General features: G+C 39.7%; 1 protein-coding gene across 4 annotated transcripts; it reads right to left on the reverse strand.

Annotated features, from left to right (window-relative positions):
• Nucleotides 1-119,681: 119,681 nt before the first annotated feature.
• On the reverse strand, nucleotides 119,682-237,672 carry PCDH19 (protocadherin 19). Of its 4 annotated transcripts, none has more exons than XM_016943839.2 (6): nucleotides 233,844-237,672; nucleotides 230,904-231,044; nucleotides 229,904-230,231; nucleotides 178,406-178,464; nucleotides 169,676-169,848; nucleotides 119,682-124,912 (listed from the first exon to the last, which is right to left on the reverse strand). In XM_016943839.2, exons 1-6 carry the CDS (start codon nucleotides 235,988-235,990, stop codon nucleotides 124,314-124,316), a joined length of 3,447 nt encoding a protein of 1,148 aa, XP_016799328.2. In that variant the 5' UTR covers nucleotides 235,991-237,672; the 3' UTR covers nucleotides 119,682-124,313. The 4 variants fall into 4 exon arrangements, with proteins under 4 accessions (XP_016799328.2, XP_016799326.2, XP_016799330.2 ...); XM_016943837.3 differs by having other exon boundaries at nucleotides 169,676-169,845; nucleotides 233,844-236,638; XM_016943841.2 differs by lacking the exon at nucleotides 230,904-231,044 and having other exon boundaries at nucleotides 169,676-169,845.
• Between the last annotated feature and the right edge of the window lie 50,686 nt (nucleotides 237,673-288,358).

Genomic DNA, 288,358 nt, shown 5'->3' on the forward strand with positions numbered 1-288,358 from the left:
GGGATCCACTTATGAGGAATTCACAATACGGTCAGATCTGACAGGGCAGTGCTTGATTTATATATTCTATAGAGGATTGAAGCAGGCCAGAGAGATGACAGAGTCATGGCTTTGTCACAGGCTGAAGGGAAAAGTAATAGCAAGGGAAAAGACTAAGCTATTCCATTATCCTTATTCTGACTCCTTCTCTGAAAGGAGGGTTTGACCAGTGCTGCAGGCCATCAACAAAGAAGTTTATTCTTTGCTCCTGTCTCTGTCAGGCTCACCCCAGAGGTAGAGTGCAGAGGCTGAAGAGGAAGAGAGAAAGTTAAAATATTTTTTAAAAAACTTACTGACTCTGCTAATGTAGAAAAAAGAGATGTGCATAACTAGCTACCTTCCAGGTTGGGCTGCTACCAAGTCAAAATCTGTCACAAAGTGACCTGGAGGAAAAGAAAAGATAGATGAGCTGAGAGAGTCCCTCAGCCCCCTCCTCCCATAAGCAGGCACTGATTACTAAGGACATTTCCATGCGCGGTGCAGGATTTTTTGTCCTTTGCACATGACCTTTAAAATTACCTGATAAGCTATTTGCACTGCCTACCCTAGAAGTTTCAATAGACAGAGAGAAGACGAACATTAACCTTAATGGCTAAATTACCCAATGTCACTCTAAAGGTCTTTCCCCTTGAGAGAAGCCTGTGCAGCAGCCAAACACTCACTCCTTTAAAAGTTCACAGAGAGGCTCCATTAAAATCAAAACTGCAGAGTTTTCCAAACTTGGGCACTTTAAAAGTCAACATGTTACCTCTGGTGATGGACTCTCTTTTTTAAAAAAATTAATAATTTGGCCAAATAATTGGAAGAAATTTTATTAAAGCTCTCTAAAAGAGACTGTATACTCAAATGCTACAGTAGAAACCGAAGAGTTTTCAGCTTAATACTGAGAGCGCTGATGGACATATAGTTGCCTATTCCAGAAAATGGGGGAAAAGACCTATGTGAATAAGAGAAGCCATCTTAGTGTTTCCAAACATTCCTTCATTCATTTATAAAGTGCTTACTCTCTACCAAGTACTATGCTAGATCCTGGGACTGTGATGGTAAACAAAATCAGATGTATCTGCCCTCCATCATTGGACTCACAGTCTAGTAGAGGATGCAGACTGTAATCCAGGAATCACACAAATACAGAAAATATTGTGATGGTTCAAGTGAATGAGAGGTTCATGGTGCTATGCTTACACTCTGATAGGTTTGGAGACAATAACTGCCCAGAAACTTCCATCTTCTCCAAAGAAAGAGAACATATACCTCCCTGTCCTGTAGAACAAAACACGGATATCCAGTCCCAGACACGTTCACTTAGTTTCTAATAAATCAAGTGTTAAGAAACAGCTAGCAGTCTTATAAGTGATAGAATTGTGGTCTCTGTTTGGCCTCAGAGCCTTGATTAATGCTTTTCTCATTCATTTCTTCATTCAATCCACAAGCATTTATTGAATTTTTACTGTGTGCCAGAAACTGGGCTAGACCCTGGATACAAAGATAAATAAGGCAAAGACCCTGCCATCAAGATACTCAGTCTACTGGGAAAGGCAGACACAGATAATTACAATACAGCACAATAACTGCTCTACTAGAGAGAAGCACAAAGTGCTATGAGCATTCGAAAGGAAAGAAAAAATGCTGCTTTCCTAATACTTTCCCGGGCCTAATCCATCAGCAAAATCCTTACTACACAGGGCTAACAGGAAAACACTGGCAGATCATTTGTCGTGTCACTTGGCATTCCAGCAGCAGTCAGAAGCTCCTGCCCAACAAAGGTGGGCAGGCAGTTGAAAAGAAAGTGGTAGCATTAACAAACATAGCACGCCATTCTAAACTCAGTGCACAAGTGAGTTTACTGCCTGGCAGCTTGTCCCTGACACCTCACTACAGTGAGAGAAACAAGCCCCTCCAACCCCACACTACTGCTAGGCAATTTTTAGGGATGGATTTGTATATTAGAAGCAACTTCTCTAACACATCTGTCTCAAGTGCACTTACCTGCCACCCAGGGCCCTTCACAGCCTTTTCCATTTTTTTTCCCTCTTGAAATAGTTCGAGACATAATTTATGTCAAGCAGGTGATGAGAGCCACTGCTTCACTTCAGTCTACCATTGGTCAAAACACTTTATCTGGGGATCTGAAAGTATGAAGAGACAAGCATTTTTAGAAAATAAAATAAATACTATATAAAGTATATACACCTTACCTCTCTTTTCCAATCATCAATTGTGGTGGAAGGAAGAAAATTCAAATAACAATTAGCTATTGAATTGACCATATTCCCTTTTGCAATAAGTTAGCAGATCTTATAACATGGCAGTCAGTCCCTTAACTCTTTCAGTTCATACCTGCAGCTATATGTTAAAGCTCCAAACTGCCCCAGAATCCTGAATGAATAAAAGAAACTAATACTTTTTTTTTAAGGGAATCTCAAGCCTAAAGCCTGTCTTGTTGAAAGTCAAAGAACCAAGAGTTTCTAATGCTAAAACTACTTCCAATAGAAATATAATCATTTGAGAAAGTAACATTAATGTTTTCAGGCAATTCTTAAAGATAATATACATTGGGAAAATCTAGCAACATAATGCATATTTTTTCCATCTGCACACGGTGTACATTCACATATACACACATGACCATTATATGCCATACCTCTGCAATTCACATAAACGGTTCAGATGTTCTGCATGTATATTTATTTTAAACATGTAGTGACTCCTCACTGTGAGCCACATCCAATACTGATTGAGTTCTACTTAATTGTCACACATTTTTTTTTCCTCTACTCCATTTGCAAGATTAAATAGACCTATTTCAGCATGGTAAAAAGAACCAAAATATCCCATTACTGCTTTTGCAAAGGTCACTCTCCTGCTTTCAGCATGGGTTATTTTTAATCACAGGTTACATATCTTAAAGGCAAGGCATTTATTGAAACCTCCAGTTCATTTTTAAAAGTCTCTGGACATATTGAATAAATCACAGCTCAGAAGTAAAATGTAGTGATACACTCTCTACCACCTTACACGCAAGGCCCCAGGGAGCCAGTTTCCAACTGTCCCCATCTCCAATGCAGATTAGCTCTTCACTCAGCCAAGATCAAGATGATAGTGCTCATCTCAGCATACAGACTAGGAAACCTCAACCCACTGGGGGCCACGATACTGGTTTTCAGGAAGACACAGAACAAAAGGAGCTTAGCTTTATGGGTCATTTAAGATCTCCAGAAAGCTTTTCAGGAAGAGAAGCAAAGGGATAATGTCCTGGCTTAAGTTCCAGGCTGAAGAACAGGGCAGAAGCTGGACTCTATGTTCCTTTAACTGTGTAACTTCTATTGACTTGAGATGCCTCACTCTACAATTGTCTTAGTTCCTGTTGCAATGGCTCTGTAACAGTGATAATTGGATTTCTTTGGTGGCTGAAATTAAGGAAGTCTTATGGATAAAATTCATATTTGTTGAGACTAACAAAAGGTAATGTATAGCTATTTATGGATTTTATTCTTCTCAGGCTCTATCATTTTGATTTACAACGTTGTTTATACTACTGTTTAAGGTTAAAGTTGTGCCTTATACCTGGAAATTTTCTACAAATAGGCCAAATTTTGAATCAGATTGAATATTCAGAAGATAAAATGACTGACAGAATTTTCATTTGTTTTAGTCTGAATGTCAAAAAAACAAATAGCTTTCTCCAGATCCTAAAAGCCAGCAAAATGAATCAACTTTTCCATGTTCTATTTTGTATTTAATATGTTAATGTGAATTTGTTTCTTAGTTTTCAAAAAATTGCATTGGAAGGTTCAATATAAGAAGAAAGAGGCATAAGCTTGCATTCTCCAAAATGCAGTGGCCCGCAATCATCTTATTTCCATCAGCAATAGAGTGCATTCTGAGAAATGAAGTCCAATCATCACTGGGCAGTATTAAATATATTTGGCCTGCCCACAGAGCATTTTACACAAATTTCAACACACTCTGCCATCTCATAATGACCACCAATGAAGCCCTCTCATGAAATTGTCGACGTCTCCTAAGCATTAACTTTCTCCTCCTTCTTGAGGAAAGCGCAATAAAAATTAAATTGCAACAAGCACAGTTTTGCACAGATGAGCTTATGTTATGCATTATCATTATTAATGCAGTAACCACATCTCTCCTACTTTTTGGAAATTCAAAACAGGGTATTTTTTAAGATGACTTAAAAATGAAAATTGTAGTCATTTCAAATTGTTTTTGTAAAATATTTAAGGAGAGCTTTATTTTAAGGCATGTTTGACTCAAAATGCTCTTCTGGAATAGGGAGTAAAACTTCAAATTAGATGGCAATTTAAATAAGAAATTGACATAACTTTTTAGAGAAATATTTTAGAGATCACAACAGATGAAATGTCATACCTAGATCATTTTCTTGACAACATTCTCAGTCTTCTTCACTAAGGTCAATTCTTGCTTGATGAACAGGAGTTTATGCTAATACAACATTAAGCTACCATCCCTCCATAATATCATAATGTCTCAAAACCTTTCAAAAGTATTTTTTTCTTTGAGGCTTTTAAAACAGTCATCTAGTAGCAGATGTCCCTCTGTGCCTAGAGTTATCAGAAACTACAAAAAGAGTCCAAGTCTTTGTTGTTTATTTTTTTTTTGCATTAAACAATAGTTGCCAGTACAGAAAGTATAGAAATAATGCCCCTCAGCTTAATTCATTCTTAATTGTTAAATCATTTATGAATTAAAAGAGAAGAAAACCTCATTGCTCTTTTTCTGACTAAAAATTAATATGAAGAGGAAGAATTTTGGGTTAAATTACATAGTATATTTTATGTACCTGGCTGACATTGTTGACTTTGTTTATTAAAATTCATTTCACAGAATTAAAGCAATTCAAAATTTAAAGTGTTTGTGCTTATTTTTTTAAATAATGATTTGCATTTGTCACTAAAGAAAAATATTTATAGCTCTACACCTTCTTACTTTAATTAAATAAAACAATGTAAATGCCTGTTGTATTTGGTTTCAATTAGCTTGGTAAATAAAATAATTAGATAATCTGCAATTTTCTTATGTGCTACAAATTTAGTCAGAGAAAGTATGACATAAATCCCTGCTTGAAAATGGATAGCATGAAAAAAAAAAGAAAAAGAAAATGGATAGCATGAACCTTCTAAAAATAAAGTGTTATCAAGTATACATATCATATGTTTATAAATATGCACAGTTCTCTCTTTGGTAATGCCCAATTAAATGTAAGTTTTTGGTTTTGTTTTGCTTTTTAAATAACGGATCAGGTCTTTGGTGATAACAATCCATATTCCCAAATTCTTTCTCATTCTTCTCATTAAGAGATAGAGTCTGAGGTCCCTCCCCTTGAACCTAAGTAGAACCTTGTGACTGCCTCAATAAATATAATGCCACAGAGGTGACTTCTGAAACTAGGTTTCTGCAGCTTTCTCATGGGACATTACACCAGGAGTCTTTAGCTACCATGTAAGAAGTCTAGCCACCCTTAAACCACCATGTGGAAAGACCACATGGAAAAGCTACACAGAAATAGAGGGACATGCCTGGGGTGCCCTGACTGCTCCTATGACCAGGTGTTTGAATCTTCCCAGAATAGCCCATGGCATAGAGTTATCTTTGAGATACCCCAACTCCATTCATCATCTGACTATGGCCACATATCTGATAAAACCAGAGAACTGAGCAAAAACTCCCCAGCTGAATCCAAGCAATTCTTATATTTATAAACAAAATGAATGACTGTTATTTTTGTAAGCCACTATTTTGAGGATAGTTTGTTATGCAGCCAGAACAATATGTTACACCTTTTTCTATGCTTCCAGTGGTGCTTAGTAAAATTTGAGTATTCGTAGGCAGTTAATTGGGTGATTATCAAACATTTAAAATAACTTATCTATTCTTATATCAGACAAAACAAACTTTAAAACAACGGCAGTTAAAAGAGACAGAGAGGGATGTTATATAATGGTAAAAGGCCTTGTCCAACAGGAAAATATCACAATTCTAAACATATATGCACCTAACACTGGAGCTCACAAATTTATAAAACAATTACTAATAGACCTAAGAAATTAGACAGACAACAACACAATAATAGTGGGTCACTTCTATATTCCACTGACAGCACAAGACAGGTTATCAAGGCAAAAAGTCAACAAAGAAAAAATAAATTTAAACTATACCTTGGAACAAATTGACTTAACAGATATATACAGAACATTTCATCCAACAACTGCAGAATACACATTCTATTAAATATCCCATGGAACTTTCTCCAAGATAGACAATATAATAGGCCATGAAATGAGCCTCAATAAATTTAAGAAAATTGAAATTATATCAAGCACTCTCTCAGACCACAGTGGAATAAAACTGGAAATTAACTCGAAAATGAACCTTCAAAACCATGCAAATACATGGAAATTAAATAACCTGCTCCTGAATGAGCATTGGGACAAAAACAAAATCAAGATGGAAATTAAAAAATTGTTCAAACTGAACAACAATAATGACACAACGGACCAAAACCTCTGGTATACAGCAAAGGCGGTGCTAATAGCAAAGTTCATAGACCTAAACTGCCTACATCAAAAAGACTGAAAGAGCACAAACTGACATTCTAAGGTCACACCTCAAGGAACTAGAGAAACAATAACAAACCAAACCCAAACATAACAGAAAAAAAGAAATAACCAAGATCAGATCAGAACTAAATGAAATTGATACAATAAAAAACAATACAAAAGATAAATGAAACAAAATACTGGTTCTTTGAAAAGATAAATAAAATTGATAGACCATTAGCAAGATTAACCAAGAAAAGAAGAGAGAAAATCTAAAGAACTTCATTAAAAAACAAAACAGGAGATAATACAACTGACACCACTGAAATACAAAAAGATCATTTAAGGCTACTATGAACACCTTTATGCACATAAACTAGAAAACCTAGAAGAGATGGATAAATTCCTGGAAAAATACAACCCTCCTAGCTTAAATCAGGAAGAATTAGATACCCTGAAGAGACCAATAACAAGCAGCAAGATTGAAATGGTAATCTTTTAATTACCAACAAAAAGAAGTCCAGGACCAGAAGGATTCACAGAAGAATTCTACCAGACATTCGAAGAAGAGTTGGTACCAATCCCTTTGACACTATTCCACAAAACAGAGAAAGAAGGAACTCTCCCTAATTCATTCTATGAAGCCAGCATCACCCTAATACCAAAACCAAGAAAGGGCATAACCAAAAAAGAAAACTACAGATTGATATCCTTGATGAACATAGACGCTAAAATCCTTAACAAAATGCTAGCTAACCAAATCCAACAACTTAATATCAAAAAGATAATCCACCATGATCAAGTAGGTTTCATACCAGGGATGCAGGGATGGTTTAATGTACACAAGTCAATAAATGTGATACACCACATAAACAGAATTAAAAACAAAAATCACATGATCATCTCAATAAATGCAGAAAAAAAAAACATTTGACAAAATCCACCATCCTTTAGAATTAAAAGCCTCAGCAAAATCGGCACAGAAGGGACATACCTCAAGGTAATAAGAGCCGTCTATGACAAACCCACAGCCAATGTTATACTGAATGGGGAGAAGTTAAAAGCATTCCCTCTGAGAACTGGAACAAGACAAGGACGTCCACTCTCACTACTCCTCTTCAACATAGTACTGGAAGTCCTAGCCAAAGCAATCAGACAAGAGAAAAAAATAAAGGACATCCAAATCGGTAAAGAGGAAGTCAAACTGTCACTGTTTGCTGATGATATGATCATTTACCTCAAAAACCCTAAAGGCTCCTCCAGAAAGCTCCCAGAACTGATAAAAGAATTCAGCAAAGTTTCCAGATACAAGATTAATGTACACAAATTGGTAGCTCTTCTATACACCAACAGCAACCAAACAGAGAATCAAATCAAGAACTCAACCCCTTTTTACAATAGCCACAAAAAAATAAAATACTTAGGAATATAAATAACCAAGGAAGCAAAAGACCTCTACATGGAAAACTACAAAACACTGCTGAAAGAAATCATAGATGACACAAACAAATGGAAACACATTGTGATGGTTAATACTGAGTGTCAACTTGATTGGATTAAAGGATACAAAGTATTGGTCCTGGTTGTGTCTGTGAAGGTGTACCCAAAAGAGATTAACATTTGAGTCAGTGAGCTGGGGAAGGCAGACCCACCCTTAATCTGGTAGGCACAATCTAATCAGCTACCAGCAAATATAAAGCAGGCAGAAACCCACGAAAAGGACTGGCCTAGCCTCCCAGCCTACATCTTTCTCCCATGCTGGATGCTTCCTGCCCTTGAACATTGAACTCCAAGTTCTTCAGTTTTGGGATTTGGACTGGCTCTCCTTGCTCCTTAGCTTGCAGACAGCCTATTGTGGGACCTTGTGCTCATATAAGTTAATACTTAATAAACTTATATATATATATATAATATATTATACATATAATATATAGAAGTCTATATATATATAGAAAAAAGGAAGGCCATATATATATATATATATGTATCTCCTAATAGTTCTGTCCCTCTAGAGAACCCTGACTAATACACACATCCCATGCTCATGGATAAGTAGAATCAATATTGTGAAATTGACCATACTGCCAAAAGCAATCTAAAAATTGAATGCAATCCCCACCAAAATACCACCATCATTCTTCACAGAATTAGAAAAAAGAATTATAAAATTTATATGGAACCAAAAAAGAGCCCGTACACCCAAAGCAGGACTAAGCAAACAGAACAAACCCAGAGGCATCACACTACCTGATTTCAAACTATGCTATAAGGCCATAGTCACCAAAACAGCATGGTATTGGTATAAAAAAATATGCACATAGACCAATGGAACAGAATAGAGAAGCCGGAAATAAACCCAAATACTTTACAGCCAACTTACCTTCCACAAAACAAACAGAAACCTAAAGTGGGGAAAGGACACCCTTTTCAACAAATGGTGCTGGGATAATTGGCTAGCCACATGTAGGAGAATGAAGCTGGATCCTCATCTCTCAGCTTATACAAAAATCAACTCAAGATAGATTAAGGACTTAAATCTAAGACCTGAAACTATAAAAGTTCGAGAAGATAATGTTGGAAAACCCCTTCTAGAAATTGGCTTAGACAAGGATTTCATGACCAAGAACCCAAAGGCAAGTGCTATGAAAACAAAGATAAATAGTTGCGACTTAATTAAACTAAAGAGCTTTTGCACAGCAAAAAGAAAAATCAGCAGAGTAAACAGACAACCCAGAGTGGGAGAAAACCTTTACAATCTACACATCTGACAAAGGACTAACATCCAGAATTTACAATGAACTCAAACAAATCAGTAGGAAAAAAAAAAAAACAATCCCATCAAAATGTGGGCTAAGGACATAAATAGGCAATTCTCAAAAGAAGATATACAAATGGCCAACAAACATATGAAAAAATGTTCAACATCACTAATGATCAGGGAAATGCAAATCAAAACCACAATGCAATAACACCTTACTCCTGCAAGAATGGCCAAAATCAAAAAATCAAAAAACAGTAGATGTTGGCATGTATGCAGTGAACAGGGAACACTTCTACACTGCTGGTGAGGATGTAAACTAGTACAACCACTATGGAAGACAGTGTGGAGATTCCTTAGAGAACGAAAAGTAGAACTACCATTTGATCCAGCAATCCTGCTACTGGGTATCTACCCAGAGGAAAAGAAGTCATTATTTGAAAAAGATACTTGCACATGCATGTTTATAGCAGCACAGTTTGCAATTGCAAGATCGTGGAACCAACCCAAATGCCCATCAATCAACGAGTGGATAAAGAAACTGTGGTATATTTATTTGATGGAATACTACTCAGTCATAAAAAGGAATGAATTAATGGCCTTTGCAGCTATCTGGATGAGATTGGAGACTATTATGCTAAGTGAAGTAACTCCGGAATGGAAAACCAAACATTGTATGTTCTCACTGATATGTGGGAGCTAAGCTATGAGAACACAAAGGCATAAGAATGATACGATGGACTTTGGGGACATGGGGGGAAGGGCAGAATGGGGGTGAGGGATAAAAGACTATAAATAGAGTGCAGTGTATACTGCTCGGGTGATGGGTGCACCAAAATCTCACAAATCACCACTAAAGAACTTATGCAACCAAATACCACCTGTACCCCAGTGACTTATGGAAAAATAAAAAATTTAAAAAAATTTTTTAATTACTTAATCAAGAAACCTTTAAAAGAAAACCATCCAAGTTGAAAATAATTCTTATTACCACTATTTATCACTATCCAGTAAATAGATTCAAAATCCTCCAACATCAGTGGATTCTCAGAAGATATACACGTGCATATCAGTACACCTACCCAGCAAATCAAAGCAAACACTGAGTTGAGTGTCCTGGAGTTTCACTCAACTTTGCCACAGTTCTTAACACATAGGAGTATTCATATAGCATGCTATGAAATGATATATCAAGCTAATCTATCCTCAAATGTTCTCTTTCTGAGTTTCCCAAATAAGTGAGAATATAGTGTATAATTTTCTCACAAAGATGTTGTAACTGCTTCTCTCAAATTGGCCACTCCTTCCCTGCCACCATTCTAGTTCAAGTACCCGTTATCTTACAGTACTCTTAAATTATCTGTTTTCTCTTTTTTTCTCCTCACACTAAATTCTTTGTACAACAAATAAACTGATTCTTTTAAAACATAAATCATGTCATGCCTCTGCCTAAAATACTTCAATGGCTTCTCTTTGTATTTAGGACAAAATTCACATTTTTATGTTTATCAGAGCCTATGTGATCTGGCCCTTGCCTATTTGATTAGCCCTTCTATAAAACCTCACTCTCTTGGTCCAGTCACAGTGCCCTTGCTTCAGGTCCTAGACTATGACCATCTGTTCCCACCTCAGAGGTTCAACATAGGCTGTTTTCTCTGCCTGAAATACTCCTAGCCCAGTTATGCTTTCTTTATAGCAAATTCCTTTGTAACAGGTCTCAGTTGAAATATCACTTCCCCAGATTGACCTTTCCTAATAAACCTATCTAAAGTGGCACCACAATCCCCATCATTACTCTCCTTCAAAGCATAACTTGTCTTTCATAGAACTTATCACAATTTGTAATCATGCATTTATTTTTGAATCTATTTTTAAAATATATCTATTGGTTATTAGAATGTAAGCTCCTTCAGGGCAGGAATAGTACCTGTTCTACTCAGTTTACATGCAGTTCCTAGCACATTGCCTAGTATACATTAGACATGGATAAATATAAGTTGAAGAACAAACAAATGATTAGCCACTGATACATTCTGAAATTCTACAATACAAATTATTAAATCACTGACAGTAAAAAAGGATCATGAATTAGACAAGATTTCAAACCCAGTACCTTTTTATTGAGCAACCATAGTGAAAAAATAAGTGGAAAAGGCAAGGACACAAAAGAGAATACCCACGCAGATATTCTGAGGTGGCAGGGGAAAGTGGATTATCCATAGATCCGTACTGGACTATTCTACACTGTGTATTTATCCCTAAAAGCCTAAGCTCTTCCCTAAAATATGGCTTTCAGGGGGCACATTTAGCTACTTCTTGTTTTTCTCACTTTCATCCTGGGAAGCTGCCTTGGTACTTTTTCCATATCCAGAACATCCAAATCAAGATGACTTCAAAAGAGAAGTATAGTGATGTTGAAAGTGAAGAAGGAAAGCCTTGGGTAGATTCAAGACCAAAGATCAGGCATATAGCTATATATACTTAAGCTTACAATATAGAGGAACAATTCTCATTTGGCATCCTGCATATGATTTTCTATACTGTCATTTATTGTTTTATTATTTTTGGATTCAGCTATATTGCAAGGCCTTTCTTGCAGGCTAGGTTCCATTCACCTTTGCCTTGCTTATTATGCCTTGCCTAGTGCCTTATACATAACAGCACACAAAAAACATCATCGCCATCATCATCATCTTCTTCGTCATCTTTCACAAAACTTGCGCATTTTCTCCAGGCTTCACCTTCCTTATTTTTTTACCCCTGCACTTGGAACATTACTTAAAGTTGACTATTCTATCAATGTGACAGTATAGACATCTCATTGATACCCGAAACATAGTAACCAATCGCCTTTGTGTAGAGACCCATTTCATGGGATAGGGGGGCTTTCTCTTGGCTCTGTGAACTAAGTTCCGTTGCCTTGCAATGTTGTAATTAACCTTCAGAAGAACTTAAAGTCCCAAATAGGAATGGTCAGTGTAAAATCGAAGCTAATCAATGAAAACTCTGTACCAAAGGTCTTATATACTTCACTGCCATCTTCTTTTTAGAACAGCTGTTGCAGGGTGTAAATTAGAATAAATGTCCCCTTCCCTGGCTTTGTTTCACTTGAAGTCCCCAAACCACCAAAAACACAACAGAAATCAGCTTTAGCAAGTAAAGATTTATTATGTAGGTCTAGAGCCTTCACCTATTTTTAAGGAAACAGGTTTTTATTAAAACATCTCAGTACTCATGATGCTAGCTATATTGAGGGTAAGAATTTTTGGAAACATAAAATTTTAATTTGTTTGCTACCACAGAAAGCAAGGGGAGAAAGAATTTCTAAATGACCCTATTGTAGAGAAGCACAATAATCAAGAGATAAATGTTCAGGTAAAGTTAACCAAACTTTGTGCCCTCCCTTGGACTGTAAGCTTTTTAAGGGCAACTTCTGTGCTTTACACATCTCTGCATTAACCAATCTATAAAAATGTTTATAATATTTTGCCTCACATACACTAAGCACTTAATCAATATTCATTAACTTATTTGTACATCCCTCCTTTGGCAATCACTTAATTGTGGTGCAGAACTGGACTTTCTAGGAGGAAATCAGAAGGGCTGCAGTCAAATAGAGCTGGTAAGAGAGGGTCCACCCTACCTTTCTAATGCACTAATGAAACTCCCCCTGGTGTTCACGTACGATGTCTGTATAAAAGAATAAGATGACACCTCTTGTGAAGTGCACAATTCCTCCAAGTGGGAATTCAAATCTGTCTATAAAAAACTCATAAAACAGATGCAAATATCATATCCATAATTAAGATGAAATGACAACTTCATAGCCCAATTCAGGATATTTACTCTTATTACATTCTTGGTTAATTTTACTTCTAACCACACACTCATTCAGCTAATATTTACTAGGCATTTCTTATGTGCAAGGCACAATGCCTGGATTAGTGGCAGGGGATGTATGGAGTACAAGATCTATAAAATGTAACTCTCACTCTCAGGAAACACACTATAACAAAGTATAGTTAAACAAACTAAACACTAAAACAAACACACTAAACACACTAAAACAAACACACTAAACACACTAAAACAAACTATAACAAAGTAAGAAGCCATCAGAACCAAAAAAATCTTTTAGTAAAGTACTAGCCAAATTGAGAAGTGGTAACTATATGTAGGATAACAAAGGCTTCCTAAAGGAGGTGGTATTTGAATTAGAACTGGAATGATGAGTAGGTAGTGCATATCTAGACATAAGGAGAAAGAGCATTTCTATCCCATACCATGTTTCACTGGGCTGGATGCATAATGAGGACAACCATACATAATTTGTTACCTATTGCTGCTGTAACAGTTTATCACAAACTTAGTGGTTTAAAACAACGCAAATTTATTATCCTGTAGTTCTGAAAGTCATGAGTCTGGGTTTCACTGGGCTAAAATCAAGGTACTGATAGACCTGGATTCCTTCTGGAGAACCTAGAAGAGAATCAGTTTCCTTGTCTTTTCTAGTTTCTAGAGGCCATCTGCATTCCAACCTCTTGCTTCTGTAATCACTTTTCCTACTACTCACTCTGATCGCCTGAGTCCCTCTCATAATCACCCTTGTGATTACCTTGTACCCACTCAAATAATCTAGGAAAATAATAATCCAGTATAATCTCCCCATTTCAAGATCTTTAACTTAATCACTTCTGTAAAGTTTCTTTTGTCATGTAAGGTAATATGGTCACAGTACTCTGGGGCAAATAATATTAAGTGGTTACTACCCTTAAACATTGAAGAAAAGGGCCTATAGGTGTTGCAAGATTCATAAAAGGATGCAGCCAACTTACAGCAACCTGTCAGAGAGGAACCTGAAGAATAAATATCCCAGCTACATTCTCAGCACCCTCTCCAGTCTCCTGCTGACACCTCCCATTGGCCAAACCCTACTGGAAGCCAGAGGGCAAGAGAGTCTATTCGTGCAGTCCATATGGGGTCAGCCTCCCTAGGCACAGAACAGGAGAGAAAGTAAATCTGCAGAAGCAAATGGAAATTTTCTAGCACATATGCCATGCGAAGAATTCGAAGCTTTATTTTGTAGATGGTGGAAAGCCAAAATGATGGCTTTTTTAAGAGAAGTGACGATCTGATTTCTGTTTTAGACAGATTACTCTGTCTAAAACTGTCAGAAGGACATGGGAAAATTATTTTAAAAATACACCGAAACTAACGCTGATAATTAATTAATTGAACAAATAACTTAGTAATCTCATTGATAGAAAACTTTTGTCCTATAAGGACAGTCACAAGTACTCAGAACCATGACTTTTGAATCACATGTGTGATTAAGCTGCAGAATATAGCTAACGCTAAAGTTATGGTGAGGACCTGAAGAAATAATATTCCCTTTGCTATTTGATTCATTGAAGGCAATGTTCAAAAGGAGATTCTCAACTCATATGATTGTTGCTTAGAGACTGTTGTTCAACAAATAGGCATACTAGTCCATCATATAGGAGTCACCGCAATGTGACAGGGGCTGAAATAATCAGAAACTAAATTGTAAATGAGCTACAATTGAGATATTTTAGGTAAATATTGATTTGAGTATAGAGTCTTGTCCAAAGATGTTTAGGAAGGCAGCTCCTTAGGGAAACTTTGCTATAAAGCAGTTCATTATTTATTTTATAAATATTTAATGAATACCTACTATGTTCTAAACACGGTTGGATGGTTAAAAAAAAATAGCAATGGAGCACAAAACATACAGTGTCCCTTACCCTCATGGGACTTAAAAACTAGAGAGTAAGAAAGATAATAAATCAATAAACAAATATACAGTATTAGATAATGTTAAGTGCTATAAGAAAACAGATTTATCTGATAGTCATGTACAAAACCTACATTAGATTGGAATGTTACCAATTTGCTCCTGACACACCACTATCTTCATATGCTCCAAAATACTTCCCTGCCACTGCATAAAGAACCAGCATCCTGGGTATACAGATACTAAGAAAATAATAATTTCTCCAGGATAGACTATATTTAGGCTAATTCTCAAAAGCATTTGGTTTTTGGGATTAAAGCAATTGTGAAACCAGGTGGTTCTTGAATCAACCAGCATTCCAAAAGGACCAGACAGGCCCAACAATATACCTAGTGCCTCTGGCCTCTAGTTACACCCACATGGGTGGAATACTAGCCCCAAAATTTGAATCATGGGCACATAGCAATCTTATTTCCCAAAATCTGGTATAGGAATGGGGCTTTTATCAATCTGAGGGTGGATTTTTATGGTTATTTCTGGTGCTTTTTAACCACGCACACAAATTGCTTCATAAGCCTTCTAAATATTTTAGAAAAATAAAGCATGTTGGGTTTGAAAGATACGAAAATATCAACATTTTACTGAAGAAACAAATCATGAATGTAATTTTTTAAACTGTTCATTGGGAACCTCTGTTAAACATTAAGGTAAGTATGGTTTCCTGATGTTATGCTTTATAAAAAAGATGATTGGGCTTTTTTGTAAAGCACAATATAGCTACATAAAAGTGTTTTTTTTTTCTTTGATCTAATATAACCCGGCTAGTTTGTTGCTGATAGCTATTCAGTATCCAGTCAATAATAACTTGGGAATCCATGGATTAATTCCATTTTTAATGAGCTGGGATGCAGACAGGAGCATTTGAATCTTGGAAAACAGTCTCAATCAAAAGGCCTGACCATATCTGCAACTCTCCCCCAACCCTGGACAGGAGCCTCCAAACTAACCTAACATGTTAGCTTTGAATACAAGTAAAGCAACATGCATTTATCAGGCTAAGTCACCTTTGGAACTACAATCTTTAAATGTCAGCATCTCTATAAAATCAAACAACTGGCCATGCATGATTGCTCATACATACCTGTAATCCCAGCACTTTGGGAGGCCAAGGCAGATGGATTGCTTGATCTCAGAAGTTCAAGACCAGCCTGGGCAACATAGCGAAACCCTGTCTCTATTAAAATACAAAAATTAGCCAGGTGTGGTGGCAAGCACCTATAATCCCAGCTACTTGGGAGACAGAGGCATGAAGAATTCCTTGAACTTGGGAGATGGAGGTTGCGGTGAGCCGAGATTGCACCACTGCACTTTAGCCTGGGTGACAGAGCAAGACTCTGTCTCCAAAACAAAATAAATAAATAAATAAATAAATAAATAAATAAATAATAAAATCAAACAACGCTGAGCTCTCAGCCTCTCATTCAACTACTTTAAACAACTCTAGACACTACTTGCTACACATTTTTATCATTACAATTGCTAGATATCAGGTATATCAGGCCCCTAGGCTGACTTATTAGCATCATATCAGACCAATATTTTATTTCCATTTTCTGGATTGGACTTCCACTGCAAAGGAAATTATTTGTTTTCAGGACTAACATCTGGAATGAACAGTAAACTTACTATAAAGAATTTGGTTAGCACAGAGTGTGGAATTAAGCAGTTAAAACAAATGCAGTTAGTTACATGACAGATTGAGTTTTATTTTTCAACCATCCAAAAAGCCATCAAACAGTGAGAGAAACTGGAGCTTTCCTCTAGTGCAAAAGTCATCAATGCCATCCTGGCTCCCTGCCAACATCCAACATCGTGGGCTCGGCTTGGCCTGCTGCTCTGCCTCCCTGTTGCCACTTCCCAAACCCCATGCAATGTTTGTAGATGTATAAGGAAAATACACCCTGGGCTGAGGTGGAGGGGGTATCAGAGTGTGGAAGGAAGAAGGGAAGTAGGGATTTATTTTTTTGAGGTACTTAAAAAAGTAAACAACCACAAAAGAACCCCAAGGCTTTCTGACTTGAAAATCTCTATGTTAATAGTCAAACTTTCTTTGAAGCTCAGTCAACTCTGTCCTCACCCTCCTGGCAAATAAAACCCATTCACCAAAGCTCAAAGAAAGTTCACGAAAAGTGCATTTTGCTATAATAGACAAGTCATCCAGGCCCAGCCCTCAAGGAATTCTCATCAAAACACATTACTAGGGCTAACAATGATACAAACACATGGACAGCATCATGCCAAACACATAAAATAGAAATGGCTGGCCCTTATTAAGCTTTTATTGTGTGCTAGACTTTGCCATGATTAATAATATAATTATTATAACAGCCCTACAAGATAGATACTATTGATGTTAGCATTTTACAGATTAGGAAATTTAAGTATAGAAATGTAAAGTAATTTGCCCAAGGTCACACAGCTAGTAAATGACAGAACTAGGATTTAATCTGAGGCACTCTGCTTCCAGATCCCACATTTTTTCCCCAATCCCACCCAGACATTCTTATTCACTAGGGTATAGTGCCTCTCTATTCACCCACAGATATTAGAGTAGGCAGATAGCCAGTCATGAGCAGGAGAAGAGAGCCCCTTTGGGGAGGAAAGCCTAGAAAATCTCACACCCCAGAGATCACCCAAAACATGCATGCTAGTTATAAGCACAGCGGAAGGGAAATACCTATGCAGGAAGGAATGCCCATTAAGATGCCCAGTAATCATTCAGTCTTCAGTTAACCTGTCAGAATGTAGCTAGATGCATGATGATAAAAGAAAGAGGGCAAAGGAGGAAATTTCTAAGAAATACATAGGTACAATTCATAGCCAACACCAGGCCCACGCATGTGCAACAACTAATAGTAAAAGAGGGTCCCACAACCCTGGGGTGGGAACTAGGCCAGGAAAAGGCAGAGACTTAAGGCAGGAGACGGAAAACTAGACAAAGAAAAAAGGCAGAGACTTAAGACAGAGGCGGGAACTCCAAGACAAACCCAACATCTTAAAAACTCAAGGCAGAACTCTCAGGATGCTGCTGGCTCACTCCCTTTCAGGGGTCCACTCTGCTTTATCTTTTGAGAGTGTACTGTCTCTCTAAATAAGCTCTCTGCTCTCTATTTTCCTTCAATAAGTTCTTTTCTTTGGCTAAATCAGCCGCTTGGTAGAATTCTTTCTCCAAGACTAAGAACTGAGGATTCCTGCACTTCCTGGTAACAGAGACGTCAAGAACAGTGCAGCACAGTAAACTTATAGCATTTTTCCCACTTAAATGGAGGAAAACTGATCTAATACTTCACTCCTATCTTTTCTACTTTTCTCCTCCCAAAGAACACCAAGAATACTAGTCCCTTTTCAGTCTCCTGTCATTGGGACTCCTCATCTTCTGACAAAAACAAAAACAAAAAACAAAAACAAAAAAAAAGCCCTTTCCTGAACTTGAACCCTTGTAGTCATGCTTCTTGACAATTTAATGCTCTGATTGTATCAACGTGCTTTATAAAAATTGAGCAATGCTTCTTATGTGTTTTTTAAAGTTAGCTCCCATCATTGCCTGACATGCCTTTTTTGCTACCTGGCACCATACAACTTTTATTACAGATGAACCCATGAACATATTATCCATAATCTTTTCCAATTTTAGGCATGCAGGTCCAATGACAGTCTCTCACAGGCCTCTGAAATAGGCATTTGTGTACGTAAGCACCTGTTTTAGCTATCTAAATGTAAACATTAGCACTCCACATTCTGTACCACATCTCAGTTTGTATAGAATACTTAATCAATAAGAGCATATTGTGCCTGATTCTTCCCTTGACGGTTGGTGAATACACTATTATAGAGCTATGGAGGGAGTTTCTAGGCTGAATTACTTAAGGAGTATCAAGTCAAAAGTTGAACCCATATGTTTATACAGCTGAATAACCTGCATCTGGGCAGTCAGCTAGAGGTGATGATGAAAGGGCCTTCTGTTTAAAATCTATATTTGTAAGGTCCACTTATGGAACTGCTACTAAGATATACTTCTAGGTATTACTTCCCAGCACATATAAAAGCCATACTTGCAGTATATCGTAGTGGTTAGAGGCCCAAGCTTTGGCAATAAGTTTAAATTTTAATCCTGGCTCCACCATTTGTTGACTGTGACCTTGGTCAACTCATTTTACCTTGCTAACCTCAGTTTCCTCATCTATAAATAGAGATAGTAATAGTATCTACCTCATAAATTCACCTGCACTTTAAATGAGATGTTTTATGCAAACTAATCATCCAATGTTTGGCTGTTTGGCACATAGTAAGCAACTAATAAACGGTAGTTATCAGTTATCATACAGTCTCCCAATTCTGTCAAATTATTCTATCTTGTACATTCAGTAAAAGGGGCATAGATGGGGCAGAGAGCAAGTTGTAGCCCATCAGCAGCTTCAAAGAAAATCTTAGGGCTCCCCTAAGGTAAAGGGAAAAACTGAGGCCACTGTGTTTGCATATGTAATCCAGTCCTATTCTAGTTGATGTCAGAATAGATAGGCACACATTTTTGGCATTTGAAATAAAAGCAGGAGGAGGAAATTACAAGAGTGAGCATGCACAACAAAATGCTCTTAATTTTTCCTGTAATGAAACAGAATCAAAGTGGATCATTATAACCGTTCATTGAGGCCGGGCACGGTGGCTCACACCTGTAACTCCAGCACGTTGGGAAGCCAAGGCAAGTGGATCACCTGAGGTCGGGAGATCGAGACCAGCCTGGCAAAATCCCATCTCTACTAAAAATACAAAAATTAGCCAGGCGTGGTGGGGCGCCTGTAATCCCAGCTACTCAGGAGGCTGAGGCAGGAGAATCGCTTGAACCCCAGAGGCAGAGGTTGCAGTGAGCCGAGATGGCGCCATTGCACTCCAGCCTGGGCAACAGTCTCAAAATAAAATAAAATAAAATAATGTTCATTGAGAAATCAAGTAGCTCTCATATTAACACATGTGAGACAATGATAACTTTGCCTGATTTTAGAATGAGAATGTGAGTGTCAAAATGCAAATGCCAAGGGGAAACCCAGTTGCCTCATTTTTTTCAATATTAATGTTTTTCTTTTGTCTACTGAATTCTAGAACTATTTTATTTAAATTCAGTGTTTGTATGTAATCCTGCCTGTGGTTGGCATTCTTCAATAAAAAATGGTTCAGCAGAACAAAAACAAAATCTAGTAATTATGGCTGTAGCTACAATGTTTGTTAAAACTCAAAAGCAGACAATAGAAATGATTGTTTAATCACTGAAATTCAAAGAACAAAAAAAATCTCCCCGTTACCCTTTTGTTGAACCTGGCCCAGTGAAGGAGAATTATAGCTGAATGAACCAATGCAGATGTGTGTCTCTTTTTAAAATATTTTAAAGGTGCAAAACAGATTTCCCAAAGCAAGTTTGGTGCTGATGAGTTTTCTTCATTGGTAAATACTGCCTACCAGCCTCCAGTTGCTGACACACAAGACAGGTGAAAATGATTGTAAGAGGTGTGATAACGGCTCCCTCACCATACTTTATTAATTCCAAGATGCACTTGTGTAGGTGTTAAGTACTTTTTTCTGCCTAAAAGATTTCAGGATATTTTGAGCAGATGTGGCTAAGAGGTGATAAAGAAACTAGCTATATTTTACTGCAACATAATGTAATGGTAGTCTTGTGTCACCATGTGTAGTGGTCACTGAATCATTCATTCAAGCTTTCAGTGAATACTTATTGAGAGCCTACTATGTGTTGAGGAATCAAGAGTAAATCCCAGTGATGTGATCCACAATTTCATAGAGCTTACAGTCTAGTAGACATGGACAACAAGAGAGTAAACAAAAACATATAATAATTTCAAGCTGTGAATAATGCAATGTAGAAAATACAGCATTGTTAAAGTGCCTAATGGGAAAGAAATATTTCTAGACACCATAGCATTCACTGGGGAAATTGTCCAGTTTGACCACTTCAAGGATGAATTGACCATCTTGAAGCACGAAGATTAATGACCCTGGTAAGTTTAGCCCAGTTACTCTACCTGCTCATAGCATTTAATTTACCTAAGGAAAACTTACCAAAAGAAAATAAAATGTGTTGACATGCCTGGTAACATAAATGCCCTCATTTATTTCGTGTGACTTATGGAAAAGGATCAGGTTTGAGCTTTTTTTCAGGATGGTTGCTGTTTAATTTTACAAAACATTCTTTTATTCCCACATCACAGGAAAAAGCATAAAGGTATCACTGTGCCCTCCCTCAGTTGTTAATCATATTTGTTCATGACTCCCCCATTCCCTCCCCTTCTTTCAAAACAGAAACAGTCTAGAGTATTTAAATGTTTCTTCTTCCAGGTATTTCTCAGGTATTTCGATTGTTGGGTTTTGTTTTTAATTTATTCTCCTGATTTTTTTGAAGGAACATTGATCATGAAATAAAGCATCCCAAGCTGTTACCTCACTTTCTGTAACAGAGGAGTCTTTATTACATTGCTGACAGGATTCCATTAAAATGTTAGAGTGTAATCATTCATCTTATTAACCAGTCCCAGAACTGGCCAGAAGAGCACAAAGGAATAGAGGAGGTCTTGAATAGAAAATGCATCTGTTTGGTTGCTATAAGGAATGGAGCTGCTGAAAGACTTTGCCCTTCTTGCACCTGTTCATACTGTCAACAACATCCTTGCTTTCAAAGGGGCTGTTTGTTGTGGTGGTGGTTTGTTTGATTCTTGGAGTGGTAAATGATCAAATTCTGACAAATCTGTGATGTTATATAAAACCATGGTAATTCATCAACTTGGAGCACATTTCCTGGCACTCACACAAGGTCACTGCCCTTGATCAAGCCCTGCTCTGATCTCCTCTGAACTCTGTCAAAAACAAGGACTATATTGTTTATTACCATCATTCCAGGAAGGTACAGCTTTCCCTCCGTCTCCCCCTCCCAATCCTATTTCAAACTAATTTGTTGTTTTTATCCTTTAAACCATATCTAATTAATAGCTTCTTATTGGAGGAAGTTGCAGTCACCTATAGGGAGGATGAAAGGAATCATGATACTATATAAGAAAAAGCAAATGAATGGTTCCTCCACTGACTCTTAGGGTACAGAAAATGACAGATCTTCCTTGGGGGAAACCAAAAAATGTGGTTGTCAGTGCACACTCTTCTCTTCCTCTTTTCAAAATGATTGGAAAAGTGTAGCCAGAATAATGCCTAGTTTCCACATAGATGAAGTTCTAAGCTGATAACTCATGTGGTTTTTCTTTTGGTTGTTGTGGGGATTTAAAAACTAATTTTAAACACAGAGATAGTCTTCAAAATGTGTCTGGCAACAGACCTGGATCTCTAAATGATAAGACAGGTATGAAAGAAAACTATTTATTCAATAGGATTTCTAAACTACAGGAAATGTTCTGGCATTTTGGCAAGGAGTATTAAGCTCTAGCTGTGTGATAAATAAGTTGGTCTTTTAATAATGTGTTCTTCCTTAGTGTTTGTTCTTTCATCTACATAAGAGAGTAGGGGGAAATCCCTTGCACCATTGTCTCTCAGTATACTAAATTTCTATATTGTTGGTTGGTACTGAAGGCAAGTTGAAATCAAAATTCTCACATAAATCATTCATTGGGATTTATGGATATCATAAAGATATGTAGAGTAAAGATTCCACCACTCTTCTTTAACAGTATTACTGGTTATAGCCCTCTCTGCGATATACTGGTAAATTGTATTATCTGTATTAGTACTCCAAATAAATATAAGCATCTGCTGTAGGTAACAGGGCAATTAATTAAGCAGCCACTCTCCTTATGTAATCGGACCCTGTTGAATATGTCCTAAGAATCAATGAAGGAAAGACACACCTCTCATTTCAATTCACACAATATTCATCAAATTCTGTAGTTGGTGGTGTAAGGAAGACCTGCACATGGACCTGGAAGAGGCTCCTTTATGGGCTTTCTGAAAATGTGTGTTCTTTTATAAAAAGCTTAACAGTAGGTCAGCCTAAGAACACAAGAAACAGGGAGGCTCAGAATAATCTTTTAAAAGCTGCTCCTTTTAACAAAAAAAAAATGATGAAAAAGGGGAATGGAGGGATACATACTTGGTAGGGTGTTAACACAATCACTCAAAAACAGCAGCATCCAACTTTACAGGAAGCAGAAATTAAGGGATTAACAACCTTGTCCATCCATACATGGATCTATAATGCAAAACAGCTTCTAGCAAACTAATTAAGGCTTGAGGTTGATCATAAGGTCACCATAGAGTTGGCTGGAACAAGCCTTTCCCCAAGACATTTCAAATAAAAATAGATAAGAAGAAGAAGAAGAGGAAGAATATTTCATATTATTTGAATAAAATGTCTTTGGAATACTAGGAAAAATTTAATTTGATGTAACATACAATCTAAGTAAAAAGAATATACTGTTACATTTTCAAGGCAAATTTTCTAGAAACATACCAAATACATACTTGCTTTTTATTTCCTGGATAGAAATATTGGAGCCACCACAGTGGTTGAGAGTTAGAGGGTGGGGGTGGGGTTAGGAATAGGCTCTCATCAAAGTTACTAGGGTTTTTTTCAACCAGGTTTGCATGAAATTAGATGAATGACAGCCAGGAGAGAAGCCTAAATCAAAGTTTAAGCATGGTCCTTGGTTTTGTCCCTGATGCCTCATTAATCTTCCTATCCCGAGGCCTCAACTTACTGTTGTAGTATGGGGAGAAGGGACTGTTTCAAACTAACCATTCATTCTGCTATGATCTGAATGTTTGTGTCTCCCCAGAATTCACATGTTGAAACCATAACGCCCAAAGTAATGGTATGAGGAGGTATGGTTTTTAGAGAAATGATTAGATAATAATGGAGGAGCCCTCATGAATGGGATTAGTGCCCTTATGAAAGAAGCCTTAGAGAGACATCTCCCCCACCTTATTCCTTCCATCATGTAAAAACACAGAAGGTGCTACCTGTGAGGAAGCAGGTACTCACCATACACTAAATCTGCTGGCAGATTTAGGTACTCACCATACATAAAATCTGCGGGACTTCTTAGCCTCTGAAACTGTGAGAAATAAATGTCTGTTGTTTGTAAGCCATCCAATGTATAGTATTTTGTTAAAGTGGCCTAAAGGACTAAGATAGGAAATTGGTACCAGGAAGTAAGAGTGATATTGTATGTAACAAATACCTAAAAATGTGGGAGAGGATTTGAATCCAGGTAATGGGTAGGAGCTGGAAGAGTTTTGAGGTTCATGCTAGAAAAAGCCTACATTGTTATTAAGAATAATTCTGGTGAGGGCTCAGAAGGAAAAGGCGACAGCTGTAGAGAAAGCCTCAACCTCTTAGAGAACGTGTAACTGGTTGTGAGCAAAATTACTGGAAGAAATATGGACAATTTCTGATGAGGCCATTCTGATGAGGTCTCAGACAGAAAAAAGGAACATGTTATTGGACAAAGGAGGAAAGGCCACCCTTGTTATTAAGTAGAAAAGTACTTGGCTGAATTGTGTTAGTGTCCTAGTGTTTTGTGGAAGATAGAATTTGTGAATGATGAAAGCAGATATTTGGCTGAAGAGATTTCTAAGCAAAGTGTTGAAAGCATGGTTTGGCTCTTCTTGACTGCTTGTAGTAAAATTAGAGAAGAGAGAAACGACTTAAAGATACAATTGTTCATCAAAAGGAGAGCAAAATTTAAAAATCTGGAGATTTTGCAGCTGATTCATATTGGAAAAAATGAGAAAACCTGTTCAGGAAAGAACAAAGGTGCAGCCAAGAGACTATTTGATAAGGAGATTCATATGAATTGAACATCTCAACGGAAGTCCAGTACTATTCATCAAGACAATGGGATTATTAGTCAGCCATCTAAACAAAAGCCAGGACCTATTGTATAAGACAATAGAAGAATGACCCAAAAGACATATCAGAGATCATCAGGGCTTCTTCTCCACCATAGGCCCAGAGTGCCAGGGTTTAGGGGGCAAAATTACATCAAAGGAAGGGTTTAAGCTGCTTCAGATTGTAAATTCCACCCTTCTTACTCAGTTGCCTTATTCCTTGGCTGCCCTAGATATGACTCTAGTAGGCCTGGGTCAATGTGTACTTGTACCCAGCAAAACCGTATGGGCAGGGCTGCCTCCAGATAGCCACAGGACCCAGGTAGAGAACAAACACAGGGGCAAAGCCACCAAAGAGATCCCTCACTAGGGCAATGCCCAATAGATCCATGAAGGCAGAGTCACACCTGCAATTCCAGACTGCTAGAGCTACATGCCAGCAACTCCAACATGTGAGAGCTATGGCATGGGCTTTGCCCAGCAGTGCCATAGGGTCAAGGTTGCCTAGAGCCTTGGGAACCCAATCTCTGCCTTGCAATGTTGCAGAGGCAGGATAGCTGACTCAGTGGGTCTGGAAGGCAGGACCTCCACTGCAATGGGCCTGGAGGGCAGAATACTGAGCCAAAGATTATTCATGAGCCTTAAGATTTTTGATTTGTTTGGGATTTGCCACTCCTTTCCTCCCTATTTCTTCCTTTTGGAATAAGAATGTCTATCCTGTGTTTGTCCTATCATTGCATTTTGGAAGCACATAATACATTTGATTTCACAGGTTCACAGCTGGAGAATAATTTGCCTCAGGATAAATCATACCTTGAGTCTCATTCATACCTGATTTAAATTATATTTAGATGAGACTTTGAACTTTAGACTTTTGAGTTGATGTCAGAAGGAGTTAAGACTTTGGGTGCTATTGGAATGAAATAAATGTATTTTGCATGTGCTATTGGAATGAAATAAATGTATTTTGCATGTGAGACAGATATGAATTTTGGGGTCTCAGGGGAAAAATGCTATGGTCTGAATGTTTGTGTCCTCCCAAAATTCATGTGTTGACATCCTAATCCCCAAGGTGATGACATTAGGAGGTTGGGCCTTTGGGAGGTGATTTGGTCATAAAGGCAGAACCCTCATGAATAGGATTAGTGCCCTTATAAAAGAGGCCCAAGAGAAACACCTCTCACCACTTCCACCATGTGAATACACAGCAAAAAGACACTGTCTAAGAGCCAGAAAGCAGGCCTTCACCAGATACCGAATCTGCTGGAAACTTGATCTTGTACTTCACAACCACTAGAACTGTGAGAATAAATTTCTGTTGTTAATAAGCTACCCAGTCTAAGATATTTTGTAATAGCAATAGCTGCCCAGACTAAGACAAATCTATTTTGTTAACTTCAAAATAGAATGAATTTTTAATTGAATATTTAAAATATAAAGGTATTTTACGTCAGATGATATAAAAGAAAGAAAGCACTTTGAAAAAGGAGAAAGTGTTACACAAAGCTAAAGGCTTCTCATGACAACTTTAGCTATAGTTTTGCCATAAACAGTGTTTAAAGGGGTCCACACAATTTCACCACGTTAGCATTGATGGTCAAAACAGACAACTGAGCACTTACCTCTTTAGGTAACCTTTGATAAAATAAGTCTGGTTGTGCATCCAAAGCTTGGTAATCTACCACCTTCAACTCTCACTGCTGTAGAAAACCTCAGCAAACTTCAAATATGGGCAAAGTGGGAGACCGCCTCTGCAAAATGTTAATGTTTAATCATCAAACTCCTATTAGACTAAAGAAGCGATTTGGGGAAGATGCTATGCAATTGCACTGTTAGTGATTTTAGTGAAATTGAGTACTAAATTGGAACTCAAATGGGATTTTTAGTACAAAAGTCACCTTTGTGAGTCACAGTCCAGCTGGCCAAGGGTTACCCTTAAAGACTCATTTATGATTTTATTTTTCCAATGTGTGCAATTTACTCAATTCATGAGTATCCCTGTTGACATGAAACACACTGAGTTTGGGTACACAAAATTAATCATTCATTTGCATTTAAACATTCTTTCCAAACAATTCTTCCTAAGCTGATGTCATGAAGCTGATTGGACTTGTACCAAATACTGAAAGCCAATATTAGTATGTTTCTATGGAATTTCTAGAACTAGTGAATGCCAACTCAGAGATTCCTTATAATGTTTCTTAATATGAAGCCTTATCTTTGGACATTTGAAGGTCAAAGCTATGAATCATCAATTAACATAATCTGACTTATCAAGACAAATACAGTAGTGTTTGAGGTAAAGGGTGTATCTCTCAAGTAAACAGGCTAACCAAATAAGAAAAATATATTTAGCAAAGCTCTTGGTTTGGGTTCCCCCAAGAACAGATCCTGAGATAAAACTCAAGAGCAATGTTTTTTGGGAGCTGATCCAGGAAATACACACAGAAAAGTGGGGAAGTGAGGCAAGGAAGGGAAAGAAGCCAATACAAAAGGGCAACAAGAGCTCAATCTTGGTGTGGGACTCTGGAGAAATTTATTCCAACTGAGGACTAAGGAACTACAATATTTACCCACAAAATTCCCCTCAGACATTGGTTTAAGGATGTTTCCAGGGCCATTAATTCTCTGGCACTTCAGGCTTGCTTTGCATCTAGGAAAATTGCTCCCACAGGCAAAAAAAAAAAAAAAAAAAAAAAAATCCTTAGGCAGATAGTCAAGGGTATAAGCAATCTCCAGTGTGTATGTATTGAGATGAGTGTCAAGAAATATGGATGGGGCATCACAGTTGTCTGTTACACTCAAGCAGCAACATCAGAATAACCTGGGATCTTGTTCGAAATGCAAAAATCTCAGGCACCGCTTCATCTCCCTGCACGTTAAAATTTGAGAGGTGTTATGGTATGAGATACATAGATTAGATAGATTAGATAGATAGATAGATAGATAGATAGACAGACAGACAGATAGGTAGAAACAACCCATCTCAAATAGAACCAAGTACATCTAGATGCTGTTTTGAGCCAAAAGAAGCAAAAGAGCAATCTGGAATTCTAATAAAGGAATCCCTTTTTGGTTGCCCACTAACATGCTTTGTCAGAGCCAATTAATCTAAAGTCTCATAGACAAATATCAAAACGGCAAGAAAGTGCCCCTGAAGATGCAGAAATTTCTATAGTTTCAATACCTGAAGGGTGTGGGGCTATTGCCAAGAGGCTGCCTAGGGTTTTAGCACCTTATCTCCAAGCTGAAAACTAGTCAAGACCATCATAGTATGTATTTCTTAATAAACTATTTCCATAATGATGGTTATTCTGATCCAAATCTGATTCATTTTCTTACGAAGTATATTAGAAATGCATCATAATGAGAAAATGTTGGCTTGAGTACAAACTTAAAAGCAGCAGTTGACATTGTTAGGCTCTTCAGGCTCCCTAAATAATTCCTCAAAGCAAGAAGAATGCTGCAGATTACCTAGAAATAATTGTCAATGCTAGGTCTTCCTATATATACAAGGAAGCTGGGGATGAGAGAGAAGGCTCTGCTAACCCATAGAAAGTGAATAAAATCTAACAGGGATTACAGTCTGGGAGTTAGCATCTGGAAAGCATACTGAGTTAACAAGCCCAAGATCATGGGGTAAGAAGCTTCAGATGGAAGATATCTGTTACATAGGCAACCAGCCACCCACAAGGAGGACACATCATACTGAAATCTGAATTGTAACTTCGGTTACAAATTTCAGCACATTTTTCAGCACGTTTTAATTGCATTATGACACACTGTTACCTCTATGAGGAAACTATAAAATTATCATCAACATGACATATAACATGTATTTTTATATGCCAACCATATGCACTTGCATGCTTCCACTTACATGTAATTCTCAACCTGATGAGGTGAGGTGCTATAATTAATTCCTATGTTATAGATGAGGAAACTGAGACTGAGAGAAGATAGGTAACTCACTTTCCCAATGTTATACAACTATCAAATTGCCCAGTTAGGATTTGAACACCAAACCTATGGTGACTCTGAAACCCACACACTTATGCCCAAGACGCTTCTATCTCATTATAAGATACTCTATCCTTTATTAGTGAACCAGTCATATTTGAAAAAACCAGCCCATCACAAGTCAAAACAGGTTTAAAAATCACTGGACTACCATTGAAATTAGAAGAGGAGTTTCTTTTCTGCTGAGTTTGTTTCAATGTCAAAAGCAGACGATTTCTCTTCAGTGCACCTTCACCTTTGGATATACAAAACATTATCTATAGCAACATTACTCATACAAAATGTGGGAGATCAGTTGGTTCTACTACCTTTTAGGGGCTGCTCATTCCCTTCAGGCTTCAACATGTCATTTGAAATCTGGCCCTGTATTTAGTTGAAAAGGGCCTAAACTTTCATAGTCAAACAAAGGAAAAGATTGAAGGCATGAAGAGAGCACAAAGCACTCTGAATTCTTAGGTTTGGTTTCCTGTTCAGGTTTCCTGTTAAACTGCAGGGAAAAAAAAGAAAGAAAGAAATGCAGAGAGGCAACATAAGGGCCCTGAGGAGAGACCAGTAGTTCAATGAAAATCCCACCATGGAAAATGTGTCAAAATACGCTGATACCCTAAAAAGTACAAATGTAAAATAACAGACATTAAGAAAGAGTTTGAAAGATTTCTAAATAGGGGAATATTAGCAAAAAAATTCAGGTAAAAGAGATAAAATTATCTTTTGCTTTACAAACTTGCTGACTCAGAACTTGGTCAAACAAGTTTGATTTTTTGAAATAGAACGAGAAAAAAGTGTGGAAAAGAGTTAGCTAAAGACTATAAGAAAGGGAAGGGAGCCAGAGGATCAGGTGGAGAAAGAGCAAGGGGAAAAAAGGAATAAGTAACTGGAATAGTTGGGGCAGGAGGAAGAATATACTCAATTTAGTAGTTTTTAATGAAGTTGTCCAACATTTAAGTCCAGCAATGTATGGTTAAGCAAAACATCAACTTATCAAAGTAAATACTTTTTATAGAATTATTATTATATATAAGGTATTCTGTATTTTTTTAAAATCAAGAAGAGTACATTAAGGAGAAAAGTGTTTGAAGGTGTTTCAGGAGAAAAGTGAAACTCCCGGGAAACCTGATGAAATGGGGCTATGTGTGGGGATGGGGACAGAGTTCAGAACAGTCAAGACAGAGAAAACAAGTCAGTGGCTGTTTCTGAAGTCTCAAAAGGCACAGAAACAATACTATAGAAACTTGACTTAGAAGTGCAGGTGGATTAATGGCCACATTCAGCATACTGCATGTAGCATTGCCTGTATTTATTTTCATGCTGGTAAAGGATCCAAGTTACAAATACAAAAGCCTCACAATCTATTAAGCCTCATGATCACTGCAGGACTGAATGCAAGAAGCATACACTGGCTCAGTCCATTAGCCTCCAAGGCCCCAACCACACCTAGACATCCCAGGATGCCTTGACTTTCCCTGAGGGGAACTTGGTAACAATGGCTCAGGCCCATCAAATACACCCCAAAGTAACCCAGCAGGCACCTCTCTGAGTACAAACAGCACAAGATCCTCAAGTACTATTCTCCATTCCTCACATTTATCACCCTCTTAGAAGGCTAGTGTCATTGAGAGTGTATTATTATACATGAATGCATCTCTGATATCAAAGTCCAGAGAAACCAATATCTGCATTATTTTCTCTAGTTCTCACCCAATCTACCTGAGAAAGGGAACTTGTTAAGTTTCAGCAACTTGTAAGTAACTTTCCAATAAAAAATTCAGGGGAAACGTGCTATTAATAATGATATCTAGTTTTATGGGACTGATGTAAGAACAGATGGGGCGCGGGTGTTCAAGGAAGCATCCGTGTGCAAGTGTGAAACTGCAGAGAGGTGTGAAGAGGCACCTCGTCTTCCCCTATGTAAGGGCTTCTGTGGGCATCTGTCACAGTCTCATCTGAGAATTCACTGAGGAAACTTGGGAGTAGAACCCTCAGAGGGCACCTGAGGGAGTCCTGCTGCTTACTGGGGAAAAAAAAAAAATCAGAGAATCGAATCGGGGACAATCCCACAAACTTCCAGGACATTAATTGAGACGAAGTGGAAAGAGAAACCAAATAAGAGGTGATTTAATGAAATTTGTTGCTTCCCTCAAACTCCAAAGTTCTCTGAAATGTTGAAGGCTTCAGATGCATCTGCCAAATGGAACTACATAGCGCCTGATTGCAGGCCAAGCCTGAACTCTAGGTAGAAAACACTACAGTGAAGAGTAGCCAAATTCTCATTTGGCCAGGCACTATGAAGATCGCCAACACAAAACAGCATTTGCTCTATGAAGAGTCTTTACCAAAACCAAAATCCTCCATCTTAAAGCAAGCTTATGGTCTTTTTAAAAATGTATATTCTCTCATGACAGCTTTGAGTCAGAGTAATTTGCCCACAGGTAAAATGGTTAAATGTTTTAGATATTTTGTTTTTCTGGTTTAAAGGATATCAGAAGAAAGAAAACAAAAAACAAAAAGGAATTCTGAGAAAGGGACCAAACAATGTCCCCTCTTAGAGAAGAAAAATAAAAACACCTTTAGCTGTAGCTGGCTACAGAGTAGCCTCTAGAGTAGACACTGCATCCCAGTACCCTGTACACACATATCAGTATCACAACTACTCTTGCTAGCTGTCCAGGGAACTATTGGTTCAAAATAGTTTGATTCTACCAGTGCCCAGATCCATGATTGGCTGTAAAATCCATATTGAACTCTGGAAATGGAAAAATTTACCTTGACTGCATAGGGCAATTTTGAAAAATTCAACAAATCATGGAACATAATATTTTTGAAGAAGATAAAATACAGCAGGGATAACAATATTTTATATACACCAAGTATAAATGCATATCATCCAAGCATCTAAATTCACACTATCCTTGTCTATAAATAAGTAAAAAACAATATAAATAATATGTCAATTGTGTTATAATGATCAAAATCACTGATGGTACCAATATCTCAAAATCCATACTGGAATTAATGGGAAAATGCCCACTTAGCAGTCCTATAGTTGACCAATGGCTGTTCTTAGCAAAGAAACAAGGTTACTCCAGTTATCATTTATCACTTCTGTGCAGCCTGGATTCCTAGGAATTCTCTTGGGAGTTTCAAGGGGCCTGTACATCATCAGCCAATTAGAAAGTGATAGCCAATTAAAGAGAGTTCAATCAATAACTTTGCTTTAAATCTGACCACAGAACCATTGTCTGTTCCTTTCTTTGGAAATAGGAATGATTGAACTCCCTTTTCCCACAGGACAAGCATGAGGAATCATTGCAAATCACTCTGCTCTTACATTCTACATCAATAGTTGCAATAATAATGATTGTGTTGGTTTATAGCATGAATATTGAACCTAGTGTTTTTCTAAGGAGGCTCTCACAAACCACTAAATCATTTCCCTACCTCGCACTCGCTTAATTTAGAAGTTTTTGTTCTGGGCATTTGAGTGGCTAGAGCATTTTAACAATTAATTACCCTAACCTCACAGTGCTGCCTCCCACTCTTATAGAAGACTCTCTTCTCTTGGGGATCAGGATACATGTTTTTCTACCTTTATGACTACCTTCTATTTGCCCCTAGACCACGTATCCACATTCTTCAAGGTCTTTGGTACCACACTCTCTGTCAGTCACTGTACCTTAACTCCAGTCATTGGCCTGTATGTCTTAGCCATGCTATAAGCCCAACCATATAGCCCACAGTTCCTTGAGCTCTTTTACTCTAAGGACTTTCTCCTCCATTTCATTTTAGAAACCTACTCCCAGGGCCACACTCTGGACTTCATCTCTGACCAGAACTGCTCCACTTCAGAAATCTTAAATACCAATTGACCTTTCCTTGAGGACTAACTCTTGTTTATTAATCTCACTCCATGATTCTTACTTCACATGTTCCTCATCTTCTTTGAGTTCCACAATCCTATGACCCTTCTGTTTTGGTCAGTATATTGATCCATTTCTGGCTTCACTTTCTTCCTTCCCCAGTCTCAAGTTTACAATCCAATCTGTAAGCATTCTTTTGCCAATACCTTCAAATATACTGCCTTCTTAGGCGATTCTACCAAGACTATCTTGTAAATCTCTAGCCTTTATTCAATCCAACCACCTACTTTCTCTATTCCTACATTGAGGCATCTGACCATGACTAGATTTAAAAATCATACAAATGTGTTGGTGTTCTGAAAAATCATTGTCTCCAAACTAAGGCATTAGTTAATTACTCCATAGGTGCCCAACAATTCTTCTAAATATCTTTGGTCCAAAATTCCACTTATTAAAAAAGGAGACAATGGTTATTGTCTCTACATTTTCACCTCTTATTTCACCCTTCAGTCTGATACAATCTTACTCTGCCCCTAGAAACAGCTTTAGCTTATTTTACTCATTATTCTTTTTTTTTTCTTTTTGTCTTTGAGATGGAGTCTCACTCTGTTGGCCAGGCTGGAGGGCAGTGGCAGTATCTCAGCTCACTGCAACCTCTGTCTCCCCAGTTCAAGTGATTCTCCCGCCTGAGCCTCCCAAGTAGCTGAGACTACAGGTGCATGCCACCATGTCCAGCTAATTTTTTATTTTCAGTATAGATGGGTATTTGCCATGTTGGCCAGGCTGGTCTTGAACTCCTGACCTCAAGTGATCTGCCCACCTCAGACTCCCAAAGTGCTGGGATTATAGGTGTGAGCCACCGTGCCAGGCCTACTCATCATCCTTGAGGGCAAGAATGAAGGTTTCTTTGTCTCTCAGAGATGAAGCATGATAATATCAAAAATAGCATAATGTCAGCGTGCATCACTGGCATTTTACTGAATAAGGAATGGAGACCAAAAGAAGAGAGGTGACTTTTCCAGAATGTGTGATGATTCCATGTGTTTAGGTATATATGTCAATGTTTGACAACAGATTAATGTAAAGGTGGTAAAATAAGGTGAATGAAACATTAAAAAGAGTCTTATACTTCATAGTTTGTGCTCTCAACACCTGGTGAGAGTGACCAGAGCCAGATTTAAAGAATGCAAGCATGGCATGGATACTGAGTCCTGATGAATCTGTGTGGGTCTTACCCAGTTGAAAATTCATTTTGCTTCACTCATCCATGTGACCAGGATCCAAATAATCCACTCTACTTTCGGGCTTCCCTTAATCCTTTTATTACTATAAAATTATTCCACTCCATCCACTCATTGACCAAGAATCATGGAAGAGTATCCCGGAATATCTTACACTTTCAGCAGGTGTCAAGAGCACAAACTATGAAGTATAAGGTTCTTTTCAATGTTTCATTCTCCTTATTTTACCATCTTTACATTAATCTGTTGTCAAGCATTGATATGTATGCTTAAGCACATGGAATGTTCACACATTCTGATAAAGTCACCTCTCCTCTTTTGGTCTCCATTCCTTACTCAGTAAAATGCCAGTGATGCACACTGACATTATGCCATGCCAGCCTGGAGCACCCTAAAGTTATAACTGCACCCTTTCCTTTATGTAAATGATACAAAGCCCCATAGTCAGAGAATCATGCCTGGGAATGAGATGGCATAAATTTCCTCTCTAAATCTATGTCAAATGAGCTTCTCACTGCATCTTAGAGGTACCAAAAGGCTTTTTCTTTGCAAAGCCATGTGAGAACTTTCTCTTTTGCTCTTGGATAATTTTTCATTTAGCATTCCATTGCTTTAGCTCAGCACACCATTCATTTAAGGGTCAACGGGCACAGGTACACTTTTCTTTAGGCAAGGTAAATTAAGTCTATAAGCTCTTGAACCAATGAATTTTCACAGTAGGTTGCTCCAGAGTCATTTAGCTCAAGATTCTGTGTAATTGTGATACATTGAGACAATTCTCTACTGAACACTGGGGTTCAGTACAAAGTGCATTTAGTTGCAGGTGCTGATGTGAGACTTGAATGACTGGACCAAGCCTCAGTGAAATTTCTCCCCAGGAAAGTGCTTCTCTAAAACTCTGAGTCATCCAAAGTTAGGAGAGTTTCAAAGGAAGCTCAGAGGGCGAAAAGTAAAAAATAACAGAGTTAATTAGGAGGGCTATTACCACGGGAAGCTTTGGGCAGGCAGAAACCCCAGTTAAACAGACTCCCAGACATAAATCACCATTGCTTACCAGCTACATAGGCAAATTGGCAGGCTTTACAAAAGACATGGTTGGGTTCCCAAGCCACACCACTTGAGAGTCAGAAATGGTGTAAAATGAGGAAGCACCGTAGCAGCTGAGATAGCCAAACTGCGAAAGCAATGGTCCCCCGGAGATTCAGCTATGCAGAGCAGGAGGCAAGCAGCAGTTAAATCATTCTTCAGTGGGGGTTTGTGCCTCACGATTTAACAGACTTAGAATTGTACATATTTTTATAAATTTTCAATTAAGCCATTGGATTATGTTCTTCCTAATTTGGTACTTCAAGTGTTAGTTTCTCCTCTGGAAATTCCTCTGCCCTGTGACTGTCTACAGGGGGCATGACCAGAGGAGCCACCTGGAGGCAGATAGGCCAGCTGTAAACTCAGGTTTAGGATTCCAGGCACAGCCCTCTAGGAGATTACTTTCTGATTCATATACAGCTTTCCCTGGACTAATTCCTCTTGGGAAACCTAGGGCTACCTCCTGCCCTTATGCACTGTGTTGTAACTCCTAAAAGACAGCTCCTTTGAGCAGGTCTGCACTTGCCTTTGTGTCACTAATGGAGGATTGGATTTCCTCATGTCCTAAGAGTCTTTTGGGAGGAGAGATGTTTGGGCCTCCCTCCTCCTCCCTTGAAAGTCCTTCCTTCTTTATCCAGGCTTCCTACACAGACTGTTTTTCTCACTATCCTTTTCTAATATCCTCAATGAAACCTTCTCCAACTACCTCAGCTCACACAGAATTCTTCCCCTCCTAAACAGCTATGGCACTTAGGGAAGCAATGTGGCACAGTGAGAATAAAAGCAAACTTTGGAGTCAAACAAGCCTGAACTTGAATGCCAGCTCCAGCAATTCCTACCCATGTAACTTTGGAAAAGTTGTTTCATCTCACTAAAGCTCAGCTCTCTTATATGTAAAGTGAACATAACCACAGTCCCTACTTCATAGGGATTTATGAAGACTAAATAAAAATCACAGCAACCATCGCTTATATCGACAATGTGTTAAACTCTTTTGTAAGTACACTGCATATATTAATTCATTTATTGCTTTTTTATTGTACTTTAAGTTCTAGGGTGCATGTGCAGAACGTGCAGGTTTGTTACATACTTATACACATGCCACGGTGGTTTGCTGCACTCATCAATCCATCATGTACATTAGGTATTTCTCCTAATGGTATCCCTCCCCTAGCCTCCCACCTCCCAACAGGCCCCAGTGTGTGATGTTCCCCTCCCTGTGCCCATGTGTTCTCACTGTTCAGCTCCCACTTATGAGTGAGAACATGTGGTGTTTGGTTTTCTTTTCTTGTGTTAGTTTGATGAGAATGATGGTTTCCAGCTTCATCCACGTCCCTGCAAAAGACATGAACTCATCCTTTTTTATGGCTGCATAGTATTCCATGGTATATATGTGCCACATGTTCTTTATCCAGTCTATCATTGATGGGCTTTTGGGTTGGTTCCAAGTTATTGCTATTGTAAATAGTGCTGCAGTAAACATATGTGTGCATGTGTCTTTATAGTAGAATGATTTATAATCCTTTGGCTATATACCCAGTAATGGGATTGCTGGGTCAAATGGTATTTCTGGTTCTAGATCATTGAGGAATCGCCACACTGTCTTTCACGATGGTTGAACTAATTTGCATTCCCACCAACAGTGTAAAAACGTTCCTATTTCTCCACACCCTCTCCAGCACCTGTTGTTTCCTGACTTTTTAATGATCACCATTCTAACTGGCATGAGATGGTATCTCATTGTGGTTTTCATTTGCATTTCTCTAATGACCAGTGGTGAGCTTTTTTTCATATGTTTGTTGGCTGCATACATATCTTCTTTTGAGAAGTGTCTGTTCATATCCTTTGCCCATATTTTGATGGGGTTGTTTGTGCTGTTTTTTTTTGGTAAATTTGTTTAAGTTCTTTGGAGATTCTGGATATTAGCCCTTTGTCAGATGAATAGATTGCAAAAATTTTCTCCCGTTCTATAGGTTGCCTGTTCACTATGATGATAGTTGCTTTTGCTGTGCAGAAGGTCTTTAGTTTAATTAGATTCCATTTGTCAATTTTGACTTTTGTTGCCATTGCTTTTGGTGATTTAGTCATCAAGTCTTTGCCTATGCCTATGTCCTGAATCGTATTGCCTAGGTTTTCTTCTAGGGTTTTTATGTTTTTAGGTCTTACGTTTAAGTCTTTAATCCACCTTAATTTTTGTATAAGGTGTAAGGAAGAGGACTAGTTTCAGTTTTCTACATATAGCTAGCCAGTTTTCCCAACACCATTTATTATATAGGGAATCCTTTCCCCATTGCTTGTTTTTGTCAGGTTTGTCAAAGATCGGATGCTTGTAGATGTGTGGTGTGATTTCTGAGGCCTCTGTTCTGTTCCATTAGTCTATATATCTGTTTTGGTACCAGTACCATGCTGTTTTAGTTACTGTAGCCTTGTATAGTTTGAAGTCAGGTAGTGTGATGCCTCCAGCTTTGTTCTTTTTGCTTAGAATTGTCTTGGCCATGCGGGCTCTTTTTTGGTTCCATATGAAATTTAAAGTAGTTTTTTTCTAATTCTGTGAAGAAAGTCAATGGTAACTTGATGGGAATAGTATTCAGTCTATAAATTACTTGGGGCAGTATGGCCATCTTCACGAAATTGGCTCTTCCTATCCATGGGCATGGAATGTTTTTCCATTTGAATGTGTCCTCTCTTATTTCCTTGAGCAGTGGTTTGTAGTTCTCCTTGAAGAGGTCCTCCACGTCCCTTGTAAGTTGGATTCCTAGGTATTTTATTTTCTTTCTAGCAATTGTGAATGGGAGTTTACTCATGATTTGGCTCTCTGCTTGTCTACTATTAGTGTATAAGAATGCTTGTGATTTTTGCACATTGATTTTGTATCCTGAGACTTTGCTGAAGTTGCTCATCAGCTTAAGGAGATTTTGGGCTGAGACGATGGGATTTTCTAAATATACAATCCTGTCATCTGCAAACAGAGACAATTTGACTTCCTCTCTTCCTATTTGAATACCTTTATTTCATTCTCTTGCCTGATTGCCCTAGCCAGAACTTCCAATACTATTTTGAATAGGAGTGATGAGAGAGGGCGTCCTTGTCTTGTGCGGGTTTTCAAAGGGAATGCTTCCAGTTTTTGTCCATTTAGTATGATATTGGCTGTGGTTTTGTAATAAATAGCTCTTATTATTTTGAGATATGTTCCATAAATAGCTACTTTATTGAGAGCTTTTAGCGTGAAGGGGTGTTGAATTTGTTGAAGGCCTTTTCTGCATCTATTGAGATAATCATGTTGTTTTCGTCATTGGTTCTGTTTACATGAAGGATTACGTTTATTGATTTGCGTATGTTGAAACAGCCTTGCATCCTAGAGATGAAGCTGACTTGATCGTGGTCGATAAGCTTTTTGATGTGCTGCTGGATTCGGTTTGCCAGTATTTTATTGAGGATTTTAGCGTCAACGTTCATCAGAGATATTGGCCTGAAATTTTGTTGTTGTTGTTGTGTCTCCACCAGGTTTTGGTATCAAGATAATGCTGGCCTCATAAAATGAGTTAGGGAAGAGTCTCTCTTTTTCTACTGTTTGGAATAGTTTCAGGAGGACTGGTACCAGCTTCCTTTTTTAGCTCTGGTAGAACATGGCTGTGAATCCGTCTGGTCCTGGGCTTTTTTTGGTTGGTAGGCTATTAATTACTGCCTCAATATCTGAACTTGTTACGATCTATTCAGGGATTTGACTTCTTCTTGATTTAGTGTTCAAAGGGTGTATGTGTCCAGGAATTGATCCATTTCTTCTAGATTTTCTAGTTTATTTGTATAGAGGTGTTTATAGTATTCTCTGATGGTAGTTTGTATTTCTGTGGGATCAGTGGTGATATCCCCTTTATCATTTTTATTGCATCTATTTGATTCTTCTCTCTTTTCTTCTTTATTAGTCTTGCTAGTGGTCTATTTTGTTGATCTTTTCAAAAAACCACCTCCTGGATCCACTGATTTCTTGAAGGGCTTTTCATTTCTCTATCTCCTTCAGTTCTGCTCTGATCTTAGTTATTTCTTGTCTTCTGCTTGCTTTTGAATTTGTTTGCTCTTGCTTCTCTAGTTCTTTTAATTGTGATGTTAGGGTGTCAATTTTAGATCTTTCCTGCTTTCTCCTATGAGCATTAAGTGCTATAAATTTCCCTCTAAACATTGCTTTAGCTATGTCCCAGACATTCTGGTACTCTGTGTCTTTGTTCTCATTGGTTTCAAAGAACTGATTTATTTCTGCCTTAATTTTGTTATTTACCCAGTAGTCATTCAGGATCAGGTTGTTCAGTTTCCATGTAGTTGTGCAGTTTTGAGTGAGTTTCTTAATCCTGAGTTCTATTTTGATTGCACTGTGGTCTGAGACTGTTATGATTTCCATTTTTTTATTTGCTGAGGAGTGTTTTACTTCCAATTATGTGGTCAATTTTAGAAAAAGTGTGATGTGGTGCTGAGAAGAATGTGCATTCTGTCGATTTGGGATGGAGAGTTCTGTAGATGTCTAATAGGTCCACTTGGTCCAGAGCTGACTTCAAGTCCTGAATATCCTTGTTAATTTTCTATCTATCTTGTTGATCTAATATTGAGAGTGGGGTGTTAAAGTCTCCCAGTATTATTGTGTGGGAGTCTAAGTCTCTTTGTAGGTCTCTAAGGACTTGCTTTATGAATTTGGCTGCTCTTGTATTGGGTGCATATATATTTAGGATAGTCAGCTCTTCTTGTTGCATTGATCCCCTTACCATTATGTAATGCCCTTCTTTGTCTCTTTTGATCTTTGTTGGTTTAAAGTCTGTTTTATCAGAGACTAGGATTGCAACCCCTGCTTTTTTTGCTTTCTATTTGCTTGGTAAAGATTCCTCCATCTTTTTGTTTTGAGCCTATGCGTGTCTTTGAATGTGAGATGGGTCTCCTAAATACAGCACACCGATGGGTCTTGATTCTTTATCCAATTTGCCAGTCTGTGTCTTTTAATCGGGGCATTTAGCCCATTTACATTTAGGTTAATATTGTTATGTGTGAATTTGATCCTGTCATTATGATGTTAGCTGGTTATTTTGCCCATTAGTTGATGCGGTTTCTTCACAGTGTCGATGGTCTTACCAATTTGGTACGAATTTGCAGTGGCTGTTACTGGTTGTTCCTTTCCACGTTTAGTGCTTCCTTCAGGAGCTCTTCTTGTAAGGCAGGCCTGGTGGTGACAAAATCTCTCAGCATTTGCTTGTCTGTAAAAGATTTTATTTCTCCTTCGCTTATTAAGCTTAGTTTGGCTGGATATCAAATTCTGGGTTGAAAATACTTTTCTTATTGGCCCCCACTGTATTCTGGCTTGTAGGGTTTCTGCAGAGAGATCTGCTGTTAGTCTGATAGGCTTCCCTTTGTGAGTAACCTGTCCTTCCTCTCTGGCTGCCCTTAACATTTTTTCCTACATTTCAACCTTGATGACTCTGATGATTATGTGTCTTGGGGTTGCTCTTCTTGGGGAGTATCTTTGTAGTGTTCTCTGTATTTCCTGAATTTGAATGTTGGCCTGTCTTGCTAGGTTGGGGAAGTTCTCCTGGAAAATATCATGAAGGGTGCTTTTCAACTTGGCTCCATTCTCCCTGTCACTTTCAGGTACACCAATCAAATGCAGGTTTGGCCTTTTCACATAGTCCCATATTTCTTGGAGGCTTTCTTCTTTCCTTTTTTCTTTTTTCTCTGATCTTGTCTTCACGCTTTATTTCATTAGGTTGATCTTCAATCTCTGATATCCTTTCTTCCACTTGATCAATTCAGTTATTGATACTCGTGTATGCTTCACAAAGTTCTCGTGCTGTGTTTTTCAGCTCCATCAGGTCATTTATGTTCTTCTCTAAACTGGTTATTCTAGTTATCAATTCATCTAACCTTTTTTCAATGTTCTTCGCTTCCTTGCATTGTGTTAGAACGTGCTCCTTTAGCTCAGAGGAGTTTGTTATTACCCACCTTCTGAAGCCTACTTCTGTCAATTTGTCAAACTCATTCTCCGCCCAGTTTTGTTCCCTTGCTGGTGAGGAGTTGTGATCCTTTGGAGAAGAGTTGTTCTGGTTTTTGGAATTTTCAGCCTTTTTGCTCTGGTTTCTCCCCATCTTTGTGGATTTATCTACCTTTGTTCTTTGATGTTGGTGACCTTCGGATGGGGTTTCTGAGTACATGTCCTTTTTTTGATGTTGATGTTATTCCTTTCTGTTTGTGAGTTTTCCTTCTAATAGGCCCCTCTGCTGCAGTTCTGCTGGAGTTTGCTGGAGGTCCACTCCGGACCCTGCTTGCCCGGGTATCACCAGCGGAGGCTGCAGAAAAGCAAAGATTGCTGCCTTTTCCTTCCTCTGGAAGCTTCATCCCAGAAGGGCACCCACCAGATCCCAGCTGGAGCTCTCCGGTATGAGGTGTCTGTCGAGCCCTGCTGGGAGATGTCTCCCAGTCAGGAGGCATGGGGTTCAGGGACCCACTTGAGGAGGCAGTCTGACCCTTAGCAAAGCTTGAGCACTGTGCTGGGAGATCCGCTGCTCTCTTCAGAGCCATCAGGCAGGGACCTTTAAGTCTGTTAAAGCTGCGCCCACCGCTTCCCCTTCCCCCAAGTACTCTGACCCAGGGAAATGGTGATTTTATCTATAAGCCCCTGACTGGGGCTGCTGCCTTTTTTTCAGAGATACTCTGCTCAGAGAGGAGGAATCTATAGAGGCAGTCTGGCTACAGCGGCTTTGCTGAGCTGTGGAGGGCTCCTCCCAGTTGGAACTTCCCCATGGCTTTGTTTACACTGTGAGGGGAAAACCGCCTACTGAAGCTTCAGTAATGGCTGACGCCTGTCCCCCCACCAAACTCGAGTGTCCCAGGTCAACTTCAGACTGCTGTGCTGGCAGCAAAAATTTCAAGCCAGTGGATCTTAGCTTGCTGGGCTCCGTCAGGGTGGGATCCGCTGAGCTAGAACACTTGGCTCCCTGGCTTCAGCCCCCTTTCCAGGGGTGTGAATGGTTCTGTCACACTGGCATTCCAGGAGCCACTGGGGTATGAAAAAAAAAAAAAAAACCTCCTGCAGCTAGCTCAGTGTCTGCCCCAAATGGCCACCCAGTTTTGTGCTTGAAACCCAGGGCCCTGGTGGCATAGGCACCTGAGGGAATTTCCTGGTCTGTGGATTGTGATGACCATGGAAAAAGTGTAGTATCTGGGCTGGAGTGCACCATTTCTCACAGCACAGTCCCTCATGGCTTCCCTTGGCTAGGAGAGGGAGTTCTCCCCGACCGCTTGTGCTTCCCAGGTGAGAGATCGCCCCACCCTGCTTCAGCTCACCCTCCGTGGGCTGCTCCCATTGGCTAACCAGTCTCAATGAGATGAGCTGGATACCTCAGTTGGAAATGCAGAAATCACCCACCTTCTGCATTGATCTCGCTCGGAGCTGCAGACCAGAGCTGTTCCTATTTGGCCATCTTTCCAGCCTCCCTAATTCATTTATTTTGGAGGCACAGAGAGATTAAGTAACTTCCCTGGGTCACACAGCTGGTGCGTAGAGAGAGAGGTTGAACCTAGGGAGTCTAGTAACCCCAGCTCATGACCTTTAACCTCTACATTATAATGATATATAATGATATGCTATATATGTGAAGGATTTAACAAGGAGCCCCGTAAATAATGGATGATCAGGAGGGATAAAGAAGCCCCTTACCTGTTTGTCCACAGGAAACCATGGTATATACTATAGAAAGAATACAGACTTTGGAGTAGGAGGCAAAATTCCAGATCTGTTACTACCTGTGTTACTAAAACAAAGTCACTCTTCCTCTCTGAACTCCAGCTTACTCATCTGCAAAATGGGGCTGATCATAGCACCAACTTCATATTATTGCTGTGAGGAACTAATGGCCTCTGTAGATGCTCAGCAAATGCCTGTTTACTTCCTCATTGTTTGCATCCATCATTTGACACCTATGCTGCCTCATATTGCTGCTTCTCTCTTGGTTTGTGGGTCCTATCTCTCCGGTTCTATGATAAGCCCTTAAGGACTAAGACCATACTCTAAGCCTCTTGATAACCCTTTAGCATAATGCTATGCCCATTAAAAGTCCTCATTAATTGAATTCTTAACCTCCACTGGGCATGTACTCAGGCAGGCACTATGCTATGTTCTCAAATGCATTATCTCCTTCAGGTCTCACAACTATTATCTGTGTTTGTTGATGAATTTTATGTTTTCAGGCATAAAATCTCCACTGAGAAAAGAGACATGTCCTTTTCTTTCAGACTAATTTCAATGGGTGAGGATAATTTCAGAGTCTTCCAAACTCCTTTGTTGGCTGGTAGAAATAAAACTTTTGCCCTCCTTTCTAGATACCCTTGACTTACTGACATTTTCTAAACAATCGTCGGTGTTTGTGCAGGTGGGAGCCAGGTTCTTTTTCTGGGGCTCGGCTGTATGAATCACCTTGAGATTCTTTTCACTGGACCTTTACCCTCAGCTCTTTTTCTCCCCCTTTTGTTTTATTCATCATACCGAAACCTCAGAGGACACGCAAGGCAAGGCTGTGTGACAATACTAATTCTTAGCATATGTGGGACCAAAAAGAAAAAATTGCAAATTGTGTGTAAAGAAATTAACCCTGGAGCATTATTTGAATGGACTGAGGAGTCATAATGCAGACATGTTGAACCATGTATATGTGCTTATTATTTTCATGATTGTGGCTTCATAATTGCTTCTGATGAAAAGCAAGGAAATGAAAATTCAACATTGAAACATAAATAACCAACAAACCCTGACTGTGAAGGAAATGCACTGTATTAAAGGATTTACTTTCCCAGACAAAGGGGTGAAAATAAGTGGGTTTGCTGCTATTGAATTCAAAGAAATTGAACTCAGCTTCTCTCTGTAGTTCAAGTTTCCAGCAAATAATTTACAGTGTAAATGTAGCAGGGGTTTTTGCTGAACAAATGGTTGTGTATTGTGAGTAGGATATAAATTAAGGATACTATTTTTCTTCTAAACCTACAAGTAAATAACTCCCCATCATGTTTCCCTCTGTACCACAGTTCTCTTTCCATGTGTGGAATGTGTTGCTTTGAAACAAAATCGTGGAAACCAGCATCTATTCAAGTGGTGTGCGATCACAATGGGCCGAGGAGTGCAGTAATGCAATGTGGTGCTTTAATTGAGTTCAGGTTAATACCACAACTTAGGAATATCAATTTCTATTACTTACATTAAGGCTAAGCTATTGAATGTAGCAGTTATAGGTAGGAGGCGTTGGACGCCACACATTGAGCAAGATCTGCTTAAAGAGTCACCTGCAGTTGCTGTTTTTATCCCCTTGGCTCTGGATTGAGATGTTAAGTACCCATTACCAGAAAATGTCAACTCAATAATCTAATTGTACCACTTCTAATTATTGAAACAGTCACCATTATTGGGTACCTGTGATCCACCAAGCTCTTCATTAGACATTTTGCTTATCTTGCTGCATTTAATCCTTACAACAACCATGCAAAGTAGACATTATGATCTTAATTTTGTAGATTTGGCAACTGACAGTCAGAAAGGTTAAGTAACTTACCCAAGCTCACACAGCTTCTAAGTTATACCGCAAAGATTGGACCAGATCTGTTTGAATGCAAAGCCTGTGCCCTTGCTAGTGTGACATGCTGCCTTGGCTCTATTGGGGCAGAAAAAGGGAATAGTCACTTTCAGCAGTACCCTTGACCTACTGACTGAAAGAAGGTTCCACATCATCTCAAGAACTCCTTCTGCTGCGATTTGGTGGTAAAAAGACAGCATTATGGTTGCAATATGGGTTTTAACATCAGATAAACCTGGAAATTCTCCAGTTCTATCACTTGCTAGTTGTGGGATCTTAGATAACATACTTATCTCTGGGACTTGATTTACTCACCTGAAAAATGAAGATAATAATACTATGGCATATCCCACAGAAATTGCAATACAGATTAAGTGACGTCATGCATATAAACTATCTGACATAGTACCTGGCATATACTAAGTGCTCAGTAAATCTTAGCTATCATTATTAGTGTATTATATAATATCTTCATGTATAAAGTAAAGGATTTCTCTCTCTCTCCTCAACTTGAAGCTATGCCTGTCTTAGCACTCTAGCACAAACGCAACTGTGGCTGGTATTTACCCCCTAGCACTCCTGGAAGCTATGTTTCACCTATAAAGCACGACAGTTGTAATATGGCCTCAGACCCTCAAAGATCTTTGAAAGTGCCACATCAGGGGAAAATCCTTAGAGAAACAAGGGTCTCAGATTTTTAAACTGAATATAAGATTTTTCTCCCAAAATAACCAAATTCACTGAATCAGCCCTTCAATACACCTACCTTAGGCATCCACCCACATTTCAGAATTCTTTCTTGTAGCCATGATCCCTGAGAACCTCTTCATTGGGTCATAATCCAAACAGATATTTAAGTCTCCTCCACAATAGTCTTTTAGGTTGCTGTTACAAAGAGCTGCTCCTTTTCAAACACATTGCCAAGAATCAAATTCTTAGGTTAACTTACCTCATTCTGTATAAAAACCTGAGTTCCTAGCCCTGATACTGAAATATTTAGTGTGCATGTACAGCACAGTCATACCTATCATTTATTTTTAATTGCCATGGGATTATTTTTGCTATAAAGCAATTGTACAGTTTTTATTTCAACAAGGTAAGCAGAAGCAGTGCTTATAAAGAATGAGCTTCATCCCCAGGATCAAACAGCTTAGCAAGGTTGAGTCAAATGGCCAATTTATAAAACTCCATTTTAAAAATGTTAAGGGAAACATTAGAAGAAAAGTAAAGTGCTGGGAAAGTGAGAGACCGCTCTAATTTTATTACAGCTGCAACCATATACATTAAGCCTTTAGGACAAAAAAAGTCATTTAATAATGCCACCCCTAAAAGCTGTAGCACAGTATATAACTAGCAATCTGTCTTCTATAGCCACTCCCTAGGAAAAAAGAGGGTGTGTCAAATGACAACTAGTACCCCAAACTCGGTGGGAAGACCAAATGGACTCAACAGGCAATCTCCAACCCCTCACTCTGCTTCAGCCTGAGGAACATCCTCCAGTTCTTCCAATGTACCATGCTTTCTCTCTCCTCCAGCCTTCACATGAACTGTTCCCTTTGCCTACAATATTCTTGCTCTGCACCATCACCTGTTTTACTCTTACTCACCTTTCTGATCTCATTTAAAATGTCACTTTGACCAAAAGCTTTCCCTGACCACCCCCTCCCCACAACTTTGGGTTTGTTAATACTGCTTTATGTAACCAGAATGCTATATGCTATCCCTGTTAGAGAACATTTTATATCACACTGTATTATCATTGCTAATTTGCTTGCCTAATCATCCATTTTAAGCTGTGAGTTCAGTAAAGCAGAGACAATGTGTTCCTTTTTCACTATTATATCTCAGTGCCTAGCACAGTGCCTAGGAAATAAATATTTATTCAATTGAATATAACTGTACTTGAACTTCCATAGGTAAGAAAGCTGCCAAAATAGTAAATTTATGATTGGGAAATTTAACCTTCTCTGGCAATACAGTGTAAAAGTTATGAAATAGATTTTAGAGTCAGCCAACCAGACTATAAGCTTCACAAGGGCAGTTACCATAACTGTCATATTCTCTACTACATCCCTAGCCCATTGAACAGTGTTGAGGATATGATGAGAGTTCAGTCAATATTCACTGAATGAATGAATAAATAGGTGGATAGCTCTCATTTTAGATAGTTTCTCCCAATCAGGAAAAGTTCATTGCCTTGGAGCATAAGGGGATCCCCACCAGACCCTAACACAAAATCTACCTCCTCCATGGAGCTCTTACCTCCACTACCCCTGACCTAACAGGAATCTTTATACCACCCTGAATGAAGTCAGAAGGCAAACTTATAAAATGTGAACATTACACAAAGCTTAGAAGAAATAGTCAATAGGATGGATGACCAAATCAAGATTCAGAATGATCTCAATAAACCAGAATAAAATGCCTAAATGAAAAAGATTCAATTTAACTGAAATATGAGCTAAGTCCAGCATTCAAGTTCAAAATATCAATTTCACAAGTACAGCACAGGGAGAGACCAGTCTTGATAGCAGTTTGTGTGAAATAGACCTAGAGATTTTAGTTGGCCTCAAGATCAATACGAGCCAGCAGTGAGATCTGACTGCTAAAGATGCTGGTACAATCTAAAGCTACACTAGTAGAAGTATTTTGTCTGCTTCACAAAAAGCAATTGTCCCACTGTACCCTGTTACAGTCCAACCATATGTGTGATATTGTTTTCAACATTTTAAGAAAAACATTTACAAACTGATTAAGTTCAGAGTAGATAAACTAGAATGATGAGAGAATGTAGAAAATATAGTATATGACAGATAGCTAAAGGACCAGGGGACATATACACTGAGAACAGAAAATCTGGGGTCAAGGAATGTAGCAGCATCTCTAGGAAAGAGGAAAGAAACAGGTGGTAAAGAGTGGTGAGGGGCATGTGTAATTTGAGAAAGTCCCATCGATGCGTCAAATACACACAGAATCCACCATACCCATGCCACATACATGGCTGAGGACTACTGTCCCTGAGGAAATAAACCAGCCAGCTGAATATTATAGGAGGGTAATTCTAAAAATAATGTTATAATGTTATTATAGCTGAAGCAATCTAAAAATGCAACAGCTTCTTATGAGGCAGAGGCCCAGTATCATTGGAAATACTTAAACAGAAACTGAATGCCCACTCTCAAAGATATTAAAAAGCAAACTGTTCTGGAGTCAGATGTTGGAGAAGATGCCTTGAATAACCCCTCCATGTTGCAAAGATAATAATGATTCTATGTCCTCCTACTTCTCTGAATCCCTAAATCAGGAGTCTCCAAACTTTTGCCTTCTCTGAGCCACATTGGAAGAAGAATTGTCTTGGGCCATACATAAAATACACTAACACTAACAATAGCCGATGAGCTAAAAATATCACAAAAAAAACTCATAATGTTTTAAGCAAGTTTACGAATTTGTGTTGGGCTGCACCCAAAGCTGTCCTGAGTGGACAAGCTTGCTTTAAATCTTCCAATTAATTCTATTCCTCTGGCAATTAACATCCATTTCTTTGGATTGTATTATATAAGACCTTTGTGAGGGTGAAATCTATGCTAGTCTAGAGGGTAGATTCTATGGCCACTTGCAGAGTAGGCCTCCAAATGTATAGTGAATAAATGAATCCTTTAATTTATCTTCTGCACAGCAAAGGAAACAATCAACAGAGTGAAGAGACAACCTCTTGAATGGGAGAAAGTATTTGCACTATTCATCTAACAAGGGATTCCTATTTAAAATATACAAGTAGCTCAAACAACTCAAAAGCAAATACATAAATAAATAATAATTTCATCAAAAATGGGCAAAAAATCTGAATAGACATTTCTCAAACGAACATATACAAATGGCCAAGTATATAAGAAAAATGCTCAGCATCACTAATCATAAGGAAAATGCAAATCAAAACCACAATGAGATATCATCTCAACCAAGTTAGAATGGCTATTATCAAGAAGACAAAAAATAACAAATACTGCCAATGATTCAGAGAAGAGGGAGCTCTTATACACTGTTGGGGGAAATGTAAATTAGTGCAGCCATTATGGAAAACAGCATGGCAGTTCCTCAAAAAACTGAAAAAACTAAAGCTAGAACTACCATATGATCCAGCAACCCGCTATGGGGTACTTATCCAAAAAAAAAAAAAAAAAGGAAATCAATATATCAAAGAGATATCTCACTTCCATGTTTAATGCAGCATTATCCACAATAGCCAAGATATGTCCATCAGTGGATGAATGAATAAAGAAAATATGCTGGACGGGCGCAGTGGCTCACACCTGTAATTACAGCACTTTGGGAGGCCGAGGCGGGCAGATCACAAGGTCAGGAGTTCAAGACCAGCCTGGCCAAAATGGTGAAACCCCATCTCTACTAAAAATTTTAAAAAATGAGTCGGGTGTGGTGGTGGGCACCTGTAGTCCCAGCTACTTGGGAGGCTGAGGCAGGAGAATCACTTGAACCCAGGAGGCGGAGGTTGCAGTGAGCCAAGATCGCGCCACTGCACTCCAGCCTGGGCGACAGAGGGAAACTCCGTCTCAAAAAAATAAATAAATAAAATAAAATAAAATAAAATAAAATGTGCTATATTTACACAATGGAATACTATTCAGCCATAAAAAAGAATGAAATTCTGTCATTCTTGGCAACATGGATGAGCCTGGAAGACATTATGTTAAGTGAAATAAGTCTGGCACAGAAAGACAAATACCACATGTTCTTACTTATATGTGGGAGCTAAAAGAAGTCGAGTTCATAAACAGTAGAATTATGGTTATAAGAAGCTAGAAATTGGGGGAGGGAAGGACAGGGAGAAGTTAGCTAATGGATACAATGTTATAGCTAGATAGGAGGAATAAGTTCTAGTATTCTATAGCTCTACAGGGTGACTATAGTTAACACTAATCCATTGTATTTTTTCAAACACCTAGAAGAGAGGATTTTGAATGTTCCCAACACAAATAATAAGTGTTTGAGGTTACGGATATCCCAATTACCCAGATTTGATCATTACACATGGTATACACAAATCAAACTATCAGTCTGCACCCCTAAATATGTAAAACTATTACTTGTCAATTAAAAATAAAAATACAAAAAAAAATAAATAAATAAGAGGGCCGGGTGCAGTGGCTCACATCTGTAATCCCAGCACTTTGGGAGGCCGAGGTGGGCAGATCACCCGAGATCGGGAGTTCAAGACCAGTCTGGCCAACATGGGGAAACCACATCTCTACTAAAAATACAAAAATTAGCCAGGCATGGTGGTGGGCACCTGTAAACCCAGCTACTCTGGAGGCTGAAGCAGGAGAACTGCCTGAACCTGGGAGGTGGAGGTTGCGGTGAGTGCCGAGACCATGCCACTGCATCACACCTGGGCGACAGAGCAAGACTCTGTCTCAAAAAAAAATTAAGAGGTTTCAGAAAACTGAGTTAACATTTGCTGGAAAGACACTGGGTTTGGATTCAGAATACCTGGGTTCTAGACCCCGTTCAGTAACATATTATGCTTTTGACCTTTGTCAAATCATTTAAAATTGATTAATCTCTATTTTTCATCTGCAAGGTAAGAATAAAAATGCTTTCCTGGGCCATCACATGGAGTAATAATTAACTGAGACAGTGTATCATATAAGATTTAAAAGTGTTTCATAACCTGTAAAGCACCAGGCATCATTCAACCCACTGGTGTATGAATAAATGGCTAACTACTTCTCTGGCAAATTTCTATTGCTATCAATATCAATATTACTCCTCGCCTCACCCACCTCCAGCCTCACTCCAAGAACATGTAAACCTTCCAGTGGCTCAAGCCATTTGATATTTCCTATGAGGCTCTATTCCTCTCCCTCCTTCTAAATACAAGTACAAAGAACTTTTTTATGTTATTACATCTAAAGGTGGTCTTTTAAACTTTTATTTTAGGTTCAGGGGGTACAGGTGAAGGTATAGGTATAATTACTTTTGCACCAACTGAATAACTTTTTGAGTAATCGCCATACTGCTTTCCACAATGGTTGAGCTAATTTACACTCCTACGAACAGTGTATAAGTATTCCCTTTTCTCCACAACCTAGCCAGCATCTGATATATTTTGACTTTTTAGTAATAGGCATTCTGATTGGTTTGAGATGGTATCTCATTGTGGTTTTGATTTGCATTTCTCTAGGGCTCAGTGATATTGTGCTTTTTTTTTCCATATACTTCTTGGCCCCATATATGTCTTCAAAGGTCTAATAACCAACGACTATAAGGAACTTAAAACAAATTTATGAAAGAAAAACAAACAACCTCAATAAAAAGTGGGCAAAGAATAGGAACTTCTTAACAATGTGTTGAAAGAAAAAACCATTTGGTAATGGAAAATGGGTGGTCCTCCTACAGCCTTTGCTGCTTGTCTTTTAAGAACCATCTTCACCACCATCAAAACCATTAGCCAGGCTCCCAATTTCCTCCTCCTATTCCTATGCTAATTAGGATGGCCATTACTGCATCCCCCAGTCTTCCCCTCCTCAGACAGCCCCTTGGGCCTCCTTTCCTTTCCTCTTCACTTTAGTAGCTGACTGACTCTGGCTCTCTTCTGAAAACTGTTTCTTGGAAATGCTGTGAAAAAATCTTCCAGGCTGAAGTACTAAACACTGATAGCATGTCCTTTTTCTCCTCCTTTTCTGGGAGCTGTCCATTGATAGAGATCAAATGCCTTCTTATCCCAAAGGAATGAGCCACTAGGGGACAGGAATGTCATTATTTGATTACACAGAGCTTTTCATGGAATTTTTTACATAGGCAACATAGGTGAAACCGCCTTTGCAAAATTATGACTGAGACAGTGAAAGAGATCTAACTTAACTGACTCCATCTTGCTTCTAACCTCCAAGCTGTCCTTCTTCATTCCTGGGCGTCAGCTGAACTAAAAATGCAACAGCTTCTTATGAGGCAGAGGCCCAGTATCATTGGAAATACTTAAACAGAAACTGAATGCCCACTCTCAAAGATATTAAAAAGCAAACTGTTCTGGAGTCAGATGTTGGAGAAGATGCCTTGAATAACCCCTCCATGTTGCAAAGATAATAATGATTCTATGTCCTCCTACTTCTCTGAATCCCTAAATCAGGAGTCTCCAAACTTTTGCCTTCTCTGAGCCACATTGGAAGAAGAATTGTCTTGGGCCATACATAAAATACACTAACACTAACAATAGCCGATGAGCTAAAAATATCACAAAAAAAACTCATAATGTTTTAAGCAAGTTTACGAATTTGTGTTGGGCTGCACCCAAAGCTGTCCTGAGTGGACAAGCTTGCTTTAAATCTTCCAATTAAACTTTGGGAAAAACTTAGTTTATCGTTTATAGTTTAAACAAAGATGGCAACAGCCCTTTCCCAAAGCCGACCTCCTTCCTGCCTGGGGACTAGGTTGCCTTTGTAGGACTAACATTAGCCACAAGATTAGAAATGATGGTTTAGAAGTCATGCAGCTGGAGGCTACAAGATTCTGACCGTCCCTAAACTACTCCTGAGATCACTGCTTGAGATATTTTGCAGACCCTGCACTTGATGGATCAGCTGGCACCACCCAGATCAATGAACTGGCTCATTTGATCTTGTAGCCCCCACCCAGGAACTGAATGAGAGCAAGAAGACAGCTCCGACTCCCTATGATTTCATCTCTGACCAATCAGCACTCCTGGCTCGCTGGCTTCCCCCAACCCACCAAATTATCCTTAAAAACTCTGCTCCCCAAATGTTCAGGGAGGCTATATGAGTAATAATAAAACTCCAGTCTCCTGCACAGCCAGCACTGCATGAATTACTCTTTCTCTATTGCAATTCCCCTGTCTTGACGAATCAGCTCTGTCTACGCAGCCGGCAAGGTGAACCCCTTGGGTGGTTACTTAGGGATAAACTACTCTGAAAAGAAATCCTCCCCCAGTCCATCTCTACTCTCTGAGCTCAGTCACCTTTTGGTTGTATCTAAGTATACATGGTTGGCCACATAAGCTAGTCTTGGGTTTGAAAACTTTGGTAACTGAGAGCACCGAGATCCCAGTGATCTGTAGGTTGTAGTTTGAATACTGATAATAAAGTAAGGGCATGTGCCCCTTCAATTCTTCCTCTCTATGATTTTCTGAGATGAACATGGCACATGTAATGTCACTTGTTATGCAATGTAAATTTGTGAATATGCGGCTCCACATAGCAATAGGATTCAGTGAACGACTCTAAAGAAACACAAATATTTAAAGTGATGTGAAGAGGAAGTCTCACCAACAATTGCAGATTTAAAAAATTGTACCAAAGCCCTTGGCAAAGATTCATATTTAGACACTAATACAATTTTAACAATTTTCACAACCTTTTGACTTAAGAAATCATTCTTTGTATTTAACTTCTCCCCCTGCTTACTCTTGTAAAGTCAACTGAATAATGGAAGAATAAATTAAATCATGCAACCAGCTGTGTATCTCAAATCACATTCATCTCCTTATACAGACAGGGACAGCTCTAAACTTACATAAGTTGCTCCAGACAGATGTATTAATATAGAGTTTGTGGCAGCATCTGCTGTAAAAAAAAAAAAGTTATGTTTTTAAAAATGTTCATAATCTATGAACTCTCATGTCGAAAAATTCCTCCTCACTTTATGGTCTATTCCAGGACTGCAGAGAATCATCTACCAGACACATAAGGTCCACATTCTAGCCTCATCTCTGTCATTACCAGCTGTGGGATCCTAGGAAATTATTTTTTCTCCCTATGCCTTACTTTCTTCAACTGTAGAATGAATGTAGTTGGACTAAATCAATTGTTCCCAAATAATAGTCCATAAATAGGTACCAGTTTGTGATAAAACATTTATCAGTCCTTTCTGAGCAAAAAAATGCACTAATACAATGTAATAAGGTTTTCATTAAGCTAAATTTACTCAATTTTAAAAATTCTGAATGTGTGGCTTTATTGGTATTGGACCAAAAAAAGTCCATTATTTTATGATATAGTGGTGCGGAAAAATGGTAATTTTTTAAAATAATGTCTCTACTTGGGAAAACTGAAAGTTGTCAAGCCTACATCAGCTCTCATGTTTTGATTTTTAAAATGGTTTTGGTACATTACAATCAAACATCAATTGGATGGTATCTAAGAGCCCTTCTAGCTTTAAAATTCCTAGGATTATGCATCATGTAGCCCTTTCTTGCCCAGGCTTTGTCATTCTTTTAGGGCCACATTCAAAAGTTTTATCTTCAGAACCACTGTATGGTTTTTGAGCACTTACTTCAAAAAGTAAGTGTTTTTGAGCACTTACTTCAAAAACAACTCCAAGAGATATTGAAGGAATCTGTTAAAATAAATAAATAAATAAATAAATAAATAACTGGTGGGTCTCCTTTATCCCCTCATTGCAAATCCCAATAATCTACAATCTGCAACCTCCAAATGTTGGCCATGTCCCATATTGAAGGTCTCAACTATAGCTCATATTACACAGACACAGACACACACAAATCATGCAACCAGCTGTGCATCTCAAATCACATTCATCTCCTTATACAGACAGGGACAGCTCTAAACTTACATAAGTTGCTCCAGACAGAGAGAGAGAGAGAGAGAGAGAGAAAGAGAGAGAGGATTCCACATTCCCTGTTCCCAAAAGACTTGGGGATCCCAGTGGTTATGCCTTAAATATTTCTGGCCCCAAAAAGTCTTGCCTTTCTCAATGCTACACACTACTCAGCTTACCAGGTTTACCCAGCTTGCCCTCACCACAGTAACCACATATACCTTTTAATCCACAATGATACACTACCTCACATAAGTGCAAAGGTTTGTGCTTTTTATAAACCTTTTCTATATTTTATCTTGTGGGAGTTATCCCGTATAAACTGAGCTTATCAGATGAGCAAGACAGGTCACTGACATGAGATATATTACATAAAATCAAAGAATAGTTACCACTATCCCCAAAAGAGTCTACATTATCCTGATTTAAAGTAGTCCTTTGAAAATGTCCCAGTTTACTCTCAGAGACTCAAAAGAGAATAAACTTTTATTGTTTTTGTTTGTTTAAAGTACATTTTTAAAAACACAGCTCCAAGTCAAGTTTTTCCTGGCTTAGTGATGAATCAAGTCTGGTTTTGCTGTTTTTGAGAACACTTCTCCCAGAAAGAATTTCTAGAAAGTTGTAACACATTAGCCACATGGCTGGCCAAGGAGTTTTCAAGATGAAAAAGAACATCAGAAACCTTGAATGAGGAAGCACTGGGAGTGAAATGGGCAAGAAAGGGGCTCTTTGATGTCCTGTTTCAAAGACATTTGAAATGATCAGGAATCTCCTTCTCAATGCAGAGCCTTTGAAACCAAAATTGCAATTCAGGATGGAAGCAATATTAGGAAAAAAAAAAAAAAAAGAGCTTCCACTAATTACCCTGTTCCAAGAGAGTATAGATTAAGTGAAAAGCTAGTAACTAGGAAAGTTTCTTGCCAGTAACTTTGTGACCTGTCTCAACTTTCCATTCTTTGCTTCTTTCTGCCATACCATGAAGAAAAGAATCATCAGAATCAACAGAGTATTTTGTTGCATGGTAGCCCCACAGAACAGCAGCCAGCACATTGCCTGATATATGGGGGACATTCAAAGTTTGGTTGCCTAGTCATGGACAGAGGATAACCATATATTTACTATTCAAACTGGAACATGTTTTGAAGGGGAAAGTGTCAGCTATTAGTTACTATTACATGCGGACAGCAAGCTTAAACTACAACTGTCCCCAGGCAAACCAGCATATGTGATCCCTCTAGTCATGAAGAATAGGATTCAGATGGTGGATTTAATTTCAAACAGTGCTGACTAAAAAGAGGCTACTGCTTGACTTCAGAGAAGTCAGGTGATTGCTTAAGGATGGCCAGATGTTCTCCAAAGAGAACTCAAGAATGTCTGAGCATGTCTCTAATTTTAGGTTTATGATGTTTTTAATTATATAAAACTAATGATTAAGATAGACAACTGTCACAGCACAGAATTTAAAGTATGTAAACAATTAAACTGTATTATCATACTGCCAAAAGTATATAACAGGAAAAAACTTTCCATTGGAGAGTTGATCTCAAGAGGACATGAGAATTGTTTCTCCCCCAGGAACCCTCCAAAACAGCTCACTCTACTGTCAATAAGTTAACTTACACCAAGATGCAAATAGCTCCTACTGAATGCCCTTGAAACAAGTATTCAGGACCCCCATGATTAGTAGAGTTGAAGGCTAGGCCTTCCAACCTTTCTTTATAAGAAACTGAAAGGTGCAATGGATTCATAATGAAACCTCCATAGCATCTGACCCTCTCTCAGAATATGTCCAACAGAAATCTTTCTGAATCAAGAGACAGCCTACCACCTAGTCATGCACTAGCCATTTTCCTAGCAATCTTTTCAGCATCCTCAGAAAAAAAGCTTGCCAATCAAGTTGATCAGAGAATCTACTCTGCAAGCAAAGGCAAAGACCGCTTGACCAACCAGCAGCCACTTGGCAACATTTCAAGGCTGGGTCCAGAAGAGCTGGAAGCAATTCAATTCCTTGATTTTAGAATCAAGGAATCCCAACAGTTTGAACAAAATTGGGAATGGTTTTTCCAGATCCCTCAGGGAGAAGACAGCGTCCCTGTTTGTTAACATCAGGATTTATGTTGCTCAAAGCCAACACAACTTGAGGATACACAAAAATGCACCTAGATATGTAAGCCCAGTAAACACCCTCAGTTCTGTACTGCGAAGTGGATATTGGCAAAGAAAGTCTTTAAATTACCCTCATAGCATGTGTCTCCTCGGCAAAGCACCAAATGTGCCTTTCTTCAGTAGCCAAACTAATGAGGAAAAGATACATCCACAGATGGCAACAAGACCTGTATTGAGCTAATCATTATAATCCTTTCTCCCACCAATGCTTTTACCATACATCAAGCAGCTATCAACATGCCAGAAAAATACCCAGAAGGTGAGTAGCAGAAGGAAATGTGGTCTGACTGGTCAAAAGTCTTGGCAGTTATTGCTAAGTATTTAAGAGCGGGCTTAAATATTCATAGTTCATGACCTTACATGTAAGGCCAGCTCCTAACTACATAGTTTGCCAATTCTCCCCTCCTAGCCACTCCCTCTTCAAGTCACGTGGTGCTATACCAAAGCTGATAAGACTTGCTTATTTCTGATAAACTAAATACTAATAATATTACTTCTCTGTTGATTTATATTTTCCTTTTTAACAAGTTTTATTGATGTGTAATAGTTGTACACATTTTAGGGGTATATGTGATATTTTGATACCTGTATACAATGTATAATGATCAAATCAAGGTAATTGGGATACTTATCACCTCAAACATTTATCTTTCTTTGTTTTAGGAACATTCCAACCTTCTCTTCTGGCTATTTTGAAATATACAATAAATTGTTAGCTGTAATTTCCCTACTGTACTATCCAATACAAGAACTTATTCCTTCTACATAACTGTATTTTAGTACCCATTAAACAACTTCCCTTCATTCCTCCCTCCCCCCTTGCCTTCCCAGCCTCTAGTAACCACTATTCTACTTTCTAACTCCATGAGATCCAGTTTTTTAGCTTTTCCCTGTGAGTGAGAACATGTGATATTTGTCTTCCTATGCCTGGCTTATTTCACATAACATAATGACCTCCAATTCCACCCATGTTGCTACAAATGACAGATTTCACCTGATTTATGGCAGAATAGTAATTCCATTGTGTATATGTACCATATTTTCTTTATTCACCTGCTGATGAACATTTCGGTTGATACCATATTTTGGCTATTGTGAATAGTGCTACAATAAAGTGAGTGCAGATATGATAAAATATGAGTGCAGGTATCTCTTCAATGTACTGATTTCCTTTATTATGGATGTATTATACCCAGCAGTGGAATTACTGGATCATATGGTAGCTGTATTTTTAGTTTTTCTGAGAAACTTCAATACTGTTCTCCATAGTGGTTGTACTAATTTACATTTCAACCAGCAGTATATAATAGTTCCCTTTTCTCCACACCCTTGCCAGCATTTGTTATTTTTTTGTCTTTGCTAATAGCCAACTTGCCTTCAAAGGTAAGATTAACTAGAGTAGGGTTAGGTATGGTACAGTCTGATTTTAAGGTAAATGTCACCAGAATGGCAGCCAAAATTCTACCTTTTTCAGCAACTCACTAATTTCTGTTAAGAAAGTTACTTTATCTCCTTATATTCTCTTCTGTGCAATGGAAGTTTTGAAGTAGATGACCTAAAACTGCACTTCCAATATTGACAATCTAAGTTAATATTAGTCAGAAAGAATATTCATCTACAGAGAAGGCTGACCCTGTTCACAAGTTTTATTTGTGTAGACACCCAGGACCACTCCCACTGCATACACACTAAAATCCAGATACTTGGATGATAGTTTCAGCCGTGCCACTGGGTCATCTTGGGTAACTCACTTAACTTCTCTGGGTCTTTCTCTTTCTCTGTAAAATAAAGGAATAAAATGTAGCAGTAATTTTCAAATGATATTCCGTGGTGGCCTTGGATTGCACATCCCTATAGCTACAAATGCCTCAAGATCTGCTACTAGAGAAGGCAAGAGGAAAAACAAGAGGAAAGCCAATTGTGTGAGACTCTTGAACATCTGTCCCTGTCATGACAGAGCAGCTCTGCTTTTATCTATATTATATTTTTTGTCTGGGTAAAATTTCATTTGAAAAGGGGGTTCACCATGTGAAAAAAAATTAAAATCCATAGGACTATTTGCTCCCTGAGTTTTGTTTTACAACGAGTAAGCACTTAGTATTTGCTAAATGAATGATTCTATAGTTCTAAACCAGGAGTTAGCAAACTTTTTCTGGACAAGTTACAGATAGTAAATATTTTAGGCTTTGTGTGCCATAAGGTCCCTGTCACTACTGCTCAACTCTGCCATTGTAGTGTAGAAGCAGCCTCCTTGGACAATACATAACCAAATTAGCACGGGTGGCTGCGTTCCAATAAAACTTTATTTATAGACCGTGAAATTTGAACTTTATGAAATTTTCATGTGTCATAAAATAGTATTCTTCTTTTGATTTTTTTCCAACCATTTTAAAACATAAAACCATTCTTAGTTTACAGGTTATATAAAAACAGGTGGCGGGCCTGATTTGGCCCATGAGCAATAGTGTTCTGACTCCTATTCTAAACCATCTGTACCCACATGGCATTAAAAAGAAAATCAGAAATAACCACATCATTAAAGGCCACAATCAGTAAATAAACTTAAGAAAAATATTTACTTACAGCTAAACTGATCTCTCCCTTACGTTATCTACAACATAGTCTGAAAAATGAAAGCACTGGAGTCAAACAGATACGAGTTCACAGCCAGGTCTGCTATTCACCAGTTTTGTGACCCAAACAATTTATTTAACCTCTCTGATCCTTAATTCCCCCATCTGTCATGTAGAAATAAAGGTCTTTTACATTCTGCTAGAGGGAATGTAGTACAAATTATTTGGAGAGCAATTTGGCAAAATCCATGAAAAGTATAACTACACCTACTCTTTCACTAGGCAGTTCCACTGCTAGGAGTTTAACCCAAGGATATATTTGCAAAGGTATGCAAGATAAATGGACAAGATTGTTCACTGAAGTATTATTTACACTAGTACAAAACAGGAAACAACCCAAATGTCCCTCAATAGGGGACTGATTAAATAATGAAATCTCTGTGTGATCACCTGCTATGTAATCATTAAAAGAATGAGGTAGATCTGTATTAGAGGCTAAGAAACTATCTTCAAAGAAGACTATTAAATGGTTTTTAAAAGGTGCCAAATCATAACTTATAGTAATTGTATTTGTTAAATAATTGTTTAATGGTGATGATATGTTCCTATTTCATAGCATTGCTGTGAGGATTAAACAAGACAGTACATGTAAAAAAATAGTGATTTAACCTTTTTGAGGGCAGGGACTTTTTAATCCTTGTATTCCCTGCAGCACCTAGCACTATTCTTGACACATAAAAGGGTCCTAAATAAAGTTGTAGGAGACAATGTCTTATAGATTAAGGGGATGGAATTTTGTGTTAGGCACACCCAGGTTTGAATTCTAGTTTTGCCATTTATTAATTGTGTAACCTTGAACAAGTCAGTTAACCTTTATGTTCATCGAATTCCTCATCTGTAAACTGGGGGTAGGGAGTAGAATAAAATATGTCTTATAAGGCTATTGTGAAGCTTAAATCTGATAACATTTATAAACTACCTCTCATATAGGCTTTAGTGGATATTCTCTATTTATGCCTCTATATCCATTCTCCACCTTCTCTACTCTGCTCCAGGCCTCAAGAAGATATGGACTGCATCAGTTGGGCCCCTTTGCCCTTAGGCTTTCAGGTGATTCCAACCAATGGGAGACACTGGCAAGAAATGAGAAGGTGAGAGGAGATAAAGGTCAAATTATCTGTTCCGCCCACTCTCTGCCAGGCTGTGATTTGGCAGTTCCTATCAGGTGGCCCTCTCATTAAGGATCCTCTCTCCAGATTCCAGTAGCACAATTTTCTCCTCTTGTCTCTTCATGCCGTTCCTACTATTGTTAGTCTCACGGCACTTCACCATCCCTTAACCCTGTTCATATCTCTGTAAATACTGCTTTCATCAGTCTCTCTTCCATTGCCCTTTGAGCATGCCATATGCTTCCTACTAGAACCCTGACTAACACATACCTTCTAAGTAAATATTTTTGACCCCAACTTTCTAAATACACATTTCTCAATATGCTGCTTTTCACTTTTTCTCTAATCTAGAAATAACTATCTCAAGATACACTGCAGGTCCAAATCAATCATCTAAGCAGAAAGCTCTTTCTCTGCCCAAACCTGAATGATCCTTCATTGAAGAATTATCAAATATAACAAACCCTATACAGTTTTAGCCTCATGTTTGCAAATGTTTGCAATTCATTTAAGGAAGACAGAAGTGGGAAACCTGTCTACTAGATTTAACAGGAAACTCTTGGTATGAATTGGTTGACTCCTCTGAGGCCAAAAAATGTCTTTCCTTTATCTTTGGGAGTTGCAGTGCTGCTTTTGTGTATCTATGCACCAGGCCAATGACAACCTACAGCTACGTAACCCCTGAGCAAACTTTTAAAAGCAGTCGCTGATAATAGAAAAACTAGAGACCTCACATACAAAACTTATTGAAATTTTCATTTGTTTGTTTGCTTGCTTACTTGTTTGTGTAAGTAGGATAACGTGTTGGTAAAAAGGTGGGGAATGGATAAACTCTTGCTAATGATTGGTAAGAGTAACATACGCTATTGGTAAACCCTTTTAGGAAAGTGAATTGAAAATAAGTATTAGCATTCAAAATGAGTAAGACATTTGATACATTTGATTAAGTAATTTCTGAAGAAACAGTGACAAACCAAAATACATATGTACAAGAATATCCTTGCAAAATTATTTATTAAAGTATCTCCAGGACAAAATAAGGAAATTAATTGAATAAAATATAATAATGCATATAATTGAGCACTATATAGTAATTTAAAAGTATATTCTCAGATAATATTTAGAGTTATTAAAAATGTTCATCATCACACATGGACATGGCGGGGAGAACAACACACACTGGGGCCTGTCGGGCAGGGGGCAGGAAGAAAATCAGGAAGAATAGCTAATGCATGCTGGGCTTAATACCTAGGTGATGGGATGATCTGTGCAGCAAACCAACAGGGCACACATTTACCTATTTAACAAACCTGCACATCCTGCACAGATACCCTGCAACTTAAAAGTTGAAGATGAAAAAAAATGTTCATCATCTAATATTAAGTATTAAAAAATCAGGGCACAAAACTGCACCTAAAGTAGAATTTGAATTTTTAAATCTGCATATATGCATATGTGTGTATATATATGTGCATATGTGCATATATGTGCATATGTGCATATATGTATATATGTGCATATGTGCATATATATATGCATGTGTGTGTATATATACACACACATATATACTGCATATATGTACACATATAAAGAAACTTTGTGTGTGTGTGTATGTGTGTATATATGTGTATATATATATATATAGATATATAGATATAGATATATATAGATATATATATAGCAGCAGGCAGAATAATGGCCCCCCAAAAACATTCACCTCCTAAACCTTGGAATCTGGGAAAAGGAACTTTGTAAATGTGATTTGGGTTAAGGAATTTAATATGAGAAGATTATCCAGGATTATCAGGTGGGTTCAATCTAATCATGTGTGTTCTTAAGAGCAGAAGAGGACAGCAGAAGAGGAGGGACAGAGGGAGATATGACTACAGAAGAATGGTCCAAGAAATGGGGTGTTGCTGACTTTGAAGATGGAGAAAGGGGGCCACAAGCCAAGGAATGCAGACGTCCTCTTGAAGCTGGAAAAAACAAGGAAATGGATCCTCCGCTAGAGGCTCTAGATAGAAACACAGTCCTGCTGACACATCAATCTTAGTCCAACTAGACCCATTTCAGACACATATATATACACATACTGAAAGGATACTCACTAAAATGAAATAACAGTTATCTCTGTTTGGTGTGGTTATAGAAGTGTATGTTGCTCTTTATTTTTCTTTTTTCAATTACAAAATATTTCAGGTACAAAATAGATTTAGGTATAGATATATAGATAGTATATATTTGTATGTGTATGCATATATATAAATACACACACACACACACACACACACAAAGTTTTACCAACCACCCCTTGGATACATTTTCTTAATCCATTGCTCCTTTCCTCCCTGCCCCTCCAAATCTTAGCTATTTATTATCTTTATTTTGGTGTCTAATATTTCCATGTGTGCTTTTAAATGTCTACTAAATGGACATGTAGTATTATCTGGGAACAATATTCAGTATTTTCATTTGTTTAACTTTATATAAATGACATAACAGTCTACATATTATTTTACCACTTGCATTTTTTATTCAAAGTGTTTTGTCAGGCTTACTCATTTTCATACACATAGTTCTGGAGTATCCACTTTCAGTGACATTTCACTTTTGGTGCCATGACCACACCACACCATTGTGTAATTATATCAGGATTTATTTAATCATTCTCTTGTTCATGTACATTTAGGATGTTTCTAATATTTTACTACTAAAACAATGCTTGCAAAATTGACAAATGACAGTCTGATTAAACCAAAGAGCTCTGCACAACGAAAGAAACTATCATCAGAGTGAACAGGCAACCTACGGAATGGGAGAAAATTTTTGCAATCTATCCATCCGACAAAGGGCTAATATCCAGAATCTATAATGAACTTAAACATATTTACAAGAAAAAAGACAAACCACCTCATCAAAAAGTGGGCAAAGGATATGAACAGATGCATCTCAAAAGAAGACATTTATGTGGCCAACAAACATATGAAAAAAAGCTCAACGTCACTGATCATCAGAGAAATGCAAATTAAAACCACAATAAGATACCATCTCATGCCAGTCAGAATGGCGATTATTAAAAAGTCAAGAAACAATAGATGCAGGAGAGGCTGTGGAGAAATAGGAACACTTTTACACTGTTGGTGGGAATGTAAATTAGTTCAACCATTGTGGAAGGCAGTAAGGAGATTCCTCAAGGATCTAGAACCAGAAATACCATTTGACCCTGCAATCCCATTACTGGGTATATACCCAAAGGATTATAAATCATTCCACTATAAAGACACATGCACATGTGTGTTTATTGCAGAACTATTTACAATAGCAAAGACATGGAACCAACCGAAATGCCCATCAATGATAGACTGGATAAAGAAAATGTGGTACATATACATCATGGAATACTATGCAGCCATAAAAAGAAATGAGATCATGTCCTTTCCAGGGACATGGATGAAGCTGGAAGCCATCATCCTCAGCAAACTAACACAGGAACAGAAAATCAAACATTGCATGTTCTCACTCATAAGTGAGAGTTGAACATTGAGAACACATGGACACAGAGAGGGGAACAACACACACCAGGGCCTGTTGTGGGGTGGGGAGTAACGGGAGGAAACTTAGAGGACAGATCAATAGGTGCAGCAAATCACCATGGCACACGTATACCTATGTAACAAACCGTCACATTCTGCACATGTATTCTGTTTTTATTTTTAGGAAAAATAAAGAAAGAAATGTGATTAAGAAGAAATGAATTAATTAATAAACACACACACATGCAAAACAATGCTTCAGTGAACAATCTTGCACAGATATCCTTGTGCTTACCTAATGAAAATTTTTAGAAGGAGAATCCATCGGTCAGTTCGAACTTCTAGGAGGCTTTGTTTACATTGTGAGGGGTAAACCGCCTACCCAAGCCTCAGTAATGGTGGACGCCCCTCCCCCAACTAAGCTCAAGCATTCCGGGTCAATTTCAGACTGCTGTGCTGGCAGCAAGAATTTCAAGCCAGTGGATCTTAGCTTGCTGGGCTCCATGGGGGTGGGATCTGCTGAGCTAGACCACTTGGCTCCCTGGCTTCAGCCCCCTTTCCAGAGGAGTGAATGGTTCTGTCTCGCCGGCGTTTCAAGTGCCACTAGGGTATTAAAAAAACAAAAACAAAAACAAAAACACCTACAGCTAGCTTGGTGTCTGCCCAAATGGCAGCCAAGTTTTGTGCTTGCAACCCAGGGCCCTGGTGGCTTAGGCACCAGAGGGAATCTCCTGGTCTGCGGGTTGGGTTGCGAAGATTGTTTAAGAGCATAGTATCTCGGCCAGAGTGCACTGTTCTTCAATGCAGAGTCCCTCCGGGCTTCCCTTGGCTAGGGGAGGGAGTTCCCCGACCCCTTGCACTTCCCGGGTGAGGCAATGCCCCACCCTGCTTCGGCTCATTCTCCGTGGGCCGCACCCACTATCTAACCACTCCCAATGAGATGAGACGGGTACCTCAATTGGAAATACAGAAATCACCCACCTTCTGGGTTGATCTCACTGGGAGCAGCAGACAGGAGCTGTTACTATTCGGCCATCTTGCCAGTCACCGCCTCTTTGCCAGCTCTTCTTACATTTTATTCCCTCTTTCTGAATTCAGTGTTGTTCATTATTTCAACCTCACTTTGAAGCCATTATTCAACTTTCTTCTGATTTCTATTGTTGCTGTTGAGAATTCTGCTGTCAGACTAATTGTCATTCCTTGCTGTTAAACAGTCCTGTTTCTCTGCTACCTTTTAAGCTCTTCTTTGTCCTTGATGCTCTGTAGTTGCACCATGATGAGTCAAAGTAAAAATTTATTTCTACTTTTCCTGCTAGGGATCCATTATACTTCCGCAATGTGGATTCAATTCTTTCCTCAATGCTATAAACTTCTTAGTCATTGTTTCCTTGAATTTTGTTTTCCCCTTATTCTCTATTCTCTCTGTATAATGTCAATCATATATATAACATGAATGTGTGTGTATAAATTTGGCATTTCATGTGTTTTTATTATAAATACACAGACACACACACACACACACACACACACACACACACCTTCTCTGTGTCTCTTAACCTTAGTTTTGTTTCCCATCTATGTTTCATTCTGGCTAATTTCATCCAATCTCTTTCAGTTTAATTACTTCTCTTTTGAGCTGCCTCTAATTTGCTATTATATCTATTCAGGACTTTTTAAATTTCAATGTCTATATTTTTATTTTGGATATTCTATTATTTATAATCTACCTGTTTATATAGTGTATTATTATTATCTTTAATGTTTTCAGTCCTTTATCTTATTTCTGTTATGGTTCTAAACATTCTAACTTGATGGACTCTATTGGATGGTTCTATTTTATTATATTCTTGGGATTCTAATCCTGCTTCTTATCGTACTTCCACATCTCATGGTGATGTAGTTTTTGCTTCATTTTGTTTTGTTTTATCTGATGTTGGGTGGCAAGTTCTTCTTCAGCAGGACCTTATATATAGAACTCTTTTGCAGCCTGGTTTTATCACTGCCCTGGAAACAATTCTATGTTGAATTTTTTGCCTTGCAAATGCCTAACTAAACTCTGCATGTAGTATAAATAAAAACTCTGGACCTATGAGAGTCATAGACCTGTTGATAGAAATTTTCAGGAGAAACTTCTTTCTCACCCAGATCCTAGACAAAGATAAGCTTCTTTGTTGTTTCCTAGTATTATGGCATGTATTTTTTTTGTATTTTTCTCATTCACCCATGCATTAAAGTTGTAACCCTTTGAAGTTATGGCTCTATGTGAGAGGCACTTTTCCTTACTTAAGGTTTTATCTCTTTTCCCCAAATACATGTTAAAACATAAGCTTTTAGACTGAGCCTGATAAACCCTCTACCTCTTAGTCCATTTTGTGTTTCTATAACAGAATACTTGAGGCTGGGTAATCTGTAACGAAAAGAATGTTATTTAGTTCACAATTCTGCAGGCTAAGTACAAGAAGCATGGTGGTGCCAGCAGCTGCTGCACTTCTGGTGAAGGCCACGTGCTAGGTCAAAACATAGTGGAGAAGGTCAAAGGAAAAGTAGTCACATGCTAAATGAGGGGCATCTTGGCTTTATAACCACTCACTCTGGAGAGAACTAACCCATTCCACAATAACTAACCAAGTCTTGCCAGAGCGAGAACTCACTACCACAAGAACTCACTACAGTGAGAATGGCACCAAGCTATTCATAAGGGATCTGACCCCATGACCCAAACACCTCCCATGAGGCCACACCTCTCAATGCTACCAGTTTGGGGATTAAATTTCAGCATGAGTTTTGGTGGGGACAAACTCAAACCATAGCAACCCCCACCGAGGGCATCCACATCATAAAATATGTGTTTACCCCTCAATTTTTAGCTCCCACTTTATTTCTGGATCCTAGAAATATTCTTCATTTTCTTTAGCGATAAGTTATATATTTAATAGGTGGTTTGTTATGATTTATCTAACATTTCTAGAACCTTCCTAGAGCACACTCATAGTATCTAATTTGCATTAAGTCCTTCAATATTGTTAAATACAAATTTTAAATTCAGTTTAAAAGAAGGGCCAGATAGAAACATAAATGAAATTTTAAAATAATACTGAAATAGGAAAGGCTTTTCTAACGAAGATATAAAACACAGAATCTCTGAAGAAAATATTTGACACATTTAGCTACATAAAAATTAAAACCTTCTGTATGGCAAAGAACAATTACCATTACAAAGGCAGAAAACAAATGAAAAATTAAGAACAAATGTTTGCTATGTAGTTGACAGAGAAAAATGGCTAATTTCTTTCATATTCAAAGAGCTCTTAAAATTCATTAAGAAAAACATATAAATAGAAAATGTGTGGTTCACAGAATAAGAAATGCAAATCACAAGTAAATATACAAATACATATTCAGCCTCACTTGTAATTAAATAAATGCAAAATAAAACAACATGATCTCACTTTTCCACCCATTAAGTTGTCAAAGACTGTGAAAATATAAATATCTTGAAAGCTATATATGGGTATATGTATGTGTACAAATATTATATATGCATAGAAAGTTTCTGGAAAAATATATAAGAAACTTAACAGTGACTACTGACTACTACTGAGTAAGGATAGGTGGAAAAGGAGGAGAATTTTTACTTTTCACCTTTCTCTTTAAAATTCAGATTTAAACAATAACAGGAATTACTTTTGAAATGAAAACAGAAATGATAATAAAAATAATAACAACAATATTAAATGCCAAAAGGAATGGGGCTGCACTGCATACATACATGGAAGCAAAGAGGAAATGAAGCGGGAAGGCTGAGATCTAAGCAAGCACTGAACTACTGTGTTTTCTGGCTGCTTCTAGAGATACCGCCCAAATAGAGATGAGAGGCAAAGTGGCTATGAAGCTACAGGCTCTTCAATGGGAAAAGTAATGCCTAATTAGCTCATGCTTATTTCTATGGCAAAACTGTTGCCACATTTCATCCTGCACTGTAATGCTCTGTGTTAATTTGACTATTTTCATTTTCGTGTACATTAATTGTAATTGTGTTCTTTCAATCCTTTTCTGAGGAGTACAGGTGGCAGCCATTATCATTAGCTATTTACCAAGTGCACAGACATATTGAAAAGATTTGTTAATATAAAAAAGGAAGAAAAGAAAACAGACATTTGTTAGCAAGAATTATGTTTTGAGAAATTCAAACATGATTGAATCCCTTTCTCTTCCAGATCAACCTGTAAGCCCTTAATCTCAATCCAAATGTTCAAGCTCCTCTAAGATACTGGCCTTTCATTTTCATAAAGCATATAGTACACAGGTTGAGAAGAAAGGGAAAAGCTTTGTCATCAAATTGGGTTCAAATCCAGGCTCTCCAACTTTCTAGCTGTGAGAGCTTGAACAAATTGCTTAAGTTATCTGAGTTCCAAGTACAGTTTCCTCATTTGTAAAATGGAGATTATGAAAGCACCTACAGGGGCATTAGGAGAATTAAACAAGACAACTAGCTTGTAAAGCACTTAGTACAGTGTTTGGCAAATGGTAAACAATCCATAAATGTGAATGACCAATCAATTGTATATTAAGGGCCCAGAACCATGTTACGATGATGTAAGGGATACTCTCATCTCTTACAATGCTGTTGTGTAGAAACACATGCAAATTCCAAGTAGCTATTGAAACCATATATTGCTGATTGGTAAGTACCCAGTCAACCTCACTCTCAAAAATGTTCAGCAGCCCCAAAGCACAAAGCTCCTCTTGTCAACAATGGGTCCACTAATGCAACATTTTCAAAAGGTGGTGGGAGGGTCCATTGTGGGCATGGAAAGAAAAGGAAATTCAGTGAGTGAGAAAAATCAGCCCTTCAGTAGGACTGAATAGTCCAAATCTACAACACTGATTATTCTCATGGCATATGATATAAAAACAAGTCACTAATTACACTTTTACAGCTTTATAAAGCCAGGCCTACAACTATTTGATTTTGTTGATTTCGGGCTACCCAGCCAGCGAGGTAATCCCTGCAGAAGAGAAAAGGTCACCACTTCCACAGGTGTTTCCCAGAAAAAACAATACATCGATCAAGTGGCTTACACACAGAAAACAACTGCCTCTGATGGTGCTGGAGGTGGTGGTGGAGATGATGATAATGACTACATCAACTGCTAATGAATTCCAGGAGTGTTCTTAAAATGTCCTTATAACAAGATTGGGACTAGTAAAAATCTCATAGAAGCACAAAGTGTTAGAGCGTCAAAGGACATTAGGTCTCTTAAAGTGTGGTCTGTGGCTTACACATATCAGAATTACTTGGGGGTGGGTACCTGTTAAAATGCAGATTCCTGAACTCACTTGAGTTCAGATATATTCATTTTCATCAAGCTTTCTGGGTGATTCTTATGTCTAAAGTATGAAAGCCATGCCTTTAAAGACCATAATTTCATTTTTCAAAACATAATCTTCAATTAGGTAGAAAGTTACCAGCCATGGAATAACAACAAAAAAAAAAACCATGCTTCTTGAAAGCAGCATAAGAAAAGAGCATGCGTGTAAAATCAGACAAATCTGTGTTCAAATTGCACTTGTGCTAAGTAAAGCCAAACTTATATGATCGATTAATTTTCAACAAGGGCGCCAAGAAGAGACAACAGGGAGAGGATAATGTCTTCAATAAATGGTACTGGAAAAACTGGATTTCCACATGTAGAAGAATGAAATTAGACCCTTGTCTTACACCATACACAAAAATCAACTCAAAATGGATAAAAGACCTAAATATAAGACCTGAAATCATAAAACTCCTAGAAGAGAACATAGAGGGAAAGCTCCTTGACATTGGCCTTGGCAATAAGTTTTATATATATATATATATACACACACACACACACACACACACACACACACACATATCTCACACCAAAAGCTCAGGCTACAAAAGCAAAAACAAAGAGGACTACATCAAACTAAAAACCTTCAGCACAGCAAATGAAACAATCAATAAAATGAAACGGCAACTGACAGATTGGGAAAAAAAATATTTGCAAACCATATATCTCATAAGGGATTAATAATCAAACTTTATAAAGAACTCATACAATTCCATAGTAGGGAAAAAAACCCAATTTCAAAATGGGCAAATGATCTGAATAGACACTTCTCCAAAGAAGACATAAAAATCGCCAACAGGTATATGAAAAGGTACTCAACATCGTTAATTATCAGGGATATGCAAATCAAAACTACAATGATACACCACCTCACATCCATTAAGATGGCTATTATCAAAAAGTCAGGAGACAACAAATGCTGGAGAAGTGTGGAGAAAAGGGAACTCTAGTATACTATTGGAGGGAATGTAGATTGATGTAGCCATTATGAAAAACAGTATGGATGTTCCTAAAGAAATTAAAAATAGAACTGCTATATGTCCCAACATTCCTTCTTCCGGGCATATATTCAAAGAAAATGAAATCATCATCTCATAAAGATATCTGCACTCCCAAATTCAATGTAGCATTATTTACAATAGCCAATCTCTGTAAACAACCTAAGTGTCCATTACCTGATGAATGGATAAAGAAACTGCAGTATATATACACAACAGAATATTATTCAGCTTTAAAAAAGGAGATCTTGTCATTTGCCACAATATGGATGAAACTGAAGGGCATTATACCAAGTGAAATAAGCCAGACATAGAAAGATAAATATTTCCTGATCTCATAGTGGAATCTAAAATAAAACTCAAATATACAGAGAAAATAAAACTCATTACCAGGGGCAGGGTTGGAGGACGAAATGGAACCTCATTTCCTTCTCTGATGTAGATCAGAGGTTGCAAAGTAACAGATATATAGGATGAATAAGTCTAGAGATCTAATGTACAACATGGAGACTATATAGTTAATAAAATTGTACTGTATTTGGGATCCTTGCTAAATGACTAGACTTTAGCTGCTCTTGACACAAAAACAAAAACAAAAAAAGGTAACTATGTGAGACAATGGATATGTTAATTTGCTTCACCACTGTATTAGTCCATGATGGCATTGTTGTGAAGAAATACCTGAGACTGGCCGGGCGCGTTGGCTCTCGCCTGTAATCTCAGCACTTTGGGAGGCCGAGGCAGGTGGATCACGAGGTCAGGAGATCAAGACCATCCTGGCTAACATGGTGAAACCCCATCTCTACTAAAAAAAAATACAAAAAAATAGCCAGGCGTGGTGGCGGGCAACTGTAGTCCCAGCTACTCGGGAGGCTGAGGCAGGAGAATGGCGTGAACCCGGGAGGCAGAGCTTGCAGTGAGCCGAGATCGTGCCACTGCACTCCAGCCTGGGCGACAAGGCGAGACTCCGTCTCAAAAAAAAAAAAAAAAAAAAAAAAAAAAGGAATACCTGAGTACCTGAGACTGGGTAATTTATAAAGAAAAGAAGTTTGATTGGCTCACAGTTCTGAAGGCTGTACAGGAAGCATGATGGCATCAGCTTCTACGGAGGCCTCAGGGAGCTTTTACTCATGGCGGAAGGCAAAGTGAGAGATCTTACATGGCAGAAGCGGAAGCAAGGAAGAGAAGAGGGGGAGGTGCCATACACTTAAATGACCAGCTCTCACAAGAACCCATTCACTGTTACGAGAACAGCACCAAGGGGATGGTGCTAAACCGTTCATAAAGGATCCACCCCCATGATCAAATCACCTCCCACCATGCCCAACCTCCAATATTGGGGATTACACTTCAACATGAAATTTGGGTGGGGACACAGATCCAAACCATATCAACCATAGGAGCCTTTTTACTATCTATTTGTATCCCATAACAGCACATCGTGTACCTTAAATATACACAATAAAATTTATTATTTAAAAAACCAAATTGTACCTGGGATACTTATGGTTTGGTCTTGGGTAAGTTACTTAATCTCGTAACCCTCAGTTTTTCAGTTGTAAAAGTATAGATGAGATGATCTACTTCATGGGATTGTTTCACAAATTGAATAAGATCACATGTGTAAAGCACACAACACATATTAGGTGTTCAATAAATGTTACTTCTTTAACACCACACAAACTGAGTATATTTGAAAGAAAAGGAAGTTAATATAGTATATATAGTGTGCTCTCTATGTGCTGGTACTTTACGTACATGTAAGCTTCACAAGCCAGGGATCTTTGTTTACTTTGTTCACTGATGTATTTTGCCCACTGATGCCTAGAATGGGGCCTTGAATAAGGTAAGTGCAAAATAAAGAATATTTGATGTAGATATTCTCTCTCTTCTCTGAGTCTCATGCCATCCTGGATTCTCAAAAGGATGGGGATGGGGAAGCTTAGGGTAAACTTCAGGAATGGGGTAAAAGGAAAGGTTGCTGTACATATCATCCATAAGAAATACAGTGGTTTTGTGTTATATATATCTGGGGACAGCTATTTTGACACCTTGAACTAACAATATAGGGCCATAAATGGTTGGTGTCAAGTGTGGAGAGTAGACAGTTGCTTTAGAAAGTAACTAGGCAAGGTCTTGTGCAGAAAACTGTATTAGGGCTTGGTCTTTAAACACTGGCAGAATCCAATAGAAAGGCAGTAGGATTCAGATAAGCAGAGCTATGCAGGAATTCTCTCTACTACATCCATGACAGTTTGCCATCTCACCTCTATTTAAACGCTTTCAGGGACACAAACGTCATTCATTACCTGACTAGGCAGCCCATTTTTTTTTCTGAGCAGCTCTGATTGGTTCCTTTGCCAAACCAAGTCTTCCTCTTCGTAACTTCTGCCATTAGTCTTATATCTGCCCTCTGCAGCTCCAAAGAATGTCTACTCACTTTCCCACATGGCGACCCTCCACATTTTAGAAGGCAGTTCTTCAGTCCTCCTGAGTCAGGCAAAAGCGAGGAAGACATTCTTTCCTTAAATTCATGTACAATATGCCCAAGCCCAGTAGACTCAGGAACATCCCTATCCCAGTGCAGCCCACCCAAAGGGGAAAGCATTTCTGAAAAACTAAAATAGACACAGAAGTGGGCCTGGTAAAATAATCACTGCTAAAAACAGCAACTTGCTGGGTGGCCTCCAATTCAAAAAAGCAAGCAGCCAGCACAAATGTGTTCAAGTGAGGAACTGGGAAAATGGATCCATTTTCTCTTCAGCAATTATTCTTTATGAAATTGAAAACTTTCTCACAATCTTCTATATTATACACTAATTATTACCTGATGCTGAGGCCAGTGGAAGCTCCTTAACTGAAAATTCCTAAAGAAAGCAAAAGCCCCTCCCTCCCACCCATAGCTGCATTTTCACTGTCTTGAGCCGGGGTTTATTTCTCCTAGGAATCTAGAGGAAAACTGGAGTGGAACAGACGAACCTAAAACATGCGTTTTCATGAGATGACAAGGGGAATAATTGCACTCACAGAATTTCACAGCAAATCTGACAGAATGTTGAGGATGTGAAGAATTTTACAAGAAATATGAACATTGTCAAAAGTAGCATATTTCTGCGAAATTCTCTAAAATTCAGCCATACTCATTTTACAAAGAAATTGGTCACAACCTAATGAAACAGATTTTAATTTTATACTCTCTCTATGCAGCTTTCATTTATAGTTTAACAGTTTTAGTGAAGACTTCATATTGCATGATTTACCAAGCAGATCCATATTTCCTAGATGGATCGTAGGTACTGCTTCTCTCCACAAACTAGCTGTATCCTAACTTTCCAACTGTAGCTTTAATTCTACTCCTTCACAAATCAGTCTATTGGCCATGTTCCAAAAATGCTCAGTGCTTTCTTACCTCTACAACTTTCCCTAGTGACTTCTTCCACCAGAAAAGTCTCGTTCTCTTGCTTCTACCTCTCTACACTCCTGGTTCTTTCAAGATCCAGCTCAAATTTTTCTTCCTCCATGAACCGTCCATCATTCTTTCATCCCAGCCACTTCTGAGTTCTCACAGTAATCTATCTATAGTAGTGTAGGACTAAAGCACATTTTAGTATTGGAGGGAGAGGGGCGAGATGATGCTAGAATTCAAGGGGGAAAAACTTTAAAGGTCAAAAGCCAAACAAACTGCTACATCACAATGACAAGGCTAGAATTACAGTTAATGAACAGAATATATTTATTCAACAAATATCTGTTGAGTACTCCTTATGTGCCAGGCACCCTGAGAGATACAGTACTTACAGCACAAAGAAAGTCGGGGGAGGAAGCAATAACACCCAAGAGAAACAAGAAGACATTGACCAAATAATCATACAAATAGAGACTACACAAACATCTTTTGCTTGAGCATCTGGATGGATGGTGGTACCATTTACTGAGATGAGGAAAACTGGGAGAGATGTCAGTTGGGGTAGAACTCTGGGAACTAAAGAGTTCAATTTTGGTCACTTAAAGTTTGAGAAACCTGTGCAACATCCAGGTGGAGATGGCAAGTAGGCAATTGGATACACAGTCAGGGACTCAGAAGACAAGTCAGGGGTAGAAATAAAAGGAACAGTAAAAGTCAACAACTAGAAAGTCAAGAGACAGTTGAAAGCAAGTGAAATGGGGCCACTGCATCCAATTCTGTAAACGTCGACAGTCTCAAAAGGTACTTTTTCTATATTGGTGACAGGCTTTGCAGGGTCAGGAGCAGAATCTCAAAAACAGCCAAGCCACGCTTATGGTGCTTATCATATTCACCTTTTCTTACCATTATATATGGACTAGACTTGTCTCAAATCTTCTATTAGACTTTAGTTGGGGATGGAGAGGAGGCCAAATAAATTCCACTCCTCTGAATTCCGAGTCAATTGCATAGTAGGCAAAGAGGTCAGGCTGGTAAAAACTAGAATGTCACCTCTTTCACTGCTGAAGTTTAGAGTCAAGGGCATAGCTTAGGTGGGCTTCCTAACTGTGTACCCCAGAATTTGATAGACTTAACCACCCAGTCACAAATGACACTGGAAGCCAGCAGGCCTCCCCTTGTGGGGACCTGCACCTATACGAGTTAAAGCACGCAGGAGCAGACTAGAATGTGTGTTTCCTGCAAGGCTGCTGGCTCTCACATGGAAGCAGAAGGGCACAGCTGAGCCTCACCTGCCTAGTGCCTTCACTCAAACTCATCAATCAAAGTAGTCACCAATTACCCCCAGGAAAGGATCAGGTTAGAAGGCAGAGAGAGGCCAGGAGTGTTATACTGATGAGATATCACTCCATACGCAACGAAACATCAGGAGTCGGGAATATGTGAACCTCCTTAACAGACCTGAAGCTCCTGGGGTAAGGCAGGGCTGGAACTTTGTACCTCTGTGTATCTCCAAAGTATCCTTCATAGTGCCATGCTACAACAGAAGCCAAATAAATACCGAATAAAGGAATGGTGCCAGGAGCACTGTGTGTATGTGTTATGGGCCTCCTTTGTTCAAAATTCAGCTTAAAATTTTCCTCCTTAGGGAAGCCTTTTCTTATTGACCTTGCTTCAATAGGTCACCTCTTCATTCTGGGCTTCCACAGCCTCTCCCTATTTTAGTTGCACCACATTAATTTTCACTTATTGTATGCTGTTTCACAAATGTTCTTGTAAGTCATTTCTTATCCCCTTAAAAATACATCTTTGCTCACGCCTGTAATCCCAGCACTTTGGGAGGCCAAGGCGTGTGGTGGATCACGAGGTCAGGAGTTCAAGACCAGTCTGGCCAACATAGTAAAACCCCATCTCTACTAAAAATACAAAAAAAATAGCCAGGTGTGGTGGTGTGTGCCTGTAATCCCAGCTGCTAGAGAGGCTGAGGCAGGAGTATCACATGAACCCAGCAGGCAGAGGTTGCAGTGAGCCAAGATCACGCTGTTGTACTCCAGCCTGGGCAACACTGCAAGACTCCGTCTTAAAAACAAAAAATTAAAAACAATACATATTTGCTCAGCTAGATAGCAAGCTCCTTGTAATCATGCATCCTATTATTCCCCCTCAGCTGTGTGCCTAGAAGAGTGAGGAGCACACAGTGGGAGCTCAGACAGTGCCATGACTGGCATTGCTAATTGTTGAGGTTGTCAGTCTTCTTTGATAAATGGAGTGCAGTAACCTCCAAGACAAAAGAATCTGCTCTGAGGCTCTGACTTCTGTACTGGATGCATTTCTACTGTCCTTCTGTACTAGGCTCTCAGAACAAGATTCCTCACCTACTACCTTTTTCTATCCATCACAAAGGAGCACATAAAGAATGACAGGCTCCAAACAGACTGAGCTTCTTCCAGCCCTTTTGCACTGAAGGAACACTCCACAGTGACAGGCTTTTGAAGGAGATGACAAAGAGAAGCCCCATAATGAAAGCTGATGACAGAGATTTCTCTGCATGTAGTTGGTCTTACCTTAATTCCTCTGTGAGCTGAGTTATGGAGCAATCACAGGTCACACAAATTGATAACGCATTTGATAGGGCATTAAAAATAGCAGATAGGAAAAATTGTAGAAAATAAGCTTTTACTCCAGTGGAATTCATAGAATAGAGGACTAACCTGGCAGATATTACCTGAAATGCCAGCTCTAAAACTATGAGCCTTCCAGTTCCAGTTCCTAGTCCCAAATTGACCTTGCCCACCGCAGAATGATTTGGCATATGCAGAGTAAATTAAAAATAAACTCCACAAGGAAGGCACAGCTTCAACAGGACTTTGATATGAAAATATTTAATGGGATCAAAGCTCATGTCTTAGTGTGTCTATGCATCATGCTGCCAGTGTGTGGTATGTATGTGTGTTAAATAGGAGAAGTGGGGGAGTGATCAAGGGGAGACTCATTGTATATGATTGGGGGAGTAATTATTCTGATCTGGAAATATGTAAAATATCACAGCTGGAAAACCTTTAGCAACATCAAATTCAAAACCCCTATTTTATAACTAAGGAAAATGAGTCAAGAGGCAGAGTATATTAGTTCTCAAACCCAGGCCTCTAATTTCTAATGTGTGTCTTTCTGCTCTCTATAAGAAGGGAACTTGTAGAGAGCACACTATTTAATAGGACAGTTCTCAACTGATTTGCCCTTTTAATCACATGAACTGTAGTAATGATATATTTTAATCATTTTTACCTCCATAGTAACTCCACAACCAATATCCATATTATTTTTGCCATGTAAATTGCAAGATGGCATGCTGCATCTTGCCATCTTGCAAACACTGAAAGGAAGTGACAAAATTCTTTCCAGTTTCACAGAGCTCATTATAAACTCCAGTATTCGACCTTTGTTCTGTAGGTGATATATAAGATTTGACTTTAGGGTAAAAATTAACCCATCTATACTGCCTCCCTGAATATGCTGTGTGTCTTCTTTACATTATACCTTGACTCGTGCTAGTCCTTTGCCTAGAATATCTTCCTACCATCCTAGCCCATCCCCATCATGATCTATTGCAGGTTGGTGCAAAATAGTTGCGGTTTTTGCCATTAAAAGTGATTTCAAAAACCGCAATTACTTTTGCACCAAGCTAATATCAAAATTCTGGCTGTTTTTCATGGCACATATTAAGTATTACCTTTTTATGGAGTTGTCTCTAATGCTAAGCTCTCAAACAAAATAATGCCTTTCTTCATTGAAGCTACAGAGAGTCCACTGTTTAAACTATCCTGAAGTATGTGTCACATTCTCTTTTATGGTGGCCATTCACTGTGGCAAACACTGTTGGTCACATACTCAACAACAGTTTCTTCTACTTTCTTGCTAAAAGAAACCTTGGTCAGAGGAGTAATGTGCTCAGCCCCAGAGAATGAATTATAATATATGTAAGCCAAATATGATTATTCCATTTTCCTTTGCTGTACAATCTCTATTCCAACCTCCCTCACAGTAAGGGGTGACCATATGAAAAAATTCTGACCAGTAAGACTCAGAACTGTGAAAGGTCAGAGATCTTACCCTACTTATAAGCTAACAAGTTAGCCAGCCATAGTGATGTAATATCATGGATACTGGCAGAAAACACACAACTCCCGGGACAGAGACAAAGGACTTCACCATTCATAGCAACAGCAGTAACCAGAGTATCAGCATTTTCTTAAGCCCATTCGCCAGTCCCCAATTCCCACAGGTTGATACAAACAGGGCCACAGGACACCTGCATACTCAGTGGATTATGCTACAGGAGAGGAAACCTAAGTATAGAAAACCCAAATATTTTATGATGGGCAGTAAACATGTTTGACCTTTGCCCTGGAAGAAGGCATTATCTCTATCTTCCACAGCTATTTACTATATAGGCATCCTTGAAAAAAATAGTCTAGAACAAAAGCTATCAGTGTCTCTGTTCACAAGATGTACTGAAATACAAGTGATAATTGTCTCCTATGTCTCCTAACAGAGACATAAGCAGAAATATACTGCAGAGACTTGTGTGATTTTTCTCCATAATAAAAAGAAAATGGCCCAGAACCAATATCACCATAAACAGAGTCACCAGCAGGGCCTGCCCCTCAATTCTCCCCTCCTAGCGGCTTGCATAAGCCACTGTGGTGAACGTCCACAGAGAGGCAGATACCCCAGCACCCACTAGCACCCTGATGCAGCCAATGAGCATGCACCCCACTGTGCTGCCACGATGGCTACTGCTGGCCCATGCAACAAGGATGAAACCTACTGTCATCACACTACAAAACACTTTGGCTGATGCCACCCATCAAAGTGTAGTGACCAGTGGTCCAGGAGCATCTCAGCATGCCCCCCAGCCCCACCGCTTCGAGGGCGGTGGATCCCCAACCTCAAGGAGCCAGAAAACAAAGTCAGGGGCCTTCAATACAAGTCCCCCAGAGTTAGAGCATGCAATCTAGGAGTTGGGAGATGAGCGTTGTCCCCCTAAAATCTTCCAGAAATGAAGCCAGTCAGCTGAATTCACCTTATAACACAACCAAACCCTCAAGGTCATCAAATAAGATAAAAGAAAAAGAACCCATCCAAAGTTCAGCCACCTCAAAGAATGAAGGTACATAAGTCCACAAATATGAGAAAGAACCAGAGCAAGAACCCTGGCAACTCAAAAAGCCAGAATATCTTCTTTCCTCCAAATAACTGTATCACCTGTCCAGCAAGCATTCTGAATTGGGCTGAGATGGCTGAAATGACAGAAATAAAATTCAGAATATGGATAGGAATGAAGATCATTGAGCTAAAGGAATACATTGAAACTCAATCCAACGAAGCAAAGAATCAAGATGAAACAATGTAGGAGCTGACAGATAAAATAGACACTATAGAAAAGAATGTAACTGACCTGATAGAGCTGAAAAACTCACTACAAGAATTTCATGACCGGGCGCGGTGGCTCACGCCTGTAATCCCAGCACTTTGGGAGGCCAAGGCGGGCAGATCACAAAGTCAGGAGATCGAGACCATCCTGGCTAACACAGTGAAACTCCGTCTCTACTAAAAATACAAAAAATTAGCCATGCGTGGTGGTGGGCGCCTGTAGTCCCAGCTACTCGGGAGGCTGAGGCAGGAGAATGGCGTGAACCCAGGAAGCGGAGTTTGCAGTGAGCCAAGATCACGCCACTGCACTCCAGCCTGGGTGACAGAGCAAGACTCTGTCTCAAAAAAAAAAAAAAAAAAAAAAAGAATTTCATAATGCAGTCGTAAGTATTAATAGCATAATAGACCAAGTGAAGGAAAGAATCTCAGAGCTTGAAGACTGTCCTTCTGAAGTAAGACAGTCAGACAAGAATAGAGAAAAAAAACAATAAAAATGATCAAAACCTCTGAAAAATATGGGATTATGTAGAGACAAAATCTATGACTCATTGATGTCCCTGAAAGAGATGGGGAGAATGGAACCAACTTGGAAAACATATTTTAGGATATCATCCATGAGAACTTTCCCAAATCAGATAGGCCAACATTCAAATTCAGGATATGCAGAGAACCCCAGTAAGATACGTCACAGGAAGATCATCCCTAAGACACAATCATCAGACTCTGCAAGGTCAAAATGAAAGAAAAATGTTAAAGACAGCTAGAGAGAAAGGTCAGGTCACCTACAAAGGGAAATCCATCAGACTACCAGTGGACCTCTCAGCAGAAACTCTACAAGCTAGAAGAGATTGGGGGCCAATATTCTACATTCTTAAAGAAAAGAAATTCCAACTCAGAATTTTACATCTGGCTAAACTAAGCTTCATATGTCAAGGAGAAATAAGATGCTTTTCAGACAAACAAATGCTGAGGGAATTTGTTATGAGCAGATTGGCCTTACAAGAGCTCCTGAAGGAAGCACTAAATATGGAAAGGAAAGACCATCACCAGCCTCTAAAAAACACACTGAATTACACAAAACAGTGACACTATAAAGCAACTTCATAAATAAGACTTCAAGATGACCAGCTAACATCATGACAGGATCAAATCTATACATTTCAATAATAACCTTGAATGTAAATGTGCTAATTGCCCCAATTAAAAGACACAGAATGGCAAGCCAGATAAAGAACCAAGACCCATTGGTATGCTGTCTTCAAGAGACCCATTTCACATGCAATGACACACATAGGCTCAAAGTAAAGGGATGGAGGAAAATCTTACCAAGCAAATGGAAAACAGAAACAGGCAGGGGTTGCAATCCTGGTTTCTGACAAAACAGATTTAAACCAAAAAAGATCAAAAACAAAAAGAAGGACATTACATAATGGTAAAGGGTTCCATTCAACAAGAAGATCTAACTATCCCAAATATATATGCACCCAACACTGGAGCACCCAGATTAATAAAGCAAGTTCTTAGAGACCTTCAAATAGACTTAGACTCCCACACAATAATAGTGAGAGACTTTAACACCCTACTGACAATGTTAGATAGATCATTGAGTAAGAAAGTTAACAAAGATATTCAGGACCTGAACTCAGCACTGAATCATATGGACCTGATAGATATCTACAGAACTGTCCACCCCCCCAACAAAAACAGAATATACATTCTTCTCATCGCCACATGGCATGTACTCTCAGATTGATCACATAATCAGAAGTAAAACACTCTTCAGCAAAAACAAAGGAACTGAAATCATAACAATCTCTCAGACTACAAGACAATTAAATTAGAAATCAAGACTAAATAATTCACTCAAAACCATACAATTACACTTAAATTGAATAACCTGCTTCTGAATGACTTTTGGGTAAATAATGAAATTAAGGCAGAAACCAAGAAGTTATTTGAAACTAACGGGAACAAAGATACAACATACCAGAATCTCTGGGACACCACTAAGACAGTGTTAAAAGGGAAATTTATAACACTACATGTCCACATCTAAAAGTTACAATGATCTCAATTTAAGAAGCTAACATCACAACTAAAAGATCTAGGGAATCAAGAACAAACAAACCCCAAAGCTAGCAAAAGACAAAAAATAACCAAAATCATAGCTGAACTGAAGGAGATTGAGACATGAAAAACCATTCAAAAGATCAGTGAATCTAAGAGTTGGTTTTTGGAAAAAACATTAATAAAATATATAGACCTTTAGCTACACTAACAAAGAAGAAAAGAGAGAAGATTCAAATAAACAAAATCAGAAACAACAAGGGAAATATTTATACCGACCCCACAGAAATACAAATAACCATCAGAGAATATTAAGAACACCTCTATGCACATATATTAGAAAATCTAGAAAAAATGGATAAATTCCTGGACACATACACCGTCCCAAGACTGAACCAATAAGAAATCGAGCACCTGAACAGACTGATAATGAGCTCTAAAATTGAATCAGTAATAAATAGCATATCAACCAAAAAAAAGCCGAGGACCAGACAGATTCACAGCTGAGTTTTACCAGATGTACAAAGAAGAGCTGGCACCACTCCTGCTGAAACTATTACAAAAAATTGAGGAGGAGGGACTCTTCCCTAACTCGATCTATAAGGCCAACATCATCCTGATACCAAAACCTGGCAGAGAAACAACAGAAACAGAAAACTTCAGCCAATATTCTTGATGAAAATTGATGCAAAAATCCTCAACAAAATACTGGCAAACCAAATCCAGCAGTACATCAAAAAGCTTATTCATTACAATCAAGTAGGCTTTATCCCTGAAATGTAAGGTTGGTTCAACACACACAAATCAATAAATGTGATTCATCCTAAACAGAACTAATGACAGAACTACATATTTATCTTAATAGATAGAGAAAAGACTTTTGATAGAATTCAACACCCCTTCATATTAAAAACCCTCAATAAACTAAGTATTAAAGGAACATACCTCAAAATAATAAGAGCCATCTACAACAAACCCACTGAATATGCAAAAGCTGGAAGCATTCCCCTTGAAAACTGGCATAAGACAAGGATGCCATCTCTCACCACTCCTATTCCACATAGTATTGGAAGTCCTGGCCAGAGTAATCAGGCAAGAAAGAGAAAGAAAGGGTATCCAAAAAGGAAGAAAGGAAGTCAAACAATTCCTGTTTACAGAAGACATGATCCCATATCTAGTCTTGGCCCAAAAGCTCCTCCAGCTAATAAAGAACTTCAACAAAGTCTCAGGATACAGAATCAACATACAGAAATCACTAGCACTCCCATACACCAAGAACAGTCAAACCAAGAGCCAAATCAGGAATGCAATCTCATTCACAATTGCCACAACAAATATATAATACCTAGGAATACAGCCAACCAGGGAGGTGGAAGATCTCTACAAGGAGAACTACAAAACACTGCTCAAAGAAATCAGAGCTGGCAAAAACAAATGAAAAAGCATTACATGCTCATGGAGAGGAAGAGTCAATATCATTTAAAATGGCCATACTGCCCAAAGCAATTTATAGGTTCAACACTATTCCTATTAAACTACCAATGATATGCTTCACAGAACTAGAAAAAAACTATTTTGAAATTCATGTGTAACCAAAAAAGAGCCCAAATAGCCAAGGCAATCCTAAGCAAAAAGAACAAAGCTGAAGGCATCATGCTATCTAACTTCAAACTGTATTACAGTGCTACAGTAGCCAAAACAACATGGTACTGGTAGAAAAACAGACAGAAAGACCAATGGAACAGAATAGAAAACCCAGAAATAAGGCCAATCACCTACAACTATCTGATCTTTGAAAAACCTGACAAAAAATAAGCAATGGGGAAAGAATTCCCTATGCAATAGATGGTGCTGGGATAACTGGCTAGCCAAATGCAGAAGATTGAAACTGGACCCCTTGCTTACACCATATACAAAAGTTAACTCAAGATTGAGTAAAGACTTAAATGTAAAACCCAAAAGTAAAAACTCAATTTAAACCCAAAACTAAATTTAAAGACTTAAATGTAAAACCCTGGAAGACAACCTAGGCAATACCGTTCTGAACATAGGCATGAGCAAAGATTTCCTAATGAAGACGCCAAAAGCAATTGCAACAAAAGCAAAAATTGGCACATGAGATCTAATTAAACTAAAGAGCTTCTGCACAACAAAAGAAACTATCAACTGAGTGAACAGACAATGTACAGAGTGGGAGAAAATTTTTGCAATCTATTAATCTGACAAAGGTCTAATGTCCCACATCTATAAAGTACTTAAACAGATTTACAAGAAAAAAAAAACATTAAAAAGTGGGCAAAGGACATGAACAGACACTTTTCAAAAGAAGACATATGCAGTCAAGAATCATATTTTAAAAAGCTCAACATCGAGCCAAGATGGTTGAATAGGAACAGCTCCGGTCTACAGCTCCCAGCATGAGTGACGCAGAAGACGGGTGATTTCTGCATTTCCATCTGAGGTACCAGGTTCATCTCACTAGGGAGTGCCAGACAGTGGATGCAGGACAGTGGGTGCAGCACACCGTGCATGAGCCAAAGCAGGGTGAGGCATTGCCTCACTCAGGAAGTGCAAGGGGTCAGGGAGTTCCCTTTCCTAGTCAAAGAAAGGGGTGACAGACGGCACCTGGAAAACCGGGTCACTCCCACCCTAATACTGTGCTTTTCCGATGGGCTTAACAAATGGCACACCAGGAGATTATATCCCGCACATGGCTGGGAGGGTCCAACGCCCACGGAGTCTCGCTGATTGCTAGCACAGCAGTCTGAGATCAAACTGCAAGGCGGCAGCGAGGCTGGGGGAGGGGCGCCCGCCATTGCCCAGGCTCGCTTAGGTAAACAAAGCAGCCGGGAAGCTCAAACTGGGTGGAGCCCACCACAGCTCAAGGAGGCCTGCCTGCCTCTGTAGACTCCACCTCTAGGGGCAGGGCATAGACAAACAAAAAGACAGCAGTAACCTCTGCAGACTTAAATGTCCCTGTCTGACAGCTTTGAAGAGAGCAGTGGTTCTCCCAGCACGCAGCTGGAGATCTGAGAACGGGCAGACTGCCTCCTCAAGTGGGTCCCTGATCCCTGACCCCCGAGCAGCCTAACTGGGAGGCACCCCCCAGTAGGGGTAGACTGACACCTCACACGGCCGGGTACTCCTCTGAGACAAAACTTCCAGAGGAACGATCAGACAGCAGCATTCGCGGTTCATGAAAATCTGCTGTTCTGCAGCCACTGCTGCTGGTACCCAGGCAAACAGGGTCTGGAGTGGACCTCTAGCAAACTCCAACAGACCTGCAGCTGAGGGTCCTGTCTCTTAGAAGGAAAACTAACAAACAGAAAGGACATCCACACCGAAAACCCATCTGTATATCACCAGCATCAAAGACCAAAAGTAGATGAAACCACAAAGATGGGGAAAAAACAGAGCAGAAAAACTGGAAACTCTAAAAAGCAGAGCACCTCTCCTCCTCCAAAGGAACGCAGCTCCTCACTAGCAATGGAATAAAGCTGGATGGAGAATGATTTTGACGAGTTGACAGAAGAAGTCTTCAGATGATCAAACTACTCCGGGCTACAGGAAGAAATTCAAACCAAAGGCAAAGAAGTTAAAAACTCTGAAAAAAATTTAGACAAAGGTATACCTAGAATAACCAATACAGAGAAGTGTTTAAGGAGCTGATGGAGCTGAAAGCCAAGGCTTGAGAACTATGTGAAGAATGCAGAAGCCTCAGGAGCCAATGCGATCAACTGGAAGAAAGGGTATCAGTGATGGAAGATGAAATGAATGAAATGAAGCAAGAAGGGAAGTTTGGAGAAAAAACAATAAAAAGAAATGAACAAAGCCTCCAAGAAATATGGGACTATGTGAAAAGACCAAATCTACATCTGATTGGTGTACCTGAACGTGACGGGGAGAATGGAACCAAGTTGGAAAACACTCTGCAAGATATTATCCAGGAGAACTTCCCCAATCTAGCAAGGCAGGCCAACATTCAGATTCAGGAAATACAGAGAACGCCACAAAGATACTCCTCAAGAAGAGCAACTCCAAGACACATAATTGTCAGATTCACCAAAGTTGAAATGAAGGAAAAAATGTTAAGGGCAGCCAGAGAGAAAGGTCGGGTTACCCACAAAGGGAAGCCCATCAGACTAACAGCAGATCTCTCGGCAGAAACTGTACAAGCCAGAAGAGAGTGGAGGCCAATATTCAACATTCTTAAAGAAAAGAATTTTCAACCCAGAATTTCATATCCAGCCAAACTAAGCTTCATAAGTGAAGGAGAAATAAAATACTTTACAGACAAGTAAATGCTGAGAGATTTTGTCACCACCAGGCCTGCCCTAAAAGAGCTCCTGAAGGAAGCACTAAACATGGAAAGGAACAACCGGTACCAGCCACTGCAAAATCATGCCAAATTGTAAAGACCATCGAGGCTAGGAAGAAACTGCATCAACTAACGAGCAAAATAACCAGCTAACATCATAATGACAGGATCAAATTCACACATAACAATATTAACTTTAAATGTAAATGGACTAAATGCTCCAATTAAAAGACACAGACTGGCAAATTGGATAAAGAGTCAAGACCCATCAGTGTGCTGTATTCAGGAAACCCATCTCACGTGCAGAGACACATATAGGCTCAAAATAAAAGGATGGAGGAAGATCTACCAAGCAAATGGAAAACAAAGAAAGACAGGGGTTGCAATCCTAGTCTCTGATAAAACAGACTTTAAACCAAAAAAGATCAAAAGAGACAAAGAAGGCCATTACATAATGGTAAAGGGATCAATTCAACAAGAAGAACTAACTATCCTAAATATATATGCACCCAATACAGGAGCAACCAGATTCATAAAGCAAGTCCTGAGTGACCTACAAAGAGACTTAGACTCCCACACAATAATAATGGGAGACTTTAACACCCCACTGTCAACATTAGACAGATCAACGAGACAGAAAGTTAACAAGGATACCCAGGAATTGAACTCAGCTCTGCACCAAGTGGACCTAATAGACATCTACAGAACTCTCCACCCCAAATCAACAGAATATACATTTTTTCAGCACCACATCACACCTATTCCAAAATTGACCACACAGTTGGAAGTAAAGCTCTCCTGAGCAAATGTAAAAGAACAGAAATTATAACAAACTGTCTCTCAGACCACAGTGCAATCAAACTAGAACTCAGGATTAGGAAACTCACTCAAAACCGCTCAACTACATGGAAATTGAACAACCTGCTCCTGAATGACTACTGGGTACATAACGAAATGAAGGCAGAAATAAAGATGTTCTTTGAAACCAACGAGAACAAAGACACAACATACCAGAATCTCTGGGACACATTCAAAGCAGTGTGTACAGGGAAATTTACAGCACTAAATGCCCACAAGAGAAAGCAGGAAAGACCCAAAATTGACACCCTAACATCACAATTAAAAGAACTAGAAAAGCAAGAGCAAACACATTCAAAAGCTAGCAGAAGGCAAGAAATAACTAAAATCAGAGCAGAACTGAAGGAAATAGAGACACAAAAAACCCTTCAAAAAATTAATGAATCCAGGAGCTGGTTTTTTGAAAGGATCAACAAAATTGATAGACCACTAGCAAGACTAATAAGAAAAGAGAGAAGAATCAAATAGACACAATAAAAAATGATAAAGGGGATATCACCACCGATCCCACAGAAATACAAACTACCATCAGAGAATACTACAAACACTTCTACGCAAATAAACTAGAAAATCTAGAAAAAATGGATAAATTCCTCGACACATACACCCTCCCAAGACTAAACCAGGAAGAAGTTGAATCTCTGAATAGACCAATAACAGGATCTGAAATTGTGGCAATAATCAATAGCTTACCAACCAAAAAGAGTCCAGGACCAGATGGATTCACAGCCGAATTCTACCAGAGGTACAAGGAGGAAATGGTACCATTCCTTCTGAAACTATTCCAATCAATAGAAAAAGAGGGAATCCTCCCTAACTCATTTTATGAGGCCAGTATCATCCTGATACCAAAGCCGGGCAGAGACACAACAAAAAAAGAGAATTTTAGACCAATATCCTTGATGAACATTGATGCCATAATCCTCAATAAAATACTGGCAAACCGAATCCAGCAGCACATCAAAAAGCTTATCCACCATGATCAAGTGGGCTTCATCCCTGGGATGCAAGGCTGGTTCAATATACACAAATCAATAAATGTAATCCAGCATATAAACAGAACCAAAGACAAAAACCACATGATTATCTCAATAGATGCAGAAAAGGCCTTTGACAAAATTCAACAACGCTTCATGCTAAAAACTGTCAATAAATTAGGTATTGATGGGATGTATCTCAAAATAATAAGAGCTATCTATGACAAACCCACAGCCAATATCATAATGAATGGACAAAAACTGGAAGCATTCCCTTTGAAAACTGGCACAAGACAGGGATGCCCTCTCTCACCACTCCTATTCAACATAGCGTTGGAAGTTCTGGCCAGGGCAATCAGGCAGGAGAAGGAAATAAAGGGTATTCAATTAGGAAAAGAGGAAGACAAATTGTCCCCGTTTGCAGATGACATGATTGTATATCTAGAAAACCCCAGCGTCTCAGCCCAAAATCTCCTTAAGCTGATAAGCAACTTCAGCAAAGTCTCAGGATACAAAATCAATGTACAAAAATCACAAGCATTCTTATACACCAATAACAGACAAACAGAGAGCCAAATCATGAGTGAACTCCCATTCACAATTGCTTCAAAGAGAATAAAATACCTAGGAATTCAACTTACAAGGGACGTGAAGGACCTCTTCAAGGAGATCTACAAACCACTGCTCAAGGAAATAAAAGAGGATACAAACAAATGGAAGAACATTCCATGCTCATGGGTAGGAAGAATCAATATCGTGAAAATGGCCATACTGCCCAAGGTAATTTACAGATTCAATGCCATCCCCATCAAGCTACCAATGACTTTCTTCACAGAATTGGAAAAAACTACTTTAAAGTTCATATGGAACCAAAAAAGAGCCCACATCGCCAAGTCAATCCTAAGCCAAAAGAACAAAGCTGGAGGCATCACGCTACCTGACTTCAAACTATACTACAAGGCTACAGTAACCAAAACAGCATGGTACTGGTACCAAAACAGAGATATAGATCAATGGAACACAACAGAGCCCTCAGAAATAATACCACACATCTACAACCAAACTAACCTGACAAAAACAGGAAATGGGGAAAGGATTCCCTATTGAATAAATGGTGCTGGGAAAACTGGCTAGCCATATGTAGAAAGCTGAAACTGGATCCCTTCCTTACACCTTATACAAAAATTAATTCAAGATGGATTAAAGACTTAAACGTTAGATCTTAAACCATAAAAACCCTAGAAGAAAACCTAGGCATTACCATTCAGGACATAGGCATGGGCAAGGACTTCATGTCTAAAACACCAAAAGCAATGGCAACAAAAGCCAACATTGACAAATGGGATCTAATTAAACTAAAGAGCTTCTGCACAGCAAAAGAAACTACCATCAGAGTGAACAGGCAACCTACAAAATGGGAGAAAATTTTCGCAACCTACTCATCTGACAAAGGGCTAATATCCAGAATCTACAATGAACTCAAACAAATTTACAAGAAAAAAACAAACAACCCCTTCAAAAAGTGGGCAAAGGACATGAACAGACACTTATCAAAAGAAGACATTTATGCAGCCAAAAAACACATGAAAAAATGCTCACCATCACTGGTCATCAGAGAAATGCAAATCAAAACCACAATGAGATACCATCTCACACCAGTTAGAATGGCAATCATTAAAAAGTCAGGAAACAACAGGTGCTGGAGAGGATGTGGAGAAATAGGAACAGTTTTACACTGTTGGTAGGACTGTAAACTAGTTCAACCATTGTGGAAGTCAGTGTGGCGATTCCTCAGGGACCTAGAACTAGAAATACCATTTGACCCAGCCATCCCGTTACTGGATATATACCCAAAGGACTATAAATCATGCTGCAATAAAGACACATGCACATGTATGTTTACTGTGGCACTATTCACAATAGCAAAGACTTGGAACCAACCCAAATGTCCAACAATGATAGACTGGATTAAGAAAATGTGGCACATATACACCATGGAATACTATGCAGCCATAAAAAATGATGAGTTCATGTCCTTTGTAGGGACATGGATGAAACTGGAAATCATCATTCTCAGTAAACTATCGCAAGAACAAAAAACCAAACACCGCATCTTCTCACTCATAGATGGGAATTGAACAATGAGAACACATGGACACAGGAAGGGGAACATCACACTCTGGGGACTGTTGTGGGGTGGGGGGAGGGGAGAGGGGTAGCTTTAGGAGATACACCTAATGCTAAATGACGAGTTAATGGGTGCAGCACACCAGCATGGCCCATGTATACGTATGTAACTAACCTGCACATTGTGCACATGTACCCTAAAACTTAAAGTATAACAATAATTAAATAAATAAATAAATAAAAATAAAATAAAAAGTTCAACATCACTGATACTTAGAGAAATGCAAATTAAAACCACAATGAGATACCATCTCACACCAGTCAGAATGGTGATCACTAAAAAGTCAGGAAACAAGAGGTGCTGGAGAGGTTGCAGAGAAAGTAATGCTTGTACACGGTTGCTCGGAGTGTAAATTAGTGCAACCATTGTGGAAGACAGTGTGGTGATTCCTCAAAGACCTAAAAACATAAATAGTATTTGACCCAGCAGTCCCATTACTGGGTATATACCAAGAGGAGTATAAATCATTCTATCATGAAGACACATGCACATGTATGTTCATCACAGCACTATTCACAAAAATAAAGACATGGAATCAACCTAAATGCCCATCAATTATAAACTGGATAAAGGAAATGTGGTACATATACACCATAGAATACAATGCAGCCATGAAAAAGAAAAAGCTCATGTCCTTTTCAGGGACACGGATGGACCTGGAGGCCATTATCCTTAGCAAACTTGTACAGGAACAGAAAGCCAAATACCGCATGTTCTCACTTACAAGTGGGAGCTAAATGACGAGAACACAGGGACACATAGAGGGAAACAACACACACTGGGCATATCAGAGGATGTAGGGTGGGAGGAGGGAGAGGATCAGGAAAAATAACTAATGGGTACTCGACTTAATACCTGGGTGACAAAATAACCTGTACAATAAATCCCCCATATAGGACAAGTTTACCTATATAATAAACCTGCACTTGTACCCCCAAACTTAAAATTTAAATTTAAAAATAAAACAATATAAAAATAATAAATAAATAAAACAATGTTATGGAGAAAACAAAAGAAAGAAAAAGAAAATGCTGCAAAAATAAAGCCCCTTCCTTTCCTCCCTGTTTAGAACACTTGCCTGTGAGAACATGATGCTTACTTAATTCTTCTGCAGCCATCTTCAAACTGGAGAAAGGCAAAAAGAATCCCAAGGATTCTACCCCATACCCAGGGATTATAGAGCTGCTGAAACGTCCCTGGAATTACCTACTTCCAGGCTTACTGGTAAGTAATAATATAATGGCCTCATGGCTTAAACCACTCTTCATTGAGTTTTCTGGTACATGCAGGCAAAAGTGTCCAACCTGAAACATTTTTCATAGGTCTTATTATTCATTCATTTACTGAAAGCAAGAAGTATATCTACTATAATCATTAAGACAGACATAGATTTGAATTCTTAGTCTACAATTGACTAGCTGTAGTTTTAGATTGTCATCTAACTTCTCTAAGCCTCAGTTTTCATGACTGTAAAATGATTATAGTAATAACATAAGCTACAGCAAAGACTTTTTGTGATAATTAAATGAAAAAATAAATGACAAGTACTTATCCTAACTCCCAGCACACAGTAAACACTAAATAAAGGATAGTTATTAATATTTTTCTGTTCTCTTATATGTGGCCTAGGACAGAGCCATGTATAGAGTTGGAAGAATCTGTAAAATGAGTCATACAGAGTTACATAGGCTGTGACTTAAACACAATTACTTCACAACTCTCAGGCCTAAAAGGAAATAGGAAGAAGATAGCTAAATAAAACCGCTGGATGATCTACCAAATTCATATTTGTCAATATTTTGAATTCCTAATCCCACTGTTCACTGAATATTTTTGAATAAAAATTTTCTCAGTTACAGCAGCAGTACATAGTCAGTGTAAAAAATTTGAAAAAAAAATACCAAAAAAGTAAAAATAAAAATCAGGAAAAAAAATCAGTCATAGAACCACCACTCAAACTCAGTCATTGTTATCATTCAGTTGCATTTCCTTCCCTCCTTTTCACTGTGTGTTTATACACACATTTTTAAATATGATTGTGTTCACTCTATGTATAAAGGCTTGTGCTCTTTTTTTCTCCAGTTAATATTGAAACATAAGTATTTCCCCCATGTTATTAAAACCTCCTTGTGAACACATTTTTAATGACTGCCTGGTAGCACATCATGTGGATATGCCATAATGAACTTAAACATATTCCCACACTCCCATACACTTTGGTTGTGTCCAGTGTTTGGCTACAATAAATAAGTTACAATGAGCATATCCGTGCCTAAAACCTTACCTACTTTATATAACTCCCTGAGGATATACAGATTCCCAGAAGTTGAATAATCACATCAAGGGATATAAACACTGCCACCTTGTTTGCCAAAAAGTTGTACCAATTTATAGTCCGGCCAGCAACATATGAGTGTGCCTATTGCATCATAATTTCTTCGGCTCTAGGTATTTTCATTTTCCCTTCTTTACTATTTTGATATGGGGGAGGAATCTCAATATTCTAATCTGCATTCCTTTGATTATCATTGAAGCTAAACATTTTTTCCATGTTACCACTGAAACTTTTGATCAGAGATGCTGACATGTTATACACATCTTACTGATTCATATTTCCCTTATTCTTGTTCTAGAAGCAATCCCCAGAAGAAAGCAGCAAAAACAATAACCAGTAAAAGCCTCAGAGGTGCAAGTTAGCACCTAAATAACTTGATTTGATTGTACAAATAATTGGCTAGAGGTTCTCATTCTCACAGTGGTTCCCTGCTTCCAGGTCTGTCCCTCATAAATATTCCAGTTACTGGCTCAGCTATATCTGAGGTGGGTAGAAAGTGAGGTACTTTCCCACTATCTCTGGGTTTCATAAACATAACCTATAAATGGCTAAAGAACAAGCAAGAAGTGCCTACTTTGAAAACCTCAACTTAGAAGATGCTGCATAATAGGTACTTAAATCAGTCATCATGCTTGCTTTTGACTTTCCTTACCACTAAGAGGCTTCACAATTTACAAGGAGTGTAGGACATACTGTAAACCTTGGTGTATTATGACCTGACATATTTCTCACACTTGCCTCTCACCCCACCTCCCTTACAGCCACGAAGTAGTCAGTGGCATGTCCTGAAGTATGATTTAAGCTGATCTCACTGGCTCACCACTCTATATCAGAAGACTTGGAGGGAAGGAAAAGATGTGCAGCTACTCAATGAGTGCTTCTCTTGGGTGAACGCCTGTGCTTTGACATTTAGGAAAGAGACCTGGACAATCTCTCCACCAATTCTGCCTGCATAGCATGAGAAATACCTTGCAGTTCCCTGCAAAGTTTTAGGTGCCTACTAGCCAGGTTTGTCACAGTGGCCATCCATCCTGACCCAGCCATATGACTTTCCTGCATGAAGAAGATGGCTGTGCCTCAAATGTTTCTGCGTTTGAGGGTGTTTGACTTCTGAGAATCAGCCTGAGAAGAAAGTTGAAGCTATTTGGTCTATGATTAAAAAATTCACTTCTGCTTGATCCAGATTCCTTTTGCTTGGCTTCCAAAGTTTAACTGGATCCAAGAACCAGGCAACATCATTTTCCAAAGCAAAGACACTGTTGTGTTAGGCACGCAACACAATAGATCAACATGACAGGAGAAGCCACCAAATGTATTTTAAGATCCCAGCCCATTTGCACTTATCCAGCTTGACATAAAGTCAGCACAAGCTTGCACCTTCTTTGAAACATAATGAGCATTCTTTTCTGCAGCTCACTGAAATCAAGAGTGTGAGACTTATAATGGAGGTATCAATCCACAATCATTTTCAGGAATAAATCCCCATAATATATACTTGCTCTGAGGCTGCATTCCCTTTATCATACTATCTTGGTCTAACTATCATGTCCCAGCCCACTTTTTCTCTCAACAGCCCTCTGATCCACTGCTGGAATGTCAGATAAGGAAAAGCCAGGAAATTATGAACTCACCCTCCAGGAAGCATGTCACAGTTGGACTCAAAGAGATGTAACTTCCATTCAGAAATCCATTTTTTGCCCTCAGTTGATAACCTTAACTTTCTTCTGTCTTTATTGTTAAAAATACAACTTTCTGTCCTGGTAAGAGTGGAGTGACTGGTTTGGGTGCCAGTACCCATGTCCCAGAAGTGGTTCTGTTTTGGCTTAACACACATATTCGGAACCAGAACTCAGTGTCTGGCATTTGCTTAACATGTGGTAAATGTTTAATTGAATTGAACTGAACCACATGAAATTCAATGGAATTAAATAGAATTTATTTGGTTTAGATGTATTAAATGAGGTTTTTTGTTTCACATATATGACAGCCTTCCAAGTATCCTATTTCAACCTTCCTCAAACAACCTCAGAATAACCAAATGATTAATAGAATGTAGTATATATGAAGAAGAAAGACAAAGCTAGATTTTTATTTTTGTAATGATAACCATCTAAGTAAAAGAGAAGGATAATTGCATAATTGGCACAGAAAGCTAAGAGTCTAAGGCAAACTTGGCTTTGGAAAGCATGATGAACAGGAAAAAGTTTGTCCTCAGAACCACTGACCTCTCCATCCTAGGCTCTCCTATGGCCCTCTCAATTGTCCCATACTGAGTACTTTTATAGGATCTCTTCTACTCCTTTCCCCACAAAAAAATTCAATCTCGATAAAGGATGAAATGCACAGACTCATGCTAAGAAGGAAGTTATCAAAAAATCTTGAAAACATCAGCCCTCCCAGTGATGCTTACATGTTATAAGGACTTAAAAGCTTATCTTAAAGGGGTAAAGTGGATATCAGCAGTCAGCAGTTGGGGAGAAACAAAGTTAGAAATTTAGGGGTTTTGTTTGTTTTTCTCTGATTTGTTTTTTAATTAGGCCAATGGCTTAACCCCATGGTTTTCAGCTTCCTCATGATGGAAAAAGTTTTAAAACCACAGAGGCAAAAATCAGACAACTTCTCAAGGAGGCTCTTCTAGTTAACTATCTGAAGGCCACCCAGACTGAATATCACTTTGGTTCCTTAAATTGTTTATGCTGTCTAGCCTGAGATGTTTGAGAGTGCATTTCTAATTAGTAGTGATGTTTGCAGTGGCTGGCAAGATAGCCTAATAGGAACAGCTCCAGTTTGCAGCTCCCAGTGAGATTAATGCAGAAGGCAGGTGATTTCTGCACTTCCAACTGAGGTACCCAACTCATGTCATTGGGACTGGTTAGACAGTGGGTGCAGCCCACAGAGGGCAAGCCGAAGCAGGGTGGGGTGTTGTCTTACCCCAGAAGCGCAAGGGGTCAAGGAACTCCCTCCCCTAGCCAAGGGAAGCTGTGAGGGACTGTACCTTGAGGAACAGTGCATTCCAGCCCAGATACTACACTTTTCCCATGGTCTTTGCAACCCGCAGACCAGGAGATTCCTTTGGGTGCCAACACCACCAGGGCCCTGGGTTTCAAGCACGAAACTGTATGGCCATTTGGGGAGACACCGAGGTAGCTGCAGGAGTTTTTTTTCACACCCCAGTGGTGCCTGGAATGCCAGCGAGACAGAACCGTTCACTCCCCTGGAAAGGTGGCTGAAGCTAGGGAGCCAAGTGGTCTAGCTTAGCAGATCCCACCCCCACAGAGCCCAGCAAGCTAAGATCCACTGGCTTGAAATTCTTGCTGCCAGCAAAGCAGTCTGAAGTCGACCTGGGATGCTCGAGCTTGGTGGGGGGAGGGGTGTACGCCATTACTAAGGTTTGAGTAGATGGTTTTCCGCTCACAGTGCAAACAAGCCCCTGGAAAGTTCGAACTGGGCGGAACCCACCACAGCTCTGCAAAGCCGCTGTAGCCAGACTGCCTCTCTAGATTCCTCCTCTCTGGGCAGGGCATCTCTGAAAGAAAGGCAGCAGCCCCTTTCAGGGGCTTATAGATAAAACTCCCATCTCCCTGTGACAGAGCACCTGGAGAAAGGGGCGGCTGTGGGTGCAGCTTCAGCAGACTTAAACATCCCTGCCTGATGGCTCTGAAGAGAGCAGCAGATCTCCCAGCACAGAGTTTGAGCTCTGCTAAGGGACACACTACCTCCTCACGTGGGTCCCTGATCCCTGTGCCTCCTGACAGGAAGACACCTCCCAGCAGGGATCAACAGATACCTCATACAAGAGAGCTCCAGCTGGCATCTGGCGGGTACCCCTCTGGGATGAAGCTTCTAGAGGAAGAAACAGGCAGCAATCTTTGCTGATCTGCAGCCTCCGCTGGTGATACCCAGGCAAACGGTCTGGAGTGAACCTCCAGCAAACTCCAGCAGAACTGCAGCAGAGAAGCCTGACTGTTAGAAAGAAAACTAACAAACAGAGAGGAAGAGCATCAACATCAATGAAAAGGACGTCCACACAAAAACCCCATCCAAACGTCACCAACATCAAAGACCAAAGGTAAATGAATCCATGAAGATGAGGAAAAACCAGCACAAAAAGGCTAAAAATTCCAAAAACCAGAATACCTCTTCTCCTCCAAAGGATCACAACTCCTTGTCAGCAAGACAGAGAATGAGTTTGACAAATTGACAAAAGTAGGCTTCAGAAGGTGGGTAATAATGAACCCCTCCAAGCTAAAGGAACATGTTCTAACCCAATTCAAGGAAGCAAAGAACCTTGAAAAAAGGTTAGAGGAATTGGTAACTAGAATAACCAGCTTAGATAAGAACATACATGACCCGATGGAGCTGAAAAATACAGCACAAGAACTTTGCGAAGCATACACAAGTATCAATAGCGGAATCAATCAAGCAGAAGAAAGGATATCAGAGATTGAAGATCGACTTAATGAAATAACAGGTAAAGACAAGATCAGAGAAAAAAGAATGAAAAGGAACAAACAAAGCCTCCAAGAAATATGGGACTATGTGCAAAGATCAAACCTACGTTTGATTGCTGTACCTGAAAGTGACGGGGAGAATGGAACCAAGTTGGAAAACATTCTTCAGGATATTATCCAGGAGAATTTCCCCAACCTAGCAAGGCAGGCCAACATTCAAATTCAGGAAATACAGAAAACATCACAAAGATACTCCTCAAGAAGAGCAACCCAAAGACACATAATTGTCAGATTCACCAAGGTTGAAATGAAGGAAAAAATCTTAAGGGCAGCCAGAGAGAAAGGTCGGGTTACCTACAGAGGAAAGCCCATCAGACTAATAGCAGATCTCTCTGCAGAAACCTTACAAGCCAGAAGAGAGGGAGGCCAATATTCAACATTCTTAAAGAAAAGAATTTTCAACCCAGAATTTCATATCCAGCCAAACTAAGCTTCATAAGTGAATGAGAAATAAAATCCTTTACAGACAAGCAAATGCTGAGAGATTTTGTCACCACCAGGCCTGCCTTACAAGAGCTCCTGAAGGAAGCACTAAATATGGCAAGGAAAAACCAGTACCAGCCACTGCAAAAACATACCAAATTGTAAGACCACCCACACTATGAAGAAACTGCATCAGCTAACGGGCAAAATAACCAGCTAACATCATAATGACAGGATCAAATTCACACATAACAATATTAACCTCAAATGTAAATGGGCTAAATGCCCCAGTTAAAAGACACAGACTGGCAAATTGGATAAAGAGTCAAGACCCATCGGTGTGCTGTACCAAGGAGACCCATCTCACATGTAAAGACCCACAAGCCTCAAAATAAAGGAATGGAAGAATATTCCCAAGCAAATGGAAAGCAAAAAAAGCAGGGGTTGCAATCCTAGTCTCTGACAAAACAGGCTTTAAACCAACAAAGAGCAAAAAAGACAAAGAAGGGCATTACATACTGGTAAAGGGATCAATGCAACAAGAAGAGCTAACTATCCTAAATATATATGCACCCAAAACAGGAGCACCCAGATTCATAAGGCAAGTTCTTAGAGACCTACAAAGACACTTAGACTCCCACACAATAATAGTGGGAGACTTTAACATCCCACTGTCAATATTAGACAGATCAACGAGACGGAAAATTAACAAGGATATTCAGGACTTGAGTTCAGCTCTGGACCAAGCAGACCTAACAGACATCTACAGAACTCTCCACCCCAAATCAACAGAATATACATTCTTCTCAGCACCATATCACAATTATTCTAAAATTGACCACATAATTGGAAGTATCACCACTGATCCCACAGAAATACAAACTACCATCAGAGAATACAGTAAACACCTCTGTGCAAATAAACTAGAAACTCTAGAAGAAATGGATATATTCCTGGACACATACACCCTCCCAAGACTAAACCAGGAAGAAGTTGAAATGCTGAATAGAGCAATAACAAGTTCTGAAATTGAGGCAGTAATTAATAGCCTACCAACCAAAAAAAGCCCAGGACCAGGATTCATAGCTGAATTCTACCAGAGATACAAAAAGGAGCTGGTACCATTCCTTCTTAAACTATTCCAAACAATAGAAAAAGAGGGACTCATCCTGATACTAAAACCTGGCAGAGACACAATTAAAAAAAGAACATTTCAGGCCAATACGCCTGATTAACATTGATGCAAAAATCCTCCAAAATATACTGGCAAACCAAATCCAGCAGCACATCTAAAAGTTTATCCACCACGATCAAGTCGGCTTCATCCCTCAGATGCAAGGCTGGTTCAACATACGCAAATCAATAAACATAATCAATCACATAAACAGCACCAATGACAAAAACCACATGATTATCTCAACAGTTGCAGAAAAGGCCTTCGATAAAATTCAACACCCCTTCATGCTAAAAACTGTCAATAAACTAAGTATTGATGGAATGTATCTCAAAATAATAAGAGCTACATATTACAAAACCACAGCCAATATCATAATGAATGGGCAAAAGCTGGAAGCATTCCCTTTGAAAACTGGCACAAGACAAGGATGCCCTCTCTCACTACTCCTATTCAACGTACTATTGGAAGTTCTGGCCAGGGCAATCAGGCAAGGGAAAGAAATAAAGGGTATTCAATTAGGGAAAGAGGAAGTCAAATTGTCTCTGTTTGCAGATGACAAGATGGTATATTTAGAAAACCCCATCGTCTTAGCCCCAAATCTCCTTAAGCTGATAAGCAACTTCAGCAAAGTCCCAGGATACAAAATCAATGTGCAAAAAATCAAAAGCATTCCTATAGACCAATAATAGACAAACAGAGAGCCAAATCATGAGTGAACTCCCATTCACAATTGCTACAAAGAAAATAAAATACCTAGGAATCCAACTTACAAGGGACGTGGAGGACCTCTTCAAGGAGAACTACAAACCACTGCTCAAGGAAATAAGAGAGGACACAAATAAATGGAAAAACATTCCATGCGTATGGATAGGAAGAATCAATATCATCAAAATGGCCATACTGCCCAAAGTAATTTATAGATTCAATGCTATCCCCCTCAAGATACCATTGACTTTCATCACAGAATTAGAAAATACTACTTTAAATTTCATATAGAACCAAAAAAGAGGCCATATAGCCAAGACAATCCTAAGCAAAAAGAACAAAGCTGGAGGCATCATGCTACCTGACTTCAAACTATACTACAAGGCTACAGTAACCAAAACAGCATGGTACTGGTACCAAAACAGATATATAGACCAATGGAACAGAACAGAGGCCTCAGAAATAATGCCACACATCTACAACCATCTGATCTTTGACAAACCTGACAAAAACAGCAACAGCAAATGGATTCCCTACTTAATAAATGATGTTGGGAAAACTGGCTAGTCATATGCAGAAAACTGAAACTGGACCACTTTTTTACACTTTATACAAAAAAAAACTCAAAATGCATTAAATACTTAAATGTAAAACCTAAGAGCATAAAAACCCTAGAAGAAAACCTAGGCGATACCATTCGGTACATAGGCATGGGCAAAGACTTCATGACTAAAATACCTAAAGCAAGGGCAACAAAAGCCAAAATTGACAAATGGGATCTAATTAAACTAAAGACCCTCTGCACAACAAAAGAAACTATCATCATAGTGAATAGGCAACCTACAGAATGGGAGAAAATTTTGTAATCTATTCATCTGACAAAGGGCTAATATCCAGAATCTATAAGGAACTTGAACACATTTACAAGAAAAAAACAACCCCATCAAAAAGTGGGTGAAGGATATGAATAAACACATATCAACAGAAGACATTTATCAGGCCAACAAACATGAAAAAAAAAGCTCATCATCACTAGTCGTTAGAGAAATGCAAATCAAAACCACAATGAGATACCATCTCATGCCAGTTAGAATGGCGATCATTAAAAAGTCAGGAAACAACAGATGCTGGAGAGGATGTGGAGAAATAGAAACACTTTTACACTGTTGGTGGGAGTGCAAATTAGTTCAACCATTGTGGAAGACAGTGTGGTGATTCCTCAGTGATCTAGAACCAGAAATACCATTTGACCCAGCAATCCCATTACTGGGTATATACCCAAAGGATTAGAAATCATTCTACTATAAAGACACATGCACATGTATGTTTATTGCAGCACTGTTCACAACAGTAAAGACTTAGAACCAACCCAAATGCCCATCAACGATAGACTGGATAAAGAAAATGTGGCGCATATACATCATGGAATACTATGCAGCCATAAAAAAGGATGAGTTCATGTCCTTTGCAGGGACATGGATGAAGCTGGAAACCCTCATTCTCAACAAACTAACACAGGAACAGAAAACCAAACACCACATGTTCTCATTCATAAGTGGGAGTTGAACAATGAGAACACGTGGACACAGGGAGGGGAACATCACACACTGGGCCCTGTTGGGGGGTGGGGGGCTAGGGGAGGGATAGCATTAGAAGAAATACCTAATGTAGATGACGGGTTGATGGGTGCAGCAAACCACCATGGCACGTGAATACCTATGTAACAAACTTGCACTTTCTGTACATGTATCCCAGAACTTAAAATATAATTTTAAAAAAACAGTTAGTAGTAAAGTAAACCAAATATATCCTTGAATTGCCTTATTCTCTTACCCCACAAAATCTAAGTTGTGCACTTGGCAATCCCCCACAGTAAACAGGTTCCTTTGTCTCCTCCCAAAAGGCACTTACTCTATTTAGACTAGATAGAATGAACTCTTAGCCATAGCTAATTTAGGGATAGGAAAATTGCCAACGAGTTTACTCTTGAATGTACTCTTGAATAGGAATTTAATGAGGAAAAAAAGGGTGAAAAAAGAGGAATTTTTTTCTTACAAAAAGATGAGGGAAAAAATCACTCCTCCTACTAGTAAGGCTTACTACATAGATACAGTAATCAAGACAGTGTGGTGTTGGCAGAAGGATAAACACATAGGTCAATAGAAAAAAACAGAGAAGCAAGAAATAGACCCCACAAATATACCCAACTGATTTTGACAAAATGCAACGGTAATTCAATGGAAGAAGAATGGGTGCTAGACTTCTCAACGAACGGAGTTGTAGTAATCGGACAACTATACACCTATTGGCAAAATAATAAGAAAAGAAAACATCTTTGGGATTTAGGACTAGACAAGAGTTATTAGACCTGACACCAAAAGTATGGTCCATAAAAAGAAAAATTGATAAATTGTACCTCATCAAAATTAAAACCTTTTGTACTGAAAAAAAACAAGCAAAAATAATGTTCACATAAAAAGACAAATTACATACTTGAAGGAAATATTTGCAACCACCTATGTGACAAAGGGCTTCTATCTGGAATATATAAGGAAATTTCAAAACTCAATACTAAAAATACAACAATTCAATTAGAAAATGGGCAAAAGATATGAATAGACATTTCACCAAAGAGAATATAGAGATGTCAAATAAGCACATAAAAAATGTTCAACATCATTAACCATTATGGAAAGGACAATTAAAACCACAGTGAAATATTACTACATAGCTATCAGAATGGCTACAATAAAAAATAGTCACAACACCAAATGCTGGCAAAGATGTTAATAAACCAAATCACTTATATGTTGCTGATGAGAATGTAAATTGATACAACCACTCTGGGAAAGAGTTTGACAGTTTCTTGTAAAACTAAATGTGCAACTGCTATATGACCCACAAAGACCTGTACAGTAATTTTCAAAGCAGCTTTATTTGTAATAGCCAAAAATTGGAAACAACCCAGATGTTCTTCAACAAGTGAATGGTTAAACAGACCATGATGGTATGTTCATATTGTGGAATACTACTCTGCAAAAACAGAAGGAATTATTAATACATGCAACACCTTTGGTGGACCTCAAGGGAATTATGCTCAGTGAAAAAAGTTTATGTATGTTATGATTCCATTTATATAATAATCTTGAAATAATGTAATATATAAATGGAAAACAGATTAGTAGTTGCCAGAGACTAAGATTTGGGAGGGAGGGGTAACTATAAAGCGGTAGCATGAGGTTGCCTTGATGTAATGGAACAGTTCTACAAATTGTTTGTGGTGGTAGTTACATGAAGCTACATAAGTGATAGAATTGTATAGAACTACACATACACACTAATACACACAAATGAGTTCATCTATAACTGGTGAAATCTGAATAAATTCTGTAAATTATACCAATGTCAAGTTCATGGTCTTAATAATGTACTATAATTATGCAAGATGATAACATTGGGGACAGAGGGGTGAATGGTGCATGGGATTTCTCTGTACATTTTTCTGCAACTGCTTGTGGATCTATACTTATTTCAAAATAAAAAAAGGTAGAGGTAAAAAGCCCGATCTCAACATGGGTGTGCTGTTGCCTTTTAGTGTGGTATCCTGCCTGCTAGGATCCAGGAAGAAGGCTGGCTATGGAAAGCATTAAGTAGGCAAGTCCCCTTGCAGAGACCTGACCTTGGACTTTCCCTAGGACTGGACACTAGCAACTGCAGGTACTCCTGGCCTTGGACTTCTTTCTTGCCTCTGCTAATGCTTTAGATGAGGGCCAGATGCAATCAAATACATGGGCTGTAACTGGTTTCTTTGGAGTCCTTGAAACAAGAAGCCTGGCAGTGAGAAGAAGAAACAGCAGATCTCCCAGGATAGTGTGAGAACTAAGAGAGTAGAATGGAAATGGGTCTTGGGGAGAGGGGAGGGCAGGCATCAGGGCACTTCTCTGAAGAAAAACAAAATGTTGGGCCATTGCCCTTTTCAGAGACCAATCAAAATAAGAAAGAGGGCAGAAGCAGTCTATCTTACTAAGTTGCTTTTAAACTGCAAAATTTTATGCCTGGCTGTTCTACTTGCTAGTTTCATCTCCTGTGATGTGAAGAAAGAATGAGTTTTTGCTTCACTGAAGATTCTACTTCTAAGTTGTGTCCTTAAGGTATTACATGTTAACAAAATGTTGACAGATCAGACAGCATTTTTAAATGCTTCTTTTTTTTTGACTATGCTTTTTTTTCTTAAGCAGAAGTACTGCTAGCAGCACCTTCAGTGTTCATTTCATCAAAGGACTCTCTAAACATATCGTGTATTTATTGCGTCTTTGGGAGTAATAATTTTCTTCCCAGCTTTCAAATTACTACATATTTGTTACTGCACCACTGAGGAAGGAGATCATTTGTTATTAGTTCCTTGTCTGACGTGAAACATTTAATTTGAACTGAAACCACTGCACAAGAAAATAAACAGTGCATTTCATACGCAAAAGTGTCTGCTTCCCTCACTGGGAGGCAGTGGGAATCATTTTGACCATATGGTGGGTGTTTATCATCAGATGGCTCATAAGCATCTCTGCTGTCTGCCTCCATTTTCCCTTCAGACCTGGGTACTGGCTCTTTTTCAAAGAAGCTAGGTCAGCTTGCTTTCAGACAGAGCATCTAAACTCTGGAAGCTCACCAGAATTCCAACAGATTTTTTTAAAATACCGATGACCAGACCACACCACTCTCAGGTCTGTCAACAAAACTCTCTAAGGGTAAGACAGTTTAGTGAAATGTTTACTTTCTTGGGCTCTGAAGCCAGACTGCTTGGGTATGACACCCAGTTTTGCCACTTAAGACCATCAGTTTGTGTGCAAGTTATTTAAACTCTCTGGGCCTCAGTTATCTCAAATGCAAAATGAGGGTAATATTACCTAAGTCACAGGGTTATGGTGAGGACTAAATAAAATTAATTATGTGAAGTAATTAAAGCAAAGCCTGGTCATAGTAAACACCTGATGATGTTAGCTATTACTTTTTCTGATGAGCACCCTTATTCTTAATATCTGATAAGAAAGCTAGGAGTTATTATATTATAAGCTGTTCTTACCACCTTGAGTTCTTCCCCAGCCATTGTTGATAAAATCCCAAACACTGCAAAAAAATAAAAATCTACAGAAGAGAGAAAAAATTCCAGGGCCAGTTTCAAAGGAGGCTCAATACACGGCAGGTTCCATCTATTTATATTGCTTAGAATCAGAAATGTCAAAAGTGAGTGAAAAGAACCCTTTGAAGAAACTTGATGCTTTCTGTTTGAAAATTTTTAACACACACACGTGCATGCGCACGATGCCAAAGAGCCTTGATATTCCAAACTTTATGTCTAAATATTTATGACCATCAACAAATTACTAAAATATGTACAAAGCCTTAGGGGAAAAAATCCATCATCCAAATGATTAGAGCATTAGGATATGTGACTACAGACATATGACAAATACAGCAAACACCATGGTATTCCTTCTTATGCCCAAATCCAGATCTGATGACCCTGGTTTTTATACATCTGTAAATTCACACGAATTGCATTTCCAATTTATTCTAGTTTTTAGCTCTATTGGATGAGTTAGTTTTATGGGAATGCTGTTACCTTGAAACATGTCCTTTGGGTTTCACAAATATATGTGGCATTACTTGGCTCTTTAGATTAAAATCTCATTGCTGTTAAGCAGACCCTTCAAACTGCCCTGGTACTGAAGATTGCCACATGTTGGATTAATTTAGGGGCTATAGAAAGAAAAACATATTGGACAGGGCTCTGAGCTCTCTCATTTCATATGTGAAAGAGATCACGGTATACCTTTTAGTTCTTCCCATGGCACCTAGCACAGTTCATTCAACAGAATAGGTGGACATTCAAGATTTTGAGGCTGTTGAGTAATACAAAGTGAAGTGCCCTGTAACTCCAGGATAATTTACACATATTTAAGATGTGGTATATAATATTATTGCCAAAGCACTTATTTTAATTTTATTGCTTAAAAATTAAAACACACACACACACACACACACACACACACACTAAAAACCTCTTATTTCCAGACACAAAAGGGAGAGTGATGAAAAGTCTTTTACTTACAGTAATTTTTTGATCTCTTCTGGTTATTGCTTATTTTTTCACTACTCATATTAATCTTCTTTTATTGATGCTCAACTACAAATCATACCTCTGTGTTTATTATGGCTTATTCATAACTCTGAATGAAACATTGTTTGATAAGTGAGCATGAATCACTAGCCTCTTTTATCTAAATCTATCCCTCTACATATTTCTAGTGTCCATTAGCCTATCAGACATCGGTACCAAGCCAAATATATTAAATATATGGTCCTTTCCTGTTAGAGATAGAAATGACACTTCAGCATAAAGTTTGAGAGCCCTCAAATCACATTTTACTGCCATTTTAAAAATATACTTACTACATTATGTTAAATTTAACCCTCAGAATACAACTACCTGTCTTTAATTGAGGCCTTTAAAGAAACTCGCTTCATTGTTACAAGTCTCAGCTTTTTTCACTTCCAGCTACAATAGTAAGTTAATATAATGGAAAGTTACTAACACACAATATTTTTTTAGCACAGCCCTGTCATATTATAATAAGATTTTACTTTTAGATCTTTGAGCAATTTAACACAGTATGAATTTCATTATCTTAAGAGAACTATTGACCAAAAAAAGGTGGGGAGAAGGAAGAAAAAAAGCGTACTACAAACAGGAGGCTAATGACCTTATGTGAAAAGAAACTTTGCAAATGCTTTTCCTCTAAAATGAAACTGGTCAAAGGCCAGACTGATTGTTGAGGGAAGAATGCTGCCATGGTTAGAAGGAAGTGAGTTAATTGACCTGCTAGGTTATTTCCTAATATGATAGCCTTGAGTTTGTCATTCAATTCTTACTAATGTATCCACAGACAAATGGACTGTGATATTTACATGTACACAGTACAGGGAAACATGTAACTATCTGAGCCATGGGTCTCTTAACAAAAGATTAATGTTGACATTGACACATGGGAAGGTTTTTTTTTTTTTACTCAGAAGACAATGTGTACTCACTTGGCATGTGCAGGTTCAAAGCTGCTAGACAAGGAAATACTCAGAAAGCAATCTGGTGAGGTGACAAACTTGTCTCCAATGCTCTGTGAATTTCCAGTCCACCCCACTTCCATCTGCTAAAAGTATAGCAGCCCCAGCTATGGCCCCGCACTCCGCATTGAGAGCAGATGTTCTCTCTGGAAATAGGTTTCTCTTTTAAAGATGAACCATCAGACTCCATTATAATCTATTCTCCTGTCATTTGCTTTGTTATACTTTTTGTGCCAACAGATTGTGAGGCAGCAAACATTTTAAGTGAAGCTCTGTAAAATTGCTAATATCCAGCAATAACTATCAATGCTCAACTGTCACATGATAACTAGATGTGGATGTAAAGTTGGCTAACATTTGCTAAGTGGCAAGTAATTATTTGATATTCATTTTAACAAATGTGGTCAAGAATGAACTCATTATTAGGATAGATATGAAATACAGTTTGTGTGTAATTCTATTATATACCACCTTTCTAAAGGGAAAATTGTAAAGGATGAGTGACAAGGATACTTTTTAATATTCTAGTCAATTGGCCTGTGAGATTGGTGACAGTGCGATTGAGTTTCTACTTTCACACCCACAGGCATGTGCACACATACATGCACACAAATACAGAGAGAGAGAGCACAGAAAAAATAAGTAGTTCTCCTAATTTTTTTTTCAATATTGACTTTTCCCTCCTTTAGAGACTGTATCCAGAAAAATTTGCTTTGGGTGCTAGGAATCTAAAGTAGTAAAAAGTTAGATAACTTGCCCAAGGTCACTCAACTGGAAACAGGGAGTAGACTGGATTTGAACTCTGGTCTGTATAAGTCTAAAGATGACAACTTCGGCCACCATACCATACTGCCTCTTCACCCAGGGAGAGAGTGCCATTTTTGAAATGTCCTACAAAATGCTATTATGAGGCCGGGCAAGGTGGCTCATGCCTATAATCCCAACACTTTGGGAGGCCAAGGAGGGTGGATCACCTGAGGTCAGGAGTTCAAGACCAGCCTGGCCAACATGGTGAAACCCCACCTCTAGTAAAAATACAAAAATTAGCCAGGCATGGTGGCAGCACCTATAATCCCAGCTACTCAGGAGGCTGAGGCAGAAGAATCACTTGAACCCGGGACGCAAAGGTTGCAGTGAGCCGAGATCGCACCACTGCCCTCCAGCCTGCACGGCAGAACAAGATGCTGCCTCAAAAAACAAAATTGCTATTATAAAAGCAGCCTTTAGTACCATCACAAACCTAGCTGACCTTTAGAGACATCAGGTCAGCAATAAAATCAGAAATGGAACAGCTAATTTAGTTGGCCTTTCAAAGCTCTCACAGCAAAATACCCAGCTCCTACAGTGTGAACACACTACCAAAGATCAAGAAATGAGTCTTTTGGTTTGAAAGTAAGTGAAAAAGAGAGCTGGGCATGGGGAGGTTACAACGTTGTTATTCTGTATGCGGGACTCTGTGTTCATGTATTTGGGTAATGTATTACTAAGGTGGTTAAGGACATGGGATGTGGAGCCTGACAGTTGTTTCATGTATAAAATGGAAATCATAATGTTATCTATTTTGGGGTGTTGTTAGGAAGTTGAAATGAAAGAAAACATGTCAAACTCTTAATATAAGGACTGAAACATAGTAAGCACTCATAGATGTTAGCTACTGCTATTTTTGTTGTTTTACAGTGATTAATTTTTTTGCCTTTCTCCCCAAATAGTCCATGAGCCCCTTAAGTGCAAAGACTCATATTCCTCTTTGAAAAGCCGTAGAATACAACTGTTAAAAGCCGTTTCTAGAACTGTAATACCTAGGTTCAAGCCTGGCTCTGCTATTTACTGCCAGTGAGATCTTTATCTCTCTGTATCTGTTTCCTCATCGATAAAATGGGGCTAATGTTAGAATCAATCTTATAAATGGGCTATAAAGATGAGAGTATAAGTCCTACAAGGACAAAATTTTTGTCTGTTCTGCTCAACAATGTAACCCCAGTGCCCAGACCATACCTAGCACACAATAAGTGCTCAATACCAATTTGCTGAATAGTTACACATAAGGCATTTAAAATAGACCTGGGTACTCAAATAGGAAAAGGTTAGCTATTATTATCACATGTACCATCAGAGCCTAGTACAGTGCTTAGCACAGGTTAGGCCCTCAAAAAATGTTTGCAGAGTGAACAAATGAGTAAATGTCCCTCTAGTCTGAGCTAGCTAGCCATTGCTCATCAAAAACTATGAAGTAAGTGAAGTCTGATCTTTCATGCCCATGGCTTGCTTCCCTTACCTGCATCACATACTGTGTAAATGCTTTTAGTAGTTTTTTTGTTTTGTTTTGTTTTGTTTTCAGACGGAGTCTCTCTCTGTCGCCCAGACTGGAGTGCAGTGGCGCAATCTTGGCTCACTGCAAGCTCCGCCTCCCGGGTTCACGCCATTCTCCTGCCTCAGCCTCCCAAGTAGCTGGGACTATAGGCGCCCGCCACCACGCCCGGCTAATTTTTTTGTATTTTTAGTAGAGACGGGGTTTCACCGTGTTAGCCAGGGTGGTCTCGATCTCCTGGCTTCGTGATCCACCCACCTCGGCCTCCCAAAGTACTGGGATTACAGGCGTGAGCCTCCGTGCCCGGCCTTAGTATTTTTTTAAAAAATTATGGGGATCAAATGAAATAGAATATCAAATGTGTAGGAGATCTTGCAGATCCACCATTTAAGTCCTCCATTTTGCTCATTTATTCTACATTCATTCAATATTTTTTAATTTTATTTTTAAAATTTTATATTTTTAACTTTTGCGAGTACATAGTAGGTATGTATATTTATGGGTTACATGAGATATTTTGATACAGGCATACAATGTAAAATAATCACATCATGGAGAATGGGGTATTCATCTCCTCAAGTATTTATCCTTTGTGTTACAAACAATCCAATTACACTCTTTATTTTAAAGTATACAATTAAGTTATTATTGGCTATAGTCACCTTGTTGTGCTATCAAAATAGCAGGTCTTATTCATTTTTTCTAACTATTTTTTTCTACCCATTAATCATCCCCACTTCCCACCCACTTCCCACTATTCTTCCCAGCCTCTGGTAACCATCCTTCTGCTCTCTACCTCCATGAGTTTAATTGTTTTGATTTTCGGATCCCACAAATCAGTGAAAATATGCAATTTTTGTCTTTCTGTGCCTGGCTTATTTCACTTAACTCAGTGATCTCCAGTTCCATCCTTGTTGCTGCAAATGACTGGATCTCATTCTTTTTATGGCTGAATAGTACTCAATTGTGTATATGTACCACATTTTCTTTATCCATCCATCTGTTGATAGACATTTATGTTGCTTACAAATCTTAGGTATTGCAAACAATGCTGCAACAAACACAGGAGTGCAGATATCTCTTTGATATAGTTATTTCATTTGGGGTATATATCCGGCAGTGGGATTGCTGGATCACATGATACCTCTATTTTTAATTTTTCAAGGAACTTCCTCCAAATTGTTCTCCATAGTAGTTGTACTAATTTACATTGTCACCAGTAGTGTACAAGTGTTCCCTTTTCTCCACCTTCTCAACAGCATCTGTTATTGCCTATCTTTTGGATATAAGCCATTTTAACTGGAGTGAGATGGTAGCTCATTCTAGTTTTGATTTGCATTTCTCTAATGATCAATGATGTTGAACACCTTTTCATGTCTATTTGCCATTTGTAGGTCTTCTTTTGAGAAATGTCTATTCAAATCATTTGCCCAATTTTTCATTGGATTATTAGACTTTTTTCCTATAGAGTTGTCTGAGCTCCTTATATTTTCTGGTTACTAATCCCTTATCAGAGGGATAGTTTGCAAGTATTTTCTCCCATTCTGTGGGTTTTCTCTTCACTTTGTTGATTGTTTCCTTTACTGTACAGAAGCTTTTTAACTCCATGTGATCCCATTTGTGCATTTTGGGGTTTGTTTCCTGTACTTGTGGGGCATTGCTCAAGAAATCTTTGCCCAGACCAATATCCTAGAGATTTTCCCCAGTGTTTTCATATAGTAGTTTCATAGTTTGAGGTCTCAGATTTAAGTGTTTAACCCATTTTGATTTGATTTTTGTATATAGCAAGAGATAGGGGTCAAGTTTCATTCTTCTGTATATGGACATCCAGTTTTTCCAGCGCCATTTATGGAAAGGACTGTCTTCCCCAGTGCATATTCTTGGCACCTTTGTCGAAAATGAGTTCACTGCAAGTGTGTGGATTTGTGTCTCTGTTCTGTATTCTGTTCCTTTCATCTATCTGTCTGTTTTTATGCCAGTACCGTGCTGTTTTGGTGACTGTAGCTCTGTAGTATAATTTGAAGTCAGGTAATGTGATTCCTCCAGGTTTGTTCTTTTTGCTCAGGATAGCTTTGGCTATTCTGGGTCTTTTGTGGTTCCATATAAATTCATATACATTTTAGGACTTTTTTTTTCTGTTTCTGTGAAGAATGTCGTTGGTATTTTGATAAGGATTGCATTGAATCTGTAGCTTGCTTTGGGTAGTATGGACATTTTAACAATATTGATTCTTCCAATCCATGAACATGAAATATTTTTCCATCCTTTGGTGCCCTCTTCAATTTCCTTCATCAGTGTTTTATAGTTTTTATTTAGAGATCTTTCACTTCTTTGGTTAATTCCTAGGTATTTAATTTTATGTGTGGCTATACTAAATGGGATTACTTTTAATTTCTCTTTCACATTGCTCACTGTTGGCATATAGAAATGCTATTGATTTTTGTATGTTGATTTTGTATCCCAAAACTTTACTGAATTTGCTTATCACTTCTATGACTTTTCTTGTGGAGTCTTTAGATTTTTCCAAGTATAAGATCATATCATCTGCAAACAAGAATAATTTGACTTCTTCTTTTCCAATTTGGATGTCCTTTATTTCTTTCTCGTTTGATTGCTTTAGCTAGGGCTTCCAGTACTATGATAAATAACAGTGATGACAATAGGCATCCTGGTCATGTTCCAGATCTTTCTGTTCTTCCCCATTCAGTATAATACTAGCTGTGGATCTGTAGCATATGGCTTTTTATTATGTTGAGGTGTGTTCCTTCTATACCCAGTTTTTCTGGGATTTTATCATAAGAGCATGCTGAATTTTATCAACTGCTTTTTCAGCATCAGTTAAAATGATCATATGGTTTTTTCTTTCATTCTGTTAATATGATGAATCAAACTGATTGATTTGTGTATGTTCAACTATACTTGCATCCCAGAGATAAATCCCACTTGGTCATGATGAATGATCTTTCTAGTATAGTGTTAAATTTGGTTTGCTAGTATTTTGTTGAGGAAGCTTGTATCAATACATCGATATATTAGGCTACAGTTTTCTTTTTTTGATGTGTCTTTGTCTAGTTTTGGTATCTGGATACTACTAGCCTCATAGAATGAGTTTGGAAGTATTCCATCCTCTATTTTTGAAATAGTTTGCTTAGAATTGGTAGAAGTTCTTGTTTAAATGTTCTTAGAATTCAGCAGCTAAGCCTTCAGGTCCCAGGCTTTTCTTTACTGGGAAACTTTTTATTACAGTTTTGATCTTGTTACTTCTTATTGGTCTGTTCAGCTTTTGGATTTCTTCGTGGTTCAATCATACTACGTTGTATGTGTCTAGGAATTTGTCCATTTCGTTTAGATTTTCCAATTTATTGGTATACAGTTATTCATAGTGGTCATTAATGGTCCTTGGAATTTCTGCAGTATCATTTGTAATGTCTCCTTTTTCATTTCTGATTTTATTTATTTGGGTCTACGCTCTTTTCTTCTGTTAGTCTAGCTAAAGGTTTGTCAATATTGTTTAACTTTTCAAGAAATGAACCTTTCGTTTCATTGATCTTTTGTACTTTTTCATTTCAATTTCATTTATTTCTTCTATTTTATTTATTATTTCATTTATTCTACTAATTGTGGGTTTGGTTTACTCTTGGTTTTCTAGTTCTTTAAGATGCATTGTTAGGTTATTTGAAAATTTCTTCTTTTTGGATGTACACACTGACAGTTATAATCTCTCTTAGTACTGCTTTTGCTGTATCCCACAGGTTCTGGTATGTTGTGTTTCCATTATCAATTCTTTCAAGAAATTTCTTCATTGACCCACTGATCATTCAGGAGCATATTGTTTAATTTCCATGTATTTGTACGCCATACCCTCCACCCCAGGTAGTAAGTGCTCTAACTAGAGACATTTCAGTATCACACATTGCCATAATCACAGGCCCAAATCATGACTAGTTCCACACCAATGTCCCCTTTAAATATTATACCTCTTATTTTAGGAAGTCAAACTTGCTATTTGCCAATGATATGATCGTATACCTAGAAAACCCTAAAGACTACTCCAAAAGACTCCTAGAATTGGTAAATGAATTCAATAAAGTCTCAAGTTACAGAATCAATGTATACAAACCAGTAGCACTGCTATACACGAACAAAGACCAAGCTAAGAATCAAATCCAGAACTCAATCCCTTTTACAATAGCCTCACAATTGCTGTGTTCTTCCTGCCCCAGTGCCCAGAGTTGCTCTCTGTACCATGCTGATGCAGCAGGGCCTGGGGAAGGGATGGCATTCCTGATTCAAGACTGTTTTCCCTTTCTCTTTAATGCGCTTTCAATAATACAAAGTCAAAACCAGGTACTATGAGTGCTCACCTGTTTTGTTGGCTCTTAAGAAGCTGCTTTTTCTGTGTAGATAGTTGTTGAGTAGGTGTCCTTGCGGGGGTGGAAGATAAACAGTGGAGCCTTCTATTCCACCATCTTGCTCCACCTCCCGCAGAAAGTCTCATTCAATAACTTTTTTTTTTATTGAGCACCTACTATAGAATTGACTTGACCCTATGATTAGTAGCAGGGCCTACAGTGGTGAGCAAAATAGTTATGATCTGCCCTCATAGAGCTATGGATCTTACAGTCTAGTGATTTCTTTGTAATTCATTTTCCTCATCTGTAAAATTAGGAAGTTGAATGATTTCTAAGGTCCCTACCAGTTGAGAGACAAAATATAGCATGCTGCTTAAAATCATGGGTTTTCAAATCAGGCTGCCTGTATTTGAATCCCGCTTCTTATACTTGCTAGCCATTTGAACCTCATCAAGTAAAAGGTCTCCACGCCTCAGCTTCCTCGTCTGCAAAGTGGGAATAATAATAGTAACTATCTTACTATCATGTTAGGTGGACTAAATGAGAATATATATATATATATATATATATATATATTCCACTTTGATAATGCCTGGTGCATACTAAATGCCCAACAAAAGGTGGTTAATACTATTCAAGTTCTGTCACTCTATGATATACAATCTCTAAGTCCCCTTATGGGAAGTTGCTCCTTATAAAGCCCCACCTTGACTACAGAGGTTGGATAGGGCCAACCTGCATATCACACCTATTTTTCTGAAATTTCTTTGAATTCCACCTCGTTTTAACTGAGTTGTCAGATTTAAAAAATGGAAGGACTTGGCCCTTGCTAAGATTTCTTACCTGAAGCACATTGCCAGGAAGCATCAGCACTCCCAGTCACCACTAAGTGGCAAACCAGGAGTGTGTGTGTGTTTTTCCTCGAAGTTCCAAATGTGTAGTTCTCTTTCTTACGCAGTCCTGGGAAAGGAAGCCTTCTTGTGCTCACTGCCTCCTCACTGAGGCTACTGTTTTGATCATGTTACTCCTTGGTTTATCAAAGCCAGCTGCAGCTTCCTCACAACGTGTTGGGAGAGATTTAAAACACCTTCAGCTGCCTTTGGAGACCTCAAGAGGGATTGGTCCAGGTCAAATATTTGACTTGCCATCTGAAAGCAAGTAAGTGAAAAACTACCATATGCTCAACTCAAGCTCCACCCAGGTGCAGGTTCTGGAGCCAGCCCAGTCCACACCACCACCATCCCCAGGGTGAGTCTATGGCAAATGACCATGATCCTCCCTGATATAGCCTCATTAGAGTTCTTTGTGTCAAACTAGCTATTTTCTAAGCAAAATCATACCACCATTTGTCAGTTGGACCCCTTACTGACAACAATTACCAACTGAAAAAATGAAAACATTTGTAGGTACTCCTCCTTCTTACGCACCTCCTCCAAGAACTTCTGAAGCACTCTTCCCTGTATACACACACCCACACACAAACACACACACACACTTTTTTGTTTCCAATGCAATCAAGGTCAGGGATAAGAGTGATAAAGATGGTGCGAAGATGGTGCAAAGTTAAGCTTGACATTTATTCTATGAGGAAACACTACAGGAAACTGCAAAGACCTTACATCTTTCAAAAAACATAGAGCTTGAACTTTTAAAAAAAAAGTCAATGCATTGCAAAAAAAAAAAAAAGTAAGTGAAAGGCAACTATTGGCAAAGCAGATTACTTTTCCCATGGATTGCAATGATAAAATATAGCACTGAATTAGAATTTCTTCAAAAGGAAAAATCCCATGTAGAATAGATGAACTGAGCGAAAAACTTTGAGGACAAAGAAATCAGCCATAATTGGCAACTCATAGCCTCTGGGAGGTTGTGCTCCACCAGCAGCTCAGTGTTTTCTACTTTTCCTTAATAGAATTTTCCTAATTCTAAAATGTATAACACCTCCTCTGTCTAGCCTCAGTTGTTCTTCAGTCTGTAAAACCTGGAGTTGCCTCCTATTTCTGGACCAGACTCTACTCTGGGTCTTCTGATTTCAGAGAGATCAAAATGTCAAAATTCCAAAAGACAGAGTCTAACTCAAGGGTTCTGCTTCTCTCTTTAATCTCTATGAAATACAAGCCCCAGATGTATTGATAAGTATTAAAGCTGTGTGATGGGGACATTGCATTTATCATACTATTCTGTCAATACTATATTGACAGATTTGAAATTGTTCATAATAAATTTCAAAAACTCAAGGCCCAAACAATTTCCAGATACTACCTAGTTTGCTTCCAGCCTTCCAACAACAGGAAGGAATTCTGAGTTTTCATCTACCAACAGATAGTACTGAACCCCACACCTGGGCATCACACACTTGGTGATTGGAGAGTAGACAAGAGAGGGGACTTTGCCTACAGTCCACTCATGCAGGAAGCACAGCTCCAAAAAAATGTATTGGGCTGTTCTGACCCATTCATTTCCTTTCCCGGGGCTGACTGGAATTTCTTTTCACCTCAGTTAGCTTGGAGAAGAACAAGTATCTCCTTAATCTATACATATTTTTAAAAAGTCCATTATTTCAAAATGCTTCAAAACAAGTTACCTTACACGGACATAGATAAAGTGAAAAGACATGGTGATGAGTTAATCTCTGTAATCAGAAGCACCTGATATTGAAAATGGATTTAAGACACATTCTCATTTTCTGACTTTACTCTCCCACATGGCCTTCTTTATTTCTCACAATTATCTTTCCTCCTCTCCCCACTGCCTATTCTGTTTTACTCACCAGGACCTCGAGCCTCTGCACCATTTTGCCACATATCTTCCCTCTTTCTAGTCTTTATCTTCTATTAATATTAATAACAGCATCTGTGGCTGCATTAAGGCAGTTAAGAAAATAACGGGATCACTTCTTACCTACTCCATGGCCACTACCCTCATTCAAGCTACTATCTTATCTAGCATGGATTATTGCAGCAGCCTCCTAAGTGGTCTCCCTGCCACTGAGCGTTGAATCTGTACATTCCTTTGGCAGTATGGCCATTTTCACAATATTGATTCTTTCCATACATGAGTATGGGATGTGTTTCCATTTGTTTGTGTCACCTATGATTTATTTCAGCAGTGTTTTGTAGTTTTCCTTGCAGATGTCTTTCACCTCCATGGTAAATTATATTCCTAGTTTTTTCTTCAGCTATTGTAAAAGGGATTGAGTTCTGGATTTGATTCTTAGCTTGGTCTTTGTTCGTGTATAGCAGTGCTACTGGTTTGTGTACATTGATTCTGTAACTTGAGACTTTATTGAATTCATTTACCAATTCTAGGAGTCTTTTAGAGTAGTCTTTAGGGTTTTCTAGGTATACAATCATGTCATTGGCAAATAGCCAGTTTGACTTCCTAAAATAAGAGGTATAACATTTAAAGGGGACATTGGTTGGAACTAGTCATGATTTGGGCCTGTGATTATGGCATTGTGTGATACTGAAATGTCTCTAGTTAGAGCACTTAGTACCTGGGGTGGAGGGTATGGCGCTCTGCATTCTGAAAACCAGGGAATCTTTGTCTGAGGGATGCAAAAAGCCCCTGGAGTTGTAAGCAAAAGTATGTGTGTGTGCTTCTCCAATGCTAAAATTTAGTAGTTGCAACAGACATCATATGGTTCACAAAGTCTACAGTATTTATTATCTGGTCTTTTGCAGAAAAAGTTTGCTGACCCTTGGCATTCAGAGTTGAATAGAATATATCAGTGCCTTTTAGGTAGTAAGGATAAGTATTGTTTGTGAAATGTTCATTTCAGTTATGAGCATGTGACACTGAATTGAGATGCAAAATGCATTTTTTAGTATGGAAAGCAGACAAAAAATTGAAAACCACTCTTGTAGTCTATGTTAAGGGATTGGATTTCATCTTAGGAGAAACCATTGTTGGATTCTAAGCTGAGTTGTGATTTAACCAGTGTTGTGTTTTAGCAAGATTCCTCTGGCTGCAGTATAAAGAATGTGATAAAGAGAGGCAAGGTGAATAAGAGGCAGATTAGGAGACTATTTCCATCATCCAGATGAAGGATGCTGAGGCCTGGGCCACTGTGGTAGCAGTGGGAATAAAGTTTATCAGACATTTTTGGAAAAGTTCCTGAGTATTGATTTAGGGGCATAAAATACCTCTGTCTTGGTCTCTGACAATATCCCTATTTTTCTGCTAGAAGGGAAAAAAAGAATGTTAGAACGGCACTGGCAAAGCATCTCAGTGTTTACCATTGCATTTAACTCAGCTCTGACATCCAAAACCCTGAGAACTATATCCCAGACTGAGAAGTGCCGGGCCACTGAGGCAAATTAGGAACACTTCAACAATGAAATATTTTAAATGGCTTGGCATTTAGCCTCTCTATATAGAGGTCTCCTTTGGAGAAGCTGGTCTACTCATTACCAGAGACTTTATGCATGTAGTTGGGATCATTCCTCAGCTCCCTGCCCATTTTTTTTTATCTGACCTCACTTCTTAATTTAGCTCCATTTCAGATCCCTTGCTAAGTTAGAAGGGCCAGATGAAGGTCCTTCGGGGGCCTATCAACACCTCTTCAACTCCACTTGCACTATGAGGCAAGCATAGAAACCAATCCCTAGGCTTCTGATTGCCCAGTGCTTACAGCTGATTCAGCCGCATTTCCCAGCTGATTGTTCCACCCCCGATCTCTTTCCTTGCAGTAGCCTGGGGTTTCAATTTCTTTTACAAACATGCCTCCCCTACCCACTACCACTATAACCTTGCCTTAGCCATCAACCTCCCTCACCCTCAACTAACTTTCTGGATCTAAAAAAGTAGCCAAGACCTGTTGCTAACATATACTGGGATTGACTCCAACTGTGCTGACCTGTAATACACATGAATACATCCTTGACAGATTGCTTGAAACCCAGAGGGACAGATGAATATAGGGTTACCAGACCTTCATTTCAAGGGCTGTTGACTAGCTAGAGTGCACAGACTCTAAAAGGAGCCACAGTCCTGCCATGCATGACTAATGCAACTTGAAAGGCAGGCACTCGGTAGAGAAGGAGTAGGAACATGCCTAGGAGGCTGATCAAAAGCACCCTAGCCTGAAAATCCCACTGCTGCAATCACTTCTTTGGGCCATGACATTGGTTTCCCAAAGATCTCAGTTAAAATGTCAACATGTCCTCCAGGATGGATAAATGCCTTAAGACATTAGCACCTACCATTACTACTCTAGTTAGGAAGAACTTACCATGTTGGTTGCTGATCCCTTAAGAGTAATTGAAAAGAATAATAATTCCTAAGTAGACAAACATGGATTTGATTCCTAGCTCTGTCATTTAGTGTTCATGTGGCCCTGGGCAAGCTCCCCTAAGCTGAGTCTCAATTTATTTGTGTATAAAATGGAGATATCATTATTTACTACGTAAGTTGCTGTAAGGATAAAATGGGATAATGTTTGTAAAGTGTCTTGCACACAGTAAGTGCTCATGAAAAGACTTGGTCCCTTAAGCCCTAGCACTCCCCACTCTGCCCAGGACTTGAATGTCCACATTGAATGAGTTGCCCACAAAAAAAATGGTAAATGGATGGAAGTGTCAGATATGTGCAAGTAGGTTATTTGTCAACGTGTAGAAAGGTTAAGACCTGAAACTCTCAGGGAATACCTCTCTGCTCCCATCCTAGAGAATTTTGTTCTCACGATAAGAGCCCCATCCCTTTACAAGTGGTGGCAGTGCATTCAAGGTGTACCTCTCTAAGGCATGTCTATACCCCCAAACCGAAATAATAAAAATGGTTACTCGTATCTTTGTCTCTGGAGCAGCTATCATCTCCTGTTGGAGAATGCCCTCTTACATATCAATTCCCATCATGGTTTCTTGACTTCACACACAGCACGTCAGTGACATATATAAGATGTGTCACAAGCATCTTCGATAGTTTTAATAACGTGTTTTGTTTTGTTTTATAAATTTGAATCGATTTGAGGTTACGCCTATAATCTTGCCACTCTGCCACACTTAGGCAGAGTTACTGGTTTCGTCAATGACCTTGGATATGCCTGTGTTGTACATGTAAATGCCCTTCATCATGTGAGACTTTATTTTCTCTTGCTCATTCCTTGGAGGATCTTATTTTAGGATGGAGTTGCTATTTCCTTTCCAGCCCCTCCCCCTGAAAAAAAGGTAGTTGAAATGGGGTCAAAGAAACTTATTTTCTTTGTGTTTTTGGTGTGAACTACCTCAGAAGTACTCATATAGCCTCCTATGACTTAATGTCCTCCAAGCCAGTGACAGAGCAGCCTCCTTCCCATATGCCTTTATGAACATCTGGGAGTCTGCGTGAACATCTGTATATACATCAGTATATGTGACTCCATGTGTCCCAGCATGTCTGTGCTTGCATTCTGATGCAACACCTGTTAAACTACAGTACCAAATTGCTGGCTATTGCTGTGGCTTTAGGGCTAATTCTGGAGAATAAGATGCAATCTCAATTTAATACAGGTGGATAGAGATAACAGGAAGATGGAGATCCAGGGAGACAGTAGATTTCCTTGAGATCATTTTTAATTGTCCGGAGAGAATAGGTCATGCTGAAGCAATTTAGCCTTTAACCACTAACGGCACTATTTGGAAATGTTCTGCCATGCTCCTGTTTTTCCTCTACTCTGACTTTTTTTCTGCCTGTCGCAGGCAGAATGAATACTTACAGCCCAAGTGCTAAGTCCCAGAGAATAATGGCTTGGATAAAGAAAACTTGTCAGGGCTTTCTCTGCAGCCTTGTTCTGTGCGAAGTCAGAGCCTCTCCTGTTGCTTCACTTTCAAACCTGAAGGCATCAAAGGGGCAGCCAGGTCATCTTTGTTTTAAACTCTCTTTTCCCCTGCTGTCAGCCTCTACTATTTCTCACCTTTTTTTAAATTAATTCTTCAGAGAAGTCTCACTGTGAAGTTGCCCTGACATGATTTATTTTAAAGAATGGCTTTAGTGCTCTTGTTTAAAGTACCATCCAGGAAAGTCTTTACCATTCCAGATATGTATGGGTCTTCCTCCTCAGGCAACGGTATTCACTGGGGTAGGAAGGAGAGGAGGTGCTCAGGAAATAGCTGGAACCTGCTGGAGGAAGAGGCCCCCCTTAGTTGGAGGTCGTGAATGCCGTGAAATGGAAAAGGCAAAAGGATCCCTTGGGGTCTGAACATCAATGACTCCGCTAAGGACTGGTGACCTCTTAGGTCTAAGAGTCGCTTCCCGCGAGCCTACAAACACTCTCTGAAACACATTCCACCAAACACTCGATACTTTTTCCATAATAGCCTTTAATACTAAAATGCATTAAATTTTTGAAGCAGAGAAAACACATTTAAAGGGGGAAACAGAGAACCACCAGATAAAAGGAAACAATGTGGCAGATAACACCATTTGAAACATAACTGTAATAATTTAATAAAGCTGCTTTATCATCTTCATAAAATAGACAGTGGTGATTCTTTTTTGTCTTTTTTCTTTTTACAATGATTCAATCACTGTGAAAATGTACATAACATACAGATCAGCATATACAACAATTTTATCTTCATATAATCAGCAACAGAGACTGCTTAATGAGACATACTGTACTTGCATCCCTCTAAATTTCCACCCTGGTTTGACAGGTAAACAGTAATAGTGTCATCAGGCTCATTCCCCTCACTAGAGGAGCGAAGGCGTAAGCCTTTTGCAACTAATACCTTAGCATTCAAATAGCACAAGGAGGTATTTGTTGCTGATTTCTAGCTCGAGCTAGTCTGGCTCTTGGTCATTAAAGTCTGTATCCTAGCCTTCCTCAGCTGAACGCCAGCCAGTGCCAGTAAAAATCTACTTAACCAGTGCTGTAATGGTGTTAGCTGGTTTGTTTGCTAAGGTTGACAGCAACTTTCAGTTAGTAACAAGGTCATCTTGAATTGCCAACACAGCTGGAGCAACAGTCAGCATCATCAGTTTTCCCTAATGACCTACAATGCTTTCCAATCAAGATCAGGTGTTTGTGGGTTATTCTTTACCAAGAGCGCCTTCCAATCTATATATCAGACAAGGTGGTAAATTTTCTTTGTTTCACAAAAGCAATATGATTCCTATTTGAAATTAATTCACTTTTGCACAACAAGTGACCCACAAGCCAATTCCAGCGGCACAAGAAAACGAAGAGAGCTGCAACAACTTCATTAGGACAATGTGTTTTGCTCTGGAATATTTCATTATCAATATAAAGCCACCCGGTCCCAGCCCCACCCCCAAACATCCCCTTTGAATATTACTTTGTTACATACTTAAACTAAAGAACAACATCTCAATACACTTCAGTGTCAGCAGATACAATTTGACTCATGAAATGACATCCTTAAATGTAATTTTACCAAGAAGGCAAACACTAGGACTGCATACAATGGATTTCTTAAGCTCATTTATGCCAGTTTTTCAAAGTCAATAAGGGTCTTATTACCCGGGGTAAAGAGCCAAGTGGACCAAACTTGTCAGAATGCTTTGGGGGAACATTCAACATCAAAATGATCCCCAGAAAGTGGATTGGAATTCCAGCCAGAACTGCTATTATGTACAATAATAATCCTTTTCCACTCTGGATGCCCAATCGAGCTATCCCCTTCACCCTGCCTCTCCCTAAACTGCCCTTTGTCCTTGCTGCTTCAAGTGAACCACTTTGTTTTGTTTTTAATATGATAGGGCTACAGGGAAAAGTCAGCTAAACTCCCTTCATAAAATCAGTCAGTCATATGCTGAAGTAACACTATCAAGATGATACTCTTGAGTGGTTCCAATTTTCAGAGATCTAAATTGTATTTTTAAAAAATATTTCTGATTAGAGATCAGTGGATCACTAAGCGAACAATTTTGTCTAAATGAACACCTTAGGTGCAATTTTGGATGAAGAAGTATACCTGTCTGGGGAATTGCCAAAGCAGTTATCATTAAAGCATGTCACACTTCAACACCAACTCCTCCTTAAAAGGGACATCAGAATAAATGGAATAGAACTCCCTAGGACTTAGGAACCGAAATCACTCCCTTGAGTTTATGTGTGCAACATGTTTAGAGAACAAAAGGGAGAATATTTGGCCCTGTGAACCTTGTAGCTTTTCACCAGACATGCCAAAAAGGAGAAGGTGGGGTGGGGCGGGGGGGACATGAGCCAAAGGGAAATTTAGGATCCTTGCTCAGAATGCCTATTTGCAGGTACAGCCTGCCTACAAAACCAGTTTACAAAGCCTTCCTAGTATGCACTTGTGCTTCTGAGAGGACTCATACATCAGACAATTGTGGGGAAAAATATTTCCTTAATGAGAGGAATTCTCTGAACATGCTCAGTGAGGTTTGGAAGCCAAAAAAATCTGACTGCCCACTGAGAACAAAGTATTTGGATAGGGAAGAAGGATGGATCTATAGCTTGAAGATGAATTATGAAAAGAAATGAAGAAAACCCAAGAGAAAAGCAAAATCAATGCCAATGCCACTCTAACCATTTAAAACTTGGCTGGTAAGAGGCATGGCAGCCAGTGGCCTCTCTGGCTCAACAGCCACGTGACAATTAATGTTCCCACTTTCCACAATCTTTTCTGCTCCCTGGTTCCCACTGAGCATAGCAAGAAATACACCTGTAGAAAACTGTGAAGTCTGACTTCAAAGTGACCTTGAAATCGTAGCTAATAACATAATATCAGGATGGATCAGGGTGAGAAACAGTCTAAATTCTATAGGCAGCCATCATAACTTAAAGGGGAAATTTTTAAAAAATTTTTAATGTGTTAATCAAATAGTCACTTGCAAAGAGAAATACTTAATTCAAAATCCACTACCAAAATGAAATAAATCAGAGGGAGAAAACTGTATGAGAGGCAATGAAATGAGGAAAAATGAAGATGTTATGGTAATTCATCCTTAATTGTGTCAGCTTCAGAGGGAAATTTGCAGCCACACCAATATTTTGCATGAGGTAGTATTCAGCACTGAATAAGAAATAAGGATGGATTTGTAGCTTCATTATAAGTTCTTTTTCAGAAATGTTCTCCCCTACCTAACCCCATCCCTACTGCCTTACCCACCCCCTCCCTCAAAACCCTTCTCCCTCCCGTAAAAGAAAATATTCCTAGTAATGCGTAAAGCTAGGAACTCAGGCAAAAATAAGTAAAACATTCAAAAGAGCTGACTTATCTACCTAAACTTAAGAAAATAAATCCTCTTTTGCATTCTAGTGCTCTAACCTCTAGGCCTTCTCTCTGTGTACTCCTGAATTTCAAAAAATGAAACAAATGAAAACAGAACCATAAAACCTGTTTCTCTAGAAACAACTCTCTTAAGACCAAGGCAGAACAAAGGTGACATATTTCTTTAGTTTATTTTTAAATAATGAACTCTTAGGCTGCAAAAATACTATGTTGGCTAGTGAATATTAATAGACAAAAGATAAATGGGGGAGTTAGAGGAATGTTAAAACAGAACAAAAGGATCTACAGTGTGTTAATTTAAAAAGGGTGTATTCCTAGCCTACAGCAAAAAGAGTTGGCTAAATCGAAAGGATTTTTATTTTAATATTTTCTTGTTCACATTTTTAATCAAAAAACTATTAGTCATAAAAAGATGAGTTCAAGTGTCTGAGTGTCTCCGTTTAGAAGGCACAGTAATTGGATTAGCGATGCTGTTACCTGTTACCTGTCTTTTCCAAAATATACACTTTGTACTGCTTACTCTATCCCTACGTATATAAGCCTAAGATACAGAGCAACATGGAGTTCTCAATCCCAGCCCATGACGTGCTTTGCAGTCTAATTCTAATCATGATTGGGAAACACTGAATCAGGAAGTGTGTGTCTGAAGAGATGCTAATTTAGATCTTAAAATAGATTCAGTCATCTTCAATTTTAGATGATTGGAGAGAGGGAATTTCTAAGCCTGGAAACATAACTTCAGGAGCAACTTTCCTGTTCAGGGCCTGAAAATTTAAAAGATGGATGTCATAAAACTTTCAGCACAGTATTTCTGACAACTGCAAATTAGATAGCAGCCTATCCAAAAATGACTTTCTGCAATGATCTATCATGGACCTGGGCAGACCACTGAAAGGCAGGAAAAATACTTTGCAAAGTGGTGAGCAATCACTACATGAGTTAAAAAACGTGAGTATTCTCCAAGTACTCAATCTATATGCATGGTGTTGCTCATTCATTTGCTGTCTCAGTTGTTTGCACTTTGTTTTTGTCTGTAGTTTTATTATTTTTTTAAGAAAAAGAAAACACCAACTTTTAAAAGCCTTTTGCCATCACCACACACATAGCAATTTGCAATATCAAATACAACAATAGCACAGCTAGCAAAAGGGTTTTTAAAGCAGGGGTGTCCACAGCAAAGTAGCGGCATTGGGAAGTACTCGAGCTTCAGAAACAACCTTTTGGGGGCTCAATTTCACATCACTGAATCAATGAATAGTACACAATAAATGACCATTAACTTGTCTACACTACAAAAAACAGTGGCGAGCTTATTAAAGGTGTCCAGAGCTTTTTTTTTTCACTTTTTGCTTTTTTAAATGTAATCCTCCACAAACAATGGTAATTTATATTATAATTTTGACATAGAAAAATATATAAATTCAAACACTTAATACATAATACTTTTCACAACTGAATTTGTCTCTGTTTCCCCAACATCAAGGCCCCATGAACAACTCAAGCCAAAGCTAATTTGCTCCAACTGAACACCCCTGCTGCCTGTTGAAACAAGGGACTGTCACAGAATGATAATCACCTATAAACAATACATTTAGGAAAAGCTCTGAAATATAGCCACTCAAGAACCAACCATTGGTGAGCAATTAAAACAAGAAGCTCCTGCTTCTTCACTAGCCAGCGTGGTTTCTTTCTCTTCTTCCTGGAGACTGGTTTAGAGAACGATATCCTTCAGACGCTTCACACCAGGGGACTCTTTGTTGCGACCTTCCTTCAGAATGGGGCTGACCTCATGCATGACTTTCTCACTATCAGCTCCACGGGGCTCAGCTTCAGAGGGACGAGTAGGGCCATTGTTGACATTGTTGACATACTGCTCCAGATCACGGGCCGGGGGAGCCAGGGCAATGGTGTAAGACACGGAAGGCTTGGTGGGCAGAGAGCTCTTGAGGTGGAGGGGGGAGGTGACAGGGCTAATCGCCTCACAGCCATTGCCTGCCTCCCGGATAACGCTGTTGACCTTGGGGCTGCAGATGGTCACATCGACAGTCCTCTTGCCTTTCAGGGTAGGCCTCTCCTCAGCCGGGTGGTCGCTGACATCTTTCCCAAAGGTTGCGAAAGTCCGTTTGGTGGGGCCGCAGTCGTCATAAGCCTCGACATCAGCAGCAGTAGCTTCAATAGACAGCGCGATGATGTTCCTCACATGCTCAGGGGACTTGGAACGGATGGGCATGGGGTTCCGGGGCATCCAGCACCTGTCAGAGTGGCCAAGAATCCGGCATTCTTCCCGGCAATGAAATCCTTCATTCTGATCTGTTTGGAAAAAAGAAAATATCAATTTCATCAGCTTTTCCCAGGATTCACTGTTACTCCCCAGTGTTCTGGTTTCTTAGATATCCACAGGCCCTTGTGGGAAATGGCACTTTTAGGTAGTCCTTTATTGCCTTTTGGGACAAGTGTGAAGAATTGGATTTTTTTTAAAGGCTGAAGATCTCCCTCTATGTATATCCTTTTTAAGGTTCCCACTACTGACAAAACAAAAAACCTAAAGGGAAACACGTTATGATGAAAATACATATATATTCTAAAGTTCACCTGGAGTGTCAAGGTGCTGAGAGTCAGCATTTTAATCAACAACTCCTGCTAAAAATCACCTGTGTTTGAAACTGGATTCAGCAGATGAGGGAGTGGAGGCAGGGAAGGGAATCCAACAGTCAGTATATTTAAGAAGCCTTGGCCATATTTTTGAACAACAGCACTGCCAAACACCCTTCCACCCTACCCATCACTGATACACAGTGCTTAATTTAAATTTAGATTGATATCCTACTCTCTGTGAAAGCCCAATCACACCCCTTCTTTTTGACCACCAGTCCCACCAGCCAATCTCCTCACTATGCCACTTCCATGACTTGATTTCCCATCAGAAGGAATAAACTGAGAGCCCTTCTATCCAGCTGACCCATAAGCTTCAATTGGCCCTACGCAAACATCAGTGACATGTTGGTCATTGTTAATTAGACCCAACTAGCCACCCCTCCTTATCTTTCTTATCTGCAGTTTTGTTAGAGAAATATTTCTTAAAGAAATCTTTCATGGATTATTTTAACTCCATCCTGGAAGATCTCAGCAGTTACAATTCATAATTATTGGGCAGACATAGATTTATCTTTCCAGGTCAGGTTCACTAAGGGTTAAAGCTTCAATCTGGCTCTCAGAGAGGCTTACTGCACAGGCTTTACCAAGGCATGGACCCAGGGTTAACTTCTGCCTGTTACTGGAAAACTGTTAATCTCAATGTTTGTTTTATAGCCCTAGTTTTCCAGATCTATTTATATTTATGTTACATTCTTACAAGAGGATGACCTAATGAAAACATTGCGCAATGCATCAAAATATGAGCAGCTTAACATTTACAGAAAATACATATATATATCTTATATATACATATGTATATAAAATATATATATCTTATATATACATATGTATATAAAATATATATATTTATGTTGTGACTTATTTTGCAGGGGGAAGATGTCTGCAATTCAGAGTCTTACTTGGCATCAGTCTATATATAACACATCTTCCTTGTATACTTGTATTTCTATATTTTTGGTGTTTTTTGTTTGCTTCTTCATTGTTTTTAAGGAGTAAATGGCATAGCAAAGCAAGGTACTGCTATGCTTCATTCATCAAAGGTTCTTTGGTGAAGGGGCACAAGGCAGAGGGCTCAAGGAATAATGGTTGAATTGGCTGTACACTTCATTATTTGGAGGAAAGACATTAGAAGCCTGTTAAATATCAAGGACCTAATCCAAGCTAAATCCAGATTTCAACACAATTCTGGGCATGGCCCTTGACCTCATTTAAGCTACTTAAAAGCAAACTAAAGACAAGACCTCTTCAGTGTACCTTGACATAATTTGCCAATTTATCTTTAAGATGGACACTTTCATCCCCCTTTCGGTGCTGGGCAATGAAACACTCAGAATTTTGTACAGTGGAACCAAATAACAAATGAACAACATCATGAACAGGGAAAGTGCCTTCCACCTAGTTAGGACAATGTTTCTGCAAACTCCAGCTCAGTTCCACATCAGGCTGCATGGCCACTTCCGCAAAATGAAAGGTCTGTCAAGGCCCTTTCTCTGCCCCTTCCCTGCAAACTCTCTGCGTTGCCATCTGATACCCTGTTATCATTCAACATGCATGTACCTGGGAGGCAGAAAATATGAAAGTAAGGGAAGCATTTTGGGATATACTTGAGAAGCACTTTGTGTAGACTAAACAGTATGAGTGGAAGAGTTAGTTGATCTACTTTTAATCAGTTTCCTCCAAATATAGTGCTTTCCACAGGAGGTCCCAAGATCCCTTCAGTAGAACAGAAGTCACATCTTTAGGGTTTCCCAATAAGCTGTTTTTGCCTCTTCATCTCTTCCAAGGCCTATCTGGTAACTTTCCAAATAATACCTCTAAAAAATTAGTGAGAGTGTTTCAGGGTAGAGAGAGTAAGCAGTTGCAGGTGGGGGAAAAGTTCAATAAATTATTTCCATTTCTACAAATCAGAGTAAAAATCCCTGGAAGCCAGCAAAAAAATGTCCAGAAGGCTATAAGATCTCTGCCCTTTTTGTCCCTACCTGAAAGGCATAAAAGCATAAAGACCTAACCCTTGAGCCCTGAAACCATGGACATATGACCAACTAAGAAAAGAAAATCCCAGCCAAGATTAAGACTGATATTTCAGGCCACTTGCTCACACTTCTAGAGCAGAGCAGTAGTGAAGTACAATTGAGTACAATCTGCCCAATGTCTTCAACATGAAGCTCTTATTTCTTTGAGTTTTTTAATATGAAGTGACTGTCCTCTAATTTTGAGATTTAGTTTTTTTCAACAGCATTCAATAGGAGAACACCACCCATGTGTCACCCTGAATCCAAGTACAATGCTCCTTCCCTATACTAGGCTGCCTCAAATGAACAGCATGAGGAGACTTGGATCCCCAGAATACAGGGAGGGAGAATAGAGAGCCCAGAGACAGACACCTCCAAGATCTTATAAATCTTGGAAGACCAGAGCAGGGAATTCAATCTTCTCTGAGGTTTCTCTGTATAGATAGTACTTGCCTTCAGCTGACCCACTGTCTAAATGAAACAATCACTGTTGGGAAAAGAGAAACGGAGACTAACTCAGGACACACCCAACAATGCAATCAGTCTAAGCCTCCCCACCAAGCTCACTGAGCCTACCTCAGCTCCATATGAGCTGGAATCATATGCAGTTTTCTCAGATTACTTATGTAAACTTATTATATGCACTGCCCTTCCTCACGCAAGTGAAGACTTGAATCTAAGAGACTCTTTTACTCACAGTGTCTCATCCTTGGCTTGGATCTGATACCTATATTTTTTTTAAGTCCTTACCAAGGGCACTGAGTTACTGTTTCTTATTTTTGTGTTTCAGATATTTTGTGACATTTTTGTCTATACAGTTACAATGAAGTCTAACTTAGCTTAAATATGTTTATAGCCACTTTATATATGAAATAAAAATTGTCAATATAGACAGGCAGGAAGAACATCTCTGCCCAGCACAGGGTAATTTACATTCATAAATATACTGCAGATGAATTACCTTTCAAAAATCAAAATTTCAGTTTAGTAAAGAAATTGTGTAGTAAATGTGAGAAAGTCACAATACAAAGCCCCTTAAAAATAGCGATGAAGACAGACCAGATGTAAAAAAATAAAAATTAAAAAGACTACTTCTGTAATTGTATAGGACTTGTAAAGATTATGTGCCAGTCCTCACGTAGTATAGTGGCTGGGAATGGAGCTATGAGACTAGAGAAGAACCATTTTGTAGCATCACAAACTGTCAAGGTGCTGGCTCCAGCTTATATAGAGAGATGGGCTCACGATTCACTAATTTCCTGCTGAGATTCTTCTTATGAACCTATCTGTGACCTGATACTTTGCTACATTTTTATCTGAAAGTTCTGACCTGAACCTAGGCAAAGCAAAATGTGGCATTCTAAAATCCACATATAGTTGTGGAAATTCATGTATAGATGAATGAAGGCAGGTGTCTTTAATTTAAACATACTCATGATGAGGGTTGACTGATGAATTTGTAAATTGGTTTTCCCTGCTTCTGAAGTTTTCCCTAGGATTTGCAAAAGAAACAAGAACATAAAAAAAAATAAAAAAAATAAAAAAATAAAAAAATTTAAAAATAAATAAATAAATAAATAAATAAATAAATAAATAAAAGAAACAAGAACAGAGTGCATAAATTTGGAAGAGGAACACAAATCTTGAGACCAGAGAACTCCTTAGTTCAAAACAAATCTGATTATTTTAGACCATAAAAAATACAGAAAAAAGTGAAAGTTTCTTCAATCTACATAGCAGTAAGTATTTGGTGGTCACAATTTGTCATCAGGAAACTTGGTGAGAGAATTCCAAAACCCCTGGCCAAAAAAAAAAAAAAAAATTAAAGCATCAGTCTTGCGAGGGTACAAGAGGCAAAAGAGGCAGTAAGGCAGTAATGACTAAGTCATGATAGATTAAGGAAGTAATTCAAACAGAAGAAGACCAGAATATGCTATTTTGTGCAGATAATAGCAAAACTTTATGCAGCAATTACTACTCTCCTCAGGACATGAAACTGCCATCTCCTCAGATGTGGCCAAAGAATGTACTTCCACACTAGAAAGAGCCTACCCATGGTCCCCACCAAAGTAATAAAAGAAAATGATGAAAACATCATTTCAGGCTTTGCTAAAACTTTCCAAGTCCTGGTGGAATAGAAGAGCTAAGAGGCTCTGCTGGGTTTGTATAGATATCCAGTCACAATGGATGTGTTTGATAATGCTGGCAGTTCTTTACTGTGATTCAGAGTTTGGGTGTATTAACTCAAAGATCCTAATGATCACAGACGAAAATCCAGCACTAAAATAGTTCAAGGTTACAGTTACAAGAGCAATATGTTTCCTCTTCAGAAATAATCTGCAATCAATGAATCAGAAAGAAAAAAGTTAAAGTGAGTTCCAGTTCCTGAGAGCTCAAGTAGTTGGCTACTTCTAAGTGGCAGCAGTAGTAGAACCAACAAGCAAGTGATGTGTATATCAGACAAGCTTCCTGAATTGTACTCTTATACATCTACTTAGTTTATTCTGCATCACCTCATGAACAAGACAATCTGTAACCAAAGCAGGGCCATTTTTTGTGAGATATAATGGAAGAGATTATGACAATGATTATGAAGAAGTTTAGTGCTGTTAAAATTGGTCACATGTGCCTAATCGAGGAAACATAATTGTTGAGAAGTACACCACCCACCCTTGACCTATCTAACTCCTACTCTATGAAGCAGAGATAACTAATTGCCTGCCAAATATCTTTATCTGTTTTTGTTAAATAGAAACAAAGCCCCATTTCTGTTAGGAATGGCAATGTGCTCAGCTAAAAGAAATTACATTTCACAGGCTCCCTTGCAGACATGTAACATAAGATTGGACCAACATTATAAAGCAAGATGTTAAGAAAATTCCTTAAAAGGGGAGAGCTGACTTAGGTAAGAGACTATTTTGTCTTTATTCCTTCCTGCTTTGTCCTGTCTGGAATGGAGACATAATGACTGGTGCTGCAACATCTGTCTGACTACCATGAGGCAACCCTGAAGATAGAAGCCATGTGCCTGTGGGTGGCAGAATAGAAAGATATAAGGACCTTGGGTTATTAAAGATACTGTAGAGCTACCCTCACCAAACTTGAACTTCTTTAATAAGAAGAAAAATAAATATCTCTTATTTAAGGCATTGATTTATTTTCTTTAGTAGGAGAGGGGCATCTTTATTACTAGCGGTTAAACACAATTCATGATTAATACATTATCCCTGAAGTCTCCATTTAAATTTCACTTCCCCAGGGAGTCCTTCTGTGATCCTTTAGACTAAGGTAGATCTCACAGCACTTCCCTTTTATAACATTCATCACACGCGTAATTACCATTGACCCTTGAACAACATGGGTTTGAAACTGCATGGGTCCACTTACATGTAGGTTTTTAAAAATAAATATGGTCAGCCCTCTGTATCTGCAGGTTCTGCATCTGCCACAAAATGTGAATAGAAAATACAACATCTGTGGGATGCAAAACCCTCAGATTTGTAGGGTCACCTTTTCATTTATCCACAGGTTCCACCAGATTCCCCAGGGCAAACTGCAGGACTTGAGCATGTACAGATTTTCGTATTCTCAGGAGTCCTGGAACCAATCCTCCCCATGGATGCCAAGAGACAACTGTACTTGTTTCATGTCTATATTTTCTGCTACCTTTTAAGCTCTGGATGAGCAAAGATTACATCTATCTCAACCTAGCAAAGCGTCCAGCACAGAGCTGTCAATTAAACTGTCAATAATAGTTTAATTTAATTGAATGAAAAATGCACAGAAAGAAGGAAGAATATTGGTCAACGCCCCAGATACTGTCCCACCCCAGATACTGTGCAACTCCTAAAAGTGGAAATAACTATTTTATCATAAACACTACAGAAACCTACAAAGTAAACTATGTAGCTTTGTCAGAGGTGTAAAGTAAATTTAGAACTTGAGAAACATTAAGTGTCCTCTTAGCCTCTGTGTGGTTTCCTGCACACTATATACAGGTGTTAGAGAGATCTAGTACCCTCTAACATCCCGTTGAAAATACATTTGCCATAGACCTGCAAGTTTTCTATACTAACAATAGTTAATAGTGCTCTCTCCTGCACTATTATCAATCCCATCTCTGTAACTTAACAAGGCAAGTAAAGCAGCAACGGGATCAATGGAAAAGAAAGGAAGGAAATGGAAGAAGGAAGGAAGGAAGAAAGGAAGGAAGGAAAAAAGGAAGGAAGGAAGGAAAAAAGGAAGGAAGGAAGGAAGGAAAATATTACCAAGGCTTTAGGCATTTTATTTTGGTTTTGATATGTTTGATATCTTGAGGATTGGGCTTCTTTGGGTGTTTAGATATCATATGGAAAATATCTGTTACGTATCTAGCAAAAATTCAATATGAGCGTAATGACAACTTCCTAGAGCCCTCCCAGGCTGTAATGTTGCAGGGGGTTTACAGTCGTATTCTAAAGTAAAATTTTAGCAAAAAAAAGATGGAATTCCATCCGTAAAACATTCAAGGGAACACCAGTGAAGGCTGAGATATCTGTAGACACTCATGAACCAATGATACCAAGCTATCCCGTAGTCACTCTATGTGACAAGAAGCACATCACAAATTACACTACAAACAACTACTTGTCTCTTTCTCACTCCCTTCTTCCCTTTTTTTCAGCAATTTTCTCCACTTTTGGTTGCTCCCTAAAACTTTCTTTTTGTTCTCCTGTTCCCTAGCCTCCTCCTTGTTAGCAGCCCTCCCCTACAACACTATGGAATGACAGACAGACATCAGGCAGAAGGGAAAGGATGCCAGCACTGATTGGCATTCAAAACACCTATGTGGTGTTACCTGACAGATGCCAAACAAGTGCTATCCAAGAACCAGCCCTTGTAGCATGGAGAAAAATTTCCACATTTTTCATTCATCTGGATACATGCATTAAAAAATGCCTGTTAAAATAAGATGATCCGGCATCCACCCTATACTACTGCAGCTGATACACTCTTGAAAGCACCACCTCCTGGCTGGAGGCCAACCAACACAAAGTCAGTGCACTAAACAAAAATACAGCCAAGGACCCTCACAGAGTCCACTTCACTCTCCTGCTACCTCCACTGGAGCAGGTGCCGATATCCATGGCTGAAAGACCTGAAGACAGATCATGTCACAGGACTCTTTGCAGACACTCCCCAGTACCAGCCCATAGCCCAGTAGCTCCACTGGGTGGCTACACCCAGAAGAGAAATAACAATCACTGCAGTTCGGCTCTCAGGAATCCCCATCCCTAGGGGAAGGGGGAGAACACCACATCAAGGGAGCACCCCATGGGACAAAAGAATATGAACAGCAGCCCTTGAGTCCTAGATCTTCTCTCTGACACAGTCTACACAAATGAGAAGGAAGCAGAAAAAGTATTCTGGTAATATAACAAAACAAGGTTCTTTAACACCCCCAAAAGATTACACTAGCTCACTAGCAATGGATCCAAACCAAGGAGAAATTTCTGAATTGCCAGAAAAAAAATTCAGAAGGTCAATTACTAAGCTAATCAAAGCGGCTCCAGAAAAAGGTGAAGTCCAACTTAAATCAAAACCATGACACAAGATATGAAAGGAAAAGTCTTCAGTGAAATATATAGCATAAACAAAAAACAATAACAACTTCTGGAAATCAAGGACACACTTAGAGAAATGCAAAATGCACTGGAAAGTCTCAGCAATAGAATTGAACAAAAGAAGAAAGAACTTCAGAGCTCAAAGACAAGGATTTTGAATTAACCCAATCTGTCAAAGAAAAAGAAAAAGAATTTTAAAAAATGAACAAAACCTCCAAGAAGTTTGGGACTATGTTAAGCATCCAAACCAAAGAATAATGGGTGTTCCCAAGGAAGAAGAGAAATCTAAAAGGTTGGAAAACACATTTGAGGGAATAATCGAGGAAAACTTCCCCAGCCTTGCTAGAGATCTAGACATCCAAATACAAGGAGCTCAAAGAACACCTGGGAAATTCATTGCAAAAAGATCATCACCTAGGCACATAGTCATCAGGTTATCTGAAATCAAGACGAAGAAAAGAATCTTAAGAGCTGTCAGTCAAAAGCATCAAGTAACCTAAAGAGCTCTAAATCTTGAAACAAGTCCTTGAAATACATGAAAATAGAACCTCCTTAAAGCATAAATCTCACAGGAACTATACAACAATAACACAATGAAAAAAAGGTATTCAGGCAATAATTTGCACAGTGAATAGAATAGCACCTCACATCTCAATACTAATGTTGAATGTAAATGGCCTAAATGCTCCACTTAAAAGATACAGAATGGCAGAATGAATAAGAGTTCACCAACCACGTTTCTGCTGTCTTCAGGAGACTCAACTAACACACAGGAACTCACATAAACTTAAGGTAAAGGGGTTAGAAAAAGATATTCCATGCAAATGGACACCAAAAGCGAGCAGGAATAGCTATTCTTATATCAGACAAATTTTGAAGCAACAGCAGTTTAAAAAGACAAAAAAGGACATTACATAACGATAAAAGGACTAGTCCAATAGGAAAATATCACAATCCTAAATATATATGCACTTAATGCTGGAGCTCCCAAATTTATAAAATAATTACTACTAGACCTAAGAAATAAGATAGATGGCAACACAATAATAGTGGGGGACTTTAATAGTCCACTGACAGCACTAGACAGGTCATCAAGACAGAAAGCCAACAAAGAAACAATGGACTTAAACTATAACCTACAGCAAATGGACTTAACAGGTATTTACAGAACATTATACCCAACAACTGCAGAACATACATTCTATTCACCAGCACATGGAACATTCTCCAAGACAGACCATATGATAGGCCACAAAACAAGTCTCAGTAAATTTAAGAAAATCAAAATGATATCAAGTACTCTCAGACCACAGTGGAAAAACTGGAAATCAACTCTAAAAGGAGCCTTCAAAACCATGAAAATACATGGAAGTTAAATAACCTGCTTCTGAATTATCATTGGGTCAACAATGAAACCAAGATGGAAACTGAAAAATTCTTTGAACTGAATGATAATAGTGACACAACCTATCCAAACCTCTGGGATACAGCAAAAGCGGTGCTAAGAGGAAAGTTCATAGCATTAAATGCCTACATTAAAAAGTCTGAAAAGGCAAAAATATACAATCTAAGGTCACACCTCATTAAACTGGAGAAACAAGAACAATCCAAATGCAAACCCAGCACAAGAAAAGAAATAACCAAGATCAGAGCAGAACTAAATGAAATTGAAACAAAAGAAATAATACAAAAGATAAATGAAACAAAATCCTGGTTCTTTGAAAAAAATGAATAAAAATGATTAACCAAGATTAACCAAGAAAAGAAGAGAGAAGATCCAAATAAGCTCAATCAGAAACAAAACGGGATATATTACTACTGATACCACAGAGAAACAGAAGATTATTCAAGGCTACTATGAACACCTTTGTGTGCATAAACTAGAAAACCTAGAGGAAATGGATAAATTCCTGGAAATATACAACTCTCCTAGATTAAACCAGGAAGATATAGAAACTCTTAACAGACCAATAATGAGCAGTGAGATTGAAATGGTAATAAAACAATTGTCAACAAGAGTCAGACAGATTCATAGCTGAATTTCATCAGATATTCAAAGAAGAATTGGTACCAATCCTATTAACACTATTCCACAGAACAGAGAAAGAGGGAATCCTCCCTAAATCATTCTATGAAGCCAGTGTCATCCTAATACCAAAACCAGGGAAGGACATAACAAAAAAAGAAAGCTACAGACCAATATCCCTGATGAACACAGATACAAAAATCCTCAACAAAATACTAGCTGACCGAATCCAACAGCATATCAAAAAGATCATCCACCATGATCAAGTGGGTTTCATACCAGGGATGCAGGGATGGTTTAACATATGCAAGTCAATAAATGTGACACATCACACAAAATTTAAAACAAAAATCACATGATCATCTCAATGGATTCAGACAAAGCATTTGACAAAATCCAGTATCCCTTTATGATTAAAACCCTCAGCAAAATCAGCACAGAAGGGACATACCTCAAGGTAACAAGAGCTGTCTATGTCAAACCCACAGCCAACATTATACTGAATGGGGAAAAGTTGAAAGCATTCCCCCTGAGAACTGAAACAAAACAAGGATGCCCACTTTCACCACTTCTATTCAATAAATTACTGGAATTCCTAGCCAAAGCAATCCAACAAGAGAAAGAAATAAAGGGCATCTAACTTGGTAAAGAGGAAGTCAAACTGTCACTGTTTGCTGATGATATGATCGTATATCTAGAAAACCCTAACGAGTCATCCAAAAAGCCCCTAGATCTGGTAAATGAATTCAGCAAAGTTTCAGGATACAAAATCAAATGTACACAAATCAGTAGCACAGCTATACACCAACAGCAACCATACTGAGAATCAACAAGAACTCAACCTCTTTTACAACAGATGCAAAATAATAATAATAAGGAATATACTTAAGCAAAGAGGTGAAAGAACCCCTACAAAGAAAACTATAAAACACTGCTGAAAAAAATTATAGATGACACAAACCAATGGAACCATATCCCATGCTCATGGAGGGGTAGAATCAATATTGTGAAAATGACCATACAGCCAAAAGCAATCTACAAGTTCAATGCAATTCCCATCAAAACACCACCATTATTCTTCACAGAACTAGAAAAAACAATCCTAAAATTCATATGGAACCAAAAAAGAGCCCACATAGCAAAAACAAGACTAAACAAAAGAACAAATCTGGAAACTTCAGATTACCCGACTAGAACTATACTATAAGGGCATAGTCACCAAAACAGCATGATACTGGTATAAAAATAAGTACGTAGGCCAATGGAACAGAATAGAGAACCCAGGAATAAAGGTAAATACAGCCAACTGATCTTCAACAAAGCAAACAAAAACAAAGTGGGGGAAAGACACTCTATTCAACAAATGGTGCTGGGATCATTGACAAGTCACACTCAGAAGAATGAAACTGGATCTTCATCTCTCATCTTATACAAAAATCAACTCAAGGTGCATCAAGGACTTAATTCTAAGACCTGAAACCATAAAAATTCTAAAGGTAACATCGGAAAAACTCTTACAGACATTGGCTTAGGCAAAGACTTCATGACCAAGAACCCAAAAGCAAACACAGCAAAAACAAACATAAATAGATGGGACTTAATTAAAGCTTCTGCACAGCAAAAGAAATAATCAGCAGAATAAACAGACAACCCACAGAGAGGGAGAAAATCTTCACAATCTATACATTTGACAAAGGACTAATATCCAGAATCTACAAGGAACTCAGACAAATCAGCAAGAAAAAAACCAACAATCCCATCAAAAAGTGGGCTAAGGACATGAATAGACAATTCTCAAAAGAAGATATACAAATGGCCAACAAGCATATGAAAAAATGCTCAACATCACTAATTATCAGGGAAATGCAAATCAAAACCACAATGTCATACCACCTTACTCCTGCAAGAATGGCCATAATAAAAAAATAATAAATGTTGGCATGGATGTGGTGAAAAGGGAATACTTTTACACTGTTGGTGGGTATGTAAACTAGTACAACCACTATGGAAAACAGTGTGGACATTCCTTAAATAACTAAAAGTGTATCTATTTGATCCAGCAATCCCACTACTAGGTATCTAAAAGAAGTCCTTATATGGAAAAGGCACTTGTATACTCATGTTTATAGCAGCACAATTTGCAATTGCAAAAATATGGAACCAGCCCAAATGCCCATCAATCAATGAGAGGATAAAGAAAATGTGATGCACACACACACACACACACACACACTATGGAAATAGTACTCAGCCATAAAAAGGAACAAAATAATGGCATATGCAGCAACCTAGATAGAATTGGAGACTATTATTTTAAGTGAAGCAACTCAGGAATGGAAAACCAAACATTATGTGTTCTCACTAATAAGTGGGAGCTAAGCTATGAGGACGCAAAGGCATAAGAATAATACAATGGACTTTGGAGACTCAGGGGAAAGGGTGGGAGGAGTGTGAGAGATAAAAGACTGCACATTGGGTAGAGTGTACACATCTTGGGTGATGGGTGCACCAAAATCTCAGAAATCACCACTAAAGAACTTATTCATGTAACCAAACACCATTTGTTCCACAAAAACTATTAAAATAAAAAATAAATTTAAAAAAATGTTTAGAAGAGGCACCATTATCGAACTGAGATTATCAGATTTTTTTGGGTCACATAACAGAGCCCTGAATAAGGGTATCCAGGATAAGAGAGATTTGATGGGGTTAAAAACACTAGAAATGTCTGGATGTGGAGACGCCTCAGGAAGGATGAAGGATGGGGATGGGGTGTGGGAACAAAGTTCCTGAGACTGGCAAAGGGATGTTGCCAAAAGACAAGACAGAAGAAAAAAGGCCAGCCCTGATTAGCATAACTTGGCATTTTCAGTATGGCTGACAAAACAGCAGAAATTCTGCAAAGTTTAGTTTTAGTTTGAGATAGGGAGAATGGCTGAAAAGACTGATGAACCCCAATCTTGTCCTAGACCATTTCACTGATCAGCATTAGTTAGCAAATGTCACCTAATATTTGGCCTCTGTGATGCCAAATGGCACATAGGTCTCTCCCATCATTCACAGGCTATGCACCTGAAATTCACTTAACTCCCAGTGCAACATGAAAATAGATTAAAAAGATGCCCCTTTCAGAATTCAAAGCAATTGAATTATCTTCAATGGAATCTTTAGTGCTGAGCTGGTCAAACAGACAAAGTTAAAACATATTGAAGTATAAGTGCTTGAGAATTTAATATTTATGATAGATGAGAGTGTGGCGTGTACAGTCATACAATCCAAGTTGTAATTTGGGCAATCACAACAGTTCCTGGAGTTTTCATTTTTGTACTGGGGCTCGATTCAATTCAATCCATAAAGAAGAGATTTCAAGATGTATATAAGTATAAATCATTTGTGCTGATGCATGGGGAGCAAGGAAATCAAGCAAAAGGCTGCCTGGAAAATTGAGACTAAGAAATAAGAGGTGCTGACAGTGACTGAGATAAGCAGAGATTGACTAGACTGAAATCTTTGTATTTTGGCTTCTGTGATGGAGAAAATAATCTGACAAAGTGCTAGACTTCATCTAGGTGCTTATAAACCATTTGAAAAAGCAACTTTACTAGTAAATATGAGGTGACACAGAAGGCCAATGAGCTATTCCCCAAAAGATAGAACACTGAGATACTACAACTCTGAAAAACATAGGACCGTTTTTGAAAGTTTCATATAAAGACGCCCACAGAATTAAGTCCCTCAAACCTATATTAGTGGGATACCTACAACATCTTGTCACTTCTCTGAAGAGTTCAAATCAGTTATTTGACTTGGTGTAGATTTAAAAGTCAGATGCATTCTACATGCAGTTATACATCTAGGATGACAGAGCCTTTACAAAAAAATAATAAATAAATAATAAAAAAATTTTAAAAAAACTTCTTTTCAGACAAGGTCTCACTCTTGCCCAAGCTGGAGTGCAATAGTGCAATCATAGCTCATTGCAGCTTCCAACTCCTGAACTCCAAGAATTCTCCTGGCTCGGTCTTCCAAGTAGCTGGGACTGCAGGCAGGTGCCTGGCTAATTAAAAAAAAAAAAAAAAATTAGAGGCAGAATCTCACTATGTTGCTCAGGCTGGTCTCAAAATCCTGGACTCAAAGGATCCTCCCACTTCAGCCTCAGGAGTAGCAGGGTTTACAGGAGAGAGCCACCACACCCAGTCACAGAGCCTATCACACTTAAAAAATAGTTCTGAACCTAAACTTATCTCCAACTTGGTTTCACTCTTTTGTGGAAAATAAGGAAACTGCTAGCAGATCATCAGCTTGTGAAGAAGCCACTTTCATGATGGTCATGAGCTTCTAGGAGAATACATAGTGAAGATGGCACACATAAGACTGACACAGAAAGCAAGAGTAGACAGAGCACGTTGGCCAAGAGAAAAATCTTCCCTTTTCTAATGAAAACTTACTGTTGAATGGAACAAAAAGGGCACCCAGCAGCTGGTGTTCCCCTTAACAGGAACTGACACTTCCTTCAGTCAAGTCCCAGGACATTCAGTTTTGTAGAATAGGCCATACTATACATGAGTCAATGAAAAATGTTGCAACTGTAACTTCTAAATTCCTTAAAGGTTCTTGACTACCAATATGTTCCTAGGACTGGGTGGGGAAGCTAAGAAACAGCATTAGTAAATCTCCAATCATTTCTTCCACATTTGGAAAATAAAGAGCTCAGTAAACCAATCACTGTCTCTTGTAATGATTCAAAGGGATAGTGTGTGTGTTTTGTCATCAGCTGGGTATCACTAGAAATGGCCATTGGAAACAAATATATATTAATTAATATATATTAGCTACCTGGGATGGACTATTCATTACCAATAGAGGCGTCATAAAAAAGTCTAGCATTATCTTGATGTTTCAGTGTAACTTCGGGAACCATCTGGAATACTATAGTTGTGATGACACTGCTTCTGGGTACAGCAAACAGCACAATCATTAAAAAAATGCATTTCAAATATCTTTCTGGAAGCTAATAAATTTTACAGCAGTTTTAATCCTTCCTCATTGCAACAAAGAAAAGCTTAGCTCCAGACAAATTAAAAGTAAATTGATAGCCTTAGGGGACTCTATTCAAATATCAGTTTTCCACGTTAGAAATCTTTTTTCCTAAAACATTGAGAGAGAGAGAGAGAGAAGAGAGAAGAGAGAAAGAGAGTGAGAGTAAAACATTGGGTGGGAGAGCAAGACTGATGATGGAGACAAAGGGTGTAAAAGGGGCTAGAAGCCAGCACTGTATATGAAAAGACAAGCAACAGAGGAAGAGTGAGAGGCAGCCCAAATCATTAAATCCTTGTTTGCAAAACCAGGTAGAAATCAACTTAAAGTAAAATGCAAATGTGTCACTGGGGCACAAGCCTAACATTTGTGCTGGAATTTATGAATAATAACTATGAATAATGAATACCAAAATCGAAGGGATCAAACACCACCTTCTGTGTTTACTTGTCATTATCCATCTTACATGGACAATGCTAAATTTTACTCTTTTGCTCTTTTCTTTAAAATTTACTTTGAATGATTCTTTTTCCATTTTTTTTTTAAGCGGACATTTATAATTGTCCGCTTAATTATACTAGTCGGAAAAAGTAAGCTATATTTTTTCAAGGTGTTGCCTCAAAAACAATTACACAAATTCAGAAGAAAGGCTAATTGATCTATTGTTTGAGGAAGTCTGATAATTTGAAGGCACCCTATGCTTGTCCCAGTGCTCTTATTAAGAAGAAAAGATTCTTTACACCTTTCAGCACATGAAGATTACAATATAATCCTCTGGCCTCCAGCTTGCCCAACTCTTCTTTAATAGAGAGAATGGCTCTCTATTAAAGAGAAAGGCTCTTCCATCTGAAGTTTCAGAGAAGTCTTGGAATCTATCTGGGCCACAGCTGTGAGAACTTTTTCTGAGTTGACTCGAGCCTTTGCACGTAGGAGTAGCAGAAGGCTCTCTGGTTGAGATGACCTGAATTAAGACACTCAGACACAGCTCTATAAAAATCTCTTTAGGAGCTGATGCGTAGTAAGCCTGGATCATGGCCACAAAATCACACACACACACACACACGCACATTCACCACCACTACCACCAGTCCTCACCATCCTTAAGATGCATTTTCATTCACAAATTAATTGAACAAATCAAAAAATTACTGAAAACCAGGCTGGTAAATTTAAATGTTCTGTCCATCTTTAGATCATGTATCTTTACACTCTTGGAATAATCTGTTTTTCCAAAACATTGCATCTCCTGAACTCCAATTTTATTGTGTTTTCTACTTGTTGGTTAAAATGCCAGTTCTTCATGACTGGGTCTGGGAAACATGGGGCTAATGGAGGAATGCCATGCTGTGGTGGGGGAAGCCCTGAGGAGTCTAGTTCTGTGTACAGACAATAAGACAACACCGGGAGAATTTGAAGCTCCGTTCAAGCCTGCATGATTTCCATTCTGAGATTCCAATTCGGCAGTTATAAGAGGAAGGGTGCACACATATTTAATATAAGATGTTGAACTCTAGCATAAAAATATTCTAAGAGTAAATGGAAATTATTAATTAAAGAAAAAGCCTTCTTTGGCTCTAGTACTTTCTTATCCCCTTAATTCCACTTTGCAATCTTTTTTTATTTGCTTTTATTAGTTAGTGAACAGCAAATAATCTGGTTTGCTATTAAAACTGCAGATAAAATAATCACCTTTGGCAAAATGCAAACAGCGCCTAGCTGTAGAGCTAAGGATCATCATTTGCTCATATATTAAGACATGGCACAACTCCTTTATCTATCCTAATGGCCCTGGATGGGTCGGTGATGAGAAGGGAGGTAGAAAAGGGTTGGAAAGGACAAGAAAGAGGGGCAGATGCAGAATTATATTTTAAAACCTCCTGCTGGAATTCAAAGAGCCCTCTGCTGTTAATCACACACACGCACACACATACACACACACACACACACACACACTCACACAAAGTCTATACAGAATTGTAATGCTGACATAGCTTCCTGAATAAGATGCTTATAGGACACTAATAAACAAGGACATTGACGAATGGTTTTATTCTCCTGGGGAATCTTTGTCCCCCTTCTTCCAGAGTTTATGCAAACTAAAAAGTTTATATTTTTAACACCCTGTTGTGCATTCCAATATGGGAGGTCAGCAGTATTTCAACAAAGAAACCACTCATGAATAACGATTTTACGGAGACAAGAGTAGGGAAACGAACTGTTTGAAATGAGTCTAATTCCTTGTGTGACGGCTAATAAAAAGAAACATCTGAACACAGTGCTTGAGAAGCATTTTTGTACTGTTCAACAGACTGAAAATAATACCCTTTTTTCTGGTCTGCATTACCATTAATAACAGCCTTCTCTTCTGGTCATGTGTGTTTACAGAGGGAATAAAGATTGATACCAAGAGCTTGCCTTTTTTTCTTCCCCACTCAACTAGACACAGACTGTCCGGATGATATTTTTAGCACAAACCAACTTTGATTTTTAAAAGTTAAACGATTACTAGTCTCTAAATATTTTCAGAAATTACTGGGATCTGTGAGGAAGCTAGAAATTTTTCCAGGTAGCTCTCAGAAAAAGTTGTTTAGAAAGTAAAAGGTTATGCTCACATCTTGCCTTTGTTTAAGGAAGCTCTTGAACTCTCCTGAGAGGAAATATTCCATCTGTTCTATCCGCTTTCTCTTGACCACACCCGGAAGAATGTCCAGGGTAGAATAGAAGAGTGATTGTACACTAGATAGAATAATCCATGAACTGCAGGTTGTCAGCTCCCCCAGTGTATTTAAGATGGAATTGCCGTTACAAAATTTCAACATATTCACAAGCATTTCATATAAGAAGGGTCCCCTGGAGTTCAATGAACCTTTTATTCCAACTTATAAATAATAAGTGCTTTCAGGAATTGATTCCCACTCCTCTTCTCATCTTGTCTCCATTCTATAGTGTTCAACTCATCTCTGCCATGACCAAAACAGCCTCTCACTTAGTTCTATACAGACCTCATCTCTCTTCCTTCAGTTTTGTGGCCTTTCCTCATCACAGCAAATCTTTCTGCTTAGAAACTCATACCTCCAAGGAAGCTACAGGGAGGCAATCTGAGACAATGGCAGTGGCCAAGACTCTGCCAGAAAATCCTCCTTCCCACCAAAGAACCTTGAGAGTAAGCCTGACAATTCTGTGGGGTGGGGCACCTATTATTAGAAACAGCTGTGCCTGGAATTTCCTTAGTAGGGTATGTTATCAGCACCCCTTACAAGAAAAACACAGAGAAGAGTATTAACTGTACAACTACATAATATGCACACCCTATAAAAGAGCCCACATTTCCCTATTAGGAGAATGAATGGTTAACATGTACTATAAAAGAAAATTTCAAGTCTTACATGTCTCTCAAATTATGAATTTTGTGTTTACCCCACCAAAAAACCAACAGGGTATTCACTAAACCATTCAACTATTTGCTCATTAGAAACTCACAGCCTAACATAACATTGGTCCTCTCCTGTCCTTCACGTCAATATTGTTGGGCCATCAGCCAAAACCTAGAGAAGTAAGCTTCATCTTGGTGAATTGGGATCTCTACTGTCAGATACAGTCAGCCTGACTAATGGGAACCACAGCTTGCCAAAATCTACAGCCTTCCTGTCTGTTCCGCCCACCAAATATGCTTAGAAGTCCCATGGCACAAGCCCAGCAGTTCACATATCCTAATCAACTATCAATAGCTTAAGTGTAAGTGATTGTGGATGAAGTACAAGCCATGTGTTTCCTTTTTAGTTGCAGTAATTCCTGTGCTATTATGGCACCCATAATGTTCATACCTAATGATTCAGACAAGCATCCACGAGCTAAGTGTTATGGTATGTACATGCTACAATGCACATGCTACAAATACAGAATTCAGTGAAGCACTAATAGGCATCCCAGTCCCAAGTTCCAGAGATACCACATAGGCAATATTGACAGGATCACCCCCCGACTACAGTTGAATATGATGGATGATGAAGAGGTTCCCCTATGCCCTGCTGGTATTCTGGAGGCATGTTTCTGCCTCTTCAGGCTACCACAACTAGTAAACAAAATAATGCATGTGTGTACATCATAGACTGGAAATCTCTAGTGAGTGTCTTATCACCCTGACCATCCAATATTGCATCAACAGTAATTTATTGAATTTTCCTCTCTTTCTGTTCTTGAACACTTTCCATATGATTCAAACTCAGTGATTTATCAGCCTAGCATTTCTCTTTTTCAATCCAGAGCTCCCCATCCTATAAAAGAATATTCTGTCTCAGAGATATTTTGAAGTGAGCTTCTCAGAAAAATAGTTTTTCAATAGCCAGTTGTAATAGGAACCAATATCATTGATTGGGTTATTCCTAAATGCATTAGAATCCCCAGCACATTCAAAAGGTAATGCTTTGTTGTCTTCCTTGATCAGGACCATGTCTTGACATTCATATCCAGTAGGAAGCCAAGTACCTTTGTGTTAGCTATCAATGATACTCCCCCAAGAATAACCTGGAGAATCTATGGCATCAAACAAAACCTGCTATATCATCAGAAATCCCATCCTTTAGGGCTCAGGAATACGTATGCCCATGTTCCTCTTTAGAGAGACAGAATAATTACTGGATCTAAGACTCTATTGAACTGAGCAGGGCCAACACTGTACATAATTGTGGGTGGAGGAACAAGGACAAAGGAATTGGATGATCCATAATATTTGTATTTGTTATGAAGAAATTGCATTTCCTTCCATAATAATAGTGCTCCTTTATTAGAAGTCTTTAGCATTACTTAGCTGCTCATTATATAAACAAATCTCAAGAAAACAAAACTGAGTCCAAATATTAGAACAAATCAATATTTTACAATCAATACAATATTTCTCTACTCTTGCTTTCAGTGACCACAAAAAAGAATCAATTGGAATATAAATGTAGCTACAATTTCAATAGATATTTTATTGGATTTTTTCTTGTCATATTTAATATTTGGGGCTGCCCTACTTTGTCCAATGTCTTCCATTTCTTTGTTTCCTACTGCCATAATTGGAGCATATTTGAGGATATAATTTTAGATTTTCCTAGCCCTTGCCTAGTTCTCATCCCCTACTGATAAGAAGCTATAAAACAGTATAATTAACTACAGCTGCCCCATCTTCACTTCTGACTCTAGGAGCTGAGCAAGCCGACTCCGCAGGGTGTGGACTGAAGTGGGTGGAAGAATGTCTGGCTCCAGCCCAGCTATGGTGTGCCACTCCTAAATTGAAATCCTCCCCCATTAGACGATACTTAAGTTCTGCAATCATGTTTACACAGCTGGAACTGTACAGACCCTGAAAATCATGCAAAGCACAGACTAAGACTACTCCTTGCTTCATTCTGAATTTAATCCTATTTATCTAAAGAACAAATGAATGCATTAAATTCCCAATGTTGGGGTAACGGCTGCTGGGAAAGAGAATGAATGCTCCCCTTCTGAACAGAATGTTCATTGTCATGACTGCAGCGGCCCACAGGTGTGAAGCATTCTACTAGTAAGTAAGCAGCAGCCAATAAAAGTTCGGTCCAGAAGGAAAAGCAGTAATAACAGAAAACACAACCATCCACCTCAGAAAACAATTCATTGTATCACCATATTTAAAAAGAAAAAAAACCTACTTACAGTGAAGAGACTAGCGCTACCTGAGTGAAGCAGGGTTTCTAACCATACTTGCCTTGAGAGTGTGGATGAGTCTGCTCTCCCCTTCATGTATCCCCCCACCCTGAGTCTGTCATATTCATGCTCACCAACACCAAAGAGAGCCTCCTTCCCACACACACATACATAGCTCCTTCAGCTCTGAAGGTAGAGAAAAGATAGAGTGTAAGCTTGGTCCTAAGCATTTGGCAAATATCCCTACTGATGACTTAAAACTACAGGGACTGGTGAAGAAAGTTTTTAATACTGCTAAGTTTTGGGGTGCAGAAAAGCAAAGGCAAACCTTTCTGCTGTAGCATTGTGTCCAAAGGCAAACTTCTCTCCAGAAAGGATGAGATATAAGCTAGATCTACTGGAGCAACTCAAGACTTCATCTGTTCCTTGCCAAAGGGAAGCTTACTACCCAGCAGCACATCTCAAGTTAGCTCTTCTGAGTGAGGTGTACATGTGAAAAAGGTACCATCCTTTCCCCAGAGGCAGTGCAGCACAGTCTAAGACTATGGGCTCTGGAGCGAGACTACCTTAGAGTCCCAGATCTAAGACTTAACAGCCCTATCCTATAGAAGTTACTTAAAGTTACTCTGTGTGCCTTTTTTCCCTTCCATAAGTCAGGACTAATAGCACTGACCTTCATAAGGAATTGTTGGAATGACTAAAAGACGAAATGCATGTAAGCTGAGCTACACAGTGCCTCGCACTAAGGAAGAATTTAATATATGTTAGGTAGGTATTATTATTCATCAAGCAGCTCTAATTCTCTGGGATAAATGGAGTCCAAGCTAGCCTTATCATTTGACCATGTAGCCAACTATTGGTGGGATATAAAGGAACTGATGCTGGGAAAAAGCCATATCCTGAAGACATCACGCCATCAGGCTGCATTGGTGACCCAAATGCCACCATTAGGTATTCTTTTGGATTATCATCACATTGAGATACAAATACTATTTAGAAAGAAAGAACAGGTCATTTTAACAGGTCCCTTGAAATAATTAGGATTTTGGGGAAATGGAACATGGACCAGGTAAGTTTTTTATGGGGAAAGTAGGAAACGAGGAAAGACTGGGAATGCAGGGCCCTGACTAGAAGGGTTAATGGTGACAGAAACTAAGAAAACCCAAGGAGAATATTGGATGCCTATGCTCCCAAATGGAGGGGAAGGTGCACGCAGATAGATATAGTGGCACTGTATAAATAATTGTGCCAAGGGCTGGCTCTTGCATACACCTTCTGAGAATGTGAGAAATATTCTTTCCCTCTGTGCTTTCCTTTCCTCCTAGGCACAGAGCTAATTCTGGCTCTCTGTTGCAGTAGATCTCATCATTTAAGAAGAAAAAAAAAAACCTACACATGCAGAATGCATTCAAATTTTAAAAATAGACCTCAGAAAGGAAATATTGACAAGATGCCTAATATGCTAAGTATATGGAATTAAATTGAATGAGGCGTTTGGGGTGGGGAAGCAAAAACGGGCTGCACCACACACATTTGGAACAGCACTACTAAACCCACAATGCTTTTGGTTGATTAACAGGGAGCATAATGTGAGAGGGGAATTGGAGTGGAGTGGAGAAGTTGACTTGATATCTTAAGTGTAAGGGACACATATGATAAAAGGAAATCCCAACAATTAACAAGGGATGTGAAATCATAAAATTAAAGGCTGGAGGGGCAGATGAAGTCAAAGTACATGAGGAAAAACAGCAATCACTTTCTTAAATACAGGTACATAAGACTAAAATGGAATAGGCAAAAGGGCTTTTCAGAAACTGAAGTGGAGATCCTGTGACAAATGAGGGCTATTTGATTCAGGAACAAAATACATTGAGGATCTTCTTATCTGCTATTTCTCCAGCAAAACCACATCAGGGACACCAGGCTAGGTTCTCCTCGTAGATCAGCATCTCAAAAGGCTGAACAATGAAATCACTGGAGATAATGAGGCAAATGGACCTCTGAAAGATTGATAAATCCTCCACTTCGTATGAATTAAGTCCCCAGAAGACTAAGAGGCACTAAAGGCAAATTGGAACAATTCTGGCCATGGGATTTGGTAGTTCCATCACACAGGAAATGGGCTAGTAGTCCTAAACTAATGGCCAGCTAAAAAATCAAAGGAAAGAGCTAATCATTCCATTTTGGGAAAGGCAGAGGCAGCTGCCAAAGTATCAGAGGAGGAACAGCTGTGTTCTTCACTTAGGGGAAAGACCTCATTAAGTTGAAAATTGCTAACTATTCAGAAATGGATGATTCAGTAAGGGAGAAGGAAGATGAGAACATGAATTTGGTGTAAAAGGAAAAGAGGACCATTTCCACGAAAATACACACACTTGAAAGCAGAGTTAAGCTAAACATATGCAAACAAAAGCCTAAGAGAAGGAATAAGCTCAGAATGTTTAACAAAAGCCAACTTCACCAATGTCTCATCCTCATTCCTCTTGCCACAACGGAAGGATTATTACAGCCCAAAGCCCCAGGAGTAAGAGTCAGATTTCCCACCTTGCCCTGGTCTTTAGAAATACACAGGAAAATCCAGCCAAAATGTCATCCACTTTCCAAACAATCTTTCCATACTAAATATACAATAAACAGTAATAGAGTATTAGCAATAATAAGCACCTGTAAGTCATTCCAATCCAAACTCTTCATTTACAGATGAAAAAAACTGGAACCCAAAGCGAGGAAGCAAGTTGCTTGAGATCACACAGAGTTAGTGGCAGTTCCAGGACCTGAATCCAAATGCTTGAATCAGGGCTTTTCCCCTTTCCTATGCAATAAAAACCCCAATTAAAAGAAAAAGGCAATAATAAACACCTCGATAACTATTGGGATGTTAAGAGTAATAACAGTGTGTTTAAACAATGTGGAAAATCGTTTTTGGATCATTTTTGAGAAATGACAATCACCAAAATGCCCATATAGTACCACAAAGAACTAATCAATCTTGAATGACTGGGCCTTAGCACACTTGCAGTCCAATAAGCCAAAAAGAATACAGCCATATGATAAAACTTTTGAAAACATCCTATCTAAAACAGCCCAGATCAGTGGAAATGACAAGAAAAAAAGAAGCTAAAAACTTGCATTTCATCAGCATTTTTTGAAAGAAAAAGTTCTTTTTTTTTTTTTTCTTTTTTTTTCCCATAAGTGATTGGGGTACAGGTGGTATTGGTTATATGAGTAAGTTCTTTAGTGGTGATTTGTGAGATTTTGGTGCACCCATCACCCAAGCAGTATATACTGCACCCTATTTGTAGTCTTTTATAAATCGCCCCCCTTCCACCCATCCCCCCAAGTCCCCAAAGTCCACTGTATCATTCTTACACCTTTGCGTCCTCATAGCTTAGCTTCTACATATCAGTGAGAACATGTGATGTTTGGTTTTCCATTCCTGAGTTACTTCACTTAGAATAATAGTCTCTAATCTCACCCAGGTTGCTGCAAATGCCGTTAATTTATTCCTTTTTATCACTGGTAGTATTCCATCATATAAATATACCACAGCTTCTTTGATGGGCATTTGGGTTGGTTCCATGATTTTGCAATTGTGAACTGTGCTGCTATAAACATGTGTGTGCAAGTATCTTTTTCGTATGACGACTTCTTTTCCTCTAGATAGCTACCCAGTAGTGGGACTGCTGGATCAAATGGTAGTTCTACCTTTAGATCTTTAAGGAATTTCCACACTGTTTTCCATAGTGGTTGTACTAGTTTACATTTCCACCAGCAGTGTGGAAGTTATACCTGTTCACCGCATCCATGCTAACATCTACTGTTTTTTGACTTTTTGATTATGGCCATTCTTGCAGGAGTAAGGTGGTACCGCATTGTGGTTTTCATTTGCATTTCCCTGATCATTAGTGATGTTGAGCATTTTTTCATATGTTTGTTGGCCATTTGTATATCTTCTTTTGAGAATTATCTGTTCATGTCTTTAGCCCATTTTTTGATGGGATTGTTTGTTTTTTTCTCATTGATTTGTTTGAGTTCATTGTAGATTCTGGATATTAGTCTGCATACATTGTGAAGATTTTCTCCCACTCTATGAGTTGCCTGTCTACTCTGCTGACTGTTTCTTTTGCAGTGCAAAAGCTCTTTAGTTTAATTAAGTCCCACCTATTCTTTTTTTTTTTTTTTTTTTTGAGACAGAGTCTCGCTCTGTCGCTCAGGCTGGAGTACAGTGGCGCGATCTCGGCTCACTGCAAGCTCCGCCTCCCGGGTTCACGCCATTCTCCTGCCTCAGCCTCCTGAGTAGCTGGGACTACAGGCGCCCGCCACCACACCCGGCTAATTTTTTGTATTTTTAGTAGAGACGGGGTTTCACCGTGTCAGCCAGGATGGTCTCGATCTCCTGACCTCATGATCCGCCTGCCTCAGCCTCCCAAACTGCTGGGATCACAGGTGTGAGCCACTGCGCCTGGCCTATCTTTGTTTTTATTGCATTTGCTTTTGGGTTCTTGGTAATGAAATCCTTGCCTAAGCCAATGTCTAGAAGGTTTTTCCAATGTTATCTTCTAGAATTTTTATAGTTTCAGGTCTTGGATTTAAGTCCTTGATCTATTTTGAGTTGATTTTTGTATAAGGTGAGAGATGAGGATCCAGTTTAATTCTCCTACATGTGGCTAGCCAATTATCCCAGCACCATTTTTTGAAAAGGGTGTCCTTCCCCAACTTTATGTTTTTGTTTGCTTTGTTGAAGATAAGTTGGCTGTTAAGTATTTGGGTTTATTTCTGGGTTCTCTATTCTGTTCCATTGGTCTATGTGCCTATTTTTATACCAGTACCATGATGTTTTGGTGACTATGGCCTTATATTATAGCTTGAAATCAGGTAGCGTGATTCCTCTAGATTTGTTTTTTTGTTTTTTGTTTTGTTTTGTTTTGTTTTGTTTTGTTTTTGCTTAGTCTTGCTTTGGCTATGCAGGCTCTTTTTTGGTTTCATATGAATTTTAGTATTGTTTTTTCTAATTCTGCGAAGAATGATGGTAGTATTTTGATGGGGATTGCATTGAATTTGTAGATTGCTTTTGGCATTATGGTCATTTTCACAATATTGATTCTACTCATTCATGAGCATGGGATGTATTTCCATTTGTTTGCGTCTATGATATCTTTCAGCAGTGTTTTGTAGTTTTCCTCGTAGAGGTGTTTTGCCTCCTTGGTTAGGTATATTCCTAAGTATGTATATATATATATATATATATATATATATATATATATATATATATATATACTGCAGCTATTGTAAAAGGGGTTGAGTTCTTGATTTGATTCTCAACTTGGTCGCTGTTGTGGTATAGAAGAACTACTGATTTGTGTAAATTAATCTTGTATCCGGAAACTTCGCTGAATTGAAAGAAAATGTTCTTAAATATCAACATGAGCAAGAAACCAGCAAGGTTAGAGGGAAGGAAACTTGAAGATTCAAGCTGTGATTCAACTGAAGTGTTTTGGTCAATGGAATTACCAGTGACACAGAAAACACAGCAGTCCAACTCAAAGAGTAAAAAGTAAAACACACACTGAGAGGTCAATATCTATACAGGCGCCAGTTCTGTAGACATACCTGGGTACTATCAAACATGCCCCTGAGCTAGTTAGGCACACCAGTTATTTCCTTCCATCTCATAGTAATACTTCTGACTCCCTGATCTTTCTGGCTTTACTGCTATAATCTGCTGCTGTTTCCCTAAGCAACATCTCTTCCAAACTGGAGGCAGTAACCCTTTCATAACAGGAATGAAAACTTCCTGTCAGTCCAATAGCCTTTGAGATTTCAAATGGAAAGCAGAACAATGCCCTGAAGTCACATAATGTATCCAGGAAACACAAACTCTCTTCTGATCCTTGCACTGCTTTACAATAGATCATTTCACCTCTGGAATCTGTAAAATAAGGTAGATAAGAACTGCCCTGGGGATCAAACATTGGTGGATGGCATCTGTTGTTTGGTAATGTTCAGTGAAATAAATTGATCAGCGCTTATTCACTGAGGGTTTTCCTCACTCATGGTAGTATACTGTGAATTGTGTGGAAGGAGAGAAAAAATAGTAAAGAAGGTAACTTTACCAAATAAAAATAAGCCATAAAAATCTTCACAAGGGAAGACTGAACCACTAAAACCCCCCAAAAAAATTCTCACTCAATGTCATTAAAAATTATTTCTATTCTCTGTAAAAACATAGTGATGAATGAGAAATTGCCTAGAGGGGAAAAGGATAGAATTAGGCTGAGGTGAAAGCAGGGAGGGTTGGAGAAAGAACTAAATAAGAAGCATCAAGGAAAAAAGTGTGTGTGACGAGAGAGGAGGAAGAAGATAGGGGAAAGGAGTTTATATAGTAAAGTTAGCAGTTTACAACTGGCTCCAACGATGAAAGGACATCAGATCTGGCTTACAGTGTTAAGAGTTTAAGAACAAACCAACTGTGAGAGGTGTGACATGATGGCCATAGAGGAGGAATCTACTTAAACTTTAAGAAAAATGGAGACAGTTATCAACTAGAAATAGCCACCTTGTTTAGGAAAGGAGGAACGACCAGACAATTAAGTACCCTTAAGAGTTACTTGGTCCCTAATACTAGAAGTTACAAGCCCCTCACTTGGTAGACCTTCACTGGTTCTTAGTTTTAACAATAATTTTGTCTGAGATAGACAAGTGACCTGCTACTTGTTTGATTTTCATCCTATGCTTCGTGGCATTGCCATTGAACAGTATCCAAAGAAGGAATGCCAAAGGGAGGAAATTAAGATGAAAGAGTAATTACCCCTCAAAGCAAGCACACCACACCATCTGTTAATTTGAGTGTGGCACTCATTACAGATCCATTGGCAAATGGCTGTGTGCTCAGCAATCTGAGAAGGTTGTACCCAGAACCCAAAATCAGAATAAAAGAAGCTCAGAAGTTGAAATGTCTTAACAATTATCAACTCTCTCATTTTACATTTTTAAAAAATAGGAAAAAAGCAAATTAACATGATATAAACTCTGTACGTGGATATTAAAGAACGCCAAGTAAAGGAGAGATCAGGACAAACCGTTAGTCAAAAGAGGCTGCTTTCTGGGACTTAAATTTTGCTTGTAATTTTAAAGAGAGAAAGAGACGTAGATAAGTGAAGAGGGGAGACAGGAACCCAGGGAGAATGTTTCATCAGCATCATCTTGCCGCTACTCTTTTTAAGTGCCTACTGTGGAACAGACACTGTACTAAGTGTTTTACATGCGTCATCTCATTTAATCCTTACAACCACCCCACAAGGCAGGTACTACCAGTATCCTCCATTCTGCAGATGAGAAATCCAAAGACCGGACTGGACAAGTAACTTGTTTATAGGCTATGAATCTGTGGAATATGATGAGCACATAAAGTTCCCAATTCTCAGGTCAGGTCAACAGGCCAAGGAAGAGAAGGGCACAAAAAAACAAAAACCAAAACCAAAAAACAGCAAAACACCTAGCCATCCGATCCACAATTATATTGTACTAAAAAAAAATACTAGATAGATAGATAGATAGACAGATAGACACTTTGATTATTGGTCTTATCAACATTAATGCAACATTGCTCATCATCCCACCTGTAAATATACGAATTGAGACTTTGAGAGGTTAGTGACTTATCCAAGGCTCTACAATGAACAAACAATAGAATGAAAACTACAATTCTCATTTCCCAGTAGGTCATGGCATTAAAGTATGTTAGGGACTATAATGATCTTTTTTTTTTTTTTTTTTTTTTGAGACGGAGTCTCACTCTGTTGCCAGGCTGGAGTGCAGTGGCGCGGTCTCGGCTCACTGCAACCTCCACCTCCTGGGTTCAAGCAATTCTCCTGCCTCAGCCTCCCAAGTAGCTGGGATTACAGGCATGCGCCACCAATCCCAGCTAATTTTTGTATTTTTAGTAGAGATGGGGTTTTACCATGTTGGCCAGGCTGGTCTTGAACTCCTGACCTTGTGATCCACCTGCCTTGGCCTCCCAAAGTGCTGGGATTACAGGGGTGAGCCACCGCGCCTGGCCAGGACTATAATGATCTTAGCATTTTGTATATAGCACGTGGATTTAGATTTTGGGGAAGGCAAAAAGTATGCACTTCCAGTTACATTGTTCATGGAATGTTCAAACTATAAAAGAAAGTTTATTTTCACAATGAATCTGCCTTTTTCAAAAACACAGTGCTTGCCTCTGTGTTATAAGTTGTTTTTTTCATATCCCTAATTCCACACAGTTCTATGTGTGTACATGTCTCCCCAAGCCCTACTTTCCAATAGGATGTTGACAAACACAAACATGTCACAAGGTCCCTTACAAGCCAAAATACTTTATGCAATAGAACTGCAGGCTGCTATATTCAACACCATATTATCAGCGAAGGTGGGCCACCTGGCTTACATTAATATAAGACAAACAGCTCTAAGCAAGGCAAGGGTAAAAAATATTTTTTCATTTATCAACTGTGTGTCTGAGTGGCTCCCTCCTGGGAGTTATAGAGAGAGAATTTTATAAAGGGCTTTGGTTGAGATTTTTTTTCTATCATTAACAAATTTATTTTTCCACTACAAAATGAGGCCAAAATCCAAAGGCACATAAATTCCCATCATTTCTCAGATGACACTCTCCCTATGGACCTGCTGGAAGCTCATTCATATGGCAAGGAGATATGACCTTTCAGGTAGGAGCTGAGCATTTTTCAGTCCGTTGTTAGAAAAAAAGAATAGAAGGGATTCTTTGCAGTGTGGCTTTTTTAGAAAATAAACTAAAAATGAAAAATGCATCCTCTCATTTATTTTTTAATGAAAGTCTGGGCATGCAGTGGGAGAGAAAATAAAGGAATCAAAATGACGTCTACCACCCATTAGCCATTTAAGAACCGTGAAGCAAGAGAGGGAGAGCAGGGAAGAGCAGCAGGGATCCTGGGGCTGGGGTATGCAGCTTTTGATACAGGGAGGGCAAAGTGGAGTCAATGCCTCCAGAGAGGAACCAGAGCTTCTCTTACCTCACAGTAAATGCTCAAGAATATGTATATTTTGCAATGTAAATGAACACAACCTCTTTTCAAACCTTTGGCAGACATGTTATAATTTCTCAAAGTCTGGGCTGATTCAGAAAAATGATTTGATAGTAAAGGCAGCTTTCCAGCATCCAGACATTTCACAGTGAGTAAATCAAATTACTTTCTTTGGACACCAATAGCTCTGGCAAACTCATGAGGTTGTCACTCCTTGGCACCCCATTTCTATGCATTTCTCCCCTCTGATTTTCCCCTCTGAGACTTTTAAAGTTCAATATTCTAGAAACGATCCTCTTCCCCCCACCACTCCTCTCAAATAATAAGCTTAGAAACAATCGAATAGCAACTATTTACAACTTAGTGTGAATTTAAATAAATGCATTTTCTCTCCCCATGGACTGCTTAAAGTATGAACAGTAACTGTAAAATGAAATGCCTCACTTTCTGTTAAAGGGATCAGAGATAGAAGCAAACAGATGAGGGGCTTTGAGTGGTAGGGTACCTGAAATCCTATAAAGTGGCTATTCCACTGACTCAGTCCCCACAATAACACTTGCTATGTTTTGGACACTTGCTATATTCCAGGAAGTATTTATCTGGATCTTCTCACAACATTCTGATAGGTAATTTCTATCATTACTCCCATTTTGCAGTTGTGAAAATTGAGGATTCGAACAAATAAGGTCAATAGCTATTAAGTGGCAAAGATAAGCATGAAACTTAAATCTGTCTTATTTCAAAGTCTGTACTCTTAGCCACTATGATGTTCTGCCTGCCTTTGTATTTACAGGCAGACTAATGATGTCAATCTTGAATATAATGGAGTAGAGTGGAAATAGTTGTACTGATTCATTAGGACTGGCTCATATTAGTTGGAGCCTGAAGTGATTGGACACTATCTGTCTGGAAGACTCCAATGAGAATTAGAATTCTTAGGTTTATCAATGAGTATTAGCTAGATAGTACATATAAAAGGAAATCTGGATTATACCCCTTTTGTCCCTGCCAATCTCGGTTTCAACCATAGATATTTTTATCTTATTTCATTCTCTCTTATCACCTCATTCTAATTTTCTGAACCTTTCCCCATCAGCCAAGATTCTGATTTTGATCCTCACTATAGATGGCTGTCATTCCTCTGTTGACTATTTGGAATTCTATGCTTGTCTCTCCCTTTCAGTGTTGCTGTAAGGGATAAATGATATATTATAACATGAGTTCCATATCACAATGATTTCAGGGACTTTTTAGGACTTTAAACATTCCATATTGATGACAATGAAAACTTAAGATAGCAAAGGGGCTCCAGGTAATGCTGCAAGAATATTGGGTTCTGTGCCTGCATTTCTGGTATGGATATTTTAATCTCTAAAGGATCCTAGATGATTAATATTGGGCTTCTGGAAGAGTACCTCTTTGCTAAATCAAATAAAACAATGTCCAGCTTTGCAGATCTCACTTATTTAATAGACAGTCAATTCCTCATCTAGAGATTCTGTCCCCTAGGATCATGTAAGTCATTCATGCTAGGTAATTTTTTATTTTAAACAAATGAGAGAAATGAGGCACTAAAAGGTGCTGTAGACAGGTAAACGAAAGCACAGGATGAATACATGGGTCCAACACGCTTAGAACACTTATCTCATAATGCTTTTGTTCTGGGTGTAAAAAATATTAAAGAGGAAATGAGATGGGGGACTAGAGCAGGAAGGCATGGTGCTCCTCCATCTTCATCATGCAAATGTAACAGTTTGAATGTTGAGTGGGCCCATTTGATAACTCATTTTGAGCTAAACAGCATGTCAACTTAGAAGACTTTTCCCTCTCCCAAGAGTACAAAGCTCATTCCTTGGCTCATCATCCCCCAGAAAGGAAGCAAAGCACACATCTAACCCCCTCAGGCAATCAAAACAAATTCACACCAAAGGAGGAGGCAGACAGGCAGTCTGGCAGACAGGGCTACAGCGTGGGAATGGGTACTTTCAGACAGTCAAAACATAACGGTGGTAGAAACATCTGCCGCCTACTTCAGTACCACCGGTATCTGGAGAGTATTATAAATTATACCAACTACAGAACCAACTTTTCCTGGCATTTTAATTACCAAAACATTACAGATTAATTATCCAAACTTTACTTAAATGGCAAGTCAGTCATTTTCCTTCATGAGGTTTGAAAAGGCCATACTAACAGGAGCCTTAAAGTGAATTGTGTTTCTTTGAAAATTGTATTTTAAACGGAAGATCTAGAGCAGATAGTTTTATGGGTCTCTAATTAGCGTCACAAAGGAAACACCAAAAGGTTAATAAGAGATGGTTAGTTGGAATGGTGGTTTCCTGGTGCCAGCTCCAGCCGCTCAGTCTGTCTGCAGACTCATTAGCTGCAGATTGATTATCAGCTGAATTCAGCAAGTGCTCACTTGCTGTTTTAGCAGAAGGCTAGTGTGATTTGATACACCTACCCTCCGGCTAACCAGGGCCCAACAATAAGATGATATTTTCTACAGTCAAAAAAAGAAGGTTTTCTTTGACTTCAACTTCAGTTGACATCAATTATAAATCTGAAAGTGTTTGATGAAGCTGAGAGAGGCATAATGAAACCTTCCAAATTGACAGTTGGCACAAACAAAGGTCTGGCTCTAGGTCGTTAAAATCCACTTGTGCACAGACACTGTATTTCTGAGTTCTCATTTTGTCACTAAGCAAAACCATCCAGTGAAGAAAACTCCAACTTAATAGAGTACTCACAGATAGTCACTAAACTTCTAAAACGTACAAACAGTGTGATGAGCATTGAGTCAAGCAAAATAATTTGCACTTTAGGCTTCACTCTGGACTTTGCTATAGATTTGTGTTCTGACATTAATAGAGTGTTTAAAATTTTGGTGCATCAGTTTTTCTTCTAAAAAATGGAACAGATATTTACACGCAGCATGTCTCCGGAATACAATGACTACTTGAATTAAAAGAACTAAAATTTGGCCGGGCGCGGTGGCTCACGCCTGTAATTCCAGCACTTTGGGAGGCCGAGGTGGGCAGATCACGAGGTCAGGAGGTCAAGACCAGCCTGGCCAACATAGCGAAACCCCGTCTCTACTAAAAATACAAAAAAAAATTAGCCGGGCGTGGTGGCAGGCGCCTGTAGTCCCAGCTACTTGGGAGGCTGAGGGAGGAGAATCTCTTGAACCCAGGAGGCGGAGGTTGCAGTGAGCTGAGATCGCGCCACTGCACTCCAGCCTGGGCGACACAGGGAGACGCTGTTTAAAACAAACAAACAAAAAAAGAACTAAAATTTCTGGCTAGTGATGGTAATAATAAGAGTTCCGCAAATTTAAAACGGTTCACGTTTGCATATGAATGATGGTTCAGCATCAACATTTGACTTGCTTTGTTTTATCAACAGTGTGCAACCTGACTCATAGAAGCTGGAAGCATTTTTTTTCAATAAGCTGATTTTTAAATGAAATTAAAGTCAAAACAATTCTTTTGGTTCACCTCCCAGATTAGAGCAACTGACAGCCTCATTAATGATTAAAAACAGCAGGTGGTGATGCCTTGGAACAGTTTGACCAGCCTAAATATCTCGAAACATACATCATTCCTCTTTTTCCTCTTTTCCATGTATTAAAAGGGAAATATTCTATTGTTCACACAGGTTGGAAACTCCATAGAGACTGAAAGAGGAGGAAAGAAAGCAAGTTGTCAAACATTTATTATTATGCAAGTTAAGGATAGAAAAGGAGAGAATATATGAGCTTAGAGATGGAAAAGCGACCACAGAAATTGGAAAATATATCTCTGGCATTGGACTTGGATTTGCAAACCCATGACTTGGAAGCTGCCTTGCTGCAAGAGTACCAAGTTTCTCCAAATTATTAGAGTACTGTATGTTTACAGATTTCTACTTAAAAAGAAAGCAACATTATAAGTTATATTTTTATTCAAAGCAGATTAGAGTTGCAGTCCTGCATTACTTAGAGTCTAGGGACTAGACCATAATTTAGAAAGGCCCTAAGGCTTAGCTTACTGGGGGCAGAGGGAGATAAACTTGCTTTTAGAGTTCTAAAACTCTAGAGTTCTTTAGCCAGATTGAAAATTTTCCTGTTAAACTAAGGCAGTAACCTAAAGAGCCTTATTTGCCATTAAAATGAATATTACTAAGGTTAAAAAGAACTAAACTAATGATAAAACAGGGTTGTCTATTATTTCAAATTTAATAGCTTGCATTTTTGTTGTCTAAACTGTCATGAAGGATAATGAAGTACAACTATTGTTTCTGATGACCAGAGACCCTCAAAAGAAAAAAGTATTTGTCATTAGGCCGCCTCAATGTGACAAAACTTTGAGTAACTTCAGTCACAAAGAGTTCATTTTCTGATCAATTCTTTTGGCCCCTTCCAGATTCACTGCCTTTCGAATTACCTATTTTACACCCTACACATACTTCCAACCACATATTAGATCTCTGAATGGCACATTGTTAAGTGAAGTCCAGTGTTTACCACAAAACCTAAAATCCTACAGCACCCTTCTGACATTGACACCTGCACACACACACTTACAGTCCCAAAGGATTTGCTTCAAAACAGCTCTGGAGACTGATATTTCATTAATAATCTCTTCATCGCAAACTATGAGGAACTGCTTTATATTCTCTCTACCTGGCAGAATGATTGGTCTATGGGGTTCCACTTTGTCCAGTTGCAAAAGAGTCTGTTTTATCTATCCACTGTGAGCTTTACAAGTCCATCTAAGACCTAAGCCTAGATTATGTCAGATCTTTGAAAATATGCCCAGAAGAAGAACCTGTGTGTGATCCCCTAAAAAGCAACTTTTCTGATGTTCCTAAAAAGAGCAGCTCAAACCTTTTCTAATTTGGTGCTTGATGATTGATATGGTTTAGCTCTGTGACCCCACCCAAATCTCATGTCAAACTGTAATCCCCATGTGTTGAGGGAGGGACCTGTAATCCCCACCTGTTAAGGGAGGGAGGTGATTGGATCATGGGGACGGTTTCCCCTATGCTGTTCTGATGATGGTGAGTGAGTTCTCACAGGAGCTGATGGTTTTAAAGTATAGCACTTTCTCATTCCCTCATTCTCTCTCTCTCCTGTCACTTTGTGAAGAAAGTACCTGCTTCCCCTTCTGCCATGACTGTAAGTTTCCTGAGGCCTCCCCAGCCATGCAGAACTGTGAGTCAATTAAACCTCTTTCCTTTATAAATTACCCAGTCTCGGGCATTTCTTTATAGCAGTGTGAGAATGGAGTAACACAATGATTTTTCTAGGCTGGAGTTTTACTGGGGATAAGCCTTATATAAAGAAAGAGAAATTAAAAAGGCTTTCTTGTCAAAAAGCCACGTTTCCAAAGTGGATGTATCAATTAAGCTTTCCTTGATGCAAAGTATACAGGGCACTGAGCCATCTGATAAAAACAAGAGACCAAAAATACCTTGGGCAAGTCCTGACCCTGGATGACAAAAAGCATCTATCATAAAAGAGGAAAGCCATCTCACGACTATTTTGTCCACAGAATAAATAAATGATACATAATTTTGGTATTGTTGAAATTGCTTTTAAAACTATGGGGCCAGGGGCGGTGGTTCATACCTGTAATCCCAGAACTTTGGGAGGCCGAGGCGGGTGGATCGCCTGAGGTCAGGAGTTCGAGACCAGCCTGGCCAACGTGGTGAAACCCCGTCTCTACTAAAAGTACAAAAATTAGCTGGGCTTGGTGGCACAGGCCTGTAATCCCAGCTACTCAGGAGGCTGAGGCAGGAGAATAGCTTGAACCCGGGAGGCGGAGGTTGCAGTGAGCCAAGATCGTGCCATTGTACTCCAGCCTGGAGCAAAACCCCGTCTCAAAAAAAAAAAAAAAATGCTTGGTATCAATCCCTTAAACTGGCTATGAATGGACTTAATTCCCCATATTTATTTCATAACAAAAGGATTAAGAGGAAAATAAACAGAAAAAAATACTCTACAAATATTTAAAATCCATGTTTAGATTTATCATTTCCCATCCTGATAGAGTTTATGGCTCTTAATCATCTTATGACAGGACAGAAATAATGTTAGGCTGGGAGCGGTGGCTCATGCCTGTAATCTTAGCACTTTGGGAGGCCAAAGCAGGAGGACTGCTGCTTGAGCCTAGGGGCTAAAGACCAGCCTGGGAAACAGCAAAATCCCGTCTCTACCAAAATAAATTAGCCAAGCATGCACCTATGGTCCCAGCTACTCAGAAGGTTAAGGTGGGAGGGTCGCCTGAGCCCAGGAGGTCAAGGCTGCAGTGAGCTGTGATCGCACCACTGCAGTCCAGCCTGGGTGACAGAGTGAGATCCATCTCAAAAAAAGAAAAGAAAGAAAGAAAAAAGAAAAGAAAAGAAAGGAGGGAGGAGAAGGGAAGGGGAAAAGAGAGAGAGAAAGAAAGAGAAAAAAGGAAAGAAGGAAGGAAGGAGGGAGGGAAGGAGGGAAGGAAGGAAGGAAGGAAGGAAGGAAGGAAGGGAGAAAGAAAGAAAGAAAGAAAGAAAGAAAGAAAGAAAGAAAGAAAGAAAGAAAGAAAGGGAAAGTCTCACAAAACAACTTGATTTGTCTCTCATCTATTAACTTATTGGCAGTGTCCCTACTTTTCATGGCCTATAGAAGTTGATTTTTCATGAAGCTACTGGAAAACATTCACCTAGTAAATCACCCAAATAGAGCATAATTTTATCTAGCATACTATGTTGGGGCCTGGCTTCCACCATTCCTCCAAAGAGATCACATTACACCGAAGTGTCCTTTTAAATGCATTTTGGTTTCCAGCTCAAAAATCTTAATTACTTTCTTCACCGATCCTATGTAGTCTATTCCATACTGGACCATTTTTGCTGTTGGGCCATAAACTACTGGAGAATGAAATTCTTAATTGTTCATTGTGCTCCCTTTACATATCCTGCATCCTCTAATGCTTTCAAAATGCTTAAAAATATGGAAATTCTTAATGTCAACTAATCAAGAAAAGCTTTGGCATTTATTTTTTGATGAGTAATGAATTCCTTACCACAGGTAGTTTTTTTTCTGTTGTTTTTGTTTTCGTTTTTTGTTTGTTTTTTTCCTTTTCTTTTTTTTTTTAAGACAGAGTCTTACTGTGTCACCCAGGCTGGAGTGCAGTAATAGAATCTCGGTTCACTGCAACCTCTGCCTCATGGGTTCAAGTGATTCTTGTGCTTCAGCCTCCCGAGTAGCTGGACTTACAGGCATGTGCCACCATGCCCAGCTAATTTTTGTATTTTTAGCAGAGACAGGGTTTCACCATGTTGGCAAGGCTGGTCTTGAACTCCTGGCCTCAAATGATCCACCTGCTCCAGCATCCCAAAGTGCTGGGATTACAGGCATGAGCCACCATGCCCAGCCCACCACAAGTAATTATTAGTAATAATAAATATTAAAATAACCTTGAATATCAGACAACTAAAAGTTCCAAGTAGATTGGGAAAACACACATGCACACACACACACTACATATACAGAGAGTAAGAAAGCAAGCATAAATATATATATGGAAAGAAACAATGTATTGTATATTTCAAGATAGCTAAAAAAGAGGATCTTAAAAGCTATTACCACAAAGAAATGATAAATGTTTGAGGTTAGATATACTGTTTTGCAATTCATGTGGTTATGTCTTCCCCAGTTTTGCTCATATAGAGACTTTTACAAATGTCTTCATACTCTTGCAAATATAACTAGTGAAATGTTTAATTACTTGAATCCAGGAATGTGGGACTAGTGTACATTTCCAGGGCATGATTCCCACAAACCCCAATCTCATATCAGGATTACATATTTAAGTAAGAATAATGGGATATCCACATCATCAAAAATGGTTATGCAAAGAAGCAAGGAGGAGCCAGACCCTGGCCACCACTACTCAGCTCAGAGATAACCCAGATAGGAAGAAATTCAAGCCCCATGATACCCCTAATCATGCAACAAATCCATGAGCCTCTGGCACCTCTGACCACTCTACTTGTCAATCACTCTTTTTAGAGACTCTCTACAGGAACCGCATAACATATATATAACCAACGTGTGTGTGTGTGTGTGTGTGTGTGTGTATAGTGTGTGTGTGCATGTGTTTTCCCGATATACATATAGATATACACATATATATATACATATACATATATATGTCTGTGTATATATATATATATGTTGGGAAACACAATATGCTATAACACAATATGTTAAATAGATATGCTATAACACAATAGCGTATCTATTTAAAATTAGACAAACAGTTGATATTATTCTTAATGTCCTGCATGACGAAACCAATGGTGAACTGTCCTAAAACAATTATTTGACCAAAGGGCCCATGCCAAAAGAATACCAGCAAAGAAATTCTAACAACAGGGAGGTTTCCATTAGTGAAGAACAACTTTTTATTTTAGTGATTATTTTTCCAATAAAATGTAAATGTTGCCTTGGAAAAAATCCAATTATGTGGTACAGCAGATAATTGGTTTTGAACTAAAAAAAAGAAAAAGCTCCACCTGTCACCTCTCTTCCTACCTGCCCAAAAACTGCTGAGACTGAGAGAAAGGATAAAGTTTCTGGGCATCAGAAAAAAAGGGGTACTAGGCATTGAGTGCTACTGACTGCCTCTAAACCAGCAAGGTAATTGGACATGTCAGAGATTAAACTTAGCATCCTACAATGACATTAACCAAAGATGAGTAGGAAATTCAACCTCACAACAGGTGGATTTAAAAAAAAAAATGTTTACCAATGTGATACTGTCCAAATTAGAACATCAAAGGAGGAATATTTCATGATATTCCCATTGAAAATAAGATCTTGATTGTAACAGTCTTTTCATATTGCTTCTCTTGCTTTACTGGCACAATATTCACAAGGTTTTCAATGGCCCCAAAATCTATTCTTATAATTTTTTAAAATAGAATTATTCATTTCATCATTGAGCTGGCCTTGGTCACCTCAGTAAACCCCAGATTAACAAAAGTAAAAAGATAACAACTTTTACAGTCAATAACAGCAGTAGTTGACACATTCAATTCCCAGAGCCAGGCATATAGTGGGCACTCAAAAATATTACTGAGTAATGAGTGATATATATCTGTTCATGGTTTATTCCTGCCTAGTATACCAGAGGCAGGATGAAAGCAGCTGGAAATCACATATATAGAAACGCTGTATACACATTCCTGGGTTCAAGTAATTAAATTTCACTAGGTATATTTGCAAGAGGATGAAGACATTTTTTAAAGTCTCTATATGAGCAAAACTGGGAAAGAAATAACCACATGAATTGCAAAACAGTGTATCTAGCCTCAAAGATGCTAATTCAGGTCCAGGGGGATCTAATCAACCGCTTTGTTCATGTAAAGATAAAACTTTTTGACAGCAAATGCTATTCTGATAAAATGGAATTTTCAATTACTCTATGAACATCTGGCCCATGCTACCATATCTGGAGCCCAGCAGCACACTGTTTTGCAATGACACAAAATAGTCTCCATTGAGAACTCCCTATTTTGCCAAGAGACTAATTGAAATGAGTGTTTCAAAATTCAGTGAGGAGAGAGGTGAGTCGGGGGACAGATAAGAAGATAAAAGAAGGGATGTTCAGTCATGGAATCATAATTTCTTTAAATGGCTAGAGGAAACAAAATTACATATTGTTGGTAGAGTGTTGAAAGTGTAAACATCTTAATATACCTGTGGTTGACGCTAGAATAAGCATAGTACGCAGCCTACAGAACATTTTCATGGCAAATTTGTTAACAGCAGTTGCATTAGGCACAGATCAAGTTCTTCAAATCCATGTTATACACAGCAAACATGTTAAATGCTATTCAGGTGATGAAACTGGTAAATAAACAAGTCTACTAAAACAGAAGAATCTATACTTCCAGAAATAAAGCGATCATTATATTGCATTTGGACACATTTGGATATGAAAAGCAGCTAAATCTTACAAAAAAATTCTGTAAGTTGCTTCCATTTGGTATCAGTTAGGATGGAGGGAAACCAATTCAGTGTTGTAGCGAACTCCAAATTGGGTGCATATTAGAGCAATTAGAGTCATCTTTTCATCTGATGAATTTATAATCAATAATTAAAATCATAAGGAAAGAGGGACTGAATGTAATTTGAAACAAAATAGCTGAGCTTGGGACTAGTGTACACTTCTAGCGCATGATCCCTATAAACCCCAATCTCATATCAGGATTACATATTTAAGTAAGAATAATGGGATATCCACATCATCAAAAATTGTTATGCAAAGAAGCAAGAAGGAGCCAGACCCCAGCCCCCACTACTAAGCTCAGAGATAACCCAGATAGGAAGAAATTCAAGCCCCATGATACCCCTAATCATGCAACAACCCCATGAGCCTCTGGCACCTCTCACTACTCTACTTGTCAATCACTCTTTTTAGAGAGTCTCTGCAGGAACCGCATAAAGGCAAAATTCTTATCCCCACCAGAGGGTGGTAATTTTACCAGGTAACTCAGACTCCCTCAAGCCAAGTAATTCCCTCAGGGACAGAAGGCATCAGTTAAAAAGTTTGAGTGTTGACTCCCAAGCTCAGCACCAAATTGCCTCAAGAACCAAATCAAGTGGTAAAACCTGCCAATGACAACACTTACTTGGTCTCAAGCCACTCAGAGCTATTAAGAGACAGCATTCCAAATTGCCATTCTACAATACACCAGTAGAAAGCACAGGATAAAGAATTCTCTATCATCTTCTTTTCTGGGAAGCCATAACAAGAGCGAATACTAAGGACAAACTGAAACGTATTAATTCATGGGCACTGGATAACAAATGAATTTGTAATTCAGTCAGCTGGCAACCAGGAAATTCAGCTTAGCCAGTTCATCAACCAACTGACCTGGTCTTAGGCATGTCAAGAGAAATACCAAGATTGACAGTAATCCAGAAAGCAGAGATTCCTCTGTCATTCTCTCTCATTTCCACCCTCACTGAGCTCACGAATGTGTCTGGTTGGACAATCAAACACAATCCTTCTGGTGTCTATACATAGTAGGGTGACTATAGCTTATAACAATGCATTGTATATTTCAAGATAGCTAAAAAAGAGGATCTTAAAAGCTATTACTGCAAAGAAATGATAAATGTTTGAGGTTGCTGGATATACTAACCACCCCGATTTAATTATTATATAACATATACATGTATTGAAGCATCACAATGTACCCCACAAACATGTAAAATTATGATGTGTTAATTATAAACAAAATAAAAAATAAATTTAGACATTTTTAAAAATTGAAAAGGAAACACATAATCCAAACTTCCTAGTGACTAAATACCTGACTTTTGCCCTTTGAGTTCAAAAGTCTTCTAGGCCAGGCGCGGTGGCTCACGCCTGTAATCCCAGCACTTTGGGAGGCCAAGGCAGGTGGATCACTTTAGGTCAGGAGTTCGAGACCAGCCTGCCCAACATGGTGAAACCCCGTCTCTACTAAAAATACAAAAATTAGCCAGGAGTGGTAGTGCGCATCTGTAGTCCCAGCTACTTGGGAAGCTGAGGCAGGAGAATCGCTTGAACCCAGGAGGCAGAAGTTGCAGTGAGTAGAGATCACTCCAGCCTGGGTGACAGAGTGAGACTCTGTCTCAAAAAAAAAAAAAAAAAGAAGTCTTCTAGATATTCTCCTTCCTTTATTGAGTATAATATTCTCCTTCCTTCATTAAATATAGTGATTCTGGGTTCCCACCTCTAGGAATGTTCTCAGAGAAGGGTTACTGAAAATTAAGGAATTTGGGCCCTTACTCAGAGTCACAAAGCACCCTTGTCATTCACACCGATCATTCTTCTGCTACAATAAAATCTTAAGGACAAATCCCATAGAAATTTTGGCAGTGTGGAAAAGCACAGGGCCCAGGTGTCTCTTAAAAAGAGGAGCAAATATAGTTTATACCTTTACCCCAAACACAGGCAACACAATATCAGCTCCTTGAACAACCCATTCCTGCTCAAAGGAAAAACTAACAGATGCACAAAATTATCTTTATTTTGAAAATTCTGAGATTCCCCTTCAATCATGTGTCCACATACGTGCAAGGAAATATGCAGTACTAATATCCAAATTAGAAAAGTCACAGAGAGAACTACAGACATGGAATACAAGGTGAGCCAAACTCCCCAAAACAAAGGTGTAAGGTATGCTCTTGTTGGATACATTTGGCCCAACTTTGGAGTGGTTCTGGCAGGACTAAAAGAAATACCAGGATCAGAGTTAGCCTGACAAATTCACTACATTCTTCATTCTGCTCCAGTGACACCTACCCAAACCTCAAGAACAGTTGCTCTGGAACTCCAAGAATTTCAGAACACTTGGGTTTAAGATTCCCATCACACTGTCAATGAACCAAGGGGATTGGGGACTGGTTTTTTTCTCCTCAAGGAATTCTTGAGATTTTCAGTACAGGTCTCAGTCCAGTGCAGATTCTATTTTCCCTTCTCACCTTTCTAAATTGGTAATCCTTTGAAGCAACAATACCATGTTACCCTGGGACAATCTAACTAAAATGGCTATAAGATCAGGCATGCATGGTGGATCACCCAGTGACTGCCTTTCAACCACTGTACCTTAAGATAAAATGTGATATACTTATTATGCAAATGCAGACTTGAGATATTAAAATGCTATGAAATGTTAATTGTTGGAATTGTTGCTCTTTTTTGAGGTTGCAGTCATCAGTCCAAGTGAACTGGTGATGGAATCTGTGGCAAGCCTGAAGTTGCTATGGGACCCACAAGTATTATTACAGAAAGCTTCAGAAGTAGTGGGATATCACAAGGGAGAGACTGAGGTGTAAACAAGGCCCAAATTCTTTTTGTACCTAAACTTTAGGCAATCACACAAGTTGAAAAGAACTCACTCAAGGGTTGGCTCAAGGTTTAACCACTGCCGGAATAATAGAAAAAATGAAGATACACACATGCAAATCAAATAGTAAGAAACAAAATGTGAAAGTGTTGCCAAAATGGCCCAGCAGAAAGTGTGTATGTGTGTGTATGCATGTGTGTGTGTAAAATCATCATCTTATATGTAGGGGAATCTTGGAGTATTGCCACACATTTCCTTTAGAATATTCTCATTATTGATTATGCCAAGGACACAGATGTAAAGTGAGGTATACAAGGCAAACTGGGTTATGTGGTCACTCTACCTATATGGAGACTGGTGGTCTCTACCTTCAACCCAAATGACTAAGCTGAAATAAAATTTAGGTATGCATTCACAAAAAAGAATACTCGTCTTATTATCCAATCTACACAGTACACATATATATATATACACACACACATATATATGTAATACATCCAATTTGTAAGAAACACTCTCTCAGAAAAAACTAGCTGCAGTTCCCTGATACTGTTTTCCTAGAGAAATGTGACAAAAAAATAAAACAGATGTTGTTCTAGCCAGGCATAAAGTGAGAATCAATTATGACTATTTCCTTTCCTGGAGTCATTTCATTTTAGAGAGCATCTAACTAAAACCCTTTCTTGATATAAATGAAAAAGCATTTCTTTGAAACACACAACTAGTAAATGATATATATCAGTTTGCATCCTGTGACATACTGCTAATCCTCTGAGTATTAAATTGTCTCTGTTTCAGTTATATAACTGTTTAATTTTTTTCATCTTTAGTCATAGTAAGGTTTCCCAGAAAGTGTATTATCTCTGCAGATGTCACCACTCACCAATTAGGGAAGACAGCAGTGCACAATTCATAGTGACCTCTCTATATAATAGACTTTGACACTTGGGTCTGCTGGGGAGGGGATGGATTAAGACAATTTAATAGAATCTACAGTGACTAATTTTTTTCCATGAAAAACATTTTGTTTTGTGGATAGTACATTTTTTCCTTTGGACTTATTTCCAAAAACCAAAACAAAAGCATTTAATGATGTTTACAGTGAAATGAAACAGCTGAAGACCAGCACATAATCACCATATTTTGTTTTCTCATTTTTAAGTCTTTTAGCAGTAGGGCTTCCAGCTGAGCTTGAGTCTAGCTTTTCTCAAGACATAGCCAAGCATTCTGAAGCTTCACTGAGCCTAACCACCAAGTTGAATTCATATTTCTTAATTGAAAAAGACAGGCTGTTTGCATAGCATGTTTGCATCAGTAAAATATTGAAAATGACATTTGTGCCCAAGTCCATCTAAACATTCTGCCTTAGCTGAACTCTGCTAATGTTTTTATACCCTGGCTTCTGCCTAGCAAAGTTTTAAATAGTGCCTCTCGATAAAGCATGTGTGGCTGAGTTCCGAGTTCACAGAAATAGACTCTTCTTCATACATGAGGATGCCACTCCTGACATGTGCTTTGAGGTGTCTTTCACATTAACGGAATATTTTACATTGACTCAGCCACGTTCTCTTACCCTGGTCTCCCCTATGACTAATGGCATGGTTTTGTGTGGAAGCTAGAGGGAGGGATTTGGCATAGCAGCCCCATAGACAAAATGGGAAGTTTGGTATTTTCTATCCTCAGTAAATAGTACACAATCTGTAGTGAGAGAACAGAGTCTCACTCTGGGTAAAGCTAACCAGTCTGATAGGGAAATAAAACCCACTCCTTTGGTCTCATTAGTGCTGTGTTCTATGCAATTCGATTGATCAGCTGAATTCATGTACTAAAGCAAAAAGAGGCATTTATTCCTGGAGAGAAGGCATCTGTTCATCTCCTATGAGCTCAGTGCAGTTTTATTGAAGAAAATGTATGCAATATGCACATGTAGTCAGCTTCTAAAGTGCCTGAACTTTATACAGACCTAGGGGATCCACTTAGGGAGGGCAAAGAAGAATCTGGCTAGGTGTCAGGACATCTCAAAAACCTGTAGATGCTGCTGAGGTGTGAGCTCTGTAGACACCTTGATAATACACTCATTAAGCAAAGTAGTATAGTGTGCCTACAAACATTTTGGGTTCTTTGGAGTCGATTGCTGCAACTTACATCCAACCAGTCCTTACCATGATCAGGCATCTGAGATCCCATGGAGGTCACACTGGTGTTCAGCACATCGTTGACAGCAGTATCACAATACAGGCTCCGCTGGACATCATGCTCACTGTCAGTTTGGTCACTCTCCTCATGTCCACTATCCTTCAGGCTGTTGCCCTCTAAGTCCTTGAAGGTGGAGCTGCTGGGTTGAAGACAGAATGATAATTTACGACCGTGACAGATCTGATTTTAAAAATCTTTCTGAGCCAGGATGATGTCGGCTCTGTAATGAGGCAAACAGTGGCTAGACTGTCCAATAGGGTAGGAATAAGGGGAAGAGAAATTTGTGCTTAAAGATAATAAAACTTAACATTGCACAGAGGTTCCCACTATTGGATGCTGATACAGCTAATATTTTCGTTCACTTATCTTCAATGCATCACTACAGACAAGGTGGAAGAAGCTACAATACTAAAATTGCCTCTAAAGAATGTCATCATTTCAGAAGACTTTTTTCTCTTCTTATAAAATCAAAGTAAAATAATAATAGCTAGTGTTTACTGAGCAATTACTATTCGTGAGGCACTGTTTTAAGTGTTTGACATTAATTAACTGTTGAAATCATCACAACTCTGTAAGAGAAAGGTGCTACTAATATTCTCATTTGCAGGTGAAAAAAAACAGAGGTACATGGAAGTGAGATAACTCGCCCAAGGTCACACAGCTGGTAAAAAATATAGCAGACCTAAGACTGAAAACAGGTAGTCTAGCTCCAGAGCCTGCCTAGAAATTTAACCACTATGTACACTGATTCTTAAAAGATGTCTACTAACCAACTGTAAAAAGCAAAGGTAGCAGAAATTGAAGTAGTGCAACTAAAATAGGAAGGATTATCAGGATCAGAGAACCCAGGTCAGTTTTATCTGAGAAAAATAGATGAACATATTCAAAGAAAAAGAGGAGAGTCAGTAGCTGAGCGTGGAAGGTGTGATGTTTAATTTTGTGAGTCAACTTGACTGCACCATGGAATGCCCAGATAGCTGGTTAAACATTATTTCTGGGTGTGTCTATGAAGGTGTTTCCAGAAGAAATTAGCATTTGAACTGGCAGACTCAGTAAAACAGACAAGTCTCCCCAATGTGGGTGGGCATCATCCAATCCATTGAAGGACTGAATAAAACAAAAATTAAGAAAGAAGTTGAGTTTGTTCTCTGCCTTACTGCTTGAACTGGGACATTAATCATCTCCCGCCTTCAGTGCTCCTGGTTCTCAAGACTTCAAACCTAGACTTGAATCTACACTATTGGCTCTCTGGTTCTCAGGCCTTCAAACTACACTTCCATCTTCCCTGGTTCTCCACCTTGCAGATGGCAGATTGTGAGATTCCTCAGCTCCCATAATCACATAAGCCCATACCTTACAATAAAACTCTTTCTACATATTTATAGATTTAGATATGCCTATTGGTTCTGTTTCTCTGCAGAACCCTGACTAATATAGAAGGCAAGACAAAAGTGAGAACCAGAGAGTGAGCACTAATACAACTCTGAGTATAGTTATACTAAGAACATGAAAACTTTCAGCTCAAGTGTTGATAGGTAAAATGATGCTTGCATTTATTAAATCAATCTACCATACAATGCACCATGCATGCAATCCAAGAACTTCACACCATTTCTCATGAAATGGAGAATAATGCATAAGGTACAGCTATAGGGCACCCACCTACTATTTCTAATACTTTGTATGTCCTGACAGAATCCCCAGCTGTGCTACACCATGAACCATAAATTATGCATCTGAAATACCTAGTAGATGGTGAATCCATTCCCTAGTCGGTGAGGAAGCAGCAAAGGCACACTCAAGAAAATGTGTTGTTGCCTCAACAAGGAAGAATGGCATGTTTGTGAATTAACACAAACCCTAATAGACCTATGCCTCTGAGAAAAGAGCCCTGTGGAAATGACACCGCAAACTCACTTGATCTGCTCAACCTTGGACATTCACAGGCCTGGCTCTCTGAGACTGATAAGAAGATTCAGCACATATAATGAAGAGCTATGCCATGGACACAATGGATACATTGTCACCCTCCACACTTAGTCAAGAAGAATCACAGCAGATTTTTAACATATGACCAACCTAGATGTAGAATGCTTGCTGACCTGAATATAAAAAGGAAAGACCAGGAGGGCAGTAACTGGAAAGCCATAATTATAAGAAAATGAAGAGCAGGAGAGAGTGAAGCATTGACCTGTTAGCTAATTATTTTCAGAAAGAATAACTGAGCATCAACTGCACTAAAATTAAAATTACTCAATAGGCCAGCTCACTCAGCTCCTTCAATTTATGTCACACAGCTAACTCAGCCTTATGGACCCACCAGGATGCCGTTCTTTAAAAAACAAACAAACAAATTATCTTACAGTTATTTTATGGTCATGATGGCCAATTGGAAACACATGATTTAAAGTGTTTCACCATTTCTAGCTTTATGGCACATATTACGGAGTTTTCTGTAAATACTATTATAATCCCACAGTTTAAATAGATGTAAAGTTTGTTTTTTAGAAATTATTCTCTGTTACGTGAGGTGAGTGCCTGCCTACAAGCACCCCTGTACCTCTGGAGAAAGGAAATGACCTGCCTGGATGATATTCAGGTCCATTTTTATAACAAATACTTAACTTTCCAACCTGTATATTTTCTGGTATCTGAAAATTTCCTTAATCCACAACACAAAGTTGTCACTTTAAGCCAGAGAATTCAACTCTGAATTCAGCAGCTGTTGAAACTTGCTTGAAACATATGATGGTGAGGGATCTAGTATGGGGGCAATGTAATTAACCAGCCCTTGGAGCAGGGCTTCCCAACCTTGGCAATATTGACATTTGGGGCTACAAAATCCTTTGTTGTGGCCGTCCTGTGCATTATAAGGTGTTTAGCAACATCCCTGCCCTTTATCTACTGGATGCCAGTAGTGACCCCCACTTAAAGGAAAAAAACCAAAAGTGTCTCCAAAGAGACATTACCAAATCACCCCACAGTTGAGAACAACTGCTCTAGGTTCTTTATTTCTATAGCAGACTGTAGTAAAGAGCACTGAACTTGGAGTCATTAGGACAAGTAATAATCTATAATCTGCCATTTCATCTGTGTGACCCTGGACCTGATATCTAATGTCTTTGAATCTCAGTTTCTTTATCTGTAAAATGTGTTTGCTAAAACCCCCTTCACAAGGCCATTTAGAAGACTCAAAGAGACTCTGTACATGAAGTACCAGATACACATAGATGCTCCATAAATGGTTATTGTTTAATACCATCAGTATTCTGTGTAGTAATGTTTTCACTGAGTTACAATTAAATATTATGTCCATAGTTTTTATAGGATTGGTATAGAAAATTTATATTTAAAGAACACTTCTATATCTTCTGTAAACAATAGTCACACACTATTATGTGTGTGTGTGTTAATTTCTTCTAACATTAAAGAACAGAAAATAATAGTTCTCCTGTCAAATGGCCATCCTTCCTTTAATGAATAATTAAAACTATATCACTTGGTGTACTTACTGCTTTGTCTTCACTTCTCAAAAACTTCAACATAAATGTAATGTTTAATTGCAGTCAGTTACCTCCCTGGATGCCAGGGATGTCTACCTTACTTCTCCTAATTGGTTTTGGATCTGCATTTTAAAAAATTGATCATCTTTTTCATAGGCATCTGAATGTTACAAACAACCTCAGAGATTTTGCTTTTTAAATAGAAATTATGGAAATAATAAAACAGTGAAGGATTAGCCACTAGGATGTAAGGGACTGGTAGTGTAAGCACGAGAAGTTGTGTATTCTCAGAACAAAAAGCAAGGTATAACAACTCCCCCAAACCTTGGAATAGTTAACTCATTTAAAGATTAGTTTGCCCATCTGACAAACTAAGCACCACTTACACTGATCTTGTAAGAGCATTTAGTGGTTTAATGAATGGATTTGTGTAAGGCAGTTTAAGACCCAGTGAGCAAGATGCCACATATTGTAAAATAGCCTGGTAAATGGCTACTCACCCAAAACAAATAACAATTTATGCCAGGCATAAAAATGCTGATTTCACTTGCTTTATTACCTGCATACCTCTTGGGAGATGAAGGACTTGTAAAACAACTTTTGTGGGACAATAAATTAGGGGTTCCTGTTTCCAATGGAAACAGGCATTCCAATGTAAATGCCCATGTTTCTATTACTGCTCTGGTGGCCAACAAAAAGACAGATATGTTTGAAAACACCTAGAACAGGGTTCTGCACAGAAGAGTTACTCAGCAGATGCATGACGAATGAACATCACACAAATTCTGACCCATATTTACCATCTGAAATATTAGAACTCTTTTCCAAAAGACATAAGACTCAGAATGGAAACAGGTTATATCTTACTAGTAGGTGATACTACATACTCAGGGAATGATATCTGAGGCTAAGAATGAGCAAGGAGTGAGAATGAAGATTATTATAACTGTATTTAAGTAATACAAGGAAAATCCTAGAGTGGTTTCTGGGCCACCTGTATCACAATCACCTTGGGAACCTGTTACAACTGGAGGTTCTCTAGGGATGGAGCTAGCATACCTGCGTTTAACAAGCCTTCCAAGTGTTTCCAATGCACATTAAAATCCAGAAATCACTGGCTTAAAGAGAAATCTAGTGCTAGTCTTTAATAGAAAAATGCTAAGATTTTCTTCCATTTCTCTCATGCATTCATTCAATAAACATGTACCAAGCATTTATTATATACAAGGCACCATACGAGGTGCTGGAAAAACCCCAGGACAATTTGGGTGGAAAAAGAAAGCATTGTGCATGATTTAGGGAGCCAAAGCTCCTAATCCTTTCCACACTGAGTCAGTGCTTTGTTCATTTCCTATTTCATTTTCTTTGGGCCACAGCCTTATGCCCTGCTTGATATTGTTCCCAAAGCACTGTAGGAGTGGATATCAGACAGCAGCCCACAAAACAGGCATGAGGAAAGAGTGCTGCAGCAGCGACAAAGTACCACTGCTGGCTTTCCTTGCTCTGAGAAGACAGCAAGAAACAAACAGAGCAGGAAGGAAGTCCATTCAGAAGAAACTCTGCACTGCCATGATTTGTTAATCTGGGGCCCTCACATAAGCCTCCTTGGGTACACCTGCGGGTTGCAAGTGACGGTCTGGAAAAAAAAACTACAGAAATATAATGCTAGATTCCTTGGTGCATAAAATTATGGGGAGCCTGCCATATCACTTCCTTTTCCCACGGTTGAGATCCTTCTCAACCTTGATTTGTGCCTATGAGAACCCCCTTGCCCTCTGGCTTTCTGTTGGGTTTAGCCAAAGGAAGACATCAGCGGGAGATCAGAGCAGGGGAGGACAGTGATATCAGGATATTGATTGTCTCTGCTCCCTTCCTCCAGGGTCACTTCATGATGACTGTATCCCTTGGCCAACCAGAAGTCACTGTTACTCTCAAGTCAATGTTCCCTACATGCTCTCTTCCCTGGTCCTGTCTGAAGTATTTTTAGCTCCTCCAGTGCCATAATACTGCAGTATCCCTTGAGGTTCACTAACCGTGCCCAAGCCTTTGTAAATGGTCCTCTTTGTAAATAAACTTTCCTCAAGCCATTCCAATTTAGGCGTGCCAACTATTTCATGTAGGAACCCTGACTGATGAAGGAAAGAACCAGAGGTGGACAGTGGTAGCTGCTGTTCAACTACTCAAGGTAGACAGATGTAAAAGAGGAAAAGATGCCTGTATGTAAACAGTCTGGCTAAGAATGCTAACAACTGCTAGAGAATGCCGAAAAGAAGGGTCCAAGAAACATCCTTGGATAAGTAGAAAGTGAATAGAAGAAGAGAACATGGATAGAAAAATAAGTTCTCAGCCAGGCACGGTGGCTCACACCTGTAATCTCAGCACTTTGGGAGGCCAAGGTGGGTGGATCATTTGAGGTCAGGAGTTCAAGACCAGCCTGGCTAACATGGCGAAACCCCATCTCTACTAAAAATAAAAAAAAATTAGCCAGGCACGGTGGCGCATGCCTCTAATCCCAGCTGCTCAGGAGGCTGAGGCAGGAAAATCACTTGAACCCGGGAGGTGGAGGTTGCAGTGAGCCGAGATCACACCACTGCACTCCAGCCTAGGTGACAGAGCAAGACTCCGTCTCAAAAAAAAAAAAAAGAAAGAAAGAAAAAGAAGTTCTCAAAGTTAGCCTGAAATTGTATTGGCATTCAAAGAAACAGGGACTTGATAGTAAAATTAAAACTGATAATCAGATTCAGAATTTCCTGGCCAAGAGCGTTTACCATGCATGTAAATGGATCTTCAAGAAACCACATACAGCAAAACCCTTTTCAAACACTGTTGTGAGCTATTTGAACAGGCTTCGCATGACTTTATCACCTGGTGTTAGCCACCACTCTCAACATTTTCCACACATTTTACATTTAACACAGTTGGTCCCCAGAACAGCATAGCACACAAGATTCCCTGTATTTTTCTAGGTATTATGCTTCATCTAAACTCAATTGACCACACAAATTCAAGGCCTTCAGAGTTTCCCAAAGCTCTCATGGCTCTGTAAACAGAACCCTGGCAAAAATGCATGTGTCCCTGAGTTTTGAGATGTTTCCTCTTCATCAAGGTGGTCCCTGGTTTTATTAAAAAAAAAAGAAAAAAAAGCTATCTTTGATTTCATGCAAAATCAGGAGACTTTTTCACCAAGAGCCCATTAAGTCTAGGTTGTGCCTTTTGTGTGTATGTGTCTATAAACAAAAAATATATAAAGTAATTAACCAAAATCAGAGGTTCCCAGTAAGTCTCAACGCTGCCGTGGAAATACATGTATCCCCAAAGATAAATGTTTAAACATAAGTTTTTATCTATCAGTCTACCTTGTAAATTGGATAGTCAGGACTGATGTAAGATGCAAGGGTCCCTGGGAGTCTTAGCTTTCTTCCAGGCTGTGACAATCAGACTCATACTATCAGGTTTTTTAATTTTATTTATTTATTTTTCTTTTTGGTAGAGATGGTGGGGGGTGGGGGGGAGGGGTTGCACTATTTTGCCCAGGCTGGTCTCCAACTCCTGGCCTCAAGCAGTTCTTCACCATCAGCTTCCCAAAGCACCAGGATTACAGGCATGAGCCACTGCGCCCAGCATCATGTTATCTGTTTAACCTGGCTATAGAATTCCCAGGTACCCTGAGTTAGCCCAAGGGACCTGTGAGGGTAAGGCAAGTCACTGTTTTTATCAAAGTTTTAAAATGGAGCTTTGAAAATAACAATTCGGAAGCAGAAACAAAGCAGATTTCTGCTACAAAGGCACTCTAATCAGTGCACATAAGAGGGTTTTTTTTTCTTTCTAAAACAAATTCGTCAGATAATTTTGAATTCCTCACCTCTTGCTTTTATTCTGTGACCCAGGAAAATATTCTAAATGGATTCCTCCCAACCCTTCAAAAAAAATTCTCAACTGTGCTTTCACTGATAATACAAGGGCTACCCATTTTCAGACAACTAATGATCATCACTTAAGGTCACAAGCAATTCCAGACCAATATAGATAAACTTAGCATGTTTTAGGGGTTACTGAAGCCTCATGAATTGAATTAGACATGAATGCAAGTTATTTGAAGCTTGTTTATTCCTTGAATTCTACTCTTCTGGTGATGTAAATTTATGGGATTAGAGCCAGCAAAATAATACAATTTGCAAGCCTTCTCTGCTACAGCTCTAACATACCCTGCTGGCCTCTCTGTTTCATTTCTATTATTTTAATAAACATACTCAGAGTTCAATTTTAGCTGCAGAATAACCACTGGACCATTTAAGTGATATTTACATGAAACAGCAATACAGGCATCATTTGAAAGGTTAGGACTGGTCTTTCTGTGCAAGAGGTTCTCTTCTTTGCTCAGTTTCCACCTTTTAGAGGGCTTCCCAAACCCCTTGTCCTTCTCCCATTGGGTGCAGCCCACTGCACCAGATGGGATCTTTCTTGGCAGGATTCAGCTCTGTACTCACATCCATTATGGCTCCTTGGATACTAAATTATGATCAACCAATCACATAAATCTCAACTTTGAATGTTTCCTCTGAAACACTTCTAAAAATTTTAAGAAGAATCAGGCAAATTTCTTTTTCTCTCTCATCTAGAAAGGAAAGGATTGGCTTCTCTGTCATTAAAATATCTTTAAAATGATTTCAAAGTTGTTGAAATAGCATCAATCTCAAAACTCATGGGAAGTTCTACATGAAAAACATTTTTAAGGCTTTCCTTTATTTAAAGTGAAGAGCAACAAGAATTTTGGTATCAACATGATTGTGAAAGTTTTCTATTGTATATTTCTAATATCACATTAGAAATATTAGAAATAATATTAGAAATTAGAAATATTAGAAATAGTGAATATTTGTAATATCAGATTTCTGTCACTAGATAAAACTATATTTTAATATAATTCCAATTTTATTTTTGAGTGTTTATACGTACATTTTCATACCAAGAAATGTAAAATGTCAACAGTGATTACCTTTGGTTGATGAAATTACCAGTGATGTTTATTTACTTTTTTATGCTTTTCTCAATTTTCCAAACTTTCTACAAATAGTAGGTTGGACATTCATTTTAAAATCCCCCAAAAAAATACGGTTTAAAAATTTTAATCTGTTTTGCTTTTTAATGTTAAATCAAGCTTAGTTGCAGCAATAAGCAAGCAAACCAACATACCTCTTGATTAAATGGGCTCGGCTATTCACGTAGTTGGAGTCAAAAGAATAGTTTTCAGTCTGCAATAAGAAGAAAAAATTAAAAAGGTTACACAGATGATTCATAAGTAGATTTCGAACTGCCCTACTTAGAAGGAATTTTTCTTCTGGGTCAAGAAGCAGTGAGTGAATTGGAACCCAAGGCCACAGTGCAGCAGCAGCCTCTGCCTCCTTCAGGCCCTAGGGGCTCCGTGGAGGCAGCAGCTCCCCGCTGCAGACCAGGGCGGCCTTGGCACAAACATCCCCTAGAATATGACTGGCTACTGACCATGCAACCACTTACTGAGAAGAGACAACGTGACCTACAATCCTTACAGAAACTAATTGCTTCCCATTCCCCAGTGGAGACAATTCTATGCCCATCAAATTGACTGGAAGTTCAAAGGTATTTTTATTAGTAGTAGATAATTAACATGTTAAAATATTTATTCCAAAGATATGGAAATGCAGGCAAGGTAATCCACCACTGTGGATTTAAACTCTGCACTTCCCTTTGTTTCAAGACATTTGCTCAGCACTGGTTACGCAGGAAGGCCTTTGTTTTATCACAGATACAAAGGCAAACAAATACTATGCCTAAAACAGGGTGAAGGGCAGTCCACAGGGGGTGCCAGAGCCTTTCATGTGAAACATGAAGTTTGCAAGCAAACCCCTGTCTCAGCTCCTATCATTAGAGCACCCCTGTTTAATCTGGTTACAGCAGACTGCTGGAGCAATGGCTTTATAAAAGCAAATGCAGAATACCTGCCAGATGAAAGAGATGGAAAAACAGCTAATGATCACCCAGAGGTTGGGAGAACTAGAGGGGAAAAGCCTTAGAAGGGTGAAATCCAGAGAAAAGTCGACACTAAAGTAACTGAATGTCCTAGTAAAGTGGATCTCACCCCCAGCACTAAAGTACCACTCTTCTTGAACCATTGTATGATCTAGAAACTACCCAAACACATCACCCCCACCCTCTTGCCATCCCACTAGAAATCTCCACTGTTCCCACCATTCCTTAGGAGCCTTCTGAAATTACTTCAACTGGGAGTGTTTGGAAAAGGAAACACAATTTCTGTCTAGCAAAAAGAGCAGATTCCTCTCAGACCTCTACCTGTCAGATACTAACTGTACTAGGCTCCTAGATGCAGCCCTTGCTTCCAAGGAGCTCACAGTTTGATGGAGAAGAAAACAGAACAGGCAATAGCAGATCCAGCTACCACACGGGCACCAAACAGCCCGCAGTCAGAATACAGACCCCAAGTGCCTACAATAGGTAGGAAGGGGGACGATGAATGTGTGAGAGAGAGGAGACAGTACTTAAAAGGAAACTAAACCCCAACATTGCCCTGCACTTACTCAGGTATGTTCATGTGCCCACCCATGCCCCTCATTTGAAGATGCACTGTGTAATATCTACTCACACTGCTTTTATCTAGAAGTTTATATCCCCTTTTTAGTGTAAACTCAAGCAATTTTTAATGCTATTGGAAGCACGGGTTGGGGGATTAAAAATCAAAAGGGTCAGTTCATTTCTGGTTTCTTCATAGAGAGTGAATGCTGAAATTGTCACAAACAGGAATAGGAGGCAAACTTGGAAGCTGTGTTAGGAATACAATCCAAGTATTTGCTGGAAGAAGTTTATCCAACAGTCAGTCAACCAACAAACACTCTTTGAGTTAATTCGTTGTACCAACATAACAGGTAAAAATGATGTTGGTTAAATGTGTTCATCTACGATATTCAGTACAATATATAATTTAACAAGTGGGAAGTTCACTACCCCACAAAAATTATGCTACCCTGTTGATGTGGTTTGGACCTGTGTCCCCACCCAAATCTCATGTTGAATTATAATCCCCAATGTTGGAGGTAGGGCTTGGTGGGAAGTGATTTGATCATGGTGGCGGTTTCTCATGAATGGTTTAGCACCATCCCTCTTGGTACTGTTCTCTCAATAGTGAATGAGTTCTTATCACATCTGGTTATTTAAAAGTGTGTAGTCCTTCCTCCCCATCTCTCTCTCTCTTGCTGCTCCGGCCATGTGATGTGCCTACTCCCCCTTAACCTTCCACCATGATTGTAAGTTTCCTTAGGCCTCCCCAGAAGCTAAGCAGATGTCAGCATCATGCCTCCTGTACAGTCTGCAGGACCACGGGCCAATTAAACCACTTTTCTTTATGAAATTACCCAGTCTTAGGTATTTCTTTAGGGCAATGTAAGAATGGACTAATACATCTGTTAAAACCCGGAATTGATTAAGCACTCAGCAGTTCAAATATTCATTTCACTCTGCGATCTTGGGCAAATTACTTAATCCTTGCATGCCTCAGTTTCCCTCTCTGTAAAATAGGGATAATAGAACATGAATCCAAAGGAGAATTTCAGCTGCATTTATCAGACCCATGACAGGAATGGTGGGAATCCTGATCCCCTGCTTTATACAGAACCTGCAACTAACTCCAAGTAGGATCAGGAATTTGACCTCATTCAGGCAATAAAATAGTGGCACATGCATGTTCCATCTCATCTTTCAAACTAAATCATTTTTTCAAGAAGATTGGTAAAGAGACAAAAATACAAAAAGGAAATCTAGAGGATACTGGCTTTGCAGGAAAAGGATAAGCAGCAACCCAAGCTACTGTATTTAAAGAATCTGTCTTTACTGCCTTTAAAGAAGACAGTTCTCAAGTAGAAAATTTTCCATATCTTTGCAAATGAAGGCATGGAACCTGTGTGCACTCTGCATCAAATATGAAGCTCCGTGGAGACCTGACCTCCAGGCATGGTGCCAGAGCCACGTGTTCAGGCAAAGAAGCAATACCATGCACATTGTATCACTAATGAAAATACTACTTCTTGGTCCTAAGCCATAATATATCTCATCATGAGGATTCCCACTCCCAGGCACTGAGTTGAGAAGAGACAAGTCTCGAGGGCTTGTTAGTAATTACCTTAACAATTCTTCCCCCAAATACAGGTCAGTTAACCCCAGGCAGATGTGCCAGGCATGATCTGCTACTGTAAAGAGAAGAATATCATAGAAGCTTGTAACCTTCCTATCTTTCATCCTCCTTTTTTAACTCCAAAAGGAATAAACCACCCATTCTTGTGGGTCCTGACCTTCAAATGAAAATATATCATTCCCGCAAATCAGCACAAACCATCATGGGCAGATGTCTCATGCTGCATCCTAATGCAATTAGTAGCGCTAGTCAATGTGGCAGGTTCCTAGAACCGATTTTCCCAGAATGGATGGGGCTATGCTGATTCACCCATTGTCCTGTGCCTTTGTAATCCGTCTCAGGTCTCTTTGTGAGGCAGTTGGGTTACAGTTATGGGAAAAATCTATGCAGCAGAATTATTCTAATTGGATAGAATACACTATTCTGGCCTCATTAGTACTACATTCCAAACAACTGAGTTAACTGGCCATAGATGGGCTATTATATTATGGGTCTACGTATACTGACATCAAGTGTTCTAGCTCATACTGGTTCAAGGTGTATGCCCAAACCCAACTCCTGTGCACTGAGAGAGTATATTTTTTCACACTTCTGGTGGAGCAAAGGATGAGACTCAGATCATCAGATCATCCTGAAGAAGGAAATATTTTCTTAATGAATAGTTTGTATGTCTTAAGCCAGTGGTTCTCAGCCCTAACTACACATGAGAATCATCTCAGAATCTTCTTCTTGTAAAACATAAAAATAAAAATACTGTCACCAAGGACCCACTCCAAGAGATTCTGAGGTAATTAGCCTGGAATTGGACCCAGGCACTGGGTGATTTTTTTAAAAAGCTTTCCAGGAAATTTTAGTGTACCTCCAGGGTGGCAAGTAACTGTCTTGAGCAAAGGACTGGCCACAGGCTCTGACCTAATGTGCTGCATTTTCTAAAGCAAGCCCAGCTGTTTAGAAGATGTCATTTCTTTTGTCAGATTACCTGCCAAGGTCATCTCAATACAGGATAAAGAACCACAGAAGAAATACATTCTTTAAAATAATACAAGAGCTTTTTTTTTTTTGCATGAATGTATTGGCTCCTAGTTAGCCTTATTTAATCAAAATTTGCTTGACATTATTCCAATACCTTCTCTAAGTATGCTAAATGGCAAACAACATGAAACATTTGAGAGAGGAAATTTTCTCTAAATGTCACATTAATTTCACTAGGAAATGTCCCCATTTCTAATCAGCCAGCCAGGTTAACACAAGAACACAGCAAAGAGATAAGAACAACATTTGCTTTGGAAAATACTAATTGTCACATTTAAAAAAAATGGGTCTAGAGCAAACTTTTTTATTTCATCTCAGTGGTAAATAAGAGTCACTTTCTTATTATTTAGTATATTTATCACAAATTCTTTTTCTAATTCGAATTCTTTATCCTTGGGTATAACACTGAAAGCAGGTGTCTCACATGACCTAGGTTTAATAAAATGTTGATTTTTAAAAAATTCTCAAACAATAAATAATTCTAGACAGCTCAGTTTTCCAGATAGCTTAGGGTGTTATCCTTTAAGAACCAAAACTTTGTTTTAAAATCCTAACCATCTGCCTTGTTTCTGAAACATATCACAAAGTTGCCCTCCTTAAAATAGGGTATAAAAAACATAATTTAACCACTTATTGGTTACTTAGGAGCATCTTTATAAATGTAAATTATTACCCCATGCAGATTTTGCCTGTATACTCAAGGACCCCAAACTGCTGTGGTTTTTTTCTTGTGTTTAATTTTTAACATAGGATCGTCACCAACCTTCTATCAAACACAGTGTTTTTAACTTTTCAGTGCTGTTGGTATATCAAAAGTAGCTTTTCTTCCATTTCAAGTTTGATGCTTTTACTCTACTGTGTTCTTGGAAACTATACAATTATATTTGTGTCTAGAAAAAAAAGAGTTGTAACGTTCTGCATAGACAGCTGAGATGTTGCGCTCCTAAGGGGGAAATCACATGATCTTTAATATAGGGACCTTTGTGCAATGTTTTGATTTTCGTAGTTTGTTTCTGTGTTTGTTTGTTAGCTGCTTGGGAGCTTTCTTTGCTTACTACTTGCTGTTCTCAGGTCCCTTCTGGATATAGGAGGATTCTAGTAAGACGTTTGGGTGGGGGATATGTTATTACATTTCTACGTTAGTAAGTCTGGCATATCAGAAGTCAAATACTTCCACTTTGTCAGGCCCCCAAGGTACCAGAGAATGCCCTACTTTAATTGTCATTTTGCATTACTTTTACAGTTCACTGAATCGTGCCCTAGTCTCTAGAAGAGTGACTGCAGCTCTCTCAGCACCACATTTATCAGCAGAGAGACTTCAAACCTAAGGAGAAGGAAGCCCAATAAATGCAGATATCCAGGACTAGACTCTTTGTCCAGTGGCACAAATCCCAGGTCACTATACCAAGCAAAAAAAAAAAAAGGTTGCAGACATTGGGATTAAAACTGAGGTTACTCAAATCTTTAGATTTTCATTTGAAAATCAACGAACTTTTAAGTTACACTTTTAAAGTCCCATCGAGCTGAAAAGCATTATAACTATAATTTGCTACCTAATTTTTTAAAGTTTTTAACTCTTAAGTCATTTTAGCAATCAAAACAGGAAAACTGGAATCCCGTATCAGATACACAACAAAGTGATTATAAAACGCTGCTTCTTTTTTTAACTGCTGACTTCCAATAATGATAACTGTGCCTATTGATCCATAATGAAAAGACACATAACCTTTCCTAAAGCTGGTTGCTGTTTTAGATGTTCAAATGGTCATCTCCTCACAAAGATGGCTTTTGGAAATGAGATAATAAATAGTTTTTGCCTACTTCCTACCCCCAACACATAAAAATGAATATGCAAATTCTGTATAAAAATAAAGCTGACGTGCCTCCAGCTAGAATGTATATTCAAAGACTCATCCATCCAGACAGCAGCAACTGAAGCAGGAATTAGTGAAGGTGGAATAAAAGGCACCATCCCCAGCTGCCAACATTACAAAGTTCATATTTGCCCTGAACTAGAAAACATGCTAGGTAAACTCCTACTAACCACTTATTGTCAGTTGTATGCTCCCCACACACCCTAGCCCTAATTCATTCTCTCTCTCTCTGTCTCTCACACACACACACTCACACGCACACACACAAACACACACAGTTTGACTACAGAAAGCAATGTGGTATAGTGGGGACAGCTGGATTCTCTCCCTAGGATTGTCATTAACTTACAGATGACCTTGGATGAATCACATTAACCCTCTTGAGGCCTTAATTTATCTTTCTTTAAAATGAGGAGAATAACCAAAAGGACTCCATGTTGCCTTCAAGCTCCACAATTCTAGGCTTCTAAAACAAAGTGATTCTTAATTTATTCATTTATCTATCCAGTAAGCATGAACCAAACCCTGGGAATTAAAAAAAAATAGCCTGCACCTTCAAGGAACTCACAAACTAATGGATCTTTTACCAGAGATGATCAAAATGTCAGACATTCAGGTAAATACACACACACAGACTGGCACCTATGTACCTGCAGATACAGGCATATACTTGTACGCAGGCTACTGGAGTGCAACTTGGAGAATTACACTGCTACTTTGTAGAACTAAATAACACCCTAATGGCTCAATGGCTATAGGTGACTCACATGGGAGAATTTGGCCCTCATATGTGTCATATGTACATAACCCACATCATAAAAGGCAAGAAATCTCCCTATCCTATCAAATAGGTTATACAATTCATAACGTTCTTAGAAATAGCCCATATTATCTGTCCTTTTGGCTGCATTTCCACAGCCTTCATCACCTTGTGTCATTTTTTTCTCACCTGCATTTGTTCTACCTCATTCTGCAAAATGCTGTTTGGATAATCTTCCTCACCCACTATTTTCATCACATCACTTCTCTTTTCAAGACCTTACAGTAGCTCCTTGTTGCAATTAACATTAAATCTACATGAGGTCCTTAGCTAAGCAGTCATCCAACACAAGCCATCTAATTTCCCTCATTTCTAATATATCTCCATCACTGATCATCCCACGTTCCTTAGCATTTTCTCAGCACTTTGTATACAGACTGTACAATGTAATTATGCATTTCCTCAGGTTCTATGATTATTTCATGTGTAGTGTGTCAGTTCATCCCTCAACGGGACTGGAAGCTCTCTTTTGAGGTCCCTGTGCCATCTGCCACAACGCTAAACATTTAGCATGCGTTCATATAATGCATCAATGAATGATCAGAGAAGAGATGGAAGGGATTAAGAATGAGGCTACTTATCACAATTAAGGCAGGTGACGAAGTTTATTAGGCCAAGGTGGTTCTACTTCTTCAGAAAGCATCCACTCTGCACACTGCCTTCTGTAGTTACAATTTGTTCACTGTTATCACTCCCAACTACTACCTTATAAATACACAATAGTCTATATATAACTGAAAGGGATAAGATGACACAGTTAGGTGCTTTCTGCCCATCTAACTCCATCAGTCCTGCCACATCTCTGGGAATGGTGGTGACAACATATGATAGTGTTCCCGAACCCAATTTGATAGCGTTTCTGTGAGAAGACGAGGGTTCACCAGAATGTAGACCTCTGAGTCACAGACGGACAGTGTGGCAGCTACTTTTCTACAGGTGGTAAACAACTCTAGCATCCCAGTGACTGTCAGGACAGGACTATCAATGAGAAACACAGGCCATGTGGTTAACATTCAACAAATTAAATTGAAAGAATTCCCTTCCTAGCAGCCTCTCATCGTCATTCCTATTGTTTCACTGGCACCATTGATGTGGTCACCCTACCTAGAGGTGGCAAAGATGGCTTAGGGAAAGCACTTTTCTTTGCTCTCATCTTTGGGTCAAAGTTATGCCTTTAGAAGAGCAACCCAGTTGTGAATTTCACTACAGAGGCCTCCTTGAGAAACCTAGCAGCTGTCTGCAGTAAACCATACAATTCAAAGCCTGCTGAAAGACGAGCTTAAACACCATGCCATAAAACAAATACAGGCTTCTGAATAAGGCCCTCGACCCTTTTCTAAGTCCTTTGTGGGGCATAGTGCACTCTGAAATAGTATCTGCTTATAGAAAGCTCTCTGGAACCAGTTAATGCCTATTATATGTACAAATGCAGAATCAACAATATCTCAGTATGAGTAAGAGTACCTCAAGAGCAAATAAAATGAAAAATTCAGTCATGTAAGTCAAACTATTTAATCCTATGTAAACAGAACTTAATGGAGAACCAAATAGCTCTCAACCACATTTGCCAGTGGAACAAATTCTGGAGTCCAATCGCCCTACCAAACATGTAACTACAACACATTAAAGCTATTTTGCAGGCACAGAGTGCCTTTTATCCCCAAATATCAAAGCACTTTACAAGCAAGTGCCAACTGTTATTTCCCCTTTAAAGAGCCATGAAAACAAACACACACGTTAAGTGCTACAGCCACATTAAGTACTAACTCAGCTAGAGCATGCCGCAACAAGGACAATAAGAGAAACCCCAGGAGCACCGTTTTTGGCATTTTCTGCTACTGGGATAGGAAGCAATCAGAAAACAGTAACATCAGGGAAGTGATTAGCCTGCTTCCTACCTATGTTTCTCTGAGTGATTTCCTTGGCTAATTCCAGTGAAAGAGTCAGGGGACTATAGTCCAGCAGTTAGACAAAGGAAAAACTTGGCACACACTAACTGGAAATCATTCTCCAGACCTAGCTGGAGGGCGTACTCACAGAGCCCAAGGGATCCAGAAATGAGCCACTTTGTTCCCTGAAACCTTGGTGACCATTTTGGTTGCCCTTTAGAGGCAATGGCAACCATTGTTAGAAGGTGACCTAAGATGTAAGATTAATAGTCATGATGGTGGTTTCAATTTTAGAAGCTATGATTTGGTAAAGCTGGTCAAACTGACAATAAGAAACCCATATAAGATCTCCCACAAGAGGGTTGGGCATTGTGGCTCATGCCTGTAACCCCAATGACTTGGAAGACTGAGGTGGGAGGATCGCTTAAGGCCAGGAGTTCAAGACCAGCCTGGGCAACATAGCGAGAGCCCATCTCTAATAAAGAAATAAATATACACATATATACATATACATAATATATATACATATATGTACACACATATAAGAGTGTGTGTGTGTGTGTGTGTGTGTGTGTGTGTAATCTCCCACAAGCAATGGGATCCAGAAACCCACAGTATGAGCTCTCCTGGATCCAGCCTACCTTTGAGCCCTTCTGGCTCACAGAAGGACTAGCACCCTCAGAACCTGAGCTGGTCCATTCCTTTCTGCTAAATTCTATTATATCAGTGCCTCAGTTCTCTGCCACTTACCAGCTACAGAGCCCTGACTGCCTGCAGAGTGTGCAGAGTACAATTTCTATTGAGTAAGCTTTGTCAGCTGAAAAGACTTTCAAAATATTTAGAGAGAAAGCGGCGGGTGGCCTTGTGCCTTTGGGCCAAAACAACACCCCCAAATTCTGTTCCAACCCCAATCCCATTATTTATATTATGTGCCACTAAAAACCCAGTTGCCTCTACAAGCTTATTTAAGACTGAAGGAGCAACAGCCTTTGGCATATCATTCTAAATTCATTTCCCTTGTACCAGCTTGTTGCTCAAGCCCGTAAAATGTGATCATGCTGACAAAAAACAATCAAGTGATAGACCATCTTGGAAACAGTGAATGCATTAGCTTCTAATATTGATGTTTTCTAATTAGATACAATACAATAGATCATTTTCTTGTTTGTGATCAATGAAACCTGCCATAGTTCTCTCTTGTCGCAGATATTGTGATTACTGCCTTGGCAAACAGAGGGGTGTCTCAGTACACCGAAATGAGTAGAGTCAAGGATATGTACACACAGCATTCACTTATATTTACTGTCACAAAAATATAAACAGATTATTTATTTCTGACCTTTAAGTACTCATTTCAGATTTAATGAGGCACAATAAACATTTCTCAAACTCAGATTCCATGGTTGCTTAACACTGGCAGCCCTCTAATTATGACTGTAGTAAATAAAGGGCATTTGGCTCTGTTGAAATTATTAGGCACAGAAGGAAACCCACAGGAGCCTCCAGTTTCTAGCAACTTAAACAAGCATTGCAGCAAATCAGCGTTGGAGGCAAGATAGAGCTTATACTTTGGCATCACTTCATAAACCATAACTGACAAGCAATAAGAAGATGACTCAAAAAATAATAATAGAAATGTTTTCTCATTCTCTAAAATACCCCACCTGTCCTTCTCCCAAATCCTCACAGTGCTTCTCATTTTATTTGGGAAGGGGGATGAGGAGGGATGAGGGTGGGTTAGAATTTGATCTGATTTAAAATAGAGATTAACCAAAAGACTACTATAATCTGACATGAGAGTGCTGGCAACCATGCATAGAAAGCCATAATTACCCTTCACAAAGTGGCTAATATCATCAGCATCTTGAAACTGCCAGAGTATTAGAAATCTGTAATGCAGTTATGCAAGGCACCAACAGAACAATTACTGAAGCACCTTGTATTTCTATGAAATCTTTTATCACAAAGACTTCCAGAATGTCTAACTGCCTATTATAAAAAGGGTTCATTTCCCCCCACAGCTGAAACACAATAGTCATTTTGCACCAGTAATGGTAAGCATAAAAGATTGCAAAAGAGAGAAAAACTACTAAACCTTAGAAAAACCACATAAAGAAGAAGAATGTTTTTAGATAGGGAGAAAACAGACATCCAAGTTCATAACTGGGGCTGAAGGTAGCTACATTTTCTCAGATCTCATGGCACAAAATTGAAGAATTTTCCTTCCCATCCAGCCAGCAAGACTTTCATGAGGTGCTGAATGACCGTAATGGAGCAGATGCTTCCTGTTAATAAGAATTAGCATTTGAAAATGCACACAATACAAAAAAACTTGCCTTTTCTTTTTCTCAAAGCCTTTTAAACAACATTAACTATTTAATCCCCCTGCTGCCTTTATGAGCTAAATAAATATTATTAACCCTGTTAACGGCATTACAGAAGAGGTCAAGAGACTTGCCCTCTACTACATAGAAGCATCTAGCATCTGCAACTAGAATTTGAGAGTCTTCCTGCCAGGTCCTGCGCTCACACCACTAGGCCACACCTCATTAGGATTCTGGAAAATGCAGTGAAATCAAAGTAAATAGGACTGGCTGACTAGGTATACTATTTGGGAGAAAAAAAATACACTAGCCTGCTTAAACACGACAGGTTCAAAGGCAGTGAACACAACCAGAGCGATTTCCTCCTGCAGGAAGATTAAGAAATGAAATAATGAGGGGAACACCTCACTCTACCTCTACCATCAGACTCCCAGCAGCAAAAATCAGGACCAATTTTAAACTTAACTTTCAAAAAACAAAAGTTAACACTGTCAGAAACATAACGCTGTACTGTGTCAGACAGCATACTCCTCAACCAGTGTGGTTGATGTCTCCTTTCCTTTCCCCACATTGTTCTCAGCTTCCTCCCTCCACAGCTCTCTCTTGGTCAATTTTTCAAATATGTTTAGAGACCCCTTTCTTCTTTCACTCTTATGTACACACCTTTCTCTCGAAGGAAGCTGGTACACCCTTTCCTCATCCTGGTCGGCTCAATACCTGTGTCTATTTGATAGCAAAGAAACACTTTTATCGGGGCTAAACCAGTAGAAACAGGTGTGGGCAGTCATTTCTTAACTGTGTGTGTGTGTCTATATATACGTATATTATATATAATTTTTGTGAGGGAAACAATGATGTACCTTTGTGTATAGGTATTTTTAAATGTTGGTTCCTGGTAGACCCAGCTTCATTTAGGGTCAAAAGTTACTCTGGGCCCGGTGCAGTGGCTCACGCCTGTAATCCCAGCACTTTGGGAGACCGAGGTGAGCAGATCACAAGGTCAGTTGATTGAGACCATCCTGGCTAATACGGTGAAACCCCGTCTCTACTAAAAATACAAAAAAAAATTAGCCGGGCGTGGTGGTGGGTGCTGTGGTCCCAGCTACTCGGGAGGCTGAGGCAGGAGAATGGCGTGAACCCAGGAGGCAGGGCTTGCAGTGAGCCAAGATCGCGCCACTGCACTCCAGCCTGGGAGACAGAGCGAGACTCCGATTCAAAAAAAAAAAAAAAGTTACTCTGGTGATTGTTTCTTGCAGATGGTCATAAGCTTCAAAAAAAAAAGCACATAAGAAAAAAATGTAAAAGAAAAATCCTACAAAGCCTCCAATCACAGAGCCTTCAAGATGAAAATAGAAAAAGTTCTTACTAGCTGTGTGCCCTTGCAGACATCATGGAGCCTCTCTGACTCTTGATTTCCTAATCTATAGAATGGAAATAATATCAGCCGGGTGCGGTGGCTCACGCCTGTAATCCTAGCACTTTGGGAGGCCAAGGTGGACGGATCACCTGATGTCAGGAGTTTGAGACCAGCCTGCCCAACATAAAACCCTGTCTCTACTAAAAATACAAAAAATTAGCCAGGCGTAGTGGCGCATGCCTGTAATCCCAGCTACGCGGGAGGCTGAGGCAGGAGAATCGCTTGAACCCAGGAGGCAGAGGTTGCAGTAAGCCAAGATCACGCCACTGCACTCCAGCCTGGACAACAAGAGCGAAACTCCATCTCAAAAAAAAAAAAAAATGGAAATAATATCTGTCCCAAATACCTTCTAGGGGATTTTTTTTTTTAGGACCAAATGTGCAAGCACTTTCCAAAACTGTGAATCACCAGACAAATGGCAAGTCTTCTTATCAGGTCGTAAACTTGATTTCTTCTGAATATTTATTTCTATGTCCAACTAAACTCCCATTGAATATTGTGAATAGTTTTCTTTCTGAGGTTTCCTACTAGGATATTTTATCTCAGTCTCCCTTTACGCTATCAGAAAAAAAATAATGTGATGAAGAGTTGTGTTTTTGGCATGGGAAGTTTTTTATATATATATATATATATATAGGCATATAATATATATTCTGTACATGATAAATATATATAAAACATATTTTATATATAATATATTTATTTTATATATATAAATAATATATATATAAAATAAATATATTATATACCCAACTTCTCTAATTGCTGATTCAATAGGAATACAAGGAGCCCCATCTACCACAGCAGACACTTTAGGTAGAATGTGCGTGCATGTGTGTGTGTGTGTGTGTGTCTGTGTGTGTGTGTGAGAGAGAGGGAGAGGGAGAGAGAAAGAGAGCTAAAACTCAGCTTAAAGAGAGTTGAAATTACCTCACACCATCTGAAATTATGTGAAAAGCAAGATTTCAGACATTTTAAAAGCTTTTATAAACTAGTTTTCTTTGACCCATTTTCTTCGACCCATTTTCTTCCTTCATCATGATTGAACTGTCACAGAGTATCCTTTCTTTACGGCAGGGTTGGGGGAGGGGAGTGAGGGAACCTCATGCCATGATTGAGTAACACACATTAGCATGCATAATTCAGAGTTGTCGGCTGGAAAGGAGCCATTCAAGGGCTAGTGCGGTATTTGGATAGGAAAACAGGGTTAAAGGACAGGGGCAAATTGACCAGAGCTTTCTATGATCCAACTCAGGACCTCCTTGGAGCCTGACTGTGGGCTCACACTACCATTCCTCAGGGGTGTGCTGTCCAATAGCATAGACATTAGCCACATGTAGCTAGTTAAATTTAAATTCACAAAATTTAAATTAAATTAAAATTTTAGTTTTTCAATCATAGTAGCCACATTCCAAGTGCTCAGTAACCACATGTGGCTACCATGTCCTGGACAGAGCAGACATAGAACATTTCCATCATCACAGAAAGTTCTACTGGACAGCAGTACCTTAGAGAGAAACCGGAGGCTTGTCACCCAGGATTCGCCGGTTCTGAAATGTTACCTAAGGAAATATAAGGAATATACTTACCTCTATCACATCACCTAACACATTGTGTTGCTTAGTTAAATCTCACCCCCACTAGGTTGGAGAACTCCTTAAGGGCAAGAACCACACCTTTAGTATTGGTATCTTCAGTGCCTGTCACTGTTCCTGGCACTGGCTAAATGCTCAACCACTGTTGGTTAACTGATTAACAGCTGATAGGAATCTCTCACCTGTCTCTTTCATAGATTGAATCAGAAATGCAAAGTTTGCAAAGCTCTTTTAAGAAAGGCTGATGTGCTTCCTAGACTTGTATTTCTTTCAACATTTCCCAAGAACTTAGTAGAAAAAACTGGCTTTAAGTCAAAACCAAACTAATGTTGTTTCCCCATCCCTCTATTCCCATTCCATTGAAATGCCAATGTGTAATATACATAATATTGAACATGATATAATCCACACCTTCAAAGACAATGTTTCACAATCTAGCACAATGAGAAACACCTGTAGAACTGTGTATCTCAATGGCCCAATTTTAAAAATTATTTTCTCAAATAACACCTTGCATTAATATAGCAATTGTTTTTTTTTTTACGAAGCCTTGACCTATGCTCCCTTCTAATAACCACAACAGTCTGCAGATGTATATAGGCAAAATACTCCTTTCCCCTTTTAACAGATGGAAAAACTGAGGCCCAAAAGTTTCTGAATCCATGATCATAGCCAATTACTGGCAGAGTCAGAGCAAGAACCTAAGACTCCTTCTTTCCAAACCAGGGGACCTTCCACCCAGTCTAAATTCATAAACGGTAGAAAATGGAAGCCCAATTGGCTCACTTACTGTTTTTGCTTTCAATCTATAGTCCCTTTTGAGATCTATCCTTCATAAATTAAAAAATATATATTTTTATGCAATATTAATTATTTCTTCAGGCCATGGTAGAGCCTACAGTAGCTTTATTGCCAAATGTAGTCATTTGCAAAGGTTCTCGAAATCACTACTGCAACCTGACAATGCTATGCTGTCCACTGAAAGCTTTGAAAAACTGAAAAATTCCCCTTTGGGCTCATGAACAATCACAGAATATATACTCGTAAAGCATTAAAATTCAATATGACCTTAGAGTTCATCTAATCTATTATCTCTCTTGCACACGCGCACACACAAACGTGTGCGTGCACACACACAATATTTTGAAGATAAGGAAATGGGCCCAGAGAAACTTACAACCACCCCCAAAGCAACGCAGCTGGTTATTGGAAACTCAGGCATGGATTCAGAACTGAGCTCTTCTGACATTCTCTATACTTGCCCAGCTCCTTCTTGTTAGTTCTCTTAAGAAATCCTAGAAGAATAAAACCTAATACTCAAAGTCTTGTCAACTAAATTTCTCATGGGAGGAAAAAAGTGAAATTTAGTGTAAATTATGTTTGTAGATCACTTCTTCTCAATACCCTATCATTAATAAAAGTAATTGTTCCTAGGGATACTGTAGAAAGAGGATGTATGATCCACCCAAGGAAACAGACTGCCTTTAGCTGAGTGATCCAGATTATATTGAATGATAAAGCTCTGTGAAATATGGCCTCATTCTAGCAAACAACTTGCTTTGTTGCCACTTAAATTGCTCATTTATAATTGCTAGAGATAAACTGCAATCAAAATACAGTATCTTCTATTAGTTTTGCCCACTGGGGATTGTTCGATCATAGTGAAATTATCTAAAAGGTAAATTTTCTCATTTTTACTGCCTCAGTGGAAAGAAACTCTCTGGCATTAGACCACCAAGGGGAGCTGGAATGATGACAAGTATTGCTCCCTGGTGAAGGGAACATTTTTCCTCTCTAAATAGTACTGAGCAACTAACTATAACCTTCTGCCTTTGCAACTAACACCTAAGTAGAAAAGGGAAAATCTGTTCTGCTCACTTCCTAAAAGCATCCATCTCAGGCTTACTTGCTTTCCCGTGTTGGAGTCATACCTTTGCAGTTCAGATTTCAGTAATTCATATTTGGTGAGCATTCGGATAGAGCTAGGCTGCTGTTTCTATTTTTATAAAGGTTTGCTGGGCAAATTGTGGTATAAACAAGGTTACAAGGAAAATGTTTAAACTAACAAGAATAAATTGTTTTTAAGCACTTTAGAAGCAATTTACAAACAATAAGTATGTTAATTGCACATCATTCTTATTTATTCATTAAAACAAGTCCAAGGACTTCTACTTGGCAAAACTTCCTGGCACAGACTTTATTAGTCTACTTCTTCTCATTCTATGAACTTGAAAGTAATAAAATTGCATTTCTTTTCTACCAGTAATTCTGACTGCCCTACCACCAAATAAGTCTCAATCAGACTTGACTATGCCATATAAAGCATGAGTAAAATGAAAAGCCATCAGCCCCGGGTCAAAAGACAAAAAAGTCACTGAAGATCCTGCACTATGTTTAAGACTTCTCTTTGCACAAGGTGCAGGCAACCAGTAATGAAAAGGGGTAGATGGAATCGATGAGAAGGGTAGAAGAAAAAGGCAAAAACAGATCATTCAGAGGCTTCCCCACAATTGAAAAGATTTGCCTCATGCTCCCTAGCTGTCCTCGACTGACTGTTGCAGAACAAATGACAGCTTGTACAGCTCAGGGCTGAAATAATTTAATTCAATTCAACAAATACTGTTAAGACTATGTGTCAGGCCCCATGGGAGACGCTAGGGATCTGGAGATTAACCCGATTCCACTCCTGCCCTCAAGGAGTTCACATTTCTAGTGCTGGGGACAGTTAAATGGAGAGACAATTATAATGCAGGGTTGTAAGTGCTACCATAGTGGTATCTCAGTCTATTTGTGCTACTATAACAAAATACCTGAGACTAGGAAATTTATAAAGAAAGGAAATTTATTTATCACAGTTCTGGAGGCTGGGAAGTCCAAGATCAAGGTATCAATAGATTTGGTGTCTGATGAGAGCCGCTCTCTGCTTCCAAGATGTTACCTTGTTGCTGTATCTTTCTCTGGACGGGAGGAACACTGTGTCCTCACAAGGCAGAAGATGGAAGGACAAAAAGGTGCTGGTTGGTTCCCTGGAGCCATTTTGCAGGGCCAATAATCCCATTCATAAGGGTGGAACCCTCATGACTTAATCACCTCTTAAAGGCTCCACCTTTTAATACTATCACATTGGGTCTTAGGTCCCCAACATATAAATTTGTGGGGAACACCAACATTTAGGCCATAGCAAGTGGTATATACAGTGTGCCATGGGAGCACGGAGGAGAGAGCAACAGAGAAGAAAGCCTCCATGGGTAACACATGCCATCAGAAGTGCCCTCAGACTATATGATCTAAGGGGGATAGACCTAGGGAAAATATTTGGTTTGGGGGAAGAGTTTGCTTCTCTCTAGCTGTGATTTTGGATTTTGCAAGTTACATATAAATGTCAGGGGAGAGAGAAAGACAGAACGTAAGCCATGCTTAATAAAATCAAGCAACTTCTCTACAGCCACAAATCCAGCTGGATTTGGGTTGGCTCTTCCGTAAAGTTTGGAAGATGAGTTACATTCTGTACAAGTGCTAGAAAAATCAATATCCGAAGGGGTAGCTAATTAAACCACAGAGACTTATTTTTTGAGCCAGTAAAGGTTTTCTCCAGTGGTCAGATGTTCATGAATTTCAAATTCTTTTTGCAGACTTTGCATAAAGATGAGTCCTGAGACAAGTCAACCCTAGCTTGGATAGCCTCTGAAAACTGGCTCTACTCCCCTTGTCAAGGATAGGAAAGGCAGACTGAGCTCTTGCCTGCAGCAGCCTGTAGGTGGAGACCTTCACCTTCCTGAGCAGGTCAGTCCCACTCTCTGTCAGCCCTATGAATAGAGAATACACCATAAAACTTCCACACTTGGTGGGGAGCAGAGAGAGCTTTCCTTTCACCATTTATGGACTTTAAGGATGTGGATTTTATGCTTGTTTTCTTCCTCTCCTGATTGCTTGACACTGTGCCTTTTCTCCAAAAGAAGCTGAAAAGTTACTGGGTCACCTTTCTCCCTTCCAGGAGCTGCTGGACCCTGAGTCCCTTCCTGTCTCTCACCAACTAACTGTGTGCCATCCCTAGAGGCCTGACCCCATTCAGTGCCCAAAAGAGGAAGAAGGTCACAAGAAGAAACAAGAGAAATCTTGGGTCGCTCAGAAACACTGTCTCTACTCTGAGAACGATGTTTCTGTGTCTTCTCTTCCTGGATAAGAGGGCCTGAAGGACTCTAAGGCCAGAGTCTTTCTGTCCACCACAGGCCTTAAGCCAACAATGTACACATTGTGTTGCTGTGCAAACAGGGATTACTTTTATCTCTTCCCCCCAAAGTTTCCTCTGCTGTGCTTTGGAAAAGTAAATCAATAAGGCATGAGAAGATAGAGAATTAATAAACAAAGGTATGAATGACCTCTCCCTAGGTGTTCTAAAAAGAATAAGGTGGTCAACCATATTATAAAATTTGCCTTTTGAAATTTTATTTTCAGAAGTTAATATTTCTTCTGTCATTTGGGCATATTATTATTACTATTATTATTACTACTACAAATGCCTTTTGGAAAAAAGCCTATAGCACCAGTAAATTTAAAAATTTCCCACTATGTGTTCATCTTCTCAATATTCCTAAGAGGAAATCAAGCCACATCCAAGGTTTTTCCAAGATATTAACTCCTTCCTAACCCCACTAAAGCATACCACTACAAAGCTGCTAAGGGTCTCAAGAAGATGGAAGACAGCATAACAGCCATCAGTCCATCTTTTCTAGGAACCCCAACTCTGTCAGTGGTGAGCATCTGTTTTTTAATGATTAGAAGATTAAATACAGAGCACTCTACAAAGGGAAGGGAAATCTCCATGATCACCCAAGGGTCAGTCTTTGGCCTTATACCTAAGAACGAATTGCCCTTGCTGAGTATGTGAAAGCTGTTGTGCTGGTCAGTTAGCTGGTCCTAGACTCAAATACTATAAATATTTGTACTCAACGTAACTAATTAACAAGCCAAACACTAAGAAGAATGTGTCATGCTTTTGTGAAAGTTTAGTTTTAGTCTCTTCATTTCAACACATTTGCCTAGTGCAGATCAATGTTAAGGTTGGCTTCATACAACTTTTTGCCTCTCTCATAATTAAGCAGTATGAACATTGTTCCACAAGTGATGTGGTCTCCAGGCCGTTTATCAGTCTCTTAACCTCCCTTGAAGCTCATTCTAGTGTGTCAGTGTTTCACATAAAATAAGGCATCCAGAATCAGACATCATTATCCAGATGTAGTCTGAACAGCAAAGAATTCAGAGGGACTAATACCTCCTATAATCAGAAAACTATACCTCCTTAATGAGACCTAAGATTACATTTGTTTTAGCGGTTCATTTAACTTCAACGTGATTCCCTCATAACATATCTACCCTTCCCAAACACTCCTTCTATTTCGGCATCACCAGCTCCACTCTGGATTGGTGCTGGGTTGGAACTTCCAAAACGACCACCAGATAGGCAAGCAGAGCCACTGAAGGAAAAGAGGACCAAAAGGAAAAGTAACAGTCCTCCCAAACAAAAGAAATTCTACTGGAAAAGAAAGGGAACAGAGCAGTTAACAGTGTTACCAATGCACACAGATGTAGAGGAAAATTTGGGGACTACCAGATCTCGTGGTAGGGAAAAGAATATCACAGCTGTGCCTACTGCATTCTTCATTTGTAAACAACTAATTACTTCTGCTCACAAAAGTAACACCACATCATACATAAAGGCAGAAATCAGCACAAATAACCAAACTGTTGTCTACTTGAAGAATAAACTGAAAGGAAAAAAAGAGTTCTCTAAAACTGTATTCTAAAGCTGTCTATTTAGCCTTTATTGAAAGTCAGACTCTCCTAGACGTATTTTTCCCTGACCTAATCTTTTGTTCTTCTATGCCCCTCCCCTGCTAACCTCTCTGCACGATTAAGAATTTGGTAAATATAGTCAATTATTCTAAAGGTGCCAAAACTCTCATTTCAACTTGTTTCCCAGTTAATGTACCATAGCAGAGAATGAATCGCTATTACAAGGAACTAAAAATAAAAATGTTTCAGAGTCCATAATTGGCTTGTCTTGCTGGACTTTTTACGCAGCCAAAGTACCAGTTCCAGACTATTAGCCCTTGGTTTGTAGGAGAATAATATAATATATTTCCTCATTAAAATACTTTGCTGTCTACCATTTAAAAAGTAAAAGATGCATTTTTTCCTATAATCTTTCATTTTTAGGAGGTTTTGAAGCTTTGGAGGCACAATGAAAGGACAAGAAAAAACAAATAGGTACTCTGCTCTAAAAATCAGCCATTACCTTCATTAACATTTTCCCTCCTTCTAAGCCAGTTTTCTAGCAGTTCCACAATACACCAAATCAAAAGGTCATTTGTTTTCCAAAGAATACAACAGTGTGTGTGCATGTGTGTGTGTGTGTGTGTGTGTATGCATGTGTTTAAACTCAAATGCCAGTAATTGCCTAGGTTGGAGGCTGAAGGTTTCTAATAAAATTATGGCAATCAAACATTTGAAATCACAAATTCACAGATCCCTAGACACAGGTTAAACCAAATGAGACTTGTGGCTTTGTAATCATGTCATCGTGGTCCTTCCTACTAGAATCCAGGGATACCAAATGTTTGGTGGTCCATCTGTGGCTTTTAGCTTAATACAATTAGTAGCTGTGTATTGGCCTCCATATGTAGTATGTGTTAGTACTTTCTACTACTTCCATCACACTTACCACAATTGCAAGTAATTATCTGTGTAATTATTTTTTAAACGTCTATCTCCTGTACTTTGGGCTCCAAAAGGGTAGGGGCAAGTGTGTTTTGTCCTTAAATGTGTATTCTATACCTGGTAGGATATAAAGGTAGGTAGAGTAGGCATTAATTAATGAATGAACCATCTGCTTTGCTGGAGAAGAAAGTTTGTGTGTGAAGTGGTAAGAAATAAAATTAGGCCTCATTGAAGCCTTACCTAACCACGCTATTTAAATTTGCAAATTTTCTCCAAAACTCATTATCTTCCTTTTCTGCCTTATTTTTCTCCATATCACTTATCTTCTAAAATACCATACATTTCACGTATTTATTTTGTTTATTATCTCTCTTCCCCTGCTAGAATGTTAACTCCATGATGTTAGAAATTTTTTGTCTGTTTAGTTTACTGCTGTTCCTGGAACCCTGAAAACAGCTCCTGGCACAAAGTGTTTATCAAGTGAATGAAGGTCCTTCATGGACGAGACAAATGACTATACACACACACACACACACACCCCCACACACACACACAAAACTTAAAAATACTAAATATATGATACCATGGCCCATTTAATAATAACATATCAAGAAATGGAGGCCAGGCACAGTGGCTCACACCTGTAATCCCAGCACACTGGGATGCCAAGGCGGGTGGATCACTTGAGGTCAGGAGTTCAAGACCAGCCCGGCCAGTATGGTGAAACCTCATCTCTACTAAAAACACAAAAATTAGCCAGGAGTGGTGGCGCACGCCTGTAATCCCAGCTGCTTGAGAGGCTGAGATGGGAGAATCCCTTGAACCCAGGAGGTGGAGGCTCAGTGAGCCAAGATCACACCACTGCACTCCAACCTGGGTGACAGAGCAAGACTCCACCTCAGAAAAAAAGAAAAAGAAATGGGTCTCTGTGTGTCAGTTTTCAGCTTCCTAAGATGTCAGAACCTGATCCTGATCTCTGACTTAGTAGGACAGGGACACCTGGAGAACCCTAAACCACTCCATCTTCCATATATCCTGTGCAGCTTCCAAGCACCACCAAGCCACTTCTGCAATAGAAAGCCTTTCTTCCCTAACAGGGCAACTGAAAGTAAAATAGAGGAAGCTACCTTCTGATCATGAGATTCCAGTATGACATGGGAAGAAAGTGCCTTGGCACTTTTTCTAACGTATTAATCTAACACCCTCTGCTAAAAGCTTTTTACCAGAATTCCTCCCAAACTTGAATTTTATGGGTCAGCCAGAATGCTGGCACTGACCTAGAAATCTCAATTGCTGAACAGGCATTGAAACAAACAAAATAAATGGGCATTTATATTCAATAGAAATTTGTGGCGTGAGCAAGGCATCTGGAATTCATGAAGTACTAAAAGCCTCTTGCTTTTTTGGGGAAACTCTGTTCTAGCTGGTGTAGAAGAAAGGAGACTCTGGATCAGAGACTTGAGGTTCAAGTCCTGTTTATGTGTGATCTCAGAAAAATACTTAACTTTCATATAATTTAGTTTATTTACCTGTAAAGCTAGGATAATAATGTTTCCAGTCTCAAAGAGTTGTTGGGAGGATTAGTTAATATATGAAAAGTACTGAGCCCAGAAACTGACATAGATTAGATGTTTAATTAACATCCTCAGTTCTCTTTCTGCCTTGTGTCCCTTCTCTTCTGTTTTTGTTTTTGTTTTTGTTTTGATGGAGTCTTGCTCTGTCGCCAGGCTGGAGTGCAGTGGCACGACCTCAGCTCACTGCAACCTCCGCCTCCGGGGTTCAAGCAATTCTCCTGCCTCAGCCTCCCGAGTAACTGGGACTACAGGCACGTGCCACCACGCCCAGCTAATTTTTGTATTTTTAGTAGAGACGGGGTTTCACCATGTTGGCCAGGATGGTCTCCATCTCTTGACCTTGTGATCTGCCCTCCTCAGCCTCCCTCGGGATTATAGGCGTGAGCCACCTCCCCCAGCCTCCTTCTCCTAGTTTTATGCAGGAAATGGAGAGAAATTGATTTGCTGTTCAAAACCATCACAAAAAGTCTTAAAGTCCTTTTGTGAACAACATTTACTCTGAAAGAAAGAATCATCTCATTGGGGAAAAGAATCAGCTTCAGTTTTTAACCTCTCCCTTTCTCTCTTCTTTGCACTAGAATAAGAAAAACAACTTAATATGCTGTGATACAGAGAGAAGAAACTTGGACTTTTACCCTTTACTTTTTTAAGGAAGAGAAAGAGAAAGCTCTTCAGAGCTAACCTATTTTCCTTTCTTCGAAAAAAGAGCAAAACCACCATCAGGCAATGTTAGATGGTCCCTAAGGCATTAAATAAAAAAAGGCCTCCAACAAAATTAAAACTTGGAAAACCTCAGAGGGGCAGAAATGTGGGTGAGAAAAACTCAGAATTTCCTTGTGGGGGAAAAATAAGAAAAAAAAATTATACAATGAACAGGCTGCAGAGCAAGGCAAGAAAGTTCTAGATGAGCAAAAAACAAAGCAGGGCTCTGCTAAAAGTAGAAGCCAGAGGGATGGTCTCTTGGGAGTTCTCACAGGTGACTAAAAGGAAAGCAGCAGCCTCGGGGAACTGACTATTTAGCTTCTCTTTTTAACTACTTTTTTTCAGTATGGCTTGTGCTTGCTGACTCTGAAACATCCAAAAGTAGAAGGTCCCATAAAAATGAGGGTTTCTCTAAGGGAGCACCTTTGGAAGGTAGGTAGCTTTCATTGATTTCGTCATTAGCTTTCTTAGCAGAAGGATTCAAGCATTATTTTAAAGTTTACACCCCTCACCCTTTTGATAATGCTGAGGCAATATCTTGGGAAAAGGGGGACAAATAACAGTTATTAATTACCCTAATTAACCCAATTCATAAGACATATTTGTATGGCTGTCATGACAACTGCTTTGACTAACTTGCCAAGAATAGCTTAGCTGTCCATTCAAATAAATCCCTGATAATTACCAGTCTAGTTTACTGGGCTTCTGTGATAATAATAATTAGTGCTACTGTGCCAAAGGTCGCACTAAACAATTTATGAATGATGCATTTTGCATGGTGATTATGTGAGTCACAGGCAATGTACAGAATGTTTGCCATTATGCTATTAATATTAATGTGAAAGGGGGTGGCTAGATTTCAGGCAGTGACTGGCATTATGGTCTTTATAGCTAAAAATGAGCAACAGGGGGAAAATGGAAACTTTACCATTAAATAAGGCATGTCCAAGGAATCATAAGATACATTGTAACTCATTGTTTCTCTGAAGCCATCATCCATAAATTATGCTTACAAGTCTTGGATTCAAAAGAAGATGAAATATGAAATATTTGGCCAAGCACAGTGGCTCACGCCTGTAATCCCAGCAATTTGGGAGGCCGAGGCTGGCGGATCACAAGGTCAGGAGATCGAGACCATCCTGGCTAACACAGTGAAACCCCGTCTCTACTAAAAATACAAAAAAATAGCCGGGCATGGTGGTGGGCGCCTGTAGTCCCAGCTACCCGGGAGGCTGAGGCAGGAGAATGGCGTACACCTGGGAGGCGGAGCTTGCAGTGAGCCGAGATCATGCCTTTGCACTCCAGCCTGGGCGACAGAGCAAGATTCCATCTCAAAAAAAAAAGAAAAAAAATATGAAATATTTGAGCTATGGAAGTACATGCCCTGGTAGGAATGTTTGTGAAGGTAGGAACATGCTACATTACACATAGCAGGAGCTCCAGAAAGGTTTGGGGACAGCATTAGGGAAGAATAAAGTCTGTGTCTAGATGTTCATATTAAGCCCTATATGATTTTTTTCTTATTTTTTTATTATACTTTAAGTTCTAGGGTACATGTGCACAACGTGCAGGTTACATATGTATACATGTGCCATGTTGGTGTGCTGCACCCATTAACTCGTCATTTACATTAGATATACCCCCTCCCTCCACCCCACGACAGGCCCAGGTGTGTGATGTTCCCCTTCCTGTGTCCAAGTATTCTCATTGTTCAATTCCCACCTGAGTGAGAACATGTGGTGTTTGGTTTTGTGTCCTTGCGATAGTTTGCTGAGAATGATGGTTTCCAGCTTCATCCATGTCCCTACAAAGGACATTAACTCATCCTTTTTTATGGCTGCATAGTATTCCATTGTGTATATGTGCCACATTTTCTTCATCCAGTCTATCATTGATGGATATTTGGGTTGGTTCCAAGTCTTTGCTATTGTGAATCGTGCCGCAATAAACATACCTGTACATGTGTCTTTATAGCAGCATGATTTATAATCCTTTGGGTATATACCCAGTAATGGGATGGCTAGGTCAAATGATATTTCTAGTTCTAGATCCTTGAGGAATCGCCACAATGTCTTCCACAGTGGTTGAACTAGTACAGTCCCAAGCCCTATATGATTAAAGACAAGCCTCGGAAAAGAAAACCTCCCTGACTACTGGTGATAACCATGGTCAAGAAAGTAGGGCATTTCAATTGAGGATCAACATGCTATTATTCTAATGAAATGGTGCCATGGTCCAAAGGCTTTGAATAGTAACACACCTTTGAAAAATGAGTTCTAAATGTTGCTGTCACTTTTCCATACTAATAAAGTCTCTTTATGCTACACAATTAGGTTAGAAAATACAGATATCGGCCAGGTGCAGTGGCTTATGCCTGTAATCCCAGCCCTTTGGGAGGCTAAGGTGGGTGGATCACCTGAGGTCAGGAGTCTGAGACCAGCCTGACCAACATGGGGAAACCCCATCTCTACTAAATTACAAAATTAGCTGGGCATGGTGGTGCATGCCTGTAATCCCAGCTACTTGGGCGGCTGAGGCAGGTGAATCGCTTGAACCCAGGAGGTGGAGGTTGCAGTGAGCCGAGATCACGCCATTGCACTCCAGCCTGGGCAACAAGAGTGAAACTCCGTCTCAAAAAAAAAAAAAAAGAAAAAAGAAAAGACAGATATCATACTCTGAATTTTAGACACACAATACATATGAGTAGTTAGAAAAGATTGGGTAGACAGCAAAAGCATTGGTCCTGTGACCTCTTTCCACTTTGACTTACTTTTGGTTCCCTTCCTTCCAGGGATTTTTTTTAAAATGACACAATATTTTATTGTTAAAGAAAAAACTTAAACTAAAGCTTGGGTTTTTACTGAATTCCTATAGCAAATAGCTTTTCTTATTAGCTAGGTCTTTTTCTAAACTATTTTCTTTTTAAATCACTGTCATTTCAAGCTTCAGACTATGCTAGGAGTGCTGTTCACATCAAATTAGAAATTTGGCATTAATGAAGTGCTCTGGTTGAATTGGCAGAAAGGGATAAAAACACATCCCTTTGTTGCCAGTAACTTAGATTTTTTTTTTATCTACAGCAAATGCAGAGAAGATTCATTTATGATGAGCAATAACTGGGATTCTACAGTAAAGCATCTGGAACAGTGCCTGGCACATGTTAAGCATTCAAGGAATGAGAAGCTACATGAAGAAGGTATTAGGCAATATTTACACCATTGTGAGACACTAGATTGTGAATTTGCAATGAAGTTGAGAATGCTGAGCAATAAAATCACAACTGGTAATGCCTTCTCCACTTTCTGTTGCTTGTGGGAAACCATGACTTGCTCCACTTTGTATTACTTTTGGTTCCCTCTCTTTCCAGGGGTGAATAAAATTGCACAGTATTTTGGTACCAAAAGAAATACAACAGAGATAGATCCTAGTTTGCAAGTAATGTCAAGGCAGGTTAGAGCACAGTCTACATAGCAATGTTTATTTCTCTATGCCTAATTTATGTCTCTTAGAATTATATGATTTCTAATACTGTCTTAGGTCTGTATGAAGGCAGGGCTGTTAAAAGAGTTTGTTAAGAGACCTAAGAGTTTTCTACCAACTCTACCAATAACTGCATTGGAACCTGGTAAAAGGGTTTTTTTTCACACAATTGTGTTTTTAATGTTTTCTTCCCATTATGGAACAGAATGGTGGCAATAATGGCATTATGATGAACATGTTGCCTTCTAAGGTGCTTTAAATATGCCAGATACTAAACTGTTTCTAGGAAAAGAGTAAAACCAATACTTAACCTTCACGCACATAATTATTCATCTTATGCACTGCCCTGCCCTGGATCCACCCCAGTAGATTGTAAACTCTTTGAGGGCAAGGATTATTCAGCACTCATTTTTGTAAACTCCGCAGTATCTAGCCCAGACTGATGCATAGGTGTTCAATACCACACAGCTGAAGTAAACTGAATCTGGGCAGATATGGCTAAGGCATTGAAGTGTGAGTTCAGAGCTTTGGAGAGCTGTGTGTCACAGCATGTGCAGGAGAAGTGAATCTGCAAGTGTGTAATTAACAACCCAGTGACTGCTGATGAGAAAGAGAATTCGATACTACGCAGCACTGAACACAACTTAACAAGCAGCAACTCATGTAAGGGAACCTAATACTCTACACATTGTGGAGAGAAAAATCCTGAGAGGCAGTGAGGTGTAAGAGAATCTAATCTTCTGTGAATGGAAGGCAGCCAAATAGGGTTCGATGTGATTGGAAATCCAATGTACTGGTATAGAAGGAAATCCAATACGAAATAGTGGTGAAGAGGGAATAAGCGTTGGTGATTAACCAGACTGGTCACTGGAAATTTCCTTTGTTCCAAAAACACAAAACCAAGCTGGATAAATATTCAGCCCAGGATTTCAAGTCCATTGAGAAAGGGCAGAAATGACCCTGACTATACAAACACTATTCTTAAGTTGTTCATTTATACCACACAAACTAAGGAGTAGCCTGGGCTCAACTCCCAATCCTGCTCTCACCGTACAGAAGCCATCCAAGAGAAAGCAAGCTGGCAGTACCACTTGCTCCATCAGAAACAGTTACTGTGTTAAATGTCCTTTGTGTTTAGATTATTAGTGTTTTGCTGGCATGGAAATAAGAATGTGTCTATTGGGTTCTCCAGCTAACATGCAATCTGCCCACGTGGATCCTTGAGATAAGGGGGAACCCCAGAGCCCCAAAGGAAAAAGCTGAAAAGTATTTTATTGAGTAATCATTCTACTTTTAAAATAACCTGTTCGTCAATACAGCTCTTTTTCAAGCTCACTAACAGTAAGGAAATTTACATGAAAAATGGCCTTTAGGAGCCATCAGTATTATTTATGAGGAGCTATAACCATGTCTGATGCTTTCCAATAGGCAGAATATGCTAAACTAAACCTTGCCTGTTCTTCATGTGTAGTTATTATGAGACTAGTTGGTTATAAAACACCCTGCACTTGTATTAACGTGCTAGCCAGTATAACCACCACCAGCCAAGCAATTCTTTCTGTCACTGGAACCGTCTGAACAAACTACAACAAAAGTCAGGTTAAGACATCAGAAGGAGATTAGCACTAGGGGCAGATAAACCTGAAGTGTGTGGGCTTTTGTCAGAAGACTATACTAAGCTGCACACTTCTTCACTCCCTGCAGCTGGGCCATGGATGTCTTCTCTGATTATGTCATCGACACAAACAAGTCTCCCCTTTCATCAGCACTGCCACACCAAGACATCTTTGGAGCAGCTTAAACTACAGCTCTCCTCTGCCTCTCACGTACCATTCACACAGCTGTCACAGACAAACATGGATCGCTCTCTGCAGCCAGAGATGTGGGAGGCAGACAGGCCACAGCTGGATTCTCTGACCTTGGGCAGAGTAAAAAGGGCACACAGTTAAGAGGGGACAATCCTCTTTGGACTTCAGTAAGGGGAAAATTCAATGAAGAAGTCAGATTAGGGAAGAAGATGAATCTCCCCCTGGCCACATCATCTTCATTATTAGGACATGTCAGGAAGCAGGGCAGCTGCTATCAGGACAACAGCCCCGGGAAAGCAAAGAAGAGGAACCCAGACTGTCTGCTTTGCTATTGGCAAAACGAGTCCTTCCCAAATGAGTCACGTAGGGCACCAACAACTCTGAGATCTGTCACATACACACACACACACACACACACACACACCATTTCCTCCCAGCTCTCAGGAACACAACTTCTTTCCCTTTATCTAGACAGTAGCTTTTGCCCACCTTTATAAAATAGGTAAGGAATGGTTGCCCTTGATGGTACTATTACAAAGAGAAAACGCCAGGATGTATCCCTGCCTTTGAGGAATGTAAAGATGAAGAGATAAAGACAATGAAATTACGGTGGCCAAGTTGAATAAAGGCTGGCTTTTGATGCGTCTATACGCCCTCTGCTGACTGTCAGACAGAACGTCACAGAAAAAAAGTTGGAGCAGAAAGAGGGAAAAAGAAACAGATTGGAAGCAGAAAATAGGGAAGGAAAGACGCCTTTCTTCTCTGGAGACTGCTGTCTGTTTATCCAGAGGGAATATAAAGAGGAAGAGGCCCTTGACCTCCTATTTATCAAGAGTAGCCAAGAAAGAATATAAAATGATAAATATTGCCTTGACAGTACTCTGATTCTATGTTATAAATGTGACTAGATGAGCCTTGCATGCCCTAAAACACTATCTTACTGAGCTGCATCTGCACACCACCCATTGACATTGGTTGGGGGTGGGAGGTGGCATGGACTCAAAAGGGCCATCGAGCAGTAACTGGAGGAATGGATTTGAGCCACAAACCATCCATCTGAAGCTGGCTGCAGGCTGCTTCTTTCTTTACTTTGAAATAGATTCTTTTCATGGCTGCTTTTCTGAAATGAATTTGATTTTTTCAGAATTCATGGTAGACTCTGTGTGTTACCACAACCACCACCTCCTGCCTCAGCCTCTTTCCACTTTTTTAACGAATGGCTGTGTGTTGGATTCAAGACTTTGGCACTCAAATTCAGACCACCTTGGTGGGGGAGGGGTGGGAAATGGTTCCCTGAGATTAGGCCAAGAGTTTAATGTCAACAGCCAGCCGTCAACCATCTTCCTGTCCCCCACCTTTTTGCCTCACAGCTCCTGCTCACCCTTCAAGGGTCAGCTCAAATATTACTTCCCTTCCCCCAGACTAGGTTGAGTTTCCCCATTTTACTCTTTCATAATAATATGCTCTTTTCTTTCATAGCATTATAATTTTATATTGTTGGTGTTTTGGCCCCCACTCCATGAAGGCAGGGGACTATGTCAGTTTTGCTGACCACTATTTAGCCATTATCTAGAACAACACAAAGAATGGCATAGATACTGAAAAAAAATAGCATAGAATGAAATAAATTAATATATCCATAGCAAAGCAAACTAAACTATTCAACAAAATGAGTTGCTAGTATTGAAATAACCCTTAAGAAAGCATTTTGAAACACTTCCTCCAAAGTCTCTGTTCTCTGATTCTTATTCCTCCCAAACACCCAGATATATTCAGTTACTTCAAAAGTGCTGGCAGAAATGTTATGCCACAGCCTGCTTTCTGCTTCAATCACCTTTAATTTTGTTTTCAAATTCCAAATCAAAACCCGTTTCCCTGCTACAACTTACCACTGCAAGTGCTTACGCTATGTTTATTTAATTTTGCAAACCAAGGAATCAATAAAACATTGTATTGATAATATAATTTCATTGAATCCTGCAAACAGGCCATCAGCTGATACTGAACCAATTAATGTTGAATTCTATGTAGTCTCATTTGGTCTAATAGTCACATGTGATATTTACAAAGTCCATTATTCAGCAATAAAAAGTCCCAGGATTATTTGATCTATTTCTGACCTTTCTGGTTCTAAGCAATCTTCTTTTTTTGTCCACTTTGAAATATTACCTATAAAGCATTTTACAAAACTGTACTCTGTGAGCAACATAGAAGGTCCAAGGCCAAAGATAAATATTAGTTGTAAACACCTCATCTTACTAGTAGGTGACTAAACATGTAATATTACCTAGCCTATGAATGTTTAACATTGATAAGAAAAAAACTGGAAGGTCTTGGCTTACTTGAATTTCACATACCTGACTTAAAGATGAGTTAGTGCAATCCACCAACAGAGACATTGAAAGTCTTCCCTATAGTATATGTCTGTGATAATGAAAGACAGTATAATATGACAAACTGAAACCCCAGTAAGACCAAGCCTCTTGTAGCCGTTGAAGATAGCTTTTTTCTCTGCTACTCAATGACAGGGAAATTAAATTTCATTTGAGGTTAATGCTTACTTGATATGCTGTGGAGGGAATTTTTCTCCCCTTGGTTCTTTACTTACGCCAAGAGAAAGCACATCCCATGGAACATTTTAGGTAGACTGTAAAGGTTACTGGCACAATGAATATGATACACTTCTCTCTGCTACATCAATTATCAACCATTAAATTACCGAAGGCCTGAACAAAAAAGCAAGAACAAAGTAGGGAGATCTGTTTAGTGCAGAGAACCACTCCTAAAATTAATTTAAAAGAAACTGTCCGCCTGAAATGAATCATTAGATAAGCCTTGTATTTTGCACATTTCACAATGGTTGGGATGATGTAATATGGGCAATTACACACAAGCAACTAGAAAGCTGTCGTCCAAAATAGCTGCAGCACAGCTGAGGTTTACTCTGGGTCTGTGGTTTATAGCAAAGCAACAACCTTCCCTACACACACAGCCACTACAAATTCAAAGGAAAACTGCATTTGGATATCATTTTAATTATACGTGCATGGATTACAACTCTATAAGCTAGAGAAGGAAAATAATCAGCCTGTACTGAAATGAACAGAAAATGGTTAGTACTCAACTGCTGACTATTGGGAACAATATCCAGTAATTGAAAAAAAAAAAAAGAAATAGACACAACCACCTACCTATTATTTTCTTGGCAATGCTTCACTTACAGTGAGACTCTGTTTGGCAGAGTTCACACATTTCACATTCAGGTTAAATATTATAACAGATAACCAAGCTTTTGTTCTCCCCGTCCCCAAGCCACCTAGCACTTCCTTAAAACCCCCCACAAGCATAAATTGTTCCACAAGTTGCCAAAGTGAAATTGGAGTCCCTGCCCTAGGCCACTACACTTCATCCCAAAATTGAGAAAAGAGTATAAAATATTCTTGGATAAGAGATACAAGAAGCTGGTTTCCTGGGTAGAAGTAAAACATGTCTGAGACAGAGCATAGTCCTGGGAACATGATCTCAAAAGTTCCTCACCATGAACTGGCTATTTAAAATTCATTTGTAAGTCACTTGCATGAAAGAAAGAAGAAAAGGCAGTGGCCCTGAAACAGAGCCCAGGTCTGCGGAAGCAGCAGGTCACAGGATAAGAAAGGCTTGGGGCAGTATTTATTAAAGTGCAGGTCACAACCCCAAGCCAGTGGTCCATGAAATTGCCATCTCCAGAGCTTCCTAGCTAATGGAGATACCCAGCACAGAGTCATGCAGGAGAAAGGTTGAAAAATGCCAGATTAAGGCCTAAATTGATATCCACTGACTCTGGAAAGAAAATACTAAGGGATAACATCAGAAGAGGGCTTCTGGCTCTCTGGCCAGCACATCTAGCTAACTCTGCTTCACGTAGGACCTCCTCCCACTTCACATTTGAACTAGAGATGGGTGTCACAGTAAGGAACAATGAGAAACTGAAGGAGCCACTAAGGAAAAGAATACTGTGATGTAAAAAGGAATTTGTGTAACTAAAAGCAGAAAAGCACACTGAGGTGGAATTTGTTTGCAGTAACAGAATAGAGGCAAATGAAAGTTTTCTTTAATTTCAAAATTCAATTGTGTTGCCCTCTACAGTACATTGCTAGAGGCAGTAAGAATCTGATTGCCTCCTTCCAGATTAAGAGGCACAAATTAGATATTTTCCTAGTCAAAAAGAGATCATAATAGTAATAGCTACTTAACATTTACTGATGGCTTATTATGTGCCAGGTGCTTGAACACTCACATTGAATCCTCACAAGAATCTACGAGGTAGGTCCCATTACTCTTATTTTACAGATAAGAAAGCTGAGGCACAGAGAGGAAGTAATTTCCCTAAAGCCACTTGGCTCCTGACTCTAACTTCTAAAAGCAAAGATGCAATAAATCAAAATAACTATTACATGAACACTCAAGTGACAAACCGTATCTAAGAAAACATGGAGGGCTCCATACGAAATAGAGATGCAAAAGTCAAGAGCTCTCGTATGTACTCTGCCAGCTTTGTCTGATTAGAAAATGTAATGGAATAAAGAGCCCACTCAAAATAACAGTGAAACCATTAAATAGCCAGAAGTAATCTTAACAAAAAATGTAAGGAGAACTATGTAAATATACTGATGACATTAGAATGAAACGTGACTAAATGGAAAGATGTCATATTTCTAGATAAAAAGACTAAATATTATATACATGTCAATTCTTCCTAAAGTTATCAGTTTGGTACATTTTCAATCAAAATCCCAACATAATCATTTTTGAAACTTAACATGACTCCAAAGTTCATCTGAAACAATAAACAGAAAAATTGAAACTCTTTTTAAAGACAAAGAATAAGGAGAAACTAAACCTACTATCTATTAAAATCTATTATAAAGTATCAATAATCAAATCAGTGTGGTATTGGTATAGTAGACAAACAGATCAGTGGAAAATAAATGAATAGCCCAGGAAAGGGCCTAGTCTCTATAAAAACTCAACATGTTTTTCAGAAGCACCAGAAAGTTACGGTGAAGAAGAAGAAATAAACAATAAATGGTACAAACTCAACCAATTAACCATCTAGGAAAATGTTTTTTACATCATACTTCCAACTATATGTCAAAATAAATTCCTAATGAATTAAAAATGTAATGTAAAAGTGAATTCATAAAAATACTGGAAGAAATATTATATATATAGTCTCTTTGTTGGTAGAAAGTTGAATAGCTTAAAAGCAACAGAAGAAATCGCAGATTAAAGCACTGACAAATTGTTTTTTCATATGATTCCAAAACACTATGTCAAAAATAAGCATAAAAAATTAAAAGTCATTCAACAAACTGAAGAAAAGTATTTCCAATAAATTAAACCAGGGATTTACCTTAATATATATATTAGTAATCAAAGAAATACAAATTTCCACTAAAATTAGATACTCATTTTCCATCTATGAAACTAATAATTCTCCTTCCCACCCCTGTCCCCTATCCTCTTATTGGCCATTCTCCCAACAGGTCTCCATTCTAATTAATTTCCTATTTATTCTTCCATACAATTTCATGTATATATAAACCAATAAGATATATATTCTCTTTTTCCCTCCTTTTTTCACAGAAATAATAGTGTGCCCTACGCTTTTTTTTGAATCTTCCTTTTATTTAGTTAACAATATATTTAGAGATTTTCCATATCCATATATAAAACACTCCTTTAAAAAAAACTTTCCACTGACAGACATACACATTGTTTCCATTGTTGCTATTTCATGTAATACATCAATGAAGAACCTTGTATATACATCATTTTTCATGTGGTCAAGCATATCTATAAGATTAAATCCCTAAAAGTGGAATTGCTGGGTCAAAGTGTACATGCATTTGTAATTTTGAGAGATATTGTCAAATTGCCCTCTATGGGACTGGTACTAATTTATACTCCCAGGCCGGGCCCGGTGGCTCACGCCTGTAATCCCAGCTCTTCAGAAGGTGGAGATAGGCAGGTTACCTGAGGTCAGGAGTTCATGACCAGCCTGGCCAACAGGGTGAAAACCTGTCTCTACTAAAAATACAAAAATTAGCCAGGCGTTGTGGTGAGCGCCTGTAATCCCAGCTACTTGGGAGGCTGAGGCAGGAGAATCGCTTGAACCTGGAAGGTGGAGGTTGCAGTGAATGGAGATGACACCACTGCACTCAGACCCGGGCGACAGAGTGAGACTCTGTCTCCAAAAAAAAAAAAAAAAAAAAATTATACTCCCACTAATAATGCATGGGACTGCCTGTTTTCCCACAGCTTCACCAGATTGGTGGTGACGTTTAAAACTATAATAATGTTTTGCCAGTACAGTGAAATGGGCTTTCATACACTGTCAGTGGGAGTACACATTGCTACAACTTATCTAGGGGAAATACCACTTTTAAAAATATATAAACCCTCAGATAAAACAATTTCACTTGTAGAGAACTTATTACAGGCAAACAATCAGAGATCACAACAAAATTTATATATAAGGATAGCCATCATGGTGTTATTTATATAAAACAAAAATTTAAATAACCTCAAAGTTCAATGCTAGCGATTGTTTGAGTAAAACTAAACCCTATCTGTAGAACAGAATACAATTCAGCCACTAAAAAATTGCTTATAAATATTCTCTAACGACATAGAAAAAAATGTTAGCTGGGCATGGTGGCTCATGCCTGTAATCCCAGCACTTTGGGAGGCCGAGGCAGGCGGATCACTTGAGGTCAGGTGTTCGAGACCAACCTGGCCAACATGGCGAAACCCCGTCTCACTAAAAATACAAAAATTAGCCAGGTATGGTAGCAGGCACCTGTACTCCCACATACTTGGGAGGCTGAGGCAGGAGGAACTTTTGAACCTGGGAGGCAGAGTTTGCAGTGAGCCGAGATCGAGCCACTGTACTCCAGCCTGGGTGACAGAGTGAGACTCCATCTCAAAAAAAAAGAAAAAATCTTATAACATAATGTAAAGATGAGAAAAGAGAAATAGAATGATCTCAACTAAAATTTTAAAACATTAAAACCATGGATGTTTTTCTCATTAATTCAACAAACATTTATTGGGCATTTATTTAGTCATGACATTAATATATGTGTTTTCAAAAATACCAACTCATTGAGATTAGTATTGGTTGCAGGGAGCTTTTGTGTATCTATATCTCCCTACATGGTTCTATCTCCCTCATCGGCACTGGTAAATAAGAACATTTCAGTCACATCATCCCATCAGTTCTGTTCTTGGGACCTAGCGAACAGCAGCCATAGGAAGTGGAGGGTGGGAGCTAAGGGTACCTCAAGGCCTTTTGGTCTGTCTGGGGCCCATAAGCAAGTTCAGAGTCAGGCCTTCACACACATCGAATAAAGCATCGTGTGCTTAGTAGGGCTCTCTTCACGGCCAGTCCAAAACCCTCACTGATTGGCAAGTGTAAATAGAATTTGAATTCAATAAACAAAATTCCTTGCTTTCGATCTTCTTATCACCTTCTGGGGTTTTATATTAACTTTCATGCTGATATGAATTTACATAATATTACATAAATTTTTTTCAGCTAGAACACTCTGCTTTATCACATTAACTTTTTCCAAATCCTGGCTTAACTGCAATTAAATATTTTAATTTCATGGAAATTCTTTTCTAATCCAAACAATCTCAACTTTAAGCCATCTGAAGAGAAAATATGAATCTTAAGTTGCTCCATAATCAAGTTTCAAACATTCTCAATACTTCTTTAAATGAAGACTTTTACTTTAAGGAACTGAACTACAAAGGAGGCTGGGGTGGGAGGTCCCTCAATTTTTAGACCCTTCTTTCATGCCCACTCACATGAAAAAATCAAGATATTTCTTTCTATCAAATGCTCCATGCTGTAACATGAAAACCTTATAATTCAAATTTAAACCCATCTAGTTAAATGGTTGCACATATAAGAAATATAGTCCTGCTGAAAGTCATAGTCTCCATTTATCCAAGGGACAGACTACAGAATTAGGCCACAGACACTTTCCTGTAGCAAAGATTTCATTCACAATCAGAGTGATGTTGTACAGGGTTCTCATGCATTAGCTATGGGGTGGAGAGTGAAGCATCTGTGTGAGTTTTTTTTCCATGAGAATTTTCTTTACAATATCTAAGTAGTTCTGATGTCTATCTACACAGGGCCACTGAATTAAATATTTTGCCCTTAACTGTGCTGCTTAGGATGTGAGAAGTTTATACAGCCATCAATTAAAGAGGTGTTCCAAAGGATGTTGGCTTTTGTATTTATGCTGTCCAAAACTAGGTTACTAGATGAGGAAGCAATCAAATAAATCTGCCTTTCATAAAAGGATTGAACCCATTCTAATTTGTTGAAAAAAGAACACAAATAGTGCATTTAGTCAAGGTTGAATTTAAAATTTTTAGCATCTCAATGACCACCAAATCATTGACTCCTTTTTTGTGTTCCACATGGTTGGGGCTATCATGTTGAAACAGGATGCTTCAGAGCCGAGAAGCAAGAACATGAAATCAAGTATTGGAGAATACTAAAAAAGCACTTCCCTCCAAATTGGCCATTTGGTACTGAAAAGGGCACTGAAAAAAATATATTTTGCCAAAAGTGGCCCTTAGATAAAGCCTATATCATTTCTATAGTATTAAATATATGTATAAGTTGCAGTTAAATTTTACTATTTTAAAACCTCTCATTCTAAAAATAAAGTATGTGAACTAGATGTCTAACACTGGTGAGACAAATCAAATCTACTTTTACAAGAGTATACACAAGGACAAAAAGAATGAAAAAGGAAACAAATATTGTTCATAACATTTCTCACATTTAAAAGGTAAACTGTAAATAAAATAGTTATTTTAAAATGTAAAACTTCATACTTGTTACCTTCTGAGAGAGACCTCCAAGAGAAGAAAATTAAGAAGAAAAAATTGGTATGATCTAATTGGAAAATGAAAATAAGGAACATTTTGGTTTGCCCCTCCTCGGAATAACTCATTAAAAACTGTCTATGCCACCTTTTTGGCCCTTAATACCTACTGCATAGTATTACGGTTAATTTAAGTAATTGCTTTTCTGATGTCAAAAATAACACATGTTCAATGCAGAAAATTTGGAAAATTTAAAAAGTATACCATTTAAAAAGTAAAAATTGCCTGACTTCCTACAACCTGAGATAACTGTTAATGCTTTGGTAATTTTCTTTCTAGTCTTATGTGTGGGCATATGTGCATGTGTATGTGTGTGTATGAATATATATATGTACACACACACATACACGCACATATATATACACACAATTGGAATTGTTTATATATTATATATATTTATATATTGTATTATAGTTAAACAATTGGAATAATATATGCATACATTAAACTGGAATTAATCTATGTGTGTTATTTTCTGATTTTTTCAATTAATGTATATTATACCATATTTTCATGTGTAATTAAGTATTCCTCAAAACATTCTACTGGCTTCACAGTATTCTAGCATATGTATATATCATAATATATTTAGCTATTAACATATTGATGATATTTAGGATATTTCCGATGTTTTATCCTCATAAATTATACTGAGATTAACAACCCTGTACATGAATTTTTACGCTGATCTAAAATTATTTCCTTAGGATAAATTCCAGAAGTAGAAATATTAGATATCTTAGGGCTTTTAACGTGTATTGCCAAATTGCCCCCAGGAAAGATTATATCAATTTTTTAAATTATACTCCATGTTGCAGTGTATCATAACCACACTCTTGCCATCACTGTTTTTTTTTAATCTTTGCTTATTTGATAAGTACAAAATGACATCTTACATATCAAATCGTTGTCTGTGATTCCCCTGAGGTAACAGATTGGTGAGGAAATAGTTGTGGAGACTTTAACTTTTGTTTTACACATTCCTGTGTTCCTTGACTTTTTAGTAGTAAGTAGGCATCATCTTTGCAATTAAAAATTAATAGCAGTTCATTGCTATTATTTGATTACTATGGTTGAAATATTTTTATATATCTATTGGCCATTTGAATGGCTTCTTTATTAATTACCCATTTGTGTTCATTTTACATTTTTTATATTGGGGTGTTTGTCTTTTCATTGTTTTGTAAGAGCTCTTTATATATAAGGGTATTGTTTAAAAGTCCTCTTATTCGAGATGTCTTCCCTGACCTTCCTAGAGCAATCCTCATTCTCGACAAAACATGTATGCTTCATACTTCCTTATTTTTCTTCGTATCACCATCTGTCCATAAAAATGTAAACTCAATGGAGACAGAGATTTTTGTTCACTGTTGTATCCCTAGCACCTTGAATAGTGACTAACATGTGGTAAGCACTCTATAAATAATTGAAGCATTAATTAATGAATTAATAAGCACAGGTTCTTCATAGAAGCAGAACAGAACGGTGGTTGCCAGGGGTTGTGGGTGGGGGAAATAGGAAGATATTGGCCAAAGGATACAAAGTTTCAGTTATACAAGATAAGTTCTGGAGATTTAATGTCTAGCATGGTGACTATAATTAACAATACTGTATTGTATTCCTGAAATTTTCTAAGACAGTAGATCTTAAGTGTTCTCACCATTTTAAAAAATGGTAACTATATGAGGTAAAGGCTATGTTAATTAGTTTGATGGTGGCAATCATTTCACAATGTATACATGAGTCAAAACATCAAGTTGTACACCTTAAATATACACAATTCCTACTTGTCAATTACACTCCCAATAAAGCTGAAAAACAAATTAATAAATATAGGTTCTCTGCGCTATAAATTTAAAATATTTTCCCAGCTTACGGTTTATTTTTTAATTTAGTTTATGATACTTGTAGATATATAGACATTCCTAAATTTTATATAGTCAGAGCTGCTGGTATTTTTCTTTGTGCTCATTTTCATTGTTTTTATGCTCTTGAAGTCCTCTTCAGCTTCAAAATTAATTGGATATTTATTTATATTTTCTTCTAATGATTTTATTATTTGAGTTTTCATATTAACTCTTTAATAAATGTGAAATTTATTTTTGTCATATAGCGGGAAATAAAATCATATTTTTTCCAATTGTTAACCAATTACATGGCACCATTTAGTAAATGATCTCTGCTTTTCTCATTGACTTAAAGAAAATGTGCTTAACTTCTATCTTGTCTCCTCAGTGGCAATATAAACTACAAGGTGAGGTACTACTTATGCTTTCTCTATGTCTCTCTGGGCTGAATACAGGCCTGGTCAGTGAAGGATGATCTATAAATATTTGGTGGATGGATGAATGAGTGGATATTTTCAAGCCAAAATATTTTTTTAAAGAGCCTAACTACTAAACACTAAGTCCATTCACTAAAGTCTGGAGGCAAATCATCATAGAGGGCAAGGTTTGACCCAGAATAAATGAATACTCTCTAACAGCAGGGCACTATAACCACTATAGAGCTAGTCATCAGTAACAAAATACATTTAATAAACACCTGACACTATCCAAAAGAAACTGCATAGAGTTGATCCTACCATCAAGGAGCTCCTACAAATTATTGTTTAGGGAGCCTAGGATAGAACAGAACTTCCAAGGGCGTCCCCACCAACTGCACCTTCCCCTGAAGTAGCAGTGACTCCCTGAAAGAAATAGATTGCTTTGTTACAGAAGGTGCCCCAAATCCTGCTGGATGCAGTCCATCAGCCTCCAACATGCATTGGGTTTAATAATTCTGGAATCAAATCTAGTTTAAAAGAAAATCTACCACATTTTTTGGCTCTTAAGTCAAACCCCAAGTGCCAAGTATATATTGATTCTGTAGGGCTCAGTCAGCCTCCTATGGCCTGAAATTAAAAATAACAGCAAGAACAAAAATACATTTTTTATTGAATTCTGGCTCTTTTCTGATAATCTATAACAAACATCAAAATGAGCAGAGGCATGGTGGACTGCCTCTCATGCCAACAAATCCCACAAAGAGAATGACAATCAGTGAAATATATTGTTAAGCATGAATAGTAGCTAAAATATTTATCTCTGTTGCAAGGTATTAAGATGAAAAAACTTTCAAAGTGGAAGCTTCAAGCAACTGCATTAGAAGTTGCATAATTTGGTTAGACTGACCTTAGAATGGAATAAAAAGCTGCTTATTTCCATAATGTTGGCCTTCAACTGTATAAAAGGTTAGATAATTTATCATGATATACAAAACAGTTTTCAAGAATACCCAACTTAAAAGGAGATCTCGGTGACTTCCAGCTCTATAAATTTTTAGGTAGAGTGATAATCAACATAATTTATATTTAAGTAAATTTGTGCTCTCCTGAAAGGTCTAGTTTGCCAGGCAAGACGCGTGCATCTCCTATTCATCCCTAGAACAAGTACAAACCAAATGAAGCAAGGTTAGAATACCCATTGCTGCCTTTATGGCAGAACTCGCGTTGGACAGGAAGACATATTTGAACAGAGAGGCTCTGAGTTTTGGCATGCACACTCACAACTCAGATTATACACAGAATATGCTGCCCTCATTAAAAGCTAATGTGCCGTACCTATTGTTTCACCTGCCATAGCTAAGTCCTCTGCCTTCAATACCACCTACAGAGCAACCATTGTCATCACACGGACTCAAACTTCAATGCAGGCAGCTATATGAAGCCCTTCAAACCAATGCTGCAAACATTCACACATTTACACCCAGAGCTGAAAGATAACTTGGAGATCCCCCAACCCAATCTCTTCACATATTGTTGCAGGTTTGGTGTAGTTTGGCATTTGTCTGGAATTTTCAGAATTCTCTATGTCTTGGATTCTGATTTCCCTAGTAATAACAGGCTTCAATAAACTAAAGCTTCTCTTTTATGAGGTTTTTAATTGTTTCGTCTGTTTTGGTAGTGATCTCCCCTATCTCAGAACTGCAGATTTCTAGATGGTTATCTTTGATGATACAGTCACTTGGGCTCACTCACACACTAGAGAAAACTGTCCAGATAGAGTTTGCTAGGCTCAAAGAGTGAGGACAGCAAAGTGTTGGAAACATCACACACATTTATTTGATCCCATATTTCCAAATATGACACCATGCATAGCCACAAACCTTTACAGGTACGGATTTTTCTCCACCTTCCATGATCTCCTCTTGAGGGTACCTGGTGATCAGATGTGCAAAGACCAAGCCCCGGATGTCATTCCAACAACGCCCAGTGCCATGGTATTTATAGCTTACCAGTTTTATAAGGTTTTGCTCCATCAGGCCACTACATAATGCATAGTTTTTGTAAAGGCAGGTTAGCTTTCTTTCCATTTCAGAAAATTATTATATTTTTTACTGCAACAAAGCACACTTCTTTTTCTATTTCTAAAGAATTAACAGTAAAGGCAAAATTAGAATGACCTAGAAGTGTAAGCACACACATGCCATTAGTAAGTGCACAAGCCACACAGAAAATTGGTGTTTCATATGTAGTATTTGAGATTCGTTTCCAAAAAGCCCTAACTACCATAAAATTATTTTGCAATTTTAAAATCAGGCAAAATCTTCACTACGAAAAAACCATTATTTAGTACTAATGCCATTGTGTTCTCTCCCCTAAGCTTTTAGGAACAAATGTTACCATTAGCATACTCCATCACTCAAAAGTATATACTTGAAAAAATGGAAATGCACTAATTAAAGAAATGATCAGAACAGCAAGCTCATAGTCAATGCCACTCTTATGAGTGCAGTGTGTCTGTGTCCTTACCATGGCCTCTGTGCCTGGCAGAACAGAGGAGGAAATCAGTCTTCCAACAAGCCGTTCACCATTACCTGTAGCCATATGCCTCTGTTCGTCCCTGTATCTCCAGAGCCCTGCCTCCCTCAAGCATGTCAAGTTTCAAATATGAATGCTAGATTACAGACATTTTTAGTTATAAAAAAGCCTCTTAAAGGTTAAGCCAATCCCTCTGAACGCAGTTTGACAGGGTCTCCCTGTCCATTCTTCTCACTTAGAAAAGATATGGTTTTATAGCAAATGACCTGTACACATAGGCAGTCCATAGCAGACTCCCTCAAGCCAAGAGAATTAAAGAAGAGGAAAGCTTGATACAGAATTGTGCCCAAAAGAAACAAAAAGAGAAAGCAAGCCTCAGAAAATAATTTCTAATAAATTGAAAATATGCACTATAAGGTATTCTTAAGCTGAGTTGTATGCACAGCAATGATTATTTGGCTGCTTCCTACTCACCGAGATCTCAATTAAAAAGAGTCTCTGAGAGATCTATCCTTGAGCTATATCAAATTGGGGTGTCATGGCCTCACATTTGGGGGATCACACCCTGCTGTAACTAAGCTTATGAGCATTTCCTCAGGGAGACAACCAGCAGAATGTCAAAGAGTTGGGAAGGGGGCTCTGAGGACCTAATATCATAGACATGTGTACGGTCAGCCCAGCCGGCAAAGGCTCCATCATCACAGAGGCAAAAAAAGTGAGTGAGAGAAGCAGATAATGTTCATTTTATTCCCTCCTGCTTCTTTCTCTCTCTCCTTTCCCCCTCTCCCTCTCCCACACATACACATAAATACACACACACACACACACACACACACACACACACACACACACACACAAACTCCCCTAAAGAGGGATCTGGCCTTTGGATTGAACTTTTCTTCCTGTCGGCTTACACAGGGAATCCATTCTGCTCAGAAGAGCAAACTACACAATCTGAGAAGAGGTGCCCTTCATGCTCTGGAAATCAGATTTGGGAGCGAAAATAATCCAGAAGGCAGAGACCGCCAAGGCCAGTGCTGGTGGCAGTGAGGGAGAGCAGCTTGCCACAGAACAGCGGCCAGATGGGGCCCAGTGGGAGAAACTGAAAACTGGCCACCCTGGCACTCAGAGACTTAATGGAGCATCAGAAGACTATGCACATCAAGACAGTGCTTAAGCATCTAACATTAAGAAGCCAAGATGCAGCCAGGCGTAGTGGCTCATGCCTGTAATCCCAGCACTTTGGGAGGCAGAGGCGGGTGGATGACCTGAGGTCAGGAGTTCGAGACCACCCTGGCCAACACGGTGAAACCCTGTCTCTACTAAAAATACAAAAAATTAGCCGGGCATAGTGGTGCATGCCTGTAATCCCAGCTATTCAGGAGGCTGAGGCAGCAGAATCGCTTGAACCCGGGAGGCAGAGGTTGCAGTGAGCCGAGATCATACCACTGCACTCCAGCCTAGGTGACGAAGTGAGACTCCGTCTCAACAACAACAACAAAAAGAAGCCGCGGTGCTAGTCCATGAACACTGAGCTCAAGGAGAACACAGACTTGACACCAAGCTTCCTGCCTGCTTCAGTCCCAAAGGGTCTGCTCAAAATTCTGTAGGTAGCTGGACCTAACATGTGTCTGTCAATTTGTCTGTCTCACTCTCATTCTCATTTTTTCCCCATTCTGAAAAGTGATTTTTCTCCCTCCCCAAACACTGAATTTAAAGGCAAGTCTAAGAGAGCTCTTTCACTTTCCAAAGTAATTCCCAGGCTCTACCCAATCCAGGAAATCCTTACTGACTTGGGGAGCTTTCAGAATCTGAGACAGCAAAGGGGAAGCCATCTCTTCATGAACGAGCTCTACAGGTGAAGACAAAAAAAAATTCGTGATGGGCTTCTGTTCTTTGAGCCAAGGGTTTATTTACAAAGGAGAGAAAAGGATGGGAAGATGGCAGCTGTCATATTTTATTTCATTTTTTTAGAATCTGAAGCAAATATTAAATGCTAATACTTGTTAAATTTCAATGACACGTACCCATCTTTTCTGGACACTATATTTTAAATATTACATAGTTGCAAGTTGTTTAATTAAGTAAAAATCAAACAGGAAGGCTAACCAGTGAGGATTCAAGGGCCAGATTTCAATCAAGGGAAAAATGAATTGGCCCACCTTTCAAAGGTTTTGTAAATCTTGTCAATTTGAGGAATCTAATTTTAAGCAAACAAGATATGTGAAAATCCAGACTTACAAAAGAAATCAGTTAGGAGTTGATTATTCACATTATATAAGGACTCTCCTTTATGAAAGGATCCATCACAGGCTTTCTTTAAATACAGAATTCCACTGCTGTGATTAGCATGGGGTCTAATTTACAAAACAAACACCCTTTGGCTGACCAGCTTTTCAGGAACACAACTACCATCGAAAGTATACCCGCAGGTCCTCCTGGAGAGTCCTGTCAGGTTTTTCATTATGTGACGGAAAACGCTTGGAAGCTGCACCAGAGGAACTACTGTGAAGCAAAATGGAGGCTTGTTTGGCCGCAAATGTTGTGTGCCTGGGTAAGTTATTTGCCTTTTCCATTTTCATTACTGTAGAGTGGAAACACTGGTCCATTCTGACACCTCTTCTAGAAATGCTGTGGAGCTGTGTGGTCCTAACCAATATGCCTAATGATAACAAGTAAGGTTTCTGCACAGGAGCTCAAGCTCCCGGAGTTGGCAGAGTTGCTGTCCCCACAGCTGCAGGAATGTTCCTCATCATTCCCCTGGGGGGCACAGGGAGGTGCTAGCAGCCTGGGTACACCCACTATAAGCTGAGTGACCCCACTATGCAGCCCACACAAAAACTACTCCAAATACACAACAGCCAAATAGGAAATGTAACTTGAAGAGCATTTCCCTCTGCAAACAACTGATCCTCTGGGATTTTCACTTCAAGCCTCTCAATTGTTCGAAGTAAATGAGGCTCACATCAAAGGCCAGCCAGTCACACATCAAGAAATCAAGCCTCTTCTCCGTGGGGGAAAATGGCTGCTCCAGAGCCATCCTCCCACCTCTCACACACAGGCCTCTTGTAAAAACGGCTTTATTTACCCAAATCTGAGACACTCGATTCAACCAAGCTTGGCCTCCCCTAAATACTGGAAGCTGAGGTACACATGCAGAGGGGCCAACATCTGAAACTCGAGGCAGACGCCTAAGAGCCACAGCACTGGCACAATTGAAAGACTCCAGCTTTGCCAGGAGGTGACTTCATCCTTTTTCAGTCCCCTAATTCCTAACAAGCAATCCCCTAAGCCCTTAGCTTCTGCGCTGGGCACAATAAGCCCAAGCCACAGCACAAGCTGGGGCAAGGTTAGGGAGAGAGAGGTCTGCAGCTCATCCTACCTTGTAAGTCTGACTGACAATCAGAGAAAAAACCAGGTGGAGCCACCTGGACCCAAAACAAGTGGTCCTCTGATAAGAGGAATTCCAAAGCCTTAGAGCCCTCTGTGGAAAATGTCCTGCCTCCAGCCCCTTGGGGAGAAAAATCTCAGGATCATTAGCAAGAGCTCTGGCTGAGCTCAACTTCAGTGAAGGTGTACGGGGAGAGAGGTGATCTCTAAGGTAACCAGTTAATTGCCGATAAGGAATGATAATAATAAATTAGCAGATACTAATGTAAACTAACTCAGTTCTGCAGTTCTGTGGCAGTTGCATGGAGACAACAGAGGAACAGTTTATTCTGGAACACATCTTGCAAGCCCATCCCCACTGGGAAACCGGCTGTCTCAGCTAGAGGTGAAACGTGCCAATAAGATACAATGTAGGCAATGGGTGGCCCTAGAATGACTGCTGGTAGAAATTGAGCCCTTGATTTTTGAAGAAAACTGAAATGAGAATGCTCAAAAAGATGTGGGCTGCATTGTTTCTCATTGCTTTCTCCTTCAGGGTTACTTTTGACCCTTAGGGATAGGACTTAAATGATTCCAAGACCCTACTGTAATAAGGAGACAAACAAACAAGACGGGCACTAAAGGGTTTGTTGGTTTCTTTTAATTAGAGGTGATGCTTTGTGTCATTTCCATGCTATCCAAACCAGCCTTATCATACCTATTATTTTTTAGTGCCTTCTGAATCTACTACCTGATAGGTTTGTGGCTGTCTAATTTAGCCCAGAATTTCATTCAAGTCACTGCAAATCTCTAACTTTAAAACTCTGTTTTAGGAACTAAAGTGTACTGGGCTATTTTTTTTCAAAGCCTAACTGATGTTTTATTTTCATTATTTCCACTAAGATGACCATGCATTCAGACTTTTTGTAGGATAATTGGAAGCATTCAATTTGGCTGCCACACACATTCTTGTTCTGCAAGCTCCTCCACGGCTACATCACTACTTATGAAGACTGTTGCATGAGTGGCTATAGCAGAGCATGCACACACACCCCTTAGATGCCTCATATCAAAGAAACTACAGTTTGCTGATGAAAGGTAGAAAATAGAATTCAAGATTGAGACTGAAACCAAAATTTAAATCCCTACGGACTTATGACTGGAATTCTCTAAGTTTTTGCCTACTATCACTCCCTTACAGCTGTCAGCTCAGAAACATTCAACATCAGAAAACTAAAATTTAAAAATACTGCACAAAGACACTGGGTGTTTGGGCCATTTCACCCCTCCTGGAGGCAAGAAGCAGCCTCACCCAAGTCTCCATTTCCAGTAGAAGCAATGAGTTGCATTTTCTTCCTCCAATAATGACTGCACCCAGGTGACAAAAATGGTAATGCAGCAATGCTGCTGTACAAAGGAATAACACTTTCCAGCATCCAGAGACACCAGTAGGCATGTCTCCATTCCATAAGACCAGAAGAAAAATCATTTGCCTTACTAAGGAGCCTCTCAAAAAATCTGGACTATTTTTAGAAAGATCTTAGCAAACTGACAAACCTACTATCTTTCTTCTCCATTTTCCTTCTTTTTCAACCTCCTTTCCTCTCTCTTCACTCTTTTCTACGCCCTCATACACACACACACACACACACACACACACACATACATACACACGCCTTCTAATTCATTCACATATACACTAAGTCTATGAGTAAAATAAACCAGGATACCAAGGAATGCAAACCTCACCTTTCAGTTTAAAATATGTAAAAGATACCTGACATCAATAATTCTACAAAAGTCTTCTGTAAACAGCAAAGGCATCCTCCACTTTGCCCCTCAAATTTGTGTACAAAACCACAAAATCCACATAGCTGATTTCCCAGCCAACATCAGAGGACAAGTAAATAATGATATACAATTCTACACAAGATTATCTCTGCAATACTGTAAACTGAGTTCCAATTCTTGATTAGTGTTCCATTCCCTTTACCTTGCCTACCTAACTGCATTCAAAGTCATATTTCTGTTAGCTTCTAGAGCCAACAATGTTCAGATGTGGCTAGGTTTGGACACTGATACAAGAGCTATCTTCCATTCAGCACTAAATTTTGAGGGTTCAATGGCAAATCTACATAAAATGTAAGGCTGCCATTAAAGGAGGAGAAAGGAGTTCTTAGGAGTCTACAAAGCGACAGGTGATCAGAAACTATCTTGTATTGCTTGCCCGTGAAATCACTGTGGGTGATCTTAGCTCCCCAACTAGACTGTGAACTCTCTGAGGGCAGAAGTTACGTCTTAAACTTATTTGGAATCTCCATGGTCCCTGCCACACAGCTGAGCACATAGTGGATACTCCAACAATGCTTGCTGACTTGATCTAATGCCATGGTGATAAATTTCAAAGTGTGATAGAGTACAGCTAGCACGCAACAGGTCTGAGTGGACTCGTCTATAATCCCTTTGAGAGTAAGCCCTGTAACTGGATCTACAGCTCATAAAGGGAATGGGTTTGACACAGGTAACCCAACAGAGGAACCTACTATGTAGTACCCTTTTGTCCCAACCTGGAGAGTAAGAATGTAACGTGCTCAGGAATAGGATGTTATTCTGAATTGAAATTACCTGTTTACTTGTCTGTCTTTCTGTAAGCTCCCTGGGTTCAAGAAACAAGTGTTTTATTATTTTTGATCCCCGGGAAGTAGTACATTATCTGGCACATTCTAAATGTATAATAACTGCTAATGGCATAAATTAATGAACAAATGAAAGAATGGTTTAATGAAATAATATAAAGAACAATGTAAGTAACATAATATAGAGAAATTTCTATAGAATCTTATATTTGCCACATCATAGCACTTATCATTCTATGCTATAATTGCTTAATAAATGTTGCTTTCTTGAATGGATTAATTAATTAATTAGGAAAATATAAAGATAATGTAGGAAATATATCAAAATGTTATTATCCTAGCAATGGAGAATGTCCCATTGCACCCTATATTAGCATTTATTACTCTATATTGCAAATCACCTATTTACTTGTCTCACACTTTAGAATGTGCATTTCTTGTCTTTTTCATCTCTCTAACGCCAGAGCCTAGAGTAGTGCCTTACAAAGAGTAGGCTCAACAAATATCAGTTGAATGAACAAATCAATCATCCCTGCTCTTCTATAGATTTCATTGGACCTAAGTATTCCACCGAGTCCAGTGGCCTTTGGTATAAAAGAAAAGAAGTGTCATTTTCCCTACGCAGGGCATTGTGACTGATTCAGGTTAAATGGCCTGGTCTGTATTCGGCTGTAAGTGGGCCTCTCTCCTTTCTGAATGGGTTTGCCAGTTGAACTCTCCAGGAGGGACTGAATATTAGAAATACACACAACCTCACTATGTCTAGTACACACTGTCTTGGCCATGACCAGCTGTACACACCAAAACTGTGTAATTTTGTTAACCAAGGAAAAGCATCTGGCTTTGTGAGTCAGAGACAGGATCAGAACTGAGATTTTAAACGGCTTTTCTAAATAATTGAAGCAATATTTTGTTTCATTCAGCCCATGGAAGAATCCCAGAAATGATACTAAGTCTTAGGTAAACCAATCAGATGTCGTCATATGTTTTCTGTCCTCTCCATCTATTTCATAGACACCAGAACTCACATTTCTCTAGTGCCTTGAATTGATTGCCTAAGTGATCACCAAGTCCTCGGGATTCAACCCTTTTGTCCATCTCCACAAGTAACAGTGCCGTTACTTGTGAACAACTGAACCCACAACTTTGGCATCTTTCACCTCTATTGTTTAAATGATCAATATGAGTAGTATGGCCATAATACTTTGTAGGATGTATCTATATAGAAGCAGCCTAAATTCCTCTTTGGTTACAAGTGCCTAGGGAGACACAATCAGTAGTGCAAGCCATTGTAACACTGATTCTCCAACTGTATAGTGAAGAGGTCTACTATTTTGGGGACACCAATGAGTTGAACCTACTACACTACACAAGTCATATTCCTTGGAACAACTTTGCATGACAGGTGTGCCCATTTTGTAGATAAAGAAACAGAGTCTTATGTTCCACAGCAAGCAGTGATTCCTGGATTCAAAATCATGATCAATCTGATTCCACTACACACCACTACCTCTCACTTTCTATTGCTGAGCTATTGGTGATCCACAAGTAGTCTTGTAAGTAGTCTATGGCCTAGGCCTTAGTAGTATTCACTGACATTAATAATTATAACTGAGTTTACCTAGCACAATACTGGACTTTCAAAAAATCCTTATTTATAGAGTTATAAATTGAAAATATTGGTGCTTTTGTTGCTGGCAGAATACCATCAGTTACTCATCAAAAGCACTGCTGTTTGGCCCCATTAATTCTGATGGGAATTATTGTTCAGGAACTAGAAGAAGCAATCAATGTAAGTGGTCCTAAGACCCCTTATCCTACGAAATTGACACAAATACTATGAGGCCATTTTATGTATGCATCATAGCCTGGGTATGTCAGGCTGAATTACTTTTAAGGCAGGAAGGTGTCACTGAAATCACATTTGCCAGGCAGTATAGAGTCCTTCAGTCTGGTCCTCCCTCTCTTGATGACCAGCTTTGTGAGTCTGAGTAAGTCCCTTAGCATCTCTGGACCTCTGTTTCATCATCTACTGAAGGGCAACCTATCAAGATACCTGATTGTGAGGATCAAACGAAACAATATTTGGGAAGGTGCTTTGAAAGATGTGAAAGTGCTCTCCAAGTATGCAGTATTCTTTTCGCTGGTAGCTTGGAAGAGGACATATGCCTCCCAGTGCATCAGATTTCTAACCAAAGAGGGACTTAAGCAATTCATGGAAAAATGAAATCAACTTAAGAAATGTTACTTATAGCCTTCCACCCAGCCACCCACCAGCCATCATCCATATACCACTCTACTGCCCTAAAATATTTCAATAGCCAGCAAACATCTGACCACATCACATTTTAAAAAATATTTCTACTTAAGCCCGGTGCAGTGGCTCATGCCTGTAATCCCAGCACTTTGGGAGGCCGAGGTGGGAGGATCACCTGCAGTCAGGAGTTTGAGACCAGCCTGACCAACATGGTGAAACCCCGTCTCTACTAAAAATACAAAATTAGCTGGGCGTGGTGGCGCATGCCTGTAATCCCAGCTACTCTGGAGGCTGGGGCAGGAGAATTGCTTGAAGCCGGGAGGTGGAGGTTGCGGTGAGCCAACATCGTGCCATTGCACTCTAGCCTGGACAACAAGAGAAACTCCATCTCAAAAAAAAAAAAAAAAAAAAATTCTACTTAAATACATTCATTCCCAGTGAAGAGAAAGAAACAGAGCTCACTCAAATGCATAGATAATTCTTATTCTTACTCTTTTTTTTTTTTTCGTTGTTAGAGACGAGGTCTCACTATATTGCCCAGGCTGGCAAGCTGGTCTGGAATTCCAGGCTCAACCGATTCTCCTGCCTCGGCCTCTCAAAGTACTGGGATTACAGGTGTGAGCCACTGCAACCAGCCAACTAATTCTTAAATTTTCAGCAATAATGACAGTTTCAATCTCCTCAACCATCAAATGTTACCACTAGAACTGCTAAGAAATGGCAAAGTGGCTTTTTAATTTTTTTGCTTTGCCTCCCTTTAACCAGCCTATCCATATTCTCTCACCAAAATGCTAGAGAACAGTGATGTGACGAAAGAAAAAGCAAATGGGGTCTTTAGGAGGCTGAATCACTCTCACACTGGAAAATTGGTCCCAGGGCATTAGAGGGTTTCATCCATTTTCAACACTACTTGATGACTCTTTCTAAGCCACTTTACTGGCATACTGGTACTGCTGGCTGTCAAGCATGCTATATTTGCAACAGGTGGAGCAAACTTGAGTTATGCCAGGATAATGATTTCAAGGGCTCAGACTCTTTGAGTTACCAATTCCAATACCCATACCTACACAAAGGCCCAGTATGTTGGGTTACCTTTTGCTCCAAGAAGCACTGATAGCAAACCCTTAGTATGAAAATGGGCATAAGCAGAGAAATTCTCCCCACCCCTGCCAGGGGATGTGCCAGCACAGCAGCTTATGGTATCCAGCGAGCAGCTAAAGAAGGAGACCTGGGAGAACCTCACAGAGCCACTTAGCTGCACTCACCTCAGGCAGAGGCACACCGTTGATAATCAGGTCAGGCTGCTGGGGCCCCTGGCTGTTGAAAGAGTGATGGTAGATGTGGTTAGCACTGGTGTTGCGGGTATTCTGGTTCTCCACATTCAGGAAAGTGCTCTCAGAGCGGCGGCAGCCCAGGGGCAGCGTCTGCTGGTGGTAGTCAAAATAGTTGAGGGAGGAGGTCAGGGAAGAGCAACTGACAACGTTCATCTTGTCTGTCTCCTCCACATCCCGGGGTACCAGGCGGATGTCATTCTTACTGATTTTTTTCTTCTTGCTTGATTTCTTTTGATGCCCATAGGAGTACTCAGCAATTCTATGTGACAGAAAAGGCAGCATGAATCACTAACACCCTCCCAAATCATGCACTGATTAATAAACATTAAGCACCCCAGAGGGTTGCACCCCATCTCCGCTCCAGCTCCTTATTCTGGTGCATTACATCATCGGGTTTCTCCCTGTGCTTTTTACAAGGGAAAACAAGCTGAGGGCCATAAACTTTTCATATTAAACGTAGTAACCTCCCACCAACCCCCCCTAAAAAAGTTTCTATACTTTGGATTTGGAATTTTTCATTGTGAGTGGCCTGTGAGCACGGGTTGGGGGACAGGGAAAGTTGAGCCTATGGGAGAGAAAGCATGAAAATGCTCAAATCTGGAGCTTCCCTGGAACCAAAAGGAACTCCTAGGTGAAATACAAAGCAAGTCACCAAAGAGGAGATAGAGGAAAATAAAAAATACCCGCCCCCACCCCCTTGCCAGTTCCTCCAGGCATTTGCCATGTGGCACACGCCCTCAATCAGCTTCCTCTATGACTCACTCGATCAGTTTTGGACTGGGGTAGGAGATCAGACCCCATTCTTTCGCGTCTCCTCCACACCCTCCTCCCTGCCCTAGCCCGGTTCCCTTTTACTCTCCCCCCGACCCCCTCCTCTCCTAGAAAAATCTAATAGCCAAACCCATTTAAATGAGGGGAAATGCCTTTTTACCTCTTTCCCCTTAGGCTCACTTTCTCCTCTGTCTTTTTGTCTTGCTCCTCGCTAATGGGAGAAACCGAGATGCAATGCAGACACTTGCTGTTTTGTCCTTTTATAAAACAGCCGAGGAGACAAGTGATGGTTAAACAATTACTGCAAAGGAATTTAAAGGTTAGTGCATTCAGCATCCTTCTCCATTCAGGTGTACCTACAAGCAGCTGTGCTGCAACTGGAACATAAAGAGCTCAATTTAATTAACACTGACACAGACCCAGCAACGTGCACCAAAGACACCAAGCATTAAGAGACTTGTCAAAAGAAATACATTTAAATGTAGCCAGATTCTCAAAGTCATTTATTACTTTGCACATAATGATTCAGTTTATTTTTTGGAAATTCGATTTCTGGGCAATAATCAGCAAAACAATAGGGTTAATAAGTAATACAAGTTGATCTTTACAAGGGAAAGACTGTGCCTTATTCTCACTCGACAAAGCTAATTGTCTGAATACAAAAAGGGAGCCCAATTCAAGCAGCAATTGCAGATCATCTCGCAAGTCTCATAAATGAATGCATTTCAGGAAGAGGTTCTGCGGAGGCTTAGAAAAAGAAACCTCTGCCTAATCACATGGAAAGACACGCTCCTGAACTTTAGGTTTCTAAAAAGTCTGAGCAGATAGGGAGACTACACATCTACAGAGGCAAATTCTTGCTCTGTCCCCAGGATCTACCTAGAGCTAAGCAACTGAGTTCCCCTCACCCCTTCGCTCTGTGCTCAGGAAGATTTGCAGTGATGGCAAACTGGTACTACTGGGGTTTGGGAGCAGATAAAATCCCCAAAACCCTAGTACTAAGGTTGATTTTCTATTCTAATCTGTTTACAGAATCAATGGGAAATTTTAATCATTTTGTTTACCCAAGATGAGTAACTTTGGCAATGCCCCATCAAATTATTCAGCTGAAGCATTCATTGTGCAGCCCTTTCTGTATTAACCAATTATTTAATTATACTGTACTTCATTAATCCCAAACCATCACAGGAAACAGAGCGCTTCACAAAATACACATTTGGGTGAAGTTGGAGAGCACTGAGATTTACTCTTTTTTTTTTTTTTTTTTTTTTCAATATTCAGATGCTCTCCTCCTGTTTAATCATCTCCTTGGCAAGTTCTCAGAAAGGGCTCTCACTTCTAGTCATACATCACCAAGAGGTGGCAAAGCCTTCAATATCTTTATTTCAAGCTGATTTCTTTTTCATCAAGGAAAGGATCTTATGCATTTACTTTATGCTGAGAAGATGGCTTAAAAAGAGTCCTCTCCATAATTATCTCCATATAAATAAAATTTTATTGACCCCACATTTTTCTCCTATAAAAATCGCCACTAGCAGTCACAGGTTTGAAAGGTAAGAGCAATATTAATTTCCATTTCTCCCATCTGAAATGACTTGGTGCTGAAGGAAAGAAAAGTCATGGCCATTTCACTAGTAACAGGATTAAAGCATTTATGAGGCATTGCAGCTGCTCTTTTATGGCACCTGATTGATATTCATGTGTGGTTAGCATTTGTCTACTAACTTGTGTAACGCAGAGAATAGTAAAAGGGAAACAATAATTGCATGGCTGTTACATATTCAGGGGGCTCTGATTCACAGAAGTGTGCATTTCAGACGGTGTCAAATACAAACTGAACCTACAGGAACATATTTTGACTGATTAACATGCAGACACAAATGGCACAAAAGACACACTGATGTGTAGGTGTGTTGAAAGCACACACACACCTTGGTTGTAAATAGCAGCATCATTCATTTTCAGCAAACTAAAGAAACAACTTTTTTCAACTGTTTCGATGAGACACTGCTGGAAAAAAAATGTCATGTATTATCCTAAATTGGATTCTAGGATTCTAGAAATGCTTAGACTTATGTGCTCTATCCAAATGTAAGAAAGGGCTTCAGTAAGACCTTCTAATGTGCTTATCAGGAAATCTTTTTTAAAAATACTGTGTTTCTTCTTTTCTCCCTTCTCCTTCCCCTTCTATCCCTCTCTCTCTCCCTCCCCCCCCCCATACACACACAGACACACACACATCCTTCACACACTTCAAGAGAAACTGTAACACAATAGCCCACAGTGACATCCACTGGTAGGAACCAGATCTTAATGCCACAACACAGTCTCACATTAGAGGAAAGCATCATCAACTCTAGAAGATTGCTATTTTTACTGAAACATCTGGATGCAAAGTCTTGTTCCTCATTGGGATGTTTGGTCTCCACACTACCAACCAACCAGATATTTGAAAACATACAGATGCCTGATAGAATTTCACTTTATATAGCCAGATGTTTGGGGACTAGATAAAAAACAAGCCAAGAGTAAACTAAAAACCACTAATCACCTGCATCTCCACACACTCCTGTTCTCTCCTCCCCCTCATCTCCCTTTCCCATCTTACACTCCCACTCCCAGTCTCTCTCCAGAGTTCATCACTGCAACAAGACAGGGTAGCTGCCAACACTCCCTCTCCTTTCATTCAGTACCTGTCCCAAAAACACTGTGCCCCAGACACCAAGTTGTGGTAGTTGGTGGTTTTCCTAAAAATATGAACAATCTCTCTCTCTCTCTCTCTCTCCCCCCCCCCCCTCTGTTTTTCCTACCATAACTTCATGGAGACAGCTATGCAAATTTTAAAATGATAATTGCTTTTCTGCTCACCATCACTATGTGACAGAATCCATTCAAACACTAAATGATTGTCTTCCAGCAAATTGTCAGATCAAAAGAATTGATCAACTTGGACTGTCACAAACTTTTCACCCTACAAAAAGAAGCACTGCAAGTATGCTGCATGCATTTAAGTAGGAAACAAAAGCACCAGATTTTCACACAGAGACACAGATAAACACACCTTATTCATCCAAGACAAAGAAAGAAAACTTGGCTTTACCTGCAGTTGTAGGTCCGGATCTCTTTGTTGTCTCGCTTGCACTTGATTGCCACGAAGATCATAGTTACAAAGAGGATGCCCGCAATGGAGCCCAGGGCAATAATAAAAATCAAGGACAAGTTCACAGAGCCCATTGACTCTTGGGCATCGAGAGCAGGGGACAAGTAGATTAGGACGAGAGCAGAGGCAGAGAGAGATGTCTTGCCATGGTCGTGAGCCACCACGATAAGCTCATAGGAGGACTTGGAGCTCTCCCCGAAGGTGCGGGTGGTTCTGACTTCGCCATTGACCTGGTCTATTTCAAAGAAGCCGCGGTCGCCCTCGGTCATGTCGTAGGTGACTCGGCCATTTTCGCCCTCATCGTAGTCTTCTGCCTTGACAACAGTCACCAGGTAGCCTATGCCAGAGTTGCGGGGTATGTAGACCTCGGCAGTGCCGTTAATCAGAGGTGGGGCTGTGATGACCGGGGTGTTGTCGTTGACGTCGAGGATGATGACCCGCACCGTAGCGTTGCTTTGCAGTGAGGGAAGGCCGCCGTCCTTGGCCAGCACCTTGAATTCGAACGCCTTGGTCTGCTCGTGGTTAAAGGATCGCAGCGCGTAGATGTCACCTGAGTTGGGATTGATGGAGACATAGGTGAAGACAGGCATGTCCCGCACCTGCGACGGCACGATCTGGTAGGAGACACTGCCGTTGAGACCCAGGTCGGGGTCGCGAGCAGACACAGAGAGCAGATAGGCGCCAGGAGTGTTGTTCTCCTGCACAATGACCTGGTAGTAGGGCTTGGAAAAGTGCGGGTGGTTGTCATTTTCGTCAGTGATGAGCACGGTAAAGGACTTGGCACTCTGCAGCATGGGCACGCCGCCGTCGCGTGCCTGAATTGTGAGGTTGTATTGGTCGTGCTGCTCGCGGTCCAGCCGTCCGTCCACCAGAATAGTGGAGAAGCTCTCATATTCCTGCAGTCGAAAGGGCACATTGCCCAGCAAACGGCACTGCACACGTCCATTGAGGCCTGAGTCGCGATCAGACACCCGCACCAAGGCGATCACGTAGCCCGGGGGGGCGCTCTCGCTGACCTCCACAAGCTCACTGTTGACTGACAGCAGGTTGATGACCGGCGGATTGTCATTGGTGTCCAGCACGCTGACGGTGACCTTGCAGTGTGCCGGGATGGAATTGGGCCCCAAGTCCTTAGCCTGCACGTCCAGTTCGTACACGTGCCCCTCTTCGTAGTCTAAAGCGCCAGTGACAGTGACCAGGCCACTGTGCGGGTCGATCTGAAAGAGCTCGCGCGTGCGGTCGTTGACGTAGCCATAGAAGGAGTAGACCACCTGGCCGTTGGTGCCCTCGTCTGGATCGCTGGCGTTGAGGCGGATGACGGGTGTGTTGGGAGGCGAGTTTTCTGGCACGCTCACCGCGTAGGTGGACTCGCTAAACACCGGGTTGTTGTCATTGGAGTCGGTCACCTTGATACTAAGGCCAACGGTGCCCAGGCGCGGCGGGTCGCCACCGTCTAGCGCAGTGATTCGGAAGCTGTAGTGCGACTGCGTCTCGCGGTCCAGGCTCTTTTCCACCACGAGTTCGGCAAAGCGCGAGCCGTCGCCGCGCGTCTTGATCTCCAGGCCGAACAGCTCGTTGGGCGTGAGCTCGTAAGTCTGCACGCCAAAGCTTCCTGAGTCTGGATCGTAAGCGCTGTCCAGCGGGATGCGCGTGCCAGGGCTGGCTGCCTCCGAGATCTCCAGCTCGATCTGGGCTGCCGGGAAACTGGGCGCATTGTCGTTCAGGTCCTTGATCTCCACCTTTATCACGCAGATTTCCATTGAGCTGGACATGACCTCGAGCGAGATGATGCACTTGGGGCTCTGGCGGCACAGCAGATCACGGTCAATCTTCTGCTTGGTGACCAGCAGGCCAGAGCTGGGATTGATGTCCACTAGGTGTGGAGCCGAGTTGGACACCACGCGAAAGGCTGAAGCCTGCCGGGGGTCCAGCGCGAAGCCCGCCTCTCGCGCGTCTTTGGCGACGTTGGCAATCACCGTCCCGGCGCGCTGCTCCTCTTCTACCGAGTACTTGAGGTTAATGAGGGCGGCAGCCTGCGTCCACAGTATGGCCAGCAGCAGCAGCACCGGCAGCAGGAGCGACTCCATGGCTGCACGGGGCTCTGCCTGGCCTCGCCTCTCCACACCCCTCCGAGACCGACGCCGTCGGCGCTCCAGCTTCCCGCCGGCTCGGGCCGCCTGTTGCGCGCGCCCCGTGGCCCCGGAGGCCGCGGGAGGAGTCCCGCCCAGGGCGGCCCGGCGGCGCGCGGGGGACACCCGCGGCGGCTCCAATGCTGAGGTTGCGGCGGACGCGGCGGGGGCTCGCGGGGGCCCCGGGGGCTCCGAGGGGCCAAGGGAGCGCCGCGCGGCCCCGAGCCCCCTCCCTCCAGCCCGGCTACTCAGTTTTACCCCTTCAAAGTTAGCCGGGCGCGACTGTCGGCAGCCGCCCAGGGCTGCGGGTCGGGCGGCGTCTGCGCGGCCTGGAGGACGCACCGCTGAGTCCGGACAGTACTTGAGGCGAAGGTAAAGACGGCGGAGGAGGCGCAGCCTTTCAGGCACTGCCCGGCCCGCCGCGGCGCACCGGCACTGAGGCTGGCGAACTCGCTGTCTGTGCACCTGGCATGCGCAAAGACCTCCCCCCAGCGCTCCCAGTTCACTGCGGAGAGAGTACCCGCTTGGAATGCGCCCTCCGGGGTCTGGGGGGGCCACACTGGCCTCTTCGAGGCCTGTTCGGGAGAAAGGGGGTGTCGCAGACGGGAGTCAGTTACTGGCAAGCGCCGCGGGCACCCGGTTATAGGGTTGAGTCGGATGGCGGTCCCGGGGCCAGCAGAGGAAGGGGGAGGGGAGAGAGGCTGCCAGAGCTTGAGCGCGCTCCCTCGCGCTAAGGCTGGCTTCGAAGGGCTTGGGGGCGCGTCTGTCCAGGATCCGAGGTGGGAGCGGAGTTCCCCCCACAGAGCAGTTGAGGGTCTGCGGGCGTTTTCGTCTAGGAAATCAAAGTTAACAACGCAGCCCGACCCTCCACGTCAAGTTTGTGGAAACGGGGAGATGGCAATTTGTCCAAGAAAATCAAAGCCCCGGTCTTTCTAATGGCCGGGGGTGGCGGGGAATGGGGAAGAGGGAAGGGGAGGCAACAACAGTACCGGCCAGGAGAGGCGGGGCCGCCGCCGTGGGTACCGGGTGCTTCTCCTCTCTCCGTTTGGGCTGGGGTGTCGCTCCAAGGTCCGCCGCCGCCGCCGCCGCCGCTGCCGCGGGAGGAAGCCCTCCTAGCTCAGTTGCACGTCGCTGGGGTCCGCCTCAGCAGCTGCCACAGTCGACGATTTTGTCGCCGCCGAAGTTTACTTGCAGGAGCGTCTTGATTTCATCTGCCCGGAGAGGCGCTGGCCGCGCTGCGTTGGGCTCCCTCCCTCCCGGGCGCTCGCGCACTCGGGAGGTCTGTCTCGCTTTCTCTGTCTGTCTCGGGCTGTGTGTGAATGTGTGAGAGAGAGAGGAAGAGTGAGTGTGTGGTGTGGGGAGTGTGAGTGTGGAGTATGAGCAAGCAGGAGGCAATGGGTTTGGGGTAGGAGGTTTAGGATTTCGGATGAAATCGCTCAGCCGGAATGCTGCGGAGCGCAACGCGCCAAGGGCCAGCGCTGGGCTAGGGACGCGGGTGCCAGTGCCTCCCGGGCAAGCCAGGCATGGTGCACGGGAGCTGTGCTGCCGTCTGTGCCCGCTCGTCCGTCTCCGCGCTGCGCCAGCCGCCGCCGCTACTGCTGCTGCTGCTCCTCCGGATGCCGCAAACTACTGGCCGCGGAGTCTGGAGAAAGCCGGAGAAAGCTCAAGCTGCCGAGCCCGGCTACGCCAGGCGCTGGCCAATCAGCGCGCCGCCAGCGGGCTCCAGTCTTGGGGCGGGGCCAAGCGGAGGTGGGGGTAGCGGGGGGGCGGGGCCAAGCGGAAACTTCACACCGGCGGGACCAAGTGGTACCCCGGCCCATGGAGCCCTGGCGGGATTCATGGGAGGACGGACAGACAGGCCAGGCAGGCCAGGCAGGAGCAATAGGGCAGGAATGAGCAGGGAGGCGGTGTGCTGGCGCTGCGGCTGAGCCTCGCCGGGAACTGTGCGCTTCTCATGTTTGCAGAGATTTCAGGAAAGATGAGGATGATATGATTCTCTTATCGTGTTTATCTCCCTTACATATCTTCATATCTTGAATATAATATATACATATATATACACACATATATATATATACACACATATATATATCCCTCTCTTTCTCCTTGTCTCTTCACCCTAAAAATTCGTCTGTTTTTGTTTTCCTCTCTTCTCATTCTCCGGTAGTGGAATGAAGAAAGGGAAGGAGAAAGCGCCCCTGAGGTGGTCATTCATCCAGCTCTTGGCCGGTGTGTCTTCACATCAGGCCAGAGCCACGGCCGCCACCCCCCCGGACCGTCACCCCCATCCTTCCACCCCGAGCAGACGCCGCACTACTCTCTGCCTGCCGCACTCCCAGCAGGGCCCCTGAATCGGTTCGCTCTTGTCTGTTGCTTGTTAATCAAATGGGATATGTGGCACAGAGAATGAGCTACGGAGGGGGCTGAACACATTTCATTGCTCCTCACCCCACCCTGTTGGAGAATTTAGCTCCCTATAAATAAACTGTACGTTTGAGAAGAGCCGGTGGAGCGGACGCCGCCGCGCCGCGCCGCGCCGCGCCAAGCCAGCAGAGCTCAAAGCCGGGCAGGAGCTCTGGGGCGGGCACGCCATACATGTCCGCTTAGGTCGCCGACAGCTGGGAGCCGGCGCCGATGTGCAGGGCGCCCCAGCCTTCCCGCGGGGTCTCGGTCCCAGGGGGCTGCCAGCTCCACTTGGGCGGCGGTGGTGGCTGCGGCATGTGCCAGTACTGGGAAGCGGGAGGCCGGCGTGGCCAGGGCTGACATCAAGCTCATCCTGCCTTCTGCACTGAAGGCTCCCTGGGGGCAGCGGGGCATTCCTCCCCACCCGGGCTCTGAGGCTTTTAATTAAGGTCGCCAGCGGCAAAAAATCAAAAACGTGCCCGTTGAACAAGTTTTTTTTTCTCGTAGAATGTGGGGAAGCTGCTTCTGAATTCACAATTCTTGGAAGAGTAAAAATGTCTTCTGAGTGAGTCGTCTCGGATATTTGGGAGTGGGATAAGCAGACTCATAATTAGCCCAGCGACATTGGCTCGAGCCTGTGGGCTTCACATGAGCGTCATTTTTGCCCTTTAAAAAGCGTTAAACAAGAAAAGGAAACCGGCATTTGGACACATAATGGGTTTTCTCAAAACTGCCATCTTCTTGTGGAGAGCAACCCAGCTGCTTTTTAAAATATTTTTCCTTCCAAGAAGAGCTACTTTAGCAGCCTTTATCTTGGCGGTGGGAGAGGGGAAAGGCGGCTTCCTCTTACAGAAAGAAATTATTTCGCGAGTGAGGTTGCGATCCCCTGAATATGTAGCCGAGGCCAAAGGGAGAGCGTAGGGAGCCTGATCCGCTTTCCGCGTGGGGGTCGTTTCACTGTTTCACGTTAGGATGTGATTCGGCCCAGAACAACAGGGAGAAAACCGATGCTTCTGCAATGAGTATCATTTAATTTTGGTCATTTAGAGCTGCGGGTGGACACCAGAGTGGTGGCTCAAGGGAGCCCGGTGGCCCGACCGGTTTTCTCCAGACACCGTTGGAGAAATGGGCAAGTAGTAGAGAATGACAACATGGCAGGCAGCGGTGGGCGCACCTCGCGGGCTCCGCGAAAGGAAGGGTTCCATTTGATTTATCACAGTTATTTACCTTTGATGTCAGAGCATGGGAATGAAGTGCATCTTGGTCTAATTAAAAAGGCCTAAAAAGGCATTTGAAATGGGTTTGCTATCTGATCACGGGATGTGAATTCGGCGTTTGGCAGCTTTCTAAAATATTGCTTGGACTATTTAAACAGAACAATTAGCAGCATGCTAAAATGTTTGCATGCTATGCTTAGAAGCTTTTAGCTGTAAACTTTAAGGCGATCTGTTCCCCCTTTAAGTTAAAAAAGGATGATGCTGCTTCCTTGTGGCGAAGGCTGTCAGGAACCCACTGATCAATAAAAGTAAACTGGCGCCTCCACGGCTTGATTGAGCGGGAGCAAAGAGTCTGAGAAGTAGTCTCGGCCATTAACAATCCCCCAGGTAACGAGAAATGGAAGAATTACTCAGGTAAAATGATTAACATTGTCGTAGCATCTGAAAAGATGCACACAACAAGATAAGAAGACTGCAGACCTCTTACCTTAGGGAGTGCTAATAGAATGTCTATATTCTGCTGTCTTTTAAAGATAAATAGGAGAATTCAATTCATGTACAATGTCATTACCTTCATAATTGCAATCACAATGTAAAGACATGTTCTGCATTTGCAAAGACAAACCCTCTTTGCTAAGGCGATGCCACCGTGTTCCCTGCTTCCTGCTCGCTGTTCACACTCCAGGCACCCCTCTTTTCCAAGGAGAGCATCCAAGTACTTCCAGCTACCAAACCACTTTTACACAAGCCAGGTGCTAAGGGAGGCAGGGGCGTATGCCTATGCTTTCCTTCTTTCCTATTATCTCCTCCCCACCCCTAAGCTCAAAGTGACAGTTACACAGCCTTCCCCATCCCCACACACAAAATAGCTCTTCCATCCCCCAGTCTATTTCTACAGATAATCCTAACAACAGCCTTTGCCCTCAGAATTTCTTTTTTTCTAATAGGCACACTCGATCATTATACTCCAAGAATGCCATTGACTAAATGAGTAGCCCAAAACACTTTCATGATCAGGAATTTATTAACTAACTGAATAAAATCGTTCTGCATGTAGATAATAAAAACAAGAAAGTTCTCTCCGTTTTAGCTTCCCTTTACTTCAATCCTGAAGGGAGCCCCGCCTCCTCAGCCTCTTTAGAGACACAAGAGGGACATCTAGTGACCATCCTCAGTATTTTTTAATCCAACAGCTACTAAGAAATACTAATACTAACTATGGTGCTATGCCGCCTACGGCTGCTCTCCAGGTCAAAGCAGCTCCACTGAGGCCGAATCAAAATTGGCAAAGAGAATTTTTTTTGTCTTTAAAATGTCATCCATGCCACTAAAATCATGCTGAATGGCAATAAAAGAGGACCAAAATGGGAGAAATCTTACTTTTAAATCAAACCAGTATGTGAAGCTAATTCTTGTTCTCCTAAGATTGATAAGGGTAGGGTGAAAGGTTTTGTCCAGAAAGGTGAAAAGTAATGGTAGGAACCAAGATACCAGTATATGAGGGACTGTAACTCTGACAAGTTTAAGGAAGCTTTCTGAGATGTGTTTGTTTTGTTCTGTTGTTTTAGAGACAAGGTGTCATTCTGTCGCCCAGGCTAGAGTGCAGTGGTGCAGACATGGCTCACCGTATCCTCAAACTCCAGGGCTCAAGCAATCCTACCACCTCAGCCTCCTGAGTAGCTAGGATTATACAGGTGTGCACTGTCACACCTGGCTCATTTTTTTCATTTTATTTTTTGTAGAAATGGGGTATCTCTCTGTTGTCCAGGCTGGTCTCGAACTGGCCTCAAGCAATCCTTCTCCCCTGGCCTCCCAAAGTGCTAAGATTACAGGCATAAGCTACTGTGCCCTAGCCTGAGATATGTTTTTTTTTTTTAATGTTTGCTTTAAGCTCAAAAGAGATTAGCCTTCAAATAACTCCAGTCTCTCTCTTTCTCTCCTCCTCCTCCTCCTTCCTTTTGCCCCCTTCTCTTTGCCCTGGCTGCAGAAAAGTGGGTCATCTTCCAGCTTGGCTTTCACTGCATATCATGGGGATCCCATTCCACCCAACTAGTTTGACCAGCTGCCTGATGAGGTTCTCTTAGAAAGAAAAAATTGATTTTAAAATTAGCAAATTCAATCAAACTTCTTCTGACTGCATATCTGATCTCCTTACTTAGGTTACAATGCCTAGAGAAGAGAACATCAAAGAATGAAAATGGAGGAAATGGCAAAAAAACTATAAAGTGTCATTATTAAAGTCATCATCTTATTTAATTTTTACAATATCCCTGGGAGATAAAGACACTTTGCAGATGTGGAAACAGTTGCAGAGCAGTTCAACGATTTTCCAAGACGACCTCATTACACAAAACTCAACCACTTCCCTCGTGAGATCAACAAGTGTTGGCTTTTTGTCCAGCATTGTGTTAAGGATTGAGAATTTTTTTTAGTGGACCTTGCCCTTGTGTAGTTTAACATGCAGTTGATTAATTTAATAACAGCATGTATGTCTATGTACTATAAATTTTCCTAGAGGAGAAACTAGGATGAGATATATTATGTCGACAGCTTCCTAAAATTCTGTTCTCTTCTGCCCACAATGATTGCCCGATTTCTAGATAGTCCTTCCCTCCCTTCCTGCCTCCCCCGCCACTGTCCCAGACAGTATAAGGAAAGGCATCAACAGCAGCAATCAGGGATGTGGACCTGCTGGGCAGGGGTGGGGTTATCCTGGATGCTGTTTCTAACCCTTCTGGAACACCAAGAAGACTAGGACAGAGGCCAAGAAAAACCTTTGAGGTCCCTCACACTTTTCCCTCTCTTCCTCTCAAACTCCACCCCTTTTCCCACCCTGTGACAGAGGATAACATTAACAGCAGGGAGCTGTAGCAGATAAACAAAGTAGAGAAAGTGTTTCTTAAGTGCTAAGATTGTTCACCATGGCCCCGATGCCTGCCTTTTCCAAGAAACACAAGAGATGTGCGGGACAGTGGAGAAAAAGAGACTGAGAAAGTTATTAATCACTTCATGTCTTCCCATTTTGACAAGGCCAGCATCCTTGAACAAGCTATGTCCAAACTTCCTCCATGCCTTATCCCCTCCCTTTAGGAATGGCACTTCCCACAGGACCAAACCCCTGCTGCTGCCAAACTCATAACTGTCCCTAAATAAGCACACGTCATGGGGACTATTTAATTAGCAAAGGCTAAATCAGCAGATACATTTCAATAAATGACACTGCTCTCTAACACCTTTTGTACTGCCCTGCAGTGATCACCTGTGATGTTTTGACAGCACCATTTGGGCTCTCAGCATTATTGCCTCAATCTTTTCATGTGAATTTTCTCCAAGTGGACCCCAAATGCTGGTTTCCTAGGTGCAACCTCATGTCAGCTGTTACTCCCCACATCGCCACTTTTGAAAACAGAAAGCTCTCCCTTCAAAGGCACTCTGATTAAATCATGGCCAGCCTTCCCACTGCTGACTCCCTCATCCCAAGGAGGAGGGTAAGGGTGACATTCCACAGCTCCCCAGAGGAAATGCTTTTTTGACAGCTTGAAAAAAAAACTATCACCAAATTGGAGACCTCAAAAACCACCAAAATATGAACCACAACGATACGAAGAATACGTAATTGAAAGTGAGCAGACTTTCACTTGGGATGCACTGTTTTAGGCCAAGGCCAAGCCTTTGTGTGTGTGTGTGTGTGTGTGTGTGTGTGTTGCTGTCCCCAGCCTCTAACACTGCAACCTAGTAGGTAGATCCCAGGCACCTTATACCTTGTGTAATTTCCTCAGATTGGAGCTCCTGATTAGGGCTTGGCTTTTGATTCCCACCCTAGGCTTCTATCACAGTCTCTTCTGCTATTTCTGAAGCAGTACAAGGGGGGCAAGAAAGGAAGCAGAACTATCACTGAAAGGAATGGTTGAGGCTGAAAGAGCCCTGGCCAAAATATCAGCCCTATAGGATATGCCCTGAAGATCAGCTTTCCAAATTAAAAAATAAAAATAAATATCTGTCTGGTTGCTTGATCTTACAGGAGGCTGAGTTCTTTTTGGAGATATCCACAAGATTGGAGAAAACAAACCAGATCTTTCAAGACCTTGAGATATACGGTACTGGAGCTGAGGTGAGTTTGTGAACTCCACACTACAGTACCCTGTTGCATTAAGTTCAAATGAACAATAATAGCCAGAAGAAGAATACAAAAGTCAGTCTGATGAGCCAGTTTCCTGGGCTTCTCTTGGTATCTTGGGCAAAAGATGATCTCTGTGAGGCACCAAATCTATTGTATACTCTTTAGTTCTAAGTGACCAGGCTGGGCCTAGATTTGCTCTTGGTTCCTCCCAAGTTTCTCCTAGAACTCAGGAGAGGCCTAGCATAGCTCCTGGGAGTTCCAGCTGCTCCACCAACTGATTTTTCACTGAACTAGGAAACTTGCTACTTGGCTAATGTCAGCTTAAAAGGGAAAGAAGAAAACTAATAAACATAAAGAACTGCCAGTTTGACAGCTGCAGTTACATTACCTGGGCTAGCAATATAAGTACCAAAGGCATGTCACGTATGCCACTAACAGCACAAGGCACAGTATCTGTTCAGGTTGACAAGCCCTGGGGCAGTGGAGAGTAAATTGAAAGAAGGAGATCCCAGAAGGAGGCAGAGAGAGCACCACAAAGGGGACAGATACAGCAGAAGTGACAGAAAAATCATTTTAGCAGCATGGAAGTTATGTACCTTTTTTCGAATGAGAAGAAAACAATGACTTGCCAGCTGGGAAAACATCCTGTTTTGGGGTCCAAGAGTTTGCATATTGGTGCACTGGATTTGGGGGAAAGCCTATTAATTTGTGTCTGTTGTCTCCGGGCTGAAGCCAGAATGGCCATAGAGGACCAATGACCTTTCTTCCAAAAGCTGGGAGTTGAGAGGGTTAGGGAGAGTGTCCTGTGTCACAGGAGATACCAGCTGGGCTGAGCTTGGCTGATCTCTTTTAGCAAAGATCACAAAATGCAGTGACATCAGTAGCAGGCCATATCCACCCAGAGACAGCAACCTAGGCAGCACTGATCAAATTAAGTCTTGTACCTACTGATGGGTTAGTAAGAAAACTAATAGTCATAGAGGACAGTGAGGCCAGCTTGAGGCCTGTGCAGCTCTGCCTGTTCTCTGCCCGGGGAAATGGTGGAACTTGAGAAAGCCTCGCTGTCTGGCTGTGCAGTTTCATTTGGGAGAACAGGCAATCAGTTCTGGAAGCCTGACTGAAGAGAGTGGACAGAATGATAGCTCAAAATGAGATCCATCAATGACTGTTGCAGCCCCAGCCAAACAATCAAAAGCAAATAGTCAGCTTCTAAAATCAATGCTTCATGAGATGATGAGCCAGTGGAGTTCACGTGGGGGTGGGGTGGGAAGGAGGTTATGGAGGGAGGATAGAAAAATTCCCTCTTTCAAGCCACCCACCAAAGCAAGCAGCTGCATTTCCTTGAAACAGCAGATTTGGTTCCTAGCAAAATCAGAACTGCAGTCTCCTAGCAGAGCAAAACAAAGGAGCAGGGGGCGAGACAATTTTGAAAACAGGAAGGCGTTTTGGCAACAATCACAGAAGGGCTGGTAAGCCATTGTGCTCTTGGGATCCATCTGCTGAGCTCCAGAACATCCTCCCCCCACTCCACCCCCATTCAGAGCTCAGATTGCATGCTTAGGGTCAAGAACAGGGTCATTCAGGAAGAAACGGTAAAGTGGAAAAGACAGACTCAGCCTCAAGATGTGAAGCAAGAAAAGCCAGGCCTGATTTCTTCCATCCATGGAGGATGCAGTGAAAGACACAGGCAAGCCCTTCTCATTCTTGGTGCCGTTGCAGGGGAGCAAAAGTTGGCTTCATTAAATTAATGGAAAACACATTTAAAATCAGCCTAGAATTTCCTGCTGTTAGAGACCTTTGAGAGAAGAATAGTGACTGCATCTTTAAGGACCCGAATAATTTTTTAGCTGTTAATAATGTTGTTAGTCATGCAATATAAGTGAACGCTAGCAAGGTAATCAAATTGCTTGCTCTATAGCAGAGATCAGGGTAATCTGGAAAAAGAAATAGAAAGTTTTTCTTCAATGCAATGTATATGAAGACATCTTCCCCAGACCTCTATTCCTAATGTAGAGAGGATAGGAAGTCATATAGTTATTTGTAATAGAACAACAAACTTGATCTCATAGTCTGTGAAACCACCATATTAAAACCCCAGCAGCAGTAATCACCTGCAAGTGTTAAAAGAGAATTCACAACGCTTAATTTCATATCTTTTATTGTACATTTCAAGAGATTCATGCATGGGCCTCCCTTTCTTTATAACTCGGGGCTCTGAATATTACTTGGTGGACCATTAACCTGTTCTAATATAGCATTCGATTTTTTTAGCCAAGGAGAGTAAAATAAAGATGCTTAATTTAGTTCCCTTTTCCCTGAGAAATAAATAGCTGTCACACATCCAGAAGAGCAGGGTTCATGAACTGCTTTGGAACATGGAGATCAATGAAATCTGATCCTCTCTTGAGAAAAGGAGCTCCACGTAGAGTTTAACCAAAGATTTCCTACCATAGGCAGTCCCTGATCATCAGGAAGCCTTTGAAGACCCCCCTAGGTTTCCTGTTCAGTCTTGTTTGATCTCCAGTGAACATTAAAATGATTGTAAAGCAGTTTTATAAATGTAAATTATTCCATAAATGCAAAATAATTATGTCCAGCCTAAGCAACTGATTTCTGGTTTCTGGAAGTTCCCATGGATCTGTCTAAAATAGACAGTAGACATAACAGGATAATTCAACCTCTGAAGCAGATTTATTTCTAAGGATGGTGGTTATGATGATGACTATCTATTTCTTCTTTGTTCTTTCAATTTCTTATTCCAGTAACTAATATTTGCACATAAAAGGACTGTCATGTTTTGATACATCTTTATGTAATATAGATCTCTTGTAATTATTCATGAACCTAACTTCAGTTTTTGTCTCCATTTTAAGCCAACAGGAAATATTAATTGCTTTCTCAGAAAATATTAATTGATTGCCTACACTTGATGCATAAGACTGAGAATGCATAATAGTGTGAAGCATGTATTGTGCCCTCCAGTTGCTTACAGTCTAGTTGTGGATATCATAAAAGGAGAACTAAAAATACAAGGATGTATTTTTCAGGTGTCGGAACAGCAGTGCTCAATGTTGGTATAACCCAAGTTACAAAGGGGTGACTGATGACCTAGAAGCTGTGGGAGGCCTTTCAGGTGAGGGAAAGGGTGTTTGCAAAGGCATATAAGCTTCAGTAAGGTGTGTTAGGAAAACAATGAAGAGTGCAATTTGGCTCAAGCACTTACTCCACAAACACGATTGAAGTGCTTTGTTGCAGTTATTAAGGGCACAAGCTCTGGGGCTAAATGGATCTGAGTTGAAGTCCTGGTTTTACCATTTCCCTAGTTGAGTGACTTTGAGAAAATATTATAATGTCTGTTTTATAAAGTTGTGGTATAACATGAGATGATGCCTGCAAAGGGAAATGATACCTATAAAGTACTTCATGTTTTACATGCCTAGCACAGAATAAAGAACTCAATAATTTTTAGTTGTTACATTTTCTGAACACCACAAAGTGCCAGATACAATTCAAGGTGCCAGTCTGCTACTAAAGAAGAGAAATCCTGTGCCCTCAAGGATCTCGTGGAAGGATTGTATAGTAGAATAATGGGAGTTGAGGTTAGAGAGGTAGGTAGAGGCTATTGTGTAGAGCCTTGATTGCTAGATTGAAGGATTAGAACCTTATTAAGGTCAGTGAAGTCATCCAAGGCTTTTGTAATAGGGAATAACTAATGTCATTTTTATGATTTGTGATTTTTTAAATTTCAAAATAATGTCAGGTTGGCTTCTTCAACCTTCCTCCACTTTGCCCACATTTTAGATTACGTCACTAATTCTTACACAAGTCAAATTCCAGTACAGCATTTACCAAAGCAATATAACTAGAGTGAGCTCAGAAGCAAGGGCTGCTAAAAATGGGTAGGAACACTGAGATGGGGCTATTGTAAGTAGAGGAGGCTAGTATCAGCAATAGCAGCTGGGTGTCCAAGGCATTGTGTTCAAGGAATTCATCAAGTCCCAAAATGCTGCATGGAAGCAGAAGATAGGATATGTCAACAGGAAATTTCAGTCAACAAGCACAGGTGGAGTCTTTGCTGGTTCTAGGACATCTGGCCATCTGTGACAGAGGGTGCAGTGGCAAGATTTATGACTTGGAGGCTACACAAACACCCAGGGTTCATCTCTAACACACTTCATGCTAGGGTAAGGGATCTTTACAGTATACACAACACTTCAATTTTTTTTTTTTTTTTTGGCCTCAGCCTCCTGAGTAGCTGGGATTACAGGTACCCGCCACCATGCCCTGCTAATTTTTTTGTATTTTTAGTAGAGACAGGGTTTCACCATGTTAGCCAGGATGGTCTCAATCGCCTGACCTCGTGATCTGCCGGACTCAGCCTCCCAAAGTGCTGGGATTACAGGCGTGAGCCACCGTGCCCGGCCAACACTTCAATTATTTAACATGTTTCTACCTTTATAATTTTGGTACCCTAGTCTACATCATCAATAGCTTGGATGATTGACAGGATTTGGGTCCAAGCCTAGGGGTAGGTCCCATTAGTAGATCTAGCTGTCAATAGCTGGAGAAAGCAAAGGCACTGGTGAAAAAGAAGGGCTGACATGGAAAACTGTTTGGAATGTGTTGCCCTGGCATTTTGTTTATAGCAAATATTCCTTAAAACAAAATGCTTCATTGATTTGTATCTAGGAGTCTTTTTGTTATAAAGAGATTTTATGGCAATGGGAGCTTGGGGTAATGAGATTTATAATATTTGAGTTGTTTAGGGAAATTTTCTTAAATTATCATTCATTCACTTGGCAAGTATTTATTGAGTTCTTGCTGTGTGCTAAGCACTGTGCTAGGCACTGGGGAAAGAAGAATGAACAAGACGACCATGGTTTCTGCCCTCATGCAACTTTCAGAACAGTGAAAGAGACAAAAAAAAAAACCAGAAAAACTGACACCTACAACAATTTCAATTCATAATAAATGACATGAAAGACACAACACAGGCTCAAATTATAATGATAATGGTGATAGGCACTGTTCTGAGTGCTTTATGCACCATCACGAATCCTCATGATAACCCTTTGAAGTACATACTATTATTACGCCTGTTTTAGAGGTGAGGAAACTGAAATGTAGAGAGGTGAAAGTAACTTGCCTTGGGTAACATAGCTAGTGGTGGACAGAACCAGGGAAGTGATGCCTGGCTCTGGAGCATGTTTTCTTAACCACTATACCAAAAAAAAAGAGGTTGGAGCAACCAACTTTACAGCACATAGTCAAGGAAGGCCTCTCTGAGAATGTCACATTTAATATGAAACGTAAAGACCATCTAAGGCAGTCTACATTGATAAGAATTCACTAAATGCCAATATATAGCCTGTCAAATAAACCTAATTTTCTTCAAGATATTTCCTGGAGATTAGACCAAGAAGGTTTTGGTAAAAGCAATAAGTGCTTTTCCAAAAGGTTACACAGTGTAAGGAAAAGACAGTGTAAGGAGAGCAAAGGTTAGTATCAGACTTAGTGCTAGAAATGAAAATGATTAATTCTGAGAACTCTGACAGTATAACTGTAAAACTATGTATTGCAATGATTTGCATTTTCTTGGGAACTGAATGTCTTGGAACAGAACTCTCCTGTGTATTCCTACAATTTCTACTTCTGTCAGATCTTATGACTGCACAAGAGGTGTGGTGTGTTCCACGCTTGTAACTTACCTCTCTTTAGGTCTTTCCTTGGCATAATGAAAATTAAATGTGTGTCTCAGAGCAGCCAGATGACCAACACTACCAACTAACCTCTTTCATGTGAACACAAAGCAAGCCTGACTTTAAAAGTGAATTCAGCAAATGATAGCTCTCTTGGTGGTCTCCACACACTTGTTTTAGGCCTGACACATGGACCAATTACAAAGTTCAGAAGGCCGTACATGGTTTGAATGTATGCATCCCTCCAAAATTCATATGCTAGAACTTAAATTCCAATGTGAGAGTATTAAGAAGTGGAGCCTTTAGGAGGGGGTGATTAAGTCATGAGAGAAGAACCCTCATAAATGGTATTAGCAACCTTATAAAAGGCTGGAGGGAATTAGCTAGTTCTTTTTTCCTTTAGCATCCCTTCTACCATGTGAATACACAGCATTCTTCCCCTCCAGAGAACACAGCAACAAGGTACCATCTTGGAAGCAGAGAGCAGCCCTCACTGCTTCACAGACACTGAACCTACCAGCACCTTGATCTTGGACTTCCCAGCCCCCAGAACTGTGAGAAATAAATTTCTATTATTTATAAATTACCCAATCTGTGATATTTTGTTATAACAGTGAGACAGGAGAGTTCTCTTGACCCCTTCACAGGAATTGCGACAGGGGTGTGACTCGTTTACTCAGCCTCCAAGCTCAAACCCCTTGCAGGAGGGGGAGCATGTAGGTGAGCAGGTGCAGGAGCCAGGGTGAGTGCCTTTGGGCGACAACCAGCCTGCAGCAGTGTCTAGAGGTTGCACACAACCACTGGAGCCCCAGAGGGTGTGAGTTACAAACAATGCTATTTTAGCTTTGCCATCTGTGGACAGCTTAAGTGTTAAACAGCTCAGGTGTAAGGTGTAAGTGTGGTGCATGTGGAGGATTTTATTGAGTGATAGAGGTCTCTCAGTGGGGTGGGGAGCTAGAAAGGGAATGGAGTGGGAAGCTCCTCTCTGACTGTCCCTGGCCAAACTCCTCTTGACGTTCAGATGCTTCTTTTCTCTCCTTCTCTGCCATGCCACTCTGCTCCTCTGCCAGTGGAGCTTGGGGTTTTTATGGGTACAGGGTTGGGGGACCTGGTGGGCCAAAAGGCAACATTCAGGCAGAAAAACAGGGATGTGAAGTTCTCATTTAGGGCAGTGGGCCCAGGCTTGAGGGTGAAACCCTTGCCAGGGGCCCTGCCCTTTTCTACCTGGTATTTGAACAGACTAAGATAAAAACTTACCCATCTTACACTAGGTTTCACTTATCTATAAAAAGGTAATCCCAGACAGGCATGGTGACTCATGCCTGTAATCCTAGGACTTGGGGAGGCCAAGGTGAGAGGATTGCTTGAGTCCGGGAGTTTAAGACCAGCCTGCGCAGCAAAGTGAGACCTTGTCTCTACTAAAAATAAAAATAAATAAATAAAAATAAAAAGGTAATTCCTACTCTCTCGTTTAGCACAAAGATCGTAGCAGATCAAGCAGCGAAGTTCACCTTTGTCTTCTGCCAAGACTCACAATTCAAGTCTGCCATGAAAATAATCTGTGGTTGTCCCAAACCAGGAACTAGCAGTGCAGATGAAACCAAGGAGATAAATAGCAAGGTTCTCAGCACAGGTTGGTATTAGGAAGACAGAGCAGCCAACCAGCTTTCCAAAACTTCTTAGGTCTCATAAAGCATATATAGCATATAGTATATATAGTGTAATTAACAAGGAGATCCTCAGTCTCTGTTGATAGCTATATGTCCTCAGACAAGAGGTTAACAAAGACAGTTGGAGTGCAGTTGGGCCGCAAGATTAATCATGCCTTACCACTGGTCAGACCTAGGTTACTAATGCACTGTTTTATTAATCATAATGGATAGCTGTGGCTGGTAGAGTACAAGAAACCTGTTTAAAGATTCATCACTGCCAACCTTGTAAATTTCATCAGTAGCCCAGAAACCAAACCCTATTCCATATCAAGCACTCCCCAAAGAATCAGGAAGCTTCCGGAGAAAAGGATTTTTCTCGGACAAGAGAATAAATTCAGCATTCTTTCCGTAAATGAATGACTGCTAAGAGTGAGGTAAGGACGATAGCTGCTGAAATACTCCCCAACCCCAGGTGGTGGCGGCACAGCTCTAGCTCCAGAAGCTGAGGCTATTTCATGCTAAGCCTTGGAGCAACTCAGCAGTTACAAATGGCTGGAATCAAAGCAGAAACGTAAAGTCACAGCAGATGACCAAGTCAGACTAGGGCTGTAACTGAGGTTCCCTCAAGCTTGTCCCTGCTGTTCAGACACAATTCCACTGAAGCCCTTGGATCCACTGACAGGAGTATCCTGGCTGGCTACTTCACCATGTTATCTGCACAAAATAGGCCCCAGAACGTTTCCATGCCACTCAGAAGGCCAACGATGGATCTTGTCTGTCCTTTTGTAGGTTTCTGCTTCAAAAAATAGTGCCCCCAACAGAGATTGGAAGGCTGGGAAAGGAGAGAAATGTGGGAGAAAGACAGAACAGTTCCTTTCTTTGGCTGGGCTACATTCTTCCATCTCTAGTTCTCAGCCTAGAAAAAAAACATGATGTCGGGCCTCCCAGAATAGCTTTGATCTACTCAAAGTGGTTGGATGAAGTCAAAGCTACAGAAGAGCTGAAATGCCATCTTCTTTTCCTCTTTACCACCCAAAGTCCTCATCTTACAAAGGATGTGCTATTCCAGGCATGACTGGAAAGTGGAGACAACTCATGCCAGGGATGGATATTATTTTCTTGTAAATTGACCTATTTCCTCAGCTTGGTATCACAGTAATGACAAAGGTAAAGAAAGGTGTACAAAAAGGCCACAGGCAAAATTGACATAAGGACATATTCAGGACTAAAATTGATTCCTTGAGTATTATAGAGGAATAATAGTCATTATAGTTCTTATTCCTAAGGAATTCTATGGGTTTTTGTTTTACAAAATATTCTCACACACACTGCTACATCTGAGACTCCCAACAACACTGTGGATAAGTTGTAGAAAAACCGTTTTGCAGATGAGGAAACTGAAGCTCAGATGATTAAGGGACTTGCCCAAGATCTCTCAGCTAGGAAGTAAACAGAAGCCAAGACGCAAACCCAAGTCTGTCTGACTCCAAATTCAGCTCTTTTTCCTATACCTGTTGCTATGGCCTGAATGTTTGTGTCTTCCCGAAATTTACACGTTGGAACCCTAATCCCAATGTGATGGTATTCAGAGGTGAGAATTTTGTGAGGTAATTACGGGTGGAGCCCTAATGATGGGATTAGCGCCCTTATAAGAAGAGACATGAGAGATGTGATCTGTCTCTCTGCCATTAGAGGACAAAAAGAAGTCAGCCATCTGCAAATCAGGAACGGGGCCCTCACCAGACACTGAATCTGCCAGTTCCTTGATCCAGGACTTCCCAGCCTCCAGAACTATCAGCAATAAATATTTGTTCTGTAAACCACCCAGTCTGTCCTATGTTGCTTTAGCTGCCTTAATTGACTAAGACACCTGTGATTCCCAATCTTCATGAATATAAGGACCCCTGAAATAGTTCAAAATATTTCACACTCCCACAAAAGGGTTGTTGTTCTTTTTTTAGCCCCTGGTTTAATAAAATGAATCACGACAAGAAGCCAATTTTAATTCATTAATGCTTTTATTTATTTTTGCGATAGAGTCTGTCTCTGTCACCCAGGCTGCAGTGCAGTGGTGCAATCCTGGCTCACGACAACCTCTATCTCCCAGGTTCAAGTGATTCTCCTGCCTCAGCCTCCCGAGTAGCTGGGATTACAGGTGCCTGCCACCACGACTGGCTAATTTTTGTATTTTTGGTAGAGACAGGGTTTCACCATGTTGGCCAGGCTGGTCTTGAACTCCTGACTTCAAGTGATCCACCCACCTTGGCCTCCCAAAGTGCTGGGATTACAGGCATAAGCCACCATGTCCAGCCAATTCATTAATGCTTTTGAAGGAATTTATAGTTTACTTACTCAAACACTAATATTCATGTAATAATATTTGTTGATCACATTAATGTTTTTAGTCTACAGATAATGCTTGGAATATATATAGAGAGAGAGATTCATAGGCCCTGAAAATAGCTAGGAACCACTTCACTAAACCACCAGGAGAGGAGAATTTGATTCTTATTCTGACCACTAAATGATATAACATGGTGACTAAATATTTAGGCTTGGGAATCAGACTTTCTGGGTTCACAGTAGTATCTACACTAAGGTGCAGATACCTGGTTCTGATAACTTACTAGCAGTACTGCCTTGGGCAAGTTAGTTAACCTTTCTGTCTCTGTTTTCTCTTCTTTAAAACAGGATAATAATGATACCTACTTCATAAGGTTCTGGAAATTAAATGAACTATACACTAAAAACAATGCCTGACACATGGAAAACACTTAAAATGTTGGATATTATTATCTGCTACTAACCAAATGTATTATCTTTATTTGATCGCTGGAATTGTCTTCAATGATTTCACCTGTAAATGGAAATAATGGTAGCTTAGTTGCCCTAAAGCAGGTGGCTTACCATGATATCATGAAGTCTCTTCCAACTCTAAGATATATGGTTCTCAGACCATCACCAGCTCTTCGTAATAACAGGACTGCTATTAGATTCAAGGATCCATAGCAAGTAAATCTAGAACCAGAGAAACCCATGAAAACTCCACTAATTCAGAACAACCCAAACAATATATGTGATCTGGTATGACCTCATCCTAATTTGATTACATCTGCGAAGACCTTATTTCTAAATAAGGTCACATTCACAGGTTCTGGGTGAACATGAATTGGGGGTGCAGGGGCACTATTCAACCCACTACACCTGGGAATGTCACTTAATCTGCTCACATCTCAGTTTACTCATCAGTCAACTGGGGAGAAAAGTGTACTAGAAATATTTTGATGATTATGGCAATCCCAAACATTCCAGAGTTCATGAACTCTGGCATGTTTGGGATTTAGTTTTTTTGGTTAATTAGAAAGGCTCTTTCCTGTAGATCCTACCAGAATTTAGTTTCTTCGTTAATTAGAAAAATCAATCTGATTAGTCAAAGGGGATCATTCTAAAACCCCAAAGTGATCAAATCCCAATGTCTGGGATTTAGTTTCCTTCAAGCTCAGTGTAATCATGGGGGACTGGCACATTAGAAGAGTTTACAAAAGAAATTCAGAAGGGCAGGGCGCAGTGGCTCACGCCTGTAATCCCAGCACTTTGGGAGGCCGAGGTGGGCAGATCACGAGGTCAAGAGATCAAGACCTTCCTGGCCAACATGGTGAAACCCCGTCTCTACTAAAAATACAAAAATTACCAGGCTTGGTGATGTGTGCCTGTAGTCCCAGCTATTCGGGAGGCTGAGGCAGGAGAGCCGCTTGAACCCGGAAGGCGGAGGTTGCAGTGAGCCGAGATTGTGCCACTGCACTCCAGCCTGGCAACAGAGTGAGACTCCATCTCAAAAATAAAAAAGAAAGAAAAAAAAAGAAAGAAAGAAATTAGGAAGGATGCAAGTTTACGGTCTATTATCCAAGAAGATCATCTCAACATTAACTGACCACAAAGTATCAACTCCCACACTGTGCCAATACTGTGGTAAACACTATGACAGTGGGGATCAGGTGTTTTATGTGTTTTGAACAACTAACACCTTGCACTGTGGGTGTGTAATAAATGTTTAGCATCATCATTATCATAATTATATCATAGGTTGCCAGTGGAGATAGCTAGTGCTCATTATAGCTCTGTTTTGAGACAATCTCAGTGGGGGAAATCAGAGAGGAGGACTATGTTCTCCACATGACATAGATTGTCCAATACAGCAAATTTTGCCTGTGGACAACATCTATGGGATTTTTATACTGCTGTCCCATTACTGGTGTCCAATCTGTCACCTACCTCCTTATAATTATAATACCCTAAAACACAAAATGCCATAAATCCCAAAGATAATGATTTTTTATTTTTACTGGGAAGAGTGAGAATAGATGAAAAAGGGGGTACTCACAGGGAGACATTGAGGTATCCTGGAAAAACAAACACTGCATTAGGGGTTCAGAAAAGCCAAACCTAACCTATGGATTCCCTATCTGTGCCTCACTGGTATATTAGTTTCTTAGGGCTTCCATAACAAATTACTACAGACTGGGCAGCTTAGAACAGCAGAAATTTATTCTTTCACAGTTCAGGAGGCTAGGAGTCTGAAATCAAGTTGTCTACAGGGCCATGCTCCCTCTGAAGACTCTAGGGAAGATTCTGTTCCATGCTTCCTTCCTATCTTCTAGCGGTTGCCCGTAGTACTTGATGTTCCTTGGCTTGTAGCTGTGTCCCTCCAATCTCCACCTCTGTTGTCACATGGCCTTCTTCCTTATGGCCTCTACGTCTCTCTGTCTCCAAACCTCCCTTTCCTTGCAAGGATGCCAGTCACTGGATTTAGGGCCTACCCTAATTCGGTATGACTTTATCTTGACTTGATTATATTTGCAAAGACCCTATTTCCAAATAAGGTCCCATTTACAGGTTCTGGATGGATATAAACTTGGTGGGGGTGGGAGGGTCACTATTCCATCCACGAAACCTGGGAATGTCACTGGATCTTCCCATGCCTTAATTTATCAGTAAATTGGCGATCATAGCTTTAGCCATGTTTATGACACAATTATATTCCTTTTGGGAAAACCATTTGTACTTGTAGAATTTTGTACCCACATTTGTGATTCCAGAGATAATTTGAAAGATGGGGAAGTAGTTTTTCTACCCTTCCAAAATACAGTTGGTTGCTTCTTGCAGGAGAGATAGTGAAATGGAAGCAACACCATTACATGCTACAAAACTGTAGGCTGGGTTTTCATAAACCAATCATATATATTGCATTATTTAATATAAATAATAGATGTTTCAGAGGTAACCACTTTTGAAAAATAAAATGTGCTGTCCTTTAAATAGAAACAACCCTACTGAGCCACAATCAGTGAAACACACACTTTGAAGTGTATTTTCAGAACAGGAATTCATCCAAACACCCTCCTGCACACACACCTGCCACTTAGTCCCCATAGCATAGATATAAACCCAAGGCCAGGATAAACCCAATCTCAGGCTGCTTCAGGTAGCTCCCTGTGTATTCAAGACTCATTTAGCAAGTGATTACACAGTATATTGAGTCCTGTTCAATTTCCCTGAATCATACATAGATGGAAATACACCAGTAAGTTTATCATTATTTGAGGCTAATCAACAATGAGCTTAAGGTTAAGTTGAATAAATAGAATGTTCTTGGTTATAGTTTCCTTATGCTGGAGGCTTTATAGTTTTCTACTTGGTTCACTGAAGTTGGTTGTTGGTGTTGCATGTGCTCTTGTGGAAAGAGGTGTACCTCCCATCAGCAGTACTTTTACCACCACTAAAATGAAAAGAAAAGCAACACAGAGAACAAATCAAGAAATACCCCTATGGGCTAATCCCTGAGTAGTTTCCCTTGGGCCTTCTGTGTACTTAATGATGGGTTGTTCTGCCACACTAGAGGACTGAGAAAATCCATCCTCTCTTTCAGCTCAAACCACCTACATCTCAGTAATAGTTTTGCTCAAAGGAAAGGAGAATTGTTTCATATGAAAATTAGGCAGCCAAGCAAAAATTTTGGTAGACGTTCCCCAAACAACAGCTGGGTGTCAAGCTACACCTTCAAAAAAAGATGTGATTTTGATCACTTTGAGGTGTTAGAATGATCCTCTTCTTTGACTGATCAGATTTTTCTAATTAAGAATTAAGAGGGAACCAGGCAGCTAAGACTATTTAAACCAGTCTTTGCAATTGGGATTTCTCTGGTTCTTTCCAGAAAGAAACAGCCAATTTGAATGATGACATAGGCTTACTGGGATCAGACTTGAACACCTGGAAAGGAGATATTTGTGTAGACGTCTCTAAAATATGTTAGAGAAAGAAGTTGTGAGATTTGGAATATGGAGTCACTGCATACAGAGTTCAAGAGGTTTCTCTGCAGAAGTAGTCTCTCTCCCCGATCCTGTTAGGGTCAGCCTGTTACTATAACTAGATTATCAAATTTACCTAAAAAATTAAAAATAATTTTATATTTTCTATTTAAAAAGTAAAAGAGTCATGATGTCGAAAATCAGATTTTTTGACTTGCTACACTTATTTTACAGTTTAGTATAATTTTCAGTTTTGAATTACGTAAGTTGAGGAGTTGAGATTTCTTGATTCACTGAGGATGATAGAAAAAGTACAGGATCAGTAAAGAAGAACTATAAATTTTTCAGTGCTTAGAACCTCTAGGTGTTAATCTGGCCAGGAATGAAGCACACGGTAAAGAGATGCTTGGGAGCATTGTTAAAGGATGTCTGAGGAAGAAGGTATGAAAATCTGGGGGTCTGCAGTTTAATGATTCTTTCTACAAACAAAGGCACTTTCCTGTTGATCCTACCAGAAGCCTTGTGTCTGTTTACAGCAAGTTAGTTGGGCAACTGAGGTGAGACTCTCAGACTAGTTTCCAGAGAGCAGATGCTAGCTGGTGAGCCCTGTTTACCAGGCCATGGCAGGTCTGCCAAGCAGAAAGACCCTGTGGAGAGGCTGTGGATTGGAGACTTACGACTGTAGCTCTTCTGAGATGGTCCAGGACTCCAGAGCTGCCAAGCAGGCACCTGCTCCCAGCACTGAGATTAGCAGAGAAACCAAGCAAACAAACATTCTCATCAACCAGTATTTAACCTCCTGTTGCTCGGAGTTGAGATTTCTTGATTCACTGAGGATGATGGAAAAAGTACAGGATCAGTAAGGGGTGAGTTCTATACAGGCTAATGCCAAAGAGGTTAGAGTTTCCTCTCTGAAACAAGCCAGTACAAAGTGTATTCAACCTCACTGTGTGATTAGGGGTCACATTTCAGTCACTCAATCATGCAAATGAACCTTGTTGAAATTCTGCATGCCTTTTTAAACAAACAGGGACTTCAATCTTCATCCCAGCCTCTTGCCTGAGTCTATATTAGACAAATATGGAAATCCAGTTCAGGATTTTACTTCCACTGTCATGCGCTGAAGCATTAACTCAAAGACTTGGCCCAGCGAGACAACTCGATCCCTACCTGAGCCAGTGCATTCACTTGAAATAATTTAGTAGCAGGGGCTTTCACCTCCGGCAAGCATAGGTAAATCCTGGATTAGCAGTCCTTGTCATTCCTAAATGGACTGCACATCTCCTGCTGCTGGGCCTTCATTAACAAACCACAGAATAAACTGAAGGGAAATAAACAAGTCTCTTGTCGTGCACACGTGTACTCGCGACCTCCTCCACTTTCCTCTCTACTTCTCTTGCCTCCTGGGATTCTCACTTCATGCTGGGATCTCTGAAGAGTATTTTCCTCAGTGCCTTTTTACTCCAATAACACGTCCACTTCTTTTAGCTCTTCTCTCTTCGACTCCTCTTTCTTTGCTCCCCAACTGCACAATGTCATCATCTCCCATGGATTTCTTTTTTTCCTCTGTCTACAGTGACAATTCATACTCAAAAATAGAGCTCTCCCATTCTCTATCTTTTGCCCTCCCCTCCCAACATGAATAGCCCTAAATAACAACCCATGCCATTATAGACGAGGAGATCAAGGCATGTGTGATTCACAATACCTTAACCATACTCAAAAGACTGGACGGTTCCATTTCAAAAAGGATCATGAAGAAGGAATTGACATGGGCAGGTGGGCAAGAAGGAGTCCTGAGTTTGGTGCCAACTGAATGACCTTGACAATTTCATGATAGTTCCCTACACTTCTGTGTGCCCATCTGTTAAAAAAAATACAAACAGCTACCTGATCTTTTTATAGGAGATTTATAAGTCGCTTATACAAAAGAAAAATTCTAGAAAAGACATAACGAACTCCATAAATCCCTCTCTGGAAAAGTGGGAAGAATAGTGAACATAGGAGTAAGAAGCTGCCAAATTGTGCCCCTACAAATCTGTCCTTTACTCTCTTCTCTCCGTTCTCTCTTCACAAGTGCTACGGTCTGAGTGTTTGTGTCCCTCCCAAAAATCATATGTTGAAACCTAATCCCTAATTCAATAATATTAAGAGCTGGGGCCTGTAGGAGGTGATTAGCTTATGAGAGTGAAGCTGTCATGAATGGGATTAATGCTCTTATAAAAGAAGCACAAGGGGCCTGTTTGTTCTTCCACCATGTGAGGACACAGCAAGAAGGTGCCATCTATGAGAAATTGGTACTCACCAGACACCGAGTGTGCTGGTGCCTTGATCTTGGACTTCTCAGCCTTCAGAACCTTAAATCAATAAAATTTGTGTTGTGTGTAAGTTACCCAGTTTAAGGTATTTTGTTATAGCAGCCCAAACGGACTAAGACAATGAGATAGCTCATAACTACAATTTTAATCATTGTGCTGAGGACCTCTAAATCTGGATCTCTGGGCCTCACCTCTCCACTGAGCTCTGCATTTTTATATCCAATTGCATACTTACTGGGTATCTCATATACACTTGGATATATCATAGACATTTCATAGTTAATTTACCCCAAATCCTCTTCTCTTTTTCCTTAATCCATAAAAAGTAATTATCCACCCAATTTTCATAGCCAGAAACATGGAGATTAGCCCCTCCCTCATTCCCATCTTTATTCAGTCTACCTCCGTAACATAAGCATTTGTCCCTTTCTCTCCATTCACACACTGCCACTCTAGCCTTGGCTAACATCATTTTTCACTTGTATTACTGCAACAGTCTCCTAATTGGCCATTAACCCTCAACTTTCTTTATAATCCTCCATACACTTGTCAGTGTGCTTCCCCATCCCCTACCACCCCCCACCACCCCCCACCATTCCACTCTTCCTTCCTAGACAACTAAGTACCAACTAGCGTCAGGCACTGTGTTAGGACCTTTATATGCATATTCCCACTTCATCCTTACAACAACCCTTTGAGATAGGTACTATTATTGTCACCATTTTACAGAGGAGAAAATGAAAGCTCAAAGAAAAGGAGTAATTTGTTTAAAAACAAGCAGCTAATTTAAATTCAATCGTGGCCGGGGCGGTGGCTCACCACCTATAATCCCAGCACTTTGGGAGGCTGAGATGAGTGGATCACCTGAGGTCAGGAGTTTGAGACCAGCCTGGCCAACATGGTAAAATCCAGTCTCCACTAAAAATACAAAAATTAGCCGGGCGTGGTGGTGGGCACCTGTAATCCTAGCTACTAGGGAGGCTGAGGTATGAGAATCACTTGAACCCAGGAGGTGAAGGTTGCAGTGAGCTGAGATTGCACCACTGCACTCCAGCCTGGGCAACAGAGTGAGACTTTCTCTCAAAAGAATAAATAAGTAAAAATAAATTCAATCATACATCTGCCAGACTGCAAAGTCCATATCCTTTCCACCACGTTACACTGCCTTCCTTTTTCTACCATTATATTTAGAATTATTCATTAGACTTATTTGGTCCTTTTCTCCCTCCTAAACTGTGTTTTGAGTGTAGGCACCATGTTGTTCTGGTTTACTACTATATCCCTAACACTAAGCACCATGCTTGATGTCTAGTGGGTACTCAATATGTAATCACTGAATAAAAATAATGACTGACTGAGATTCACTAAGGGATGCTCTCCACAACTTCACACATCTCAATTTTTCCCACCTTACAGTCTCACTGGGGCACTACTTCATATATTGTGCCCAATATGAGGCTGGTTTGGAACTATAACCCGGGAAGAATGTGTCAGGCTAATTCTGCTGATTCTCCACTTCCCTTACAATATCCCAAGATACTTATAAACCTGCTGGGTTTTCTTGCCTAGTAAAGCCCTTTCTCAGTCCCAGCACAGCCAGGAATGTGGCTGAGATGGCATGAGTCCCAGCTACCAATAAGATTGGTGGGGTGGAGATGGGGGTTGAAGGATGATTTACTTTTACCCTCGACAGCTTCAGAGGGTATAACACTGTGCCTTTCTGAGCTCGTCAGTGAAAATCAGGCTCACCAAATATTATACATTTCTAACCAATAGAATTTGGCCAAGAGCCACTCATTTTGTTTAATGATGCAGCACATGCTCTTGGCACTTGAACTCTAATAAGGACTGTACAGGCATTTGGCAGCACACATTCTATCAAGAGGTTTTGACAACTAGAAAACAAACAAAAGGACAATTTAAATGTAACATCACATCCACTCAGACTGTCACTCAAGTGCCTACCAGTGATCTGACACCAAATCAATAGTATTATGGTTCATTGAAGTCAGATCAATGGCTTCACAAAGTTTCAGAGCAGCAGCAGCAACACAATAGCAAACTTCATGTCTCCTGTCTATTATTACAAAGGAGGTAATCACTGTCTGGCTTCTCTGAGGGCCAGAGCCTCAGCACACTACTGCCTGAAGACTCTGGGATTCTAATTGAGATGACTGGGTACGCTGCCATGCCATTTTCTCCCCACCCACCACCTCCCTCTATCCTGCATCCTCCTGCTCCAGGAAGGAGTTTGCAAAGGACTTGCCCCACCCCAACCCAAGAGCCAGGAAGAGTCTGTCTTACACAAGCTCTGTGAGGAGCCACCACAAGAGTGCAAATTCCCAGGGAAAAGACCACTTTTTAATGCTAGCTCAAGCTTGGAGCGTTTCAAGTGTCTCTTGGTCTCTTTATTATTTATGTATTCAAGTTTGCTTGACCTTGTGACCTATTAAGAGGCTTATCTTTTCAACTGGTAGAGGACCCTCTCCCAATTGCCACTTTCCACACTTTTCCATTTCCCCATGCCCCCAAAAGCTAACACTTGGGAGTGTCAATTTTCTAGAAGTTTCTACAGAGGAGTTTAATCATTTGAACAGCTTAATAAGGATTATACAAATAAAAATCCCCCAAAAAATTAAACAAGGAAAAAGCACTGTTTCCAAATGCTCTCAGTACTCTAGAAAGGGGTACTATAGGAGTCTAATAAGGTTGAAAAGCCTCTAGTCACAGGCCAGAACAGCATTAGACGGGTGGGTCAGACAAGGGGTACATCGATTTGAGAACTCAACTGAATTTCTCCCCCGTGCCAGAGCACCTATTGCACTCACCAACCTAGCCAAAGGCTTGCACATCAATGAGATGAGGATGAATTATTGAAAAGCTTCTGTATAAAATGCTGCACTCTGCCATTTCCTACAAATCAAATTATCGAGGGAGATATTTGATTGTAAACATATTTAGAAAATGATTTCATTGTCATTCGGTTGGTTTTGCTTGCTCCCCCACCCTTAAATTTCATTTGCATTAAAGTGCTACAAAGTTAAAAAGGTCACACACACCCACCCCCAACCAGGAGCTTGCATACCAGCCACAGAAGCAACTAAATTCAATCAGCAAAAATGAAAACCTATTATAAGCAATAGAAAAACCCTTTAAATCATGCCTAACATGCTTAAAACAGAATTGTCTCCTCCTTACCCAGGCCTCTAACACACGGTTATCCTGAAAACAAATAGCTGTTTTTTTAAGATGGAGAGACCTAAATTCTATTTATTGTTTTTGAGATGCAGACCTAATGGAGTTAACCAGGTTCCGCTGTTAGTTCAAGAAGATCTCTATTTCAGTCACAGTTCACTTTCAGGGCCTACTGTCTTTGGAGATAGAAGTGTGACCCCACCCTGCTGGGTCTCAAATAGGCTGCACCCATAGGCATGAAAGCTCACTCAGCCTAGGCTGAGCAGATTATTTCCTGCTACCTTGGGCAGAATAGTCAACAGAAAATGAGGCACCAGATGACCCAAAGGCCAAATTGCTTCTGTTGAAAGACTTGCCTAATGGCATTCAACTAAGATGCCATTGCCTAAGGGAGTTCCCATCAATGCCTTTGGCTCTAAGCACTTGAAAAACAAAGAAAACAATGTCTTAGACTTCCCTGCTGCGACATATGGTGACAAGGAGAAGAATCTAGTGGCAAGGGTGAAGGATGCATTAATTCAATATTCATTCTTTTTTCTCAACAACTATGTATTGAGTGCCTGCTATATGCCAGGTATTGAATGAATTTAAACCAGAATGGTGAAATCCCATCATCAAATTTCCAAAGCCCTTAGACTCAGTCTCTACATCAAAAAATGACAGTAATGCAGGTGAGTCATTGAGATGTCAGGGAATTTGATCTATTAGAAATGAGCCTCTGGACAAGTGAACTGGTAATTGATTTAGCATGTATTTATTTATTGCTCACATTCTACAAAGAATTGAACTAATCACAGTGACCAATGGAAATGGGGGGTGGGAAAGGATACAAAAGAAAGGCAATAATACATGGTTTCCCCCTCAAGTTGGCTGAGATGACAGTGGAGATACCAGGAAATAACCAGAGACAAACCCAGTATTAATTCATTTGGCTCTGTTTGAACTGCAACTGAACAAGATTATTTGGTGTTTTAAGTTCAGTTATTCCTTCACTCATTCAATATTAATTGAATGCCAGTGCACCCATCACAATGCTAGGAAATCTAGGAAGATAGACATAATGGTTTATATAATAATAGTAACCATTAACTGAGGATCTACTATATACCAGGCTCTGTGCTAAGTGCCTTTACAGGATCTTTTGCATCAAATCTCACAAAATCACTGTGTTTCCAATGATCTTGTGTGTAATAATGTATGGAGGTCACTTCTAGGCACAGGAAAAAGTATCATCTGCTAGCTAATGGTTCCTTACGTGTAACAGAACAGCTCCCCGAGAAATATAACCTTAGGAAAGGTTATTATTTTATTATTGTTTCTTGTAATTATTATATCCATTGTAATGATGGTCACAGGTGGGACCATCTATTAATGTGCCAAACACTGTGTTAGTGGCTTTCCATACATTATTATTTTCATTCTGCACAACCACTTCATGGATTATTACTATCCTTATTTTACAAAGAAGGAAGCTGAGGTATAGAGAGTGAAATCACTTGCCTAAGACTCTGCAGCTAGTTAAGTGGCAGAGTCAGGCTTGAAACTGACTTGGCTGCCTCCAGAGTTCTTTCCATTACCCTCACTTTAAGGTTGCTGACTTGAGGTATTTCCATCGTGGTGAGGAAAATGAGACACATCCAACAAACATGTTAAATATGTGATTGTGGGCATGTCATCTAAAGACTCAGTTTCCTCCGATAAAAAGAGGATAATAATATCTACCTTAACAAACTTGAAGGGTAATTGTGATAATCAGGTGAAATGTTTTGGAAACTTATTTATAGAGCATTGCAATTTATAAAACAAGTAAAAGAAGTAATGTATGCAGTAATCAGCATAAGATTCAGTTACTCCAATAGCCAGATACCTAGCTGACCTTCTCTGTGTATTTTTTCTTACCCTTTTAATAGTAAGACCCCATACTCTAGCCAAAATAAAGAAGTCTTGGGGCCTTAACATTTTCTGTTCCCTCTGCCTTAAATGCTTTTCCTCTAGAACATTCCAGGTCTGTGATAATCACCATAAAGAAAATAAAATTGTGGTGTATCCCCCTTCCCTCCCTTTATGTTACTGCTCTTTTCTTCCGTGGTTCTTATCGCTACCTGAAATTATCTCCTTTATTCCTTTGTTTGTTTATTATCTGTCTATCCCCATTCACTGGAATATATTCTCCTTGAGAGCAGCAACTTGCTTTCTTTGTTCACTACTTTCTGTATCCTCAGTTCCTTGAATAGGGACAGGAACATAAAAGATGCTTAATAAATATCCGCACAAAGAATGTAATTGTTACAGTAGGTAGCTAGTCAGGCATGAGCAGGGCAGGAGAGGGCTCTCCCTCCCACCCACCAGGAATGTCAGGCAACCATCAGGTGATGGTCCAGCAGTTGTCACACTGCCTCTCTAAAATAATAATTGGTCACAGCCAGCTCAAGCAAGAGGCAGCTTCCTAACAGATAAAAACACCTGAAGTTGGTAATCAGCAGCTTTCAGGAATTGGGCAAGTGGGATCAAGCATGCACATTAAGAGGCAAAATGGCAGAGTGTGACCTTCCAGGGGCATTCCACAAAAAGGGAAGAAAGCCTCAGGTGAGATGCGTACAACTCCAGTAAACACAATGTGCATGCTCACCTCCCAAGTGCAAGCAGTGCACCACGCATGCAGGTGGCTCACCCTAAGGGAAGAATGAAAGGAAAGGGGAGCAAGATGCCAGAAGTAGGCCAGCGTATATAATCTGAGGTTCAAGGTTAAATGGGGCACTTGACCTCCAAGGTGCCCACTTGGTTCTCTTCCAAGTGTACATTCCTGCTGCAAACCTGTATGGAGTTGCCGCCACTAACATATTTTGGTGCCAAGTAACTCGGATATTTGCCACCAATAACATAATAACAATGCATAGCAATGAAACAAAAGGCATTACAAGGCTTTATAATATGAGGAAGTCCAAGCATAAGAACTAGAAATTCAAAAGAGGAATCAACTATTCTGAGCTAGAATAAACCAGTAAAACATCAGATTGGCATGAACTCAGAATTCCTCCTTGAGGACTGGGGAGCATTTGAATGAGTGAAGGGCAGCTAGGAGGGCAGAATGAATGGTGTCAGGAGAGGGTAAATGTAGGAGGAAATATGCCTTGTGCCAAGAATAGTGGAAGGCCCAGCCGGCTGGAGGTTGACAGGGTACAAAAGTTGGAAATGTATGAAGTTGTGGGCAGATAACAGAGATCCTTGAGTGGCAGGTTAAGAAGCTTGCCATTTAAGGAGACTTGCTAGGGAAAGCAATGAAAAGTGATTTTTAAAAACAAGTGAAATAGGAGTTGGAAGAGAAAGACACTACTATTTTATTTTCTTTATGGTCATTATCACAGGCATGGGAGTCTTTAGGGAATGGCATTTCAAGCAACAAGAACAGTAAATGTTAAGGACCCAAACCTTTTTCTGGTTATAATATGGGCATCTTACTACAAAGTGCCTCCTTCTCCTTCCTTTCACAGGTGTTGATCCCTAGTAAACATCTTGTACTCTAAACTATGCCTCTGCTTTACTATATCACAGATTCCTTTATATACTATCCTCAAAATAATCCTACAAGATAGGTATTATTATCTTCACTGCACAAATGAGGAACTGAGGCTTCAAGAGATTAGGTAACTTACCCAAATATACACACCTAGGAAGGGCCAAGCCTGGAGAAAGCAATTCTTTGGCAGAAAAAGTGTCCTCCCACGCACCATTCTCTTCCCCAGCTTATCTTCATGCAGAGTTGATTACCTAAAGTTGTGTTGCCATTGACCAAAATCCCCACCCCAAAATTATCTCTGTAAGGTACACAAGATCCAGACAATTGTTACTACTTTTACTTTCTTAGAGTTACAAGTCAAATGTGCTCACCTGGAGTAATTCTTCCATTTTGATTTAAGTGGACTACATCCTATGTCCCTCAGCAAAACAAGTTCTCAGTATTGGCTAAATCCATCTTAAGACTCTTGAAATATGCCCTTTTACAAATCATGGCCAAGAGGTGCTGCACTTGCATCTCCTTATGAGGCAGCTAGTTAATATTATGTTACTGCAGAATGTAGACCCCTTTCCCAGCAGAAACTGCAACTGAGCAACCACTGCCAAATAAGGAAGAGCTACTGCAGTCCCTCCCTATGGGTGCTGTTCGTTTCTCTCAATCAGGAAGACTGTAATTAACTGCATGGGTATCATCAGAAAATGTCTAAAAAAGGCCTATAAATTCAAGGAATGTGTAAGGGGCCAGAAGTAATAATAGAATCATCTTGGATATATATTTAGAAATGCTGAGGAGGTTTGAGGTGGTGAAAAACAGCGTATGTGTTAAAGTTTTAGAGATAGATACTCCACCAACAGGAATAGTGTGTGAAGCAAAGGAGGGTAGAGGAACACCATGGACCCTCTTGGTTGTAAATTATCTCTACCGGTGGGTTGTTCTTGCCGTTGTTGTTGTTTATAAAGTGAAATCAATTTTAGGCAGGTCCAGCTAGCAGAAGTATTAACACAGTGTGAGGAGGAGTAGTAATTCTTGGCAAAGTTTTATATTATTATATTATAAGTGAGAGTCAATTTTTCCAGTCAAAATACATCTATTTCATTTGTTTGGCTGTTTGCTACAAGAGGTCAACGGAACATGGGATTCCTTTCATAAAACCTTACTTTTAGAAAACATAGCTATTCTAGGGTGTGGAAGGGATTCCAAGTCTTATGAAAGGAAACTTAGAGGCAGATGAACACAGCCCAAGATTCTTTTGCCTACAGCATAACCGAACATGCTTCAGCTCCACATTGGCTCATTACAAAGGTGACTTCTACACTTTCCCTGGAATGAATTAGGCCACTTGATTAGCGTTTCCCTTGCCTCTTAAGCCTTTAAAAGCTCAAAAAAAAAAAAAAATAACAGATATTGTGCATATAAGATGTGCATTAAAATAAAAAGGAAAAGTTTTAAGAAATTAGCTGTAAATAGCCCCCAAATTAGTTCCTTCCAGGTGGAAACCTAGTCTCATTCATAATTGTATCCACCACAGGGATTAACATAGTGCCTGGCACCCGGTAGGTATTTGATTGAGTTTCTTATAATTGAATTGAAAAGGGTGTATAAACCAAGTTGAAAGGAATTAATGGAGGCAATTCATTGTAAACATATTTAACCGAGCAAGTTACATCCTGCCTACACCTAGGGCACCAAGCTGTTGATCACATGTGGCTGTCTTAATCTGAGAACTAAGGCCACCTACTTTTTCCTATTAACAGAAAGGGTAGCTATGCCAAGCCTTATTGCTTACCTCTTCCCCAACACAGGGGTTCATATCATAGGGCTTTTAATGCAAACTCTTTTTTTTTTTTTTTTTTTTTTTTTTTTTTGAGATGGAGTCTCACTCTGTCACCCAGGCTGGAGTGCAGTGGTGTGATCTCGGCTCACTGCAACCTCCGCCTCCCGAGTTCAAGCGATTCTCTTGCCTCAGCCTCCTGAATAGCTGGGATTACAGGCGTGTGCCACCACCACTGGCTAATTATTGTATTTTTAGTAGAGACAGGGTTTCACCACGTTGGTCAGGCTGGTCTCGAACTCCAACCTCGTGATCCGCCCACCTCAGCCTCCCAAAGTGCTGGGATTACAGGCGTGAGCCACCGCGCCGGGCCGCAAATTCTTTTAAAAGCAGAAATCTGTCCAGTTTCTGTCAACAACTGACTCATTTTTTTTTTTTTTTGAGGCAGAGTCTCGCTCTGTCGCCCAGGCTGGAGTACAGTGGTGTGATCTCAGCTCACTGCAACCTCCACCTCCCGGGTTCAAGTGATTCTCCTGCCTCTGCCTCCTGAGTAGCTGGGATTACAGGTGCCCGCCACCACCACGCCCAGCTAGTTTTTGTATTTTTAGTAGAGATGGGATTTCGCCAGGTTGGCCAGGCTGATCTTGAACTCCTGACCTCAGGTGATTCACCCTCCTCAGCCTCCTAAAGTGCTGGGATTACAAGCGTGAGCCACCATGCCCGGCCAACAACTGACTCATTTTAAATGATCAAATCTTGTGTGTAGTCACACAGTGTAACATTTTTCAAGTAATTTTTTTCTAACCTAGAAACGGCTTTAGAAATTTCTGTCACACTTACAACAAAGTGTTCTGCTGAATTCTTTTTTTTTAGGAAATGCAATTTATCAAATATTGGTTGCCAACAAATATATCCCAATGTTGTCTCCTCAATCATTCCTATTTTAATCTTGAGGGCTCTGCTTTTACTAAAATGTTTACACAAGGCATAAATTTTGCCTCAAAACATGTTTCTTGGTAACATAAATTTACCCATTTGGATGCAATAGAAAAATCAAGAGGTAGTTTGTTCCTAAAATTTGGCCCAATATCCAATAAGAGATGAAAGAATCCTGGGCTATTGATGTAGAGGAGGCTCTGCACTCTCACTCTGCTATTGGGACTACTAAGCATCATTTCCCTCCTGCTGCACTTGCATGAATAATGAAAATCAAACTGTCTATGCCAATTAAAAAGCTAAGTTTTAAAATGCAAGCTTTCTTAAACGTTTTTATTATTGTAAAATAACACATTTTTTAAAATTAATGTACAGAAGGCTTTACGTTGAAAAGCAATTCCCTCCCCACACCACACTTCAGACCACCACCAATCCCCCCAGTCTCATTCTTCAGTAGGAATCAGTATGAACAATTGATTAGATATTCTTCCAGAAATTTCTGATACATATACATATGTACAATATGTACATATGTATATATTTTGATACATATACATATGTACAATAATTGTATTGCACACAAAATCATACATACTGATTTACAACTTGCTTTTTCAACTTATACATCTTGTTTATCTTTCCCAATGAGAACATATATAATATCTCATTCTTTTAGCACCACATAGTATTCCATAATTTACAATCGATTTAACTGGTTCCCTATCTATGGATATTTGATTGTTTCTAGTTTTTTGCTATTACAAATGATCATCCTTGTACATATTTCTTAAAGTACAGGTAAGAATTATTGGATGAAAGATAACATGTGGAAATGTAAAATAGTACACCCACTTTGGAAAACAACCTGACATTTCCACAAAAGGTTAATTGTACAGTTGTCATGTAACCCAGCAATTTCACTCCTAGGTATATATGCAAGAGAAATGAAAATATATTTGCAGGCAAAAAGTTGTACACAAATGTTCATGCCAGCATTATTCCTAAAAGCCAGAAAGTGAAAACAACTGAAATGTCCGTCAACTAATGAGTGGATAAAGTAAGTATAGTTTATACATACACACAACTTCATTATACATACAGTGAAATATTACTCAGCCATAAAAAGGAATGAAGTACTGATTGATGTTGAAACATGGATGAACCTTGAAAATATTATGCTAAGTGAAAGCTTACGTATTGTGTGATTCCATTTATATGAAAAGTTCAGAATAAGCAAATTCATAGCCAGGAGCTGGTGAGAGGGTGGGAAGTGGAGAATGGGAAGTGATTGCTAATGAGTACAAATTTTCTTTTTAGAGTGATAAAAATATTCTAGAATTAGATAGTGGTGATGGCCGCACAGCCCTGTTAATATACTAAAATACATTGACTTGTACACTTTAAATGAGTAAATTTTGTGGTATGTGAATTATACCTCCATAAAGCAGTTTCTGAAAAAAAGGTTACATGAAGCCTTTGAAAGAAGGGTCAGTCTGGAATATATATGGTCCACGGGAGTACTTTTATCTTGGGGTATTCCCTACACACCCCAGAAAAACTTTTTCTTTATCAATTTCTCCCACAAGACAGTTAAATGTTTTTCCTCATTTCCTAAAGGAAATGTCTGCATTTAAATTTGAAGAGAAAAAATTAAATCAAAGATTAGCTTTCAGAAACAAGCTTAAATGTCTTTTTTATAGTTTCTGTGTTGCTGTTGTTTTTTTTTTTTTAATTATAAAAGTAGCACATACTCACTGTATGAAATTTGGGAAAGACATAAAATCCTGAAAAGAAGAAAGTAAAGATTATCTGTCATCCTACCACCCAGACATAATCATTGTTAACATTTAAGTGTATCTTCTTCTAGTCTTTTAATATACTTTTGTATGTGAAATTGAGATTATATTTTGTATACACAGCTTGGTATCTTACTTTCTTACTTTAATATTATGACATCATGAACATTTTCTCATTTCAAAACATGATTTTTAATGGCTACATAATTTTCTATTCTATGCCTATACCATAATTTATTTAACCAGTTTCCAATCTGAGGGTATTTAGTTGCTTCCAATTTTTGTGTATACACAGCTTGGTATCTTACTTTCTTATTTTAATATTATGATATCATGAACATTTTCTCATTTCAAAACATGATTTTTAATGGCTACATAATTTTCTATTCTATGCCTATACCATAATTTATTTAACCAGTTTCCAATCTGAGGGTATTTAGTTGCTTCCAATTTTTGCTGCTTCAATTGTTTGTGTAGCTAAATCTTTTCACACATCCATAATTATTTTCTTAGGATAAATACCTAACAGTGCAAATGCTGGGTCAAAAGATATGCACATATTAAAGCTTTTGGTATGTATTCTCAAATTGCCTTTCAGAAAGTCTAGACCAATTAATACCTCCACTAGAACTGTATTTGAGTGTCTGTTTCTGTCTTAACCAGGCCAACACTGGCTACGGTCATTTGTTTTTAATTTTTTTTTTGAGACTGAGTTTCGCTCTTGTTGCCCAGGCTGGAATGCAATGGCGTGATCTCGGCTCACGGCAACCTCCACCTCCCGGGTTCAAGCAACTCTCCTGCCTCAGCCTCCCAAGTAGCTGGGATTACAGGTGCCCACCACCACGCCTGGCTAATTTTTTTGTATTTTTAGTAGAGATGGGGTTTCACCATGTTGGCCAGGCTGATCTCGAACTCCTGACCTCAGGTAATCCACCTGCCTTGGCCTCCCAAAATGCTAGGATTACAGGCGTGAGCCACAGCACCTGGACTGTTTTTAATTTTTTAATCCTTGTCAATATAATGTGTTAGGCATTAATGAAGCACATGATTTCATTGTTATTTTAAATAGTGTCTATTGGACATTTTTATTTCTTTGTCTTGTGTGTGTGTAAATGGTTTACTTCCTTTGTCTTTTTGTCTGTTATGATGTTTGTGTCTTTCTTATTAATCTGTAAGAGCTCTTTATATATTAATAATATCATAATATTAAGTATTTGTCTATCATATGCACTTATCCTTTAAAAAGCATCTCCACCCTCACGGTACTATTGTACTTCTCTGGAGTCTTTATGTCTTCATCAGGGCAAGGTTTTCCAAAATCCAAAGAGGAAAAAGGACATAAACATTCCTTTTCCTTTCTTTGGTGCACAGACTGGAAGATATAAGGAACCCATAAATGATCTTAAAAATAAATGGACCACGTTATTAGAGAAATAATTCAGTCTCCCCATGGATCTATTAATGGTGTCTATAACACCTTTTCTCCCAAGTCTCTCTGGGCACCTAATGCCTGTTCTAAATCAATAGCCTTAGAGGCTGCAGGCTTGCCTAAACCTTCCCTTTACACCAACAACTCAAGCTGAAGCTTTTTTCATAGTCCTGGGCACTTTAACACTTGCTGGTACTTAAAGAGCAAACCCTAGAGATTCGAATCACTAAGTCTAATTACAATGAAAGGAAAATTTTCACTGAAAAGTTAAAAAAAGAAAACCATTACCAAGTCAAATGGGATCCCATTCTCTTAACCGCCTGATAATGTGGATTAGACTGTTTCCAAAACCTAACTTTGGAACCACAACTATGATTAAGGGGGAGAATCTGTCCTTCTTACCACCCAAGAAGGAAGAGCCCTTGGGAGCTCTGTAGAACATGCTCATTTCTGAACTGTGTATAGGCCTGGAGTACAGGGGGACTTGGCTTTCTTACATTTTGTTATGGTTTTAGGGGCACCTAACGGCCCTGAGGTTCAAATAGTCGTTTTGTGATCTGCTATGTACTGAATTGTGTCTCCCCAAAATCCATACATTGATTCCCTAACCCCCGCTCCCCATGTGATGATATTTAGAGATGGAGTTTTTGAGAGATAATTAGGTTTAGATGAGTTAATGAGGGAATCGCCCTCAGAGGAAGAGACACCAGGGCTATCTCTGTCTGCCAAGTGAAGTCATAGCAAAACGGCCACCGTCTGCAAGCCAAGAAGAGAGCCCTCACCAAGAACCAAATTGGCTAGCACTTTGATCTTGGACTTTCCAACCTCCAGAGCTGTGAGTAAATAAATTTACATTATTTAAGCCACCCAATCTATGGTATTTTGTTACTGCAACTTAAGCTGACTAAGACATGTCCACTGATTAATGCCTGAAATCCTACCATGAGTATAGGCTAAACATCTAGTGTTCAGTTCAAATATAAGCAACTACATAAAGGAAGTTTCACGAGTCATAGACACCTCAGTCAGAGTGAAGGGTATTTGGCTCCTTCCACAGGCATAGGTGTGGGAGAGGCACAGGGAGTGGAAGAGAAAACAACTGTACAAAGTGTCTGAGGAGGGTAGATGAAGGGGATACTACCACAATGCAAACTTGATCAGTTAATAAATCTGCCCAAGTCCAGCAGTGACAAGAGATAACTGCAAATACTACCCCGATGTTGCTTCAACGGGCACAAGTGAGTAACAGTTTTTTCCTAACAGTATTGCCATTCCAGTGCTCCCTTTGACCTAGATAAGCCTCCTCTTCACCCTCTGAGGCAAGGAAACAACACAGTATCTAAATTTATCTTATAGCTTCATAACAGAATCTTGTCACATAGCTCTATCTATGGACCAGGGACAGTTCTAAGTGCTTTACATGTATTAACCCATTTATATTTCACAATCACCCTATTGGGGTAGCTATTATTATATTCAATTTATAGATAAAGAAACTAACAGATAAAGAAGAGGTAGAGCTGAGATCTAAATCTAAGTGTCGGGGGACTCCAAAGTTCCTATTCCAATCCATGCTCGAAGGCCATTTGTCCATTGCTAAAGAGACAGCATTCAAAGCATTTAAGCCAAAGCATCATTATTACTATTCCATTTCTGATTTGGTGCTATATCTTGGCTGTTCTTTTAGAAGTTATTGAAATGGCGGCAGGGAGGATGAGGAAAAGCTTTTTGAAAGACTTAAAATGATTGGAAGCACAAACTTAGAAATCAAAACAGGCTTGGAATCATGTCCTAATTCTGCTACACACTAGCTCCATGAATGTCAGCAAGTTACTTAACATCTCTGAGCTTCGGTTTCTTCCTCTGCAAAATGGATTTAATAATAATAATCCCTACTTCACAGGGCTAATGTGAAGATTACATGAGTTAATATGTGTAAAAGACTTATTACACTACCTAGCACCTAGCAGACACTCAATAAATATTACATAAATATATTACAAAGCTGGAGAAGACTTCAGAGCTGCACTAGAGTTTAACTTCAGTTTGATATTACTCTGAGTGGCAAGAAAAATACACAGGCACCAGCCCCACCAAGTGGGGCAAAGCCTCCTCTTGAAAAACGGGGCCAGGCAACAACTGCTCACAGAGCCAGGCTCAACAAATGGCAGCTGCAATGGTGACCAACAGCACAATTTGTATACTGACAGGAGGGGAGGGAATGGGTGCAATGTCCTACTGAAGAGTAGCTCTGTCTTCTCAGTCACACCCAAAAAGTATCCCCTTCAAAATCAAGTACAAAGCTATCAGATACTCTTCATCTTTAGCTTATCTTATTTATGAGAAGTTTGTTTATAAGGCTTGGGAACTTGAAATTCAAATTTAGTTTCCCTATCTTCAGAGGTTCAAGAAAAGATAACTAAAATCATATTTATATTCACAGACAAAAATTCTAATTAATTCATAAACACAGAGTACGGTATATTGTAATATAATGGCCAAAGAAAATAGATCCAAGTAGACTTCAGTTGTTGTCAGTTATAGGTTGTGTGACTTTAAACTAGTAACTTAACTTCCCTGAACCATTTCCTATAAAATCAAGGACAGTAGTGGTTGCTACAGGTAGTAAATAATATGTTGGATGTGAAAGTGCTTTGCAAACTCCAAAGGATATACAAATTGTGATATGCTAATAGAGTCAAACATATGCAAAGAAAAAATATTAAAAATTAAAATTGCTGCAGGAGTAGTTAAAAACACAAGAAAATATCACTGAATTACAAATCATGTATTATTCATTTATTATTACTATTGTTTTGACTGACAAGGTTTTAGGAAAAGCAGGCAAATGGCAGCAAATGAAAGAGCATAGAGACCTGTGGAGAAATTCTCAAGAAAGCTTGTGGGCAGTTTTTAGGACTGTAGATGGCACTAGCTCTTCAGAATGTCTCATTTCTCTGTAAAATACATGGCTTCTCTTTTTCTTGATTTGGGGTGGGGAGAGGATAAAGGATTACCCACGATGAAGGGTTCTCCAAGACCCCAAAGGAAAGAAAAGTGTATATAGGCACGTTCTAAACTGGAAAGGACGAATACTGCGGCCATCCTGACTCCTCCCAGAATGAATCCCACTCTTAACTCTCTGGATCCCTTGCCCCAGCTGAGCCCAGGCAGCCAGGGTTGCATTACTGCCATGTGGCCACTAGGGACACTCTTGGTGTCCTCCTAAATTTATAGAAATTAGTGTAACCAGAGGAAATTTTCTCCTTAGCTTTTCTGAGATAGACTAAAATTTTTGAAAAGTGGCCTCGCAGAGAAGCTAAGGAAAAAGAATACTGAAATAGGCAAAACAATTCAAAAACAGAGAGACCAATGAGTTTAGAGAGCACTAATTTTGCGCCTCTGCTTTTATAAACTCTAATTACATAACTTGGCAGTTATCTACTAAATTTTACATGAGCATATTCTCCAGCTGAGCAGTTCTACTTTCAAGTCTCTATCCATAGAAATTCTTGCACATCAGCAGAAAGAGGCATTTATAAGTATTCTTGCTGTAGTACTGTTTGTAATGTCAAAAGAAAGAATGACAGAAATGGAAGGACAAAGGGACATAAGGTGAGAAGAAAGGAGAAGGCATAAAAGGGGACCATTTACATCAATTGGCTTGTCCAAACAATAAAATATAGAATACTGTTCAATCATTTAAAAGGAGATAGATCGGTTCATACTAACATAGAAAGAGCTATAACATATATTGTCGCGTGAAGAAAGTAGGCTGTAAAACAAAGCATACAGGAGGATATTATTTATGTAAAAAACCACAAAACCAAGCAAGATAGATATAGATATAGATATAGACATATATATAGTTAAATTCATATACAAATTTCTGAGGGGATGCATATCAAATTAGTGGTGGAAGGTAGTTCAAAGATAATTTTTACTTTATCATCTTTGGGTATTTTTTTAAATGAGAATGTATTTCATATACTTATAGTTTCCCTTTTAATTTAGAAACATAATTGTAACTTCCAGCCACGAGAACCCAAGGTGGCTTATGATTGGCACCATAACAGCCCAAAGCCATCCTCCAATCAGTTCCTGTAGGTTCAGATTGTCCACTGTGGTCCAGACTGCATCCTACTTCAGAATGGCAGCCTCAACCGCCTTCCTAGAGTCTTCCCTAAGGTTTGGTTGGAATTTACCTTTCTGTTGCTCTTAAAAGCATTTATACATTCACTATTTGTTCAAATCCATCAATTAATTTTTGAGTGCCCACTATTTGCTACGGGCTGAGAGTAAAATTGTAGATAAAAACAGACATGGCCCTTTTTTATGATCCAGAACTTAGAGTCAATGTTCTTGAGTGGAAAGAGCTTGGGCTCAGTGCCAGGGTTCAGTTTCATCTCTACATCACTTGGGACAAGTATCTCAGTGTCCTCATCTGTACAGTGGGAAAATAATGCTGCTTACTTGCCAAGGTTGAAGTGAGGATTCAATGAAGTAGTGCAAGTAACTCATGAAGAAAAGCACCTGGAGTATAACAACTGCTTGAAGAGTGTTAACCTCTTTCCTTCCTTCTTCATATTTTCCTGCATTCAACTTTTTAAAAGAATATTAGGTGGAGCTGGGCCAAGATGATGGACTAGAAGCAGCTCATGTGTGCCACTCTCACGGATAGAAAACAAAAGGCTAGTGAATACTGTCCCTACAGCCTGATCATCTGAGAAACCATGTTGGGATTCATCAAGGCAGCAGGGGAACGCAGAGAGCAGAGAGGAACGAAGCTGGGCCCCACGTTGCCTAGACTCAGTGTGGAGCTGGGAGAACCTCTCCAACATAGGAAAGGGTCAGTGAGTGAGATCCCCCAGGGGGATTCACATTCCCCACAGGGACCTGTGCAAGACTGGGAACAGGATAATACCACTGGTTCCCCTGAACCACCCCCGCACCCTGCTTCTAGACTGAGGCAGAGAGCCACCTGGATGTTTTGCAGGGGCAACTTTCCAGTCCAAAGGGACCTCTACAAGCCTTAGGCCTCAGAGTAAACAAGCGCTGATGCCATAGCACCAGTAGAGGCCACCGTTGCCATGCCTGGGAGCAGTAACATTACTTCACCACCCCCCTTGCGAGACAGGGCTCAGTACCAGCTTCCAGGCCAGTGGTCCCACTTTTGTTTGAACTTGGCCGGCCACTCCACCCAACTCCGCCATTGGCAGCCAGACGGGCAACACTTGCTAGAGCTTCCCGCACAGTGGCCTGGCTTCTGTGTGAACTCAGCCAGAGTGGGCAGCTTCCAGTTGTCCCAGGAAACAACTGGACAGCAGAACGTACAACCCCACCTGCCCCCACCACTGGGAACCAGGAGGGCAATGCCTGCTAGAGCTTCTAGCTCAGTGGTCCTGCTTCTGTGTGAATTCAGCGGAAGTGTACAGCTTCCTGTTGTCCAGGGAAATACCCAGAACACAGAGCACATGGCCCCACATGCACTCAGGCACCGTAGTCCTCCTACAATGTGAACTCAGCCAGTGCTCACAGTTGCCTGTTGTCCCAGGAAGCACCCAGACACCAGGGTAGGTGACCTTACCCCTGCTGCTTCTAGCCAGGCAGGAAATGCCTGCTAGAGCTTGCAGGCCCGCAGTCTCGCTTCTGTGTGAACTCAGCTGGAGGGTGCAGCTTCCTGTTTTCCTAGGAAACTCCCATTTGGCAGGGCAGGCGTCCCCTGCCTGTAGCCAGGGGAGCTATGCCTGCTGGGGTTTCCAGCCCAGTGGCCCTATTTCTGCCTGAATTTGCCGAGGGGTACAGCCATGGAAACACCCAGACAGCAGGGCAGACACTCCACCCACCCCCACCTCTCATAGCTAAACAGGCCAAACCCACTAGATCTTCCAACCTAGTGGACCTGCTTCCACCTGAACTCTGTGGGCAGGCACAACCCTGTCTCTTCCCAGGAAGCACACAGACAGCATATTAAGGCCTACTTGGCAAAAATAAGGCTTGTCTGCCAATTGTGGCCCCTGTGGGGAGCCCCGTGGACCAGAACACCCCAAAAAAGAAACACAGGCACAGAGACAGTAATCAGAGGGGGCTCCTCCAAGATGGAGGAGTGGACTAGAATCGTAGCTAGTCAACTGAACCCACCTTATGCCATAATCAAACCCTCAAGGGTATCAAAGAAGAAAACAGAAAAAAAAAATCCATTCAAAAGATGGCAACTTCAAAGACTGAAGGAACATCAGCCCATGCAAATGAGAAAGAAACAGCAAAAAAAGTCTGGCAACTTGAAAAGCCAGAGTGCCTTCTTACTTCCAAATGGCAATACGAATTTCCCAGCAATGGTTCTTAACTAGGCTGAAATGACTGAAAAGTCAGAAATAGAATTCAGAATATGGACAGGAACAAAGATGATCGACATACAGGAGATAGTGGAAACCCAATCCAAGAAATCTAAGGATTACAGTGAAACAACACAGCAGAGGATAAAGCAAATGACCATTATAAGAAAAAAACAAACTTGTCTGACAGAGCTAAAAAACACACTAGAATAATTTCAAAATGCAATCACAAGTATCAACAGCAGAATTGACCAAACTGAGGAAAGAGTCTCAGAACTTGAAGACTGGCTCTCCAAAACAACTCAGTCAGGCAAAAATAAAATAAAAACAATAAAGAAGAATGAACAAAACCTCTGATAAATATGGAATAATGTAAAGACACCAAATCTATGACTCATTGGCATCCCTGAAAGAGAGGGAGAGAAAACAGGCAACATGGAAAACATATTTCAGGATATAATGCATGAAAATTTTCCAAGCCTCACTAGAGAGGCCAACATTCAAATTCAGGAAATGCAGAGAACCCTTGCAAAATACTAGAAGACCATCCCCGAAACACATAGCAATCAGATTCTCCAAGATCAAAATTAAAGAAAATAAGTTGAAGGCAGCAAGAGATAAGGGATAGGTCACCTACAAAGGGAACCCCATCAGGCTAACAGCAAACCTGTCAGCATAAACCCTGCAAACCAGAAGAGATTGTGGGTGTATTTTCAGCATTCTTAAAGAAAATAAATTCCAATCAAGAATTTCATATCTAATCTGACTAAGCTTCATAAGTGAAGGAGGAATAAGATGCTTTTCAGACAAGCAAATGTTAAGGGAATTTATTACCACCAGACATGCCTTACAAGAAGCACTTATGGGAGTGTTAAACATGGAAAGGAAAGACTGTTACTGGCCACTACAAAAACACACTTAAGTACATAGAACAGTGACACTAAAGCAGCCACACAAACAAGTCTGCATAATAATGAGCTACCAACATAATGACAGGATCAGACTGCACATATCAATACTAACATTGAATGTAAATGAGCTAAATGCCCCAATTAAAAGGCACAGAGTGGCAAGTTAGATAAAGAAGCAATGCCCAATGGTATGCTCTCTTTAAAAGACCCATCTCACATGCAATGACACCCATAGACTCAAAGTAAAGAGATGGAGAAAAATTTCCAAGCAAACAGGAAACAAAAAAAGGCAGGGGTTGCTATTCTCATTTCAGACAAAACAGACTTTAAACCAACAAAGACCAAAAAAAGACAAAGGAGGATTATATCATAGTAAAGGTTTCAATTCAATAAGAAGACCTAGCAATCCTAAATATATGCGTCCAACACAGGAGCACCCAGATTGATAAAGCAAATTCTTAGAGACTTATGAGAGACTTAGATAACCACACAATAATAGTGGGAGACTTCTACACCTAAATTGGTACCTAGGGAGTGGGGTACTGCTATAAAGATAACCTCATGTGGAGGTGACTTTGAAACTGGGTAATGGGCAGAGGTTGAAACAGTTTTGAGGGCTCAGAAGAAGATGGGAAGATATGGGAAAGTTTGGGACTTCCTAGAAACTTGTCGAAAGTGCTGATAGGGATGTGGACAATGAAGCCCAGGCTGAGGTGGTCTCAGATGGAGATAAGGAACTTACTGGGAACTGGAGCAAAGGTCACTCTTGTTATGCTTTAGCAAAGAGACTGGCGGCATTTGCCACTGCCCTAGAGATTGGTGGAACTTTGAACTTGAGAGAGATGATCTAAAATTGGAACTTATGTTTAAATGGGAAGCAGAACATAAAAGTTTGGGAAATTTGCAGCCTGACAATGTGACAGAAAAGAAAAACCCATTTTCTGGGGAGAAATTCAAGCCAGCTGCAGAAATTTGCATAAGCAATGGGGAGCCAAATGTTAATCACCAAGACAATGGGGAAAATGTCTCCAGGGCATGTCAGAGACCTTCACAGCAGCCCCTCCCATCACAGGCTGGGAGGCTAGGAGGGAAAAATGGTTTGTGGGCTGGGCTCAGGGCCCCGCTGCTTTGTGCAGCCCAGAGACTTGGTGTCCTGTATCCCAGCCAGCCGCTCCAGCTCCAGCTGTAGCTAAAAGGGGCCAAGGTACAGCACAGGCCATTGCTTCAGAAGGTGCAAGCAGCGTGAGAACAGACTAATACATATGGAAACACATGGATGTCTAAGCAGAAGTTTGCTGCAGGGGTGGAGCCATCATGGAGAACCTCTGCTAGGGCAGGGCAGAAGGGAAATGTGGGGTTGGAGCCCCCACACAGAGTCCCCACTGGGGCACTGGCTAGTGGATCTGTGAGAAACAGGCCACCATCCTCGAGAACCCAGAATGGTAGATCCATGAAGAGCTTGCACTGTGCACCTGGAAAAGATGCAGACACAACACGAGCCCATGAAAGCAATGGGTTGGGCGTGAGGCATAGAGGGCTGTATGTTGCAAAGCCACAGGGGCAGAGCTGCCCAAGGCCATGGGAGCACATCCTTTGCATCAGCGTGCCCTGAATGTGAGACATGGAGCCAAAGGAGACTATTTTGGAGCTTTAAGAGTTAATGACTGCCCTGCTGGATTTTGGACTTGCATGGGGCCTGTAGCCCCTTTGTTTTGGCCAATTTCTCCCTTTTGGAAAGGCAGCATTTATCCAATGCCTCTACCCCCACTATATCTTGGAAGTAACTAACATGTTTTTTATTTTACAGGCTCATAGGTGGAAAGCACTTGACTTATTTCAGATGAGACTTTGGAATTGGATTTTTGAGTTAATGCTGGAATGAGTTAAGAGTTTGGAGGACTGTTGGGAAGGCATGATTGTGTTTTGAAATGTGATGACATGAGATTTGGGAAGGGCCAGGGGCAGAATATGGTTTGGCTCTGTGTCCTGACCCAAATCTCATCTTGAATTGTAATCTGAATTATAATCCCCAAATGTCAAGGGAGAGACCTGATGAAAGGTGATTGGATCATGGAGTCAGTTTCTCCCATACTGTTCTCATGATACTGAGGGAATTCTCACAAGAGCTGATAGTTTTAAAATTGTTTGGCAGTTGCTCCTTCATTTGCACTCTTTTGTTTGCTCTTCTCTCTCCTGCTGCCTTGTGAAGAAGGTGCTTGCTTCCCCTTTGCTTTCTTCCATGATTGTAAGTTTCCTAAAGCCTCCCCAGCCATGTGGAACTGTAAGTCAATTAAACTCCTTTCCTTCCTAAATTACAGTCTCAGGTATTTCTTTATAGCAGTGTGAAACAGACTAATACAACACCCCACTGATAGTTTTAGACAGATAATTAAGGTAGAAAACTAACAAAGATATTCAGGACCTGAACTTGACACTTGACCAAATGGAACTAAAAGACATCTACAGAACTCTTCAACCAAAAACAATAGAATATACCTTCTTCTTATCTGCACATGGCACGTACTCTAAAATCAATGACACAAGTGGGCATAAAACAATCCCCAGCAAATTTAAAAAAAAATCATACCAACCACACTCTCAGACCACAGTGCAATAAAAATAGAAATCAATGCTAAGGGGCTGGGCATGATGGCTTATGCCTGTAATCCTAGCACTTCAGGAGGATGAGGTAGGAAGATCACTTGAGGTCAGGAGTTTGAGACCAGCCTGGCCAACATGACAAAAACCCTTCTCTACTAAAAATACAAAAATTAGCCAGGCATGGTGGTGCATGTCTGTAATCCTAGCTACTCAGGAGGCTGAGGTGGGAGAATCACTTGAACCCAGGAGGCAGAGGTTGCAGTGAGCTGAGATTGTGCCACTGCACTCCAGCCTGGGCGACAGAGCAAGACTTTGTCTCAAAAAAAAAAAAGAAAGAAAGGAAGGAAGGAAGGAGGGAAGGAGGGAAGGAGGGAAGGAGAGAAGGAGGGAAGGAGAGAAGGAGGAAAGGAGGGAAGGAGGGAAGGAGATAGGGAGGGAAGGAGGGAGGGAAGGAAAGAGGGAGGGAGGGAGGGAGGAAGGAAGGAAGGAAGGAAAGAAAGAAAGAAAGAGAAAGAAAGAATGAAAGAAAGAAGGAAAGAAAGAAAGAAGGAAAGAAAGAAAGAAAAGAAAGAGAGAAGGAAAGAAAGAAAGAAAAGAAAGAAAGAAGGAAAGAAAGAAAGAAGAAAGAAAGGCAGGCTAAGAAAATCACTCAAAACCATACAATTGTGTGGAAAGTAAACAACCTACTCCTGAATGACTTCTGCATAAATAACCGAATTAAGGCAGAAATCAAGAAATTCTTTGAAAGTAATGAGAACAATGATACAGCATACCAGAATCTCTGCAACGCAACCAAAGCAGTGTAAGAAAGAAGTATATTTATATTTTTCTTTCTTTCTTTTCTTTTTATTTAATTTTTATTTTAAGTTCAGGTGTATATATGCAGGTTTGTTATATAGGTAAACTTGTGCCATGGGGATTTGTTTTACAGATTATTTCATCACCCAAGTATGAAGCCAAATACCCATTAGTTATTTTTCCTGACTAAGAGGGACGTTTATAGAACTAAACATCCGAATCAAAAAGTTAGGTCCCAGATTAACAACCTAACATCACATGTAGAAGAACTAGAGAAAAAGAGCAAACCAACCCTAAAGCTAGCAGATTACAAGAAATAACCAAAATCAGAGCTGAACTGAAGGAAATTGAGACACAAAAAATGATACAAAAGATTAATGATTCCAGGAACTGGTTTTTTGAAAGCATTAATAAGATAGATAGACCTTTAGCTACACAAATTTTAAAAAGAGAGAAGATCCAAATAAACACAATCAGAAATGACTAAGGTGATGTCACCAACTTTACAGAAATACAAAAATTCCTCAGAGACTGTTATGAGCACCTCTGTGCACACAAGCTAGAAAACCTAGAGGAAATGGATAAATTCCTGGAAACATACAACCTCCCAAGATTGAACCAGGAAGCAATTGAATCCCTAAACAGACTAATGAGTTCTGAAATTAAATCAGTAATAAAAAGCCTACCAGCAAGAAAAAGCTCAGGACCACATGGATTCATAGCTTAACTCTACCATATGTTTCAGGAAGAGCTGGTACCATTCTTACCGAAACTATTCCAAAAAATTGAGGAGGAGGGATTCCTCCCTAACTCATTATATGAGGCCAGCATCATCCTGTTACAAAAACCTGGAAAAGACACAACAAAAAAAGAAAATGCCAATGTCCTTGATGAATATAGATGCAAAAATCCTCAACAAAATACTAGCAAATCAAATTCAACAGCACATCAAAAAGCTAATCCACCATAATCAAGTAAATTTTATCCCTGGGATGCAAGATTGGTTTAACGTACATACATCAGTAAATGTGATTCACCACACAAACAGAACTAAAGACAAAAACCACATAATTATCTCAAAAGATGCAGAAAAGGCCTTTGATAAAATTCAACATCCCTTCATGTTAAAAACCCTCAACAAACTAATCACTGAAGGAACATACCTCAAAATAATAAGAGCTATCTACGAAAAACCCACAACCAATCACATGGAATGAGCAAAACCTGGAAGCATTCCCCTTGAAAACCAGCACAAGACAAGGATGCCCTCTCTCAACACTCTGATTCAACGTAGTATTGGAAGCCCTGGCCAGAGCAATCAGGCAAGAGAAAGAAATAAAGGGCATCCAAATAGGAAGAGAGGCAGTCAAACTATTCCTGTTTGCAGATGACATGATTTTATATCTAGAAAACCCCATAATCTTGGTCCAAAAGCTCCTTCAGCTGATAAACAACTACAGCAAAGTTTCAGGATACAAAATCAATGTACAAAAATCGGTAGCATTTCTACACACCTATAACATCCAAGACGAGAGGCAAATCAAGAATGCAATCCGATTCACAATAGCAACAAAAAATAAAACAGCTAGGAGTACAGCTAACCAAGAAATTAAAAGACCGCTACAACAAGAATTACAAAACACTACTGAAAGAAATCAGAGATAACACAAAAAAATATTAAACCATTCCACACTCATGGATAGGAAAAACCAATATTGTTTTAATGGCCATACTGCCCAAAGCAATTTACAGATTCGATGCTATTCCTATCAAGCTACCAATGACATTCTGCACAGAATTAGGAAAAACTATTTTAAAATTCATATGGGACCAAAAAAGAGCCCAGAAAGCCAAGGCAATCCTAAGCAAAAAGAACAAAGCTGGAGGTATCACACTACCCAACTTCAAACTATACTGCAAGGCTACAGTAACCAAAACAGCATGGTACTGGTACAAAAACAGACACATAGACTAGAGGAACAGAATAGAGAGCCCAGAAATAATACCACACACCTACAACCATCTGACCTTTGATAAATTTGACCAAAATAAGCAATAGGGAAAGGACTCCCTATTCAACAAATAGTGCTGGGTTAACTGGCTAGCCACATGCAGGTTGAAACTGGACAACTTCTGTATTAGCCCACTTTCATACTGCTATGAAGAAATACCCAAGACTGGGTAATTTATAAAGAAAAAGAGGTTTAATGGACTTACAATCCCACATGGCTGAGGAGGCCTCACAATCATGGTGGAAGATGAAGGAGCAAAGGCATGTCTTACATGGTGGCAATGCAGACTGCATGTGCAAGGGAACTGCCCTTTATAAAATCATCAAATCTCATGAGACTCATTCACTATCATGAAAACAGCACAGGAAAAACCCTTCCTCATGATTCAATCACCTCCCATTGGGTCTGTCCCACAACATGTGGGCATTATGGGAGCTACGAATGAAGATGAGATTTGGGTGGGGATACAGCCAAACCGTATCACCTTCTTTACACCATATACAAAAATCAATTCAAGATGGATTAAAGACTTAGATGTAAAACTGAAAATTCTAAAAACCCTGGAAGAAGAAAAATAAGAAAATTCAAAAAAAAAAACCCCTGGAAGATAACCTAGGAAATACTCTTCTGAACATAGGTCCTAGCAAAGACTTCACAATTAAGACACCAAAATCAATTGCAACAAAACCAAAATTGACAAATGGAACCTAGTTAAACTAAAGGGCTTCTGCACAGCAAAATAAGCTATCAAGAGAGTAAACAGACAACCTACAGAAAGGGAGAAAATATTTGCAAACTGTGCATTTGACCAAGGTCTAATATCTAGAATCTACAAGGAACTTAAACAAATTTACAAGAAAAAAGCAAACAACCCATAAAAAAAGTGGGCAAAGGACATGAATAAATATTTTTCAAAAGAAGACAACACGCAGCTAACAAGCATATGAAAAAATCACTGACCATTAAAGAAATGCATCAACATCACTGACCATTAAAGAAATGCAAATCAAAACCAAAATGAAATACTGATATGGCTTGGTCTGTGTCCATACCTAAATCTCATCTCGAATTGTAATCCCCATAATCCCCACTTGTTGAGGGATGGACCTGGTGGGTGGTGATTGGATAATGGGGGTGGTTTCCCCCATGCTGTTTTTGTGATAGTGAATGAATTCTCACGAGACCTGATGGTTTTATAAGTGTTTGACAGTTCCTCTTTCACATGCTTCTCTTACCTGCTGCCACGTAAGATGTGCCTGCTTCCCCTTCCACCATGATTGTAAGTTTCCTGAGGCCTCCCCAGCCATGCAGAACTGTGAGTCAATTAAACCTCTTTTCTAATAAATTACCCAGTCTCCAGCAGTTCTTTAGAGCAGTGTGAGAACAAACTAATACAGATACCATCTCACACCAGTCAGAATGGCTATTATTAAAAAGTCAAAAAATAACAGGTGCTGGCAAGGTTGCAGAGAAAAGGGAATGCTTATACACTGTTGGTCTAAATCTAAATTAGTTCAGCCATTGTGGAAAGCAGTGTGTTGATTTCTCAAAGATCTTAAAACAGAATTACCATTCAACCCAGCAATCCCATTGTTGGGTGAATACCCAAAGGAATAGAAATCATTCTATTATAAAGACACATGCACATACATGTTCATCACTGTACTGTTCACAATAGCAAAGATATGGAACCCACCTAAATGCCCATGAATGGTAGCCTGGATAAAGAAAATGTGGTACACATACACGGTGGAACACCACACAGCCATAAAAAAGGATAAGATCATGACCTTTGCAGCAACATGGATGGACCTGGAGGCCATCATCCTAAACAAACTAATACAGAAACAGAAAACCAAATACCATATGTTCTCACTTATAAGTGGGAGCTAAACTTTTAGTACATACGGACACAAAGAAGGGAACAATAGCCACCAGGGCCTACTTAAGGGTGGAGGCTGGGAGGAGGGTGAGGATCAAAAAACTACCTATTGGACTATGCTTATTACCTGGGTGACAAAATAATCAGTACACCAAACTTCCACAATATACATTTTACCTATGTAACAAACCTGCACATGTACCTCTAAACCTGAAATAAAAATTTAAAAAAAGAAATAATCAATTTCACAAAAAATGTAAAAACAAAATAATAATAGTTATTATTATAGCAAACATTTATTTAGCTTTTACTATATGCCAGGCACTATTCTAAGTGCTTTACACCTATTAGCTAACTCAATCTTTTCAACAACCTGATGAAATAGATACTATTATTATCCCATTTCCAGATGATGAAATTGAGGCACAAGTTAACTAACTTGCCCAAAGTTGCATAGAATTTCAAGCCAAGCAGTCTGACTCAAGAGTCTGTGTTTTTAACAACTATTCTTCATTTTCTCATAAGTATCTCTACGGGTATGGGCCTCTCTCCCCCCTCCTCCATGATCCATCTATCTTTGTCTTCGTACATTCAACAGATATTTATTGAAGACCTATGATGTGCCAGGCATGTTAGGCATAGTGCCATAGAAGTGAACAAGATAAAGTTCCTGCCACCATAAAGAATGTCTAAGGCCGGGCGCAGTGGCTCACGCCTGTAATCCCAGCACTTTGGGAGGCCAAGGTGGGAAGATTGCCTGAGGTCAGGAGTTGGAGACCAGCCTGGCCTCAACATGGTGAAACCCTGTTTCTACTAAAAATACAAAAATTAGCCGGGCATGGTGGCGGGCGTCTGTAATCCCAGCTTCTGGGGAGGCCGAGGCAGGAGAATTACTTGCACCCGGGAGGCGGAGGTTGCAGTGAGCCGAGATCGCGCCACTGCACTCCAGCCTGGGTTGCAGAGCGAGACTCTGTCTCAAAAAAAAAAAAAAAAAGAATGTTTAGTTGGGTAGAGCAGTTGAAGGTGGGGTGGCGGGGGTAAGAGACAATAAATTAATCTAAAATGTGGCATCATGTAGTCATATGAGTTTTGAAGAAAATAGGAATAGGTCTTATTCACTTTGTCTGAACGACAGTTGCTAACTACATATCAAGGCAGTTTTTTTTTCTTTAGGGAAAGTTAGGTTTGCTGTTTGTTGTTCTAGGCTCCCAGGAAGGTATGTGACTTCTTGCTTGCTGGGATAGATAGTAGAAAACTGCAGTTTGGTCTCTCATAAAACCAAGCTCCTGAGGGGCCTTCCTACCTTGTTTTCATTTGATAAGAGCCATTTACAGAGCAAAGATGACCATATACCCTGAGGCTGGAGAAAATTCAGGTCTCTCCCAGCTCAGATTCTCACTTCTTCCCCTTCAGGGCCCTGCCCCAAGCG

Source organism: Pan troglodytes, chromosome X (genome assembly GCF_028858775.2).
Source record: "Pan troglodytes isolate AG18354 chromosome X, NHGRI_mPanTro3-v2.0_pri, whole genome shotgun sequence".
NCBI classification, from domain to species: domain Eukaryota; kingdom Metazoa; phylum Chordata; class Mammalia; order Primates; family Hominidae; genus Pan; species Pan troglodytes.

What these genes read in the sequence shown, in the direction of transcription:
- PCDH19 (XM_016943839.2), bottom strand. Translation starts at nt 235,990, where the DNA reads ATGGAGTCGCTCCTGCTGCCGGTGCTGCTGCTGCTGGCCATACTGTGG. An exon ending in ATCCGGACCTACAACTGCAG is followed by an intron (nt 231,045 to 233,843) that starts GTAAAGCCAAGT and finishes ATTCCTTTGCAG; the next exon opens with TAATTGTTTAACCATCACTT. An exon ending in GTGAGCCTAAGGGGAAAGAG is followed by an intron (nt 230,232 to 230,903) that starts GTAAAAAGGCAT and finishes TCTGTCACATAG; the next exon opens with AATTGCTGAGTACTCCTATG.